We start from the raw sequence: 279,217 nt of genomic DNA on the forward strand, positions 1-279,217 counted from the left end.
AGTCATAAACAAAATTGAAAGCAAATAGGCCAGGTGTTGTGGCTCATGCCTGTAATCCCAGCACTTTGGGAGGTTGAGGCAGGAGGACTGCTTGAACCCAGGAGTTCAAGACCAGTCTGGGTAACATAGCAAGACCCCATCTCTACTACTAAATAATAAAAATTATTTTTAAAAAAACTAAAAGCGGCCAGGCGTGGTGGCTCACGCCTGTAATCCCAGCACTTTAGGAGGCCGAGGCAGATGGATCACTTGAGGTCAGGAGTTCGAGACCAGCCTGGCATGGTGAAACCCCGTCTCTACTAAAAATACAAAAATTGGCTGGTGTCATGGCACCCACCTGCACTCCCAGTTCCTCAGGAGGCTGAGGCAGGAGAATTGCTTGAACCCAGGAGGCAGAGGTTGCAGTGAGCTGAGATCATGCCACTGCACTCCAGCCTGGGTGACAGAGTGAGACTCTGTCTCAAAGAAAAATAAAACAAAACAAAAAAGCTTAAAGCAAATAGGCAGGGAAATATTTTCATAAGTACAATAACAAGGTCTCAATTTCTTAATATATCAGGAACTTGGGAAATTGATAAGAAAAGCATGAAATCTTCAATAGAAAAATGATAATGCTAAATAAATGCAGAATGAATAAATGAAAGAATAAGTGGGGGCTAATAGAGAGATACCTTTCCTGAAATTTAACATGTTAATTTTTTTTAGGAGTTTTCCAGTAAAGACCCAAAGGCCTGCTAGACAAATTCTCAAAGCACTGTAACACTAACACATTAATTTTGCAAGACTACATCGGGGATCATATGAAGACAAGGGGACCTCAGGTATGTGAAGGGGGACTTAGAAAATGCAAAGAGCTCAGCTGCAGAGCTGGCTTAAGCCTTTTTCGGATGAACAGGAGGACAGGAAAGGAATTGCTGCATGGCCTGGTAGAACGATCAGATGTCCCAAGTTAGGGAAAGTAGACAGAAAAATCAGGAAGTATACACTGGTGAGCTCCCTGCTTTGGAAGCAGTAATGTGGCTTTGCTGGGAAGCTACCCTTTGAGGAGGAAATCCAACTCTACAGGTAGACAGCAGTCTCCCAACAGCAGAGCTGGGGAGATAGCTGGAGGAGGAGGAGAAGGGAAAGGGCCTACCCGGAGTAAGGCCAGCTCTGTTCCTCCCTGATGGGTGGGTCACAGTGGCCCAGCCTCCGGGACAGGGTTAGGGGAAACCTGGGCTCTGATGACAGCGGCAACTTCTCAGTCCTGTCTGGCACATAAAAATAGCTTTTCCAGGTGATGTGACTCTGGGGCTTAGCCAACCGCAGGCCTGGTTACTGTGCTTGGTTACCGGCCTTTGCCCTGTCTCCAGATCTTGGAATGACTTTGGCTTTACACACTTCCCCCTAGGGGCCTCATAAGTGAAGCCTCATCCTCAGGAGACAAGGGTGACTTTTCACAGTGTGCCCCCTTTGTGGGAAGGGTATGCTGACCTTTAGGAGTGCAGGAAGGGCACTTCCCTCCTTTCTTGGCTTGGGAAGCGTAGGGGAGCTCAGCCAGCCTATATCTACTGTTTCCTGGGTAATTCACTAAGCCAACCAAAGAACCTGAACTTCCTGCAGTAATGAGGCCAACACACAGTCTCAGGTACACAAAACCACCAAGAGTCACATGCCTCTTGACTCAGAGACCTACCCCAGGAGTCTGTGAAAGCGGAACAACCAGGCCCAGGCCCTTGGGGTACCAGGAGTCACATGAACAATGAGAACATCAACAGGCCTGAGGCCACCGACAGGTGCAAAGTTTCCTAGGGTACACACATTTGCCCTAATATACACACACCTGTCCTGATTTACATACTCAGAGCCCCGTGGGCAGTACACATCCCATGATGCACTGAGCTCCTTATTTTGGGTAGAACCCCCTTTTAGAGCTAGTACCCAGGCTGTTCATTTTCCTTGCTATCAAAGGAGATTCTCCACATCCCTCTATTCCTCCTTCTCCCTGATTTCTCCCTGTTGTGCAGATAGAGAAGTGGCAAGGGACAATGGTGATTTTATTCCAGAAGGCTGAGGAACCAAGGCTGCAAAAGACTCTATAAAAGCACTTAGTTATAGAATCTAATCGGCTAGAAGGAATGCTTAGAGCCATTATCGAGCTCAGTCAGTTTGTTTTCACGACAAGGAGCCTGAGGCTACAGAAGCAAAGAAGTTTACCCAGTGCCCCAGGCTGGGCAGTGGCTGAGGCTGAATTTGATGATACAGGTGGGATGGGCAGGTTCAGTCTAGCTAGAGAATTTAGTTAGCTCAGGGGTGGGGTTGGCTTACTGATTTTTTTTTTTTTTTTTTGAGACAGAGTCTCGCTCTGTCACCCAGGCTAGAGTGCAGTGGCGCGACCTCGGCTCACTGCAACCTCTGCCTCCCAGGTTCACACCATTCTCCTGCCTCAGCCTCCTAAGTAGTTGGGACTACAGGCGTGTGCCACCACACCCAGCTAATTTTTGTATTTTTAGTAGAGACAGGGTTTCACTATGTTGGCCAGGCTGGTCTCAAGCTCCTGACCTCAGGTAATCCACCTGCCTTGGCCTCCCAAAGTGCTGAGATTACAGGCGTGAGCCACCGCAACCAGCCTGGTTTACTGATCTTTAGTGCATGTGAGTGATAAAGATTGGTCCACTGATAACAACTGAGCATCTGGTTTGCACAAGGCACAGACTGAGAAGCAAATATATTTTTAAATCTTAACCCTCTCAAAGTTACAGGAGATAACTAATTAACAGAGCGATGAATAAGGATGATGCTTACAATACATTTTTAAAATTTTATTCTGGCCGGGCACAGTGGCTCACACCTGTAATCCCAACACTTTGGGAGGCCAAGGTGGGTGGATCACTTGAGGTCAGGAGTTTGAGATCAGCCTGGCCAACATGGCGAAACCCTGTCTCTACTAAAAATATAAAAATCAGCCAGGCATGGTGGCAGGTGCCTGTAATCCCAGCTACTCAGTAGGCTGAGGCAGGAGAATCACTAGAACCCAGGAGGCAGAGGTTGCAGTGAGCCAAGATCACACCACTGCACTCCAGCCTGGGTGACAGAGCAAAACTCTGTCTCAAAAAAAAAAAATTATTTTGGATTCAGTGGGTACATGTGCAAATTTGTTACATGAGTATATTGCATAATGGGCTTCCAGTGAACCCATCACCTGAACAGTGAACACTGCACTCAGTGAGTAGTTTTTCAAAAGGGACCCTCTTTGGAGTCCCTGGTAAGAACTTTTAAGAATAATATACAAGACGTTCTCTAGACGGAACATGCTTATCAACTGAGAGGTATAAACATCGAACGCCGTATCAGCAAGCGATACTCCAACATGCAAAAGAACCCAGGATGGGGGACTGGGGAGGTTTCCAGGGTCAAATGGGAGAGCTGGGAGCCTGAGACACCAATAGTTTTAGCTGACTTTGAGTATTTGTCAGGCGAGGGGCTGAGGGGTTCGGTGTGGGTAGGGCTTTGGGCCTTCATCGTTGACAGGAGGGATTCTGACTGGACAGCTTTTTCTCCAGTCCTTTAGCCAAAGGAGGAAGGATCACTGGGAGAAGGAAAAAACGGTGGGAGTCTCCTCAAAGACCAGTTGTCCTCTACCCCTCATTACCCCCTCTCCTGACAGCAGCCACTGTCCTTCTTGGCTAAGATAAGAGACAGCAGGAACAGCCCCCTGCCCTGCTCTAGCCGAGTTGGAACAGAGCCACGGAGTGAGTTGGCTGGCAGCAGAAATGTCTGGGCATCTGTGTCTGGGGGAGAGGTGCCAGCTGTCTAGGCAGAGAGAAAATGTGCCCATGTGCACACACACGTGTGTAAAGGTAGGGCATGTGTGTGAACACATGCAGCAGAGGGAAGAGCAGCTGTTGTCATTGTGAATGACAACAGCACAGACACCAGGAGAACCCCGTTGTCTCCCAACCCATAGACTCAGACTCTGCCTCCCTGCCTGGAGTAAGACACCCATCTCCTCTGGTAGCACCTCGACCATCTACCAGGCAGCAATGGAGCTCATTTGAGGCCTGGCCCTTTTGCAGCTAACCTGGGCTCTCCCATGCTCATAGAGCCCACTGTGACCACCAAGAGAAGGTGACAGCAAGGAGGAAGGCTCCCGCTATGTTCTAACATTCAATGATTTTATGGTTCCATGAAGGAAAGAGAGAGCAACATGTCAACACAGATTTATCCTAAACTGCTGGATGGAAATAACTTGGAAAACAGCATAGAATGAGTAAACTCTTAAATACATGTTTCCAGTGAGTTTCCTTTTTGATTCTAATTACCTCCATAAGACAGAGGACTGTCCCCAAGCCTTTACTGAGATGAGAAAGTAGGGACTTCTTCACCCCAAATCTTTCCTAAGGTTTTATTTACAGACTTTTTCAAAACATTCACTGAATACTTTTTCTTCTTCTTATAATACATGCTCATAGTAGAAAAATTGAAACTCAAGAAACTATAAAACCTCCATAATCCACCCCATCCTCACTTTACTTCCACAGGCCTCAGATATGCCTGCTATGGGATGCCCCATCATGTTAAAATGCACCCACATCTCACATCTGAAGTTACTGTGCTGAGTTGAAACTGTCTAGTTGGCCAGGCACAGTGGCTCATGCCTGTAATCCTTGCACTTTGGGAGGCTGAGGTGGGTGGATCACTTGAGGCCAGGAGTTCAAAACCAGCCTGGCCAACATGGAGAAACCCCATCTCTACTAAAAATACAAAAAAATTAGCCAGACGTGGTGACAGGCAGCTGTAATCCCAGCTACTCAAGAGGCTGAGGCAGGAGAATTGCTTAAACCTGGGAGGCAGAGGTTGCAGTGAGCCGAGATCATGCCACTGCCCTCCAGCCTGGGTGACAGAGCGAAACTCCATCTCAAAAAAAAAAAAAAAAAAGAAAAGAAAAGAAAGAAACTGTCTAGTTAACATATATTTTGCAGACCTTTGATTAAATGTTTATGAATTTTAGTTCTGTCATTTAAAATTTTTTGAAGCCAATATATTTTGTTTTCTATATCTCAAATATGTTTGAGAGTCTCTGAAAAGTCTACAGGCCCCAGGAACTGTGCTTATTGTGACTAATGAATAAGAGGACCCTGCCCAGTGAAAAATGTTACTATTTAAGAGTAGATACACTGTCAGTCTCTCTCTCTCTCTCTCTCTCTATGCATTTATCATGGATAACTTAGAGAGCCCATATAGTTTTGAATACTGTTTTTCTCCTATTCTACACTGTTCATCCAGTATTTCGCAGACAGAGCTTGAGAGCGGAGGCCTGCTGTGTCAGTGGGAGTCCCCCACCCACACCACAGCTTCTCAGTGCAGGTTCTAGGACCACACACCTCTTAGGTAGAAAGGCTCTGAGAGAGACAGCTTGTCTCCCTCAGACCTGAGCTTCACAGATGAGGAAACTGAGGCCTGAAGAAGTGACTGGCCCCAGGTGAGTGGTTAGTTAGTACCACAACCAGACTCAGAATTTAGGTTGCTGGCTCAGGTGGGAGGTGAAGAAGCCACTGCTTGCCTTGGGTGCCCTCTGCCCAACTTCCAGGGCCAACTCTCTGTGGGCACCTTCCTCTGGTGCCATACTGCCAGACCCTCCCACTCCACTCCCGCCTCCCACTAGCTGCTCCAAGCTTTTGACCCAATTTTCCCCATCCAAACTCCTGTGTTTGTTTTCCCTTCATTGTCACAATGTTGCTCAAGCTGTAAATTTACAAAATGTTAGTAAATTTTAATTTTTTTCTCTGATCGTAAAAGTAACAGATGCACATGGGAGAAAATAGGAGGAAAAAAGGAGTTCATTATATCACCCAGAGATGATCACTGTAAAAATGCTGTGCAACAAACATCAATAAATGGAATTAGAAATTGATCAGCTGCTCTGTCATTATTATTATTAATTTTTTTAGAGACGGGGTCTTGTCATATTGCCTAGGCTGGTCTTGAACTCTTGGGCTCAAGCAATGCTCCCACATCAGCTTCCCAAAGTGCTGATATTACAGGCGTCAGCCACCATGCTTGGTGTGTTTCCTTTCAGTTATAAAATATCTCAGATACATAAACATGATTCGTTCATTCGACAAATATTTGTTGAGCATGTACCACATGGAAGGCACTGTTCTGGGTTTAGGAACATAATAATTGACACAATAGTCCAAGTCCTTGTTCTCAAGGAGCTACATTCTAGCGGAGGAAGATAGATAATCAACAAATAAATATAAAACAGGTTTGTTGGTGTTGAGTACTATGAAGAAAAAATAAAACAGGGTAAAGGAGAAGAGTAGCTGGTGAGTGTTACTGTACATGAAATGATTGGGAAAGCCTCCCTGAGAAATGACATTTGATCAGGGTCCAGAAGGAAGTGACACAGTGAGCCAAATATTGAGTGAACATGTTTCAGACACTGAGGACATAATAGTGAATAAAAGTGACATTCCACTCTGGGCCACCGGCCCTCCTCTTCATTGTAGACACCTTGTACTATTTTACCTAATGGCCTGAAGACTGAATTGTACAGGAAGAGAAGGAAGAGGAAGAGCTACCCTTAACATTTTAATTTTTTTTGGCGGGTGCGGTGGCTCATGCCTGTAATCCCAGCACTTTGGGAGGCTGAGGCAGGTGGATCACCTGAGGTCAGGAGTTCGAGACCAGCCTGGCCAACATGGTGAAACCCCATCTTTACTAAAAAAAAGTACAAAAATTAGCTGGGTGTGGTGGCTGGCACCTGTAGTTCAGCTACTTGGGAGGCTGAGGCAGGAGAATCGCTTGAACCCGGGAGGTGGAGGTTGCAATGAGCTGAGATCGCACCACTGCACTCCAGCCTGGGTGACAGAGTGAGACTGTCTCAAAAAGATAAAAATACATAATAAATATAAATATATTTATTTATTTAATAAGGTTGGTCTTGAATTCCTGACCTCAACTGATCCACCTGCCTTGGCCTACCAAAGTTCCGGGATTATAGGCATGAGCCACCATGCCCAACCAACTCTTAACATTTTAATATACAGACTTAAAAAGTCTAAAATTGGCTGGGCGTGGTGGCTTACACCTGTAATCCCAGCACTTTGTGAGGCTGAGGCAGGTGGATCACTTGAGGTCAGGAGTTTGAGACCAGCCTGGCCAACATAGTGAAATGTCTCTACTAAGAATACAAAAATTAGCTGGGCATGGTGGTGGGCGCCTGTAATCCCAGCTACTCGGGAGGCTGAGGCAGGAGAATCACTTGAACCTGGGAGGCGAAGGTTGCAGTGAACCGAGATTGCACCATTGCACTCCAGCCTGGGTGACAAGACCAAGACTCTGTCTCAAAAAAAAAAAAAGTCTAACATTAATCAATATTTACTTTCCTCCCAAATAAAAACATATTAAACTTTATCTTTGCTCACTGTTCCCATCTGAAATGTTTACCAATTTTTCAGTTTATCTTGTTATTTTTACTTTTCCAAATCAACCATTATTACTAAAAATAGTTTTGAGTAGTCATAATTTGTTTAGATACATCCATATGTTTTGTAAATATTTCCTTACCATTTTTTCTTGCATTTCCCTATTTCCTTTTGGGTTCAGTTTTCTTGTGTCTTAGGTTCATTCTTCAGTAGTTTCCACGGTAAGGGCCTATGGCAGCTAACTCTGTTTTTGTTTGTCATCTGACGATGTCTTCAACTTGCCCTCCTTTAAAGAAAATAATGACTTTATTCAGATATAGTTCACATATAAAAATCCACCGTTTTAAAGGATACAATTCAATGGTTAAGTATATTCATAGACTTGTATAACTGTCAGCACTAATTTTAGAACATTTCATCACCAGCCCACACACCAAAAAAAAAACCACCCTGTACCCACTAGCAGTCATTCCCCAGTCCCCTCTCCTCCAGCCCTTGGCAACCACTTACCTACTTTCTGTCTCTGTGGATTTTCCTTTTTTTTTTTTTGAGACAGTCTTGCTCTGTTGCCCAGGCTGGAGTGCAGTGGTGTGATCTCGGCTCACTGCAACCTCTGCCTCCTGGGTTCAAGCGATTTTCCTGTCTCAGCCTCCCAAGTAGGTGGGACTACAGGTCAGCACCACCATGCCTGGCTAATTTTTGTCTTTTTGGTAGAGACAGGGTTTCACCATGTTGGCCAGGCTGGTCTCAAACTCCTGACCTCCAGTGATCTGCCCACCTTGGTCTCTGTGCTGGGATCCTCAAAGTGCTGGGCTTACAGGTGGGAGCCACTACGCCCAGCCCTGGATTTGCCTATTCTGACATTTCATATAAATGGAATCATACGATATGTGCCCTTTTGTTTCTGGTTTCTTTCACTTAGCATAATGTGTTCAAGGTGCATCCATATTGTAGCATGTGTCAATACTTCATTTTTTATGGCTGAATAATATTCCATTGTATCACATTTTGTTTATCCTTTAGCCAGTTGACGGACATTTGTGTTGTTTCTACTTTTTTGGCTATTATGAATAATGCTGCTATGAACATTTGTGTATAAGCGTTTGTGTGTGAACATACATCTTCGGTTCACTTGGGTATATATTTAGGAGCTAAATTGCTGGATCATACAGTAACTCTATGTTTAACTTTTTGAGGAACTATTCTAAAGCAGCTGCACTATTTTACATTCTAACAGCAATGTATGAGGGTTCTGTTTTCTCTACATTTTCATCAACATTTGTTCTTTTCTGGGTTTTTTTGCTTGTTTGTGTTATAGCCATCCTAGTGAGTGTGAGGTGGTGTCTCATTGTATTCTATTTTTTATGTTCATTTTAACATAAATGTAGCATACTGCTCACATACTATATACCCTTTTCATTTAACAATATATTGTGGAGATCTTGTCGATATATACAGAACTTACTCTCTTTTTTCTGGCTTTACGGTAATTCAATGTCTGAATGCACCATCTTTTATTTAACCAGTTCTCTACTGATGGGCTGTTTTTTCCAGTCTTTCATTATCACAAACAGTGCTGCAACAGTGCTACCTTTAAACACTCCATTCTCTACATGTGGAAGGATAAATCCTAAAAGTGGAATTCTGGGCTAAAGGGCATGTGTATGCTTTTATTTTTATAGACATTGCCAAATGGTAGTCAGTGGTCTTTTTTAACACCTCAATGGTCTTGAGGTGTTTAAAAAACAAGTGGGGGTCAGGGTAACAATTACTGACAAATTGATTTCCATACTGAATGTACCAGTTTATACTTACCAGAAATGTAAGTACATGTTATTTAAATGAACACTGGATGATAAGATCAAATTTGTGAAAATACTTGTGTTCTTAGTATGGTACTCTTGTGTGGGTTGACTTCAGAATCACTTCTTTTTAGGGGCTTTGGGGGAAGGGCAGCTTATAAAAAGCTTTCCTTGGTTGCAGCTCCAAGGAGGAGGTAGCACCTGAAAACGGCTTCTCTTGGCGCCCTTATCTACATTTCCTTGATGAAACAATGGGTACTCACTGAAGATGCTGGGTAAAATATTCATTCATTTATTCCTTCAGTCAACAAATATTTATCAAAAGCTTACTATTTGGTGCTAGCTGCTGGAGATGGAATGGAAACAAAATCAGACCAAACACTCCTTTCACTGACATTTTCAGGCTTTTGAAAGGACACAGACATTAATACAACTAAGGGTAAAGTAACACACTGGGAAAGAAATGCCTATCATGCCACTGGAGCCTGGAACAGGGTCCGAGGGTCAGCAAGGGTGACCAGAGGAAATATGTTTGAATTGAGATATGAAAGATGAGTAAAAGACTAGGTGAAGAAAGTCTCTTCTTCCTCTGGAAGAAAAAGCATAGTTAACAAATAAAGAAGACTGGGTATGGTGGCTCACACCTGTAATCCCAGCACTTTGTGAGGCTGAGGCAGGTGGATCACTTGAGGTCAGGAGTTTGAGACCAGTCAGGGCAGCATAGAGAGACCCCATCTCTACAAAAAAAAAAAAAAAAGAGAGAGAAAGAAAAGCAAGAAAAGAAAGGGAAGAAAGGGAGAAAGAAAGAAAGAAAAAGAAAGAAAGAAAGAAAAAGAAAGAAAGAAAAGAAAAGAAAAAAGAAAAGAAAAGAAAAGAATTAGCTGGGTGTGGTGGTGGCAAAGAAAGAAAAAAGAAAGAATTAGCTGGGTGTGGTGGTGTGTACCTGTAGTCCCAGCTACTTAGGAGGCTGAGGTGGTAGGATAGCTTGAGCTCAGAAAGTCAAGGCTGCAGTGAGCAGTGATCGTGCCACTGTACTCCAGCCTGGAAAACAAAGTGAGACCCTTTCTCAACAACAACAACAAATAAAGAAGAGAGGCAATAATACCTACCTCATAGCATCGTTAGAAAAATTAAATAATACATGTAATGCATTTAGCAAAATGTTCAGCACGTATCAGTTACTTGAAGAATGCTTATTTTGTTTCCACTCTTTCTTTCTTCTTCTTTTTTTTTTTTGAGATGGAGTTTCCCTCTTGTTGCCCAGGCTGGAGTGCAATGGTCTGATCGCAGCTCAGTGCAACCTCTGCCTGCCAGGTTCAGGTGATTCTCCTGCCTCGGCCTCCCAAGTAGTTGGGATTAAAGGCATGCGCCACCATGCCTGGCTAATTTTGTATTTTTAGTAGAGAATGTTGGTCCATGTTGGTCAGGCTGGTCTCGAACTCCTGACCTCAGGTGATCTGCCCGCCTCAGCCTCTCAAAGTGCTGGGATTACAGGCGTGAGCCACCATGCCCGGCTCTTTTTTTTTTTTTTTTTTTTAAATAACCATAGTGAATGTTAAAATCCCAGTTCCCCAAGCAAAACATTACCACCCTAGTTATGTACTTACTTCTAAACTCTACCCCACACTGCCTTGGGTTGTTAGTTATCTTATCTTATTCAGGTCTTGTTTACTCAACCAGGTGACAAGCTTATTTAGAACAAGAATCTGGCTTTATACTTTTTAGCAAAATAATAGCTACTATTTGTTGAGCATATATGACATACTCTTTATGGGCATTATTTCCAACCCTCACAACAACCCTGTTTTACAGATTATTTTCCTCATTTTACAGATAAGGAAACTAAAGTTCAAAGAGGTCAGTTAGCCTGGCCAAGGTGTTGAAGGCAGGACTAAATCCTGATGCAGGTAGCTACATTTGTAGCTGACAGATGGTAAAGCATAGAGCTGCCCTCACCCAAACCCTTCTTATTTCCAACTGGCATGACCTTTAGACAGTGGCAGGGAATATGGGGAGAAAGAATTGTTGGAGAGGTGCCCATCCCTTCTTCCAGCTGTGTGAAGTATAAATTTAGAACTCAAACTAAGTAGAACTCAAATGGTCATTGTAGAATTCCTGCATTCATTCAGCAAGCCTAGGCTGCTAATGAGCAAAACCCCTCACTGGGAGTTTTGTAGTTGATGATACAGATAATGTTAAGATTCATGGAATGTTTTTTATGTGCCAGGCATTGTTCTAAGCGCTTTATATGGATTAATTCATTTAATATCAGGTTAAGACTGTTATGATCTCACAGAACAGCTGAGGAAACAGAACTACAAGAAGGTTAAAGGGTTCGCCCAAGGCCTTCACCTGGCAAAGTAGTGGCGTTTGGATCTGGCAGTGATTTCGCAGCTTGAGACCTATTTAATAACAGTGTGAGAGAAGGGTCACACAGTCAATCAAAAAAACAGACGAAACTCTGGTATAGCGAAGGACCAAAAGTTCTGCGGGCTGAGCAGGAAAGTTGGCTCCAAATGTCTGCCTGCCTGCCAGCAGACCTCCAGCCCCAACCTTCTGCTTTCCCGGCTTCCCCACCCCCTCATTCCCGACAGACCACAGCCAGCCAGCCAGGAAAGGAGGGGAAAGGTCGCAGTGGGGATGGCTCCTCCCTTCCCGTCTTACAGCCCTTCTTCAGCAGAGCCCGCCGAGCTCGCTGAGATGTGGAAAGTCACAGGGTTCTTTCCCATCCGGCACGGGCACTTGACCCGGGTACACGGAACCGCCAGTTCTAAAGCCACCAGCGGCCTTCCCTTCCACGGCGTGTACACCCCTTACCGGGGGTCCTCCCCATTCCCAGTGTCTCTCCGGGACTCTACTTTCTGAGATCCCCCGTTGCGTGCTCTCAAGACAGACCGCACAGTCTTGGCTGGGTGGGTGGGGGGTGATTAGTAAGGCAGCCCAGCCCCCAAATCTGGACATAAGGCTGGTCTGTGACCTCCTGGCTCTTTAGTTCAAGCCGAAAGCACCCTTAAAAATCATCTAGCGGCCGGGCGCCGTGGCTCACGCCTGTAGCCCCAGCACTTTGGGAGGCAGAGGTGGGAGGATGGCTTGAGATCAGGAGTTCGAGACCAGCCTGGGCAACATAGCGAGACTGTCTCTATTTAAAAAAAAAAAAAAGAAGAAGAAGAAGAAGAAAGAAATCATCTAGTGGCCAATGTCTTCATTACAGATGAGAAAACCGAGGCCCATTTAAATACCAAGTGACTTGCCCATATGCAGTTAGGATCCCACACCAGGGCCAGGAGTATTTCACGTTTTCTGAAGCGACACGACAAACTCTCATAGAAAGCAGAGCTTGCAGAGCTTAATATGTTGCACAAGGGCCTCACCCTTCCAGAGATACCGATGGCAACTGAAACTCGGAATTTGGAATCTTGGTACAGCTATGAAGTGAAACAAAACCAGCTCTTCAGTCCTTGAAATGAAGAAAATAACGAGTGGAGTAGGGGTCTGGTGCCCTCTGACAATTTAGTGCACCCGAAATCTCTGGGGAAGAACCCACCCTTCACGGCGGGGCTTCACGGACACGAAGGCCATCGGTGTTTTTCACCTACTGGGGAGAAGGGATATGTGCTCTCTGACTCCTTCAAATGTTTTCTACAGCAGAGATGGCAGTCGAGATTAATACACACGCCTCGTCTCACTCCAGAACACAATGATTCAAAACCGCACGACGTGTACTTTTGGAAACAGCTCCGCGGGAGAGCACCCGGGACAATCCCCAAACCCCGTTGCCCGCGGGGTGGGGCCGCGGACGTGCGCCACGTCGTGTGCGTCCCGGGCGTGCGTGCGGCCTCCAGTACGCGTGCGCGTGGCCTCCTGGGGCGTGCTCGCGGCTATAAGGGGCGGAGGCTGGGTGGCGTTGCTCCGCGCTCTGCGGCTGACGGCGCTTTTGTCTCCGGTGAGTTTTGTGGCGGGAAGCTTCTGCGCTGGTGCTTAGTAACCGACTTTCCTCCGGACTCCCGCACGACCTGCTCCTACAGCCGGCGATCCACTCCCGGCTGTTCCCCCGGAGGTGAGCGGCCCTGTGGGCTTCCCCGGCTCCCCACCCCCATCGCCAGAGTGCTCGCCGCGCTAGCAGCCTCGCGTTCCAGGGCTGGGGGTGCGCCGCCGGGATCCTCTCTTCTCGCCCACGCCCCATCTGGGGTCCCCATTCAGCCGTCAGCCCTGTTTTGTCCTAAGGTGGTCCTAACTAGGATCCACGTGGCCCATCCCACGCCCACAGGTGCTGAGTTAGGCATCCCTGCCATGCCCTCCCAAAGCACCTTCACGATCTCCTTGCTGTCCCAACACTTAGCGTGTTGCGTGTTAACTACCCTTTGTCTATAAGGTTTGCAATGTGGCCCTAGTATCTTCCAGGGTACCTAACACATTGCAGATATTCATGGTATGTTTGTTAAATAAATGAACTTGATAGATTTGACCCTCATAGAGTTATTTGGACTTGCAAAAAGTTTGTAGTTAACTCCAATCTGTGATGTGGGAGAGACTTCTAGGCAGGTTGCTTTCTCCAGGGCATGTTCTTATATTTCCCATGACCCACCACCCCCCTGCAAAAGGACTGGGCCTATTTCAGGAAGGTGACTGATGGCCTGCACTGTAGCACAGGGGTTGTGCATTGTGCCTTGCAGGAACAAAATTTTCAATGAAGTAAATGTTTGTTTGTTTGTTTTTGAGACGGAGTTTTGCTTTTGTTGCCGAGGCTGGAGTGCAATGGCGCGATCTTGGCTCACTGCAACCTCTGCCTCCCGGGTTCAAGCAATTCTGCCTCAGCCTCCCGAGTAGCTGGGATTACAGGCATGTGCCACTATGCCCGGCTAATTTTTGTATTTGTAGTAGAGACAGGGTTTCACCATGTTGGTCAGGCTGGTCTCGAATTCCTGACCTCAGGTGATCCACCCACCTCGGCCTCCCAGAGCGCTGGGATTACAGGTAAAGTTTTAAGAAGTGTTCTTGAATTAGTCCAAGAAGCAACACTGGCTCCGCAGCCATGAAGTTTGCAATGTAAAATATTCTTGGAGAGTTGCTGTGCAACTCCCTGGTCCCTGTGTCCCTCACTGGCTAAGCCTCTCCTTCAGCCCTGTGAGAGGACAGAAGAGTCAGGGCTGGATGCATGCATATCCCCAAAAGGCTATAGATTCATCCTTTCTCTTTTTCCTCAGGGTCCAGAGGCCTTTCAGAAGGAGAAGGCAGCTCTGTTTCTCTGCAGAGGAGTAGGGTCCTTTCAGCCATGAAGCATGTGTTGAACCTCTACCTGTTAGGTGTGGTACTGACCCTACTCTCCATCTTCGTTAGAGTGATGGAGTCCCTAGAGGGCTTACTAGAGAGCCCATCGCCTGGGACCTCCTGGACCACCAGAAGCCAACTAGCCAACACAGAGCCCACCAAGGGCCTTCCGGACCATCCATCCAGAAGCATGTGATAAGACCTCCTTCCGTACTGGCCATATTTTGGAACACTGACCTACACATGTCCAGATGGGAGTCCCATTCCTAGCAGACAAGCTGAGCACCGTTGTAACCAGAGAACTATTACTAGGCCTTGAAGAACCTGTCTAACTGGATGCTCATTGCCTGGGCAAGGCCTGTTTAGGCCGGTCGCGGTGGCTCACGCCTGTAATCCTAGCACTTTGGGAGGCTGAGGTGGGTGGATCACCTGAGGTCAGGAGTTCGAGACCAGCCTCGCCAACATGGCGAAACCCCATCTCTACTAAAAATACAAAAGTTAGCTGGGTGTGGTGGCAGAGGCCTGTAATCCCAGCTCCTTGGGAGGCTGAGGCAGGAGAATTGCTTGAACTCGGGGACGGAGGTTGCAGTGAGCCAAGATCGCACTGCTGTACCCAGCCTGGGCCACAGAGCAAGACTCCATCTCAAAAAAAAAAGAAAAGAAAAAGCCTGTTTAATGCACAGGTGTGAGTGGATTGCTTATGGTTATGAGATAGGTTGATCTCGCCCTTACCCCGGGGTCTGGTGTATGCTGTGCTTTCCTCAGCAGTATGGCTCTGACATCTCTTAGATGTCCCAACTTCAGCTGTTGGGAGATGGTGATATTTTCAACCCTACTTCCTAAACATCTGTCTGGGGTTCCTTTAGTCTTGAATGTCTTATGCTCAATTATTTGGTGTTGAGCCTGTCTTCCACAAGAGCTCCTCCATGTTTGGATAGCAGTTGAAGAGGTGTGTGGGTGGGCTGTTGGGAGTGAGGATGGAGTGTTCAGTGCCCATTTCTCATTTTACATTTTAAAGTTGTTCCTCCAACATAGTGTGTATTGGTCTGAAGAGGGTGGTGGGATGCCAAAGCCTGCTCAAGTTATGGACATTGTGGCCACCATGTGGCTTAAATGATTTTTTCTAACTAATAAAGTGAAATATATGTTTCTACTGTGTGTCATGTTGACTTCTGCTCTTGAAATTCGTGGTAGGGAGGGTCTTAATTTCTAGACCTGAGGTTTAATTTTAACATCTCAATACTTTGGAGCAGGAAAGTGCTTAAATCACTTTGTTTAAAACATAGTAGACTTCTGAATTTGGGGGCAGAGGCAGTTGGGTCTGCCATGTATCAACCAGTTATGTGAGCCTAGGCCACGATTATTGCAGGCCTGTCATGACTAGATCTGTAAAGAAGAAGAAAAATGATCACCACTTCCAGCCCCTCTCCTTGAGTCTCTGGGGCAAAGAGGACTATCAGTCCAGGAGGCTGTGGGCTTTTTCTTTTGTACTCTTCAGCATGTTTTACTTACCCACCAAAAAGGCTGCTTAATTCAGATTGTTCTCAAAGTCAGTTGGTAAAGTGTCCACACCACACAGATGATTATATCTGCTCTCCCAGATCTAAGCAACTTGGCCTTTACTCAAAAGTTGGAGGGTTTTTTTTCTTGTATCCATCACTCTTGTACTTCCTGTCCCACGTACAGTTGTATTCACTCCTTTGCCCTTCAGAATATATTTATTTACACTCCCATCTGGGCATGTGCATCATTTTATTAACTTGACTGACTTTTGCTAAAGTGCAACAATGAAGTACAGTGTCTTCTGTTAAGCCAGTTTTGCTTCCTGAGTGTTCTTAAAATGTCACTACCCTAGAAGCCTGTGGGTTAAGCATCACTTTCATTTATTGCACAGTGGTTGTCACTAGTGTTATTTATCAAGTATTTCCAGTTTCCCACCTTTCGGGTACATGGTAAATTGGTCCCCTTGTGGCTGGCAGGGTTTATATGACTGTTACTTTGTTAGCATAGTACTACTCTCAAAAGTCTATTTGGCTTTTTCTCTGGTTTCAGTTTCATGTGCCAGTAGTTACCCTCTTCTAGTCATATTTCTTATATTTGATATATTTTCTCATTCTCATGCTTCTAATTTGGGGTATTTTTGAACCTTCAATTGAAGAGCCTGCACCTTAAGTCTCTCCTCCAAGTGGCTTAGTTTAATTGAAGTGATCTGTGTGCCACCACCCCCTTGTGGTTGGATGGAGCCATGTCATTAGTTCTGGCCAATGAGCTGTGAGTGGTAGTGGCTTGCGTTAATTCTACGTGAGAGCATTTCAGTGCTGGAGAAACCTGCGAGGCCCTCTTTTTCCCTCTGTGCAGTGACAAGCAGTGCTTCCTATGGAACTGTTCATTAGTGTAGGTCCTGGAATGAGGATGCATGGCGCAGGGCCCTTAATCTGTCCAATCTGACTGTGATGTGGGAGAGACTTCTAGACATGTTGCTTTCTCTAAGGTATGTTCTTATATTTCCCATTACCCCCCACCCCCTGCAAAAGGACTGGGCCTGTTTTGGGAAGGTGACTGATACCCGCACTGTAGCACAGGAATTGTGCTACTGATATCTGGGGGTTTTGTTAACTGAAGTGTAACTTAGCTTATCCTGATTGGTACATTGTGTACAGCACCTATTGGATGCCAGGCATCAGCTAATACCTCATCGCTACCTGCCTCAAATGTACACAAGGTATTGGGAGGAAGGCATGTGAACAAATAATGTGTCATGGTTTTGTGATAGAAATACGTATACAGGATAGTGGGTATATAAAGTTATTTGTAGGCAGGAGAGGGGTGTTCAGGAAAAGCTTCTTAGAGGATCTCAATTTTTTAAAAATGCGTAGGTTGTAGGCTGCTGGCCAACTTAGGAAAAGGTGTCTCAGCGGAGGGAACAACGGGAGCAAAGGCATGGAGATGAGCCTATGCACAGCTCATTTAGAAAAACTGCAAGTTCAGGCCAGGTGCAGTGCCTCACGCCTGTAATCCCAGCACTTTGGGAGGCCGACGCGGGTGGATCACCTGAGGTCAGGAGTTTGTGACCAGCCTGGCCAACATGGGGAAACTCCATCTCTATTAAAAATACAAAAAATAGCTGGGCGTGGTGGCAGGTGCCTGTAATACCAGCTATTCAGGAGTCTGAGGCAAGAGAATCACTTGAACCTGGGGGTCGGAGGTTGCAGTGAGCCAAGATGCGCCATTGCACTCCAGCCTGGGCAACAAAAGCGAAACTCCATCTCAAAAAAAAGAGAACTGCAAGTACAGGCCAGGCACAGTGGCTCGTACCTGTAACCCCAGCACTTTGGGAGGCTTAGGCAGGAGGATTGCTTGAGCCCAGGAGTTCAAGACCAGCCTGGGGAACAGAGCAAGACCCCGTCTTTATTTAAAAAAAAAATTATTAAAAAAATTTTTTTTTCCATTCAGGGTCTCATTTTGTTGCCCAGACTGGAGTGCAGTGGTGGCATTGTGGTTCACTGCAACCTCCACCTCCCGGGCTCAAGCAATTCTCCTGTCTCAGCCTCCCCAGTAACTGGGACTACAGGTGCACACCACCATGCCCAGCTAATTTTTGTATTTTTTGTAGAGATGGAGTTTTACCATGTTGCCCAGACTGTCCTCGAACCCCTTGGACTCAAGTGATCCACCCGTCTCAGGCTTCCAAAGTGCTGGGATTACAGGTGTGAGCCACCGCACCTGGCCCACTACTCCCCCAACATTTTTTTAAGCTTTAGCTGGGCATAGTGGCGCACACCTTTAGTCCTAGCTACCAAAGGGGCTGAAGTGGGAGGATCACTTGAGCCCAGGAGTTTGAGGCTGCAGTGAGCCATGATCATGCCACTGTGCTGCAGCCTGGGTGACAGAACTAGACCTTGTCTCCTAAAAAATTAAGGCTGGGCACAGTAGCTCACACCTGTAATCCCAGCACTTTGGGAGGCCAAGGCAGGTAGATCATTTGAGATCAGGAGTTCGAGACCAGTCTGACCAATATGGTGAAACCCTGTCTCTACTAAAAATACAAAAATTAGCTGGGCATGGTGGCAAGCATCTGTAGTCCCAGCTACTGGGGAGGCTGAGACAGGAAAATTGCTTGAACCTGGGAGGCAGAGGTTGCAGTGAGCCGAGATAGTGCCACTGCATTCCAGCCTGGGTGACAGAGTGAGACTCCATCTCAAAATAAATAAATAAAAATAAATAATTTTTCAAAGTGCAAGTACAAATTTTAAATCTTACTAGCTTGTGGCCTGAACTCTAGTGCCACCTAGTGGACCCTAAAGAAGGGAATATTTTATATACCGTATGCTGTGTAATGCTTTCTGAATTTGAATGACACTACCTCTGAAGCTTAAGATAACTATGAGAATATTAAGGGCTGGAAGATAAGATCTAGCCCAGCACTGTCCAATAAAAACATAATGCAAACTACATATATAATTTAAAATTTTCTAGTGTCCCATTAAGGAGTAAAAAGAAACTGAAGATATTTTTAACATATTTAACGCAATGTATTCAAGATATCATTCCAAAATATAACATAAAGTGTTATTAATGAGATATGTTAAATACTTTTTTTGTGATACTAAGTTTGTATACTGGTGGGCATTTTATACTTAAAATATGTCTCTACTTGGATTTGCCACATTTTCTTTAGTTTTTGTTGGTGGTGCTTTTTTTTTTTTTTTTTTTGAGAGTTTTGCTCTGTCGCCCATGCTGGAGTGCAGTGGCACAATCTCGGCTCACTGCAACCTCTGCCTCTGGGTTCAAGCAATTCTTGTGCATCAGCCTCCTGAGTAGCTGGGATTACAGGCACCCACCACCATGCTGGGCTAATTTTTTTTTTTTTTTTTTTTTTTTTTGGTAGAGATGGGGTTTCACCATGTTGGCCAGGCTGGTCTCAAACTCCTGACCTCCAGTGATCTGCCCACCTTGGTCTCTGTGCTGGGATCCTTTTCTGTTAACTTGCTTATAAAAATGTCACACTCTGTATTAAGACATAAGGAGTTAGAAAATCACTGTAAAAATAAAGTTGCTTGTTGTACAGGTACTAACAAGCATTTTCTGAAATGGAAATTTGTTTTTTTATTAACCTAATACAAATAAGGTTCAAGCACTGTATTTAAATATTTAAAAGATAGGAGTTTCTTAAAATACCACATATGGTGCTCTTTCTTGTGAGCTTGCTTTTCTCCACAATTTGGCAATTTGCTTCACTCTAGTAGTCCAATCTGCAACAAAAGAACAGAATATAACACTTTCTCAGAGCCATGCTAATGATGTGTTGTAATAAAGAATGTTGATGAACTGCTGACAGTTAATCTTATTCAGGCCGTATTCTCATGAGGTCATAGATCTATATTAAGTTTTTTTACAAAGAACAAAGATCCTGGCACACTGTAGGCCAAACAAACGTTTTCTAAATGAAGTGTTGCCTTATTAACAACCTAGCTTGTAGGTTGGGAAGTTTTTAGATTCAAGGGACAAAGTAGCAAAAATGTGCCCTCTCCCTCACCCTCACCTTCTCCCTCTCCCTCTCCCGTCTCCGTCGTCTCTGTCTCCTGCTTTCCACGGTCTCCCCCTCTCCCTCGTCTCCGTCTCCCGCTTTCCACGGTCTCCCTCTGTTGCCGAGGCTGGACTGTACTGCTGCGATCTCGGCTCACTGCAACCTCCTGCCTGATTCTCCTGCCTCAGCCTGCCGAGTGCCTGGGATTGCAGGCGCGCGCCACCACGCCTGACTGGTTTTTGTATTTTTTGGTGGAGACGGGGTTTCACCGTGTTGGCCGGGCTGGTCTCCAGCTCCTGACCACGAGTGATCTGCCCGCCTCGGCCTCCCGAGGTGCCGGGATTGCAGAGGGAGTCTCGCTCACTCAGTGCTCAATGTTGCCCAGGCTGGAGTGCAGTGGCGTGATCTCGGCTCGCTACAACCTCCACCTCCCAGCCGCCTGCCTTGGCCTCCCAAAGTGCTGAGATTGCAGCCTCTGCCCGGCTGCCACCCCGTCTAGGAAGTGAGGAGCGTCTCTGCCTGGCCGCCCATCGTCTGGGATGTGAGGAGCCCCTCTGCCCGGCCGCCCAGTCTGGGAAGTGAGGAGTGCCTCTTCCCGGCCGCCACCCTGTCTAGGATGTGAGGAGCGTCTCTGCCTGGCCGCCCATTGTCTGGGATGTGAGGAGCCCCTCTGCCCGGCCGCCCAGTCTGGGAAGTGAGGAGCACCTCTTCCTGGCTGCCATCCCGTCTAGGAAGTGAGGAGCGTCTCTGCCTGGCCGCCCATTGTCTGGGATGTGGGGAGCGCCTCTGCCCAGCCGCCCTGTCTAGGAGGTGAGGAGCGTCTCTACCCGGCTGCCACCCTGTCTGGGAAGTGAGGAGCGTCTCTGCCTGGCCGCCCATCGTCTGGGATGTGGGGAGCGCCTCTGCCCGGCCACCCTGTCTAGGAGGTGAGGAGCGTCTCTACCCGGCCGCCACCCTGTCTGGGAAGTGAGGAGCGCCTCTGCCTGGCCGCCACCCCGTCTGGGAACTGAGGAGCGCCTCTGCCCGGCTGCCCCCTCTGAGAAGTGAGGAGCCCCTCTGCCCGGCAGCTGCCCCGTCTGGGAGGTGGGGGGGCGCCCCCGCCCAGCAGCCGCCCCGTCTGGGAGGTAGGGGGCGTCTCTGCCCGGCAGCTGCCCTGTCTCGGGGGTAGGGAGCCCCTCTGCCCAGCCGCCACGTCTGGGAAGTGGGGAGCCCCTCTGCCCGGCTGCCACCCCGTCTGGGAGGTGTACCCAACAGCTCATTGAGAACGGGCCATGATGACGATGGCGGTTTTGTCGAATAGAAAAGGGGGAAATGTGGGGAAAAGAAAGAGAGATCAGATTGTTACTGTGTCTGTGTAGAAAGAAGTAGACATAGGAGACTCCATTTTGTTTTGTACTAAGAAAAATTCTTCTGCCTTGGGATGCTGTTAATCTATAACCTTACCCCCAACCCCGTGCTCTCTGAAACATGCGCTGTGTCAACTCAGGGTTAAATGGATTAAGGGCGGTGCAAGATGTGCTTTGTTAAACAGATGCTTGAAGGCAGCATGCTCGTTAAAGAGTCATTACCACTCCCTAATCTCACGTACCCAGGGACACAAACACTGCCGAAGGCCGCAGGGTCCTCTGCCTAGGAAAACCAGAGACCTTTGTTCACATGTTTATCTGCTGACCTTCTCTCCGCTATTGTCCTATGACCCTGCCAAATCTCCCTCTCGGAGAAACACCCAAGAATGATCAATAAATACTAACAAAATTAAAAAAAAAAAAAAAAAGGAAAATACAACTTGAAACATTGCAGTTGAAAATGAAGACAAAGGAAACACTTCAAAAGCAACCAGAGGCCAAGCACAGTGGCTCACATCTGTAATCCCAACACTTTGGGAGGCCAAGTCAGGTGGATCGCCTGAGGTCAGGAGTTCAAGACCAGCCTGGCCAACATGATGAAACCCCATCTGTACTAAATACAAAAATTAGTCGGACATGATGGCACATGCCTGTAATCCCAGCTACTTGGGAGGCTGAGGCAAGAGAATCTCTTGAACCCAGAAGGCAGAGGTTGCAGTGAGCCGAGATTTCACCACTGCACTCCAGCCTGGGCCACCAAGCAACATTCTGTCTCGAAAGAAAAAAGAGAGAAAGAGAGGGAGGGAGGGAGGGAGGAAGGAAGGAAGGTAGGAAGGAAGGAAGGTAGGAAGGAAGGAAGGAAGGTAGGAAGGAAGGAAGGAAGGAAAGAAGGGAGGAAAGCAGACAGAAAAAATAACTTACAAAGGAACAAAAAGTAGACTAACAGGAGACTTCATGCATGCAAAAATAAAGGCCAGAAGACAATCAAATAATATCTATAGATTGAGGAGAGAAAAGTATTTCCAGCTAAGCTATCATTCAAGAGGAAGAGTAAATAAAAACACTTTCAAGGCCAGGCATGGTGGCTCACACCTGTAATCTCAGCACTTTGGGAGGCCAAGGCAGGCGGATCACCTGAGGTCAGGAGTTCGAGACCAGCCTGGCCAACATGGTGAAACCCCGTCTCTACTAAAAATACAAAATGTAGCCAGGCGTGGTGGCGCGTGTCTGTAATCCCAGCTACTAGGGAGGCTGAGGCAGGAGAATCACTTGAACCCGGGAGGTGAAGGTTGCAGTGAGCCAAGATCCCACCACTGCACTCCAGCGAGACTCTGTCTCAAAAAAAAAAAAAAAAAAAAAAAAGAATGTTCGACATTATAAGGGTGTTGTTCTTTCTTGCTTGTCTATAACTTTAATGTGATTTTTCAAATTTTCCCCAAGGGTTTTTGTTGTTGTTGTTGAGACAGGGTCTCAACTTTGTCACCCAGGCTGGAGTGCAGTGATGTGATATCAGCTCACTGCAACCTCTGCCTCCCAGGCTCAAGCAATCCTCCCACTTCAGCCTCTCTAGTAGCTGGGACTACAGACACGTGCCACCATGCCCAGCTAGTTTTTGTATTTTTAGTAGAGATGGGGTTTCGCCATGTTGGCTGGTCTTGAACTCCTGGGCTCAAGCAGTCCACCCTCCTCAGCCTCCCAAAGTGCTGGAATCACAGGCATGAGCCACTTTCATGACTCTGTCTCAAAAAAAAAAAAAAAAAAAAGTCTCAATCATTAAAACAGTGTGATATTAAGATATTAACAGACAGACCCAAGGAAGAAAATAGAAAGTCCCAAAATAAATAGAGCTATGTGGAGAATTTTAACTTAAGGAAAACGTGACATTTCAACACAACAGGAAAATGATAGATTATTCAACAAATAGTGCACTGAGTAGGCATCTGAGGAAAAAAATGAGATTCACACTTCATATACAAATTGCAAATGGATGAAATGTAAAAGGAATAAATGGAGGGTCAGAGAGAAAGAAAAAGAAACCTTAAACATACTGAAATAAACTCTGGGAAGGCCTCCCTAACTGTGATACAAAAATCAAATGCATTTTTAAATAAAAAGATATTAATTCCACTGCTTCAAGATCAAAAATCTCCATATGGCCAAAAAAAATCACAGTTGCTACTCATAACACAAAAGGCTAACTTCAAAGAACTTCAAATTCATAAGAAAAAAATAACCTATATAAAAATGGACAAAGGGTATGAACAGACAGTTCTCAGAAACATTAAAAAATATTCAACCTCATTCCTCATAAAAGATCCAAGTTAAAACTCTCCTCAGATATTTATCTTTTCATATTATATTGACCAAGATGAAAAAACATGGGTATACTCATAAGTTACAGATAGGTTTGTAAATTGGTTCACCCTCTACAGAGGAAATTTGGCAATAATTACCAAAAGAACAGACTTCACACCTTTTGACCTAGCAATTCCAGTCCTAGGGCACCATCTAGGATATACAGATATTTTTGCACATATGCCAAATGCCACTCCTGAGGGACCCAGAAAAAAGTCTAAACAAACAAACAAATGGTTTGGCAATAACCTTATAAATTATATACAAATCCTTCTATAATAAAATATACTTATTTATTATGTCTTTTTGTTGTATAATTCAAATTAAAATGTATTACTAACCTTCTTTTTTAAATATGCATAAAGTCAGCAAATATAAAGTCTATGGACCCTGCCTCAGGTTATTCAAATAACATCCTCACCATTGATCAAATGCTCAAGAAAAAGCAGACTTGTATAGTGGCCGATGCAACTACTATTAAACAACATGTGAGTATTCCTTGTTGAGTTCCTTCCCAGAAATCACTGACAAAAATATTGTCCACTTCAGTACCACACCATAAAACCAAGAGAATTTTTATCTGCTCTATGTCTTTAAAATGAGACAAGGTTGTTTCTCATGTTTACCCATTGTAATAACACCATTTCTTTCTCTATAATCAAATGGATTCAAATGTTAAGTGTTATGATTCATCCTGCTATTCACCTATGCAGCTATACTCACTGTTATTTCTGGGACATTCATTTGTGTTATTCCAGAAATATTAAACTAATTAAGGTAGTTAACCAACAGTCACAGTGAGTAGTGTACTCAGAGATTCATGGTGAAAGAATCTTACATCCTGAGGCCTCTAGCCCTGGGGCACCAGCTGCACCAGGGCTAAGAAGCTTGAGAAGATCAATAGTTTGGTATTAATACATTGGAAATCTTGGCATTAGGTAAAGAACAGCTAGGACAAGTATTCTTTGGGCTATCTCAATCTATCCTCCTTGGTTCAGCTGCCACCTATGTACTGATTACTGTTAAAGTTGTCACTAACCTAACTTCTTTCCTCTATTTCTGTCCTATCTCACTGACCACTTGATGACTATTTCTGCCTCTACGCAGGGTCTCATAACATAACAAACTCAACATGTCCAAAACAAAACTCATCTTCTGCAGCCAACTGGTTCTCCCCTGGGAATTCTGTATCTCAGGTGTTTTTTGTTTGTTTTGTGTGTGTGTGTGTGTGTGTGTGTGTGTGTGTTTTTAAATAAGGTCAACTTTTATTTTAGATCCACGGGGTACATGTGCAGGTTTGTTATGAGAGTATATTGCATGTGTCTCAGTTGATAGCATCTACTCAGTCACTGAAGCTAGAAGGCCAGGAGCTATCCTTAACTCGGGTTTTTTCCTCATTCCTCACATCTGCTAATCCCCAAGTCTGGCCGATTGTCATTCTCTTAAAGATTTTTCAGGGCTGGGCATGGTGGCTCACACCTGTAATCCTAGCACTTTGGGAAGCCAAGGCAGGTGAATCACCTGAGGTCAGGAGTTTGAGACCAGCCTGGCCAACATGGTGAAACCCCGTCTCTACTAAAAATACAAAAATTAGCCGGGCATGGTGGTGGGCGCCTGTAATCCCAGCTACTCGGGAGGCTGAGGCAGGAGAATCCCTTGAACCCAGGAGGCAGAGGTTGTGATGAGCCAAGATCGCACTACTGCAGTCCAGGTTAGGCAACAGGACAAGACTCCGTCTCAAAAAAAAAAAAAAAAAATCCCACATTTTTCAAATCTGTCCCCTTCATTCCATCCCCATTACCACTGCCTTAGATGAGGCAGTCTCCAACCTGGTATCCTCCAACTATTCTCCACACAGCTGCTAATGATCCAACATGAAGAGCCAACCATGGCACTGTCCTGCTTAAAAGTGAACACGTCCCTCTCAATGATGGCAATTTCAACTCTATTTTCCGCTTAAGGGATTTATTTCACTTTCATTAGAAACAGTGGGTCGCTACAGCATGATTTTCACTGAGGAACAGGCTTTTGCTAGCCTCACAGAGATTACTGACTTATAAGATTAAGTGTAAGGGCCTGCCTGTCCTTTGTCATTATTTATTCCTCCCACTTTAAACTTGACACTCCAGCAATACCAAGTGCCTGAACCCTCCTGCCACACCTCCAGGATATTTACTGCCTTGGGGTCTCTGTTTATGCTGTTTATGCTGTCCCCTCTCCCTGGAACACCTTCCCCTCACCACTTACTCCCTCAATTTGATCACATCCTTGAGGACCTACTCAGCTCAGCATCTTCTCCCAGTCAGTTCTCCATATCCTAGGCTGAACTGAGTGGCTGCATTGGCCCTCGTGTTATATCCCTAGCCTATCTCCATACCATACTTCAGCCTATTTTAGTCCATTGTACTTTTCATATCCTTATAAAATTTCTTATTACTTCATTATTCCCAAGCAGTACATTTTGATTGTCCAACTCCTAGCTCACATGTCCTCACGAGGCACCACCCAATGTATAGATTCAGTGACTTTCGAGTAGCCCAGGGACATAACTCTTGGGGTATCTATCATTGTGGTCCACAAATCAAAGCTACTTTAAGGTAACTACAATAAACTTCTGGTCTCTCACTGCAGGTGAAGAGAGCTACTGATACCTATAATTTGGGAATTGCCCTTGAACACCGAAAAGAAATGCTAAACCTCTGGCAGAAGATCCAAGGGGATTTGATTGGGATGGACTCTAGAAATGAGGCCTTTTATGACACCTTTTCTACTTATACATGGTCCTGGAATGTTTGCCAAGAATTACTTTCTCCTAAGGACTTAAGGTTATATGATGCCTATGTGAATAGAAATTCCTCCCATAACTGCGGATCCTCTTCCTCATCAGATACCAGTGAATGTGACACAGACTCAGGAAGAAAAAGAAAACAGAAAGGTTTAAAGGGATTTCAACAATGAAATTTCTACATTTTCTAAACAGCTCATCACAAACTACTTTTTCATAGTTATCAAAATTATTGTTTCTTGCTTTTGTCTAAGTACGTTCTTAGAAGCTGGAAATGTTGACGTCTTTTGGATTCTGACCAGTAAAAAACCTTAAACCATTTAGGAAATGGTTTCCCTTTCCTAAATCTTTTTTTTTTTTTTTTTTTTTTTTTGAGACAGAGTCTTCCTCTGTCACCAGGCTGGAGTGCAGTGGCATGATGTTGGCTTACTGTAACCTCCACCTCCTGGGTTCAAGCCATTTTCCTGGCTAAGCCTCCCGAGTAGCTGGGATTACAGGCACCCACCACCACACCCAGCTAATTTTTGTATTTTTAATAGAGATGGGGTTATCACCATGTTGGTCAGGATGGTCTCAATCTCCTGACCTCGTGATCCACTGGCCTCGGCCTCCCAAAGTGCTGGGATTACAGGTGTGAGCCACCGCGCCCGGCCCCCTTTCCTAAATCTTTACTAGTAAATAGATGCTGGGCTGTTAGTTCCCTAGCAACCAGCTGCACTCTGCTGCCCCTACCTGGCTTAAGACTGCCTAAGCCTCATCAGGAAGGAGAAAAGTTGGCCTGAGCTAAGGGCCCTCCAAGCAATAAACCTCTGAGTTTATGGTGAGTGTAAACTGGGTTAGGTTTTCAATTGTTTGTGAAAGAGACCAGAGACAGCAGATGAGGATGACCTTTCAGTTTCAGGGAATAAGATCAGCAAGCCCTAAAGAACCTTGATTAAATTTGGGTATTCCCAAGGCTCCTTAGCTACACACCTGCACACTTAGATTGCTCTTACAAATAGCTGAACACAGCCAGGTGCGATGGCTCATGCCTGTAATCCCAGCACTTCGGGAGGCTGAGGCGGGCGGATCACCTGAGGTCAGGAGTTCAAGACCAGCCTGGTCAACATGGTGAAACCCTGTCTCTACTAAAAATACAAAAATTAGTCGGGCGTGGTGGCACATGCCCATAATCCCAGCTACTCTGGAGGCTGAAGCGGGAGAATTGCTTGAACCTGGGAGGTGGAGGTTGCAGTGAGTTTATGGTGAGTGTAAACTGCGATTATGCCACTGCACTCCATCCTGGGTGACAGAGCAAGATTCTGTCTCAAAACAAGACAAAATGAATAGCTGATCACATCCATTGTATTTATTGTTGCTGTTCTTTAATGCATTTAATAAAGAAGCACATATATAACTATATTACAAGTTTGGGGGATTATAATTTTTTATTATGGTAAAATATACATTACATAAAATTTGCCCTTTCAATCATGTTTAAGTGTGTATCATCCATTACTGGGTTTTTTGTTTTGGTTTGTTTTGTTTTGTGTGTGTGTGTGTTTGTTTGTTTAGAGACAGGGTTTCACTCTGTCACCCAGGCTGGTATGCAGTGACACAATCATGGCTCGCTGCAGCCTCAACTTCCTGGGCTCAAGCAATCCTCCCAACTCAGCCTCTCACGTAGCTGGAACTACAGGGGCGCACCACCATGCCCAGCTAATTTTTTTTAATTTTTGTAGAGACACGGACTCCCTATGTTGCTCAGGCTGGTCTCAAACTCCTGGGCTGAAGTGATCCTCCCATCTCAGCCTCCCAAATTGTTGTTATTACAAGTATGAGCTACTGTGCCCAGTCCCATTGGGGTATTTTTCTGTGGTTCTCAAGGGTTGCCCACAGAGAGACAGACCACCTTTGGACTCAGGAAATCTGGATGTACCAAGACTAAATCTATATTAACCTTCTGATCTACTGTCAGGATGGCAAAGTGTTTTATTTCCTGTGACAATTCTGATCTAAAAATGTAAGGGATGAAAAAAAATGTAAGGGATGAGATCAACTATTTGTAAATGTTGTCCGAGAAGCTGGTTTGCAGGTGTGTGGGTGCAAACCAGTCCATCACGCTCAACATATAGAACAAATCCTTTTTAAATCACTATTCTAGAAAAATTTTGACCCAGAAAAAGGAAAAGATATGTCCAATATTGATGGGGACAATGCCTCATAATGTAAAAAAAAAAAAAAAAAGTTGAGACAGAGTCTCACTCTGTTGCCCAGGCTGCAGTGCAGCAATGTGATCTCAGCTCGCTGCAACCTCCACCTCCCCAGGCTCAAGCGTTTCACCTGCCTCAGCCTCCCAAGTAGCTGGGATTACAGGTGCATGCCACCACACCCAGCTAATTTTTGTATTTTTAGTAGAGATGGGGTTTCGCCATGTTGCCCAGGCTAGTCTCAAACTCCTGAACTCAGGTGATCTGTCAACCTCAGCCTCCCAAAGTGCTGGGATAACAGGCATGAGTCACTGCGCCCTGCTGTAAAATTATAAAATGCCAGGAAAAAGCAATGAGGATAGTGCCCCCAAAACTGTTTATTGAGATGGCCTTGAGGTAATTTTGTGAGTGTTACCATGAATAGTCAAAAGAGTCTAAATATACCTGCTATTATTTATAAAGATACAATGTTGGAGAGAAGAACTAACCTTATAGATAGATAAGCAGCCATATTTTCTAGCTAAAAACAAGATTTATGACTTGACAAGAGACTTTTCATATGGCTGTGGGTATAACAGGGAATCTAGGAGATATAATTTGGATGCCAAAATGTTACAATTCCTGGAATATTTCCTTGCATCAGTGAGATAACAGGGCAGAATATTTTTAGTAGGATCTGTCCTGGAAAATCTAAAATGTACAGCAATACATTCTTTCTATTAAATTGTCACACACTGTTGATGACAGTGTAAATTGGCATCTCTGTGCTGAAATATGGTATAGCAAGAGGGTACACACCCATCCATTCATTCAATTATCTACTGAGTTGCATACTGTGTGCCAGACCTAGTTCTAGGACCTGGACATATAACAGTTAACAAACAAGTAAAATGACTTAACCTCACGGAGCTTAGTGATGGAGCTAATTATAACCATTGACTCAGCAATTCCTCTTCTAGAAATTAATCATAAAGAAATAATCATGAATGTACAAAATTATTTCATTACAAAGATGTACACCATGTTGAATTTTTTTTTTCTTTCTTTCTTTCTTTTTTTTTTTTTTTTGAGATAGAGTCTCACTCTGTCGCCCAGGCTGGAGTGCAGTGGCGTGATCTCGGCTCACTGAAACCTCCGCCTCTAGGGTTCAAGCGATTCTTCTGCCTCGCCCTCCCGAGTACCTGGGACTACAGGTGCGTACCACCATATCTGGCTAATTTTTGTATTTTTAGTAGAAACGGGGTTTCATCATGCTGGCCAGGATGGTCTTGAACTCCTGACGTCGTGATCCACCTGCCTCGGCCTCCCAAAGTGCTGGGATTACAGGTGTGAGCCACTGCACCCAGCCGTTAAATTTTTAATAGTATGAAACTTAAAGTGACCTAAATGTCCAATAAAGCATGATATAGCTATACGAAACAATACCAGAAGGACATTAAGTGATGTTGTAAAAGAATATTTTGAACAAAAGAATAATGTCCCCAAGTTATTATTAAGTTAAAAAGCAGACTACAACTGCTAAGTGGCATGGAGAACTTCAAGGCGTTGTTCTAAAACTAGATTGTGACACTGATTACACAAATACAGATTTAATGAAAATGTATTGAACTGTACACTTAAAATGGATGAATGTAATTGGGTTTTCTTGTTGTTGTTGTTGTTGTTTGAGACGGAGTCTTGCTCTGTCGCCAGGCAGTGGCATGATCTAAGCCCACTGCAACCTCCGCCTCCTGAGTTCAAGCGATTCTCCTGCCTCAGCCTCCCGAGTAGCTGGGATTACAGGCACCCACCACCGTGCCCGGCTAATTTTATTTATTTATTATTTATTTATTTATTATTTTTGTGTGTGTGTGTGTGAGGAGTCTCGCTCTGTCGCCCAAGCTGAAGTGCAGTGACACAATCTTGGCTCACTACAACCTCCAACACCCAGGTTCAAGTGATTCTCCTGCCTCAGCCTCCTAAGTAGCTGGGACTACAGGCACGTGCCACCACGCCTGGCTAATTTTTTGTATTTTAGTAGAGATGGGGTTTCACCATGTTGGCCAGGATGGTCTCGATCTCCTGACCTCGTGATCCGCCCACCTCGGCCTCCCAAAGTGCTGGGATTACAGGCGTGAGCCACCACACCCAGCCTAATTTTTGTATTTTTAGTAGAGATGGGGGTTTCACCATCTTGGTCTGGCTGGTCTCGAACTCCTGACCTCGTGATCCACCCGCCTTGGTCTCCCAAAGTGCTGGGATTACAGGTGTGAGCCACCGTGCCCGGCCAGATGAATGTAATTGTTTAAAAAAAAAAAGCACAAAGCATTTTGTTCTGAAACTATTTTAATGTAAAGTCACTTACATAACTAAATTAGAAAGCACACTGGGATGATATAAGCCAAAGCGTTAATGAGTCAAATTAATGGTGGGAAGAAGTATTTTCTTGTGTTTTATCGATATCTTCTAAATGTTCTATAATAAAAAATTTATTTTGCAATAAGAAAACACAGGCCAGGTGCAGTGGCTCATGTCTGTAATCCCAGCACTTGGGGAGGCCGAGGCAGAAGGATTGCTCAAGACCAGGAGTTCGAGGCCAGCCTGGGCAATATGGCAAAACACTGTCTCCACAAAAAATGCAAAAATTATCCGGGTATGGTGGCACAAACCTCTAGTCCCAGCTTCTCTGTTGGCTGATGTGGGAGAATCACTTGAGCCTGGGAGGCAGAGGTTGCAGTGAGCTGTGATCGTGCCACTGTACTCCAGCCTGCGTGACAGAGTGATGCCCTATCTCAAAGAAAAAAAGGAGAAGAAAGGCCAGGCGGGGTGGCTAACGCCTGTAATCCCAGCACTTTGGGAGGCTGAGGCAGGCGGATCATTTGAGGTCAGGAGTTCAAGACCAGCCTGGCCAACATTGTGAAACCCGTCTCTACTAAAATACAAAAATTAGCCGGGTGTGGTGGTGGTGGCCTGTAATCTCAGCTACTCAGGAGGCTGAAGCAGGAGACTGGCTTGAGCCCGGGAGGTGGAGCTTGCAGTGAACCGAGATCATGCCACTGCACTCCAGCCTGGGCGACAGAGCAAGACTTCGTCTCAAAAAACAAAAAACAAAAAAACCCCAAAAAAACAATTAACTACCCTTGTCCTTGGCTAACAACCTAAGGCAATAATCCAGAATGAGAGTTTTTAACCTTTACAAGCATTAAACCCATGCCACCCACTAAGCTAGAAGAGTTCTCCTTACTTACCACCAGAGGGACCCTTAGTTCCTCTGAAACGTGGCGTTTTTGAAGCTACAATCCAGTATAAAGTCTGACACCAGAGAACTCACAGCCATGTCAAACTTATGCAAAATTATTTTAGGTGCTTCGAAAAATAGGTTTTACAAGCCAATCAAATATAATTGTATAAAATTAAGTTTAGGCCGGGCGCGGTGGCTCACTCCTGTAATCCCAGCACTTTGGGAGGCCAAGGTGGGCGGATCATGAGGTCAGGAGATAGAGACCATCCTGGCTAACACGGTGAAACCCTGTCTCTACTAAAAATACAAAAAATTAGCCGGGCATGGTGGCGGGTGCCTGTAGTCCCAGCTACTCGGGAGGCTGAGGCAGGAGAATGGCGTGAACCCGGGAAGTAGGGAGCTTGCAGTGAGCCGAGATCATGCCACTACACTCCAGCCTGGGAGACAGTGCGAGACTCCGTCTCAAAAATAAATAAATAAATAAATAAATAAATAAATAAATAAAAATAAAAAATAAAATTAAGTTTAGGATACTTTAGCACATTTCACAGAAAAAAGGCCAAAGCTGTTTGACATTTAAAATGTCTCCATTGGAACTAATATAGTAAATTCAAGTGAAGACAATGAGCTGTCTGCAAGAAAATATGCAGTGGGACTGTTGATTGGGAACACTAACAGCTTTTAGTGAGGGGAGAATAAAAGCCCACAGATGAGAAAACAAGATGCTAGAAATAAATGTAAATCAACCACCATATCTGCAAACAGCTGGCCTTGAGAAAAGATAAAAATTCCTTGTACTTGTTTCTGGGTATGGAGCTTGTGTTCAAAATGTTTCCAAAGACCACAAGAATGGCAAAAGCATATTGTCTTCAAATGAAGTACAACTTCTTTACTATCTTTTTGATTAACTTGTGTATTTTTCTTCCTGATTAGAGAGGCTTAGAGCTTGTTCCCATTTCTTTGGAGGAAAAAGTATAGAATCATTCATTGCTCCCTGTAGTTTTACCTACAGAAAGAATTTACAATGGAATAAACAATTACTGGCTGGGCACGGTGGCTCACACCTGTAATCCCAACACTTTGGGAGACCGAGGTGGGCAGATCATTTGAGGTCAGGAGTTCAGGACCAGCCCAGGAAACATGGTGAAACCCCATCTCTACTAAAAATACAAAAATTAGCCGAGTGTGGTAGCACGCACCTGTAATCCCGGCTACTCAGGAGGCTGAGGCAGGAGAATCACCTGAGCCCAGGACATGGAGGTTATAACGAGCTGAGATCCAGCTACTGCACTCCAGCCTGGGAAACAGAGCAAGACTCCGTCTCAAAAAAAAAAAAAAAAAAAAAAAAAAAAGTACTAATTACCAATGTGCTATGTCTAGCACTGCACTAACCCTTTCCTTTTTTTAAAAAAATTCATCTTTCCCTTTATTCTGACATTATGACATTAAATAAAGTCCAAGAGATATTGGGCTGGTCCTTGTTTGGTCTCTGCCCTTTCCTTCTTTTCCAAGTGGTATTCATCATGCTTCTCTTGGAAGTCTTCTCAAATAACCTTATGTCTATAACATACTTTCTTCTAGATTCTTTTGAGAGTCTATTTGTATTAGATCTAGAAATAGAAATGTAAGGCTGAAATGTATTACTATGACAAACTGTATGTGTGTATTACAATCTTAATTGTGCTAATAAGGATAATTATAATAAATATAATATGGATGATTCAAAAAGGTTAGATGGTTATAATTTTAAAAAAAATTGTCCTTGGATATTCCATTTGATTTGCTAAGCCTCGTGTTCTTTAATTTCATATCTCCATCTCCCCCACCCCAACCAAAATATATATACACACTGTGTATACATATACACCCACACTATGAAGAGCTGACTATAGAAGCTGGAAATTGCCCTGTTTCTTCCCGCTGCTTGCTACCTTCTTCAGTTCTGGACATCGGCTCCGCAGTGGAACTAGGTAGCCTCAACTCTTATAATGATTCAAGATTTTTCCTGTTTCATAACTTGAGGGAAGCTGGGGAACCTGTTAAGAGGATCCCAGCAATGAACTGGGCCTCAAGTGGAATGTCTCCCACTTTCTGCCTAACCTGCACGTCCATCAGCACCTCATCAATGAGATACGACTCCTCCGGGGAGAACTTCCCCCTGCCTGGTCCCCTTCCCTAGAGAGCCCTTCGCCAACCCTGGGACAGCCCCAAACGACAGCTCCCGAGCGCCACCCGGACCAGACTCCAGGGCCGCCCTATCCCGCCACCTTTTTTCCCGCCCAGACTCCACGTCTTCTGAAAGAGGGCGTGGCCCGCAGGAAGTTCTCGCGTTACGGAAAGTGAAGTGTTTCCGGCTCCGGTGTCATGGCCGGCTCCTACCCTGAAGGTGCACCTGCAGTCCTCGCCGATAAGAGGCAGCAGTTCGGAAGCCGGTTCCTGAGCGATCCGGCGCGCGTCTTCCACCACAATGCCTGGTAATCACCCTGCCCCCTCGCCCGGCCTGTCGCTGGCCCTCTGTCCCGCCGCCTCGGAGCATTCCGAAAAGCCCCTGACCGCCGGCCACGAGTCAAGCTGCCCTACCCGAGGCACTCTCCAAGGGGAGAGAAACTCCTAGGCCAGCGACTCACCCTGCTCGCAGCCAGGACGTGAGGCCCCTAAGCTGCCCGTTTGATTTTCTCAGGGACAATGTGGAGTGGTCGGAAGAGCAAGCCGCGGCGGCGGAGAGAAAAGTCCAGGAGAACAGTATCCAGCGGGTGTGCCAGGAGAAACAAGGTGCGCTTAAATGGGCTCTCGTTGGTATCAACAGCCAGCGTACTGCCGAACGCGCCCTCCCGGAGAGGCCAGGGAACCGCGGCCGCCCACATCCTTTATTCCTGGCCTGATGCGGATCTCAGGAGTAGAGCAGGACAGGGAGGGGATGAGCAAGGAGGGAAAAGGGCTGCATTGTAACAAAATCTTAAGTCGTAGAGGGTTTTTTTAATATACAGTTTTACTTTGGAGGAGGGTAATTTTGTCTTTAATTATGTTGAGTAGATCCACGTTGATATGGCTAGCCAATGACAACTGTGTGGTCACGCGATCATCTTAGAACCTGTACTTTTTACATGATTTGCATTTTCCATGAGGAGATGTTTCCATTGAAGCTTCATTTAAGTGATTAGATTCTAAATATTGTTGGGAGGGGGGCTAATGACTGGTGACTGTGTGTCTATTACTTGTGTGATGGTTATGAGAATTTAGGGCTTCAGTCAAGGAAAGGTGGATGCAGCAGAGTGGAGATAAGTCTGGCCAAAGAAAAGGAGGCCCCTGCTTGAGAGGTTGATGATATCACTGCAAAATATCCCTAGATAGTAAAACTAGGACTGATTGTTCCAGACAATTGAAGATAGCACTACAAATTTAGTACCTGCTGAAAGAGTTCTGTACAACAAAAAGGTTCCAGTTACAAAACATTCACCCTGCATAGTCTGACAGCAACTAGATCAAAGCAAGTTAATAGTTGAAAGGGATTTTGAAAATCATGTGGTTCAATATTCTCTTTTTATAGTTAAAGACACTTGGACCACAGGACATTAAGTGCTTTTCCCAGAGGTAAGCAGTCAGTAGTAGCAGTAGTGGAACTAAAATCCTGTTTCTTAGGGAGTCTTGGTTGATTCAGCAGGTGAGTTGTGAGTTGTTAACACACTTCTTAGTGGATTCCAACTTCCATTGTCACTGTCCTGCTCAATTTGTTAGGTTTTTATTCTTTCTACTACACTAGTCAAGGCCCCCTGAATTGGCAAGAGCAGTAAACTGAAATCTGGGACTGTCATGATCACCTTAAAAACAGCCTTCATTTAAACTGTCCATACTTTTTTTTTTTGGAGGCGGAGTCTCGCTCTGTCACCAGGCTGGAGTGCAGTGGCGCGATCTCAGCTCACTGCAATCTCCTCCTCCCTGGTTCAAGCGATTCCCCTGCCTCAGCCTCCCGAGTAGCTGGGACTACAGGTGTGCACCACCATGCCTGGCTAATTTTTTGTATTTTGGTACAGATGGGGTTTCACCATGCTGGCCAGGATGGTCTCAATCTCCTGACCTCGTGATCCACCCATCTTAGCCTCCCAAAGTGCTGGGATTACAGGCATGAGCCACTGCACCTGGCTACTTCTAGGATTTTTTAATAGTTAAAAGTCATCTGGCTGGGCGCGATGACTCATGCCTGTAATCCCAGCACTTTGAGAGGCTGAGGCGGGTGGATCACGAGGTCAGGAGATTGAGACCATCCTGGCTAACACGGTGAAACCCCGTCTGTACTAAAAAATACAAAAAATTAGCCGGGCATGGTGGTGGGCACCTGTAGTCCCAGCTACTCAGTAGGATGAGGCAGGAGAATGGCGTGAACCCGGGAGGTGGAGCTTGTGGTGAGCCAAGATTGCGCCCCTGCACTCCAGCCTGGGTGACAGAGCGAGACTCTGTCTCAAAAAGAAAAAAAAGTCATCCAAAGATGTAGGAGGACACTTGATAGATAGTAAGTTCTCTGGTTGATTGTTCAAACAGAATTTAGACTCTCCTATAATGACGGATGGGGCATTTGGGTATAATGCCAGATGGCAGGACTAAATGACCTCAGAAATGCCTTCAGTTCTGGGACTGTGGCTCTACCTGAGGATAATTTTAGTATTAAAGTGACATTTGGTAAAGCAGGATAATTGACATTAGATATAAATAAAATATTTGAGAGCTGGTTCTTAAAATTTTTTCTTAAATATTTACAGTTGATTATGAGATCAATGCCCACAAATACTGGAATGACTTCTACAAAATCCACGAAAATGGGTTTTTCAAGGATAGACATTGGCTTTTTACCGAATTCCCTGAGCTGGCACCTAGCCAAAATCAAAATCATTTGAAGGATTGGTTCTTGGAAAACAAGAGTGAAGTATGTGAATGTAGAAACAATGAGGATGGACCTGGTTTAATAATGGAAGAACAGCACAAGTGTTCTTTGAAGAGCCTTGAACATAAAACACAGACACCTCCTGTGGAGGAGAATGTAACGCAGAAAATTAGTGACCTGGAAATTTGTGCTGATGAGTTTCCTGGATCCTCAGCCACCTACCGAATACTGGAGGTAACCTTTTATTGTCTTGGTAGTGGGATATGTGAAGCTATTATATTTGTGCACATGAGGTAGCATAGAGAGGCTGACAATAAAAGTAACTTATATTGGATGATGCTGACTAGACTTGACCCTTATATTAGCCTGGAATCACCTCCATTTTTGAACTGATAAAATGCCCTCAGTGCAGACCAGATATCTGGTGGTCATCACAGACAAAGATCACACAGGAATAGCATGTCACTTCCAAAAATTGTATTAATAGCATCATGCTGTACCTGTCACATGACACTGTATCATACAGGTGAAAGAGCTCAACATGATCATGCTATAACTCTGGAAAAAAGTCCCAGATCAGAAGAAATTGTTGCTTCTCTTCTAATACAGTTACAGGAATGGAGAGGGTAGTTAGGATGGTGCCTGTTTCTTAGGCCTGGGATAATTCTCTTCCTCTGCATTTGGATGGTGTTGCAGAGTCTAGACCTGGAAAAATGTCTAGATTGGTATAATGTAAATTCATAAATGGGGACTGCGCACGTTACTGGAAGCTGGTTCTGGAACTGGTTAGCCTTGGGATTGAGTCCTATGGTGTGATCTTAGACAATATCCTTACCCTCTCTGAGCAGTGAGACTGCTGCCTCTGCACCTTATACTTATGAGGATGGAGATAATGTATGTAAAAGGGCTAAGAACAGTATCTGGCACATAGTTAAGCCCTTAATAAATAGTTGCTGTCTTCATTACCACGCAGCACTGTGTTTAGGACAAGGTTGTCAAGCTCCCCTTTTCATACATTTTTCAGCACAGTCTATTACATATATTTTCACAATAATAATATAAGCTTAGTAAGAAAATACTTCATCTACAGGACAATTTGCTAGAACTCAAAAGATAAAAGCAATCCTTGCCCTTTTTTCTAGACCACCTCGTTTCTGCTAATAAAAACCCATGCTCTTGTCTTTTAAGGGTTCCTGAAGTCAACATCAAAATCAACAAATGTCATGGGTACTGTTTAGCTCTAGTCACTACACCTTCCCTAATACAGTTAGGCCAGATTCTTGTTGATTATTGTTTTTCTAGCTTTTCTAGCTTTAGGGAATTAACTCTGGAAAGTTCTGTGATTAATAGTTCATTTCTGTCTGCAGGTTGGCTGTGGTGTGGGAAACACAGTCTTTCCAATTTTACAAACGAACAAGTAAGTATGTTGTAAAAGTTTATGATAGCAAAGAAGATAAAAGTGAAGGTTGGCTGGGCGCATTGCTTCACGACAGTAATCCCAGCACTTTGGGAGGCCAAAGCAGGATTGCTTGAAGCCAGGAGTGTGAGACCAGCCAGGGCAATGTAGCAAGAAAAAAAAGTAAAGGTTTTTTCAAAACTTGCTGCATCAAACTATCAATAATGGTTATTGGAAAATATGGATTATGTCAGATTCAGATTTCTACATTGTTCATTTATGGATTGTTTTAATTTGATTATCTTTGTCATTTGGAAAATTAGACTTAAAACTTGCTAGTGTTAACGTTTAGTGCCTTCTTCTTCTTCTAAGGAACAAATGTGTTCAACTTTTCCATTCTCATGATCTCTGAAGAACAGTCAGTGGCTGAGTTGTCATTACCCCCATGGTAGAGTTGAGAAAGCTATCATACATGAAGATATCTCCTGTTCTGATGAAAACACACTGGTTTTGTGTACTTAAGCAGAACGCTTCTGACACCAAATGTGCGGGGTTTTTGCCAACACTGACCAATTCAACAACAGCTGGGTGTCCTACAATTCAATTCTGACACTGTCTACTTGGAGTTGGTATCAGATCCCACAAGTTAAGGGTTCGGTCCCAGAAGACTGCCCCCAACTTCAGATGCCAGTTGTGAATCTGGCCCTCCGTGTTTCTGCCCTACAGGCTGTAAATCAGGGGAGCCCTGTCTCCAGTTCAATAATTTCCTAGAATGGCTCACAGAACTCAGGGAAACACTTTACTTACATTTATGTGTTTGTTATGAAGGATACAGATTAACAGCCAGCTGAAGAAGTAATTAGAGTGGGGTTCAGAGGATCTCATGCTCAGGAGCTTTGACCCTGAGGAGCTCAGTGCAGTGTTCTCCTAGCACACGGATGTGTTCGCCAACCTGGAAGCTCATCAAGGGGTTTTTTTTAGTTTTGAGACAAGCTCTTGTTCTGTCATCCCGACTAGAGCACAGTGGTGTGCCCATAGCACACTGCAGGCTCAAACTCCTAGGCTCAAGCAATCGTCTCACCTCAGCCTCCCAAGTAGCTGGGACTACAGACACATGCCACCATACCCAGCTAATTTTTGTTTATTTTTTGTAGAGACAGGGTCTCACTTTGTTTCCCAGACTGGTCTCAAACTCCTGGCTCAAGTGATCCTCTTGCCTCGGCCTCCCAAAGTGCTGGAATTACATGCATAAGTCACCGTTCCCAGCCTCAAGAGTTTTTATACAGCTAGGACACAGACTTATGGGAAAATTAATTTTAAAAGGAGAAGAAGAAAATAGTTTTCATACAACATAATCTGCATTTCTATTCAGGACATTGGTGGGTGAAGCTGAAAGTTCCAATCAGTTTGCCCTTACTAGTGTTGGCCCCACCCCAGGTCATCTCATTAACATAAATTCAGTGTGGTCCTGAGGGAGTTCATCATGAATAACAAAAGATACAGAGTCTTGCTTCATCTCCCAGGTTGGAGTACAGTGGCACAATCTCGACTCATTGCAACCTCCGCCTTCCGGGTTCAAGTGATTCACCTGCCTCAGCCTCCCTAGTAGCTGGGATTAAGGGTGCATGCCACCACACACAACTAATTTTTATATTTTTAGTAGAGACGGGGTTTCACCACATTGGCCAGGCTGGTCTCAGACTCCTGACCTCAGGTGATCTACCTGCCTCGGCCTCCCAAAGTGCTGGGATTATATGTGTGAGCTGCCGCGCCCAGCCTGCTGAGGAAATTCTTAAGGTTTTTGGAACTCTGTGCCTGGAACCACAAAGACCAACACCAAATATATTTATTATACCATACCTGTTTTGTTTTGTTTGAGACGGAGTCTTGCTCTGTTGCCCAGGCTGGAGTGCAGTGGCATAATCTTGGCTCACTGCAACCTCTGCCTCCTGGTTTCAAGCAATTCTCCTGCCTCAGCCTCCCAGATACCCGGGATTACAGGCATGCGCCACAATGCCCAGCTAATTTTTGTATTTTTAGTAGAGATGGGGTTTCGCCATGTCGGCTAGGCTGGTCTCGAACTCCTGACCTCAAGTGATCCACCCACCTCAGCCTCCCAAAGTGCTGGGATTACAGGCGTGAGCCATGGCTCCCGGCCCTATAGCTGTTTTTAAACCCCTTGTGGAAATGACATTCCAGTTCTGTATTCATTACTGGAATCCACTGTTTCTCAAAGGTTTCATATAATATATACTTTGCCAATTTAGCCCACAGTATTCATTAACAGGATTAAGTAAAACATTAGCCTCATTACTAATATAGATTTAAATATTTCTACAATTTGTTCTCAGAAATTTCTAAGAAAATGGCAAGTCCTAGTACTAACACTGAAGAAAAGAGATTGTTCTACTCTTGAAGTTACAGTCTGAGGAACCCACCTCAAATGGGAGATTGACTTAGCTTCAAGTTATGGCCATTAATCATCAATATCATCAATGAATGTAAAACTGAATGTAGATGGCATCTTTGCCACAGCCTCTTTATGCCATTTAAATAAGATCGCTGTGTTCAGTATCTTACTAGAACCCACTTGTTCATGTAATTCACTGGCTTAGAATTGGCATGTTTTCTACTGCCTGTGAATCAGGTTTAAATTGTTGGGCATAGTTTTCAAAGTCCTCTACAAGAGTGTGCCCTATAAAGTATGTCCTCTTATCCCTCAGTGCACTGGTCACACCTTGCATGTCTTCCCCTGACTCCGTACCTTTCCAAAATGTCCTTTGTTTCTACTACTCTGTTTCCTTCCTTCCTCACATTCAGATCAGAAGCATCTAGAAAACTTCCCTAGTTGTTATCATCCAGCTGCCTCACTCTGAAGTCTTTTTCGAGACAGTCTCACTCTGTCACCCAGGCTGGAGTGCAGTGATTCGATTTCGGCTAGCTGCAACCTCCGCCTCCCAGGTTCAAGCAATTATCCTGCCTCAGCCTCCCGAGTAGTTGGGATTACAGGTGCCCACCACCACACCCAGCTAATTTTTGTATTATTGATTGATTGATTGGTTGATTGAGACGGAGTTTTGCTCTTGTTGCCCAGGCTGGAGTGCAGTGGTGCGATCTTGGCTCACCGCAACCTCTGCCTCCTGGGATCAAGTGATTCTCCTGCCTCAGCCTCCCAAGTAGCTGGGATTACAGGCATGCGCCACCATACCCAGCTAATTTTATATTTTTAGTAGAGATGGGGTTTCTCCATGTTGGTCAGGCTGGTCTCGAACTCCCGACTTCAGGTGATCCACCCGCCTCAGCCTCCCAAAGTGCTGGGATTACAGGTGTGTGCCACTGTACCCGGCTAATTTTTGTACTTTTTAGTAGAGATGAGCTTTCACCATGTTGGCCAGGCGGGTCTCGAACTCCTGACCTCAGGTGATCCACCCACCTCGGCCTCCCAAAGTGCTGGGATTACAGGCATGAGCCACCATGCCCAGCCCACTCTGCAGTCTTTACAGCCTTTTTATGTTTCTTGAGTTACCCTATTGCCTGGATCCTTTTTTTTTTTTTTTTTTTTTGAGACAGGATTCCTGTCACCCAAGCTGGAATGCAGTGGTGCCATCACAGCTCACTGTAGCTTCAACCTTCCAGGGTTCAGGTGATCCTCCCACCTCAGCCTCCCAAGTAGCTGGGACAACAGGCGTGTGCCACCACCCCTGCTAATTTTTGTCTTTTTTGTAGAAATGGGGTTTTGCCATGTTGCCCAGGCCAGGGTTCTTAATATTTTTTTAATGTATCTGATAAAGACTTAGGATCATTTCTCAGGCTAATGTATTTTTCATTTGTTTTCTTTTTATATGTAACAGCTTTATTGAGATATAAAGTGTGTAATACAGTGGTTTTTTTGTTTGGTTGGTTTTTTGTTTTGTTTTGGTTTGGTTTTGAGATGGCATCTTGCCCTGTCGCCCGGGCTGGAGTGCAGTGGCACGATCTTGGCTCACTGCAACCTCTGCCTCCCAGTTTCAAGCGATTCTCCTGCCTCAGCCTCCTGAGTAGCTGGGATTACAAGCGCCCGCCACCACACCCAGCTAATTTTTGTATTTTTAGGATTCACTGTGTTGGCCAGGCTGGTCTCGAACTCCTGACCTCGTGATCTGCCTGCCTCGGCCTGCCAAAGTGCTGGGATTAGAGGCGTGAGCCACTGCACCCGGCCGTAATACAGTGGTTTTAAGTTAATTCACAGAGTTGTGCAGCCATCACTGCAGTCAACTTCAGGACATTTTCATCACCCCAAAAAGAAGCCCTATACCCATTAGCAGTCACTCCCCATTTCCCAATTTCCCCCAATCTCTAGCCCTAAGCAACCACTACTCTACAAATGCACAAATCTCTATATAGATTTATCTTGGGCTAATTTTAAGTATATGAAGTAAAATAGAGAAAACCAATTATTTTGAAATACAGTTCTATCCTCAGAGCCCAATTAAGGACTCTGATTTTAAAAATAATACTCTTAGCCCTTCATATTCACCTTTTCTGCATCCGAGGATTCAAGCAACCATGGATTGAAAATAAATAGTATAGGCCAGGCGCAGTGGCCCATGCCTATAATCCCAGCACTTTGGAAGGCCAAGGAGATAGGATCACCTGAGCCCAGGAGTTCAAGACGAGCCTGAGCAACATAGTGAGACCCCGTCTCTACAAAAAAATTAGCCGCCTGGTGCTGCGGCTCATGCCTGTAATCCCAGCACTTTGGGAGGCCGAGACGGGCAGATCACAAGGTCAGGAGATGGAGACCATCCTGGCTAACACAGCGAAACCCCGTCTCCACTCAAAATACAAAAAAAAATTAGCCGGTCGTGGTGGCAGGCACCTGTAGTCCCAGCTACTCCGGAGGCTGAGGCAGGAGAATGGCATGAACCCGGGAGGCGGAGCTTGCAGTGAGCGGAGATCGCACCACTGCACTCCAGCCTGGGCGACAGAGTGAGACTCCGTCTCAAAAAAAAAAAAAAAAAATTGCCAAGCATGCTGGCATGCACATGTAGTCTCAGCTACTTTGGAGGCTGAGGCCAGAGGATTGGTTGGGGCTGCAGTGAGCCATGATCACACCACTGTACTCCAGGTGACAGAGCAAGACCCTGTCTCAAAAATCAATAAAACAACAATTTTTAAAACTATAACTGTTTACATAGCATTTATATTAGGCGTTATAGATGATTTAATGTATGCAGGAGGATGTGTGTGGGTTGTATGCAAATGCTACACCCGACACCATTGTGTAAGAGACTTGAGCTGGATACCAAGGGACAACTATATGACCTGTAGAAAACTTAAAGAAAAGCACAGGCCGGGCGTGGTGGCTCACTCTTGTAATCCCAGCAGTTTGAGAGGCCAAGGTGGGCAGATCACCTGAGGTCAGGAGTTAGAGCCCAGCCTGGCCAACATGGCGAAACCCCATCTTTACTAAAAATACAAAAATTAACCAGGCGTGGTGGTGGGCGCCTGTAATCCCAGCTACTCAGGAAGCTAAGGCAGGAAAATGGCTTGGACCCAGGAGTGGAGGTTGCAGTGAGCCAAGACCACGCTATTGCACTCCAGCCTGGGTGACAAAAGCAAAACTCCGTCTCAAAAAAAAAAGAAAAGCACAAAGAGGCCAGGCACGGTGGCTCATGCCTGTAATCTGAACACTTTGGGAAGCCAAGGTGGGCAGATTACTTAAGGTCAGGAGTTCAAGACCAACCTAGTCAACATGGTGAAACCCTGTCTCTTCTAAAAATACAAAAATTAACAAGGCATGGTGGTGGGCACCTGTAGTCCCAGCTACTCAGGAGGCTGAGGTGGGAGAATCACTTCAACCTGGGAGGCAGAGGCTGCAGTGAGCTGAGATTGCCCCACTGTACTCCAGCGTGGGTGACACAGCCGAGACCTCGTGTCTCACAAAAAAAAAAAAAAAAGAAAAACATGAAGAAAACAACACTTGCCAGGCGCGGTGGCTCACCCCTGAAATTCCAGCACCTTGGGAGGCCGAGGCAGGTGGATCACCTGAGGTCAGGAGTTTGAGACTAGCCTGGCCAACATGGTGAAACCCCGTCTCTACTAAAAATACAAAAATTAGCTGGGTATGGTGGTGCGCACCTGTAATCCGAGCTACTTGGGGGGCTGAGGTAGGAGGATCACTTGAACCCAGGAGGCAAAGACTGCAATGAGTCTTTTAGAAAGCAGAAGCTGAGTCTGATAGAACTTAGCCCGTGACCTTAATGGGTACTCGGCAGATGCAGCTGCCTGGCTGATTCGAGAACAGGCAGGCATGGACCCTGCTTTCGGAGCAGTGCTGTGGAATAGAACTTTGTGCAGTGATGGAAATGTTTGCATCTTCACTCTCCCTTATGGTGGGCACTAGCCACGTGTGAAACGTATCTAATGGGACTGAGAAACTGAATTTTTAATTTAAGTAGCCACAGGTAGCTAGTGATTACCATAGCAAATGCTGCAGTTCCCCAGGGTTTTAGTCTTGATTATACCTCCCAGAAGTTGTCTGCTCCAAAGGTCAACAGTTCAGCAGGAAGCAGAGCCCATGCCTTTGAGAGGCTGGAGGTATTGCATACTCCCAAAAATCCCAGCGTCTCACTCAAATACTGAGCCCAACAGTGCAGAAGAGCTCTGGGCTGTTGTTTCTAAAACGCAAGCATACAGCCTTCCTCCTCTCCCATTTTTATTTAGACCTGTACTAACAAAAAGAATTCTGGCATTACAAATTGTTTTGTATTTTGATGCCTTCAGAATAAATATATAATGTGCTTCATAATTGGAAGCAATTTTGATGGTTTTAAAATCAACATTTTTTGTGTTGCTACCTTGTGCTGAGACTTGTGCTAGATAGTGAGGATGCCAAGAAAAATAAGCACAGGGATTTTGTGTTGTTCATCTTTATCTCCTCAGCATCTAAGATAATACACAATGCACAGTGGGCTCTCAGTAGTGTTTGGTGAACTAATAAGCTAAAGATGTAATCGCTGCTGTGAAAGCACTCACTCACTATGTGGTGGGGGCCAACAGACAGGTACAGATGTGTTCCTGGTGTGGAGAAAGTGCCAAGGTGGCTCAGCGAATTAAAAAGAATTCTTGTGGTGCTATCAAGCAAGGCTTCATTTGAGGGAAAAGTAGGATTTCTGTAGGTGAAAAAAGAGAAGACATTGATTTGAAACTCCCTGGTTGTTTTATAAACTTCATATTAGCTATGTCCACAGAGCCTCCAAAAGGATATAATTCAAAAAGGATTTTAACCAAAATGAAATATGTTGTGACTAATAGATACAGTTTATTTGAATGAATGATAGTTTTTCCCATTTGATATTTTAACTGTGCTACACAAGAATGAGAGTAGACATAGCTCGATTTGTAGTCTCATTGTTCTGTCTTTTCTGCCCATTTCAGTGACCCAGGACTCTTTGTTTATTGCTGTGATTTTTCTTCCACAGCTATAGAACTGGTCCAGGTGAGTACGATGGGAAATTACCTATTGGTAATTTCCACTGATTAAAGGGAAAAGGTTCTCCTAAAAATCAAGGTCTCTGGCTGTGTTCTTATACGGTCTGTGTTCTTACGGTCTAAAAGTAAAAGATTTACTGATAACGAGCATACCTTGTTTTATTGCAGTTCACTTTATCACACTGTACAGATGTCATATCTGTTCATATATTGAAAGTCTGTGGCAACCCTGCATCAAGCAAGCCTACCAGTGCCGTTTCTCCACCACCATATGCTCACTTAGTGTCTGTGTGACATGCTTTGGTGATTCTCAGAATATTTCAGACTTTTTTACTATTATGTATGTTATAGTGTGTGATGTTACTGTTGTACTTGGTTTGGGGTTCCACAAATCACATCTTTGTAAGACGGTCAACTTAATAAATGCATGTGTTGTGACTGCTCCACCAACCTGCCATTCCATTTCTCTCCCTCTCCTCAGGTCTCCTTGTTCTCTAAGACACAATATTGCAATTAGGCCACTTCATACTCTACAGTGTCCTCTGTGTGTTCAAGTGAAAGGAAGAGTTTCACCACGTTGCCCAGGCTGGTCTCGAATGATAGCTTACACTTGTGTTGTAATTATTAAATTTAATACACAATTGCATAAACTAATGAAATACGATTGCATGCCGGTGCGGTGACTCATGCCTGTAATCCCAGCACTTTGGGAGGCCGGGGTGGGCGGATCACGAGGTCAGGAGTTCAAGACCAGCCTGACCAAGTGAAACCCCGTCTCTACTAAAAATACAAAAAAATTAGCCGGGCTAAAAATACAAAAAATGGCGCATACCTGTAATTTCAGCTACTCAGGAGGCTAAGGCAGGAGAATCACTTGAACTCAGGAGGCGGAGGTTGCAGTGAGCTGAGATTGCACCACTGCACTCCAGCTAGACAACAGAGCGAGACTCCATCTCAAAAAAATAAAAATAAAGATAAAAATACGTTATTGGTTGGCCACAATGGCTTAACGCCTGTCATCCCAACACTTTGGGAGGCTGAGGCAGACAGATCACTTGAGATCAGGAGTTCAAGACTGGCCTAGGCAACATGGTGAAACCCCATCTCTACTAAAGAAAAATACAAGAAATTATCCAGGCACGGTGGTGGGCACCTGTAGTCCCAGCTACTCAAAAGGCTGAAGCAGGAGAATTGCTTGAACTGGGGAGGCAAAGGTTGCAGTGAGCCAAGATCGTGCCACTGCACTCCAGTCTGGGTGACAGAGTGAGACTCCATCTCAAAAAAAAAAAGAGAGAAAGAAAAAAAATAGTTTATTGCTAAAACATATTAATAATCATCTAAACCTTCAGCAAGTTGTAATCTTTGCTAGTGGAGGGTCTTGCCTTGATATTGATGGCTGCTGACTGATCAGGGTGGTGATTGCCAAGGGCTGGGGTGGTGGTTGCTAAGGGCTGCAGTGACTGGCAATTTCTTAAAATAAGGTAACAATGAAGTTTACCATATCAATTGGCTCTTCCTTTCATGAAAGATTTCTCTGTAGCACGCGATGCTGATAGGATTTTGCCCACAGTAGAGCTTCTTTCAAATTGAAGTCCATTCTCTCAAACCCTACTGCTGCTTTATCAACTAAGTTTGATGCCATTTCAAAACAAAAAACCTTTCTTGCCATTTCAAAACAATGTTCATAGCATCTTTTCTGGAGTAGATTTGATCTCAATAAACCACTTTCTTTGCCCAACCGTAAGAAGCAACTCCTTATAGATAAGGATGCTGGTTGTAAGAAAGAAAGAAAGAAAGAGAGAGAGAGAGAAAGAAAGAAAGAAAGAAAGAAAGAAAGAAAGAGACTAAAAAAGAAGAAGCAACAAGATTGCAGCAATTCAGTCACATCTTCAGGCTTCACTTTTTTTTTTTTTGAGACAGGGTCTCACTGTGTTGTCCAGGCTGAAGTAGAGTGACACAATCATAGCCCACTGTAGCCTTGAATTTTGGACTCAGGCGAACCTGATGAGATGATTCCATTGGGGTTCTTTGAGTTACAAGTAACAGAAACATCTAGACAAACTCAAAGCAATAAAGTAGAATGTCATAGAACCTAAGGGCACAAAATACAGCCCCAAGTTCCTGGTATCTTACCTCTCATTGTCCAGGGCCCATTTGTTTTTTCCCTCTTTGCATACCAGTTTTCTCTAGTCAGTATTTCCTAGTTTTGCATGTGGCCCCAACGTGCTTGCTCCTCCCAGTCCCTTACAAGCTCACCCTGTTCAGGGGTTCATGGTGCCTCACTAAAATGATTATGTCCCAGTTCTGAAGTCCCTGGAAAGTCTAGTTAACACAACCTAGCTGATAAATACAGCAGCCCTGTTTGAATCAGCTTCGGCCAATGAGAAACTAACTCACATATTTGGAGAAGATGGACATTGAGGGTAGATGCCTTAAAATGTATCTGTTATGGCTGGGCGCAGTGGCTCACACCTGTCATCCCAGCACTTTGGGAGGCCAAGGCCAGCGGATCATGAGGTCAGGAGTTCGATACCAGCCTGACCAATATGGTGAAACCCCGTCTCTACTAAAAATATGAAATTTAGCTGGGTATGGTGGCACGCACCTGTAGTCCCAACTACTTGGGAGGCTGAAGAATCGCTTGAACCCAGGAGGCAGAGGTTGCAGTGAGCCGAGATCGTGCCACTGCACTCCAGCCTGGGTGACAGAGCAAGACTCCATCTCAAAAAAAAAAAAAAAAAAAAAAAAATGTGTCTGTTACAATTGGCCAGGCGTGGTGGCCAGCACTTTGGGAGGCTAAGACGGGCAGATCATCTGAGGTCAAGAGTTCCAGACCAGCCTGGCCAATATGGTGAAACTCCATCTCTACTAAATACAAAAATTAGCCAGGTATGGTGGTAGGTACCTGTAGTCCCAGCTACTCGGGAGGCTGAGGCAGGAGAATCGCTTGAACCTGGGAGGCAGAGGTTGTAGTGAGCCAAGATCACGCCATTGCACTCCAGCCTGGGCTACAAGAGCGAAACTCCATCTCAAAAAAAAAAAAAACAAAAACTAGCAGGACGTGGTGGCATGCACCTGTAATCCCAGCTACTGGGGAGGCTGAGGCAGGAGAATTGCTTGAACCCGGGAAAGCAGAGGTTGCAGTGAGCTGAGATCGCACCACTCCAGCCTGGGCAACAGAACAAGACTCTGTCTCAAAAAAAAAAAAAAAAAAAAGGGTCTGTCACAATTATGTATAATGCTGTGAGGGCAGATTAGGAATTGGTAGTGCCATGCTTTTAGAATTATTCATGCAGTTAAAGACCAAATGAATATTGAAGCCTATCTTTACTTCAGCTTTTGATAACAAAGTAAATTTTCTACATCTACAGAAATAGATTTTCCTGAAGAATTCTATGGTTTGTGTAATATTTTCTAGTTGGGAGTTGTTTTGAATCGTGTACTTTGTTGTTTGTTTTGAGACAGGGTCTCAGTCACTCAGGCTGGAGTGCAGTGGTACAATCAAGCTCACTGCAGCCTTGATCTCCTGGGCTCAAGTGATTCTCCCACCTCCTGTGTAACTGGGACTACAGGCACATGCCACCACACCTGGCTAATTTTTTTTTTTTTTTGAGACAGAGTCTAGCTCTGTCGCCCAGGCTGGAGTGCAGTGGCGTGATCTCGGCTCGCTGCAACCTCCGCCTCCCAGGTTCAAGTGATTCTCCTGCCTCAGCCTCCAGAGTAGCTGGGATTACAGGCGGGTGCCACTGCACCCAGCTAATTTTTTGTATTTTTAGTAGAGACGGGGTTTCACCATGTTGGCCAGGCTGGTTTTGAACTCCTGACCTCAGGTAATCCGCCCACCTCGACCTCCCAAAGTGCTAGGATTACAGGCATGCACCCGGCATTTTTTTATTTTTTGTAGAGATGAAGTCTCACTATGTTGCCTAGCTGGTCTCAAACTCCTGGGCTCAAGTGATCCTCTTGCCTCAGCCTCCCAGGGTGCTGGGATTCTAGGCATGAGCCACTGTGCCTAGCAGATCGTGCTTTAGGTTTGTTTGTTTGTTTGTTTGTTTGTTTGTTTTTGTTTTTGAGACGGAGTCTCTCTCTGTTGCCCAGGCTGGAGTGCAGTGGTGCAATCTCGGCTCACTGCAAGCTCCGCCTCCCAGGTTCACGCCATTCTCCTGCCTCAGCCTCCCGAGTAGCTGGGACTACAGGCACCTGCCACCACACCCGGCTAATTTTTTGTATTTTTAGTGGATTCGGGGTTTCACCATGTTAGCTAGGATGGTCTCCATCTCCTGACCTCATGATCTGCGTGCCTCGGCCTCCCAAAGTGCTGGGATTACAGGCGTGAGCCACTGCGTGCTTATTTAAAGTATGTGCTGTCTCTCTCCTTATGAATGTTTTTTTTTTCCCTGTTGGTCACTCATTTTCATGATCGTTTTCCAATTCTTAGATCTGACTTCATGCATGAGAAGTACAGAAAGTACACAAGAATAAAGAATAAAAGTAGGGGAGTCAGGAATGTTCTATTTTAAACGCAACTATTAGATTCCTCACTGTCTCCCTTCAATTATTCCTGATCTTTACTCTTTGAGTCCTCCCTGAAATACATGCTATTAGATTGATGCAAAAGTAATTGTCGTTTTTGCCATTACTTTTTTTTTTTTTCTTTTCTTTTTTTAGACGGAGTTTCACTCTTATTGCCCCGGCTGGAGTGCAATGGTACAATCTCGGCTCACTGCAACCTCTGCCTCCTGGGTTCAAGTGATTCTCCTGCCTCAGCCTCCCAAGTAGCTGGGATTATAGGCATGCGCCACCACACCCAGCTAATTTTGTATTTTTAGTAGAGATGGGGTTTCTCCATGTTGGTCAGGCTGCTCTCGAACTCCTGATCTCAGGTGGTCCTCCCGCCTTGGCCTCCCAAAGTGCTGGGATTACAGGCATGAGCCACCACATCCTTGCCATTACTTTCAATAGCAAAAACCGCAATTACTTTTTCACCAATCTATATAATGATTAGAAATATATCCCCTACTCTGGAGGGTGAGGCAAGTGATCCTATCGCGTGAACCCAACAGTTTGAGGCCAGCCTGGGCAACATGGGGAGATTTTGCCTCAAGAAAATAAAGAAAAAAGAAATAGATCCCTCTTCGTGAAGTAGCAACAGTTACATTTAAAATTTAAAACCAGATAATCTTTTCTTTGGGCTATGTTAATATTTTCTAACTTACTTGTCTCTTCCACCTGTCTGCAGACAAATTCAGAATATGATCCTTCTCGGTGTTTTGCCTTTGTTCACGACCTGTGTGATGAAGAGAAGAGTTACCCAGTGCCCAAGGGCAGTCTTGATATTATCATTCTCATATTTGTTCTTTCAGCAATTGTTCCAGACAAGTAAGTTTGGGTCCCTTAGCTGGTAGTGTCACAAAAAGAAAGCTTTGGTAAGGGACCTTTTTTTTAAAATAGGGTCTTGCTCCGTCAGCCCAGGCTGGAGTGCAGTGGCATGATCATGGCTCACTGCAGCCTTAATCTCTTGAGCTTAAATGATCCTCCCTCCTCAGCTTCCCAAGTAGGTGGGACCACAGGCACGTGCCACCAGTCCTGGCTAATTTTTGTGTTTTAGCAGAGATGGGGTTTTGCCATGTTGCCCAGACTGGTCTTGAATTCCTGGGCTCAAGCAATCCTCCCACCTTGGCCTCCCAAAGTGCTGGGATTATAGGTGTGAGCCACTGTGCCCAGCCTGGCAAGGGACCTTGATATTAGAGTTGGGCTCGAAGTAAAAAGAGTTTTGTTTATGTTCTGATAGACACAAAGAAGCCACACCATTTGTAGTGATGTGAGCATCTCAACTATTTTCCTAAATTTGTCTTGATGTCCAACTTCTGTTCTGGCCTCGAAACTTCTGCAGTAGTTGGTTCTTCATTTCCTTGTTGTGGCTCAACATTGGGAAAGAATGGGAAATCAGTCTCTAATGAGTATGTGGGGAAATTCCTATTGATAATCTCATCACATGCCGTTTTAGAACTGTGAACTGTGGGTGTCACAGCTTTCAGGTAATGTCTCATTATTGGCCTTTCATTTTATTTTATTTTTTTTGAGACAGAGTCTCTCCCTGTTGCCCGGGCTGGAATGCAATGGCATGATCTAGGCTCACTGCAACCTCCGCCTCCCCAGTTCACACAATTGTCCTGCCTCAACCTCCCGAGTAGCTGGGATTACAGGCACCCGCCACCATGCCCGGCTAATTTTTGTATTTTTAGTAGATACGGGGTTTCACCATGTTGGCCAGGCTGGTCTTAACTCCTCACCTTGTGATCTGCTTGCCTCAACCTCGCAAAATGCTGGGATTACAGGTGTGAGCCACCACGCTGGCCTTTTTTTTGAAGACGGAGTCTTGCTCTGTTGCCCCGGCTGGGGTGCAGTGATGAGATCTTGGCTCACTGCAACCTCCACCTCCCGGGTTCAACCAATTCTCCTGCCTCAGCCTCCCAAGCAGCTGGGATTACAGGTGTACGCCACCATGCCTGGCTAATTTTTGTATATTTTTTTTTTTAGTAGAGATGGTGTTTCACCATGTTGGCCAGGCTGGTCTCGAACTCCTGACCTCATGATCCGCCTGCCACGGCCTCCCAAAGTGCTGGGATTACAGGCGTGAGCCACCACGCCCAGCCTATTGGCCTTTTAAATGCTTTAAATAAAACAACCTTATTAGCAACACGAAATTTACATTGAACCTTAACTAAGGTGTTCTCTGATGCTTACAGTGTTTTAGAAAACTGTGATACAGAATTCTATAAAATCAGATTCTGATTAAAGGAAAGTCAAATGCTATATCCTAAAATACACCATTAAAACTTCATATGCATAGGTAACCAGTGGTCCTATGAAACTACCTTCTCTCTTTTTTTTATTTTTTTCTGAGATGGAGTCTCACTCTGTTGCCCAGGCTGGAGTGCAGTGGTGAGATCTTGGCTCACTGCAAGCTCTGCCTCCCAGGTTAAAGCGATTCTCCTGCCTCAGCCTCCTGAGCAGCTGGGATTCAGACAAGCACCACCACACCTGGCTAATATTTTTTGTATTTTTAGTAGAGATGGGGTTTCACCATGTTGGCCAGGCTGATCTTGAGCTCCTGACCTCAAGTTATCCACCCACCTCGGCATCCCAAAGTGCTGGGATTACAGGCATGAGCCACCGCACCTGACCAAAACTATCTTCTCAAGGAAGCAGAGTCAGATGGTGGCTAAGAGATTCAGATACCATGGACTAATTCCATGGAAGCCCTTGTCACTGCCAGAGTGCAGTGAGTCTGGACAGGCTGGGGGTTGGCAAATGTTAGGGTAAACTATACCCATGAAATCATGAGATTAGAGACTTCAAACATCTCCTCATTCTGTGTCATCAGAGTCCTGCAAAGATGATTAAGTAAATTAGTGTTAAAGGTCAAGGTAAGCTGGTGTTAGGAAGCCAGATTACATGACTAGAGACTGCAGGGACCAGTGATTGAGATCCTGGTTTATCTCCCAGAGTCCAAGGACCCCTTGCTGGCTGCACAGGATAGGAGCTTTGAGTGATTGACCTCCCTCTAGAAGGCCACACTTCCTCTAGAAGGGTACTGAAGTCATCCAACCTGAGAGGATGAGTGTGAAATAAAGGCATATGCAGGATAACCCAAAAGGCCTACCATGGTTTTAAACTTTAATAATTGCAGAGGTTGACCAGGCACAGTGGCTCACACCTATAATCCCACCACTTTGGGAGGCTGAGGTGGAAGGAGTGCTTGAAGCCAGGAGCTCAAGACCAGCTTGGGCAACAAAGCAAGACCCCTGTCTCTACTAAAAATAAAAATAAAAAAATTAGCCAGGTGCATATTTGTAGTCCCAGCTACTCAGAAGGCTGAGGCAGGAGTATGACTTAAGCCCAGGAGTTTGAGGCTGCAGTGAAGTGAGCTATGGTCACACCACTGCACTGCAGCCTGGGTGACAGAGTGAGACCCTGTCTCAAAAAAAACCTATGACCTTAGAAGTTTCAATGCTACAAACTTTTTAAAAATTGACATGGACTAAAACAAATTATTAAAATTTAAAATTCAAGTCAGCCACAGTGGCACACACTTTTAGTCCCAGCTACCTAGGAGACTGAGGCAGGAGGATCACTTGAGCCCAAGAGTCCAGCCTGGGCAACATAGCATAGCAGGACCCCAGCTGCTTTTTCTTTGTTTGTTTGTTTGTTTGTTTGTTTGTTTTCTGAGACAGAGTTTCGCTCTTGTTGCCCAGGCTGGAGTGTGTGCTATGGTCTTGGCTTACTGCAATCTCTGCCTCCCGGGTTCAAGCGATTCTCCTGCCTCAGCATCCCAAGTAGCTGGGATTACAGGTGCCTGCCACCATCCCTGGCTAATTTTTTTGTATTTTTAGTAGAGACAGGGTTTCACCATGTTGGCCTGGCTGGTCTCGAACTCCTGATCTCAGGTGATCTGCCTGCCTTAGCCGTTTTTCTGTTTTTTGTTTTTTTTAAGTGGGAAACATTCATTATGCAAAATTTAAATAGACTTTGAAATTTTTTTTGGTGAAGTTTGTAGCATTTAGACTTCTGAAGTTATGAAAGCTTCAACCTGCACCAAGACTTTTGAAGAACACTGCATATGGAAAGCGCAGACCTAAGTGTAAAACCCTCTGTCTGTTATACTTATTTGCATACTGATTGTATTGCCATGTAACTTGTAAGTTCTTGAGGACAAGTCTTCATTTAACAAACAGAAAGATACAGCCCCTACATTGAAAGAGCTCAGGTCTAATGGTGCAGGCAGATAAGTCACCTAGCAGAACCCACTGGATGCTCAGGATTCGGCTTAGCCACAGGAGCACAGGGCAAAGATGGCTATCTAGGACAGTGGGGAAGTGAGCCAGATGGAGAGCAGAGAACTGTTGTTTGTTTGTTTGTTCTTTGGAGACAGAGTCTCAGTTACTCTGCCGCCCAGGCCGGAGGGCAGTGGTGCAATCTTGGCTCACTGCAACCTCCACCTCCCAGGTTCCAGAAGTTCTCCTGCCTCAGCCTCCTGAGTGTCTGGGATTATAGACGCACGCCACCACGCCTGGCTACTTTTTGTATTTTCAGTAGAGACGGGGTTTCACCATTTTGGCCAGACTGGTCTCAAACTCCTGACCTCATTTGATCCGCCTGCGTCAGCCTCCCAAAATGGTGGTATTACAAGCATGAGCCACCGCACCTGGCCGGGAGCAGAGAACTTTCTTATGGCAGAAGCAGGCTGTCCTTGGGCCTCTTCGGGCTGAAGGCAGTGGATCGAGGCCACAGCTGTGAGCAGGCAGCTAACGTCCTTCAGTTCTAACTGAAGAGTAGAGGAGCTTAGATCTCAGACTTGGTGTGTCAGTTGAGGAAGTCCACTGGCTTTTTGGGATATGCTACAGGGAAAGAGAACGCTGTCTTTAAGGAGACCTGATTGACTATCATTCCCTGCTGCTCCACAGGATGCAGAAGGCTATCAACAGGCTGAGCAGGCTTCTGAAACCTGGGGGGATGGTACTTCTGCGAGATTACGGCCGCTATGACATGGCTCAGCTTCGGTTTAAAAAAGGTATTTTGAGAGTGCTGAATCCTAACCACTAGAGATCATGTCCTTTGCAGGGACATGGATGAAGCTGGAAATCATCATTCTCAGCAAACTAACACAAGAACAGAAAACCAAACACCATATTTTCTCACTCATAAGTGGGAGTTGAACAATGAGAACACATGGACACGGGGTGGGGGGCATCACACACTGGGGCCTGTCTGGAGGTGGGGGGGCTGGGAGAGGGAGAGCATTAGCAGAAATACCTAATGTAGATGACGGGTAGATAGGTGCAGCAAACCTCCATGGCACATGTATACATATGTAACAAACCTGCATGTTCTGCACATGTACCCCAGAACTTAAAGTATAATTTAAAAAAAAAAAAAAAGGTATTTGGCCACTATAATCAAAAAATGGTGCTGCCATCAGAATAGAAACTCTAGAATTAGAACTCCTTATATAAAGCCATTTAATATGTGACAGAGTAGTATATTTTTTAAGAAAACTGAAGAGGCTTGTATAATCTAGATATTGAGGTCTTTTTAAGCAAGACAGCTACCTTTAGAAGAGCTTTTATTAGAAAGACATTTGAAAGACAGCCGGGCACAGTGGCTCATGCCTGTAATTCCAACACTTTGGGAGGCCGAGTCGGGCAGATCACCTGAGGTCAAGAGTTCGAGACCAGCCCGACCAACATGGAGAAAGCCTGTCTCTACTAAAAATACAAATTAGCCGGGCATGGTGGCACATGCCTATAATCCCAGCTACTCGGGAGGCTGAGGCAGGAGAATCGCTTGAACCCAGGAGGTGGAGCTTGCAGTGAGCCGAGATCGCACCATTGCACTCCAGCCTGGGCAACAAGAGTGAAACTCTGTCTCAAAAAAAAAAAAAAGACATTTGAAAGATATAAATAATTTTAAATGTGGCATGACAAAAGATGCCATTAAAAATGTAAAAGGCAAATGACGGAGTAAGAAGGAATATTTTCAGTGCATATAATAGATAAAGACTTAATATCTTTGCTCTTCAGGGAGCTGTCATGAAACTGATAAGGATCAGTGACCCACCCAAAAAGCAGGTGAGGAGTGTTTAGTCAATTCACAGAAGAACGTATCTAAATGGCCAGTAAACAACACTTCAAGGAAATAAAAATAACGAGTTAGTACTTCTTATTGCTGGCCAATTCAAAGAAAGAGGTGCATTCCTTCATTACTGGTAGAAAAAGAAATTGTTACAGCCTTTTTTTTTTCAGATGGAGTTTTGCCCTTGTTGCCCAGGCTGGAGTGCAATGGCGCGATCTCGGCTCACTGCAACCTCTGCCTCCTGGGTCCACCCACCTTGGCCTCCCAAAATGCTGGAATTACAGGTGTGAGCCACTGTGCCCAGTATTAACAGCCTTTTCTTTCTTTTTTTTTTTTTTTTGAGACGGAGTCTCGCTCTGTCTCCCAGGCTGAAGCGCAATGGCACGATCTCGGCTCACTGCAACGTCTGTCTCTTGGGTTCAAGCAATTCTCCTGCCTCAGCCTCCCGAGTAGCCGAGACTACAGGCATGTGCCACCACGCCTGGCTAATTTTTTTGTATTTTTAGTAGAGACAGGGTTTCACCATGTTGGTCAGGCTGGTCTCAAACTCCTGACCTCAGGTGATCCACTCACCTCGGCCTCCCAAAGTCCTGGGATTACAGGCGTGAGCCACTGCTCCCAGCTTACAACCTTTTTTTAAGCACCCAATTATTGTTCAGTCCAGTCTTTTTTTGAATATAGTCAAGAACTAGCACATAATACATGCAGGAGCAAAACTTTGTAAACAAAGTGAATGCCTCTGGATAGGGAGATGTCGTGCTTGTCACCTGAGGTGGACCCCATACCACTGAACTTGGAGGGATTTCTGTTGTGTATTCAGTGAGAGGAGAGCAATGTACAAGGGAGTATTTTAAACTCCATCCCCGTATACCAGTATCTGCAGGGAAATAAGTATACACGTGTGATGATTTGGGCATTCGGGAAGGTCTAGAAGTATGTGCCAGGCTGGTAAACTGAGATGAGGTCAGGGAGGTTAGCAGCAGAAGGGAAAGCATGTTCATGATCAAAACAGTATCTGAGTTGTATTTATGATTCTGTAGACACGTGAAGAGACATGCAAAGGACAGTCACCACCAAAATGGTAATGGTTGTCTCAAGTTTCCTTAAACTCAGCTATATTGCTTAATTAAAAAAAAAAAATAGGCCAGGCATGGTGGCTCATGCCTTTAATCCCAGCACTTTGGGAGGCCAAGGCGGGTGGATCACCTGAGGTCAGGAGTTTGAGACCAGCCTAGCCAACATGGTGAAACCCTGTCTCTACTAAAAATACAAAAAATTAGCTGGGCGTGGTGGTGGGAACCTGTAATCCCAGCTACTTGGGAGGCTGAGGCAGGAGAATCACTTGAACCTGGGAGGCAGAGGTTGCAGTGATCTGAGGTCACACCATTGCACCCAGCCTAGGCAACAAGAGCGAAACTCCGTCTCAAAATAAATAAATAAATAAAAAGTTTGTGCTGTTAGTTTAATAGGGTTGGGAGAGTGAACAAGTTGTTTTCATCAAATAATTCTAGAGTTTTGGAGTGGGGTGCTTAGGAACCTCATGTTTTCTGACATTGTGACTTACTCCCGTTGAGCTGCTCTTCCCGAAGCACTGAGGCAGGAGTGCTCTCCACCCAACAAACTGGCCTCTCAGTTAACATTCCTTAGCAGTGCAAGTCAAAGAGACACTTTAAAGTGTCTCTGATTTTTAATACATCACTCTGCAGGTCAGTGTCTATCTGGAAATTTCTACGTGAGAGGTGATGGAACCAGAGTTTACTTCTTCACACAAGGTATGAAACACTCATCTTTTTACGCTAAAAGTCCCCAGTACCAGATGGTCTTCAAGGCACGTTCAGAAGGAAAACTATCTGGCCCCTCCTGCCTTTTAGGCAGGCTGTTTCCTGCGGTTCCCCGCTGCTCACACCCTCTTCCACCCTGGGCTAGGCTACCCATGGCAGCCAGCCACTTGGGCCCCCAGGCAGCCCTGGCTTGTCCATGCCTTCAGTCCTGCTCTGCTCTCCCTGTCTGCCACTGTCCAAAATGGGAAGCCTGCCCACTCTGCAAGGCTCACCTCCAGTCCAGCCTGTCTCACCCTCTACACGGGGTTGTGCTTTGGTGTGCCCGGGTCAGGGTGAACCCTGGGTTCTAGGGGTGCCGGGAACTGCTCTCCTCTGCAACTGGCCCATCCACAGGCTTCATCCTTCACTTGGGCCTTCTGTTCCTGGGCCCTTTTTAGGGTCACCTTCTTTGAGCCTTTGGTTAAGATGATGAAACCTCTTTCCTAAAGCAATTGCTTTGACATACGTAGATATTTTTGCATAAATTTTAAGGTGTTCATAGAGCCTAAAGGCCAAATATAAACCAAAGGTTTTTAAAAAAGAAAAAACCGCGGCCTATACACAGTGGCTTCCCCTACCTAAACATGAACTTGTTGTTACCAAGCCACCACTGCATTTATAACCAAATGGCCATGTAAAAAACACGACAGCAACTTCCCAGAGCCCCATTTAACAAGGACTTAGTAGATAAAAATGCCTTTTCTTGAGGGGAAAATGCATAAACATCTTTTATTTTCCACACTAGAGGAACTGGACATGCTTTTCACCACTGCTGGACTGGAAAAAGTTCAGAACCTGGTGGACCGCCGACTGCAGGTGAACCGAGGGAAGCAACTGACAATGTACCGGGTTTGGATTCAGTGCAAATACTGCAAGCCCCTTCTGTCCAGCACCAGCTAAGAGGCACCTGCTGCCAACACGATGCAAGCCCGTTGTGTTTCCGAGCTTTTTTTAAAAAAAATTTGTAGCACCGGGCATGGTGCATGCCTGTAATCCCAGCCACTCAGGAGGCTGAGGCAGGGAGGATCCATTCAGCCCAGGAGTCCAGCCTGGGCAAAAGAGCGAGAGACCCTGTATCTGAAAGTAATAATAAAATAAAAAGAATATAAATGAGGTCTCGTTGATGCTGGACAATTCAAGAATTCAGACTTGAACCTTAAACCTAGGAAAAGTTACTTTGTATCAGGATTCTAACAATTATGCTTCATATTTGTGAAGTCCTTTAAAACATAATTTTCTCAAGTTCTTTCTTTGAGACCTCAATCTGTCTTAGCATTTTGTAACTAATAACTGAAATTTTATTCAAAGGAATTGTAAACCTTAAACCACCAATTTATTTCCATGTGAAAAAGTGTTATATATGACAAATGTTTTTTGATTGTAATTGCGTTAAATCTTTTGAGAGTGTAAATGCCGGGCTAGGCAATTGCAGTTAATACATACAGGGGTTAGTGAAGGGCTTATTAAGTTGTAGGGGAAGCAAGCTGGGAAGAATCAGATCAGATATTTTCCTGACAAAAAAAAAAACGACCCTGTAGACGGCATCAAAATGTGGTGTTCTTGTTAAGTAATTGATCGTGGTCTTTGCTTTAATCTTAGTTCCGCCAGGCGTGGTGGCTCACACCTGTAATCCCAGCACTTTGGGAGGTGGAGGCGAGCGTACTGCTTGAGCCGTTCAAGACCAGCCTGGGCAAAGTGGTGAAACCCCGTCTCTACATAAACACAAAAATTAGCCAGATGTGGTGGCATGTGCCTGTAATCCCAGCTACTTGGGAGGCTGAGGCAGGAGGATTGCTTGAGCCCAGAGGTCAAGACTGCAGTGAGCCAGGATTGGAACACTGCACTCCAGCCTGGGTGACAGAGCGAGACCCTGTCTCAAAAAAAAATTACCCAGTCCCAGGCATTCTGTCATAACAGCACCTACAGACTAAGTATGGCTTAATGGTGAGAAGTACTTTTTTTGATCCAGATAGGCTTGGTTCAGATCTTGGCTTTGCTTCCTAATGACTGTGTGACCTTGAATGAGTTTATTGATCTTCTCTTATGCTTTCCTCATCTATAAGTGAGTAATAAGAGCAGCTACCTCACAAGGTAGGGCAACCATAACAGATACCACAGACTGTGTGGCTTAAACAACAGAAATTTATTTTCTTATAGTTCTGAAGGCTAGAAGTGCAATAGCAAGGTGTCAGCAGGTTTGGTTTCTTCTGAGGCCTTCCTCCTTGGCTTGCAGATGTCTGCCTCCTTCCTGTGGCCTCATATTGTAGTCCCTCTGTGTGCATACCTGTCTGTGCGTACTCACTTGCTCTCTCATTCTTTGCCCTGATCTCCTCTCATAAGAATACCAGTTTTATTGGATTTACGCTTCTATCTCCAAATACACTAAAGTACTGGAGATTAGGGCTTCAACATAGGAATTTTGGGAGGACACAGTTCAGCTCATAACAGGTTGTTATGAGGGTTAAATGCCCTGATATACCTGGCCCTAGCAAATGCTACCTAAGTGTTGGTTATCATTATTATTACTTTACGATAATAAGTAATACATAAAACCCCAAAAACTTTAGAGAAATCTTTTTTATTTCAGAGTAATTAGAGATTGGCAGGAAGTTGCACAAAATGTATAGGAAGGTTCTGTTCATGCACCGTGCATCTCTCCTCATGTATAATTCTAGTACATTATTAAAACCAAAAAATTGACATTGGTACAATCCATAGGACTAATTCACATTTCAAGTTATAAATGAATCATTTGTGTGTGTGTATTACACTTCTAGGCAATTTTATCACATGTGTAGCTTGTAACCACTACGGTCAAAATACAGAACTACTTCATCACAAGGCTCTTTCCTGCTACGCGTTTGTAGCCACACCCACCCACTCTCCCTTAAAAACTTAATTCTTGACAACTACAGATCTATTTTCCTCTATAATTTCATTATTTCAAGAATGTAATATATATAAATGGAGTCACAAAGTAAACAACCTTTTATTTTGAGACAGAGTCTCACCCTGTCACTCAGGCTGGAATGCAGTGGTGCGATCTTAGCTCACTGCAGCCTCTGCCTCCTGGGTTCAAGTGATCCTCCCATCTCAGCCTCCAGAGTAGCTGGGACTACAGGTGCATACCACCACGCTAGCTAATTTTTAAATTTTTTGTAGAGACAGGGTCTCACTATATTGGCCAGGCTGGTCTTGAATTCCTGGGTTCAAGCAATCTTCCTGCCTTGGTCTCCCAAAGTGCTAGGATTACAGGTGTGAGCCACCACGCCCAGCCTTTGAGATTGGCTTTTTTTCACTTGGCATAATTTCCTTGAAGTTCCAAGATTTTGCATATATAAATAGGCCATTCCTTTTTATTGCTGTGCAGTGTTCCATGGTGTGGATATAGTACACTTTGCTTAACCATTGCCTCCATGAGGACATTTGGTTTGTTTCCAGTTTTTGGCTATTATGAACAAAGCTACTCTGAACATTCTTTTTTTTTTTTTTAATTTATTTATTTATTTATTTATTTATTGATCATTCTTGGGTGTTTCTCACAGAGGGGGATTTGGCAGGGTCATAGGACAATAGTGGAGGGAAGGTCAGCAGATAAACAAGTGAACAAAGGTCTCTGGTTTTCCTAGGCAGAGGACCCTGCGGCCTTCCGCAGTGTTTTTGTCCCTGGGTACTTGAGATTAGGGAGTGGTGATGACTCTTAACGAGCATGCTGCCTTCAAGCATCTGTTTAACAAAGCACATCTTGCACCGCCCTTAATCCATTTAACCCTGAGTGGACACAGCACATGTTTCGGAGAGCACAGGGTTGGGGGTAAGGTCACAGATCAACAGGATCCCAAGGCAGAAGAATTTTTCTTAGTACAGAACAAAATGAAAAGTCTCCCATGTCTACTTCTTTCCACACAGACACGGCAACCATCTGATTTCTCAATCTTTTCCCCACCTTTGCCCCCTTTCTATTCCACAAAACCGCAATTGTCATCATGGCCCGTTCTCAATGAGCTGTTGGGTACACCTCCCAGACAGGGTGGTGGCCGGGCAGACGGGCTCCTCACTTCCCAGTAGGGGCGGCTGGGCAGAGGCGCCCCTCACCTCCCGGACGGGGCGGCTGTCCGGGCGGGGGGCTGACCCCCCACCTCCCTCCCGGACAGGGCGGCTGGCCGGGCGGGGGCTGACCCCCCCACCTCCTTCCTGGACGGGGCGGCTGGCCGGGCGGGGGACTGACCCCCCCACCTCCCTCCCGGACGGGGCGGCTGGCCGGGCGAGGGGCTGACCCCCCCCCCACCTCCCTCCCGGACGGGGCGGCTGGCCGGGCAGAGGGGCTCCTCACTTCCCAGTAGGGGCGGCCGGGCAGAGGCGCCCCTCACCTCCCGGACAAGGCGGCTGGCCGGGCAGGGGGCTGACCCCCCCACCTCCCTCCCGGACGGAGCGGATGGCCGGGCAGAGGGGCTCCTCACTTCCCAGTAGGGGTGGCTGGGCAGAGGTGCCCCTCACCTCCCGGATGGGGCGGCTGGCTGGGCGGGGGGCTGACCCCCCACCTCCCTCCCGGACGGGGTGGCTTGTCGGGCGGGGGGCTGACCCCCCCACCTCCCTCCCGGACGGAGCGGATGGCCGGGCAGAGGGGCTCCTCACTTCCCAGTAGGGGTGGCTGGGCAGAGGCGCCCCTCACCTCCCGGACAAGGCGGCTGGCCGGGCGGGGGGCTGACCCCCCCACCTCCCTCCCGGACGGGGTGGCTTGTCAGGCGGGGGGCTGACCCCCCCACCTCCCTCCCGGACGGGGCGGCTGGCCGGGCGGGGGGCTGACCCCCCCACCTCCCTCCCAGACGGGGCGGCTGGCCTGGCGGGGGCTGACCCCCACCTCCCTCCTGGACGGGGTGGCTGCCGGGCGGAGACGCTCTCACTTCCCAGACGGGGTGACTGCCGGGTGGAGGGGCTCCTCACTTCTCAGACGGGGTGGCTGCCAGGCGGAGGGGCTCCTCACTTCTCAGATGGGGCGGTTGCCAGGCGGAGGGTCTCCTCCCTTCTCAGACGGGGCGGCTGGGCAGAGACGCTCCTCACCTCCCAGATGGGGTGGCGGCCGGGCAGAGGCGCTCCTCACATCCCAGACGGGGCGGTGGGGCAAAGGCGCTCCCCACATCTCAGACGATGGGCGGCCGGGCAGAGACGCTCCTCACTTCCTAGATGGGATGGCGGCCGGGAAGAGGCGCTCCTCACTTCCTAGATGGGATGGCGGCCGGGCAGAGACGCCCCTCACTTTCCAGACTGGGCAGCCAGGCAGAGGGGCTCCTCACGTCCCAGAGGATAGGCGGCCAGGCAGAGACGCTCCTCACTTCCCAGACGGGGTGGCGGCTGGGCAGAGGCTGCAATCTCAGCACTTTGGGAGGCCAAGGCAGGCGGCTGGGAGGTGGAGGTTGTAGCCAGCCGAGATCACGCCACTGCACTCCAGCCTGGGCACCATTGAGCACTGAGTGAACCAGACACCGTCTGCAATCCCGGCACCTCCGGAGGCCGAGGCTGGCGGATCACTCGCTAGGAGCTGGAGACCAGCCCAGCCAACACAGCGAAACCCCGTCTTCACCAAAAAAATACGAAAACTAGTCAGGCGTGGCGGCGCGCGCCTGCAATCGCAGGCACTCGGCAGGCTGAGGCAGGAGAATCAGGCAGGGTGGTTGCAGTGAGCCGAGATGGCAGCAGTACAGTCCAGCTTCGGCTCGGCATCAGAGGGAGACTGTGGAAAGAGAGGGAGAGGGAGACCGTGGGGAGACGGAGAGGGAGAGGGAGAGGGGGAGGGGGAGGGGGACGGGGAGGGGGAGGGGGACGGGGAGGGGGATGGAGAGGAGCTCTGAACATTCTTATAGAGGTTTTTACACCAACATGTTTTTCTTTCTCTGGAATAAATGTTCAAGAGTACAATTGCTGGGTCAAATGATAAGTTTTAAGTGCATTTTTAGTTTTAAAAGAAACCATCAAAAAAGGCTTTACCTTTTTACATTGTCACCAGCAATACATGTAAGTGATTCAGTTTCTCTACATCCTTGACAGCGTTTAGCGTTGTTGCTATTTTTTATTTTAATCATTCTTAAAGGTGTGTAATGAAATCTCATTGTGGTTTAAACTTTTATTTCCCTAAAGGCTAATGTGTTGAACATCTTTTCTTGTGCTCATTAGCCATCTTTACATCACCCCTCCTTTTTTTTTTTTTGAGATGGAGTTTCACTCTTATTGCCCAGGCTGGAGTACAAATGGCATGGTCTCGGCTTACTGCATGCAACCTCTGCCTCCTGGGTTCAAGCAGTTCTCCTGCCTCAGCCTCCTAAGTAGCTGGGATTACAGGCATGCACCACCACACCTGGCTAATTTTGTATTTTTCAGTAGAGACGGGGTTTCTCCATGTTGGTCAGGCTGGTCTCGAACTCCCGACCTCAGGTAATCCGCCCGCCTCAGCCTCCCAAAGTGCTGGAGAGCCACCGCCCCCGGCCTACCTCCTCTTTAGTAAAATGTCTATTCATATTTTTTTGCCAGTTTTCTAATTGGAATTCTTTAGATAGTCTAATCTCAAGTTCTTTGGTAGATGTGTGACTTGAAAATATTTTCTTCCAGTCAGTAATTTGTTTCCTCATCCTGTTTACAGGGTCTTACTCTGTACTTTTGATGAGCTTCCATTTATCAGTGTTTCATTTTGTGGATTAGAGCTTTTGGTGTCAAGTCTAGGAACTGTTGGCTTAGTTCTAAGTTGTAGAGATTTTTCTCCCCTTTTTTCTTAACAGTTTTATGTTTTTCATTTAAGTTCTTGATCTATTTTGTTTTTTTCTTTTTTAAAAATTTATTTATTATTATTATTATTATTATTTGAGACGAAGTTTCGCTCTCGTTGCCCAAGCTGGAGTGCAATGGTGCGATCTTAGCTCACTGCAACCTCTGCCTCCCAGGTTCAAGCGATTCTCCTGCCTCAGCCTCCCAGGTAGCTGGGATTACAGGCACCCGCCACCATGCCCAGCTAACTTTTTGTATTTTTAGTAGAGACGGGGTTTCACAATGTTGGCCAGGCTGGTCTTGAACACCAGACCTCAGGTGATCCACCTGCGTCGGCCTCCCAAAGTGCTGGGATTACAGGCGTGAGCCACCGCACCCGGCCGAGTTAATATTTGATAAGGTGTAAGCAAGGTTTTTGTTTTGTTTTGTTTTGTTTTTTTGTTTTGCCTATGCATCTAGTTGTTCCAGTAGCATTTATTTAAAAGTCTCTTTTTTTCAATTTATGTAATTTATTAAATTGCCTTTTTTTTTTTTTTTTTTAAAGAGACAGGGTTTTACTCTGTTGCCCAGGCTGGAGTGCAGTTGTGATCATAATTCACTGTAACCTTGCACTCGCACTCCTGAGCTCCCGCCTGAGCCTTCTAATTAGCTAGGAGCTAGGACTACAGACAGTGCCACCATGGCTGGCTGACTTTTTCATTTTTTTGTACAGATGGGATCTCGCTTTGTTGCCCAGGCTGGTCTCAAACTTCTGGGCTCAAGTGATCCTCAAGCAATCCTCCCACCTCATGCTCTCAAAGTGTTGGGATCACAGGGGTGAACCCTATTAAATTGCTTTTATACTTTTGTAAAAAATCAGTTGGATATATTTATGTGGGTCTGCTTTTTTTGTTTTGTTTTGTTTTTGGGATGGAGTCTCGCTCTGTCACCCAGGCTAGAGTACAGTGGTGCGATCTTGGCTCACTGCAACCTCCGCCTCCTGGGTTCAAGAAGTTCTCTGCCTCAGCCTCCTGAGTAGCTGGGATTACAGGCACCTGCCACCACGTCCAGCTAATTTTTTGTATTTTTAGTAGAGACAGAGTTTCACCATCTTGGCCAGGCTGGTCTTGAACTCCTGACCTTGTGATCCACCCGCCTCAGTCACCCAAAGTGTTGGGATTACAGGCGTGAGCCCACCGCGCCCGGCCAAGGGTCTGTTTTTATAAGCTGTGACGATTAAATGTGCTAATATAGAATGTCTTGCCTGTAAAGTGCTACATTATGTGAGCTTTTGAGGATTGTGTTTTTAAAAAGTGCTACGTGTTAGTTATTATTGTTATTACTTTACAACACAGCAAATAAATAATAATTTTTTTTTTTTTGAGATGGAGTCTCGCTCTGTTGCCCAGGCTGGTGTGCAGTGGTGTGATCTCAGCTCATTGCAACCTCCACCTCCTGGGTTCAAGCGATTCTTCTGCCTCAGCCTCCCAAGTAGCTGGGACTACAGGTGTGTGCTACCATGCCTGGCTAATTTTTGTATTTTTAGTAGATATGGGGGTTTCACCATGTTGGCCAGGCTGGTCTCGAACTCCTGACCTCAAATCATCCACCACCTCAGCCGCCCACAGTTCTGGGCTTACAGGTGTGAGCCACCATGCCCAGTCAATAATAATTAAAAAAAAAATTGGATAAACTCAATAGTCATTCCTACTTTGTAATTTTAAAAACAATACAGTTTCAAAAACGTTTTAATTGTGGTAAAATACACATAACATAAAATTTACCATCTTAACCTTTTTTTTTTTTTTTTTTTGAGATGGAGTTTTGCTCTTCTTGCCCAGGCTGGAGTGCAGTGGTGCGATCTTGGCTCAGTGCAACCTCTGCCTCCTGGGTTTAAACCATTCTCCTGCCTCAGCCTCCTGAGTAGCTGGGATTACAAGCGCCCGCCACCACACCCGGCTAATTTTTGTATTTTTAGTAGAGATGGGGTTTCGCCATGTTGGCCAGGCTTCTCTCAAACTCCTGGCCTCACGTGATCCACCTGCCTTGGCCTCCCAAAGTGCTGGGATTACAGGCGTGAGCCACCGCGCCCAGCCCTGAGCCACCGTGCCCGGCCCACCATCTTAACCATTTTTAAGTGTACAGTTCAGTAGTAAATACATTCATATTGTTTGCATCCAATCTCCAGAACTTTTTTTACCTAGGAAAATGAAAACTGAAATGCCCATTAAACAACTCCTCATATCCACCTTCCTCCCCATCCCCTGGCAGCTACCATTCTACTTTCTGACTCTATGAATTTGACTATTATAGGTGCCTCATCTAAGTGGAATCACAAAGTATTTGTCTTCTTGTGACTGGCTTATTCACTTAGCATAATGCTCTCAGGGTTTATCCATGTTGTAGAATGTAGAATTTCATGTATACACCACATTTTGTTTATCCATTCATTTGTTGATGGATATTTGAGTTGCTTCCACCTTTTGGCTATTGTGAATAATACTGCCGTGAACGTGGTTGCACAGCTATCTCTTTGAGTCCCTGCTTTCAACTCTTTTGGGTATATTCCCAGAAATGGAATTGTTGTATCATATGATAATTCTGTTTTTGAGGAACTGCCATAGTTTTCCATAGTGGCTACACCATTTTACATTCCCATCAACAGTGTACAAGTATTCCAGTTACTCCAGATCCTCACCAATACTTGTTATTTTGTAGGGTTGGTTGGTTTTTTGTTTTCTTGGTAGTGGTCACCTCAATGGATGTGAGGCGGTGTCTTTTTGTGAGTTGCAGTTTCCTAAAATTAGTGATTTTGAGCATCTTTTCATGTGGTCGTTGGCCATTTTTGTATCTTTGGAGAAATATCTGTTCAAGTCCTTTGCCCATTTTTTCATTGGGCTGTTTATTTTGTTGTTGTTGAGTTGTAGCAGTTATTCATATATTTGGGTTATTAATGCCTTACCATATATATAAATTGCAAGTATTTTCTCCCATTCCATGGGTTTCCTTTTTATTCTGTTGATTGTGTCACTTAATGCACAGATTTTAAATGTTGATGTCTATTTTATGTATTTTTACTGTTTTTATCTCTGCTTTTGGTGTCACATTCGAGAAATCATTGCTAAATTCAATGCCGTAACACTTTCTCCCTGTTTTCTTCTTCTTCTTTTTTTTTTTTTTTCTTTTTTTTTGAGATGGAGTCTCTGTAGCACAGGCTGGAGTGCAGTGGCACGATTTCAGCTCACTGCAAACTCCTCCTCCCGGGTTCAAGTGATTCTCCTGCCTCAGCCTCCCAAGTAGCTGGAATTACAGGTGCCCGCCACCACACCCAGCTAATTTTTGTAGTTTTAGTAGAGATGGGGTTTCATCATGTTGGCCAGGCTGGTCTCAAACTCCTGAACTCAGGTGATCCGCTCACCTTGGCCTCCCAAAGTGCTGGGATTACAGGCGTGAGTCACCGCGCCCGGCTCTCCCTGTTTTCTTGTAAGAGTTGATTATACTTTTAGTTCTTTTTTTTTTTTTGGCTGTAAGTTTATTCAATGCAAAAGAATCCTCTCCAGTTTTACTGAGGTGGCTGACCACGTCCACGACCAAATCCGCCTCTAAACTAGAATTCGGTTGCTGACCCAGCCCCAGCCTCGGCTTTCTTGTCGGCACCAGGTAGCACAGCACTCCTCACATACAGACCTTTAGGCCAAGGCCTGCCAGTCTCTGGACGGCTATGGGGTAGGATGGCAGGCACAATCTCCGGGGGCAGATGAAGGTAATCACGGAGATACTGGATACCCTCACTGGTAAGGTACCAGTAGAAATGTCTCCAGGCAAAGTGTTCCTTCACGTAGCCTCGGGACTTGAGAGACTGCATGGCCTTCATGACATGAAGGCTGGGCACATTCTTGTCTGCCAGCTCCGGGTGCTTAGGCATGTGGACATCCTTCTTGGCCACCATGACTCCCTCCTTAAAAAGGAGTTCATAAATGGCAATCCGGTTCTTCTTAGGCATCAACATCTCTGCGGCTGCAGGGTCCGGGGCCGGGGCTGGAAAGCTAGTTTTAGTTCTTATGTTGAGGTCTTTGATGTGTTTTGAGTTCATTTTTGCATGTAGTAATGGTCCAACTTTCATTTCATTTGCATGTACATATCCAGTTTCTCCAGCACCATTTTTTGAGACCATCTCGCTCTGTCGTCCAGGCTGGAGTGCACTGGCAGTAATCTCAGCTCACTGCAACCTCCACCTTGCAGGTTCAAGTGATTCTCGTGCCTCAGCCACCCGAGTAGCTGGGATTACAGGCATGTGTCACCATGCCCAGCTAATTTTTCTATTTTTAGTAGGGGTTGGGTTCGCCATGTTGGCCAGACTGGTCTCAAACTCCTGACCTCAAGTGATCTGCCCGCCTCACCCTCCCAAAGTGCTGGGATTACAGGCGTGAGCCACCGCACCAGCCTCCAGCACCAGGTTTTGAAAAAATTGACTTTCACCATTGAATAGCCTTGGCACCTTATCAAAAATCATTTGACCATGTATGTGAGGATTTCCTTCTGGCTGTCCATTCTTTTCCATTGATATAAGTCTGTCTTTAATGCCAATACCACGATGTTTTGATTACTATAGCTTTGTAATTTTTTATTATTTATTTATTATTTTTTTTTGAGACGGAGTCTCGCTCTGTCGCCCAGGCTGGAGTGCAGTGGCGCGATCTCGGCTCACTGCAAGCTCCGCCTTCCGGGTTCACGCCATTCTTCTGCCTCAGCCTCCCGAGTAGCTGGAACTACAGGCGCCCGCCACTGCACCCAGCTAATTTTTTGTATTTTTAGTAGCGACGGGGTTTCACCATGGTCTCGATCTCCTGACCTTGTGATCCGCCTGCCTCGGCCTCCCAAAGTGCTGGGATTACAGGCGTGAGCCACCACGCCTGGCCGAATTTTTAAAAATTTATTATTATTATTATTTTTTGAGACAGAGTCTCACTTTGTTGCCCAGGCCGGAATGCAGTGGTGCAGTCTCAGCTCACTGCAACGTTCACCTCCCAGGTTCAAGCGATTGTCCTGCCTCAGTCTCCCGAGTAGCTGGGACTATAGGTGTGCACCATCCCGCCCGACTATGTTTTGTAATTTTAGTATAGATGGGGTTTCACCATGTTGGCCAGGCTGGTCTTGGAACTCCTGACCTCAGGTGATCCGCCTGTCTCGGCCTCCCAAAGTGCTGGGATTACAGGCATGAGCCATTGCGCCCGGCATGTAGTAAGTTTTGAAACCAGGAAGTGTGGGACCTCCAACTTCTTTTTCAAGATTGTTTTGTCCATTTGGGGTCTTAGCCCATTTATGCTTAGTGTTTCATTATTGGGTTGCTAAGCTTGTGGGAGTTATTGATATCCTACTGTTCAAGGTCATCACCAAGGTCTGATTTTTCACAGAAAAAAATTTGCAACCTCGGGCATAAATGGGTTAATATAGTTTTTAATGGTAAAGCTTTAGAAGTGTTACCATGAAAATGAAGAACGGAAAAATGTTTTCTATGATTATTATTTCATGTTTTATTCAATGCAGTAAAATGTAAAACAAATGAGGTATAAATTATAGAAAGGAAGATAAAACCTTGTTATTTACAAATGCTATGATTTTATACCTAGACAACTAAATGGAAAGGAACAAACTGGGCCACGTGCAGTGGCTCATGGCTATAATCCCAGCACTTTGGGAGTCTGAGGTGGGCGGATCACTTGAAGGCAGGAGTTCCAGACCAGCATGGCCAACATGGTGAAACCCCTTCTCTACTAAAAATACAAAAAAATTAGCCAGGTGTGGTGGTGTGTGCTTGTAATCCCAACTACGTGGGAGGCTGAGGCGGGAGAATTGCTTGAATCTGGGAGGTAGGGGTTGCAGTGAGCTGATATCACATCTTTGCACTCCAGCCTGGGCTACAGAGCGAGACTCCGTCTCCAAAAAAAAAAAAAAAAAGAAAGAAAGGAAAAGACCGAAAATGATTAAGAAGAACAATTCAGTAAAGTGACTGGCTAAATAAAAACCATGAAAATTAATAATTTCTGTATATCAGCAGTAACATAAAAATAGGAAAAATTGCTTTTAAAATTAAGTAATAAACATGTTTTTATTTTACTTGTAACTGTTTTGTTTTGAGACAAGGTCTTGGCTCTGTCACCCAGGCTGGAGTGCAATGTGCAGTGGCGCGATCTTGGCTCACTGCAACCTCTGCTTCTCGGGCTCAAGCGATCTGCCCACCTCAACCTCCAAGTAGCTGGCACCACAGGTGCACACCACCATGCCTTGCTAATTTTTTGTATTTTTGGTAGAGATGGGGTTTCACCATGTTGGCCAGGCTGGTCTCTAACTCCTGAGCTCAAGGGATCCACCCACCTTGGCCTCCCAGAGTGCTGGGATTATAGGAGTGAGCCACTGCTCCCAGCCTGTTTTGAGTTAATTTTTATGTTGATGTGAAGGAAGGGTACAACTTCATTGTTTTGCCTGTGGCTATCTACTCCTGGCACCATTTGCTGAAAAGACTATTCTTTCCCTCATTGAATTGTGTTGGCACCCTTGTCAAAAATCATTTGACCACAATTATGGATTTATTCCTGGACTCTCAGTTCTATTCCATTGATCTAACCTTATGCTAGTACTGTACTGTCTTGATTACTGTGGCTTTGTTTTTAGGTGATGAAGTATGAGCCTTCCTACTTTTTCAGGATTGGTTCCTAGCAATTCCATATGCATGTTAGAATTTGCCTACCAATTTCTACAAAGAAGTCAGCTGGGGCCGGGTGCGGTGGCTCACATCTTTAATCCCAGCACTTTGGGAGGTGGAGGCGGGTGGATCACCTGAGGTCAGGGGTTCAAGACCAGCCTGGCCAACATGGCGAAACAATAATAAATTATTATTGTTTATAATATAAAATTATTTCTTCCTCTTGATGCTTCTGTGTATGGAATTATTTTCTTCATTTTCAGATTGTTCATTGCAAGTATAAAAAAAATGGATTTTTGTCTATCAGTCTTGTATTCTACAACCTTGCTGAACTAGTCAGTTATAAAAGGAAGGCTCCTTGTGGCTGTTTTATGCCCTGGGTCTCTCCTACAAACTAGCCAGTCTATAGTCTAGGCTGTATCTTCATTACATCCAGGAACCTCTTTCCACTTGCCTAGTACCACAACCCCTATTGTTTTTGGGAACACCCTTAGACTGAAACTTGTCACACTCTTGCAAGTGAAGTTAGGTCCTTTGAGATACTCTGTGTTCCTGCTTCTTCCCTTAGGCAAAGTATCTGAGCCAGGGTTCTAGCGGTAAACTAGGTGGGGACGATGGCAAGCTTTTCTGTGAATGCTACCCCAGCGCTAGGAGGGTATGGGTCAGGTCAGCAGCCTGGGGTCCTCTTGGCTTGTCTCTCCTGTTGTGGAACCACTGTCCCATGAGCTGGTAGAAAGGGTCGTTGGATTCCCAGTATTCTCAGTGTGTCATGCCTATGAAAGAGCCCCTTTTCCACAAGTAGGGATTGAGCAGAAGAAGGGAGCCCCTGCCTCTGAGAGTACTTGCCTGAGACAGCCTCAGCAACAGAAAAGTCAGGGCAAGATGAGAAACGCTGAAGTCGCATTCTTCCCAGGAATAAAGAGAGCCCTCAGGGATGGGCGCGGTGGCTCACAACTGTAATCCCAGCACTTTGGGAGGTCGAGACAGGCGGATCACCTCAGGTCAGGAGATCGAGACCAGCCTGGCCAACATGGTGAAACCCCATCTTTACTAAAAATACAAAAATCAGCCGGGCGTGGTGGTGGGCACCTGTAATCCCAGCTACTCGAGAGGCTGAGGTGGGAGAATCACTTGAACCCAGGAGGCAGAGGTTGCAGTGAGCCGAGATCACGCCATTGCATTCCAGCCGGGGTGACAACAGTGAAACTCTGTCTAAAAAAAAAAAAAAAAAAAATCATCAGGCTGCTTCTTCAGTTTTGCTATCCTCTTAGGATTAAAATTTATTTATTTATGATTTTTTTTTTCGTTCAGGGACCACTTAATAGTGAGTCTTCCAACCAGAGCTTGTGTAGCGTCAGGTCCTTGAGTGATAAAGGAGTAGAGGTAAGAAGCTATGTTCATGGCAGGACTTTTCATACTTGTACTTTTGGGCCAGGTTTGGTGGCTCAAGGCTATAATCCCAGCACTTTGGGAGGCTGAGGCGGGCAGATAGCTTGAGGCTGGGAGTTGGAGACCAGCCTGGGCAACATAGTGAGAACTCGTTTCTACAAAAAAACTTAGCAGGGCGTGGTGGTGCACACCTGTGGCCCCAGCTACTTGGAGGTGGGAAGATCGTTTGCACCCGAGAGAATGAGGCTGCAGTGAGCTGTGATGGCACCATTGCACTCCATCCTGGGCGACAGAGTGAGACCCCCATCTCACAGAAAAGATAGCACTGCTTAATTAACTCCCTGGGTGCTGTTAGACTCTGTAAATTGCTCCCCTTTGAGTTGTGTGCTCTTTGCATACGTACGGTTATGATGTGGCCCTCACGGGTTTTTATTATAATCATGTGTGGATCTTACATGTCTTAAAATTTTTGCATAGTTGCCATCAGTAAAGGATAGAAATTTGCAATATTGTTCCTGTTTAAATGGAAGATAAAATTGATTGACTGATTTTACTTTTACAACTTTTTTTGAGACATGGCCTCGCTCTGTCATGCAGGCTGGAGTGCAGTGGTGCAATCATAGCTCATTGTAACCTGACACTCCTGAACTCAAGCAGTCCTCCTGTCTCAGCCTCCTGAGTAGCTAGGTGCTACTATGCCTGGCTAATTTTTAAAAATATTTTTGGAGGCGGGGCCTCGCTGTGTTGCCCAGGCTGGTCTGGAACTCAAGCCATCCTCCCACCTCAGCCTCCAAAGTGCTGGGATTACAGACATGAGCCACAGTGCCTGGTGAAGATTTTTTGTTCATTTGCTTAACTATTCACAGCCCTCATGCATGAGATTTTTTTTTTATTTGGCATATAACCTAGCCGCCTGTAGATGGGTCTAAGTGTAAGTCTGTAGCCACCTACTTTGTACTTTGCAGATCTCTCCTTTTTGGAAAAAAGATTGGATTTAAAGTAGAAGTAGTGTAACAGCAGTTTTCTGAGAACTTAACATATGGTGGACATTTGTCCTACATTTGTGCTCTATTAAATATCTTATGAAAGTTTTATAGCAGCTCTGATTTACAGATGAATAAACTCAAGCTCTGATATTTTAAGCAGTTTGCCAAAAATTGTGTGGATGGTTTGATTCTAGACCCTAATACTCTTTGTTATACTCAGTTTTAAGAGGAAGACAGTGATTCAGGACTTGTCTGGGCCAGTTATATCTGTTTATATATTCAATATTTTGTGTATACTCACTGTTTTTCCTAACGTGAAAAATTTACCAAAATGCTAATTGTGACTTATAAGGTATTTAACAGACTCCCGAGAAAAAGCAGAATGACCAGCGATATCGGAAAAGAAAAGCTGAACCATATGAAACTAGCCAAGGTAGTAATAATTTCGTATCAACAAAAGTACTCAATTCTAATGTACTTAGATAGAATTTTCTAACTCATACTAAATAATTAGTTTGTACACAGGGATTCCTGATAAAGGAGGTTTGTGTATCTTAAGGGAATATCAGACTGTTTATTACAGACTTGCCATTTGATATACACCTGACAAAACAGTGTTAGTTCTTCGGGGACTCTTTGTTTTCCCTGTTGTAAGCTAACAATCTTATTAACCACAGGTTTTTCTTTACACCAAGCATATATTGTACAAAAAAGAGGTTACATCAGAGTTTTAACTCTGTCTTTTGTTAGATCAGTGATTTGTTAATGACAGCCAGCTGAAAGTGCTTCATTTACATTACTGTCCTTTCTGCCTACTGCTCTTCCATGGCAGTTGTTTAGTTGAATATTGGAACCCACTGGGATAAATCTGTAAACATGATGGTTATAATGCCAAATATCTTTATATAATCAAAGAAAGAAAAAATGGCTTGGCTTTTTTTTCTCCCATTCTAAGGAATAGAAAGCCCAGTCTTGTTGCATCCTTCTTATCTTTTAAAATCTACAGATAATTCATTTTGTCTTTGGGAGCAAAATTCTCCCAAAGTGACAAGAAAAATTACAGAATCTTAAACCTGTGAAAAATTCTTCCTTTCACTGCTTGTTCAGTCCTTTATTTTATGGAGGAAATAGTCTGTTCTTAGGCTAAGGTATTTTGGCTCATTTGTTACAAGTAAAGCTGACACTTGGGTTTATAGCAATGTATGTAGTTACTGAATGTATAGTACATTTTAGTGAATGATGGTTTATATGTGTATTGGAAAAACTGTATTTACTTTGGTTTCATTTTCAGGGAAAGGCACTCCTAGGGGACATAAAATTAGTGATTACTTTGAGGTAAGTTACATTTTTTGAAAAAACAAACAAAAAAACAAAACAAAACAAAAAAACTCTATAGTGATTTTTTAAAAAAACCCTAAATCCTTGTGTTCATTTGAGGCTTTAGAAAGTAATATTTTGGCCAGGCAAGGTGGCTTATGCTTGTAATCCCAGCACTTTGGGAGGCTGAGATGGGAGGATCGCTTGAACCCAGGAGTTCGAGACCAACCTGGGCAACATGGGGAAACCCTGTCTCTACAAAATACAGAAAAAATTAGCCAGGTGTGGTGGCACACACTTATAGTCCTGGCTACTTGGGAGGCTGAGGTGGGAGGATCACTTGAGCCTGAGAAGTCGAGGCTGCAGTGAGCCATGATCTACTGCACTCCAGCCTGGGTGACAGTGAGACCCTGTCTCCAAAAAAAAAAAGAAAGAAAGTAATGTTTTGCCTTTACTGTACTCTTCTTCCCTTTCTCCCCATCTTCATCAGTTAATGCTGCCCCATCTCTCAATAAGAGAAAACTGCTGCTGCCTTCCTAAATTTAAATTTATTATGTGTCTTGTCTGTGATGATATAAGAATTCACAAATGAGGTGATTTTTCTCTTGGCCAGACGAGGTTTTGTGTCTTACAAAGATTGAGGTGGAATGACTTGGACTCTTCTTTTGTCCTCCTCCCTTTAGTCCAGTGGAACATGTAGTGAGTTCCCTGACCCATCGTTAGTGGTTACTAAAGACACTAACATCCACTGCACCACTGCATTTCTGCTTCGTGTATTTTGAGACAAGAAGGGAAAACATTCTTCTCTCATGTCCTTTCAAAATCATGTATACCTTCAGCTTTCTAGCCACGTTTTCTTTATATCTTGGTATATTTCTGCTGGAGTTCCTTCTTAAAAATCTCATTAAAAATTAGCAGAATTTGACTTGTGTGGCATTTTCTCTCTAGAGTAAAATGTGTTAACTTAAAGGGGCCATATGATTAAGATCTGTTTGTGTATTAATCTTTTACTCTCCTTATCTGAAGCATAGTACTGTTTTGAATTATTCATATCTGTTTTACCCTGTTGGCCAGTTTGCTGGGGGAAGCGGGCCAGGAACCAGCCCTGGCAGAAGTGTTCCACCAGTTGCACGATCCTCACCGCAACATTCCTTATCCAATCCCTTACCGGTAAGCATTCACCTGGAGAAATTTGACACCTGTTGTAGGAGACAAGATGCCCAGAAACACTCAAGCAAAGTTTCTCTTTCATTAATTACCCACAGGGAATGAAGCATTAGGGAGAAAAGTTCATAGTTTTACCTATGAATCCCTTACTTTGATTCAAATCTGTTATCAGTAAATTAGCTTTTTACAGAAGAGCCAATCCTATTATCTCTATATAATAAATTACCTCTAATCCTACAGCTCAGTATCTATCAAAGAATTGATTCCAATCGAAACATTAGGTTTTTTCCCTTGCCAAATTTGTATGTTCCTGTAGGGTTTATTTTTATTTTAAAATTTGACCAGCTTCTGGCATAATTATCTCCAGAGCTTACTCAGTAATGTACTAGAAAAACTAATGCTATACAGATTTGTGATAGGTATGTTTCCAGCCTGTAAGAGAGATCTGAAGGTCTTAAAAACATTATACCTAAGTAAATGGTTCTCAGTTGGTGGCAGTTTTGCCCCTCAGGGACATTTGTCAATAACTGGAGTCATTATTGGTTGTCACTGCTCGGAGTTATGGGGATGACACTATAGGCATCTACTGGGCAGAAGTCAGGGATGCTGGTAAACATTCTGTAATGTTAGGACAGCCTCCCTGCAAAAAAGAATTACCTGGTCCAAAATATCAGCGGTGCCAAGGTTGAGAATTCCTGAGTAAGCTAACGTAGGATTATGTTTATTTGCTCCAGTGTTCTTCGCATTATTTGTTGATACTGTGTAAGACCTCTTACTCAAGAGTGTGCTGTATCCCCTAATGCCTTATGTATTGCCTCTGGGATCTTGGGAGACAGGGTCTCTGGGACAGAAGTTTTTATTTTAGATCACTGATTTTTAGAAAAGTTGTTTTTCTTTGCCTTGGTAGAGTTGTGTAATAGTACTCATTTCCTAAGCGATTTAGGCTTCTGTATTGTTAAAGTATTTTAAAATGTACTTTCTCCCCCTCTACTGTCTCATAAAAACCTTCATTAGGATTATTGTAATTATTAAAGCACTTATGAAAACATAAGTTAAACTTACGAAAACAACTAAGAAGTTTTGGCTATTACCGTGCCATCCTTGCCATATATATATATAATTTTTTTTTTTTTTGAGACAGTCTTGCTCTGTCACTCAGGCTAGAGTGCAGTGGTACGATCATGACTCACTGCAACCTCTGCCTCCTAGGCTCAAGTGATTCTCCCAAATCAGCTTCCTGAGTAGCTCGTACTACAGGCATGTACCACTACGCCCGGCTAATTTTTGTATTTTTTTGTAGAGGTGTGGTTTCACCATATTGCCCAGGCTGGTCTCAAACTCCTGAGATCATGTGGTCTGCCTGCCTCCACCTCCCAAAGTGTTGAGATTACAGGCATTAGCCATTGTGTCAGACCATCCTTGGCCATAGTTTAAAATGTTAGAAATGTTTGATGATAGATCCAATTTGGGCAGGTTGAGGTTTGTTAGTTAACTGTTGAAGAGGCCTGTGTCTCTGTTTTTCTTAAGTTTCAAACCAATTAAAGTCTAAAAGATATTAAATGAGATTGCAGATTATCTATTTGGGACAGATACGTTTTGTAGAATTTCTCGGTGTTGTCTATCACTCTTTTCTTCCTGAAATGCCTTTTTCATTTGGTTTTTAATGGTGTGACCACCCATCTCTCATGTGTCAGTTTAGGTTGAATCTTACCTAAAGACAAAAGAGATGAACTCAATGATCTGTAGACATTTTTGCCAGCTATATGAATGTGGCTGAGCCTCATCATCATGCAAATCTGAGTATAGATGAGGTGTTAAAATAGAAACCAAAGCTTAATCCTCCACCTTTTCCTTGCCTGCCTCTAGGCAACTCAGCATGGTTGGAGGAAAACACATACACCAAGGTGACTGACTGATCTGGTCATGAGCACTGGCCTCATGTGTACCTCTCACTGCCTGCCAGTCCTACTGTATTTCTACTTAGTTCCCTTTCCTCCATGAATATGTCCTATTTTTGTCATCTCCTGCAAACCTCCAGCAATTCTTCTGCTAACTGATGGCCTTCCTTTTTTATGTTACTGAGAAAATAGAAACAATCAGAAGAGCATTTCCACATGCTCCTACTGCAGATTTGCCAAGCTCCTTGCATCAGTACCCACATCCATCTGCCTTTGAGATGAATGAACTTGCTAGCCCTTCACATGGGTCTGGTCTCCCCAATAATTATGTATCCAGCTGTCTACTTGACATTTCCACTTGTACTGCTTGAGCGTGTCCAAAAAGGAACTCTTGCTTTCCCTTCCCTACCATAACAATAACATTGAACTGCTCTTCCTGTAATCTGCCTTGTCCTGGTAAATGACAGGTTACACCATCTGGTTTTTCAGGTCACAGCCTCATGCCCCAAATGTAATCCATCAGAAAATCCTGTTTTTCCTTTAAAGTGTATTACAATATGACCACTTTTCTATTTTTCCAGTTCACTGCATTAGCTTTCAAAGTAGTCTCCTTGTTTTTGCCCTTGTTTCACCTAGTCTTAATGTAATAGCCCGAGTAATTGTTAAAATGTTCAGATACATCCCGGCACTCCTCTGCTCAACACTTCCTAGACTGAAGTCTTTATGTGACCTAAAAGCTCCTGCGTGATCTGTGCTCCCCATCGTCCACCTGATTCTGACATCTGCAGCCATTCTCCCTCTCCTTCATGCCACTGCAGCCACACTGGCCTCCTTGAGCTCTGTGAAAAATGCTTTTGCTATAGGGTCTTTGTACTTGTTATTCCCTCTTCCAGGAACATTCTTTTCTCAGATATCAGCAATCTCTTCATCAGGTTGTTGCTCAAAAATGACCTTAGCCAAGCGGTCTCCCTTAGCCAACTTCTCTAAAATAGCAGTCCCTCATACCTTGTCAATTTGTTCCTAACTGTACTTTATTTTAATTCTAAGTTATTGGCACCTGACACACCCATGTACATACATTTTAATATATATTTAAATTTTTTTGTTGATTCATATTTATACATACAGAAGAGTACACATTGTAAGTCTACAGTTCACATGAATTTTCACAAACTCTACAAGCACAAGAAATATTACCAGTGCTGCAGAAGTCCCCCTGAGTTCCCTTTCAGTTACTAACCCCCTCCCTGCCGCTGTGGATAGCCACTAGCCTGACCTCTAACAACACAGATGAATTTTTTTTTGTATCTTGTGTAAAAGACATTCAGTGTATACTCTTGTGTCTAGCTCCTTTTGTTGCACATTACTTTTGTGAGGTTTATCCATTTCATTGTGTATTTTGTAGGTCATTTATTTTCATTGGTGTGTTATAAGTTTAATTTTCATTTAGTAATTTATATATTTTAATTTTGAACTATATAATTAGTTAATTGCCCATCTTCCGACTAGATTTTTTTTTTTTTTTGAGACGGAGTTTCGCTTTTGTTGCCCAGGCTGGAGTCCAGTGGTGCGATCTTGGTTCACCGCAACCTCCGCCTTCCAGTTTCAAGCGATTCTCCTGCCTCAGCCTCCCGAGTAGCTGGGACTACAGACAGGCGCCACCACGCCCAGCTAATTTTTGTATTTTTAGTAGAGACGGGGTTTCACCATGTTGGCCAGGATGGTCTCGATCTCTTGACCTCGTGATCTGCCCGCCTCGGCCTCCCAAAGTGTTGGGATTACAGGCATGAGTCACCGCGCCCAGCCTAGAATGTTAATCTCTTAAGAATGGGGATTTTGCTTTGCTTTATTTACTGCTGTCTCTTGTTACATAAAGGTGTAATTTTTAAACTAATTTCCCCCACTTGACATGTAAGCAATAATGTCTTATTTCATTTTCAGTCTCCAGCATCCAAAACAGTATTTGGGACACAATAGGTGTTCAAAATTGTGCTGACAGGGAAGAATAGATGGATAAAAAGTTGTTTTCACCTTTTTTCCTATTAAAGATTATTTTGTATTTGTGTTAAATATAAAAAATAAAGTATGTAAAACATGAAAGTTTTCATGCAGGAGTTGGCAAAAGACAGGTCACAGCTGGCAAGCTAGGAATGATTTTTATTTTTTTAAATTTATTTCATTTTAATTTATTTTATTTTTGGAGACAATATAATAAGTCTCACTCTATCCCCCAGGCTGGAGTGCAGTGGTGCAATCTTGGCTCACTACAACCTCAGCCTCCCGGGTTCAAGCGATTCTCCTGCCTCAGCCTCCCGAGTAGCTGGGATTACAGGTGTGCACCACCATGCCTGGCTAATTTTTGTGTTTTTAGTAGAGACGAGGTTTCGCCATGTTGGCCAGGCTGGCCTCTAACTCCTGACTTCAAGTAATCCACCCGTGTCAGCCTCCCAAAGTGCTGGAATTACAGGCGTGAGCCACAGCGCCTGGCAAGCTCGGAATGATTTTTAGATTTTTAAAAGGTTTTAGAAACGAAGGATATATGACAGAGACTGATGTGGCCTGCAAAACCTAAAATATTTCTATCTGGTCCTTCACAAAAAAGCTCCCAGAAAATCACTATAAAGTTAACTCTATATAATTGTTACATAGGAAGGTAGACTATTTCCAGCAGCTGGAAACCTACATGCTGTTCCCTGATCACAACTCCCACTACCCTAGAAGTGATCACTTGGCTAGTTTTTGTGGTAATCATTTTCGTTTTCATGTAGTTTAAACTATCCATGTATGAATCCATAAACAAAATAGTTTAGTTTTGCCAGTAGGTAAACTCAGTGTTTAAATCTTAGGTATTTTTATTTTTGGCTGTTCTATCAATTATTAAGAGCGGTGTGTATATTCGTATCTCTCGCTGTGATTGTGGAAGTTGGCTGTTTCTTCTTATATTTATATTAAATTTTGTTTTATGTATTATGACTCTTCATCTCTTTAAAGCTCTTTGCTTTATTTTTTAATTTTAATTTTTATTTTTGAGACAGGTTCTCGCTCTGTTGCCCAGGCTGGAATTCAGTGCACGATCTCGGCTCACTACAACCTCCGCCTCCTGGGTTCAAGTGATTCTTGTGCCTAAGCCTCCCAAATACCTGGGATTACAGGCATGCATCACCATGCCTAGATAATCTTTTTGTATTTTTAGTTGGGTTTTCTCCATGTTGGCCAGGCTGGTCTGGAACTCCTGGCCTCAAGTGATCTGCCTGCCTTGGCCTCCCAAAGTATTGGGATTACAGGTGTGAGCCCCTGAGCCTGGCTGAAGCCCTTTGCTTTAAATGTGGTTTATCTGATATTTAATATATCCAAACCATTGTGAGGTATAACTATTTCCATTCTTAATACTGTCAAATTTGCATTGTTATGTTTTCTATCTTTGGCAAATACCATATAATTAGATTTTTTTCTCTTAAGTCTAAAATTTTTTATTATCCTATTTACATTCAATATAATTACCACTACATTCAGTTTAGATATATCATTGTTTAATGTGTTTTTTATTTATCCTGCCTGTTCTGTGTTCCTTTTTCTTTAATTTCTTGCTTTCGTTTAGATTGAATTTTTTTTTTTTAAGTCATTTTCTATTTTCCTCCTCTGCTAGTAGCTAGGCTGTCTTTGGTGTTTCTCGTAGAAAGTACCACATACGGCTGGGCGTGGTGTCTCACACCTGTAATCCTAGCACTTTGGGAGACCTGGGGACCCACATGAGAGGATTACTCGAGCTCAGGAGTTCGAGACCAGCCTAAGCAATATAGTGAGATACCTGTCTGTACGAGGCAGGCAAATCATGAGGTCAGGAGTTCGAGACCAGCCTGGCCAACATGGTGAAACCCTGTCTCTACTAAAAATACAAAAACTTAGCTGGGCTTGGTGGCAGGTGCCTGTAATCCCTGCCACTCAGGAGGCTGAGGCAGGAGAATCTCTTGAACCCAGGAGGCAGAGGTTGCAGCGAACCGAGATCCCACCACTGCACTCTAGCCTGGGTGACAGTGCGAGACTCCGTCTCAGAAACAAACAAACAAACAAAAAACAGCATTTAAAAATTAGCCAGGCTTGGTGGCATGCACCTTGTAGTCCCAGCTACTCAGGTGGCTGAGGCGAGAGGATTCCTTGAGCCTAGGAGGTTGAGGCTGGAGTGAGCCATGATCACACCACTGCGCTCCATCCTGGAGCATAGAGTGAGACCCTGTCTCAAAACCCCCAGAAAAGAAAAAATAAAAATAAATTACCACATGCCAAAATTTGAAGTCAGTTGTTTCTTCATCCTCTACCAAATAAAATCATGTCCCCAGAACACTGTTTACTCTGCTACTGATTTGGTGGTAGTGGTGTATGTTTTTATTTTGCCTTTTTTTGGTCTCATAAAATATTATTGTTCAGTGCTATCAGTGTTCGTTTAGGTTTATCTGTATATTTACCTCTTTGTACTTCTTTCCTTTTTGCATCCTACACCTTCCACCTGGGGTCACTTTCCTTCTGCCTAAGTATTCCTTTAGTATTCTTCTAGAATATATCTGCTAGGGATTAACTCTCTAGGTTTTTGTTTACTGAAATAACTTTATTTTGCTCTTATTCCTGAAAGGTATTTTTGGCTGTGTATATTTTTAGGTTCGCTTTCTTTTTTTTTTTCTTTTAACACAATTGAGCAGTAATTCATTACCATGTTCTAACCCTCCATTGTTACTATCAAGAAATCAGCTGTCATTTGCCTGTTGTTTCTTTGAAGGTATCTGCTTTTTTTCCCCTGGCTGCTTTAAAAGTCTTTAGCTATGGTGTTCTGTAGTTTTATGATAATGTGTCATTTCATTTCTCTTGCTTGTGATTTCTTGGACTTCTGAAATTTGTGGGTTGGTGTCTTTCATCAGTTCTGAATAATTAGCCATTGTCTCTTTGAATATTATCTCTGACTTGTTCTTTTTTTCCTTCTCTTATGAAATTCTAATTAACCATACATTATACTTTCTAATTTTATTACCATGGCTTTTGACTTCTTTTTTTGTATTTTTGTTCTTCTTGTCTTTATATACTCCATCATGGATAATTTCTTCTTGCCTTTCAGTTCCCAGATCCTGTTTTATTGTTTCTAATTTGCTATTAGCCCTATTGAATTGGTTACTGCCTTTTGAAGAAAAAGAATTACATTTCCTGCAGATATTTTCAAGCCTGTCTTTTATTTTTTAAAATATGGTAGACACAATTATTTTATAATCTGTTTGATAATTCTAGCATCTGAAGCTTTTATGAATCTGTTTCTGGTGTCTCTTGTTTTTCTTAGTTGTTATTCATGGCTTTATTTCTTTTATGCTTTGTTTTTTAACTGTGTACTCCTCATTGTTATTGAAAAATTTTTGGGGGGGTTTCTTCAAGATCTAGGATGAATGAAGATGTGTTACTCCAGGGAAAATTTTTATTTGCTCCTTCCGAGTACCTAGAGATTTTACCTCTTTTATATACCACTTTAGTGAATTTATGGCTTATATTTAGTTTGTTTATTTTGTTTGCTTATTTCAACTACTAGGAAAATTGATTTGGATTGTGTCAACATTTCTCAAGAGAACCCCCAACTCTTACACTGCCAAGGCAACTTCCTGGCAGCCATCTGAGGGTGGGGGTAATTTTTGTTCTGGTTTACCCTTTCCTTGAGAATGTAGGTAGCTCTGGAGGCCCAGCTTGAAGTGGGAAGGGTTTCCTATTGAACCCTCTCCCTTGGGTGGGCTTTGGTCTGTGACTATCTGCTTGATACCATGTTGCTCTGAAAATGGAAATTCAAGATCTGCAGGTGCCCTTAGGCCATATGTGGCTTTGGTGCTTCTTTTACCTGTCTTATGTTCCTAATTTCCCTTAGATTTTGCCGTGGCAGATCCCTAATGCTTTGTCAACTCTTCAATGCTTTTAATGTTTTTTTTTTGTTGTTGTTGTTGTTGTTCGCCCATATTTTATCCTATCTGTATAGTTCCCGCCCCCTCCCCCCCCACCAGGGAGAGGTTGGTTCAAACAGGAAAGGCTATAGCCTACATAGGATATTTACAGAAATGTTTTTAAAATCTTTCAATCCTTGGCAGGTATTTATTGAATATATGGCAGAAGGTTTAATTTTACTGTTGCAGCTCATTCTCCCATGCAGTGAGAATGTTGTCATCAATGAGTATCACAGGTGTTCTGGAGCCTGGGTTTAAACTGTTACATTTGCTGGGGTAGGACTCTACTCATAGATTCAAAAACTAATTTCTTTGTCAGGATCATTTTACTTTTATTTTTTTGACATGAAAACGTTAAAGAACTATTCCTGATTAAGGAAAATTATTTCCTTTATTCATGCGAATTATGAAAGTTCAACAATTCAGAAATGGTGAAATAAAAAATTCCCTCCAAAAGAACTGTTATTAGGGAGTATGGTGGGCAAATATTTCTAGACTTTTTGAGATATACATGTATGTTTATATGATAGGTTTTCTTATTTCCATTGTATTAGATTATTTAACCAGTATCTTGTAAGCATTTGTATTCTATAAATAGTGCTGTAATGAACATCCTTATACATACTTACTAACTTATGCATTTTTCCCAGATAAATCCCCTAATTGTAATTCCCAGGTCAGAATATGATCATTTAAAAATGTCATCACATAAATTGCTAGAAGGTTATTAGCAATTTGAGAGTACCAATTTTTTCACACCCTGCTAATACTGAATTTTATCATTGTAACCTTTGGCATAAAGAAAAATACCTTGTTTTAACTTGCGTTTGTTCATTAGTTATATATATTAAACATCATATGTTTAATGGCCTTTTGGATTTCTCTTTTAATGCTTGTTCAGGTCCTTTGCATATGTCTCTTTTTAAATACTTGTGTGTTTTGGTTTTTGTTTTACTGTTAGGTAAAGCATTATTTATTAAGATTTAATAAATTATTTATATTATTAATTTGTTATATTGTAAATATTTTTGCTTGTTTGTAATCTTGTCTTTTAACTTTATCTTGACTTTTACCATTCAGATATAAAAAAATTGAAGTAGTTAAATTTATCAGTGTTTTTCCTTTATGACTTATGGGATTTGTCTTATTCTTAGATGTTCCCATATGGTGTATTCCTATATGGGGTGTGTGTGTGTGTGTGTGTGTGTGTGTAATTTTTTTTTGAGACAGGATCTTGCTGTGTAGCCCAGGCTGGAGTGCAGTGATGTGATCTTGGTTCACTGCCAGCCTCTGCCTCCCGGGTTCAAGTGATTCTCATGCCTCAGCTTCCCGAGTAGCTGGGACTACAGGCATGTGCCACCATGCCCAGCTAATTTTTGTATTTTTAGTAGAGACAGGGTTTTGCCACGTTGGCCAGGCTGGTCTCAAACTCCTGACCTCAAGTGATTTGCCCATCACGGCCTCCCAAAGTGCTGGGATTACAGGCATGAGCCACTGTGCCCCACCCATGGTTTATATTTTTAATGTCATGTTTAAAAAGTCCTTTACCACTGGAAAATTCTAAAAGCATTTGTTTATTTTTTCTTCTTGTAATTTTTTATATGTGATAAAAGGTAGGAATCTACTTTTCCCTTTTTTTCTAATATCTGCACAAATGTCCTACCATCTTTTTAATAAGTTCCCGCTAATATGAAATGCACATTAATCACAACTTATATATCTATATTATATAGATCTGTTTCTGAATTCTGTATTCTGTGCCACTGGTCAATCTGTCTGCTTCTGTATCTGTATGATACTGTTTTAGTTAATGTAACATTGTAGTATGTTTCAATATCTGGTCAAGTTTCCCTGATACTTTTTCTGAAAAATTATGTGGCTGATTATGATTATTTTTTTAAGTGAACCTTAGAATTTATTGTGAAATTCTCCAAAAACAACTGCCCAAGAAAGCATGAGAGAGAACCTAGATGACCACTATACCACCATAAGACTATCCCTTGGAAGAGAAAAAGGCCAAACACAAAATTAAAAACATTAAACTTGGGTTTTAGAGAAATTTGATGTTTGTAGAATCTGAACCCAGGAACATGATATTACCGTTTAACTTAGATCATCTTTTATATTCATCTGTGAAGCTGTATAGTTTTTCTTCATAGGTGTTCTGCATGTTTCTTAAGTTTGCTTTCAAGTATTTTACAGATTTTTGTTTGCTACTTTGAATCTGCTTTTCCTTCTGCTACATGCTCTGATTAAAATCAGTTGGGGAAGCTATCAATTTTAGTGTATTTATTTTGTATTTGGCCATCTTACTGAACTCCTTTTAATTGTTATAGTAATTTTTCCATTGATTTGCTTGGTTTCCTTTGTGAATGGTTATATCATCCAAAAATGACACTAAAAATCTTTAATTTGTAATATTTTTACGTCTTTTTTTTCTTTTTTACATTGGCTGAAACTTTCATAATAACGTTTAATATGAGAATGTGTTACTTTTGTCTTGTTTTCTAGCTTTAATGAAAGGGTCTCCAGTCTTAGCACCATTAATTATGATATTTTAATTTTTGAAAAACATACTCTTCATTGCATTAAAAGTGGATAATTCCAGTCTTTTTTTTTTTTTTTTTTTTGAAATAGAGTCGCGCTCTGTTACCCAGGCTGGAGTGCAGTGGCGCAATCTGGGCTCACTGCAACTTCCGCCTCCTGGGTTTAAGCGATTCTCCTGCCTTAGCCTCCCGAGTATCTTGGATTACAGGTGCCCACCACCACGCCTGGATAATTTTTGTATTTTTAGTAGAGATGGGTTTCACCACGTTGGCCAGGCTGGTCTTGAACTCCTGACCTCAAGTGATCCGCCTGCCTTGGCCTCCCAAAGTACTGGGATTACAGGCATGAGCCATCATGCCTTGCCAATTCCAGTCTTTTAAGAGTTGCCTAACAGTGTGCGTATCCTTTTTGGTATCCAACAGGAAGAATCTTAATTCATCCCTTCCCTAAGGTTAATGTAATGAATTACATTAGTAGATTTGCTAATGTTGAATCATTTTTAGGTTTCTGGAGTAAGTTATGCGTAATTGTGGTGTATTATCCTTTTACTATACTGTGGAACTTGTTTTGCTTGCATTTATTTTAGATTTTTGCATCTAAATATAGTACAGTGAGAATAGAATTGAGAGTGAAATAAGCTTCACCTATAAAGTCACGTGACAGGCCAGGCACGGTGGCTCATGCCTGTAATCCCAGCACTTTGGGAGGCTGAGGCAGGCAGATCACCTGAGGTCAGGAGTTCGAGATCAGCCTGGCGAACATGGTGAAACCCCGTCTCTACTAAAAATACAAAAAAATTAGCCAGGTGTGGTGGCAGGCACCTGTAATCCCAGCTACTTGGGAGGCTGAGACAGGAGAATCGCTTGAACTCAGGAGGCAGAGGTTGCATGCAATGAGAGCAGAGACTCTCCATTGCACTCCAGCCTGGGCAACAAGAATGAAACACTATCTCAAAAAAAAAAGAAAAAAGAAAAAAAAGTCGTGGGACAATGTCTTAATTTTCATTTACCTACAGGATAGAAATAATATTTCCTGTGTAGGGTTGAGGGCATTATGAAGTTGATTTGTATAATTCTACAAAGTAACATGTAAATTCAGACTCTCATTAAAATATAATGAGAAGAGAACCATTAAAATATAATGTCAAAGAATTTGAGTAAGATAGTCACATTTTTAGATAGGTTATAATACGATGATAATGTTGGTATGCTCTCCATAATTATTTTTAGAGAGGCCTTTTTAAAGAAACCATTCATCTTATGTTTGATAACTGTTTTTAACCCGTTGCATGTTTGGGCAGTATCAGATTATCTTTCTCATGTCATTTGTGTGTTTCTTTACTGTTTTCCAGCGACGAGTAGCACAGCCCCTCTATGGTTTAGATGGCAGTGCTGCAAAGGAGGCAACAGAGGAGCAGTCTGCTCTGCCAATCCTCACGTCAGTGATGCTAGCAAAACCTCGGCTTGACACAGAGCAGCTGGCGCAAAGGAGAGCTGGCCTCCGCTTCACTTTTGTTTCAGTGAGTACAAAGCCTAAGTTAATTCAGATCCTTTCCATTGCCCTAGCGCTCCTTGATGAGGTTGGATTAATTATTTTGATAGAGAGATAAGGACATTTCTAATACTTTTTTTAAAAATGTGATCTCCCCTTATCATCATTCCCAAACGTGTCTAATTCTACATCACTTCTAAATATATTGTGTTTTTCCCAGTCTCCCTTGGTTCAAGCTCCTGAGGGAGACTGCTTTGTCAAAGCCTGAACCCACAATGGGAAGGAAGGAAAGCATAATCTTAGACTGACAAAGAAGAAAATACAGATCAAATTCCATTAGTAACCAAGATATAATTAAAAATAGACTCTCCAAGTTCCAGCCATCATCTATGTAAGTTAATACTCAAGTCAGTACAGTTTTAGTATGTAGGCAGGCATTCTCACAGCAAGTTACTGGTCATTTACCCCGTGTAGTATTTGGGCTATGTACACGCTTGCTTTCTCACCCCTTCAGAGTGTTGGTACACTTAACCTTTCTCAGGAATATTTGGCTACCTGTTCGCTCCTTTCAGCTTACTTCTTTCTCTATCTTTGAAGAACAAGAATTTGAGTATTATGAAAGTTTGACCTCATTTCATAAGGCGCTGTGAGTGCAATTTAAACCAAATGTTACTTTTCCCGGTTTCTGGGCCCTACCGGGTCACCTGTTTGTTGCCAAGGGTGCCAGAGTAACAGAAAGCTCCATCGCCCTATTCCTATTCCACTTTCAGGGGCATCTTTCAGAACTAAGTCACCACTCATCCAAATTTTGTCCCTCTTACTGGTTCATTTTGTCCAGTTATAATCTAAGTTTCCTGTTTATTTGCCCTATGGTATCTATAAGTCTTCAATCCACACTCCACCAACTGTGTTCAAAAAGGTGCTGAAAATGGTGGGTGTCTTAAGGAAAGGAAATAGAAATAATAAAACAGTTAACCAGATAGGAAGCTATTGTGCATGATATGGAATGTTTTCTTATAGTTATGATAGCTTTACCTTAAGAAAGAGATACAACGCTCCTTGAATAACATCATTTCATTCAACATGGTTTCGTGATAGTGCTAATTAGACATTGTGAGTTGACGCCACTGTCTATGTGGAGTTTGCATGTTTTCTCCATGTCTGTTTGGGTTTTCTTAGGGCACTCTGGTTTCCTCCCGTATCCCAGAGATGTGTGCATTAGGTTCATTGGTGTGTCTATGGAGACCCAGTCTGAGTGAGTGTGGGTGTGTGTGTGCAACAGAATGGCTTCCTGTCCAGGTTTGGTTTCTGCTTGCACCCTGAGCTGCCTGGGATAGGCTCTGGCTATTCACCACTCTGTACTGGAACAAACAGATAAATCATTGTCTTATTTGTTTTTATTAATCTTACTTAAATGTATGTACAGCTTACTTTTATTTCAGTGTTTAATGTTAGAAGTGTTTTGATCTTTAATCATCAGAGGAATGGGGAAACTTCTTGTGTGAAGACAGTATAGTCCTATCCCCAGGTAACAAAGGAAATATACATACTTTAAAAATGGGAGAATTGACCTGTGTAATATTGTGAGAGGGACTGACAGCAGTATGGAATAGTTCCTTTGAGAATGCAGTATGCTATAGTATTGTTCTAAAGAATGTATGTGTGTCATTCACACATTTCGAGATTTTTTTTTTTTTTTTTTTTTCTTTTTTATTGATCATTCTTGGGTGTTTCTTGCAGAGGGGGATTTGGCAGGGTCACAGGACAATAGTGGAGGGAAGGTCAGCAGATAAACAAGTGAACAAAGTTCTCTGGTTTTCCTAGGCAGAGGACCCTGCAGCCTTCCGCAGTGTTTGTGTCCCTGGGTGCTTGAGATTAAGGAGTGGTGATGACTCTTAACGAACATGCTGCCTTCAAGCATCTGTTTAACAAAGCACATCTTGCACCGCCCTTAATCCATTCAACCCTGAGTGGATACAGCACATGTTTCAGAGAGCACAGGGTTGGGGGTAAGGTCACAGATCAACAGGATCCCAAGGCAGAAGAATTTTTCTTAGTACAGAACAAAATGAAAAGTCTCCCATGTCTACCTCTTTCTACACAGACACAGCAACCATCCGATTTCTCAATCTTTTCCCCACCTTTCCCCCCTTTCTATTCCACAAAACCGCCATTGTCTTCATGGCCCGTTCTCAATGAGCTGTTGAGTACCCCTCCCAGATGGGGTGGTGGCCAGGCAGAGGGGCTCCTCACTTCCCAGTAGGGGCGGCCGGGCAGAGGCGCCCCTCACTTCCCCGACGGGGCGGCTGGCCCGGCGGGGGGCTGACCCCCCCACCTCCCTCCTGGAGGGGGCAGCTGGCCGGGCAGAGGGGCTCCTCACTTCCCGGTAGGGGCAGCCGGGCAGAGGCGCCCCTCACCTCCCGGACAGGGTGGCTGGCCGGGCGGGGGGCTGATCCCCCCACCTCCCTCCCGGACGGGGCGGCTGGCTGGGCGGGGGGCTGACCCCCCACCTCCCTCCCGGACGGGGCGGCTGGCCGGGCGGGGGGCTGACCCCCCACCTCCCTCCCGGACGGGGCGGCTGGCCGGGCGGGGGGCTGACCCCCCCACCTCCCTCCCGGACGGGGCGGCTGGCCGGGCGGGGGGCTGACCCCCCCACCTCCCTCCCGGACGGGGCGGCTGGCCGGGCGGGGGGCTGACCCCCCCACCTCCCTCCCGGACGGGGCGGCTGGCCGGGCAGAGGGGCTCCTCACTTCCCAGAAGGGGCGGCCGGGCAGAGGCGCCCCTCACCTCCCGGATGGGGCGGCTGGCCGGGCAGGGGGCTGATACCCCCACCTCCCTCCCGGACGGGGCGGCTGGCCAGGCGGGGGGCTAACCCCCCCACCTCCCTCCCGGACGGGGCGGCTGGCCGGGCCGGGGGCTGACCCCCCCACCTCCCTCCCAGACAGAGCGGCTGGCCGGGCAGAGGGGCTCCTCACTTCCCAGTAGGGGCGGCCGGGCAGAGGCGCCCCCCCCACCTCCTGGACAGGGCGGCTGGCCGGGCAGGGGGCTGATACCCCCACCTCCCTCCCGGACGGGGCGGCTGGCCAGGCGGGGGGCTGATCCCCCCACCTCCCTCCCGGACGGGGCGGCTGGCCGGGCGGGGGGCTGACCCCCCCACCTCCCTCCCGGACGGGGCGGCTGGCCGGGCAGAGGGGCTCCTCACTTCCCAGTAGGGGCGGCCAGGCAGAGGCACCCCTCGCCTCCTGGATGGGGCGGCTGGCCAGGCGGGGGGCTGACCCCCCACCTCCCTCCCGGACGAGGCGGCTGGCCGGGCAGAGGGGCTCCTCACTTCCTGGTAGGGGCGGCCGGGCAGAGGTGCCCCTCACCTCCCGGACGGGGCGGCTGGCCGGGCGGGGGGCTGACCCCCCCACCTCCCTCCCAGACGAGGAGGGAGGACGCTCCTCACTTCTCTGACGGGGTGGCTGCCGGGCGGAGGGGCTCCTCACTTCTCAGACGGGGCGGTTGCCAGGCAGAGGGTCTCCTCACTTCTCAGACAGGGCGGCCGGGCAGAGACACTCCTCACATCCCGGACGGGGCAGCAGGGCAGAGGTGCTCCCCACATCTCAGACGATGGGCGGCCGGGCAGAGACGCTCCTTACTTCCCAGATGTGATGGCGGCCGGGAAGAGGCGCTCCTCACTTCCTAGATGGGATGGCGGCCGGGCAGAGACGCTCCTCACTTTCCAGACTGGGCAGCCAGGCAGAGGGGCTCCTCACATCCCAGACGATGGGCAGTCAGGCGGAGACGCTCCTCACTTCCCAGACGGGGTGGCTGCCAGGCAGAGGCTGCAATCTCGGCACTTAGGGAGGCCAAGGCAGGCGGCTGGGAGGTGGTTGTAGCGAGCCGAGATCACGCCACTGCACTCCAGCCTGGGCGCCATTGAGCACTGAGTTAACGAGACTCCGTCTGCAATCCCGGCACCTCGGGAGGCCGAGGCTGGCGGATCACTCGTGGTTAGGAGCTGGAGACCAGCCCAGCCGACACATCGAAACCCCGTCTCCACCAAAAAAATACGAAAACCAGTCAGGCGTGGCGGCGCACGCCTGCAATCGCAGGCACTCGGCAGGCTGAGGCAGGAGAATCGGGCAGGGAGGTTGCAGTGAGCTGAGATGGCAGCAGTACCGTCCAGCTTCGGCTCGGCATCAGAGGGAGACCGTGGAAAGAGGGGAGAGGGGAGAGGGGAGAGGGGGGAGGGGGGAGGGGAGAGGGGAGAGGGGGGAGGGGGGAGGGGAGAGGGGAGAGGGGAGAGGGGTCGAGATTGTTAATGTTTATCATACACTTATGTTTGTTAAATCTTTGTTTTTTTTTTTTTGAGACGGAGTCTGGTTCTGTCGCCCAGGCTGGAGTGCAGTGGCGTGATCTTGGCTCACTGCAAGCTCTGCCTCCCGGGTTCACGCCATTCTCCTGCCTCAGCCTCCTGAGTAGCTGGGACTACAGGCACCCGCCACCACGCCTGGCTAATTTTTTGTATTTTTATTAGAGATGGGGTTTCACCATGTTAGCCAGGATGGTCTCGATCTCCTGACTTCGTGATCCGCCCACCTCAGCCTCCCAAAGTGCTGGGATTACAGGCGTGAGCCACCACGCCTGGCCTTTGTTAAATCTTTATCTTGGATCTTACTTTTCCAGGAAAAACCTTTGATAATTAGGGAGTTATTTGTCTTTTGGTCATTTTTAAGGCATTAAAATGACCTCTTTTTCACTTGAGAGGAGTTCCCTTTGTTTACTCCACAAATACGTACTGAGTGCCCACCGTGTAATGAGCGCATAGTTAAATACACAAGATTTGGTCAGCAAGAACTTGTTCCCCTTTCCATCTTCTGTAAAAAGTATGGTTATGTAGGCTTGTGGTGGATGCACATGAAGGACCACCTACTCAGTCCTATCAGCTGACGCACTCCATTATCAGAGGAGTAGCAGATGCTGTAGCCACGTTGTTCTCATGTGGAAAGAGGTGGCAGAGACGAGTGACAAAACGATCATGTATGAAGAAGGAACATGGAAACAGTATGAAAACCAAAAGTCTAAATGCTCTGGTACAGTTTTGTTTCTCTTTGCTTCTCAGCAGTACCAGCCAGCATATAAGCTTAGTAGTATAAGGAAGGAAAATAGGAAACGGGTTAGTATTAATATACAAGTGTAAATCAGCAAAGGAAAGCAGATTCCTAGAAAAGTAGGCAAAGACTGTTTTTGAAAAGAAGGCAAGCGGCTAATAACATGAAATACCACTCAATTTTGGCCATAGAGAAGTGCAAAATAAAACAAGATAACATTTTTGACCTAGCAAATTGGCAAGGATTAATAAGTTTGATAGTTCTTGGTGTAGGTGATAGTTTAGAGATACATTCAGTTTTATTCTGTCTATAAATTGTTGAAGTCATGTGGACAACTTGGTAATGTATCTCAATGTTAAGTTTACATATCCTTGGGTCCAGAAATTCCATTCCCATAAAATTACACAAAGATATTTATTGAGGTATTGTTTATCGTTGCAAAAAATCTGGAAGCAGTTTCCCTTCCAGTATTTCAGAGGATATGACCTTCGCATCAGAACTCATCTGACGTAATTCATTAGCGACTGTTGATCACTTCTTTCTTCTCTAAGCATACGGTCTTCACTCGGCTTCCACTCTTGATTTTTCCTCACATCCTCTATCTCTGAACATGAGAGTGTTCCAGGGCTCTGTCTTCAGACTCATTTATCTACCTTCATTTTCTTCTTAACCTCCCTCTCTCTCTCTTTTTTTTTTTTTTTCAATTGAGACAGGGTCTCACTCTGTTGCCCAGGCTGGAGTGCAGTGGTGCAATCTCAGCTCACTCCAACCTCCATCTCCTGGGCTCAAGCGATTTCCCCACCTCAGCCTCCCAAGTAGCTGGGAGTACAGGCGTCTGCTACCATGCCTGGCTGATTTTTGTTTTTAGTAGAGACAGAGTATTGCCATGTTGGCCAGGCTGGTCTCAAACTCCTGACCTCAAGTGGTCCTCCCGCCTCGGCCTCCCCCAAAGTTCTGGGATTACAGAAGGGAGCCACCACACCCAGCCTTCTTAATCTCATCTAGTTCCTTTGTTACTAAAACTTAACTCCTATGTGCAGAGGATTTCCAAGTTTATGCGTCCAGCCCAGAGCTCTGCCCTGAATTTCAGGCCTGTGTCAGTTGCCTCCAGTCATTTCCTTTTTATGTCTAACAAACATATCAAATGTAACATGTTCAAAACTGAACTCTTCCTTCTGTTCCCCACCCGAAACCCATTTCTCCTACAGCCGCCTTTCTCCTCCTCCTCCTCCTCCTTCTCCTTCTCCTCCTCTTCCTCCTCTTCTTCTTTCTCCTTTCTTCTTTCTTTCTTTCTTTTTTTTTTTTAAATAGAGACAGAGTATTAGTGTGTTACCTAGGCTGTTCTTGAACACCTGAACTCAAGTAATCCTCCCACTTTGGCCTCCCAAAGTGCTGGGATTTTAGGTGTGGGCCACTGTGCCTGACCTCCACAGCCTTCTACATCTCAATAACTGTCAACTTTTCTCCTTCTAATTTTTACAGCTAAAATCCTTGGAGTCATTCTTGTCTTTCTCTTCTTTTTATATTATATGCCAAATCCAAATCTATCAGTAAAGCTTATTGATTTTACCTTCAAAATATGTTCAGAATTTTTATTTATTTATTTTTTTTTGGAGATAGAGTCTTGCTTTGTTACCCAGGCTGGAGTGCAGTGGTGCAATCTGGGCTCACTGCAACTTCCACCTCCCAGGTTCAAGCTGGTTCTCCTGCCTCAGCCTCCCAAGTAACTGGGATTACAGGCGCGTACCACCATACCCAGCTGATTTTTGTATTTTTAGTAGAGATAGGGTTTCACCATGTTGGCCAGGCTGGTCTTGAACTCCTAACCTCAGGTGATCCACCCGCCTTGGCCTCCCAAAGTGCTGGGATTACAGGCATGAGCCACTGCATCTGGCCTATGTTCAGAATTTTACCACTTCTAATTCTCTTCACTACTGCCGCTCCAACTTAAACCATTGTCTCCCACTGAGATAACTGGACCCATTGCTTTGACCTTTGTTTTCTTTTAATCTGTTCTTAACAAAGCAGAGTGATTGTGTTGAAACATAAGTCCAGTCATGCCACTCCCCTGTCGAAAAGTCCTTAAAGTGGCCCTGCATGGTTTGTTTTCCTCCACCCTGACATGTTTTACTACTATGTCCCTTTCTCATCAGATTCCATGCACGCTAGCCACCTTGTTTTCTCAAATACTCTCTCTCAGTGATGCTCTCACCTCGGGGCCTTTGCGTTGGCTGTTGCCTTTGCCCTAACATTCTTCACCCATATATCATCATGCCCCGCTCTCTCAGTTCCCTCTGGTTTCTGCTTATATTTACTCTATTAGAGAGGCCTACCCTGGCTACACTATAAAATAGCAACTTCTCCCCACCCACCCCACCTGTTATTGAGCTCCTAGGCCCTGCGTTGTTTTTCTCCTTAGTCTACACCAGCTGACATACTATGATGGACTTTTGTCTGACTTCCCCCCACTGGAATGTAAGCTCCATCAGGTCAAGGACTTTACTTTGTTCACTTGTGTATCTGCAATGCCCAGAACGGGACCTGCTCTAATAGACACTCAGTGTAATTATATGTTGCATGAGTTAGTAAAAGCATTCTTTATAGAGGGACTGGTTAAATGAATTGTAATACATTTGTACAGTGGAATGCTATACAGCTGACAAAAGAAGTGAGGTAGCTGTATATACACCAATGAAAGATTTCTAAATATGTGTTGATAAAAATAGCAGGTGGCAGAATATTAAGAATTTGATCTTTTAAATGTTTAAAATTATTACATAATTGTGTGTTTTAACATAGGAAATTTGAGGTTTTATTTTTAAGAGAGAGGTCTCGCTATGTTGCCCAGGCTGGGGTATGGTGGCTATTCACAGGTGCAATCATAGCATTATAGCATACTATAGCCTTGGAACTTCTGGGTTCAAGCAATTCTCTTGCCTCAGTTTCCAGAGTAGCTGCAACTAGAGATTGCACCACAGTAGCTGCAACTAGAGATTGCACCACTGCACTCCAGCCTGGGTGACAAAGTGAGACTCAGTCTCAAAGAAAAAAAAAATTAGTATTTGGCCTCACAGTCTAGTGCTCATTCTATACCACCACACTAGCTCCCAGTATGAAGGCTATCTGTTTGTACAAAGACAATATATATCAGGCTAGAGAATAAGATATCTGAGCTGACCTCTCACTTTTAACTTTATGACATTACAACATACATAAAGATCCAGGAAGAAGGGAGATGTAGAGGGATTAGAAAAAGGTCATTTCCTCTTCTATTGGTGAGAATGTTGTCAGGGAAAATCATAAGCAAATAGTTTCCTAAATTATGAAAATAGAACATGTACCTGACCCGCAAGAAATTGAGGAGATGGAGAAGAGTAAAATTCTTCCCTTGGATTTCTCAGAGAGATAACTACTGTTAACAGTTTGTGTTTTGGATTTTCTAAGGATTATCATTTTAATGTCAAATAATGTGTTCCTTATTTAATCTTATTTATTGATTTATTTATTTATTGGTGGAGACAGGGTCCCACTGTGTTGCCTAGGCTGGTCTTGAACCATCCTCCTGCCTTGGCCTCTCAAAGTGTGGGGATTACAGGCTTGAGCCACTGTACCTGGCCTTATTTAATCAACTTTAAGTAAGATCTATTTACTGCTTGTTATGAAGGACAAATTTAACATAACTTTCACCCAGTCTTTCTTTCTTTTTCAGTTGTTTAGTTATTGTTACAGTATGAGTGTTTGATATTTAGTTTGTTATTTTAACTACAATTGAGTCTTTTCTGCTTTGTAAATTATTCTAAGACTTGAAAACAAGGAACATGTACAATATTATGATTGTTTCATTGTTGGGCATTGCAAAACCAAATGATTTTATTGGACTCACTGAAAAAAAGAGAGACATTGAATTAGTTTAGATTGTAACAGTTCTAGTCGTCAAGGTCTACTGGATCTTTTTTTCCCTTAATGGCAAGTCTGTTGTTTCCTTAAAACTTGTGTATTTTAACATTATGCAGATGTTCTTCAAAACTTAATTTTTTAAAAAGGTAGTTTCCTTTTTTTATGCCAAAGTATTTTACAATACAATTCAGAAATCTTGACCTCCTATCTCTAAATAGTTAAATAGGCATTTTAAAAAAACATGTTAACATTTTGCTAGATAGCGAAATTAGCATTATAACGTATTTATTAGCATCTATAAAATAGAACTTTCTTCTCATCATCTGTGCCTGTTGCTCTACACTGACATACAGTTCTACTAGAAAGACAGGCTAAATGCTTAGTTCTTTCCTTTTAATTACTAATGAGGCTTTTACATTTTTTTTTTAACTTTTAAAGTAGGGAGTTGTTCGATAGCTGTGCCAGATGGTGACAAATAGCTTTCTCTTCTTTGATTATCATGGCTTCATGGATTTTCATGGGTGTACATCAGTAAATAGAATCATTCTTTTTTGGTGCCAGTTGGTCATGGCTTTATCCTTTTACCAGTCGACGGACATTTAGGTTGTTTCCACTTCTTGGCTATTATGAATGATGTTGCTATGAACATTCATGTATAAGACTTTGTGTAGACATATGTTTTAGTTTCTTTTGGATATATGCTGGAGAGTGAAATTGCCAGGTCATATGGTAACTGTTTTTGAGGAACTGCCAGACTCTTCCACAGCAGCTGCACCATTTTACATTCCCCGCAGCAGTACATTCCAATTTCTCCATGTCCTTGCCAGTACTTGCTATTGTCTCTCTTTTTCATTATAGCCATCCTAGTGGGTGTAAAGTGGCATCTCATTGTGGTTTTGATTTGCATTCCCCAAAAAACTGGTGATGTTGAGCATTTTTTCATTTGCTAATTGGGCTTTTGTGCATCTTCTTTGGAGAGATCACTATTCAAATCCTTTACCCATTTTTAAATAGTGTTGCCTTTATTGTTAAGTTCTAAGCATTCTTTATATATTCTGAATATTAGATCTTTGTCAACTATATGATTGGCAAAGGTTTTCTATTCTGTGGGTGGTCAGTTTACTTCTTGACGGTGTCCTGTGAAGCACAGAAGTTTTTAATTTTGAGAAAAGTTCAATTTATCTGTTTTTTTTCTTTTGTTGCTTATGCTTTTAGTGTTGTAGCCAAGGCTTTACCTAACCTAAAGTCAAGAAAATTTACTCTTATATTTTCTTCTATGTGTTTTATACTTTTAGCTCTTACATTTAGGTCTTTTTTCCATCTTGTGTTAATTTTTGTGTGTGGTAGAGGAAGGAGTTCCAACTTCATTTTTTTTGCCTGTGTATATCCTATTGTCCCAGCACCATTTGTTGAAAATACTGTGCTTTTACCATTGAACTGTCGGCACCATTTTCAAAAATGAACTGACTTACAGCAAGAGGTTTATTTATGGACTCTAAATCCTGCTCCATCTATATGTTTGTTATATTAGCCCATTCTCACACTGCTACAAAGAACTACCTGAGACTGGGTAATTTATGAAGAAAAGAAGTTTAATTAACTCATAGTTCTGCAGGCTTAACAGGAAGCATGACTGGGAGGCCTCAGGAAACTTACAATCATGGGAGAAGGTGAAGGAGAAGCAAGCACCTTCTTCTCAGGAAAGAGAGTGAGAGAGTGAAGGGGAAAGTGCCATGCAGTTTTAAACCATCAGATCTCGTGAGAACTCACTCACTATCATGAGAACAGCAAGGGGGAAATATGCCCTCGTGATCCAATCAGCTCCCACCAGACCCTTCCCCTGATATATGAGGAATACAATTCGACATGAGATTTGGGTGGGGACACAGAAAAAACCATATCACCTGTCTTTATGCCAGGACCACACTGTCTGAATAACTGTAGCTTTGTAATAAGTCTTGAAATTGGGAAGTGCGAACCTTCCAACTTTGTTGGGTTTCAAGATTGTATTGGCTGTTTGGGATCTGTTGCATTTCCCTGTGATTTTTAAGATCATCCTTTCAGTTTCTATAAATAAACCAGATAGGATTTGATAGCAATTGTGTTGAATCCGTAGATCAATTTAAGAAGTATTGCCTTTTTAACAGTATTAAGTCTTTCAATCCATGAACACAAAATATCTATTTAGGACCCTTTGATTTCTTTCAACAATGTTTTGCAACTTGCAATATATAGTCCTATATTTCTTTTGTTAAAATTATTCCTAAGTATTTATTCTTTTTACACTATTGCAAATGGAATAGTTTTCTTAGTTTTATTTTCAGATTGCTCACTGCTAGAGTATAGAAATACAACTGATTTTTGTATGTTGATCTATCATGATGGAGTCTTGCTCTTTCACCTAGGCTGGAGTGCAGTGGTGTGATCTCAGCTCACTGCAACCTCTGCCTCCCGGGTTCAAGCGATTCTCCTGCCTCAGCCTCCCGAGTAGCTGGGATTATAGGTGCCTGCCACTACGCCCAACTAATTTTTTGTATTTTTAGTAGAGATGGGGTTTCACCATGTTGACCAGGCTGGTCTCGAACTCCTGATCTTGTGATTCACTCACCTCAGCTTCCCAAAGTGCTGGGATTGTTTTAAAGGTTTAAGCAAGTTTTAAAACGTTAATTGTAAAGAAAATTCTGTGTGTAAACATATTAGCTAAAGTTAAAAAGGTATCATCCAGTTTTTCTGGGACATCCTTGTCTTTCTTGTTCATGATTTTTAAGGGAAAATATGAGGTCTTTAAAAATAAATATTACATTAGCCAGGCGTGGTGGTGTGCACCTGTAATCCCAGTTATTTGGGAGGCTGAGGCAGGAGAATTGCTTGAACCCAGGAGATGGAGGTTGCAGTGAACTGAGATTGTGCCACTGCACTCCAGCCTGGGTGACAGCGCGAGAGACTGTCTCAAAAAAAGAGAAAAAGTATGTTTACTGTATGCTTTTCAGAGGTGGACATTTTTTAGGTTAAGAAAGTTCCTCTCTTTTTTTTTTTTTTTTGTTGTTGTTTTTTAAAGACAGGGTCTCATTTTGTCACCCAGGCTGTTGGAGTGCAGTGGCCTAATTGTGGCTCACTACAGCCTCAACTGCTTGGGCTCAAGCCATCCTCCCACCTCAGCCTCCCCAAATAGCTGGGACTATAGGTGTATGCCACCACACCCGGCTGATTTTTTGTTTTTTTGTTTGTTTGTTGAGCAAAGTCTTCCTTTGTCACTGAGGCTGGAGTGCAGTGGCATGGATCTCGGTTCAGTGCAACCTCTGCTTCCCGGATTCAAGCAATTCTCCTGCCTCAGCCTTCTGAGTAGCTAGGATTACAGGCGCACACCACTGTGCCTGGCTAATTTTTGTATCTTTAGTAGAGACGGAGTTTCACCATGTTGGCCAGGCTGGTCTTGAACTCCTGACCTCAAGTGATCTGCCCGCCTTGGCCTCCCAGAATGCTGGGATTACAGGCATGAGCCACCACACCATGCCCTGATTTCTTTTGTAGAGACAGGGTTTTGCCATTTTGGCCAGGCTGGTCTGGAACTCCTGAGCTCAAGCTATCAGCTCGCCTTGGCCTCCCAAAGTACTGCGATTATAGGCATGAGCCACTGCACCCGGCTGAGAAAGTTCCCTATTCTGAGTTTGTTGATTGTTTTTTTTTTTTTACATAATGAAAAGGGTTTTTTATTTCAGAGAAATTTTGTTTTACTGTTTCTTTGATTATTTCATTTCCTCTGTTCTTTTCTCTAGAAAGCCATTAGATAGTTTCAGGGTCTCTGTGCTATTCATGTTTCTTTTCTTTTGTGCTCCATTTAACCTTTTGTTTTATCTTCTGGGAGATTTTCTTATTTTCTTTTCTTTCTTTTTTTTTTTTTGAGACTGAGTCTCGCCCTGTCACCCAGGCTGGAGTGCAGTGGCACGATCTTGGCTCACTGCAACCTCTGCCACCCAGGTTCAAGTGATTCTTCTGCCTCAGCCTCCCGAGTAACTGGGACTATAGGCACATACCACCACACCCAGCTAATTTTAAAAAATATTTTTAGTAGAGACGGGGTTTCACCATGTTGGCCAGGCTGGTCTCGAACTCCTGACCTCAGGTGATCCACCCGTCTCGGCCTCCCAAAGTGCTGGGATTACAGGCATGAGACACTGCACCTGGCCTCTTCTGGGAGATTTTCTTGACATTCTCTTTTAGGTTACTGGCTGTGTATTCAGCTGTGTCCATTTTGATATTTAACCCACCTATTAAATTTTTAAACTTTGATAATCATATTTTGTCAATTTGATTATTCGTGTTCTTTACTTTTTTAATTTTTGTAGCTACAGTATCCTTTTGATCCTCTCTGGACCTATTTTATTTTTTTCATCTTAAGAACCTTTAATACAGTTATCTAAATGCAGAGTTTCAGTTTATGAAATGAACCAAAGCAGTTTGTCATTTCATACTATAAAATATTGAAAATCAAGTGCTAAACTGATACTTTAGTTTTAAAGTTGTTTATTGAATTATCTGTTAACTCTTATGAGTAGGTATTGTTTTTTTGTCTTGGATTTTTCCTTTTGTGCTATTGGGGTTGTCTTGAAAATGTATTTAGCTTAGCGGAATGAGGGATTAGAGTGATTAATATAGGTTGTTGGCATGGATTTTTTTTTTTTTCTTTTTGGTAACATAGTCTCTTTGTTTTCCAGTTTTGCATTTCTAGATTTTAACACAGGACCGGGCACAGAGGGTCACATTTAATGTTGAATGAATGATCAGTTACAGCATTTTTTTCTCTAACGGATCTGAGCATTGTCACATGAGATCCCTATATTGTGTAGTACCTTTTACCTTTTGAAAACACTGTTTTCATTTTCATGAGGATTTTCTGCTTCCCGACTAAGGAATTTCCTAACTGCCTACGTCCTCAGTTAACTTTTGCATTTTTACTTATCAATGAGCTATTTATATGTGTATTTTTACAGAAAGCTTTAATTTGGAAACATCACACTGAATCACTTTCTAACACCCTTAGTTTGCTGGAAGACAACTTAGAATCAGAAATAAGCATATTTAAACCCATATACCATATATCAAGAAATCTGTAAAGGGCCTTTTAGATCCCTCTTCTATGGGATCTGGCAACACAGAGCCATTCCTACAACTCCCAAAAGCAGATCTCTATCCAGCACAGACAGACCCGGGTAGGCTGATGATCAATAACCAGTGGAGGGGTATATTTGCTGCATAGGAATAAATGCTAACCTTAGATAGTCTATGATTCCCCTTTGTCTTCTCTATTTCTCTGTTGGTATCTCATTGTTTGTATTATATTCAGAACTTGCATTATGGGTAATTAAAGTCCTTTGGAACGTGCTTTAAGTTTTTGAGGCTTTTCTTTACCCTTCTAGTGTATTGGAGTAGAAACGCTTATACTGCAGCATGGTGTTAAGGAAAGTGCGCACACTGTTTTTTGTTTATGGTATTCCACGGAAATTAAGTGCACACACTTTGAACTTCCTAACTGCCTACTTCCTCAGTTTACTTTTGCATTTTACTTATCATTGGGCCATATATGTGTGTGTGTGTGTGTGTGTGTGTGTGTGTGTCTTTTTTATTTTTATTTTTATTTTTTTTGAGTCAGAGTCTCACTCTGTCATCCAGGCTGGAGTGCAGTGGTACGATCTCGACTCACTGCATCTTCTGCCTTCCAGGTTCAAGCGATTCTCCTGCCTCAGCCTCCCAAGTAGCTGGGACTACAGGCACGTACCACCACACCTGGCTAATTTTTTATATTTTTAGTAGAGACGAGGTTTCACCATATTGGCCAGGCTGGTCTTGAACTCCTGACCTCGTGATCTGCCTGCCCTGGCCTCCCAAAGTGACAGGATTACAGGCATGAGCCACTGCACCCGGCCCTATGTGAGCTTTAATTTAGAAATATCTCACTAAATCACTTTCTAATACCCTCAGTTTGCTGGAAGAAAACTTAGAATCAGATATAAGCATATTTAAACCAATATACCATATATCTAGAAATCTGTAGAAGTGTCTTTTAATCATTTGATTTTTTTTGTTTTTTTTATTTTTTATTTTTTGAGACGGAATCTTGCTCTGTCACCCAGGCTGGAGTGCGGTGGCATGATCTCTGCTCACTGCAACCTCTGCCTCCTGGGTTAAAGCAATTCTCCTGCCTCAGCCTCCCGAGTAGGTGGGATTATAGGTACCTGCCCCCACGCCCAGATTATTTTTTTTGTATGTTTAGTAGAGACGGGGTTTCACCATGTTGGCCAGGCTGGTCTTGAACTCCTGACCTCATGATCCGCCCACCTTAGCCTCCCAAAGTGCTGGGATTACAGTCGTGAGCCACTGCACCCAGTCTAATCATTTGATTCTTATTGGCTCTTATTATAAATATAGTTCAGACAGTCATTTGTATAGAAACACATTGTAGGGCCGGGCGTGGTGGCTCACGCCTGTAATCCCAGCACTTTGGGAGGCTGAGGTGGGCGGATCATGAGGTCAGGAGATCGAGACCATCCTGGCTAACACGGTGAAAACACCATCTCTACTAAAAAAAAAAATTCAAAAAATTAGCCGGGAGTGGTGGCGGACGCCTGTAGTCCCAGCTACTCGGGAGGCTGAGTCAGGAGAATGGTGTGAACCTGGGAGGCAGAGCTTGTAGTGATCCGAGATCGTGCCACTGCACTCCAGCCTGAGCAACAGAGCAAGACTCCATCTCAAAAAAAAAAAAAAAGTAAAAATAAAAAATAAAAAAATAGAAACGCATTGTAAAAGGAGAGGATTGTAAAAGCAATCAAATGATAACTGAAGGAAAGAATGCTTGTATCCTAGTGCATTATAATACTTGAGGTTCATAATGATGACCCTTAATTAGTAAGGAAAGATTGGATTTGCTGCATCCTAGAGTAGAGAACATTTTTAGTTATTTCGAATTATATAGACTTGGCGCTCCCCCCGAGACCCCCACCGCAAGATGGAGTCTTGCTCTGTCACCCAGGCTGGAGTGCAGTGGTGTGATCTCAGCTCATCGCAACCTCCACCTCCCAGGCTGAAGCGATTCTCCTGCCCCAGCCTCCTAAGTAGCTGGGATTACAGGCGCCCACCACCACGCCCGGCTAATTTTTTTTGTTTTGTATTGTTTTTTTTTTTTTTTAGTAGAGATGAGATTTCACCATGTTGGCCAGGCTGGTCTTCAACTTCTGACCTTAGCTGATCCACCTGCCTCAGCCTCCCAAAGTGCTGGGATTATACACCTGAGCCACCGCACCCAGCCTCAAATCATAAACTTTTTTTTTTTTTTTTTTGAGACGAAGTCTCGCTCTGTTGCCCAGGCTGGAATGAAGTGACACAATCTTGGCTCACTGCAAGCTCCGCTTCCCAGGTTCAAGCGATTCTCCTGCCTCAGCCTCCCCAGTAGCCGGGATTACAGGCGTGCGCCACTGTGCCTGGCTAATTTTTTGTATTTCCAGTAGAGATGGGGTTTCACCATGTTGGCCAGGCTGGTCTTGAATTCCTGACCTCAGGTCATCCACCCGCCTCGGCCTCCCAAAGTGCTAGGATTACAGGCATGAGCCACTGTGCTCAGCCTCAAATCATAAACTTTTTAAAGGTTTATCCCTGACCCTCTAAATTAGGTTATGTGCCTTGTTATATGCTCTTTTAGCACTTCTCCTAATTGTGATTGTGTATTTATTATATGATTGTTTATTCAACAGTTTCTTTCAACAAATATTTACCAAGTGTTTAGTAAATCTTCTTTTGGATTGTAAGCTTCATTAAGGCAGAGTAAGGACTGAGTCTGTGGTTTCTCTTGGCCATGTGCACCTAGCACCTAGCACAGTGCTTAGACATAGGGAGTACTTAATAAATAGTCATTGAATGGATACATTAAAATGGCATTAATAATGCTGCCTATCTGATAAGGCTGTTGTGAGCCTTCAATGAAATCGTGTGTAGGAAGTGCTAGTTTGCTCACAGGTTGGTGGTAACAGTCTACTGTGGTCATTGAGAGCAGTTATTGTGGACACAACCCACAGTTCTTGTCACCCCACCCACTAGCTCTGTGAACCCACATAGGTACTTAATATCTCTGATTTTTATTTTATTTATCTGTAAAATGGAACTAATAATTACAACCACCTTATAGGACAGAGTCTTGGCTCTGTCACCCAGGCTGGAGTGCAGTGGTGTGATCTCGTCTCACTGCAACCTCCGCCTCCCAGGCTCAAGCAATTCTCCTGCCTCAGCCTCCTGAGTAGCTGGGATTACAGGTGTGCAACACCGTGCCTAGCTAATTTTTGTATTTTTAGTAAGATGGGGTTTTGCCATGTTGGCCAGGCTGGTCTCAAGCTTCTGGCCTCAAGTGATCCACCTGATTCAGCCTCCCAAAGTGCTAGGATTACAGGTGAGCCACCTGACCCAGCCTCCTTATAGGATTTTGTAAGAATTAACCTGTGACAATGACAGTGAAACATTTAGGTTACAGTAACTTGTTGAATAGATGGTGGTTATACCATTGTTAATATATTAATGAGTAAGAACAGTAATCAAAAGAATATGTAGAAAGTATCAGAAGAAATTCACTTGTGGAAATGCTGTATTCTCTGATGAGATAGTAGTACTGTATTTTTACTATTCCATGATCCTCAGAATATTGAATATTTTCTACTTAGGTCTGTGATGGGTCATACTTTGTTAGCTGCAGTTTTACCTTGTTTTAAAAAGTACTATTAGGCTAGGCGTGGTGGCTCACGCCTGTAATCCCAGCACTTTGGGAGGCCAAGGCGGGCGGATCACAAGGTCAGGAGATCAAGACCATCCTGGCTAACACAGTGAAACCCCGTCTCCACTAAACATACAAAAAGTTAGCCAGGCATGGTGGCAGGTGCCTGTAATCCCAGCTACTTGGGAGGCTGAGGCAGGAGAATGGCATAAACCCGGGAGGCAGAGCTTGCAGTGAGCCCAGATCGCGCCACTGCACTCCAGCCTGGGTGACAGAGCGAGACTCTGTCTCAAAAAAAAAAAAAAAAAAAAAAGTACTATTGAGAATATAATATAATTAACCTGAATAGGTTAATAACCTGAATAGGTTAATTATATTATGGAACCTAAACCATATAAATTTAAAATGCCTTAGAATGCCCAGTCAGCAAGTGACAGTATTAGAAATCAACCTGGATTTTAGACTGCTGTGTGTTCATGGATAATGTTTGTGTGTTTAGGAGACTATTCTGAATAGTGTTTCACAGTCCTTTACGTGCATCCCCTGTGCATTGGATGCTTCACTAGCCTTTTCTGACTAAAGCATATGAAAATACAAGTGAAAGGGCAAGTTATTACAGGAATAACTTTTCATTTTCTCTAATTTTCATATTTTAAAAATTCATTTGTAAGCATTTGATACTTTAAACCTGTTTACAGGAACTTGGTATAAACCACCATGTCTCATATTTGAATTGTTTTACTTTCTTCTTGGCCACGTGGCCCTGACTTCTCACTTTCATAAGAAGGGGTTTGTATTGTGGAGATACAAATTATGGAGTTGTTTGCATTAATACAAGTGTTTGTGGAAAAAGATGCCAAACTTTCCTGTGATTGGTAATGCACCTTTATTGTAGGCTCAGCAAAACAGTCCCTCATCTACGGGATCTGCCAACACAGAGCATTCCTGCAGCTCCCAAAAACAGATCTCCATCCAGCACAGACAGACCCAGGTAGGTTGGTGATCGATAATCAGTTGAGGGGCATACCTGCTGTGTAGGAATAAGGGCTAACCTGTGTAGTCTGTCATTCTTCTCTGACTTCTCTGTATTTCTCTGACCACCTCATTATTTGTGTGTATTATATTCAGAACTTGCATTATGGGTATTTAAAGTCCTTTGGAAGGTGCTTTAACTTTTTGAGGCTTTTCTTTACTCTTCCGGTGTATTGTAGCAGAAATGCTTATGCTAAAGCATGGTGTTAAGGAAAGTGCACGCTTTTTTTTTTTTTCCTACAGTATTCCACAGAAGAAAAGTACCTACACTTTGAAGGCCTCAAAGTTCAGATTCTGGCACTGTGGCCTAAGTTCAGATTCTGGCCTGGGCCTCAGTTTTTCTTAGTACAAATCATCTGTGAAAATGTGGTTGATTCTCATGATCTCAGACAGTGTATACAAAATGTTTATTAGTAGTGTACTTGTAGTAGGCTTTCAATAAATGTTAATTCCCTAATTTATGAAAGTAGTTAATGTATTCCTTTTCCTGCTTACTTATTTATACCTGGCTAAACTTCTCTCAGATGTGAGATACCAACATGGTTTACTCCTTAAATTGTGTTCAGAAACTCTTTAATTTAGGGAGTGTTCTGAACATTTGAGGATTGTATCTGCAAAGGATGGTGGCTATTGCTTCCATTTTGTAGTTTTGAGTATACTGGGTTTTCTTGAAGCCTCTTTTGATACTGTATATATTATCTTCAAGACAGGATCGTTGGCAATCTAGGAGAATTTCTTAAATCTCAAGAGGTATACAACTCCCTGGAGCACATTTGAATTTTATCTAAATCACCAGCTCTTGTACAGTTCAGTTAGATAGTTGAACACTCAGGTAGCTTCTTCTCTTCCCTTCTGATTGCTCTCTGTTTCCACCAGATGGCGCATTTGTTCCTTAGAGAGTTGTGTCAAGTCTCCTGTGAGATCGTTTTCTATTCAAAGTTAGTTTCATTTCTGGAGTAACGTGTTTCTACGTTGTTCAGTGCACAGTAGTGAGAATTCATACATTTGATTCCAGAATTAACATGTGTTTGAAGTGTAGGTGTAGTGGGACGTAAGGAACCCAGCAGAGGACTTGAACAATGAGATGAGACAAGCAGATTTCATTTCTTAAGCCATGTGATTCTAGGCCATTTGTGTGAGCAAGTGCTTTTTTTTCCCCCCAAGAAAGGTAACGAGAAGAGTGTGATGACATATAACATGTTGAGACTAATCCTAAATTTGTTTTACCTTTGTCTCTGTAGTCCAACCTCACAATAGAAAAAATATCTGCACTAGAAAACAGTAAGAATTCTGACCTAGAGAAGAGGGAGGGAAGAATAGATGATTTATTAAGAGTAAGTATTAAAATTTGGTAAGATATTTTATAGCAAGCACCATTTGTTATATATATTTGGATTATGTACATATCATAGAAGTAATTACTATAGCCAAATAACAATGAAATAATAAACATTTGGGTATTTTTCTTTAATTGAGGGAATCTGAGTAGGAACCAGGTTCCTGCATTCTAAACACTACCTTTAAATTGGAAATCTTATACTGTAGTATTTTAATGATTGAATTTATATGGGAGAAATAGATATGTGGAGTGTTATATTTCATCTAGAACTGTGGGAATAAGTATAAAGTGTTGTTTTCCCATTCCAGAGAAATTATTTTAATATTGTTGAATTTTATAAGCTATTTCAAAGGACTTTTTAGCCCATTTTGCTTTTTGTACCTTTTATAACCTACTCACCCAAACTTTTTTGTGCTTACAAAAGAAACCTTTAAAATGCTTCATCTGGAATTAAATAGATATCACTAGAAAATACTTTATCAATATATTTTGAACATGCAATTTGGCATGACTGACTCATAGTTTTTAAAGAGTAAAAAGGGCCGGACATGGTGGTTCACACCTGTAATCCCAGCACTTTGGGAGGCCAACGCAGGTGGATCACTTGAGGTCAGGAGTTTGAGACCACCCTGGCCAACATGTTGAAAAGAAACCCTGTCTCTACTAAAAAAATATAAAACATTATCCTGGTGTGGTGGCAAGCGGCTGTAGTCCCAGCTACTTGGGAGGCTGAGACAGGGGAATTGCTTGAGCCTGGGAGGCGGAGGTTGCAGTGAGCCGAGATTGCGCCACTGCATTCCAGCCTGGGCGACAGAGTGATACTTCGTGTCAAGAAAAAAATAAGAAAGTAAAAAGGACCGGGCATGGTGGCCCATACCTGCCACTTTGGGAGGCTGAGGCAGGAGGATTGCTTGAGATCAGGGGCTTGAGACCAGCATGCATGACACAGCAAGACCCCATTTCTATAAAAGAATACAAAATTTGCCAGGCATGGTGGTGTGTCTGTGGTCCCAGCTACTGGGAGCCTGAGGTGGGAAGATGCTTGAGCCCAGGACCTCTAGGCTACAGCAAGCCAAGTTCACACTGCTGCGCTCCAGCCTGGACAACAGAGCAAGACCCTGCCTCAAAAAAAAAAAAACCATTATACATGCTCTTTACAAAATACAGAAAAATATGTCACTCATAATTCCATTAATTGGGATTAAACATTTGGTACATTTTTTTTCAGTAATTTTGAGCTGTTTGAAGTAGATATGTGTGTATATATATATATATATACACACACACACACACACAAATGAATATATATATAAATGTTACTGATTTACGAATAACATTGGCTAGCATTTTTCTCTTCTCTAGTGATTTAGAAGGTATAGGTTTGATCCTTATTTCTGCTAATGTGGTAGTTAATCTGACTCTTTAGGGTCCTGAAACCTCCAGGGCTACTGTGACACAGCAAGATGGGGATCGGCAACCTTGCCTTTGTCAGTCTTTCTTATTAGGCTTTGGGTACAATTTTGTTTGAATATGTGTTTAATAATACAGATTATAAAAGTCACTGTACTCATGATGATCTGACCTCCAAAATTTTTTTACTTGTATCATATTTCTGTACTTAATAAAAACATAAGGTAAAATAGTGTATTTTGACTCCTTTTTATATAAAACCTGGAATTCAGCACATAGCTAAACTAAGTCTGGCCTTTATTAGTAAAGTCTGGTGTGTTTATATTATTATTAATTTTTTTTTTTTTTGAGACAGAGTCTTGCTCTGTTGCCCAGACTGAAGTGCAGTGGCGTGATCTCAGCTCACTGCAACCTCCGCCTCCCAGGGTCAAGCAATTCTCCTACCTCAGCCTCCTGAGTAGCTGGGATTACAGGTGCCCGCCACCATGCCCAGCTAATTTTTGCATTTTTAGTAGAGATGGTGTTTCACCATGTTGGTCAGGCTGGTCTCGAACCCCTGACCTTGTGATCCACCCACCTCGGCCTCCCAAAGTGCTGGGATTACAGGCGTGAGCCACCGCGTCCGGCTATTATTATTAATTTTATATATTTATTTTGAGACAGGATCTCACTCTGTCACCCAGGCTGGAGTGCGGTGGCGCAGTCTTGCAAGCTGTGCCCTCCCCAGTCCCCACCTGATGTGATCCTCCCACCTCGGCCTCCCAAGTAGCTGGGACTATAGGCATGTGCCACTACATTTGGCTGTTTATATTATTAATTAATTAATTAATTAATTTTTTGAGACAGAGTCTCACTTTGTCACCCAGGTTCAAGTGATTCTCCTGCCTCTGCCTCCCGAGTAGCTGGGATTACAGGCATGCACCACAATGCCTGGCTAATTTTTGTATTTTTAATAGAGATGGGTTTTTGCCACATTGGCCACGCTGGTCTCGAACTCCTGACCTGCAGTGATCAGCCTGCCTTGGTCTGCCAAAGTGCTGGGATTACAGGCGTGAGTCACTGCGCTCAGCCTATATTATTATTATTAAATTACCATTTTTACTGCTATATATGACACTAAGTTCTTATGTATAGAGTGTAGGCAGAGGCAGCTTTATGACCAAATTTATAGTCATTGTTAGACTGGTTTATTCAACTGATTTCAAAGCTTATCAACAGTATTTTTTTAATTTATAGTTCTTGTTTTATCTGTTGATGGTGGTACATTTTTAAGTGATTATTTTTCAGCAAGGATTTGTCAGTGTTAAATTTTCTCTGCCTTGCAGACCTGAGAATTCTCTCTTTTGCCCTCCCATGGAAAGACAACACTGTGTGCAGGATTTTTGTGTCATAACCCCTTGTTCTGTTCGTTCTGCTTCTCAAATATAACACACATTCTCTCTCTCTGTTTCTCCTTCAGTTTTTCAAGCATTTTGTATTTCGGAGAGGTTCATGACCAAAGCAGCAAACACCATAATTTGTTAAATATTACCCCAGGGTGTATCTATATGTGGGTTTATATATTTTTATTTGGAAAATGTGTGATTATGTCTAACTATGCTTTTATCCCTCTTTATATTGGTTTCTTCTTGACTCTTAGCTTGAATCTCTGATTTCTCTCCTTTATTTCTAAAATGTTATGTCTCATTTTAATATGATTGCCCCTTTCTTCTGAGTCTCATTAAACACTGTCTTCCATATATTTCTGGCATTTACTGCAGCTCATGTGAATTTTGATTTTATTGTTTACATTTTTATTTTTTGAGACAGTGTCTTGCTGTCGCCCAGGCTGGGTGCAGTGGCACTGTCATGGCTCACTGCAGCCTTCATCTCCCAGGCTCAAGCAGTCCTCTCACTTCAGCCTCCTGAATAGCTGGGACTACAGGCATGTGCCACTGTGCTTGGCTAATTTTTTTATTTTTTGTAGGAACAGGGTCTCACTATGTTGCCCAGGCTGGTCTTGAACTCTTGGGTTCAAGCAATCCTCCTACCTTGGCCTCCCAAAGTGCTGGGATAACAGACGTGAGTCACCGTGACAGGCCTATTATTTACATTTTAAATTTCCCTGCTTTTTTCCCTCATCTAATATACTTTCTTACCCCATCCTGTATATTCTCTAAGGTTTTTGGTTCCTATTTCCTAGATATCATGTCTTTTTGCATTTTATGAAATATGACAAGAAGTATTCTAAAATGTTCTTTTGATTTCTATGGGTGATAATTTTCATTGTTTTCAAGCTGATTTTCTGTATTCCTTGGGCCTATTTTTGTTGTTGTTGTTTTTATTTACTATTGTTATTTTTATTTCCTTTTCTCCATCTTTGAATGAGGAGACCCATATGTAGTCTCAGCACTGTGTTGTATTTTTCATTGTTCGGATATGTATACTTGCATGGAGTTGCTCTTATTCCTGTTTTTATTCATTTGGGTGCTGGTTGAATTGCCATCAAAGATTTATAATGAAATGGTTTGTGGGTGTAAAAAGCTCCTTGCCAAATTCCAGTATCTGTCAGGGTTTTGTACAGAGAAGCTCTGCTGTACTGAGAAAGAATTGTGGGCGTGCCTTTCTCCATCATCTGACTCTTTAAGATTGAGATGACAGAGTATGAGAAAAACTTGAATCCTAACTTGGTACTGCTTTAGGAGTTTTAAAAAAATGTTTGCTTATGTTTTCTAAGAAGCAATATGTTTCCTTCACTCACCACTGCCCCTTCTACTCTGTCATCTTCAGACTGTTGCAGTCTTTATTTGTATGTAGAGCAGTACTAAAGGAGTAGATAAATAAAAAGGAAGACACCGAGGGCAGCTGCCTTGTTTTTAGGTTGATTAGAACTTGTGCTTCTAGAAGATCTAGAGGATCGATAGTGAGGGAAAGACTGCATGTCTTGTATATTCTTTCAGACATCATTCATTGAATTTTGCCATTTTAGTAAGATGTTGGGTATGGCTGCATTGGGGGCTACTAGCCATCTGCTTTTTTTTTCTTTTTTTTTTAAATTTAAAAAAAAGGACACAGTGTCTTGCTCTGTCTCCCAGGCTGGAGTGCTGTGGTGCAATCACAGCTCACTGCAGCCTCGACCTCCCAGGCTCAAGCAATCCTCAGCCTCCCGAACAGCTGGCATCAGAGGCGCATGCCACCACACACGGCTAATTTTCAAAATTTTATAGAGACAAGGTTTTGCCATGTTGCCGAGGCTGGTCTTGAACTCCTGGGCTCAAGTGATGCTCCTGCCTCGGCCTCCCAGAGTGCTGGGATTATAGGCATGAGCCACGCGCACCAGCCACCAGCTGTTACTTTAAACATGAACTCCTCGAAGACATTAGCGTCAGAAGCCACAAAAACTTAGAATTCTTAAAATTTTAAATAACTGCCAAGAGGTTGATTGATTTCATGCATTTGATTATAGATTTCAAGGGAACACTCACCTTATGAGTAGACTGGGTTTTCCATAAACATTAAATGATCTTTGCTTGGTAGATTCTTTAGTATGAATTTGGTAATCACACTTACCCAAATGTAGTTACACTCTGCCTTTGATAATATGGTTCTGTACAAAAACTAACAGGAAGAAATTATGCTATGGGGAGAGGAGAAACATTTGGAGACAGAAGCTGTTTCTCATGGGTTACTTTAAAAATGATGCTATATTATACAAAAGAAATGATAAAAATTTTTAATGAAGCTACAAAGTCTCAAAAATTGAGTATCGTGTGATATCTTCTGTTTGTGCTTTTTAGTATTTTAGAAACACATAACAGGTTTTTCTTTTTCATAATTTAAGTGAGTTTTTATGAGGTAACATTATTTGCTAGAAGAGCTGAGATCTTTTTTTTTTTTTTTTTTTAACACAAAAGGACTAAATTCAGGACTTGCTAGTCAAATTCGTCCTTGGGTTAGTGGTTCTTTCCTTCTCTGTTATTGCAGGAGGCTTTAAGTTTTTAGTCCACACTGTAGGCTTCTGACCACAGCTAAATTAGCTGTGTATTTACATTCTGGCATTCTTGAACCAGGACCTTGTTTGTTTGTTCTGTCTTTTGTGGGCATGGGCGTGCCTGGCTTCTCTGGTGAGGAACATTTATGCAAATTTATCTTTCTTAAATACCACTAGAAAAAGAACAAAGCAAACATAAAATTCAGTAATTTTTTGTATGTGCTTAATCACTCTTTGTATTTTAAACATTCATTGTAGTTTTTTTTTTATTATTTTATTTTTTGAGATGAAGTCTCACTCTGTCACCTAGGCTGGAGGGCGGTGGCGTGATCTTGGCTCACTACAACCCTCGCCTTTGGGTTCAAGCGATTCTCCCGCCTCAGCCTCCTGAGTAGCTGGAATTACAGGCTCCCGCCACCACGTGTGGCTAATTTTTTTATATTTAGTAGAGATGGGGTTTGACCACGCAGGCCAGGCTGGTCTTGAACTCCCGACCTCAAGTCATCTGCCTGCTTTGGCCTCCCAAAGTGCTAGGATTGCACGCATGAACCACGATTCCCAGCTTTAACATTTTTTAAATTATTATTTTGTGATAGCTTAGGTGTTTGTGATGACAAGAGTAGCTGTAACTGGTTATTGGCAGGAGCAAAATATGATCAGTAGAAAAAGATGCCCAAGTTAGTAATTCAATTTATCATTTATAAATAGATGATATGTTATGAGAGAATAAAGGAATGAATTATTTACTTTTTCTAAGACATAGTTACTTCTTACCTGTTTGAACTTTAATTTTGCTTTTGATAAAACAACATATAGAAATGATTTTTTTTTCTCTCCCTAGAAACTGCTTTTCCATTAATCTTCTTCCTTGGAGCTAATTAAAAATTTTTTTCTCATTGAAGGCCAACTGTGATTTGAGACGGCAGATTGATGAACAGCAAAAGATGCTAGAGAAATACAAGGAACGATTAAATAGATGTGTGACAATGAGCAAGAAACTCCTTATAGAAAAGGTCAGTGAATAATGTTGGTCTAAACTCTGTATCCCAAGATACTCAATGTGTGTCATTGTGTGGCTTCTTATTCCTTACTTGAGATGAAAATATTTAAAAGTAGAGCTTTTTAGGAACATGATTTGACAATTAGAATTTTTTCCTTGCGTGGACACCAGACCAAGCATCCAGAGTGTTAATTTGGGATACGCTTTGTTGCTGTGCATTGCTTTGAGTGTGATATTGAACAGAGACAGCTTGTCCTAGTTGAATTTATTTGGGGTATTGCTCTCCTAAATTCTTATATTCATTCTATCAATTGAAGTGAGTATCCTATTACTATTAGAATCATTAACAATAGTTGCATTTTTGTTTCAGAGATGGCATTTAGAATAACTTATGTATATAATAATGTGATAATTAATGCTTTGTGCATTAAAAATTTAAAGTTGTCATATACCTGTATATGATTACTTAACTGGCTGATGTCCTGTTTATTATATTCATTGGTTGATTATCACTTACCTCTGTTAATAGGTCTTAGTAACTATTAGAAGTTTTTTTTTTTGAGGCTGAGTCTCGTCCAGGCTGGAGTGCAGTGGCATGATCTCAGTGCACTGTAGCCTTCGCCTCCCAGATTCAAGCGATTCTCCTGCCTCAGCCTCCTGAGTAGCTGGGTTTACAGGCGTGTGCCACCATGCCCAGCCAATTTTTGTATTTTTTTTTTTATACTTTAAGTTTTAGGGTATATGTGTACAACATGCAGGTTAGTTACATATGTACACATGTGCCATGTTGGTGTGCTGCATCCATCAACTCGTCATTTAACGTTAGGTGTATCTCCTAATGCTATGCCTCCCCACTCCCCCCACCCCACAACAGGCCCCGGTGTGTGATGTTCCCTTTCCTGTGTCCATGTGTTCTCATTGTTCAATTCCCACCTATGAGGGAGAACATGTGGTGTTTGGTTTTTTTGTCCTTGTGATAGTTTGCTGCGAATGATGGTTTCCAGCTTCATCCATGTCCCTACAAAGGACATGAACTCATCATTTTTTATGGCTGCATAGTGTTCCATGGTATATATGTGCCACATTTTCTTAATCCAGTCTATCATTGTTGAACATTTGGATTGGTTCCAAGTCTTTGCTATTGTGAATAGTGCCACAATAAACATACATGTGCATGTGTCTTTATAGCAGCATGATTTATAATCCTTTGGGTATATACCCAGTAATGGGATGGCTGGGTCAAATGGTATTTCTAGTTCAAGATCCCTGAGGAATTGCGGGGTTTCGCCATGTTGGCCAGGCTGGTCTTGAACTTCTGACCTCAAGTGATCCACCCGTCTCGGCCTCCCAAAGTGCTGGGATTACAGGCGTGAACCACGATGCCTGGCCAGCTCTATTTCTTTAAGCCTACATGTTTTGCACTTGTTAAAAGTATTTGAACATACAATTACTCAGCTTCCCTTGTTTATGCTTGAATTTTGTATAATCTTAAATATTTTTTCCAATCTAAGCTTTATTTTATCCCGTTTCTTCTATATTTGTATAACTTTAGGTGGCTATCTTCATTGAAAGTTTTTTCTCAAAAGCCTTAAAATAGAACATAGTTCTTGGCAGCAATTTGAAAGTTTTTTGAGGAGAAGGGGAGACTTACAATGATGATTCAAATGAAGTAAACTAAAAAGTAATGAAGCAAGATGGAGGAAAAAGCAGTATTCACTTGAGCACATCCCAAAAGAATAACATTTCAAATGTAACTAGAAGAAAGTATGCTGAAGTTCGCAATACAGAAATAATTATTAATAAGATAGCTTTAAAGCCCTGCTCAGCTTTTGAATGTTGGGAATTGACCCAGAGGTGGCTGTAACCTAAGATGGTTCCTTCAGTAATGACCATTTTTTCTTTTTCAAGATGATGATTATTCCCCACCTTCTAAGAGACAAAGACCAACGAGCCACCACAGCCACCAGTCCCAGAACCCACCAATGCTGGGAAACGGAAAATGAGGGAGTTCAACTCTGGTAAGTTCTCAGCGAAATCCACGACCTTTTCCTTTATCTTCTGGACTCTCAATGTGACTGATGAAAGTTACCACATGCTCTGCAGGGGGAAATGATTTATTGTGTTACTACATCTTAATCACATCTTTGTAAAGCCAGGAGCATTTTGAAAGTCACGTTACAGACATTGTTTAAACATAGTCTGTATTTACCAAAGTATAGGACATTGTATCATCTCATATTAATTAGTTAGTTGGCTCAAAATTAGTGCTAATGACTTAGTAATTCAGTGATTTCTGTTAGCTTTAAAACCTTTATTTCAGAACTATTTCACCTCTTGGTTTTCATTTTTGCTGTGTGTCACTGCCTGCCGGCTGCTAATTTATTAACTCCCAGTGAATCATGTGTCCTGTGAAGGGACTGAATATTAGTGGCAAATTATGTTGATGATTTGTATTTTGAATAAATAGTTTGAATACATAGAACATTAAGCTTGTATACATTTTGAAAATAGTATTTTAGTATTCTACTGTGTCATAGTCACAATGATTGGATATATATTGAATTTATATGTACTTTAAGTTTTTATATGTTTATGGTCTTTAGCATTCTAACGTGCAATTGTATATCTGTTAAGTCTTTTTTTTTTTTCAAGATTAGACGCTGATTTATTGAGGCATCTGTTTGATGCCACATTAAGTGGCCCAGGCTTTGTGTAGGGGTTGAGGTTAAAGCAGGAAGAAGTGTGGTGAGAGGCAGGGGTACCAGGATTAGGTTGGAATACCTGGGGGTGCTCTGAGGCTCCCCTAGTTTCCCTGGTCTTGGCCGGCTGTGCTGCTGGCCTGGGCATCTGATGGGCCTGCAAGGGTGGTCCAGGGGCTAGGGCAGGAACTTTGGAGTCACGCTGTTGGCTTTGAATCCAGACTCCTACACTTGGTAGCTGTGAACTCTCCATGTGTCAGGGACCTGCAGAACTGAGCTCTGTCTGAGCCACATTCCATCCAGGTACTGCGGATCCATCCAGAGGGGCACTGCCTCAGTTTGCTCACTATTCACTGCCTTCTCAAGCAGACCCTTGTCTCCTTCTAGGCCCTCACAATCCAGTGGAGGAGACGAAACTCATCTGCCTCTGTCCCTCTGGGCACGCCTCATGCCAGGTGCATCTGTGGACAGGGGCCATGCTCCTGGGCTTCCAAAGTTGGAGAAAGCTGCCAGGCTCAGGTGGGTACATCACAGCAGCTGCTGCCCTCTGGACACAGTGACAAAAGAACACTCTGGGCCTGGAGCCCTGGTCTGGGGCATTGGGCAAGGCTGTTGCACTTCTCTGAGCCCATTTCCCCATCTGGAAAGTGCGCTGATTGTATCTCCCTGTGGGCACTGAGGGCTCAGTGTTAGTTTGAGAGCCAGTATCTGGGGTTTGGGCTGTAATTCCCCATCAGCCCCATAGCTGCGGGGAACCAGGGACTTTGTTGGGATTACCCTAGGCATCAGTCTAGCTTCCTGCCCCTGGCTTGGGCTCAGCACCTGAAGTAGTCTAGGGGGTAGGTGGTCCTGGTGGGGGCTGGGGCTTTTCCCCAGACTGAGCTCACACCCAGAGCCAGAAATCTTGGTGCCTGCTCTGGGCAAAGGTGCCAGCCTGTGCGACAAGAGCGTAACTCCGTCTCCAAAACAAAACAAAAAACCTTGCATCATTTCAAGGGGCTCACACCTCCCTAAGGGCCTGGTAATTGGCTGGCTCTGGCCTGCATTTGGCCCCGAGGGTGTAGGTAACACCCCACCTTACCTGGTTTCTTCCTGCCAGGGCCAATCTTCAGACCTCAGGACTTTGCAGCCTATCCCACCTCCCCTCTGGCCAGCCTTGAGCCCTTGTGGGTCCAGCACTTTTTCCAGGCTGTCTCCTGGTTGTCCTTCTGCCTCGAGGCCTGGCTCATGCTGCTCCCCCTCCCACTCACCAAGACCCACAAGGACCACTCCACACCCAGCTCAGCCCCATCCCCTCAGATAGTCCTTTCTCTTTCCTCAGGTGGCCAGGTGCATATCTTGGTGTGAGGACCTTCACTGTATCTGGGAATGCCCTACTGGTCACCTTGGTGACAGAGACCAAGGCATTTACCTGATATGAGTGTCTTGGTTCACTGTCTACATGGCTAGGGAGGGAGTCAATAATAGGCTTTTCACTTGCTGCAAGGGCCAGTTCTCCTGGCCCCATGGCTCTAGGGACGGAGGACGCTGCAGGAGATGCACCGCTCACTTCCCAGCTGAGGACTGTGGGTCATCTCAGGGTGATTTCACAGTCCCCACATGCCCCACCCCCTCAGCTCTGCAAATACCAAGCAGTGCAACCTGCCTAGGGAATGATGGGCTCGAGAGTGCCCAGGTAGTGCCCAGAGTGCCCTTGGCAGGCCCCTCACCTAGCTGCTTCCACAGCTCTGTAGCAAGAGTTCTAACCTTTTTTGACCGTGAAGCCTGCTGAGAATAAGAGCTGTGGACTGTTTTCCCAGAAAGGCATGTACATGCTCTCCACACAAAACCTTTCATCGTGGCCAAGCACAGTGGCTCATGTAATCCCAGAACTTTGGGAGGCGGAGCCAGTCGGATCACCTGAGGTCAGGAGTTCAAGACCAGCCTGCCCAACATGGCGAAACCCTGTCTCTACTAAAAATACAAAAAATTAGCCAGGCGTGGTGGCAGCCACCTGTAATCCCAGCTCCTCCGGAGGCTGAGGCAGGAGAATCACTTGAACCCGGGAGGCGCAGGTTGTAGTGTGGTGAGATCACGCCACTGCACTCCAGCCTGGGCGACAGGAGCAAAATTCTGTCTCAAAAAACAAAACAAAACAAAACCTTGCATCCTTTCAGGGGGCTCACACCTCCCTAAGGGCCCAGTAATTAAACCCCCTGGGCCTGAGGGTGAGAAACTTTGTCTCAGTTCTTCCCCAAGTGATCAGCCCAGGGGTAAGGAAGGAGAAGCCAGAAAGCAGGACCCATGAGAAGGGCCCCCTCCTGGAGTTTGAGGCCCACTCCCTCCTGCCCCTGCCTCTCCTCTGTCCAGGACTCCTCCCTGCTCTGCCCCACTCCTGGGGCTGTAACCATGGGGAGCTGTGGTTTTCTACAGGCCCCTGGGCACAAAGTGGGCAGGCTCACCTGGAGGCGATCAGAGTAACATGACAGGAAGTGAGGGGGAAAGCCGCTCTGGAACTGCGCCTCTCTGCCCCCTGACGTCACTGGCATGCACTCCTCCCTCCCCTCACTCAGGCAGTGGCATGAGTTCCATGTGAGCGCTGGCCTGCTCCCTCTGCTGCCTCTTTTTTTTCTTGGGGCTACCATAACACTTTCCCTTCCCCAGCCCTGCCAACCTGGTGGGACATTGGGCTTCCCTCTCACGGGGTCCTGGGGACAGGCCCATCCTTTATCATACCCACAGAGAGACCGTTTTTTTCTTCAGGACCTGGGGAGCAGCCAGGTTCCATGAGTTAAATGCAGATCTGAACCAAGCTGGGATTAGGGTACACACTCTCCTCTACTGAAAAGTAGCTAGGGATTCCAACTAGGTGAGAAGGAGAGTGGGGCAGAGGCAGACCAGACAAGGACTGATCACCTGGAAAAAGCCGGTCATCAAAGGTCTTGGCAAATGCTGGGTGCAGTGGCTCACTCCTGTAATCCCAGCACTTTGGGGGGCTGAGACAGGTGGACTACTTGAGGCAAGGATTTGGAGTCCAGCCTGGGCAGCATGGCAAAACCCCATCTCTACTAGAAATACAAAAATTAGCTAGGCATGCTACACTCCTGTAATCCCAGCTACTGAGGAGGCTGAGGCAGGAGAATCACTTGAACTGGGGAGGCAGAGGTCGAAGTGAGCTGAGATTGTGCCCCTGCACTCCAGTCTGGGAGACAGAGTGAAACTGGGCCTCAAAAAAAAAAAAAAAAAAAAGAATATGGCCTTGGCAGAGAGGGGCCAGCCCGGCAGTGCCTTCCCTTGGGTTTCTCCTGGGTAGGCCTCTGCCATGAGGAGGCGCTTCCTTCTGCCTGTCCATGGCCCACAGCAATGGAATGTCTGCTTCTGGGGGTTGGGTGGGAGACTGCTGGCAGAACTGGAAACCTTCAGGTGGGTTTTTTTTGTTTTTTTTTGTTTTCGAGATGGAGCGTCGCTCTGTTACCCAGGCTGGAGTGCAGTGGTGGAATCTCAGTTCACTGCAACCTCCGCCCCCCGGGTTCAAACAATTCTCCTGTCTCAGCCACCTGAGTAGCTGAGATTACAGGCATGTGCCACTATGCCCGGCTAATTTTTGTATTTTTTGTATAGATGGCATTTTGCTATGTTGGCCAGGCTGGTCTCGAACTCCTGACCTCAAGTGATCCACCCACCTCGGCCTCCCAAAGTGCCAGGATTACAGGCATGAGCCACTGAGCCCAGCCCCTTCAGGGGGGGTTTGGGGCTTCACTACAATACTAGTTTCCTGTGGCTGCTGCAACAAATTACCACACACTTAGTGACTTAAAACAACCAAAATGTATTCCCTTACAGGTCTGAAGGCCAGAATTCTACAGTAAGTCCTACTGAGTCAAGGTGGGAGCAGGGTCGGTGGCTTCCGAGGCTCTGCGGGAGAATCCGTTTCCTGGCCGTGGTGGTGGCCTGCACTCCTCCGCTCGTGCTGCCCGTCTCGAATGACTGGAGTTTCCTGCTTCTGTCACTACACCTCCCACCCTCTCCATCACCTGCTCTGCTCTTATAAGGATCCGAGTGAGTACATCAACCCCAAAAGCCAAAGACCCTTAACTTCATTATATCTGCAAAGCCCCTTTTGCCATATAAGGTCATGTTCACCAGTTCCCGGGATTAGGATATGGGCATCTTGGGGGCATCAGCCTGCTACAGCTAGGCTGCAAAACTATTACACCCTCCTGGTGTTTCAATGATTGGGAGAAAAAGGGTTGGCATTTTTTGCTTAGGGGTCCCTCTTAACCTTGTATCTGTAAGGTCTGGGGTCCCTCTTAACCTTGTGTTTTTGTTTTTGTTTTTTTGAGGTGGAGTCTTGCTCTGTCATCCAGGCTGGCAGTGGCGTGGTCTTGGCTCACTGCAACGTCTGCCTCCTGGGTTCAAGTGATTCTCCTGCCTCAGCCTCCTGAGTAGCTGGGACTACAGGCGCCTGCCACCATGCCCTGCTGTTTTGTATTTTTGGTAGGGACGGGGTGGGGGTGGGGCTAGGGAGGGGGGTTTTGGCTATGTTGCCCTGAGCTCAAAGCGATCCGCCTGCCTCTGCTGCCAAAAGTGCTGGGATTACAGGCCTGCACCACTGCACCTGGCTGCTGTAAAGTCTTATTTCACACAGCTGAGACGTGTTTTAGGAAGTTTGCTAAAAGACCCCTGGAGACCTCCTCGTTGTGACCTCCCTGTTATTGTGTTTAATTTGATTGAACTTTTCTGCCCTCCTGCTTTTCAGCTTCTCTAATAGTCTCCCATTAAACCAATTCTAAGAACCACCAAAAAAGGGAAATTTTTTTTGAAAGCAGTAAAATGATATGGACTGTTAGAATGTAAAATATATGAAATAAGTCATTATATGTTAGTGCTGCTCTGACATAGGGACGTATTATTGACAATCAACTTTTGCTTGATTTTCAGAGAAATGGAATAATCGTATTGCTGATCTACGTAAACAAATTGAAGAATTGTCTGAAAGAAAATATGTTATGTCTAAACTGGAAAAGTCCTGTAATCTTAAGTTCATGGGCGTTTACACAATGGAGTTACTGTTCATCATGGGGGTACCGTGGACAAGCCCAGAGCTGCCGGCGAGTCATGCCATCCTTACACATTTCTCCTTGGAAGGTGCTTTATAGTGTCTACACACTTTGTTTCTAGATTGCTGCAAAGCTGAGGAAAAGTTGTATTTCTTTAATTATTAGTTAGCATTTCTTCTAAACTTTCAGTATGGAGATTGGAAATTTATTTACATATTTATTGCAAAGCCCTGGATCTTAGGGATTTCATTGAATTATTTATTTCTTTTTTTTGAGACGGAGCCTCACTCTGTCGCCCAGGCTGGAGTGCAGTGGCACGATCTCGGCTCACTGCAACCTCTGCCTCCTGGGTTCAAGCAGTTCTCTGCCTCAGCCTCCTGAGCAGCTGGGATTACAGGCGCCAGCCACCACGCCTGGCTGATTTTTGTATTTTTAGTAGAGACGGGGTTTCATGATCTTGGCTAGGCTGGTCTTGAACTGCTGACCTCCTGCTCCACTCACCTCAGCCTCCCAAAGTGCTGGGATTACAGGTGTGAGCTGCCATGCCTGGCCAAATATTATTTTTTTAAATGAATTGTTTCTCTTAGTCTACTTTGTTAAATTTGGAATTCATCTGGGCGCGGTGGCTCACACCTGTAATCCCAGCACTTTGGGAGGCCAAGGCAGGTAGATATCTAGGTCGGGAGTTCGAGACCAGCCTGACCAACATGGAGAAACCCCGTCTCTACTAAAAATACAAAATTAGACGGGCGTGGTGGCGCATGTCTGTAATCCCAGCTATTCGGGAGGGCAAGGCAGGAGAATCGCTTGAACCCAGGAGGCAGAGGTTGTGGTGAGCCGAGGTTGCACCATTGCACTCTAGCCTGGGCAAAAAGAGCAAAACTCCATCTCAAAATAAATAAATAAGTAAAATGTTCAGTACTCACCAAGGTGCCCCTATTGTCTCTACTTTTATCTTGATGCATCACTGAATTGATGTTAGATTTCAAATTCATCATTGCCCTTATACTATTCTATCCTGAAGCCACCTTTATATAATGATGAAAGAAATTAGCGATTTGTTATTGTCCTCTGTCTGTTGGTGTACATCAAATGCTCACCTAAAAAGAGCAACAACCAGTGGAAAACACATGATGTTTTTATTTGGATGACTATTTACTTGTAACCTACTAGCAAACTATAAAATTGTATGATATGCAGAATTTTAACTGAATTGCTTTAAGTGAACATTTAAACATGACAAACCATATTGATGGTATTTATGTTAATATACTTAAAATGAACATTTTTCTTTGTTGTGAGTAATATAACCTACTTCTCAATGAAAACCTAGCATTAAATTTGCTAATGAGTTCAATAACATTTCCATAATATTTTTAGTTACATGCTTAAGTTTCTCTTAGTGTTTCTCCCACTTTTTAATAGCTTATGCCTTTTTCGCCTTTGGTTTTTTTTTTGGTTCATTTTAAAGCAAAAATCTCACAACATGTGATACCTGGAAACACTGTAACCTAGTGGTAAGACCATAGGCCCTGGGGACACAGGCTGGCCATGTCTCTTCTCCTGTCTGAGCTTTAGTATCCTCTTTTGTGGTCATGAGAACTGAAGATCTGTCCCGAAGATTTGATAAGATAGTAAAGTGCTTCACATAATACCAGACATATAAATACACAGTAAATGCTTCCTCCTTATATTTTTATTGATTGATTGATTGAGACAGAATCTTGCTCTTTTGCCCAGGCTGGAATGCAGTGGCGTGATCGTGGTTTCTGCAACCTCCACCTCCTGGGTTCAGGCAATTCTCCTGCCTCAGCCTGCCGAGTAGCTGGGATTACAGGTGCCTGCCACCATGCCCAGCTAATTATTGTATTTTTAGTACAGACGGGGTTTTACCATGTTGGCCAGGCTGGTCTCGAACTCCCGACCTCATGATCTGCCTGCCTCGGCCTCCCAAACTGCTGGGATTACAGGTGTGAGCCACTGTGCCCAGCCTGTCTTTTCTCTTCACACCCACAGTTCATGATGAAATATTAAATATGTACTAGTGGATATTACTTTGCTGAATATTGCCTAGTGAATATTAAGTATTTATTCTCACCTTTCAGACGTGAACTTATGAATTCAACAGGTGAAGATTTACAACTTGATAAATCAGCTTCGTGAGGTACGTCTTCAGTCTTAAGTCAGATTAGAAGATTATGTGAAGTAATTAACACTTAACATTGATTTAATGGTAGCTTCCACATGAAATATTATGCCTCTAAGTATTAATTATGTCCTAGGACAGGAGAATTCATGTTGTCAAAATTCTCATACTCTCTAGAACAGTAAACTCATTTTCTTTTTATTAGTAAATATTGCATTTATGGGTAGACACAACTGAAAGAACAATATTTGTTCTACTTTTGAGATGCAAGATTCATCTGGCATAATGCATTGAACAGGTTATTATTGAAGTCTACACCAGTCAACTGAATAAGCATTCATCAAATGTCCATGATATGCAGGACATAAGTTTTCTTTTAGAGTATGGAACCATGCATATTATCTTTTAATTAGATGATTTAGTTAGATATGTTTTTAAAGAAATAGAAATATAATTGATTTTCTTGTTTTGGCTCTGGAGTGGAGTGGGGACGAAACAGAATGGATTCACACTGTTTAGATTTACTAAAATGGAAGGATTGCAGCAAGATCATATCCCTAGTCTCCCCGTAGCAAATGTCACCTGCTAGCTGTTTTGTTTTGTTTTTTTTGTAAGTTGAAGTTTTGTTCTGTCGCCCATGCTGGAGTGCAGTGGTATGATCTCTTAGCTCATGGCAAACTCACCTCCTGGGTTCAAGCAATTCTCCCTGCCTCGGCCTCCTACAGGCCTACAGGCCTCTGCCACCACGCCTGCCTAATTTTTGTATTTGTAGTAGAGTTGGGGTTTCACCATGTTGGCCAGGCTGGCCTCGAACTCCTGACTTCAGGAGATTCACCCACCTCAGCCTCCCAAAGTGCTGGGATTATGGGTGTGAGTCACTGCACTTGGATTTAATGGGATATTTCACTACAGACTTTGGTAAACAGAATATTAGCATTTTTGGTGTTCTTTTTATTTTACTCATACTATTTTTCTTTGGACTTAATCACAATAACAGAATTAAAGATCAAAGTGTAAAAGTTAAAGACCAGTACAGATTCAATAATTATTCTTTTCTACATACTGTGTTTAAATGATATCCCTTTTTCTTTTTGTTCTTATAGCTTGAGCTGTAAAAGCCAAAGGTCCGGTGATGATCCCATACCCTTTTTTCCAGTCTCATGTTGAAGATTTTTATGTAGAAGGCCTTCCCGAAGGAATTTTTTTTTTTTTTTTTTTTTTTTTGAGATGGAGTTTTCACTCTTATCGCCCAGGCTGGGGTGCAGTGGCGCAACCTTGCTGGTCACTGCAACCTCTGCCTCCTGGGTTCAAGAAATTCTCCTGCCTTAGCCTCCCAAGTTGCTGGGATTACAGGTGCCCACCACCACACCAGGCTAATTTTTGTATTTTTAGTGGAGATGGGGTTTCATCACGTTGGCCAGGCCAGTCTCGAACTCCTGACGTCAAGTGATCTTCCCACCTCGGCCTCCCAGAGTGCTGAGATTACAGACATGAACCCATGCCTGGCCAGGAATTTTGTTTTTTAGGAAGGCTTTCTACTAATGGAATTCCTGGCCTTGAGAGGATATTACTTTCGAAGGAAAGGATTTTTTTGTTATTAAAAGGTAAGATTCTTGGATTCTTATTGGACTGTTATCTCTGTTATGAGTAATCCATCTTTAGTCATTCACCACTAGGGTTGTATTTAATTAAGTCTGAGTTATTTTATGGTGGTTTTGTTTTGTTTTGTTTTTATCGAATTTTGTTCTCATTGCCCTGGCTTGAGGGCAATGGCGTGATCTCAGGTCACCACATTCTCTGCCTTCCGGGTTCAAGCAATTCTCCTGCCTCAGCCTCCTGAGTAGCTGGATTTACAGGCATGCGCCACCATGCCTGGCTAATTTTTTGTATTTTTAGTAGAGATGGTGTTTCACCATGTTGACCAGGCTGGTCTAGAACTCCTAACTATGGGTGATCCACCCGCCTTGGCCTCCCAAAGTGCTGGGATTACAGGCATGAGCCACCGCGCCAGGCCTGGGCCTGCTTCTTTCTCTTTTTCTTTTTTTTTCATTAGCAGCTTAAAATTGGTGCCTTATTCAGACACAGGCAAAAGGACATTAGCCCAGCTTTGGAAATAAGTGTGAGCCCATATATGATTTTCCTAGTTTCTCCTCCCCCTTTGCTTTTTGCTCTCTTGTTAGTATGTTAATTATTTTCACTATCTGAATCTTTTTTCCCCATTTCTTTGGCAGACATTTTTACTTGTTTTGGAAGAGTAGGTGAAGAGCTGTTTTTAGGACTCTTTGAAAGGGTACAGTATGGGTGACAGTCTTGGCTAATGGTAACATCCAGCGAGCTGGGGTCAGCGTGAGCTGGAATCAGTTCAAATTAGCAAAGCACTGGCACTCAGTGGCAGGAATACAAGTGACTGCAAAGTGTTAAACACATCTGGAAAGGGATACTGACATCATCCTCAGAATCTGTGGGGCGTTCACATAGCCACTTAAGACCCATTCCTCTTTGACCCTATAAAGATTCTTTAAAGAATAATACCCTTAGTGGTTTTCTAGCCAGCTTGCCTGCTCATTTATCTTTGAGGACAACATGCCTTGTGGAGCTCCACAGGCCCCAGAGGGGTATGGATTCTGCATTTGAAAGTGCTGAAGCTGAGAGACTGGGTCTTGGTGGACCCCAGGAGGTCTGTTTCTCCTCTACTCATTGTTCCTTTTTTTCCCAGCAGCTGGCATTGCTGTTTAAATGGGTTGTTCTTTGCTGTTTTAAGTTGTTTCATAGTGGTGTGTCAGGATTTGGGTTTTCTGAATACTTTCCAAGCTGGTGACTTGAGTGGTGGTTAGGGAGGAGCTGTTTTAGGGCTGTTCTGGAGCTATTGAGGTCAGCTGTCTAGATACTCCCAGCTTGTCTGTTGAGGAGAATGCTGTTCTCATTGTGCTGCCTTTGGTGGTGCTGTGTGTGGCTCTTTAGATGTGGGTGGAGGTGAGCTGGGGGAGTTAATGAGATCTTTTTTAGGTGCTTTTGATAAAGTAGCCTGCACTACAGGATTCATTGTGACTTTTTTCCTTAACCTGTGCATTTCTCTCTGCTAGCTTTTGCTGTCTTTCTCATGCCTTTGATTTTCCCAGCTCCTCTTGGTTGAATTAACATAAGTGGTCTGCTATGGTTTAAATGTGTTCCCCAAAGTTTATGTGCTGGAAACTCAGTCCTCAATGCAACAGTTGGGATGTGGGGCCTAATAAAATAGCCTTCATGAATGAGTTAATGTCGTTATTGTGGTAATAGATTAGTCATCACAGAGTGGGCTTATTATAAAACAGAGTTCAGCCCCTTTTGCCCTCTTGCTTTCTTGCACTCTCTTTTCCTTCTGCCTTCTGTAGTGGGATGATGCAGCAAGAAGACCCTTACCAGATGCAGGCCCCTCAACCTTGGACTTCCTAACATCCAGAACTGTTAAGAAATAAAATTTATTCCTTTCCTTTCCTTTCCTTTTCTTCCTCCTTTCCCTTCTCCTCCCTTTTCTTCCCTTCCCCTCCCTCCCTTTCTCTCTCCCTCCCTCCTTCCCTCCCTTCCTCCTTCCCTCTTTCCCTCTTTCCCTTCCTTCCCTTCCTTCCCTTCCTTCCTTTCCTTCCCTCCTTCCCTTTTTCCCTCCTTCCCTCCTTCCTTCCTTTTTTCCTTTTTATAAATTATGCAGTCTGTGGTATTCTTTTATAGAAGCATGAAATGGACAAAGACAGACTCCATTTTCAAGAGCAAGCACTTTTGTATTTCTGAGCAAATTATGGCTGCAAAGGAAGTTCTATAGGTAGCCTCAGACCCACTACCTAGGAAGCATGCTACCAAGCAGACCTAGAATCTAGGATTTGATCAAGTGCTGGGCAACATAATACCTCTGCAATTTAGCACCTCCCTATATACCTCCAGTTGGCTCAGCCCATCAGGGCTAAAACTACCCCTCATCTCGTAGTGTCTCTTGTAGGCAGAAGCCTTGCCTAAACCCTAAGCTGCTTGGCTCACATTCTGTCTTGTGCTTTTTTTGTAGGGGGTTCAAATATACACAAAAGAAATATGTTGAACCTCCATGCACCCAACCCACAGATTAAGCAGTTACCTCCATTTTTCCAGATTTGTTTCATCGGCTTCAATCTCCCTAAAAATTTATGTTTGTACAGGAAAAACTGAATAAATAGCTAATTCTCCACCCTACCTCTCATCTTAAGTCACTTTTCAGAGTAGTAAGTTAGTGACCTAGTAACCTTCCCTCTAATGACCAATAGTTTTTTTTCCGAATACCATTATGAACTCATAGATTATTGTTTGCATTTGATGTATTTCAGGCCATTGCAGTCTTTATTGTTTTGGATGCTTACATTGTCTCATCTAGGTTAATAATTATCTCTTCAAGTTGACTTTCATGTCTTTTTGACGTGATCCTGTTGGACTTTGATGGCTTCCTTGCTTTCTGGCAAAAAAGATGTTCCAGGATCAATATACTGCACCATACGTGGAGTCAGCCATTTCTCTAGGGAACCTTGATTCCTTTTAGTAGAGAACACAGTTTGAGGTCTTGGACTGAATGACTTTTGTGAACCTCCTCTCCTGAGACTACAGCCTGCATCCCTGCATATAGCCCGTTTGGAGCTCTTGCTGGGCACCAACAGATCTCCTAAAACTGCTATATAGTTCTGCCTCACTCTTACAAAGATTCATCTCTTGAGAGTTTTGTGCTCTACCCCTAGATGTGGTCTTTCTGGTTCTGAAGCTTTTGCTTCAGTCACCCTGAATTTTGCCAGCCCTATGCATGCTATACCTTGGATTGCCAACTTGCCCTCACTGAAGCCAGTTTCTCTGGTTAGAATAGTTGCCCCAACCCATGCCTAATACTCTAGTAAACAAGGTTCTACCTGGGCTTAGGTTAACTTTTGCTCCTTTGGGCCCTGTGTTCTACCGGCATTCCATTTATCTGAAACTCTCCCTCACCTTAAGAACTTACCTGTTCTTTAATGATTTACTGCTGCTTCCTGGGTTCGAAAGAACCCAGTTCAGGAGTTTCTGTTTTAGTTTGAGATCTTATAGGCCTGTCTCATCAGGTTGGTGTCAGCCCAGCTAGGATTAGGCAGAATTGGGTGGGGGCGGTAGTGCATTTTTGGCACAGCATGTACCTGTCTGACTAATTCTCTGTCTTTTCTTTCCTGTTGCAATTCATGGGTCTTAGCATCTTCTGAATGGTGTTTAGTAGGTCATCCTGTTGATTTCCTGCCAGGGAGTAGCATACTCTGGCTCTGTACCATTGGCCAAGGGACTTAAGGATAGATGAAGGGCTGCAGTTTTGTTAAATGGAACAATATGAAGAGATGGCATTGTAAAAAAAGAAAAAAAAATGCTTGGCAGCAGGGCCCATTTGAATGGTTGGTCTTTGGCTCTTGTGTTGATATAGGCAGATCCTTGACGGGAATTTGGAATGATCCCAAATATTGTAGATCACTGGTACATCAAGTCATCCTCAAGGTTGTCTGTGTAACAGTCTTGAATGATATTTTGTCAGTCTTTGGAGATTCTCTGTATAGGGTTTAATCATTTAGTTATTTCAGTTGAGCCTGTTTAGTTTCTTTGCAAGATGATAAGAAATGTGAAAGAGATGCAGACATTAGGGAAAAAAGTCAGAAGCCTTGTTTCCCCACCCTCTACTTGGGTTCTGGAACTGGACTCATAGGTGAGTAGTGAGGAGCTGGGCCCAAGCACATTAATCCTAGATCTAGCTCGGCTTTGCGCTCGCTCCAGTTCTTGTATCAAATTCACTTCAAGCCACCCAGAGTAGTATGTAGAGGAGTCATTCAGGATCATGCTTATACTTCATTATATCAAATCGGAGATCCGGTAATTTATAGCCTATTATTTCTGGAGTCTGGAGATGGCTCTGCATAAGATTTGCTGAAGCAAATTTTATTACATTAGAAGAGAACCTAGCTGGCTGCATCCTACACTGGAAGCTTTTAGATGCTAATAAGGAGGTCATGTAAAGGTCACAGAATGACTCTGGAATCCATTCCCCACCAAGAAAGAATAATGACATTCTGTATTGGCCTCTTTTCATTTCCCTTTGATTTAGAGTAACAAATTCTCTCCTCACTTCCCAGCTGAACGGTTTGGGAGTCTCTATTCCCTAGAAAGACTCTTGTCACATACCCATCAGATTAAATTAGGTGAAAACTCTTTGGCCTTCATGAATGTTGAAGGATTTCAGAGGGCTAATGGAAATTCTTCTAGAAGTAACTGCAACCTCTGCCTTCCGGGTTCAAGCGATTTTCCTGCCTCAGCCTCCCGAATAGCTGGGATTACAGGCATCCACCACCAGGCCCAACTAATTTTTGTATTTTTAGTAGAGACGGGGTTTCACCATGTTGGCCAGGCTGGTCTAGAACTTTTTTTTTTTTCTTTTTTTATTGATCATTCTTGGGTGTTTCTCGCAGAGGGGGATTTGGCAGGGTCACAGGACAATAGTGGAGGGAAGGTCAGCAGATAAACAAGTGAACAAAGTTCTCTGGTTTTCCTAGGCAGAGGACCCTGCGGCCTTCCGCAGTGTTTGTGTCCCTGGGTACTTGAGATTAAGGAGTGGTGATGACTCTTAACGAACATGCTGCCTTCAAGCATCTGTTTAACAAAGCACATCTTGCACCGCCCTTAATCCATTCAACCCTGAGTGGATACAGCACATGTTTCAGAGAGCAGTGGGTTGGGGGTAAGGTCACAGATCAACAGGATCCCAAGGCAGAAGAATTTTTCTTAGTACAGAACAAAATGAAAAGTCTCCCATGTCTACCTCTTTCTACACAGACACAGCAACCATCTGATTTCTCAATCTTTTCCCCACCTTTCCCCCCTTTCTATTCCACAAAACCGCCATTGTCTTCATGGCCCGTTCTCAATGAGCTGTTGAGTACCCCTCCCAGATGGGGTGGTGGCCGGGCAGAGGAGATCCTCGCTTCCCAGTAGGGGCGGCCGGGCAGAAGCGCCCCTCACCTCCCGGACGGGGTGGCTGGCCGGGCGGGGGGCTGACCCCTCCCACCTCCCTCCCGGACGGGGCGGCTGGCCGGGCGGGGGGCTGACCCCCCACCTCCCTCCCGGACAGGGCGGCTGGCCGGGCAGAGGGGCTCCTCACTTCCCAGTAGGGGCGGCCGGGCAGAGGCGCCCCTCACTTCCCCGACGGGGCGGCTGGCCCGGCGGGGGGCTGACCCCCCCACCTCCCTCCCGGAGGGGGCGGCTGGCTGGGCAGAGGGGCTCCTCACTTCCCGGTAGGGGCGGCCGGGCAGAGGCGCCCCTCACCTCCCGGACAGGGCGGCTGGCCGGGCGGGGGGCTGATCCCCCCACCTCCCTCCCGGACGGGGCGGCTGGCCGGGCGGGGGGCTGACCCCCCCACCTCCCTCCCGGACGGGGCGGCTGGCCGGGCGGGGGGCTGACCCCCCACCTCCCTCCCGGACGGGGCGGCTGGCCGGGCGGGGGGCTGACCCCCCCACCTCCCTCCCGGACTGGGCGGCTGGCCGGGCGGGGGGCTGACCCCCCCACCTCCCTCCCGGACGGGGCGGCTGGCCGGGCGGGGGGCTGACCCCCCACCTCCCTACCGGACGGGGCGGCTGGCCGGGCGGGGGGCTGACCCCCCCACCTCCCTCCCGGACGGGGCGGCTGGCCGGGCGGGGGGCTGACCCCCCCACCTCCCTCCCGGACGGGGCAGCTGGCCGGGCAGAGGGGCTCCTCACTTCCCAGAAGGGGCGGCCGGGCAGAGGCGCCCCTCACCTCCCGGATGGGGCGGCTGGCCAGGCGGGGGGCTAACCCCCCCACCTCCCTCCCGGACGGGGCGGCTGGCCGGGCCGGGGGCTGACCCCCCCACCTCCCTCCCAGACAGAGCGGCTGGCCGGGCAGAGGGGCTCCTCACTTCCCAGTAGGGGCGGCCGGGCAGAGGCGCCCCCCCCACCTCCTGGACAGGGCGGCTGGCCGGGCAGGGGGCTGATCCCCCCACCTCCCTCCCGGACGGGGCGGCTGGCCAGGCGGGGGGCTGATCCCCCCACCTCCCTCCCGGACGGGGCGGCTGGCCGGGCGGGGGGCTGACCCCCCCACCTCCCTCCCGGATGGGGCGGCTGGCCGGGAGGGGGGCTGACCCCCCCACCTCCCTCCCAGACGGGGCGGCTGGCCGGGCAGAGGGGCTCCTCACTTCCCAGTAGGGGCGGCCGGGCAGAGGCACCCCTCGCCTCCCAGACGGGGCGGCTGGCCAGGCGGGGGGCTGACCCCCCCACCTCCCTCCCGGACGAGGCGGCTGGCCGGGCAGAGGGGCTCCTCACTTCCCGGTAGGGGCGGCCGGGCAGAGGTGCCCCTCACCTCCCGGACGGGGCGGCTGGCCGGGCGGGGGGCTGACCCCCCCACCTCCCTCCCAGACGAGGAGGGAGGACGCTCCTCACTTCTCAGATGGGGTGGCTGCCGGGCGGAGGGGCTCCTCACTTCTCAGACGGGGCGGTTGCCAGGCAGAGGGTCTCCTCACTTCTCAGACAGGGCGGCCGGCCAGAGACACTCCTCACATCCCGGACGGGGCGGCAGGGCAGAGGTGCTCCCCACATCTCAGACGATGGGCGGCTGGGCAGAGACGCTCCTCACTTCCCAGATGTGATGGCGGCCGGGAAGAGGCGCTCCTCACTTCCTAGATGGGATGGCGGCCGGGCAGAGACGCTCCTCACTTTCCAGTCTGGGCAGCCAGGCAGAGGGGCTCCTCACATCCCAGACGATGGGCAGTCAGGCGGAGACGCTCCTCACTTCCCAGACGGGGTGGCTGCCAGGCAGAGGCTGCAATCTCGGCACTTAGGGAGGCCAAGGCAGGCGCCTGGGAGGTGGTTGTAGCGAGCCGAGATCACGCCACTGCACTCCAGCCTGGGCGCCATTGAGCACTCGGTCTAGAACTTTTGACCTCAGGTGATCCGCCCGCCTCAGCCTCCCAAAGTGCTGGGATTACAGGCGTGATCCACCGCGCCCAGTTAAACTTCAGTTTTTCATGTTCCATGCATAGGTCAGGGTCTTAGGGAGTGATTCATTCTAGCAGAACTCCCTGGATTTTAAGGCAGGTGTTCCATTTATTAATTGACAAAGGAGGCATATTTCTCCCCTGGTAACCCAAAGATTTAGGTCATTTTCCCAGAGACTCCATTTCCACTGTGAGGGTTCTTGGAAAACTAAGCAGAGGATGAGGAAAAGTCTGTGAACAAGCTTGCTGGTCTCTCCCTGTCCTACAAAAGAGCATACCTCTTCTGTAACCAGAAGGCCCTTTTGATTAGTCAAGGCTGGACAGACTGAGATTAGGGTGTGTGTGTGTGTGTGTGTGTGTGTGTGTGTGTGTGTGTCTTGAGACAGGGTCTCACTCTGTCACCCAGGCTGGAGTGCAGTGGTGAGATCAGAGCTCACTGCAGCTTCCACTTCCTGGGCTCAAGTGATCCTCCTATTTCAGCCTCCAGAGTAGCTGGGACTATACAAATGTTTTACCGCACCCAGTTCATTTTCTAATTTTTTGTAGAGATGAGGTTTCACTCTGTTGCTCAGGCTGGTCTTGAACTCCTGGCCTCACGGGATCCTCCTGCCTTAGTCTCCCAGTGGGCTGGGATTATAGGTATGAGCCACCTCACCTGACCTGCAACGATTTTTCAACAATGTAATTTCTCTTTTACAGAGCCACCTAAGCTGAAGATTCCCTTGAGAACAAGTACTGTCCTGTGGTTTCATGGCCTTTCTTCCATTTGTGGTTCTTGCGAAGTGGAATTTAAATGGCATCTTATCAAGAGGGATAAACCCTAGTTTCCCAGTGCTGAAATATAGAAAATGGATGGACAAGTAAATCCCACTCAGCACCCATAGTCCAGGCATGGGGACCTCAACACACCTGAGCCCCAGACATCACCTTTCATTGTGAGTAGCTCTGAGATGACACTTCTGCTGTTCCCAATTCCAGCATTAATTGGATTAGATAGTTATTTTATGAAGAATTTTCATATGCCACAATCTTGACCATATCTTCAAGTGAACAGAAAAATTCTATTAAAAAGTCAACCTTCTGTCTCACTCTGTTGCCCAGACTGGAGTGCAGTGGTGCAATTATGGCTCACTGCAGCCTCAACCTCCTGGGCTCAAGTAATCCTCCTGCCTCAGCCTCACAAGTAGCTGGGACTACAGGTGCTTGTCACCACACCTCACTAATTTTCCCATTTGTGTTATATGTGGATTCCACAGGACTGACTTCGAAAACTTGAGTATGCATGGATTTTGGTATACACAGAAATGGGAGAGCTGGAACTAATCCCCCCATATACCAAGGGACAAATTGTATCTGTTTGTATCTGTATTGTACAATTATACTGTAGAAGACATTATGTTCCATGACAGTGGTAATTTTTAATGACAATTTTTAATTGAGTGAAATTACCATAAAAATAATAATAGTAGCAGCTAATATTTACTGAGCTGTTACTAGGTGCCTATAAATAGCATAGATTTTTAAATTCTCCATAATTCTTCCTTATTTCACTTAACCACTCTATCTTAAATTACTCATGCTTGCCTCAGTAGCACACATACTTAAGTTGGAACAATAGAGAGATTGGCATGGCCTCTGTGAAAGAATGACATGCAAATTTGTGAAGCATTCCGTATTTTTTAAAAAAGAAAAAAATTACTCCCAGATTTTCACTGTGTTTGTGCATATGACCTTTTGTTTAGTTTGAATTATATCCAAAGATGAAATTTCCAGAAGTGAGATTACTGTGAGTCACAGGGCATGAGCATTCTTACTACCCTTGATGTAAATTGCAAAGCTTTCAGGCATGGTGGCTGTCAGCCTGTAATTCCAGCACTTTGGGAGGCTGAGGTGGGAGGATTGCTTGAGGCCAGGAGTTGGAGGAGGCAGTATAATGAGTCACTGTCTGTATGATTTAAAAAAAATTTCCAAGCTTTATCCTGGAAGGCTTATATACATTTTAAACACCACTAATACTACAAGAAAATGGCCATTTCACTGTATCTTCGCCCACACAGGTATTATAATTTAACAAGTTATTTTCTGTGTGATAAATGAAAGACCTCATATTATTACTTTGTCACCCATTTTTTTTTTTTTTTTTTTTTTTTGAGATGCAGTCTCGCTCTGTCGACCAGGCTGGAGTGCAGTGTTGTGATCTCGGCTCACTGCAACCTCTGCCTCCCAGGTTCAAGCGATTCTCCTGCCTCAGCCTCCTGAGTAGCTGGGATTACAGGCACATGCCACCATGCCCAGCTAATTTTTGTATTTTTAGTAGAAATGGGGTTTCACCATGTTGATCAGGCTGGTCTCGAACTCCTGACCTCGTGATCTACCCGCCTTGGCCTCCCAAAGTGCTTGATTACAGCTGTGAGCTATGCGCCCAGCCTATTTGTCACATATTTTGTCTTTCCTTATGTTAGCTTATTAGCTTTATTTCTTTATTGTCCTTTTTTTTTTTTTTTTTTTTTTTTTGAGATGAAGTCTCGCTGTGTCTCCTAGGCTTGAGTGTAGTGGCACAGTCTCAACTCACTGCAGCCTTGACCTCCTAGGCTCAGGTGATCCTTCCACCTCAGTAATTGGGACTATAGGTACCTGCCACTATGCCTGGCCAATTATTTTTATTTTTTTATTTTTACTAGAGACGAGGTCTTGCTTTGTTTCTTAGGCTGGTCTGGAACTCCTGGCCTCAAGCAATGCCCCCACCACCCCCTCCCAAAGTACTGGTATTATAAGCATAAGCCAACATGCCTGGGGTATCTGTGTCTTTTCCATTTATTTATAGAGTTACTTTGTCTTTTACTAATTCAATGATCTGTTTAATCTTTTATTAAATTATAAAAATAGTAAATACTTTTAAATAAGTGAAAAATGTCCTTCACTCTTTAGACCCATAATCTTATCTCAGGAAATAATTGCTATTGAGAAAATGGGCCATATCCTTCAAGATATGTACATGGTGATTGAACATCATTTCACATTTTCATATTTCGTGGACATTTGTGCCAATACCTATTGATCTATCTTAATCCTTTTCATGGTTGCATGATATTTTATTATATGGATGTATCACAATTTACCAGTACCAGTCAACTGCTGGAGGCATTTAGGCTCCTTCTAATATTTGCTTTGAGCTCTTTATATAATTAAAAATTAACCCCCTCAGCCAGGTGTGGCAGCTCATACCTGTAATCCCAGCACTTTGGAAGGCTGAGGTGAGAGAACTGCCTGAGTGTAGGAGATCACCATCAACCTGGTCAACATAGCAACACTTTGTCTCTACTAAAAATTTTAAAAAAAATAATGAGCTACACGTTGCAGTGCACACCTGTAGTCCCAGCTACTGGGGAGGCTAAGACTGGAGGATCACTTGAGTCTAGAAGGTTGAGGCTGCAGTAAGCTATGATCACACCATTGCACTTTAGCTTTGCTAAGAGCAAGACTGCATTTCTTAAACAAAATAAAAATTAGATGGGAATATTGCTTAAGCCCTGGAGGTTGAGGCTGCAGTTAACTGTGATTGCACCACTGCAGTCCAGCCTAGGCGATAGAGCAAGACCCTTTCTCTAAAAATAAAATAAAATAAAAATTAACCTTCTATCATATTTCCAGTAACACCTTCTCTCCTACGTTTCTCCTAGAAGCGCTTAAATTTTGTTTTTCACATACCATTTAAAACTTTTAAGTGCTGATGTCTGTCTGTGCCATCCCTCTTTTTTTTTTTTTTTTTTTTTTTAGAATGTCTTTTTGTTACTTCTAGCTGGACCTACCATGAAAGACTTCTGAATCCAGGAAGAGAGACTGACTGGGAAACATGTTATTCAGGTACAAAAAGACTTGGACTGTAACTCAAAAATGGTCAAATAATAGTGTATGCATCAAGTGCAATGGGAAGCTCTTCTGGAGAGTGAGAGAAGCTTCCAGTTAAGGTGACATTGAAGCCAAGTCCTGAAAGATGAGGAAGAGTTGTATGGGAGTGGGGAGGGAAAGGGGAGGTGGAGGGATGGGGATTGGGCTGGGATGGGATGGAGTGGGTTGCCCAGGCAGGTAAACCAGCACTATACAGACCTGAACAATGAAGATGGCACATTTTGTTCAGGGAATGGTGAATTAAGTGTGGCAGGAATGCTTTGGAGAGACGCTCATTTGCTTGTATGGAATTTTGCCCAAGAGACCTCATTACAGTTTCTAATTTTTTGATGTTATCATGCATCACTGCCCTTGTCAGATAGTATCATGATCACAATAAATCAAGCATAATATTTCATTGATTCTCACAAAAACAGGTGGATGCCACAGTTATCCCCATTATATGCACAAAATGATGAAGACTTGGGGTTAATGAGCGATTTGCCCAAGATCACCTGAATATTAAGACTGAGTCAAATGTTAGTCTGGTCTGACTTTAATGCTTGCTGTGTTCATGAGCACCATGCATTGCCTCTCCTATGCAGTTAAGCAGGTAGACAGGTGAGAGAAGAGCCCATGTGATATCGGGGGAAATTCACCCCGATATTTCATGTAGGTTCTTTTCTATTTTCCCTGAGTGTCGGCCGGTCTGAGAAATAAAAGGAAAGAGTACAAAAGAGAGAAATTTTAAAACTGGGTGTCCAGGGGAGACATCACATGTTGGCAGGTTCCGTGATGCCCCCCAAGCCGCAAAACCAACAAGTTTTTATTAGTGATTTTCAAAAGGGGAGGGAGTGTACGAATAGGGTGTGGGTCACAGAGATCACATGCTTCACAAGGTAATAAAATATCACAAGGCAAATGGAGGCAGGGCAAGATCACAGGACCACAGGACTGGGGCGAAATTAAAATTGCTAATGAAGTTTCGGGCACGCATTGTCGTTGATAACATCTTATCAGGAGAAAGGGGTTGAGAGCAGACAACCCATCTGACCAAAATTTATTAGGCGGGAATTTCCTCGTCTTGATAAGCCTGGGAGCGCCACGTGAGCCCAGGGCTTATTTCATCCCTTATCTACGACTATAAAAGACAGCCGTCCCCAAAGCAGCCATTTCAGAGGCCTCCCCTTAGGGATGCATTCTCTTTCTCAGGGATGTTCTTTGCTGAGAAAAAGAATTCAGCAATATTTCTCCTATTTGCTTTTGAAAGAAGAGAAATATGGCTCTGTTCCACGCGGCCCACAGGCAGCCAGAGTTTAAGGTTATCTCCCTTGTTCCCTGAAATTGCTGTTACCCTGTTCTTTTTTCAAGGTGCCCAGGTTTCATATTGTTTAAACAACTTGTGCAGTTAACGCAATTATCACAGGGTCCTGCGGGGACATTCATCCTTGGCTTACGAAGATGACCGGATTAAGAGATTAAAGACAGGCATAGGAAATCACAGGGGTATTGATTGGGGAAGTGATAAGTGTCCATGAAATCTTCACAATTTATGTTCAGAGATTGCAGTAAAGACAGGCATAAGAAATTATAGAAGTATTAATTTGGGGAACTAATAAATGTCCATGAAATCTTCACAATTTATGTTCTTCTGCTGTGGCTTCAGCTGGTCCCTCTGTTCAGGGTCCCTGACTTCCCGCAACACCTTTCTCTCTACTCACAGACTTCTGACCAAATGTGTGTGCGGAGTTTCTACACCAATTCTCCAACTCTCTGGATACCAACCGCATATCCCACAATTCCATTCTGACACTGCCTAGAGTTAGCGCAGAACCCACAGGTTAGGGGCTCAGTCCCGCAAGACCACCCTCACTTCAGATGCCAGTTGCAAGTCCTAGATTGTCACCTGTATTTTGACCAACCAGTTAGAAATCAGGGTTTCCCATGACCCTCTTCTTGAGTTTAATTATTTACTAGAACAACTCACAGAACTTAGAAAAACAGGTGTTTTTCTTTTCTTTTTAAGAGACAGGGCCTCGCTCTGTTGTCCAGGCTGGTGTGCAGTGGTGCAATCATAGCTCATTGAAGCCTCAACCTCCAGGGCTCAAGTGATTCTCCTGCTTCAGCCTCTCAAGTAGCTGGAATTACAGGGTTCCCACCACCACATCTGGCTAATTTCTTTTATTTTTTGTATAGATGGGGTCTTCTTATGTTGCCCAGGCTGGTCTCAAATTCCTAGGCTCAAGTGATTCCGCCCACCTCTGCCTCCCAAAGTGCTGGGATTACAGTCATGAGCCAGCGCATCTGGCCACCTTATTTTCTATTACTGGCTCAATGTAATGGCTCCATCTCAGGAACAGCCAATGAAAGAGATGCACAGGACAAGGTAAGTGGGGAGGGGCACAGAGCTTCCATGCCCTCTGTTGGGCACACTACCCTCCCAGGACCTCCTTGTGTTTAGCAACACAGAAGCTCTCCAAACCCTGCTGTTTGGGTTTTTATGGAGGCATGATTGATAAAATCATTGGCCATTGGTAGTTAAGTCAATCTCCAGTTCCTTTTGCCTCTTGGAGTTCAGCAGGTGAGGCTGAAAGTTCCAAGCCTCAAAAAATGTAGTTGGGGCCAGGTGCGGTGGCTCACTCCTGTAATCCTAGCAGTTTGGAAGGCTGACGCACATGGACCACTTGAGGTCAGGAGTTTGAGACCAGCCTGACCAACATGGTGAAACCCCGTTTCTACTAAAAATAACAACAATTAGCTAGGCGTTGTGGCACATCCCTGTAATTCCAGTTACTCGGGAGGCTGAGGCAGGAGAATTGCTTGAACCCGGGAGGTGGAGGTTGCAGTGAGCTGAGATTGTGCCATTGCACTCCAGCCTGGGCTATAAGAGCCAGACTCCGTTTAAAAAAAAAAACGGTTGCTTTAAAAAAAAGTGGTTGCTTTCTCTGGCAGCTAGCCCTCCTCCTGAAGCAGTCTAGGAGCTTGCAGCCACCCTGTTAGCTCAACAGCATCCCACATGCATTCTTAGCATGCTGCAGATCTGAAAGACCTTAGAGGCCCTTGTGTCAGGAACCTGGGACTAAGACTAAATATCAAAACAGAAAATGCTCCTATTACCTCTGTCACGAAGGGCTTTATAAGAGCTTTGGAAGATTTATGCCAGGAACCAGGGGCAGAGACCAAATGTATATTTCTTTTCTTATATTTGAGACAGAGTCTCACTCTGCCACTGAGGCTGGAGTGCAGTGATGTGATCATAGCTCACTGCAGCCATGACCTCCTAGGCTAAAGCGATCCTCCCACCTTAGCCTCTCCAGTAGCTGGAACTACAGGCGTGCATCACCATGTCCAGCTGATTTTAATTTTAATTTTGTAAAGGCAGGGTCTTCCTATTTTCCCCAGGCTGATCTCTAACTCTTGGCCTCAAGCAATCCTTCCTCTTTGGCCTCCCAAAATGTTGGGATTACAGATGGGAGCCCCCATACCCACCAATCACAAGGATCTTATAAGAGAAGGAGGTAGGAGAGTCAGAATTAGAGAAAGTGATGTGGTAATGGAAGAAGAGGTCAGAGAGGGAGATTTGAAGATGCTGCACTTCTGGCCTTGAATATGGAATCACGAGGTAAGTCAAGGAATGGGGGTGGCTTCTAGAAGCTAGAAAAGGCAAAGGAGCACATTCTGTCTAGAGCCTCCCCCAGAAGGAATGCAGCCCCTCTGACACCTTGACTTTAGCCTTAATAGACCTAGTTGGGCTTCTGGCCCCCAGAACTGTAAGATGGTAGATTTGCGGTGTTTGAAGCCACTAAATGTAGGGTACTTTGTTGTAGCAACAACAAAAAATGAACATGAAGCTGGGACCTCATGTTACAGTTGCTCACGCCTGTAATCCCAGAACTTTAGAAGGCTGAGGTAGGAGGATCGCTTAAGCCCAGGAGTTTAAGACCAGCCTGGGCAACATAATGAGACCTCATGTCTAAAAAAAATTTTTTTTAAAGGCCAGGTGCAGTGGCTCACATTCGTAATCCCAGCACTTTGGGAGGCCGAGGAGGGTGGATCACGAGGTCAGAAGTTCAAGACCAGCCTAGCCAAGATTGTGAAACCCCATCTCTACTAAAAATACAAACATTAGCCAGGTGTGGTGGTGGGTACCTGTAATCCCAGCTACTCGGGAGGCTGAGGCAGAGAATCACTTGAACCCAAAAGGCAGACATTGCAGTGAGCCAAGATCACACCCTTACACTTCAGCCTGGGTGACCAAGACTCCGTCTCAAAAAAAAAAAAAAAAAAAAAAAAAAAAAAGCTAGGTGTTGTGGCATGCAGCTGTAGTCTCAGTTCCTAGGGAGGCTGAGGCGGGAGGATTGTTTAAGCCTGGGAGGTTGAAGTTGCTGTGAGCTGTGATTGCACCAGTGTACTCCAGCCTGGGCAATAAAGCAAGACCTTGTTTCAAAAAGAAAGAAAGAAATGAGCATGGTGGGAATGGGGACAGATGGCAATGTTAAGTAGAGTGGTCAGGGTTGGCCTCATAAGTGAATATTGAGCAAAAGTTTGAAGGAGGTGATGGAGCTGGCCAAGGTGCTGAGGGAAGAGCATTGTAGGCTGAGTCAACAGGATCTTTATCCTGTTGGATAAAGGAGGAAACTCTCTGGTGTGTCTGAGGCTCTGGAAGGAGGCCAGTGGAGCAAAGGGATAGAGAGAGCAAAGTCAGTGAGGAGGCCAGGGAGTTGCTGGGCTGGGATCGGTACAGATTGTGTAAGCCCTGGGACGCTATTGCTGGGGCTTTGGCTTTTACTCTGACTAAAATGGGAACCACCGAGGGCTTCTGAGCAGAGAGGCGACATGATCTGTCTCCTGATTTAAAAGCACGACCTGGCTGCCAAGTTGAGAAAGACTATGGGAAGATTTGGGTAGAAGCATGGGGGCCAAGCTGTGGCAATATCCTGGTGGGAGATGATAGTGATCCTGACCGGGTTCACGGTGGTGGTGAGAGATGGTCAGAGCCTGGATACGTGTTGAAGTCAGTCAGTAGGATTTCCTGACAGACTGGATGTGAGCTGTGAGAGAAGGCAGTGGTCAAGGTTGAGTTTGATTCTAATTGAATTATTAAGTAATTTTAAAAAACACTACTGCCTTTCTCAATCCTACCAAGTAAAGGATGCTAGATAAAAGAAATCTCAAGTCAGGCCAGGTGCAGTGGCTCACACCTATAGTTCCAACAGTTTGAGAGGCAGAGATGGGAGTATGTTTTAAGGCCATGAGTTTGAGAGCAGCCTGGGCAACATAGCAAGACCTCCTCTCTACAAAAATAAAAAAAATAAATCTAATAAAATAAAATAAATATAGCCAGGCATGATGGTATGTACCTATGGCCCCAGTTACTCATGTGGCTGAGATGGGCAGATCTCTTGATTCTAGGAGTTTGAGGCCAGCTTGGGCAACATAGCAAGACTTCTCTCTCTACAAAAATGAAAAAAATGCCTGACATGGTGGTACTTGCCTGTATTCCCAGGTATGGGGGCAGCTGAGGCAGGAGCATCTCTTGAGTCCAGTTGGTCAAGGTTGCAGTGAGCTGTGATTATACCACTGCACTCCATCCTGGGTGACAGAGTGGGACCCTGTCTCAAAATACAAATACAAATGAAATCTCAAGTCAGACCAGTCCCTTCTAGGCTATGTAGGCCTTGTAACCACATAGCTGCATGATCGGGTTTGTGTGGCTATGGATGAGGAGACCCCTGTCCAGTTGTTGGCTGTGTAATCAGTTTATTTTTCAATATAGTAATCAAATATATTTCATCATACTTGATGGTCTCAGATATGTGTGGATTTTGGAATTCCCCTTGGAACAGGTTGTAACATCTTATTGGCTCCATAATTCCATAATTTTTAAAATCTGATCAGTTTTTAATAAGATCAGAATTGATATTAGACTACCTAATCGGTTTTGTTAATGAGAAAATGAAATTGTGTTGTTTGCATTTTATCCAAGATGGGTGTCGTATTGGCTAAATCTCATCAATACTTGAACAAATGCAAAATTAGAGCTTCTTTATCATGAAACACGATGTAATTCTTGAAGAAGATGCCATTTCTTTTTTTTCTTTTTTTTTTTTTTAAGATAGAGTCTTTCTTTTGTCACCCAGGCTGGAGTGCAATGGTGCGATTTTGGCTCACTGCAACCTTCACCTTCTGGGTTCAAGCAATTCTCCTGCCTCAGCCTCCCGAGTAGCTGGGATTACAGGCGCCCGCCACCACACCCAGCTAATTTTTGTATTTTTAGTAGAGATGGGGTTTCACCATGTTGGCCAGGCTCCTCTGGAGCTCCTGACCTCAGGCAATCTGCCTGCCTCAGCCTCCCAAAATGCAAGGAGTACAGATGTGAGCAACCACGCCCGGCCTCCATTTCTTTTTTGTAGTCTTTAATAAACAGCTGTTATCATTGCAGACTTGCTATTTAGGCACTTAGGAATTTTTCACTAGAAGGCATGTAAAGAAAGACCATGGGCATTTGTAATGAATTTAGCATTCATTCTTTGACTACATGACTGTCCCCAGAGCTGTAACTTTGTTAATGAATTTTTTAGAAGCCATTTAGCTAGCAACTGAGCCTAACCAGCCACTCAGCCTCGTTATTCAGTGCTCTTTTATTATTGTCTATTTCTCCTCCAACTTGGCTACACTCACAAAGTGATAAAAACTTGCATTTGTTTTCTTTCCTTTTCAGAGACAGGGTCTTGCTCTGTTGCTCAGGCTACAGTACAGTGACATGATCATGGTTCACTGTAGCCTCAAACTCCTGGGCTCAAGCAGTTCTCTCACTTCAGTCTCCCAAGTAGCTGGGACTACAGACATGTGCCACCATGTCCAGCTAATGTTTTCATTTTTTATCTTAGAGACGGGATCTTGCCAGGTTGCTCAGACTGGGCTCAAAACTCCTGACCTCAAGTGATCCTCCTGCCTCAGCCTCCCAAAGTGCTGGGATTACAGGCAGGCATGACCACCTGTGCCCAGCCCCCTATTATCATTATTTTAAATAATAGCTTTATTAAAATATGATTCACATACCATTCACTTTATTTATTGAAATCTGCAATTCAGTAGGTTTTAGAATATTCACAGAGCTGTGCATCGATCACCACAGTCACTTTTAGAACCCTTCATTACCCTATAGAGAAATCCATACCCCTTAGCCACTACCTCCTACTCTCCCCACCTACCTTCGCCCCCAGCCTTAGGCAACCATTGATTAATTTTTTTGTCACTATAGATTTGCCTAATCTGGACAAATAGAATTGTACAATATGTGATCTTTTGTGGCTTTTTTTCCCTCTTAGCACAGTGTTTTCAAAGTTCCTTTATGTCATAGTGTGTATCAATATTTCATTCCTTCTATGGCAGTATTCCATGGTAGAGACACACACTGCATTTTGTTTATCTGTTCATCAGTTGGTGGATATTTGGGTTGTTTCCATGTATTCCATGTATTGGTCATTATGAATAATGCTGCTATGAAGATTGTTGTACAAGTTTTTGTGTGGACATTTATTTTTCTGGGATATATGCCTAGGAGTGAAATTGTTGCATTATAGGATGACTGTACATTTAGCCTTTTGAGAAACTGCCAGACTGTTTTCTAAAGTGGCTACACCAGTTGGGTGCAATGGCTCACACCTGTAATCCCAGCTACTCAGGAGGCTCAGCTAGGAGGATGGCTTGAGCCCATGAATTCAAGACCAGCCTGGGCAAGATAGTGAAACCCTGTCTTGATTTTTAAAAAATCCAATTAAAATGACAAGAAAAGAAATACCCAAACAAAATGGTTACACGATTATATGTTCCCACCAGTAATGTATGTGGGTTCCAATTCCTCCACATCTTCACTGACTTTTTTTTTTTTCTAGATAGGGGCTTGCTCTGTCTCTCAGGCTGCAGTGCAATGATGCCATCACAGTTCACTGCAGCCTTGACCTCCCAGGCACAAGTGATTCTCTCATCTCAGCCTCCTGAGTAGCTGAAAATTGCAGGTGTATGCCACCATGCCTGGCTAATTTTTATATTTTTTTTGTAGTGATGGGATTTTACCATGTTGCCCAGGCTGGTCTCATACTCCTGGCCTCAAGTGATCTGCCCACCTCAGCCTCCCTAAGTTCTGGAATTACAGGCTGCCACCATGCCCGGCCTTCACCAACATTTGCCATTATCTGTTTTTTTTTTTTTCCCTTTATACCTTAAAGCAGTGTAAGAACAAGTGTCTTCAATTGTAGGAAAGAGTATAATCCCAGGGTATTGGGAGGCTAAGACAGGAAGATGTCTTGATGCCAGGAGTTTTTGTTGTTGTTGTTGTTGTTTTTGTTTTTGTTGTTGTTGTTGTTTTTGACAGAGTCTCGCTCTGTCACCCAGGGTGGAGTGCAGTGATGGGGTCCACAGCAACCTCCGCCTCCCAGATTGAAGTGATTCTCCTGCCTCAGCCTCCCGAGTAGCTGAGACTACAGGTACACGCCACTACTGCCCAGCTAATTTTTGTATTTTTGGTAGAGTCAGAGTTTCACCATGTTGGCCAGGCTGGTCTTGAACTGCAGACTTCAGGTGATTTGCCTGCCTCAGCCTCCCAAAGTGCTGGGATTACAAGCATGAGCCACCATGCCCAGCCTGATACCAGGAGTTTTAGACTAGCCTGGGCAACCTAGCAAGACCTTGTCTCTACAGAATATTTAAAAATTAGCCAAATGTGGTGGTGCCTGTGTATAGTCTCTCTCCCTCTCTGTTTTTTTTTTTCTCTTTCTAACTTTTTGTGACATGGTCTGGCTCTGTCACCCAGGCTGAAGTGCAGTGGTGTGATCATGGCTCACTGCAGCCTGAAACTCCTGGGATCAAGTGATCAATCCTCCCACCTCATCCTACCAAGTAGTAGGGACCACAGGTGTATGCCACCCAGGTCTTGCTATGTTGCCCAGGCTGGTCTTGAGCTCCTGGCCTCAAGCAATCCTCTCACCTTGGCCTCCCACAGTGCAAGGATTACAGGTATGAGCCACCATGCCTGGCCCCTACCCTGCCTATTGAGAACCAAAAGAAGGATCCAAATTCTCCTTAGCTCAACTCGAGCCATTTCCTGATTGCTTCATCAGCAAGGAGCTGGTTATTGGGCTGTCCAGGCCTCCCAAGCAGCACAGAAATGAGGCGAAGGAGTTTTCCTGCTGCTCCACTCTGTAAGGAGTTAGAGGGTGATGTTTACTCGTTTGCAGAGAGAGATGCCTTGTAGGCACCTCAGGATGGAGAGGACCCTGATTCCAATGTCCTTTTTTTCTTTAGAAACAGGACCTTGCCCTGTCACTCAGGATGGAGTTCAGTGGTCCAATCATGGCTCATTGTAGCCTCAAACTCCCAGGCTCAAGCAATCCTACCATGTCAGCCTTCCCAGTAGCTGGGACCACAGGTAAGCATTGTGACACTCAGTGAATTTTGTTTTTATTTTTTTGTAGAGATGGGGCCTCAGTATGTTGCCACGGCTGACCTTGAACTCCTGCACTCAAGGGATTTTCCTGCCCTGGCCTCCCAAAGTATTGGTATTACAGGCATGAGCCATTGTGCCCACCATCTCTGGTTCTTAACCTTCTGCTTCCCTCTTCCAGTTTTAAAGAATGCTTGTAGTTACATGGGCTCTCCTAGATACTCCAGGATAATCTTGTTTTAAGGTCAGCTGATGAGCAACATTAATTTTATCTGCACTCTTAATTCCCCCTTCCTATGTAATTGTGCTGTGTAACATAGGACATGAGCAATTGGTGGGGGTGGGGTTATTACTTTGGCCACCACAGTATTTTATGCCAGGTACTCAGCTAAGCACTGGTGAATTAAGCATGAATAACACACACTCCCTAATCTCCATCCATTCATGGGAGGAGCACCTCACCTGCCATGCTCCTGAGAATCTGGGGAGTCAAAGAAGTCTTCCATGAGGAGGTGATGCCAAAGCGGACAAGTGACAGAGTTGAAGCTAGCTAGGAAGAGAGTAGAGGTTTAAGGGGAAGCGTATTATAAGCAGAGGATATCACCCACTTCAGAGACTCCCAGAGGAGAAAGAGTGTGTGTTCAAAGGGCAGATGAGGCTCAGCTGGACTCCATAGCAGATGAAATGGAGAGGGGCAAGCAATGAGGCTGCCTTGCAAGGCAGGGCAGAGCAGGGGCTGTTAAAGGGTTTGGACTTAATCCCTGAGGCAAGGAGAAGTGATGTAAATGGGGGAGTAACATGATGAGATTAATGGATTAGAGACATGGCTCAGGCTGCTGTAGAGAAGGCACCAGGGAGAGCAGATGGCTCAATGGGTGTGCAGGAGACCTCTCACTGAGTTTAGGGAGAGGTTTTTAAAACAGAAGAAGTTTGAGTAATTTAAATGATGATGGGAAGGAGCTAAAAGTAGGGGATAGGTTAAAGATACAGGAAAGTGGGAGGAAGAACTGACAAGTGAGGTTCCAGAGAGGGCAGGAGAAGAGGAGATTCCCATAGGGGGATTAACACTTTCTTTTCTTTTTTCTTTCTAAGACAGGGTCTCACTCTGTCGTCCAGGCTGGAGTGCAGTGGCACAATCTTGGCTCACTGTAGTGTAGGCTTCCCAGGCTCAAGGGATTCTCCCACCCCAGACTACCAAGTAGCTGGAACTACGGGTGTGCACCACCACCACACCTGGCTAATGTTTCTTTTTTTGGTAGACACAGAGTCTCACTATTTTGCGCTGATTGGTCTCCAACTCCTGGCCTCAAGCGATCCTCCTGCCTAGGCTTCCCAAATTGCTGGGATTACAGGCATGAGCCACAATGCCTGGCCTCTGCTAGTTCTGTATTTTCTAGAGTTGTCTTTACTTTGTGCTAGCCTGTCCCTCATTGTGCTAATCCTCTGTAAAAATTAATACCTTTTTTTCTTTTTGAGATGGAGTTTCACTCTTGTTGCCCAGGCTGGAGTGCAATGGCGCTATCTCGGCTCAGCGCAACCTCCACCTGCTGGGTTCAAGCGATTCTCCTGCCTCAGCCTCCCGAGTAATTGGGATTACAGGCATGTGCCACCATGCCCAGCTAATTTTGTATTTTTAGTAGAGATGGGGTTTCTCCATGCTGGTCAGGCTGGTCTCAAACTCCTGACCTCAGGTGATCTGCCTTGGCCTCCCAAAGTGCTGGGATTACAGGCATGAGCCATTGTGCCTGGCCAAAATTAATACTTTTTATATTAAATTTACATATATATACATTTTTTCTTTTTGATACCGGGTCTCACACTGTCACCCAGGCTGGAGTACAGTGGCAAAACCTCTGCTCACTGCAGCCTCCACCTGCCAGGCTCAAGCAATTCTCCTGCCTCAGCCTCCCGAGTAGCTGGGATTACAGGTAAGTGCCACCACACCCAGCTGATTTTTGTGTTTTTTGTAGAGACGAGGTTTCGCCATGTTTCCCAGACTGTTCTCAAACTCCTGAGCTCAAAGCAGTCCACCCACCTTGGCCTCTCAAAGTGCTGGGATTACAGGTGTGAGCCACCTTGCTCATTCTAGTTTAAACTTTGGAGTGGTTTGTGTCTCCTGATTGGACTCCTGCAAATACAGAATTGATGCTAGGAAGGGTACCAGGAGATAGACGCACACAGATGGGATTTGGGAATAGGTTTGGTTATCCAAGGAGCAGTGCTGAGCTCCTTGCTAATGGGATATGGGATGCTGGTGATTTCCAGTAAGTGACCTCAAAATTACTCAAGCTACCACATACTGTTGATTGTGATGAAATGCCAGTTGAAGCACCTGTCCTGCGAGCTTAGGGGTGCTACAAGTTGACCACTGCAGCAGTAAAGATGACTCTGAAGAATGGCATGGGATGGATCCTTTCGAATGCACTTGAGCAGCGGTCTCCAACCACAGGGCCACAGAGCTGGAGGTGAGCAGCAGGCGAGTGAAGGGAAACTTCATCTGTATTTCTAGCCCCTCCCATTGCTTGCATGACCACCTGAGCTCCATGTCCTGTCAGATCAGCAGCAGCATTAGATTCTCATAGGAGCACAAACTGTTGTGAAGTGTGCATGCGAGGGATCTAGGTTGTGTACTCCTTATGAGAATCTAATGCCTGATATTCTGTTACTGTTTCCCATCACCCCAGATGGACAGTCTAGTTGCAGGAAAACAAGCTCAGAGATCCCACTGAGTCTACGTTATAGTGAGTTGTAGAATCATTTCATTATATATTACTATGTAGTAATAATAGAAATAAAGTGCACAATATATGTAATGCACTTGAATCATCCTGAAATTATTCCCTCACTCCCAGTCTGTGGAAAAATTGTCTTCCACACATTCACTCTGTTTTTTGGTAGAGGCAGGGTCTTAATATATTGCCCAGGCTGATCTCAAACTCTTGGCCTCAAGTAATATACCTCTCTCAGCCTCCCAAAGTGCTGAGATTACAGGCATAAGCCACCACCCTCAACCAAGACTTTCTTAAACCAAAAAAAAATTAAGTGAGATTACTTGAGCCCAGGTGGTCAAGGCTGCAGTGAGCCTGATTGCACCACTGCACTCCAGCCTAGGTGACAGAATGAGACTGTCTCAAAAAATAAAATAAAATAAAATACAAATTAACCCTTTATGACATTCGTAGTAACTTTCCCTCCTAAGTCTTTGAATTCTGTTTAATTTTCATATAACATTTAAGATGTTTAAGAACTTATGTCTGTCTGTGTCATCCCTTTATGTCAAAAGATGTCTTTTTGTCACTTCCAGCTGGATCTACCATGAAAGACCTCTGAATCCAGGAAGAGAGACTGACTGGGCAACATGTTATTCAGGTACAAAAAGATTTGGACTGTAACTCAAAAATGATCAAATAATAGTGCATGCATCAAGTGCAATGGGAAGCTCTTCTGGAGAGTGAGAGAAGCTTCCAGTTAAGGTGGCATTGAAGCCAAGTCCTGAAAGATGAGGAAGAGTTGTATGAGAGTGGGGAGGGAAGGGGGAGGTGGAGGGATGGGGAATGGGCTGGGATGGGATGGAGCAAACTGCCTGGGAAGTGAAACCAGCACTGTACAGACCTGAACAACAAAGATGGCATATTTTGTTCAGGGAATGGTGAATTAAGTGTGGCAGGAATGCTTTGTAGAGACAGTAATTTGCTTGTATGGAATTTTGCCTGAGAGACCTCATTGCAGTTTCTGATTTTTTGATGTCATCATCGATCACTGTCCTTGTCAAATAGTTTGGAATAGGTATAATGATCACAATAACCCCAAGCATAATATTTCATTAATTCTCACAGAATCACAGGTAGGTGCCACAGTTATCCCCATTTTATGAATGGAGTGATGAAGCCTTAGGAATAATGAATGATTTGCCCAAGCTCAACTGGATATTAAGACTGAGTCAGATGTTGGGTCTGGTCTGACTTTAATGTTTGCTTTGTTCATGAGCACCACGTATTGCCTCTCCTATGCAGTTAAGCAGGTAGACAGGTGACAGAAAAGCCCATGTTTGTCTCTACTCACACACTTCTGACTGAATGTATGTATGGAGTTTCTACACCAAATTCTTCAGTGCTCTGGATATTAACTGGGTATCCCATGACTTTATTCTGACAGTATCTGGAGTTAGCACAGACCCCACAAGTTAGGGGCTCAGTCCCACGAGACCATCCTCACTTCAGATGCCAATGGCAAGTCCTAAGTTGTCACCTGTACTTTTGACCGACCTGTTACAAATCGGGGGTTCCCATAACTGTCTTCTTGGGTTTAATAATTTGCTAGAACAGTTTATGGAACTCAGAAAAACAGTTTATTGTCTTTTTTTCTGAGAGAGAGGGTCTTATTTTGTTGCCCAGGCTGGTGTGCAATGGTGCAGTCATAGCTCATTGCAGCCTTGATTGTCTGGGCTCCAGTGGTTCTCCCACCTCAGCCTCCCTAGTAGCTGCGACTACATGCCTGCACCACCACATGTGGCTAGTTTCTTTTATTTTTTGTATGGATGGGGTCTTGTTGTGTTGGCCAGGCTGGCCACAAATTCCTGGTCTCAAGTGATCCTTCCACCTCAGCCTCTGAAAGTGCTGGGATTACAGATGTGAGCCACCACATCTGGCCAGTTCATTTCCTATTACTGGTTCATTGTGAAGGATACATCTCAGAAACAGTCAATGAAAGAGACGTGCATGCTTGATGCAGCGGCTCATGCCTGTAATCTCAGCACTTTGGGAGGCCAAGGGGGGAGGATCGCTTAAACTCAGGAGTTTGAGACCAGCCTGGGCAACATGGTGAAAACCTGTCTCTATAAAAAATTAAAAAATAATAATAATAACCGGTGTGGTGTTGTGCACCTAGAGTTCCAACTACTAGGGAAGCTGAGATGAGAGGATGCCTTGAGCTGGGGACTGAGGAGGCTTAGGTTACAGTAAGCTGAGATTGTGCCACTGCACTCTAGCTTGGACAAAAGAGCCTGATCCTGTCTCAAAAAAAAGAAAGATACCCAGGGCAAGTTAAGTTCGGAGGGGCACAGAGCTCCCATGCCCTCTGTTGAACATGCGACCCTCCCAGCATCTCCTGTGTCCAGCAACCCTGAAAGCTCTGCAAACCCCGTTCAGGGTGTTTATGGAGGCTTTATTATGCAAGCATGATTGATAAAATCTTTGGCTGTTGGTGATTAAGTCAGTCTCCAGCCCCTCTTCCTCCTGGAGTTCAGTGCATGAGGCTGAAAGTTCCATGCCTCTTACCATGTGGTTGCATGGTAATCAGCCCTCCTCTTGAAGAAATTTAGGAGCTTGCCACACCCAGTCATCTCAACAACGTCCCCAAATGCATTCTTACCATGCTGGAGATCCCAAAGTTCTCAGAGGCTCTTGTGTTAGAAACCTGGGACCAAGACCAAATATTAAAACAAAAGATGTTCCTGTCACATCTATCACTGAGGTCTTTGTAAGAGCTTTAGAAGCTCTGTGCCAGGAACCAGGGACAGAGATTAAATATATATTTCTTTTCTTTTTTTTGAGACAGAATCTCCCTGTGTCATCCAGGCTGGAGTGCAGTGATGTGATCATAGCTCACTATAGCTTTGGCCTCCTGAGATCAAGCGATCCTCTCATCTCAACCTCCCAAATAGCTAGGACTACACAGGCATGTCACCCATGCCCAGCTCATTTTTGTAGAGTCAGAGTTTCACCATGGTGGCCAGGTTGGCCATGTTGGCCAGATGGGGTCTTCTTTTGTTGCCCAGGCTGGCCACAAATTCCTGGGCTCAAGTGATCCTCCCACCTCGTCCTTGTAGAGATGAGATTTAGTTATGTCGTCCAGGCTGATCTCAAACTCCTTGGCTAAATCGATTGTCTCACCTCAGCCTCTCAAGTAGCTGGGACTACAGGCGCATACCACCATGTCGGGCTAATATTTATTTTTATTTTTTTCTAGAGGTGGGGGTCTCACTGTGTTGTTCATGCTAGTTTCAAACTTCGGGCCTCAAGTGTTCCTCCTGCCTTGACCTCCCAAAGTGTTGGGATTCTGGGTGGGAGCCACCATGCCCAGCAATCACAAGGGTCTTTATAAAAGAAAGAGAGTAGGAGATTCAGAATTGGAGCAGGAGATGTGGTGATGAAAGCAGAGGTAAGAGAGGGAGATTTGAAGATGCTTCACTTCTGGCTTTGAAGATGGAGTCAGGGGCCATGATCCAAGGAATGGGGGTGGCTTCTAGAAGGTGGAAAAGCCAAGGGAACACTTTAGAGTCTCCAGAAGGAATGCAGCCCTGCTGACACTTTGACTTTAGCCTTAATAGACCTAGTTTGGGTTTCTGGCCCCTAGAACTGTAAGATGGTAGATTTGTGGTGTTTTAAGCCACTAAATGTGGGAAACTGCAAACTATATTGCAGCAGCAAGAAGAAATGAACATGAAGCCAGGCATGATGGCTCATGCCGGTAATCCCAGCACTTTAGGAATTTAGGCAGGAGGATCACTTGAGGCCAGGAGTCCAAGACCAGTCTGGGCAACATAGTAAGACCTTGTCTCTACAAAAAATGAAAAAATTGGCCAGGCGTCATGGCTTACACCTGTAATTCCAGCACTTTGGGAGGCCGAAGCGGGCAGATTACCTGAGGTCAGGAGTTCAAGACCGGCCTGGCCAACATTACGAAACCCCGGCTCTACTAAAAATACAAAAATTAGCTGGGCGTGGTGGCACACACCTGTAATCCCAGCTACTTGGAAGGCTGAGGCAGGAGAATCACTTGAATCTGGGAGGTTGCAGTGAGCTGGGATCGCACCATTACACTACAGCCTGGGCAAGAAGAGTGAAACTCTGTCTCAAAATAAAATAAAATAAAATACTAAAAAATTTAGCCAGGCATGGTGGCATGAACCTGGAGTCCCAGCTACTTGGGAGGCTGAGGTGGGAGGATCGCTTGAGCCTGGAAATTTGAGGTTGCAGTGAGCTGTGATTGCGCCACTGCACTCCAGCCTTGGTGACAGTGAGATCTTGAAAAAAAGAAAGAAGAAAGTAAAGAAAGAAGAAATGAGCATGGTGGGCATGGAGACAGATGGCAATGTTAAATAGAATGGTCAGGGATGGCCTCCTAAGTGAAAATTGAGTAAAGACTTGAAGTGGGGGAAGGAGCTGGCCGAGGTGCTGAGGGAAGAGGATTGTAGGCAGAAACAATAGAATAAAGTGTCTGAGGTGTGTCTGAGGCTCTGGAAGGAGGCCCATGGAGCAGACAGAGAGAGGGAGAGAATTAGGGGAGGGGGCCAGGGAGTTGCTGGGTGGGGATCAGTACAGATCACATAAGCCCTGGGAGGTTATTGCTGGGGCTTTGGCTTTTACTCTGACTCAGATGGGAACTGCAGGAGGGTTCTGAGCAGAGAGGCGACATGATCTATCTCCCGATTTAAAAGCATTCTCTGGCTGCTGAGTTGAGAAAGACTATGGGAAGATATGGGTAGAAGCATGGGGGCCAAGCTTTGGCAACATCCAGGTGGGAGATGATGGTGGTCCTGACCAGGGTCATGGTGGTGTTGAGAGATGGTCAGAGGGGAGAAGTAGGGGAGGAGGCCAGGGAGTTGCTGGGTGGGGATCTTTAGTACATGTCGAAGACAGTCAACAGGATTTCCTGACAGACTGGATATGGGGTGTGAGAGAAGGCAGGGGTCAAGGTTGAGTTTGATTGTTACTGAAATTATTAAGTAATTTTAAAAAACACTACTGCCTTTCCCAATCCTACCAAGTATGGGATGCTAGATTAAAGAAATCTCTGCAGGCTCATTGCAGTGGCTCATGCCTGTTGTCCCAGCTGTTTGATAAGCAGAGGTGCGAGTATCTTTTAAGGGCAGGTGTTCAAGACCAGCCTGGACAACACAGCAAGATCTGCTCTTTACAAAAATATTTTTCAAAATTAAATAAATGTAGCTAGGCATGGTGATGTGTACTTGTAGTTTCAGCTACTCAGGAGGCTGAAGTGGGCAGATCTCTTGAGGTCAGGAGTTTGAGGCCAGCTTGGGCAACATAGCAAGACCCCTCACTCTACAAAAAAATTAAAAAAATAACCAGGCATGGTGACACTCAACTGTACTACCAGCTACTGGGGAGCTGAGGCAGGAAGATGGCTTGAGCCCAGGAGGTCGAGGCTGCAGTGAGCTGTAAGTGCACAGCTGCACTCCAGTCTGGGTGACAGAGCAGGACCTGTCTCACAATACAAATAAAAATACAAGTAAAATAATATCTCAAGTCAGAGCCTTTTGGCTCTGCAGCCCTTGCAACCCCTCAGCCGTGCAGTGGGGCTTGCGTCCCTGGGAATGAGGAGACCCCTGCCCGGTGTTGTTGCCTGAGTAATCAGTGTTTTAAAACATATATTAATTGGGGTGGGCACGGTGGCTCACACCTGTAATCCCAGCAGTTAGGGAGACCCAGGCGGGTGGATCACCTGAGGTCAAGAGTTCAAGACCAGACTTGCCAACATGGCGAAACTCCTTCTCTACTAAGAAAATACAATAATTAGCTGGACATGGTAGTGGGCGCCTGTAATCCCAGCTACTTGGTAGGCTGAGGTAGGAGAATCGCTTGAACCTGCGGGGCGGAGGTTGCAATGAGCTGAGATTGTGCCACTTCACTCCAGCCTGGGCAAAAGAACAAGACTTTGTCTCAAAGAAAAAAAAAAGTATTATATCAACATGTAATGGTTTTATTATTAATATGTAATGAATATTAAATATTTTTAAAATCTTGTATTATATCAACATGTAATGACTTTAATATGTGATGAATAATATTTAAAAAATTGTGTCTTATTTTCTAGTTTTAATATAATTATCTGCAGAAAGAAATAGTCTTAGAGATCTTCAATAAAGTTAAAAAATGTAAAGGGATGTTAGACCCCAAAAGATTGAGAATTTCTAGTTTAGAAATACTCAGAGTAAGCCACATACAACTTGCTACTTGAACTATTTTTTTTCTTTGCTTTTTATTTTAGGAGACGGGGTCTCACCCTGTCACCCAGGCTTGAGTACAGTAGTGCTATCACAGCTCCCTGCAGCCTTGAACTCCTGGGCTAAGGATCCTCCTACCTGAGCCTCCTGAGTAGCTAGGACTATAGGTATACATGACGATACTTGGCTAATTTTTAAATTGTTTTGTAGACATGGGGGTCTCACTTTGTTGGCCAGGCTGGTGTCAAACTAATGGCCTCAAGTGACCCTTCCATCCCTGCCTCCCATCCTCGAGGTATGTGCCACCACAAGGAGCACTTGTTCAATTTTCTAAAAAAAAAATTTCTAAAGTAAGGCTGTGGGATGATGGCAGGAAGATAAAAGAAAAACAGAAGAATAAGTTAAAATGACTTATTCACACATATTCTTTTGACAGCAAGAAGAACTTTTCGTATATACATTCCTTACAAACAAACAAAAGGCAGATAAACAATGTTGTATAGGAACTTCAACACACACTGTACAATATTCCCACTTTGCTGACATAAGTTATGGAAATTTCATGGTTTACTTGAGTGTCGCTACCAGTATTTTGCTTCTCTGATGATTTTTATCAACTTCCTCATCTGTTAACTTCTCTCCAAGGTATGTCATGTCACGACATACTGCCGCTGCACGAACATGGCCAGTGTCTTCCTATTCAACATGTAGAATGCTCTCCTAATTTCTCTTTTTGCTCTCTGTCTTTGTGTTCTGCATTTTCCTTACTTTTATTGTCAGAAACTCCAGAAAGTCAATCGTACTAATTTATCACGATTTGCTTTATTAATTTATACTTTGCTTATATGGAATTTTGCCCAACAGACCTCATTACAGTTTCTAAGCTGTTTTATTTATTTATTTTTTTTCTGAGACAGGGTCTCCCTCTGTTGTCCAAGGCTGGAGTGTAGTAGTGCTATCGCAGCTGACTGCAGCCTCAACCTTCCAGGCTGAAGCGATCCTCCCACCTCAACCTCCCACGTGGCTGAGACTACAGGTGCTTGCCACTATGCCCAACTAATATTTGGAATTTTCGTATACGTGGATTCCAGAGGGGTGACAGCGAAACGTGAGTAAGCATGGATTTTGGTATATGCAGAGATGGGGGGCTGGAACTGATTCTGTATACTGAGGGACGACGACTGTATATGTTTTTACAATTACGCTGTAGGATACATACTGTTGCATAGCCTTGAAAATAATAATTTTTAATTGAGTGGAATAATAATAATATTGGTAAAAGTAGCAGCTGGCCAGGTGTGGTGGCTCACACTGGTAATCGCAACACTTTGGGAGGCTGAGGCAGGAGGATGGCTTGAGGCCAAGAGTTTGCGATAGGCCTTGGAAACAAAGGGGGAGTCACCATCCCTACAGAAAAACACATGAATTAGCCTAGTGTGGTGGCATGTTCCTGTAGTCCCAGCTACTTGGGAGGCTGAGGTGGGAGGATCACTTGAGCCCAGGGAGGCTGAGACTGCAGTGAGTCATGATCAGGCCTCTGCACTCCAGCCTGGGTGACAGAGTGAGACCCTGTCTCAAAACAACAAAAAAGTAGCAGCTAACATCAACTGACCTTTTATACCAGGTGCCTATTGATACCATAGTTTAATTTCTTATAACTGTTTCTTATTTCACTTACCAACTCTGTCTTCAGTTACTCCCAGATTTTTACTGTGTGTGTACAGATGACCTTTTGTTTAGATTGAATTGTCTCCCCAGAAGTAAGATTACTGTGAGTCATGGTGAATGGACATTCTCATTACCCTTGATGTAAATTGACAGGGTTTTGGGTGCCTCCCAGCTATAATCTTAGCACTTTGGGAGGCTAAGAGAGGAGGATTGCTTGAGGCCAAGAGTTGGAGGAGGCAGTATGGCAGTATGGTGAGACCCTGTCTCCATTATTTTAAAAAATTGACAGGCTTTACTCTGGAAGGCTTATACACAATTTAAACACCCCTCATAGTATAAGAAAGTGCCCATTTCACTGCACCTTTGCCAGCACAGGGTATTATAATTTAGTAAGTCATTTTTTGTTTGATTATTTTACATAGACAAAAGACCTCATATTACTTTACTTGTCACATTTCAACATCTTTCCTCAGCTTATTAGCTCTATTTCTTTTCTGTCTGTAAACGGTTGTTGTTGTTTTGTTCTTTGAGACAGGGTCTTGCTCTGTCACCAGGCTGGACTGTAGTGGCATAATCATGCCTCACTGCAGCCTTGACCTCCCAGGCTCAAACTTCTGCATTCTGAGTAGCTGGGACTACAAGTGTGCACCACCAGCCCCAGCTAACTTTTTTCTTCTTTTGGGTAGAGACAGGGTCTCACTGTGTTGTCCAGACCGGTCTCTAGCTCCTGGCCTTAAGCAATCCTCCTGCATTAGCTTCTCAAATTGCTGGAATTTCAGGCATGAGCCACCATGCCTGGCCTGGGCTTTTCCTGTATTCTCTAGAGTTCTCTTTACTTTGTGCTAGCCAATCTCTCATTATGCTGTTCACCTGTTATAATGAATAATTCTCTGTATTAAATTTTACCACTTTAAACTTTTGAGTGGTTTATGCTTCCTGATTGGACTCTGACTAATATGTTGGGAAGGGTCCCAGGAGATAAACCCACACAGATGGGATTTGGGCATAGGTTTGGTTTCCCAGGGGGCAGTGCTGAGCTCTTTGCCAGTGGGAAATGGGATGCTGGTGATTTCCAGTAGGTGACCTCACAGTGACTCAAGCTACCACTTACTGTTTATTGTGACGAAATGCCAGCTGAGGCACATGCCTTGGGAGCTAAGTGGTTGCTGCCCTTGACCACTGTGAAGACTGGTGTGGGAAGGGTCGCTTTGGATGCACTTGAGCAGGGGTCCCCAACCCCTGAGCCATGGAGCCGCAAGGAGCCACACAGCAGGAGGTGAGTGGTGTCGAGTGAGGGAGTGAGGGAAGCTTCGTCTGTATTTACAGCCACTCCCCTTTGCTCACATTCCCGCCTGAGCTCCACCTTCTCAGATGAGCAGCAGCATTAGATTCTCATAGGAGAACGCACCCTGTTGTGAACCGTGCATGTGAGGGATCTAGGTTGCGCTGTCCTTATGAGAATCTAATACCTATTGATCTGTCACTTTCTCCCATCACGCTCAGGTGGGACCATCCAGTTGCAGGAAAACAAGCTTAACACGCCCACTGATTCTACATTATGGTGAGTTCTATAATTATTTTATTATATATTACAGTGTAATAATGGAAATAAAGTGCCTAATAAATGCAAATGTGCTTACATCTGTTGGCCCAGCTCCTACCACCCGGCAGCCTCTCCAGGCCCAGAACTTTCTCCAGTCAGCCTCTACAGACCAAGCTCATGACTCACAATGGCCTATTTAGGCCCATACCCTACGTCACGGCAGTCTCCGCAGATGAGGCTACTGCCTCACAACAGCCTCCACAGGCACAGCTCCATCATTACAATGGCCTCTTTAGACCCAGCTCCTGCCTCCCAGCCTTCTCTCCAGGCCCTGAACTTTCTCAAGTCGACCTCACCAGGCCCAGCTCATGCTTCTTTGCAACCTCTCCAGGCCCAGCTCCTGCATCTTGGTGGCCCCTCCAGGCCCAGCCTCTGCCTCCCGTCGGCCTCTACAGTCCCAACATCTGCCTCACAGCAGATTCTTCACGCCCAGCATCTACCTCACTGTGGACCCCCCAAGCCAAGCTCCCAACCTTTTAGCAGCTTCTACACACCCAGCTCCTGCCACCCAGTGGCCTCTTTAGGACAAGCTCATGCTTCACAAGGGCCTTTCCAGGCCCAACTTTTGTCTCATGGCAACCTTCCCTGGCCAGATTCCTGCCTGTCTCCCAGCAGCCTAGACAGGCCCAGGTCTTGCCTCACACTGGCCTCTCCACATCCAGCTTATGCCTCACAGTGGCCTCTCCAGGCCCAACTCCTGTCCCAGGACGTCATCTCCGGGCCCAAAACTTACTCAAGTCAGACTGTCTAGTCCCAACTGCTGCCTCCTCGTGGCCTATGAAGGCCCAAAATCTCCTCAAGTTGACCTCTCCAGGCCCAGCTCCTGCCTCCTGTTAGCGTCTACAGGCTCAACCTCTGCCTCATGGGGGCTTCTCCAGGCCCACCTCTTCCTCTTGGCTGGGTCTACAGGCACAACTGCTGCCTCACAACAGCCTTTTATTGCCCAGTTCCTGTCCAGCTCATGGCGGCCAATGTAGGCCCAAAACTTTCTCAAGTCAAACTCTCCAGGCCCACCTTCTGCTTCCCGGTGGCATGAACAGGCCCAGCTTTGACTTGAGAACAGCCTCTGCAGGCCCTGCTCTTGCCTCCCAGGGGCTTTTTCCAGGCCCAGCTCTTGCCTCATGGCAGCTGCCCCAGGCTCTTCCACGCCAAGCTTGGGCCTCCCGGCGACCGCCGCAGGCCCAAGTTGTCCTGAAGTCGGCCTCTCCCGGCCCTGCCTCCCAGCAAGTAAGCAAGCTCTTTTGGCTCAACTCCTGCCCAGCTCCCAACCGCCTTTGTAGGCCCCGAACTTTCTCCAGCCAAGCTCTGAGAGCCCACTTCCTGCCTCCTGGTGGCCTGTACAGGCCCAGCACTGGTTGGAGAACAGCCTCTGCAGGCCCCGCCCTTGCCTCCCAGGGGCCTCTCCAGGCCCAGCTCTTGCCGCCACGGCGGCCTCCTGGGGCCAAGTCCCTGCCTGCCTCCCAGCAGCCCGCGTGCGGCCCAGCTCCTCCCTCACGGTGGCCTGTTGATGCCCAACTCATGCCTCTGGCACCCTGCCCAGAGGCGTGAGCCCCTGCCTCACACTGGCTCCTCCCACGCTGAGAGAGGTCAGTGTGAGCCCTTGCCTCACACCAGCCCCTCCCACGCGGACAGAGGTCAGCGTGAGCCCTTTGCCTCACACCGGCCCCTCCCACGCTGAGAGAGGTCAGTGTGAGCCCTTGCCTCACACCGGCCCCTCCCACGCGGACAGAGGTCAGCGTGAGCCCCTTGCCTCACACCGGCCCCTCCCACGCGGACAGAGGTCAGCGTGAGCCCCTTGCCTCACACCGGCCCCTCCCACGCTGAGAGAGGTCAGTGTGAGCCCTTGCCTCACACGGGCCCCTCCCACGCTGAGAGAGGTCAGCGTGAGCCCCTTGCCTCGCACGGGCCCCTCCCACGCTGAGAGAGGTCAGCGTGAGCCCTTGCCTCGCACCGGCCCCTCCCACGCTGAGAGAGGTCAGCCTGAGCCCCTTGCCTCACACCGGCCCCTCCTAGGCTGACAGGTCCGCGGGAGCCCCTAGCCTCACACCGGCCCCTCCCACGCTGACAGAGGTCAGCGTGAGCCCCTTGCCTCACACCGGCCCCTCCCACGCTGAGAGAGGTCAGTGTGAGCCCTTGCCTCACACGGGCCCCTCCCACGCTGAGAGAGGTCAGCGTGAGCCCCTTGCCTCGCACGGGCCCCTCCCACGCTGAGAGAGGTCAGCGTGAGCCCTTGCCTCGCACCGGCCCCTCCCACGCTGAGAGAGGTCAGCGTGAGCCCCTTGCCTCACACCGGCCCCTCCCACGCTGAGAGAGGTCAGCGTGAGCCCCTTGCCTCACACCGGCCCCTCCCACGCTGAGAGAGGTCAGCGTGAGCCCCTGCCTCAACAGACCACCATGAGGGAGTAGCAGGGTCGCACGTGGGCTGCTGGGAGGTAGGCAGGGACTTGGGCCCGGGAGGTCGCGGTGGGGCGAGAGCTGGGCCTGGAGACTCCCCTGGGAGGCAACAGTGGGGTCTGCAGACGCCCTTCTCCAGCCGGAGCTGGGACTGTTCAGTCACTGGGAGAAGGGATGTGGGTCTGAAGAGCTTGGTTGCAGAAACTTCGGGGTCTACAAACGCAGGCGGGAGCTGAGCCAAAAGAGCTTGTTTGCTGGGAGGCGGGAGATGCAGCCAGGAGGAACAGCTGGGCCATGCGGGAGGCGGAGGCCAGGCCTCCTCAAGTTGGCCTCTCAGACCCACTTGCAGCCTCCCGGCGTCCTCTCCGGGCCCAGCTCTTCCTCCCGGCTGCATCTCCGGGCCGGACTCTCGGCCGACTCCAGGTCCCAACAACGTCTTTGGACTCAGCTCCTGCCCAGCTCCCAGCGGCCCTGGTAGGCCCACAACTTCCCTAAGCCAAGCTCCCCAGGCCCAGCTCAGGCCTCACGGTGGCCTCTCCAGGCTCAGCTCCTGCCCTCCGATGACATCAGCAGGCCCCAAACGGCCTCCGGTCAGTGGGCTCCTCTAGGCCCAGCTTGGGCCTCCCGGCGGCCTCTGCAGGCCCAAGTCGTCCTCAAGTCGGCCTGGAAGTGGGCCTGGAAGAGCAGCAAGTCGGCCTCCCCGGGCCCAGCTCCGTCCTCTTGGCGGCCTCTCCAGGTGCAAAACTTCCTCGAGTCAGCCTCTCCAGGCCCAGCTCCTCCTGCCTCCCAGTGGCCTCTTTCGGCCCAGCCCAGCTCATGGCTCTCGGCGGCCTTCCCAGGCCCCGCTTTTGACTTTTGGCAGCCTCTTCAGGCGCAGAACTTGATCTCCAGTCGGCCTTTGCAGGCCCGGACTCCTGCCTCTCGAAGGCCTGCACGGGCCTGGCCTCGGCCTGGGCCTCACAGCGGACTCTCCACGCCCAGCTAGCTCTCGCCTCACTGCGGCCTCCCCAGTCCAAAGCTCCTGCCTTTCGGCCACTTCGGCAGGTCCAGCTACTGCCTGCCAGTGGCCTCTTTAGGCCCAGCTCATTCCTCACAACGGCCTTTCCAGGCCCCGTTTTTCCCTTCCGGCAACCTCTTGGCCTCTAATTTGTTTATCTTTTGTGTATAAATCCCAAAATATTGAATTTTGGAATATTTCCACCATTATATATTTTGGTAGGTAATTTATTTGGAGTGAGTTTCTGCACCATGCCCGAATTTTTTATTTTATTTTCCTTATTATTTGGTGTTAAACAGGTTTAATGACGGTCATGGCAACTTTTTGGCACGATGAAAAATATCGCCCATGATCAACGTGTTATGTTCTGGGGAAGGGGGCAAAGGCAGGGTGAATCACTTTCTTAAAAAGTATAGCTCAAGTTGGGAGTGCAGAGGGAATGGGGAGAAAACCCTCCCGCTGCCTGTGTCGAAGTGCAGGAGCCCCACCCCCATACTCACCTGAGTCCAGCCCCTCTGGGGAAAGAAGGGGTGCATGAACTCCCCCTAGTCCACAGGCGCCTCCCTGTGGCCCAAGGCCATCTTCACACTCCATCTTGTAGCCCCAGCAGGAGCTATTTTCCGAAAAGTGAAAAGCTCTGAAGGTCCCACAATTCATGGTATGTACAGGGGCTTGGAGGAGGGAAACTGCCCAGCTTTCCCCCGGCACAGCTGCAGGGGTAGGGGGTATAGATAAGAGGAGCAGGCCTTGGCCAGGCGTGGTGGCTCACGCCTGTAATCCCAGCACTTTGGGAAGGGGAGGCAGGCAGATCACGATGTCAGGAGATCGAAATCAGCCTGGCCAAGATGATGAAGCCCCGTCTGTACTAAAAATACAAAAATTAGCCGGACGTGGTAGCATGCACCTGTAATCCTAGCTACCCGGAAGGCTGAGGCAGGAGAATGGCGTGAACCCGGCGGGAAGAGGTTGCAGTGAGCCAAGATCGCACCACTGCACTCCAGCCTGGGTGACAGAGCAAGACTCGGTCTCAAAAAAAAAAAAAAAAAAAAAAAAGAGGCAGGCCTTACTCTGTCCCAAACTGAAAGGATTAAATGGCTTTACCTGGGAGAAGATAACCATCCTGCCCTCCATTGCTACCCCCACATACTTTCCATGTTCTCAGGGGTTACTGTGAGTCCTGGGATCTTTGGGGTTGCCCACCTGCCTGTGGTAGTTATGGAGACCCCCAGGTGTTGAGGCAGGGCTGGGGTGTCCCCTTCCAACCAGGCTGTCAAGGCCCCAACTCTGGGGCTGAGGCAGTGGCAGGGCAGCCAGGGTTACGCCAGAGCCTGAGCAGGTTGAGGTGGGGTCAGGCAGGGCTGGGAGTCAGGGCAGGGGCAGCAGCAGTGGACCCGCTATGTACACATCATCTTCTCCAAGGTTTGTGTGCAGAACATCCTGCCCATGCTGCCCCAGCAGCTTCAGTTGGCACCTGCCCCAGTCCAGCCTCTGGGAACCATGCAGCAGCTCCCAGCGGCCCTGCACCCACCACCAGCATCCGTTTCACCTGCAGTTGAAAATCTGTGAGGTGCCCAGAAGATCATGCAGTCATCAGTCCCACGGAGCAGCCCGCGAGGCTGAGGCTCCTCCCACTGGACCGCCCCCCAACTGGCACCACTGCTGCCCCTGCCCCTACTCTCAGCCTCACGTGACTCTCGGGCAGAGGCAGTGGTGGGGCAGCCAGGGCAGCGTCAAGAGTCTGAGCCAGGTGAGGTGCGGTCAGGACCCCCACAGGGCTGGGAGTCAGGGCAGGGGCAGAACAAACCTTGGAGGGGTAGATGTGTGCATAGTGGGCCTGGAGGGCGGCTGTGGCCTAGTGGACAGGAAGAAGCAGTGGGCCTGGAAGAGCTGCTTGATCAGGACCGGCACTGGTCCAGGGCACGTGCAGTGAAGAGGACAGCGCCTTCTCGGTCTCGGTTCCCTGAGCCTGTCCTCGGCTTCTCCACCTGTACAGGCAAAGGGGAAGCTGTCCCCATCACACATGGCACACTTGGGGGTGTCGGGCTTTGGACTGCAGCTGGAGCATCTTCTCATCTTGCATTTGGGCGTGGTGGGGTCCTCCAGTGTGGGGTCCATGTCCGTGGGGTTCCCTCTGCCCCGACCCCGAAAGCCCAGTCAGTTTCTCTTCAGGCTCTGCCCCCCGGGTGGCTCAGCTCAGCTCCTGCCTAGGAAAGCCTTAGTGTTGGGAGGGACCCTGATGACTGAGGAGCCTGGTAGCTCCAGGTCGCCCACACTTTCAGGTCTCTTGCACCAGAAGGTGGCAGGATCCATTGGGAGGAAACAGGTCACCTTGGAAGGCGTCCCTGGGCCCCCATCCCCAGGGGTAGGGGCCGTAGGGGGCCCGCTCTGCTGCCTTGACCAGACTCCTGGGCTTTGAAGGCTCCTGGGCCCAGTAAGGAGGTGGGTGCCAAGGTTGAGGAGGAAGCATCCGAGTATGTGTAGGAGGAGGACAGGGTGGGACCATAGACTTTGCCAAAAGCTGCAGGTGGATCGGGGGACACTGGGGGCTCAGGATCCAGCAAGGGGCGGCAAGAGTAAAGGAGGAAGGAATGACAGGTGCAAATACCTTCCCACCAAAGCCCTTGTTGCCCTCTGGCTCCTCCCCAGAGTTGTCCCCACTCTGTCGGTCACCCACTCCTTGAACTTGAGATCGGTGTCAGTGGTGCTAAAGCCATCATCAGCAATGACATCATCACCCCCTCCTCCTCATGGATGACCGTGTGCTCCTCGTCACTCACTATGTCCTCACTGGCCATGTGCTGGGAATGAGCAGCTCAGGTGGGCAGCAGCAGGGCTGCCCACTGGTCACCTCCCTCACCAGGGGCTGCAAAGTGGCCTGGAGCTCCATACTGAGTAGAAGGCTTTGGGCCAGAGTATGATGCAGTGCCAGACACCACCTGTGTCAGTTCCCGTAGTGCCTGACGGTCTATTTCCCTGCCGTCCAGGCTGTGTACCCCGCTGTGGGAGAAGGCTTGGGCCAGGCTGAGCCAGGTTCCCTGACTGTGTGCAGCCGTTCTGCCCCACAGAAGCTGCTCCTTGGTATCCGAGCTCTGGAGTGTTTGGGCTGCAACTGACAGGAGTTCAGAGGACACCCCAGGGGCAGTGGCAGTGGCAGTGCCCGTCTCTGATATGCTCCGCTCCCACGAGCCCTTGTTACACTCCTGCTAGCCCCTGGCTTGTGGGCTTGGCCTCTGAGCTGGACTTCTTTCGGTCCTTGTTGCAAGTGGGCCACCTTCACCTGGAAGGCCAGGTCGTATTTCTGCATCTCATTGGGCCCCAGGGTGTACCACCGCTCGCTCAGCATCTGGCTGATGGTCTGGTTATCCTGGTTGGGGTGACCCTGGTGCGCCCCGCCAGGGCCTGGTGCCGCTTGCTGAAGATCATGACCGCCACTCATGGGCCACCGGATGTGGTCCTTGTCCCATTTGTTGGGGCTGCGTCCATCCTTCTCAGAAGATGAGTCCTGTTCCTTGCGCAGGGCACTGAGGGACTGGGCCTGACATCATCTGAGTGGTAGAGGCAACTGGGTGTCAGGAGACATGATGGAGAGGAAAGCATCATCATGGTCATTCTCTGTCTCACTGTCCAGCAGGGACTCCCCTGAGGGGCCCATGGCTCCTCCTCCATGGTGGGAGGTGAGCTTTTACCAGGTTCCACCACCCCCAAAGTGTGTGGGGTTGCGGGCCCTGGGCTTTCAGGGCAGGTGGCTCCAGGGGGCCGCCCAGGGTCAACACTCCCTGTCTCACCTGGTGGACGCTCATGAGCAACAGCTGCCAACTTGGCAGGTTCTTTGCTCTGGTTGGAGGCCACTGAGTGACTGGCAGGTTGCTGGGCCTCACACGGCTGCAGGGAGGGGTCAGGAAGGGGACAGAGTACCAGGAGAACACAGCCACAGAGCAAGGTTCCACGTTCCTCCACACAAACATGCTGACGCCACTGGAGGCCTCGCTGGACGCAGACATCAGGGGCCTGTGGGCCAAGTACATGGTCTGGGCAGGGGGTTCCTGGCAGGGACTCACACCTCCTCAGCCCCCTCCTCAGCCAAGGCAGCTTGGACCCACGGAAGTGGGGATGGAAGGGGAGCATGAGGCCAGGCCTCAAGTTTTTTTTTTTTTTTTTTTTTGAGATGCAGTTTGGCAGGCTGGAGTGCAGTGATGCGATCTCAGCTCACTGAAACCTCCACTTCCTGGGTTCAAGCAATTCTCCGGCCTCAGCCTCCCACGTATATGCACCTTTACTGCTGAATATTATATATTTTCTTATGCTTTCATGTGATTGATTAGCATTCTTTTTTTTTTTCTTTTTGAGACAGAGTGTTGCTCTGTCGCCCAGGCTGGAGGGCAGTGGTGTGATCTCGGCTCACTGCAACCTCCGCCTCATGGTTTAATTGATTCTCCTGCCTCAGCCCCCTGAGTAGTTGGGATTACAGGCACCTGCCACCACACCTGGTTAATTTTTTTTGCATTTTTAGAAGGCGTGGGTTTTTGCCATGTTGGCCTGGCTGGACTTGACCTCCTGACCTCAAGTGATCCACCCTCCTCGGCCTCCCAAAATGCTGGGATTACAGGCATGAGCCACCACACCCAGCTGCTTTCTTTCATTTTTACTTGAAAAACTCCGTTAAGCATTTCTTTTAAAGTAGACCTAGTGGTGGCTCATACCTATAATCCCAGCACTCTGGGAGGCCAAGGTTTCAGGATCACTTGAGCCCAGGAGTTCAAGACCAGCCTGGGTAACATAATGAGACACCATCTCTACAAAAAATGCAAAAATTAGCTGAGCATGGTGGCATGCACCTGTAGTCCCAGCTACCTGGGATGCTGAGGTGGGAGGATCACTTGTGCCCGGGAAGTCACAGCTGCAGTGAGCCATGATCGCACCACTGCACTCCAGCCTGAGCAACAGTGTGAGACCCTGTTTTTTACTTTTTATTTTTATTTATTTATTTTTTAAAGACATAGGTAGCTAGAGTAATACAGAGATGAAAGGGAGAGTATTCACACACGCTTCCTAAAATAGAAATTACTAAATTTTATTTTACTTAAAATAAAATTTAGCTGTGAGGATTCTCCACAAGGCTGCTCATGACATGGCAGATGGCTTCCCCTTGGATGGAATGACAGGAGGGCGAGGGCCAAGGTGAGGGTGGTACAGAGAGAGAAAAAACTACCAAGATGAAAGCTGCAGTGCCTTTTATAACCTAATCTTGGAAGGGACATATCACTACTTGTGCCTTATCCTTTCAGTCACACAGACCAACCCTGATATGTTATGGATAGGGACTTGGAGACTGCTCCAAAGACCAGGAGGTGATGATCACTGGGGTCCTCTGGGAGACTGGCCACCACAGTTGCCTTTTCCTTTTCAGGTCACTTACAAGGGTCTTTGTTGCTATGGAGGTGGATGTGGGCATAATCAAAGGATACATGTTGTACAGGCCTTTATTATACAAACCTCTACAATAAAACAATGAATAACACATCACTGCCAAGACAGTTATACAGTGTTAAATTGGAATGGAAAGGAAGGAATCAGAATTTCATGTGATAGAACACTTAAAAGTCTGCCTGTGCACATGTATGAATATGCATTAGGGAGAAGTAAAAGAGTGACCTGAAAATCTTCCTAAAGTAATATTATCTAGAAAGTTTGAGAGGTTTAACTGTGGCTAACAAGATTTCCTGAAGATAAAATGTTCCTGGGGCCTTAATAGTTACAAGAACTTTACCAAATCAAGAAAGCAAATATATAGGAGTCTAAAAATTATTTAGTTTTGCGTATTCATTTCAGAGTACCAATTATGATTTTATTTCTTTTTAATTTTTAAAAGTTTAGAAAAAAAACGAGAACCAATTACAATGTTAAAAGGAAACAGGAAGGATAGATTTGGGGCCAATTATATTACCGTTTGGGTTTTTGTTACTATAAAAATGGAAATATTAAAGATTTTTTTAAATGAGTGTGGTAATAGAGTACAAATCTGCAAATGATGAATCAGCAATTATATTTTTATATCAAACAGGGTATGTTTGTGATATTGATATAGTATTAATGCACTGTGAATTTATTTATTTATTTTGAGATGGAATCTTGCTCTGTCGTGCAGACTGGTGTGCAGTGGTGCGATCTCAGCTCACTGCAACCTCTGTGATATGGTTTAGCTGTGTCCCCACCCAAATCTCATCTTGAATTCCTATGTGTTGTGGGAGGGACCTGGTGGAAGGTCCATGAATCATGGGGGCAATCAATTCTTTCCTGTGCTGTTCTTATGATAGTAAATAAGTCTCACAAGATCTGATGTTTTTTTTTTTTTTTCGAGACAGAGTCTCACTCTGTCACCCAGGCTGGTGTGAAGTGGTGCAATCTCAGCTCACTGCAGCCTCTGCCTCCTGGGTTCAAGCGATTCTCCTGTCTCAGCCTCCCAAGTAGTTGGGATTACAGTTGCCTGCCACCATGCCTGGCTAATTTTTGTATTTTTAGTAGAGAGGGGATTTCACCATGTTGGCCAGGCTGGCCTTGAAGTCCTGACTTCAGATAATCTGCCTGCCTCAGCTTCCCAAAGTGCTGGGATTATAGGCATGAGCCACTGTGCCCAGCTGAGATCTGATGGTTTTAAAAAGAGGAGCTCCCCTGCATGAGACCTCACTTTTTGCCTGCTACCATTTATGTAAGATGTGACTTGCTCCTTCTTGCCTTCCATCATGACTGTGAGGCTTCCCCAGCCATATGGAATTGTAAGTTCAATTAAACTTCTTTTCTTTGTAAATTACCCAGTCTCGGGTATGTCTTTATCGGCATTAGTATGAAAACGGACTAATACAGTAAATTGGTACCAGGAGTGGGATGTTCTGAAAAGATACCTGAAAATGTGGAAACGACTTTGGAACTGGGTAATAGGCAGAGGTTGGAACAGTTTAGAGGGCTCAGAAAAAGACAGGAAAATGTGGAAAAGCTTGGAACTTTCTAGAGACTTGTTGAATGGCTTTGCCAAAAATGCTGATAATGATGTGGACAATAAGACCCAGGCTGACGTGGTCTCCGATGGAGATGAGGAACTTACTGGGAACTGGAGCAAAGGTGACTCTTGTTATGTTTTAGCAAAGCGACTGGCAGCATTTTGCCCCTGCCCTAGAGATGTGTGGAACTTTGAACTTGAGAGAGATGATTTAGGGTATCTGGCAGAAGAAATTTCTAAGCAGCAAAGCATTCAAGAGGTGACTTGGGTGCCATTGAAAGCATTCAGTTTTAAAAGGAAAACAGAGCATAGAAGTTTGAAAAATTTGCAGCCTGGCAATGCGATAGAAAATTCCATTTTCTGAAGAGAAATTCAAGCCAGCTGCAGAAATTTGCATAAGGAAGGAGGAGCCAAATGTTAATCCCCAAGACAATGGGGAAAATGTCTCCAGGCCATGTCAGAGGCCTTCACGGCAGTCCCTCCCATCACAGGCCCAGAAGCCTAGGAGGAAAAAGTGGTTTCATGGGCTGGGCCCAGGGTCCCCAAGCTATGTGCAGCCTGGGGTTTGGTCCACTGCATCCCAGCTGCCCCAGCTGTGGCTGAAAGGGGACAATGTAGAGCTCAGGCCCTGGCTTTAGATGGTGCAAGCCCCAAGCCTTCTGGTGTTGAGCTTCCATGTGGTGTTGAGCCTGCAGGTGCACAGAAGTCAAGAATTAAGGTTTTGGAACCTCCACCTAGATTTCAGAAGATGTATGGAAATGCCTGGATGCCCAGGCAGAAATTTGCTGCAAGGGTGGGGCTCTCATGGAGAACCTCTGCTAGGGCAGTGCAGAAGGGAAATGTGGGGTCGGATCCCCCACACAGAGTCCCTACTGGGGCACTGTCCTCCAGACCCAGAATGGTAGATCCACCGACAGCTTGCACTGTGTGCCTGGAAAAGCCACAGACACTCAATGCCAGCCTATGAAAGCAACCAGGAGGGAGACTGTACCCTGCAAAGCCACAGGGGCAGAGCTGCTCAAGACCATGGGAACCTACCTCTTGTGTCAGCATGACCTGGATGTGAGACGAGTCAAAGGAGAACATTTTGGAGCTCTAAGATTTGACTGCCCTGCTGGATTTTGGACTTGCATGGGGCCTGTAGCCCCTTTGTTTTGGCCAGTTTCTCCCATTTGGAATGGCTATATTTACCCAATGCCTATACCCCCATTGTATCCAGGAAGTAACTAACCTGCTTTTGATTTTACAGGCTCATAGGTGGAAGGGACTTGCCTTGTCTCAGATGAGACTTTAGACTGTGGACTTTTGAGTTAATGCTGAAATGAGTTAAGACTTTGGGGGACTGTTAGAAAGGCATGATTGGTTTTGAAATGTGAGATCATGAGATTTGGGAGGGGCCAGGGGCAGAATGATACAGTTTGGCCGTGTCCCCCTCCGAATCTCATCTTGAATTTCTATGTGTTGTGGGAGGGACAGGTGGGAGGTCATTGAATGATGGGGGCAAGTCTTTTCTGTACTGTTCTTGTGATAGTGAATAAGTCTCATGAGATCTGATGGTTTTAAAAAGAGGAGTTTCCCTGCTCAAGCTCTCTCTCTTTGCCTGCTGCCATCCATGTAAGATGTGACTTGCTCCTCCTTGCCATCTGCCATGATGTGAGGCTTCCCCAGCCACGTGGAACTGTAAGTCAATTAAACCTCTTTTCTTTGTAAATTATCCAGTCTTGGGTACGTCTTTATCAGCAGCGTGAAAACAGACTAATGCACTCTGCCTCCCGGGGTTCAAGCAATTCTCATGCCTTAGCCTTCCAGGTAGCTGGGACTACAGGTGTGGACTACCACGCCTGGCTAATTTTTGTATTTTTGGTAGAAACAGGGTTTCACCATGTTGGCCAGGCTGGTCTTGAACTTCTGCCTCAAGTGATCCACCTGCCTCGGCCTCCCAAAGTGCTGGGATTACAGGCATGAGCCACCGCACCTGGCCTGCACTGTGAATTTATAATCCCAGTGATTAGATGTGGATATTAATGTTATTCATTTCCTTTTTACCTTATTTTATGTTTGTTTTTAATAATAATAATTTTGTAACATTTGAAGATATAAATATCCTTAAATACTTTTACAGTCATGTTAAAAATTCTTCGGATTTCAAAAACAATGAAAAACTTGATAATGCATTTGGAAATTGTAGAAATATGAGAGAGTCCTAATTTTGAAAATGAGGCACTCTGATACAGGTCAGTTGTACAAGGACATTAGTACATTAGTACTTTGATACCTTCATGTTTGGCAGTTATAGTCAGGTACTTCTTTTATGAATTTAAAATTAGTAATTTATTTTATGACCAACTTCAACTTTTCAGGAGCTGTTATTGTGAAAGTCTTTTTGCTACTATGAGTTTTATCCAGTCAGAAACAGGAACCAATTGTAAACAATTACTTCTATTGCTGCAAACAATTTTTAAAAACCTGCCAAATATGCAATGCCTTGCTATTCAAAAGAAAAAAAATTCATTGGTTTAACTCCATAGTTTTTTTGTTTTTGTTTTTGTTTTTTTGAGATGGAGTCTTACTCTGTTGCCCAGGCTAGAATGCAGTGGCACCATCCTGGCTCACTGCAAACTCCACCTCCCAGCTTCAAGCGATTCCCCTAAGAGTAGCTGGGATTACAGGCCTGCGCCACCATGCCCAGCTAATTTTTGTATTTTTAGTAGAGACAGGGTTTCACCATGTTGGCCAGGCTGGTTTTGAACTCCTGACCTCAGGTGATCCACCCACCTTGGCCTCCCCAAGTGCTGGGATTATAGTAGTGAGCCACTGTGCCCCAAAAGAAAAAAAAATTTCAAATTTCATACCTTAAAAATTATCTCCTTTATGAGATCAACACCTGTGGAAAGAAAAAAAAAGAAAACATTATTTCCTTCAAACTAACCTGGTAACGTTTGGAAATACTATAAACCCTCAATATTTAAAACAGTGTAGTACCAGAGTGTGAATAGACAGATCAAAGCAATGTAAAATAAATTCTGAAATTGGCCCCTTATAGTTAAGACTTTTGATTATGAGAAGGGTGGTATTGTCCTCATGAATCTCAATGAGGCTTAAACTGACCAGCCTATTTAATAGCACAGCCTTCCACCACATCCATCCCCAACATTCCTGGTCCCCCTCATCCTGTTCTTCTTTTCTTTCTGTAGCACTGACCACCTCCTAACACACTATGCGATTATTTATTGTGTTTTTTTAATTGTTGGAATCCCCTCGCATAAACGTAGCCTTTTTATTTTGTTCACTGATCTATCCCAAGCATCTAGGAAAGTGCCTACCATATATAGTAGATACTTGATAAACATTTGTTAAATGAATGAATCTCAAATCAGTGGTGAAAGATGTAACATCCTATACAATAAGTGACACTGGACAATTGATAGCCATCTGGGGAAATACAGACAAACACATTGGTTCTAGACTTTACATCACACACCAGGAAAAAATCTAGATGGATTAAAGGCTTAAATAGAAAGATAACAACCGTAAAAGTCATTCAGGAAACCATGGGGAAATGATTGTATAACCTTGGAATGGGGAAACTTTGTCAAAATATCATACAAAAATCCAAAAGCCATAAATGAAAATATTGATAAATTTAACTACCAAAAGAAATTCCACAAGGCAACAACACAGTAAACATATTCAAAGACAAATAAAAAACTAGGAAAAAATCACAACTCAGTCTTTCCAATATAAAAAGATTGCCTATAAAATAGATAAGAAAAAGACTAATAGCCTAATAGAAAAATTGGCAAATGTTATGAATTAAAAATTCATAGAATAAAAACCAATGAGATAAATGAAGAGATGCCCAATTAAAATTACATTGAGATATCATTTTAAAAACTTTCAGCCTGATAAGTTCAAAAGCTTTATGACATACTGAGATGGTGGATTTGTGAGAAGCACAAACTCTCAAACATTGTTGGTGGAAATTTAAATTTGTATACTTGTTATGAAGTTCATCACAGTAGTATCCATCAGCATATACACTCTTTTTTTAAAAAAAATATTTATTTGTTTTGAGACAGGGTCTCACTCTGTTGCCCAGGTTGGAGTGCAGTGGCGTGATCTTGGCTCACTGCAACCTCTGCCTCCCAGGCTCAAGTGATCCTCCCACCTCAACCTCTCAAGAAGCTGGGACCAAAGGCATGCACCACCATGCCTAACTAATTTTTTGTATTTTTTATAGAGATGGAGTTTCACTGTGTTGCCCAGGCTGGTCTCAAACTCCTGGACTCAAGCAATCTCACCTCAGTCTCCCAAAGTGCTGGGATTATAGGCGTGAGCCACCGCACCCAACTCATATACATCCTTTCACACAGCAATTCTACTTTCAAGAATTTTTTCTTGTTACCAGACAGGATTAGCTAGGTTAAGTTGAGGTAATAAACAATCTCAAAACATCAATGGCTTAAAATTACAAAGGGCTTTTAAAAATGTCTCACTAGTGCCATGGAAAGACTATCCTTAAAAAAGTATCTTAAAAATATGTTTAAGAGAAAAGAGCAAGTTGAAAAAAAAATAGTGCCATTAGTCGTTACGTCAGTGTACATCTAAGCTGCCATCTGGTGGTGGTTTTCTTCCTCCTGAAGAACTCTTAGTGTTTCTCATAGTTCGGGTCTACTGGAAACAATTTTTCTCAGCTTTTATTTGTCTGAAAAATTCTTTTTTTTTTTTTTTTTTTGAGATGGAGTCTCACTCTGTCGCCCAGGCTGGAGTGCAGTGGCGCGATTTTGGCTCACTGCAACCTCCGCCTCCCGGGTTCAAGCAATTCTCCTGCCTCAGCCTCCTGAGTAGCTGGGATTACAGGCACGCGCCACCACACCCGGCTAATTTTTGTATTTTTAGTAGAGATGGGGTTTCATCGTGTTGGTCAGGCTGGTCTCGAACCCCTGACCTTTTGATCCACCCACCTTGGCCTCCCAAAGTGCTGGGATTACAGGCATGAGCCACCGCACCCAGCTGAAAAATTCTTTAGTTCCCCTCAAATTTTTTTTTTTTTTTTTTAAGAGATGGGAATCTCAATATGGTGCCCAGGCCAGGTGGGACTTGAACTTCTGGACTCAAGCAATCCTCCCACCTCAGCTTCCCAAGTAGCTGGAACTATAGGGATGCACCATGAACTACTAATTTAAAATAAACTTTCTCCTTTATTAGTACTTTTTAGTAGAGACGGGGTTTCACCATATTGGCCAGGCTGGTCTCGAACTCCTAGCCTCAAGTGATCCATTTGCGTCAGCCTCCCAAAGTGCTGGGATTACAGGTGTGAGCCACCACACCCAGACATTCATCTTTATTTTTAAAGGATATTTTTACTGAATATAAAATTCTCCGAGTTGGCAGTTTTTTCTTTCAGCAATCTTAAGATGTTTATGCCTTCTGGCTTCAACAGTTGGAGCAAGAAGATTGCTGTAATTCTTATCTTGGTTCCTCTGGATATTTTTAAGGTTTTCTTTCTATCAGCAATTTGATTACGATGTGCCTCATAAGGATTTATTTGTGTTTATCCTGCTTGGGGTTTATTGAGCTTTGTGGACTTGTACATTTATAGTTGTCACTACAGTTGGAAATTTTTAAGCCATTATTTCTTTAAATACGTTTCTATCTCAAGAAGTACAGTTATCTCCAAATGAGCGTCATCTACATGTCCACAACTCTGATCAGACCACTCTTAGAGCCAGTAATGATTATTTTAATACCTACCATACTTTGTGTATATTTACTCCTCAGTAAATATTTGTAGAGCTGCACATAGGGAATTTCTTTAACACCTTTAAAGTTTATTTATTTAAATAAGAAATACATGCCCATGGTAAATATTTCAAATAGTACAAAAATATTTCAAATAGTACAAAAAAGGAGGTATTCTGTGAAAAGTAAGTCTTTGTTTCACCAAAGATACCAATCCCTGCCCCCTCCCCGTCCTAAGGCCATCACTGTTAGCATTTCCTTTTTTCTCCTCCCAAAATTGTCTGTGCATGTTCAAGTATATATGGATATATATCCTTGTGCTAGCATACTATATACACTGTTCTGCATCTTTTTAAAGTTCAATAATCTTGGCGATCATTCTATATCAGTACATATAAAGTGGGCTTTTTATGAATGGCCTAACATTACATCATACAGATGTATCATAATTTAATTAAGTAGTGCCCTGTTGGTGGATATTCAAGTCGTCTGGTCTTTTGCTATTGCAAATAATGTTGCAGTAAAGTAAAATGTAAAATAAAAGTAAATGTCTTACTTACTTAAAAACCTACTTCAAAAGTAAATGATGGACTTTAGGAGGTTAAGAATTAAAAATTAATAAACATATAAATAAATGAGGTACTCTAGTACTTGGGGTCATGCTGATGTTCTTGTCATCTGAATTTTTGGTTTATATGCTGCAAACATTGTCAAAGAAATTTCCTATTTCTTTTACAAGGAAAAGAGAAAAACATGTCAAGAATAGGGAGTACTATTATAAGAAAGCAAAAGTAACAACTTTGAAGGTTTGAATTTCTGGTGTTATAAACTTTGTATGCTAAAAAAAGATAAATGTTAGTTTCCACTTCTAATGATCAAGTCTTAGGAAGATATAAGCCAATAAGATATAAGCTGCTTCTGATGGTACAGCTTCAGGGAAACACCAGTGAGAAGCACGTGTCTCCCCTGATAAGAAGAGAAGTGCTAGGAGATTGAGCCTCAGTCACAGGCAGATGTGTGTCTTGACAGCCACGGTGTGTGTCTTGAGAGTTTAAAAGACGTGAAAGAATGATTTGACCCATTGGCTTGCTCGCTGAATAAGCACCAAGGCAAGAGAGCCTGGTAGTTGTCCTGCATAGTCTAGGAAGGACATTCTGAGAAGGATAACTAATACTTCATCCCTCTTCAACTTGATGCAACTTGAAGAGCAAGTCCTTGGGTGAAAGTTTCTTGTCCGGTACCAAAGATAGGAGATAGCAGGTAAAGGGAACAAGTTGGTACCACGGCAATGGTGTCCCAGTAAATTTTTATTTTGTTTTGTTTTGTTTGCAAGAACAGTATGGGATAAACAATAGCAAATATACAGCCTTGGTTTCCCCAAATCCTACAATCTCAGTGCAGGAAGGTCATCTTCAGCAGTCAGCTCAGAATAGCCTCAAGGGACATGATGTCTACAGCTTCTGGCTTCAGAATAATGTCCTATTACTGTCAAGTGGCACCCCCCACCATTTCTTCAAAGGCTGTGATAAGTTTTGCACAGATGAGGGCAGTAGAAAGGAGGTAGTTGCTGCTAGACACCATCCTTCTCTGTATATTCCATACTGACCTTGCTCTAGGCAAAGGCCCCCACCACAAAAACAATAGGGTCACTGCTGAACACCAGCTCTTACACCTACCTCACTGATGCCTGGAATGGAAAAAGAAGTGCCGATTTTCTTTTTCTTTCTTTCTTTTTTTTTTTTTAGACAGAGATTCACTGTGTGGCCCAGGCTGGAGTACAGTGGCACAATCTTGGCTCACTGCAACCTCCGCCTCCCGGGTTCAAATGGTTCTTTTGCCACAGCCTCCTGAGTAGCTGGGAATAAAGGCGCATGCCACCACACCCAGCTAATTTTTGTATTTTTAGTAGAGACAGGGTTTCACCATATCGGCCAGACTGGTTTCAAACTCGTGACCTCGTGATCCTCCCTCCTTGGCCTCCCAAAGTACTGGGATTAAAGGTGTAAGCCACCACACCCAGCCAGAAGTGCCAATTTTCATACATCCAACTGGGAAGTGATCTGATGTTGGATTCTTTTTTCTTTCTTTTTTTTTTTTAGGTGGAGTTTTGTTCTTGTTGTCCATGCTGGAGTGCAATAATGGTGTGATCTCAGCTCACTGCAACTTCCGCCTCCCAGGTTCAAGTGATTCTCCTACCTCAGCCTCCCGAGTAGCTGGGATTACAGATGCCTGCCACCACGCCCGGCTAATTTTTTATATTTTTAGTAGAGATGGGGTTTCACCATGTTGGTCGGGCTGGTCTCCAACTCCTGACCTCAGGTGATCCACCCGCCTCGGCCTTCCAAAGTGCTGGGATTACAGGTGTGAACCACTGCACCTAGCCCTGTTTCTCTTTTTAAATATACAATTTTAGGATCCCTTTTTTTTTTTTTTTTTGAGATGGGAGTCTCATTCTGTCACCCAAGCTGGAGCGCAGTGGCACAATCTCTGCTCACTGCAACCTCTGCCTTCTGGACTCAAGTGATCCTCCCACCTCAGCCTCCCAAATAGCTGGGACCACAGGGTGTGCCACTACACCCGGGTAATTTTGGTATTTTTTGTAGAGACGAGGTTTTACCATATTGCCCAGGCTGATCTTGAACTCCTAAGTTCAAACAATCCACACACCTTGGCCTCCTAAAGTGCTGGGATTACAGGCGTGAGCCACTGCACCTGGCCTTATAATACTCTTTATTGTAAATTTCATATAACCAGTTGATTCTTACCAAAAGCTTTTGTTGATTTTTGTCAAACGCTGATATTTCTAGCCAACCTATGATTGCAACTGACAAGCAAGTATAGTTCTGACATGAATATTGGTTGATATTTTGATTTACATTAATGAGCAAGGCAAAAGTGAAATAACAAAGTTGTGTATTGGAACTTTACTCATTTGTCAATGACGTGGGCAACTTCTTCGCTAAATTAGGTAAGTCTTCAAATACTGGAAGGCTATTTTCTCAGATTTTTCTATGCCCAAAATATAATAGCTACAGACACATCTTTAAGTTTAATCTGCATAATTAACATTTTCTCTATCACTTTAGTTTAGACAATCAACAGAACAATAAATCAAACCCTGATTTGTAGCACTTGCTGATTTCAAGCTAGCTAACAAGATGAAGTTCCTGAACACACCCTGGGAAGAGATATGCAGCAGCCCACCACTGTATACTGTTTCTTTTCTTTTCTTTTTTTTGAGACAGAGTCTTGCTTTGTCGCTTAGGCTGGAGTGCAGTGGCACCATCTTGGCTCATTACAACCTCCACCTCCCGGATTCAAGCGATCCCCCTGCCCCAGCCTCCCAAGTAGCTGGACTACAGGTACCCACCACCACACCTGGCTAATTTTTGTAGTTTTAGTTGAGACGGGGTTTCACCTGTTGACCAGGCTAGTCTCGAACTCCTGACCTCAGGCGATCCACCCACCTCGGCCTCCCAAAGTGCTGGGATTACAGTCATGAGCCACCAAGCCCAGCCAAGTTTATATCATTTAAGTTTTAAAGGCTGGGCACAGTGGCTCACACCTGTAATCCCAGCACTTTGGGAGGCCGAGGCGGGTGGATCACCTGAGAGCGGGAGTTCCAGACCAGCCTGACCAACATGGAGAAACCCTGTCTCTACTAAAAATACAAAATTATCCGGGTGTGGTGGTGCATGCCTGTAATCCCAGCTACTCGGGAGGCTGAGGCAGGAGAATTGCTTGAAGATGGGAGGCAGAGGTTGTGGTGAGCCGAGATCACGCCACTGCACTCTAGCCTGGGCAACAAGAGCAAAACTCTGTCTCAAAAAAAAAAAAAAAGTTTTAATAATTGCTGTGTTTAACAACTGGTTTGTAGCATTCCTGAAAATGTAACAACCAGCTCTCGTGACCTGTTTTGGTCTGGCTCCAGCATACAACTGTGCCACTGCCTTCTCCTTTGCCCACTGTTTCCAAATAAATAAGCTTCTCAGTTTAGTTAACAGGTGTCCATTTCTTTAAAAAAAAAAAATCTCCTTTTCTCCCATGAGATGGGGTAGGGAAGATGAACTCCCTTTTTCCTATCCTTAGACTTCCCTGGGCAGGTGAACAAGTCCCATGGAAGTTTGGTGAGGGGCTTCACTGGGAGGCAAGAGGATTAAAGCCTGTGTGTTCCCGAGAGCCTTCCTTGCATGTGGCCAGCTCACTGCTGCCTTGGCATAACTTTGGGAGGGTCATTTTTCCCATTTGGGGTAAGGCTGAATGTTTACAAAGTGGAATAGGCTGCATTACTGCTGGTTTGTAGTTGGTGGAAAGAGGGAGAAAAGAGCCTGGCACATCCTCTGTCCTTCCTCTTCTTTTTTTTTTTTTTTTTTCCCTTTTCTGTTGTCACCATCACATTCCTTGATGTCATTCCTGCCATTGTGAGCTGACAGGCCCTCCCAGCCCTGGTGGACAGCCCGTAAGTAAATGGGGAGGAAATGCTGGGGAGGTGGGGGCAGATCACATCAACATCCTGGCGTTGGGCTGGGTCGGTGTGGAGCCCCAGAAATGTTCCCAAGCCCATTCTTACCAAGAACCAATGAGTAAAATCAGGGGCCTCCCACCTGAGGTCAGGGAACCAGGCCCTGGAGTGGAACTTGGGGTGGAAAATGGCCTTCTTTGTCAACTGATTCATTCTCCAGAATTCAATTTGTTCTCCAACTCGGTGGTGTTTGAAAGCAACTTTATCCAGGTACCCTGGAAACAGACAGGGTCTGTTTCCAAAACCTGTTCCCAGGGGTTGGTTAGGAGATGCTGTGGCCTTTTAAAGCCCTGGTGGGGGGGGGGGGTCGGGGGGACAAAGAAGCCACCAAAGCTAGAGAAAACCAGAAGGTCTGGGTCCCAAGTTCACCTCCATTTGTGCCTACCGTATGATAGAGCTACCTGCAGGTCATCTGTTCTAGGGAGATTGATTTATGCTTTACAAATGAGAGATCAGAGCTCAGTCTCCAGGCAGGGTTCACAGGCCCTTTCTGGGCCACTTGTCCAAAGTGGATGGTTACAGGGAATGAAGGTTGCTGTTAGAAACTCTGCTCTGAAATCCATCCTCCTCACTCTGGGATGGTTTAGAAACAGCCTTGTTTGAAAGCAAAGACACTGGGTAAATAGGTGTTGCCCAGATCCTACCATTCCCTAAAAGGATGGTGGTGACATGACCAATGGAAGTGAGCCTGGGATGGGGCCACTGGGAGTGGAAGGTGGTCGTTTTCATAAGTATCAAGTCTTAACGCGGGTGCTGCCTGCCTCCCTCTAGCGGTCTAGCCTGAACCTGTGCTCCTGCGCAGGAGAGCATAACCAGTTAATCAGCCAGTAAGCACACACTAAACATCTACTGAGTGCAGGGCAGGAGGTGCAGAGAAAGATCAGAGTGTCCCTGGCCAGGAAGCCTATGAGTTTGGTTTACCTGTTATTTGGTAACTGTCTAAGCAAGCTCTATGTCAGAGAGCTTGGGCCAGCTGATGCACCAGGCATGACTGCAGAGAGCAGGTGCTGGGGGCATTCAGGGCATTCTCCCTGGACTTTGGCAGTTGAAGAAGGCTTTCCAGAAGGGTCTTAAGCCATTCTTTGAGAGACTGCTGAGATTTTGGTAAGTGGAAGAGCAGCGGGGAGGATATCCCAGACAGAGGGGCTTCAAAGTACCTAAGGAAAGGCAGGGAGGCTGGAATGCAAGGTCTGCAAGACACAGACCCATTCAAATGGAGTGGGAAAGTAGCCAGGGGTTATAGGAGAGAAGGTGGGAACAGTTTGAGGTGGGTCTTGGGCTTAATTTGGAGACTCTTCACAGAGCAGCGAGCTACTCCCTAATGGAGTCCCCGGATTTTGGAGAGCTGTGTTTATGGCTCCTGCCACTCCACGGTCCCTTTGCTGCGCCCCAGGAGATGTGTAGTTGGGTGATCAGCTGGCAAACCTGGGGCGAGCTCATTCCTAACATACCCTTGGTGGAGACAGAGCAGTAACATGGGAAGTCCAGTCTCAGGATCCAATTTCTAGTCATTTCTATTTGGGTGTAATGATTCAGCTGCAAATTTCTTCTCTTAATGTGTGCTTTTTTTTTTGAGATGGAGTCTCACTCCGTTGCCCTGGCATGGTCTAGGCTCACTGCAACCTCTGCCTCCTGGGTTCAAGCAATTCTCCTATCTCAGCCTCCCGAGTAGCTAGGACTACAGGCGTGCACCACCTCGCCCAGCTAATTTTTTTGTGTTTTAGTAGAGATGGGGTTTCACCATGTTGGCCAAGATGGTCTTGATCTCTTGACCTCATGATCTGCCCGCCTTGGCCTCCCAAAGTGCTGTTTTCTTTGGCCTAATATTAAAACTGTTTAGATTCTCTGAATGGACACTAAGTGACCTGGGTAGCAGCAAACTTAGAACGTGCTAGGGAGAGGCTGACCCGCACAGAAAAGTTCAAAGTTTGATTTTTTTAAAAAAAATTTTCGATAGAGACAGGGTCTCACTATGTTGCCCAGGCTGGTCTTGAACTCCTGGCTTCAAGTGATACTCCGGCTTTGGACTCCCAAAGTGCTGGGATTATAGGCATGAATGACCGCACACAGTCCAAAGTTTACTTGAAGTGATGCAACCCACATATTAGTTATAGTTATAGTTGTTATAATACAGTTACACTGCTTCCTCTCTCCCCCTTCCTGCACATCGCCATCACTATCATCATCTCAAAGCAGCATTACCCACAAACATTTATTGAGCACTTACTCTCAATGTGTACAACCCTTTGTGTTTTGCAGAGGATATGAATTTCATTCCTCAACAAGGGCTCCAAGAAGTGTCACTTTTTTTTTTCAAAATCAAAATTCACTTTTCTGGGAACACCATCTGGTCAGGCTGGTGGGAAATTACATTTCAGTCATCCCTGGGGCTTTCCCTCATCCCCAGTTCCACCAAGGACTGGGCAATGGTGTCGATGGTTTTACAAAGTCTAGAACATTGGCTGGGCATAGTGACTTGTGCCTGTGATCCCAGCACTTTGGGAGGCTGAGAAGGGAAGATCACTTGAGCCCAGGAGTTTGACACCAGTCTGGGCAACATAGTGAGACCCCATCTCTATTTTCTAAAAAAAGTGTAGAGCATTGGGAGAAGGCCCTCTGGCCTTGGGAACATAGGGGTCCCTCCTCATATGTTCCTTACCCAGGTCCCTGTGGCTCCTTAGTGGCCACAGCTCTGGTGCTTTTCTGCCAGCCGTGCACAGTGAGGTGGGGGGTGTCTTAGCTGAGACACAGTGCCCAGTGGTGGGCATCCAGTCTTTCTGTCCTGTGATGGCCGCCTTCTGCTTCAAGAGAATAGGTCCTCATTCCACTCAAGACCCAGCAACAAGATAGCCCCTCCATTATCCTGGGAGAAGTGCTCCAAACCTCCCTCAACTCAAGCTGTCTGGGTCTTCCCCATTCAACAGCTTTTTCCTCACTTTCCTCTCCTTCTGGGACTTTCTTCACACAATCTCCCTTTTGGGCCACTAGAAACCAGTGCTGGCTTCTCCTGCCCAAAGATGGGGGAATGAAAACTTCAGTGCCACTCAGCTTTTTCTTGCTAGTGCATCTTTTTACAGTTAGATAAAACAGAGGACCCAGAGAAGAATGACACAGGGTTCCTGCAGCCAAGGACCTTAAAGTGTATTTGGGGAGACCAACGAAAAGGATCAATAGCAGGTCAGGGCCCAGCCCAGTGTGTGCACACCTGCCCCCAAGATGATGTGCCACTTTCCAGCATCTGTATTCTTCCACCCCTTGTTTTCTGCTCCTTTCTGACCCATGTGCCTGAGGCTGATTTCCAGGTCACTAAGCCCGGGAACTGGAGAGATGTCTGTGAAGGGTCTGCCACCGTGATCCTCGGGGTGACCTCCTCGGTGCCCTCCCTGCCACTCCCCAATGTCCTCCTGATGGCCAATGTTACCTGGCCCCAGGGTCCATTTACCACCTGGAGCACACCTGGTGACGCCCCAGTCATCAACCTCAGCAGGTAAAGGCTTGAGGGAGGGCGGGAAGGGATGGAATGATTGACTGGGATATGCATTGCTTTGTAGCTGGATTTTAGATCAAAAGAAAAGACAGTGTTCTTTAGTGCATAAACCCTGTAGAACTCATTCATTCATTTGTTTAGCAACGATTTATTTAGTATCTTTTTTTTTTTTTTTTTTGAGACAGAGTCTCGCTCTGTTGCCCAGGCTGGAGTGCAGTGGTGGGATCTCGGCTCACTGCAAGCCCCGCCTCCCGGGTTCACGCCATTCACCAAGTAGCTGGGACTACAGGCGCCTGCCACCATGCCCAGCTAATTTTTTTTTTTGGATTTTTAGTAGAGATGGGGTTTCACCATGTTAGCCAGGATGGTCTCGATCTCCTGACCTCGTGATCCACCTGCCTCAGCCTCCCAAAGTGCTGGGATTACAGGCGTGAGCCACCGCGCCTGACCTTATTTATTTAGTATCTATATTTACCAAGCACTGTGCTTCGTGCTGGGATAGGGCAGTACCCAGTCCTTGTCTCGAGCCTGGTTTTTGAGAATCTTGGCTTCCTTTTCTGTAAATGTGTGTTTGTGTGTGTGTGTGTAAGTGTGTGTGTGTATATATGTGTGTGTGTATATCGACACGTTTCCATGTCTTTTAAAATCTTTTTGTAAATATCATTTCGATAATTTCTTTAGTAATATGAGTGAATTAAAATTCACTTGACAAGTCCCTAATATTAGACATTTAGAAATGTTTCTTTGTCAATATAGATAGAGGGGGTTTCCAAGGAAAAGGTGGGGATACGAAAGTCAAACACGACTATGAAATGCTGAGATTGAAAAAAAATACTAGATATACAGGAGACAGCTATCCTTTTCCTTGCCCTTTCGACACAGTAAGTCAGGATATAGGGAGAAAGAGTCCTAGAAACTGAGTCAGGAAATCTTAGTTCCAGGTCACACTTAATAAGATCTAAACTTGGGCAAATCACTTAGCCTCTCTAAGCCTCAGCCTCGAAATCTGTAAAGCGGAATTAATCATACTTATCTTGGCAGGGCACAGTGGCTCACATCTGTAATCCTAGCTCTTTGGGAGGCTGAGGTGGGAGGATCGCTTGAAGCCAGGAGTTCAAGACCAACCTGGGCAACATAGGGAGATCCTGTTACTACCAAAAAATACCAAAAAAATTAGGTGGGTGTACTGGCACACACCTGTATTCCTACTAAAGTCCTGGAAATTGGAGAAGAGTCAGTCTTAGTAATCACCCCCACTTTCATTACATGAGCTTTCTCCTTTCAGCATCCCCCAAGCAGAGAGGTAGGAGGCCAGTGACGCTGAGCCACCTCTAGGTGGGCACCCACATGGTCGATTGAAACCACGGGCTCAGCCGGGCGTGGTGGCTCACGCCTGTCATCCCAGCACTTTGGGAGGCCGAGGCGGGCGGATCACGAGGTCAGGAGATCGAGACCATCCTGGCTAACACGGTGAAACCCCGTCTCTACTAAAAATACAAAAAATTAGCTGGGCGTGGTGGCGGGCGCCTGTAGTCCCAGCTACTCAGGAGGCTGAGGCGGGAGAATGGCGTGAACCCCGGGGGCAGAGCCTGCAGTGAGCCGAGATCGCGCCACTGCACTCCAGCCTGGGCGGCAGCGAGACTCCGTCTCAAAAAAAAAAAAAAAAGAAAAAAAGAAACCACGGGCTCTCCCATGGAAATGTCCTGATTATGTCCAGGCTTCTCCCCCTGAAGTACGTGGAGCTACGAATCTACGACCGGCTCCAGCGCATCCTGAGGGTTAGGACAGTGACCGAAAAGATCTACTATCTGAAGCTCCACGAAAAACACCCAGAGATTGTGTTTCAATTCTGGGTCCGCTTGGTGAAAATTCTGCAGAAAGGCCTGTCCATCACCACCAAAGACCCGAGAATCGAATTCACTCACTGCCTGGTGTCCAAGATGCCCACCAACTCCACAGAAACAACAGTAAGTGGGCCTCCCTCCGGGACCTGTCGAGAAATAAGTATATATAAGTATATATGTAAGTGTCTGTGTATATATATAGACAGGTTTCCATGTCTTTTAAAAGCTCTTTGTAAATATCATTTTGATAATTTCTATTCAGTAGTATGAATGAATTAAAATTTATTTGACCAGTCCCTAATATTAAGACATTTAGAAATGTTTCTTTTTTTTTTTTTTTTTTTTTTGAGACAGAGCCATGCCCTGTCACCCAGGCTGGAGTGCAATGGCGCGATCTCGGCTCACTGCAGCTTCCACCTCCCGAATTCAAGCGATTCTTGTGCCTCAGCCTCCAGAGTAGCTGGGATTACAGGTGTGCGCCACCATGCCTGGCTAATTTTTGTATTTTTAGTAGAGATGGGGTTTCACCATGTTGGCCAAGCTGGTCTTGAACTCCTGTCCTCAAGTGATCCACCCACCTTGGCCTCCCAAAGTGCTGGGATTGCAGGTGTGAACCTCTGTGCCTGGCCTGTATTTGCTTATTATTGTAAATAATGCTAAAACAAGCATTTATATGTATGATCTACATTTCTGATTATATTCTCAGGTTTTTAGAAGTAGAATTCAAAGAGCATGAACATTTTCAAGGCTCTTAACACATATTGCCAGATTATTTCCATAAATATCATACCAAATTATACTCTCACCAATCATATGAGTGTCTGTAGTCTGGGTGCAGTGGCTCACACCTGTAATCCTAACACTTTGGGAGGCCAAGGCAGGTGGATCACCTCAGGTCAGGAGTTCGAGACCAGCCTGCCCAACATGATGAAACCCTGTCTCTACTAAAAATACAAAAATTAGCCAGGCATGGTGGCAGGCCCCTATAATACTACTCAGGAAGCTGAGGCAGGAGAATTGCTTAAACTCAGGAAGCAAAGGTTGCAGTGAGCTGAAATTGTGCCACTTTACTCCAGCCTGGGCGAAAGAGTGAAACTCCATCTCAAAAAAAAAAAAAAAATTTTAGTATGTTACTGTGTATCTTATTACAATTAAGCAGTAAATGTTTTAATGCATTTCCTAGTATAATAGGTAAAGAAGTGGCATCTCTGATTTTCAATGAGTTTCAGCATTGTTGCATACATATATACATATGTAACAATTGTTACATACATATATACATATGTAACAATTGTTACATACATATATACATATGTAACAATTGTTACATACATATATACATATGTAACAATCATTACATTGTTATGTATTTGTAGTTATATATAACACAAGATTGTTTTTATATATATATATATTAATGCCATTTATATGGCATTGTCTGTTGTGTTCTTTGGCCATTTTTCTATTGGCAATCTTGTGTTTCTCTAAATTGATTTGTAAAATTAAACTTTTTTTTTTTTTGAGATGGAATCTCACTCTGTCACCAGGCTAGAGTGCAGTGGTGTAATCCTGGCTCACTGAAACCTCCGCCTCCCAGGTTCAAGCGATTCTCCTGCCTCAGCCTTCCGAGTAGCTGGGACTACAAGTGTGCGCCACCACGCCCAGCTAATTTTTGTATTTTCAGTAGAGACGGGGTTTCACCATGTTGGCCAGGATGGTCTCGATCTCTTGATCTCGTGATCCAACCACCTTGGCCTCCTAAAGTGCTGGGATTACAGGTGTGAGCCACTGCGCCCAGCCTAAAATAAAACTTTTTATACATTGGGATTTTGGACCCTTACAAGTTTTTACAAATATTTCCTCAAGTATTTGCCCTTCCTCTTTGGTTTATTTAGGGTACGTCTTTGATACACATAAGGCCTTTCCAGGTCCTGCTTGGTGTAGAAGCACAGGAAGGAAGGCCAATAGATTGGACTGTTCAAAACCTTCAGATTTCAGAATCTAAATGCTTTCCTCCTCTCACTTAAGTTCTGTGCTTCAGGTATGTTATTGACTCTGAAGGTCAGCAGTTTTACAGCCTGACAGCTCTGCCTCTGAACGTTCAGATCTGCACTCAGGACAGAGCAGCCACTGCAGTTGACCAGGGAGCAGGTGTGACCCTGCCAGGGGTCTCATTTCTTGTTGGATGATTCTCGGGACTTAATGCTGAAGGAACAGGTTCCCAGGGTTAGGGTGTGAAACTCAACTGTAATATCACAAACCCCTTCAAAGTTCTACCCCGAGGAGGCCAAGAACTCTCTGAGCAGACCTAGCCATCTGACGCTAAATTTCTCCATCCAGCCTGAAAACAGCCTCCTGTCATCCCCCAAGCCCAGCGAGCCCCTCGTGCTGCTGGTGCCTGAGCAGACCAGTGGCAGTTTCTCACAGCTCTCAGGAAAGCCCCAGCTCACAGCAGACAGGTGGGTCCTCTGTGGGGTCAGCTCCAGATCCCTTCCTCCAGTGTGAAGTCATGGGTTCAACGAACCTATCTCAGTTCCTTCTTTGTATTCTTTGTATTTTAGATAGTCATGCACATGGCTTTTTCTGTCAATTTTATTGTAAGCCTGCCTTTGAGAACAAGGTCTTTGGCTCTTTGATCTGAATATTCACTTCTTAGGCAAACTCCAGTGTTTTCTAATGAGAGGTGTTCAATAAAAGGAATGAGGGATGAGAAAATTAATTCAAAGAAGTGTAAGCTAACAAAGCAGGCTCATGGTGGAGTTAGCTATTGACTATTTCCAATCCAAGCTCACAAGGATCCCTGGGGTAAAACCCTAGTTCTTTTTGCCTCATCTGCCTCTTCTTTTTTAGTTTTCTTTTTTCTTTCTTTCTTTCTTTTTTTTTTTTTTTTTTTTTTTTTTTTGGAGACAGAGTTTCACTCTTGTTGCCCAGGCTGGAGTGCAATGGCGTGATGTCAGCTCACTGCAAACTCCACCTCCTGGGTTCAAGCGATTCTCTTGCCTCAGCCTCCCAAGTAGCTGGGATTACAGGCGACCGCCACCACACCCGGCTAATTTTTTGTTATTTTTAGTAGAGACAGGGTTTCACCATGTTGGCCAGGCTGGTCTCGAACTCCTGACCTCAGGTGATCCACCCACCTTGGCCTCCCAAAGTGCTGGGATTACAGATGTGAGCCACTGCGCCTGGTCCTCACCAGCCTCTTCTGCAAAATGGACAGAATAAGGGAAACAACCAGTAGCTCCAAAGTCTCATTAATTTACTAATAATTGTATTAGATTCTTTCTGTAACAAGTAATAGAAACTCAAAGCAAGATAGTGCAACCAATATGCTGCACAAGTGCAACTTGTAGGGTATCATCAGAATGCAAATTTATTTTGTCTGCCCTTCATAACTTTTTCAGTGGGAGAAGGTTTCCTCTTGCCCCTGGATAAAAGCTGGCTTTCTGGGCAAGCTACATAGCATATGGGCTCTCTCTGAGAATATAAAAGGTCCTTTGGTCCATTTAAATTGCAAAAGCAGCCTCAATTCTGAAATTAAAATATCTAATGTCTGAAAACTATCAAAACCCTGAACTTATCACATCTTCTTACCCTCAGTCTGGCTCCCTATCAAGGTGACCTTTCCTAGGGGGGAACTGGGTTGTCACTCTTCTCTTTCTGTTTCCTAATATTTAAAGCTACCTTTTTTTTCTTAGGAGCTTTCTTTCTTTTCTTTTTCCTTCTTTCTCTCGTTTCTTTCTTTCTCTTTTATTTCCCCCTCCCCTCCTCTCCCCTCCCCTCCCCTCCCCTCTCCCCTCCTCCTTTCCTCTGCTCTCCTCTCCTTTCCTCTCCTTTCCTTTCCAACAGTGTCTCACTCTGTTGCCCAGGCTGGAGTGCAGTGCCATGATCTTGGCTCAGTACAGCCTCAATCTCCTGGAGTCAAGCAATCCTCCCGCCTCAGCCTCCCAAGTAACTGGGGCTACAGGCATGCACCACCACGCCTGGCTAATTTTTTAAATTTTTAGTAGAGACAAGGTCTTGCTATGTTGCCCAGGCTGGTCTCAAACTCCTGAGCCCAAGCAATCCTCCTACCTTGACCTCCTAAAATGCTGGGATTACAGTCATGAGCCATCACAGCTGGCCAGGAGCTTTCTTGGGTTCTTTGAAATCTCCTTTCTGGCCCCTCAACTGCAACACCTCCCTTTCATCTGGCCACACTGCACCCCCCCACAACGCCCCTGGCCATGGCTCTGCAGGGACCATGCTCCCCCAGGCACTAGCTATCCCCTTTAAGGAGTCCTCCTGGGTAAGGCTTACAGTGGCTCCAGGCTGGTGTACACTTGCTCGCTCTCTCTCTCTCTCTCTCATACAGTCCACATCTGGTCCTCAGGAAACATCCTCTCATATTTTGACCAGCCATTGGAGAGGAGGACCTTGCTTCCTAGGCACAGAAGCAACTCTTCTCCCAGAGTCCTAGAACCACAGCTCAAGCCCCCTGGGTTGTCCAAGGAAGGCTCTCTCTTTCAGCTTAAGGAAAAGGAGCCAGCAACTCTTTACAAAGGACTCTCTCCCCACGTGACAACCCAAGCCCTTGGTTACCAAGGCTGGCAATCCCTCAGGCAGCCCAGCTCGCTCTCACTTCTCTGATCTTAAATTTTTAGTCCCCGGGATTTTGTCTTTGAGTCATAATACATTATATTCTCAACACATCAAAGCAGTACTTAAGGTTTGAAGAGTTGTTTGTTCCTCCACAGGGCAGGCCTTAGCTCCAGGCTCCCTCCTCCTCCTCTGTGGCTTTCTCTCCTCGGGTTGCCCTTAACATTATTGCATGTGTGCATATTGTCACTGCCCCACATTTCCATATTTCTACATGTGCTTAAAGCACTGGAGCTGGAAAAAGGCATGATTAGAAAGTGAGTTGGTTTTTTTTGTTTTGTGTTGTTTTTTGAGAAGGAGTCTCACTCTGTCACGTAGGCTGGAAGTGGTGCCATCTCTGCTCACTGCAAGCTCCGCCTCCTGGGTTCAAGCAATGCTCATGCCTCAGCCTCCCGAGTAGCTGGAATTACAGGCGTGTGCCACATGCCTGGCTAATTTTTGTATTTTTAGTACAGACGGGGTTTCACCATGTTGGCCAGGCTGGTCTTGAACTCCTGACCTCAAGTGATCCGCCCACCTCGGCCTCCCAAAGTGCTAGGATTACAGGTGTGAGCCACTGCACCCAGCTGAAAGTGGTTTTTAAGTTAAATTTTAACAATGTTTTCTTTTTCTTCTATTGCTTTCAATAACCCCAAAATTCCCTGGGCTCCAACAGGAACAATGACACTGCCATTGAAATAGACAACTGCAGCAGCTACAAGATACCCTCTCCAGTGGCATCTCCAATCAATTTGAATATACCCATGAGAGCTGCCTTGAGCCACAGCCTCTGGGAACAAGAGGACCAGAATGAGCACCTTCTACAAGTTCATATAGCCAGTTACCTAGGAGAGCACTTCTTGGGAGCCTGACACCTAGGCAAAACATGCTCTTCCTTGCATACGTGTACTTGCTACCACCTCTTATAATGCTCCTTTCCCACTGTGAGCCAAGTGACCTTGGGAGAGGTAAGATGGTGTTTCCAACAAGGTGCTTCTCTACTTCCACCAATAAACTTCCAAGTGAGTCCCTAATTTTTGCAGGTTGGGCTATAGGGAGGCTCCAGTTTGGGAAAGGACTGACTGAGAACAGGAGCAGTTTTTGGAAAAATAGGTGGGAAAAGTTACTGTCTGTGTGTACAGAGAACTACCTGAGACTGGGTAATTTTATTTATTTATTTATTTATTTATTTATTTTGGAGATAGAGTCTTGCTCTGTCTCCAGGCTGGAGTACAGTGGTGCGATCATGGCTCACTGCAACCTCCACCTCCTGGGTTCAAGCAATTCTCCAGCCTCAGCCTCCCAAGGAGCTGGGACTACAGGCACACACTACACCTGGCTAAGTTTTTATATTTTAGTAGAGATGGGGTTTCACCACGTTGCCCAGGCTGGTCTCCAGCTCCTGAGCTCAGGCCATCCAGTCACATTGGCTTCTCAAAGGGTTAGGATTACAGGCGTGAGCCACCAGGCCCAGCCTCGAGTCTGGGTAATTTATAAAGAAAAGAGGTTTAATTGGCTCATGGTTCCCCAGGCTGTACAGGAAGCATGGCTGGGGAGGCCTCAGGAAACTTACAATCAAGGCAGAAGGCAAAAGAGAAGCAGACCTGTCCTACGAGTCTGGAGCAGGAGAAAGAAAGAAGTGGGAGGTGCTATGCACTTTTAAACAACCAAATCTCGTGAGAACTCACTATCATGAGAACAGCAAGGAGGAAATCCACCCCCATGATCCAATCACCTCCCACCAGGCACCTCCTCCAACACTGGGGATTAAATTCAACATGAGATTTGGGCAGGGAGACAGATCCAAATCATATATCAGTCTGCTCAATTGAAACCACACAATAGCCAAGCAAAGCCAAGAAAGCCAGTCCAAGGCTGGCTTGGAAAGGGCCTCTGAGGAGAGGAAAGGGCCTCTGAGGAGAAATCAACTTTCAAAGGGGCAGGGGGAAATAGAGGTTGAGCTACTGCAAGCCCAAAATAAAAGAAATCCTGAGAAGGATGGTAACCAGCTGGAAGATTCCTTTGTGTTGCTCCACTATATCAAGCAAGAAATTGAGTCTTTGGCTGGGCGCGGTGGCTCTTGCCTGTAATCCCAGCACTTTGGGAGGCTAAGGTGTGCAGATCACTTGAGGTCAGGAGTTCGAGACCAGCCTGGCCAACATGGCAAAGCCCTGTCTCTACCCAAAATACAAAAATTAGCTGGATGTGGTGGTGCACGCCTGTAGTCCCAGCTACTCAGGAGGTTGAGGCAGGAGAATTGCTTGAACCAGGAGGCAGAGCTTGCAGTGAGCTGGGATCATGCCACTGTGCTCCAGCCTGGGTGACAGAGCCAGACTCCATCTCAAAAAAAAAAAAGAATAAATTAGGTCTTCATTGCCCTGTGTTAGTGTAAAGCTATGAAGGCTCCCCTGGCTCATACAACATTTCATTGCTAATGAAAACATGGTGAGGAAGATACTGACTGCCCATCACCAGAAATTCTGATTAATTTGACTGTTTCTTACCCAGAACCTAATGAAAGTGAACTGGAAGACATGGCATCTTTGAGTATTGGGAATGGAGCAGGAGCTTTGGCCAACCTTTCTACACATAGGGAATACTTACAAGGAAAATACCATGACTCCTTTTTTTTTTTTTTTGAGACAGTATTGTTCTGTTGCCTAGGCTGGAGTGCAGTGGTGTGATCTCAGCTCACTGCAACCTCCACCTCTCAGGTTCAAGCGATTCTTGTGCCTCAGCCTCCCAAGTAGCTGGGATTACAGGTGTGAACCACCAGTCTGGCTAATTTTTGTATTTTTAGCAGACACAGGGTTTCTCCATGTTGGCCAGGCTGGTTTCGATCTCCTGACCTCAGGTTATCCACCCTCCTCGGCCTCACAAAGTGCTGGGATTACAGGCATGAGCCACCATGCCCAGCCCCACCACGCCCACTCCAATATTTAATAAGTATTTGTCAGGCTCCTGCTAGGTGCTAGACACTGCGTTTGATGCTAAGTATATTGGAGAGAACAAGACAGACGGACAAGTTACCTGCCTTGAGGGAGGGTCTGGGAGAGATGCCAAGCCCTATTTTGGAGACATAGTGAAGCCATTAATGTTGACCTGATGTCTGAGCCACCCAGTCTGCAAATGAAAGCTGGAGGCCCTGCTTTCCAGCATGTGTGGTTCACATCCTATGTGGCGCAGAAAGAAAGAACATGGTTGCCCTCCTCTTGTGCATGCTCAGTTGGGCTGAGTAGTCAAATCTGGCTGAATTGAGTCAGAAAAGACATCTGAGTTAAGAGGATGCCTGATGCTTGTTGGTTTTGTCTTGCCTCCAGTAAAATTAAAAACAAGTTTCCTTTCAGTATGTTACAATCAAATAAGCTGAGCATTGTTGGTGCTGGTGAGGGACATCTAGAAGCTGAACTTAGAAAAGACTAAGTGCAGGGTGATTGTACTTCCAAATGCATGCCTGTTGTCCTGGTATCATTGTTAATACATACCCATTTCACTCTGAGAACTGTCCCTCAGTGAATCACAAATCATGTGGCCATCCTATCTATATGGCATACTTATAAACATTGAAAGGCTTGTCATCCCCACTTCTTTGTCTTGGTTTAAGCCTTCATCAGCCCTCACCTAGACTATTGTATTAATAGTAACCCCAGGCCAGGCATGGTGGCTCAGGCCTGTAATCCCAGCACTTTGGGAGGCTGAGGCGGGCAGATCACGAGGTCAGGAGTTTGAGACCAGCCTGGCCAATATGGTGAAACCCCATCTCTACTAAAAATACAAAAATTAGCTGGGCATGGTGGCACACACCTGTAGTCCCAGCTACTCGGGAGGCTGAGACAGAAGAATCTCTTGAACCTGGGAGGTGGAGGTTACAGTGAGCAGAGATGGCGCCACCGCACTCCAGCCTGGGCGACAGAGCCAGATTCCGTCTCAAAATAAAATAAAGTAAAATAGTAACCCCAATTGGTCTCCCAGACTTTATCATCATCATCATCATAATAGCTAACATCTTTAGAAATTTGCTATCTTCTAAGCACTATGCTGACTTTACAAAGATCACATAAACCACATCACAAGCCATTGAGAAGTAGATCTTATTATTACATTTTATAAATGATAAACCGGAGCCACAGAGAGGTTCAAGAACTTGCTTAAGGTCACACAGGTAGTAAGTAGCAGAGCCAGGACTTGAAGCCAGTCTGTCTAACTCCAAAATCCAAATTACTCTTGATGCCTCTCCAATGTCTTCCCAACTCATTCCCTTTTCATACCTAACAGAGCAACTTTTTGACACATAAATCTGACAGAAAGGACCAGGCACGGTGGCTCATACCTGTAATCCCAGCACTTTGGAAGGCCAAGGTGGGCAGATCACTTGAAGTCAGAAGTTTGAGACCAGCCTGGCCAACATGGTGAAACCCTGTCTCTACTAAAAATGTGAAAATTAGCTAGGTGTGGTGGTGCGCATCTGTAGTCCCAGCTACTCAGGAGGCTGAGGCAGGAGAATCTCTTGAACTAGGGAGGCAGAGGTTGCAGTGAGCCGAGATCACTCCACTGCGCTCTAGCCTGGGCAACAGAGCAAGATTCCATCTCAAAAAAAAAAAAAAATCTGACTGAGTTTCCTCCTTAATAAAACCAGACCCTTTGACATGAAATGACTAGACCCCTGCCTCTCTCTCCAGCCTCTCCACTGGCCACTGCTGCCATAGAATCTTATGCTCCCACCATGCCAAATTTCTTGTGGTTCCCTAAATGCACCATGTTTGAAGATACTTTGAGGACATTGTATATACTTTTGTTCTACCTGAGATACCTTTGCTTACTTTCTCCACATATTGCCCTCATGACACTTATCCTTATTGATGGATTTCTTCAATGCTACTATTGTGCCTTACATGTGCCTTGTATTATAGCATTTTTATAGCATTTCTCACCCAATTGTGGCTATTTGTTTACATGTCTGTCTCCTTGGTGGAACTAAGAACTCTTTCATAACAGATGCCATTTTATGTCAGTTAGACTTCTTTGGTTGCCAGTAAGAGAAGCTGACTCTAATCTAAACCAAAAGGAATTCATTGGACGGATGTGGGTTGGCTCACAAAATCAAAGGGACAACTGCGGAGCCGATCTTGGAATGCTCTGACACCAGAACAGCTCTGTGAATTCAGATAGGGGTAGTGAATTGACCATTTCATCAAATGCTGCAGCAAGCTAGGTGGTTTCCCCAAAGGAAATTGAGGAGTGTTACAAGAAGACCATTAGGGGAACGGTTATCTGGTGGCTGATAATAACAAATTTCCATGGCAGTCTCTTTGCTCTCTGTTGGAAGAGGTACTCCACCACGGGCCTTGAGCATCTCTACACATCCTTGCTAAGTGTGTCAAATTTCAAGTCCTAACTGTCCTCTGTCTCTGGAGGAGGAGACAGGTTTGGTTACTGTTTGTTGTAAAAATTACTGAGCCCTTCACCATGGGTGCCTCAGCTGTATGCAAAACCCCTTGTATTGCTGGGGGACAGAGCAACTGGTACTGCCATGCTGGTGCTCCGGCAGTTTGCTGTTGGCAATAAACTATTCTGTTTTGGTTCATTGAATCTCTGTCTACTTTGGGCACCTATGTGATCATGGTAAATCAACCTGCTTGCTTGCCTAGTCATTTTTTTAGAGTATTGTTATGCCTTGACATCCTCTATGAGACCTAGATTCTTCTCTGACACTGTCCAAACCCACATACAATCTTTTTTTTTTTTTTTTTTGGAGATGAAGTCTTGCTCTGTCGCCCAGGCTGGAGTGCAGTGATCTCGGCTCACTGCAACCTCCACCTCCCAGGTTCAAGCAATTCTCCTGCCTTAGCTTCCCGAGTAGCTGGGATTAAAGGCACGCGCCACCACATCCAGCTAATTTTTGTATTTTTAGTAGAGATGGGGTTTCACTAGGTTGGCCAGGATGGTCTCGATCTCCTGACCTCATGATCTGCCCACCTCGGCCTCCCAAAGTGCTGGGATTACAGGCATGAGCCACCACGCCTGGCCCCCCTGGTTTCTTCCTTACCTTTGTATCCCAAAACTTCTAGACCAAACAGTAAATATAAATGCCACAAGCATACCCTATGCACAAAATGAGAGAAGGATTTAATTTAAATAACATACATCACTGCAAAGAAAGAAATACAGGTGGAAGTTTTAGTTCTTTCTGCTTCTTGGTTACAAGTCAGTAGTAGTTGTCATTTCTTACTTCCCTCCTATACTACCATTCCAGGTACCTCTTGCTTTGACTGGGTTCATTCCCTGGTAGGGAGTCCACAAACTTTCACTCCTGAAAATCCTAAGCCCTTGATGGTTTTGCACATGTAGAGTTGTGTGATCTTCTTTTGACTGGGCAAGAGCTGTAAAGAGGCATCTCAGTTTCCTCTGAGTACCATTCCTACTCCTCTCTGCCCCCATTCTGTAGAACCATCTTTTTGCTTTTAATAATAACGGTCCTCCCTCCCCCTCCCCCTCCCCCTCCCTCTCCCTCTCGCCACGGTCTCCCTCTCCCTCTCTTTCCACGGTCTCCCTCTGATGCCGAGCCAAAGCTGGACTGTGCTGCCGCCATCTCTGCTCACTGCAACCTCCCTGCCTGATTCTCCTGCCTCAGCCTGCCGAGTGCCTGCGATTGCAGGTGCGCGCCACCACGCCTGACTGGTTTTCGTATTTTTTTTGGTGGAGACGGGGTTTCGCTGTGTTGGCCGGGCCGGTCTCCAGCTCCTAACCGCGAGTGATCCGCCAGCCTCGGCCTCCCGAGGTGCCGGGATTGCAGACGGAGTCTCGTTCACTCAGTGCTCAATGTCGCCCAGGCTGGAGTGCAGTGGCGTGATCTCGGCTCGCTACAACCTCCACCTCCCAGCCGCCTGCCTTGGCCTCCCAAAGTGCCGAGATTGCGGCCTCTGCCCAGCCGCCACCCCGTCTGGGAAGTGAGGAGCGTCTCTGCCTGGCCGCCCATCGTCTGGGATGCGAGGAGCCCCTCTGCCCGGCTGCCCAGTCTGGGAAGTGAGGAGCGCCTCTTAGCGGCCGCCATCCCATCTAGGAACTGAGGAGCGTCTCTGCCCGGCCGCCCATCGTCTGAGATGTGGGGAGCGCCTCTGCCCAGCCGCGACCCCGACTGGGAGGTGAGGAGCGTCTCTGCCTGGCCGCCCCATCTGAGAAGTGAGGAGCCCCTCCGCCCGGCAGCCACCCCGTCTGGGAAGTGAGGAGCCCCTCCGCCCGACAGCCGCCCCGTCTGGGAAGTGAGGAGCGTCTCCGCCCGACAGCCACCCCGTCCGGGAGGGAGGTGGGGGACCAGCCCACACCCGGCCAGCCGCCCCGTCTGGGAGGTGGGGGGCACCTCTGCCCGGCCGCCCCTACTGGGAAGTGACGAGCCCCTCTGCCCGGCCACCACCCCGTCTGGGAGGTGTACCCAACAGCTCATTGAGAACGGGCCATGATGACGATGGCGGTTTTGTGGAATAGAAAAGGGGGAAAGGTGGGGAAAAGTTAGAGAAATCAGATTGTTACTGTGTCTGTGTAGAAAGAAGTAGACATGGGAGACTTCATTTTGTTCTGTACTAAGAAAAATTCTTCTGCCTTGGGATGCTATTGATCTATGACCTTACCCCCAACCCCGTGCTCTCTGAAACATGTGCTGTGTCCACTCAGGGTTAAATGGATTAAGGGCGGTGCAAGATGTGCTTTGTTAAACAGATGCTTGAAGACAGCATGCTCGTTAAGAGTCATCACCACTCCCTAATCTCAAGTACTCAGGGACACAAACACTGCGGAAGGCCGCAGGGTCCTCTGCCTAGGAAAACCAGAGACCTTTGTTCACTTGTTTATCTGCTGACCTTCCCTCTACTATTGTCCTATGACCCTGCCAAATCCCCCTCTGCGAGAAACACCCAAGAATGAGCAATAAAAATAAATAAATAAATAATAATAATAATAATAATAATAACGGTCAATCCACTCTAACAACTCCAAAACCCCCTTCTACACATAACACCATGCTCTCCTAATGGTAGGAGGAGACAAAAACTGCAGCCACAGTTCAGTTTTCAGTTGGTGGAATGATTTTTGTGCACCTGGTGAAATCACTTTCACCCTTAGGTATTAAAATCTCCAAACTTCATACATGCAATTAAAAATTATTGTTTATTTTTAAAAAATCTTTTTCCACATGTTCTATGCAATTTTTCATACAACTCTTCCTTAAGAAACTCCTAGAGGATGTACGCAATTAAAATGAAGTCAACTCAGAAAAACACGGCTCCAGGAAAGTGGTGGGTTCAATGTAGGAAAAAAGTGAAGGCAATATCCAGGTGAAGAGAGATGAAGAGAGAGTCCGGAATGACAGGAGAACAGCAGCCCCAGAAAGCAGTCAGCTCTTACTGGAGCAGGAGAGAGGACTCTACTAAATGCATCTCCACAAAGATCAAATTGATGGAATACCTGATGTGTTTGAATGCACTGAGAGACTTACGCTTATGGCAAAGTTTAGGGGTGTGTTAGGAATAGGACTATTAAGCCAAGCAAACAAAAAATAATATAAATATTAACTCCGAGAGGAAGAAGTTGTACAAAAAAAGAAATATAATTCAAGTATGTACTATATCTTTGACTATTCATAATACTGTACACATCGAAAATAGATTGAATCAAAGCAGAGGATGGTTGAGGCTCAATTTGGGGGATGGGAGGAAAGGGGAAGGGAAAAAAGGTGAAGATTAAACCCTTCCCTTCCATGGCTGGAAGTTCTGTGCCCCAGAATTCCCTTGGTTCCTGCATGTTCTCCAAGCTGATCTACATCTAAGAGCTCATCACGTCTGGTTTCCAGGTGGGTTTGGCCAGTGGGAAACCCAGGCAGGAGATCAGAGAGGATGAGGAGAATGGGGTCAGGACAACTATTTCCTCCCTTGTGGTGACATAAGGTAGGCTGTTAACAGAGGGAAACTGTCAGAAGTATTTGAACCAGAGCAACTCCATCTTGAATGGGGGCTGGGTAAAATAAGGCTGAGACCTACTGGGCTCCATTCCTAGGAGGCTAGGCATTCTTAGTCAAAGGATGAGATAAGAGGTTGGCACAAGATACAGGTCACAAAGACACCGCTGGCCAAGACCCACCAACACTAAGATGGTGATAAAAGCGACCTCTGGTCGTCCCCACTGCTCATTTTATGCTCATTATAATGCATTAGCATGCGAAAGGGCTGCTATTCTCTAATAAACTTGCTTTCACTTTATGGACTGACCCTGAGTTCTTCTTGTACCAGGTCCAAGAACCCTCTCTTGGGGTCTGGATCGGGACCCCTTTCCGGTAACAAAACTGCTCCTCTCGTGGTGGCTTCCTCTACTAGACTCTCCTGGATCCAGTAACCACTCCCTCCCTTCATCCTTCAGATCCCTGGTATGGACTTAGCTAGCTTGATGCCCCCTTCCTGAATTGTGTAACGTGAGCAGGAACGTCACTCATCTCCATGCAGGCGTCGTCGCAGTGGGGCCACCACCCTGGCCAGGCAGTCCCGGCCATGAGACAGTCGCTGGGCTTCCCTCCAGCTTACTGCTTTTTGGTTCTGGCCTATTCTCCATGCCTGGTTCTTTTAACCTTCAGTTGGTATGAAGAGCTCCCCAATAGTCTTCCAATAAATTCCCTTTGGCTTGGGTTGGCTGCATGTTTTCTACGTGTACACCCATGAAGTCTAATTGATGTGGTTCTGTGCCCAGAAACATGGAAGCTGCGTAGGGAAACGTGCCAGCCATATGTGTGTACCTGCCAGTGCCTGGGTCCTACTAGACTGACCCAGTTAAAGTGTCTATTTCTTGTTAAATAAATCCCTTTCTGCCATAGCCAGCTCTGGCTGCTCCACATTATTTCTCCTTCAAAATGAGGGAAGAAACAACAGCCCTTGCTGACTGGGCTCATCCTTGAAGTTGATTTCTCAGAATCTATTTCTTAGATGAAAACACCACACGGATTGGTGAAATTTCTAATGGCCGATACACACACCATTTAAAAGAGAAAAGAAACAAAACATTGTTATCCGGAGTTAATTATGCTCCACCAGGACATGGCATCTGCAAAAACAATCCCCAAGACAATGTAAAAATGCATCTTAAAGTTTCTGACATGGAATTCAGAGAAAAGAGAAAATGTCCTCAAGGAATAACACCCAAATGGACCCTCTTAAAAGATGTGGTGGAAATTATATGGAAGCTTCATAAATGCCTTTGTAAGTCTTGAGAAAAATAAACAGCGGGTTAATTAGGGCTTTACCGTTATAGGTGAGGCAGCCGGCAGGGAAGCAGAGAAGCTGGGAGCATGAATGTATAGAAACGCGTGGTTCTGGGTTCATTAGTGACCTCCCAGAAACACAGGTCATCAACTTAGAGAAAACAAAACACAAGGGGCTCATCTCGAGAAATCCAAGACCATGGCTTCAAAAGTGGTTCCAATCACTGAGAGTGGTAAAGCTTCATAATTTAAAATGAATATTTAGAGTTATTAAGGCTGAGGCCATTTACAGAAGCTGTAACTTGAAACCACCAGAATTACCACAATCTACAGATAGTCTAAGAGAAGGCGGTTCTGGATTTTGCTCTGTCTCTGATTCCTGCCTGATTTAGAACAAATCAATTTATTTCCCCATTGGGGATACAGATAATTTTCTTTTAGTAAATTATCACTGAATTTTTAAATTATGTCCAAAGAAAACATTGTTTTGTGGTGTTAATAATTGCAACAGCAGCCAGAAACACACCATGTATCCATTACATGCAAAGAAATAGTCACAGTTAGAGTATTCTAAGTTGCTTTTATAATCTTTCTAAAGTCTCCAAATTAAGTACACTGCCTTGGACAAGGAAGGAAAGAAATGTCTGTGACCTCCATCCCTCCTCTCACTCCGTTCAAGGGCCATATCTGGATGCAAGAGGAATGTGGTGTTTTGGGGTCCTACCACTCTGTCTGTAGTCATCGTGGTGCTGAAGCTTAAGTTCCATGAGCAGAAGCTGCTGGAGCAGGTGGACTTCCTGAAATGGAAGGTCACGGACCACAGCCTCCACGGGCTGCCTCCCTGGCTGCAGAGGGAGGCCGACCCTTGCTGCAGCCAGTGGAGCCTTGCATGCCAGAGCTGCCCAAACGCTGCTGCACAAGCTGTATGCTCTGGGCCTGGCGCCCACACACGGCTTGCTCGAACTCTGCGACATTGTCAGGGCTTTGTCCAGGCCTTGTCCTTGTCGTTGTCGCTGCTGTCTCCTCCCTACCATTCTCATCAGGCTGCAGGGCCTTCATGGAGCAAAGCCATGTGCTTGTAGGCCCTGGATGTGGTTACCGACTCCACCTTTCTTTGTCACATGCCGCATGGAGGACTTTGTCACCTGGGTCGGCTCATCCAAGATCAAGCAACACATGCCGTCATACAACGGGGAGTGCAATGACTTCGATCTGGAAGCCTAGCTGGTCTCCTAGTCTCCACGGCTGCCTGTCTTTTACAGATACGACAACCAATGCTGGAGATTCTATAAGGGCGCTCCCCACAAGAGTGTCAGCAGGTTGTAGTTTCTTAGGTTCCTCAATGGCAGGCCATGCACAGAGCCAAGGAGGGGAGAGGGCGTGGTGCCTGTTTTCAAGGAAATTTTCTTAGTATTCTTAGTACTTGGACTACTGATTATTAAATGACTGTGCCTTGGGAGACAGTGAAAAGTGGTTTGGTGCTGCACTGTAGAATTGTTAGCTTCTTGTGTTGGAAACTTTTTAGTGTAAAAGCAAGAACTCTGGCCGAGCACGGTGGCTCACGCCTGTAATCCCAGCACTTTGGGAGGCCGAGGCGGGCGGATCACTTGAGGTCAGGAGTTCAAGACTAGCCTAGCCAACATGGTGAAACCCCGTCTCTACTAAAAAATACAAAAATTAGCCAGGCATGGTGGTGGGTGCCTGTAATCCCAACTACTCGGGAGGCTGAGGCAGGCACAATTGCTTGAACCCGGGAGGTAGAGGTTGCAGTGAGTTGAGATTGTGCCACTGGACTCCAGCCTGGGCAAGAGAGTGAGACTCTGTCTCAAAAAAAAAAAGAAAGAAAGAAAGAAAAAAACCCAGCACATGGACTTTAGTCCACGTGTAACATATAACCCACGATAATGTAAGTAAACTTTGATAGGACAATTCTATAAGGGGTACTGGTCACAAGAATTTTTCCTCTCTGAGCATAAGAATTCAGTCCACCCAGTCCATGCATCTATATATAACAATACTTTGGGAGGTTATAAGCACAGGAAAAGGGTTTGTGGAGAATGACTAAACTCACAAACTGAAATGAAGACTAAATATATTTTGCAAGGCAGTTAATTTAGGCATAAATATAGTCACTCAACTGTGAATATCATGCATGGAGTTCTGAAGGCTGAACTTCCAGCCTTCTTCACTAAAGACTGAAATTTGCTTTGCTCAGCTCTTTTCTGGACTCCTTTCTTCCTAGTTCCGTTGGTCTTTGTGTACTGACATTATCTTTATAGCAAGTTGCCTTCTTGCTTTAAGGTCTATACCAGTCTCACGTTTAGCTGCAAACAATGAGAAGCCAATCAACAAGGGCTTAAGGAACTCTATTCACTATGTCTAACCTTTAAAGAAAAAGATGCTACTATCTTTGCAGGCCAAACCAAGTCTTTGGTAATATGCTGGGTATCTTCTCTAAGCTCCTGCTCCCATCCCACCCCAGGCCAGGCCAAGCCACTGTCCACCCTCCACCATCCTGCTCTCTGCCCCAGAGGCTGGGAACCTCTATGGACTGTGTCAAGGGAGGCGCATGCTGTCCGGCTTTGGTTGGATTTGACCAGTGGGAAATCAAGGAGGACTGGGTAGGAGAGTCTCAGGCTGCAGCACAGTTCCAAGAAAGTTTCAGCAGACTGACAATGAACCCTTAAATTCAGTGCACGTTAGAGGAATCTGCATCTCCCCGGAATGGGGTCTCCCTGCAGCTGGAGGTCTGAATACAGCATGTTCATGGTCACCACAAGGAGAAGTATAGATTACACCACTGCCCAAGTCCACCTGAACATTTTTAAATTTTATTTTTATTTTTTTTCTTTGAGACGGGAGTCTTGCTCTGTTGCCCAGGCTGGAGTGCGGTGGTGTGATCTCGCCTCACTGCAGCCTCGTCCTCCCAGGTTCAAGTGATTCTTATGCCTCAGCCATCCCAGTAGCTGTGATTACAGGTGTGGGCCACCATGCCTGGCTAATTTTTGTAGTTTCTTTTGTAGAGACAGGGTTTCATCATGTTGGCCAAGCTGGTCTTGAACACCTGGCCTCAAGTGATCTGTCCGCCTCGGCCTCCCAAAGTGTTGAGATTACAGGTGTGAGCCACCATGCCCAGCCATATATTATTTTATTTATTTCCTTTTCCTCCAGTAGAATAAATTCCATACCTATACTACACATTGTGCAAAATAATATTTTTCAGGTTTTAAGACATATTCCCAAGGAAGTGTAGATGCTTGTGTGGAATTTCCCTCCCTTCCTCCCTCCCTGCCTTCCTTCCTTCCTTTTTTTTTTTTTTTTGACAAGGTCTCACTCTATCACCCAGGCTGGAGTGCAGTGGCACAATCATGGCTTACTGCAGTCTTGAATGCCTGGGCTGCAGCTATTCTCCCACCTCAGCCTCCTATGTAGCTGGGACTGCAGGTGAGCAACGATGCCTGGCTAATTTTTTAAAATATTATTATTTGTAGAGGTGAGGTCTTGCTATATTGCCCAAGCTGGTCTCGAACTCCTGGGCTCAAAGTGATCCTCCTGCCTCAGCCTCCCAAGTTGCTGGAATTACAAGCGTGAGCCACTGTGCCTGGCTGCTTCTGTGGAACTTCTATACACCTTTTTGTCCATTGTGTTTTGAAACTGCCCGCTGCCCCTGTGTCTCATTTTTCTAATCTGTCCCATAATCTCTTATGTCCTCTTGGCCATTTTAGATGTCTTTGTATCAACTTTCTCTAGTCTTTCTGTCAACACAGTTTTTTGTCTGGACTGAGATGTGTAACAGATTATTAACTTTTTTCAGGTCTAACATTCTAAGTCAGGCCAGGTGTGGTGGCTCACGCCTATAATCCTAGCACTCTGGGAGGCTGAGGCAGGAGGATCACTCAAGGTCAGGAGTTCAAAACCAGCCTCCTGGGCAATAGAACAAGACCCTGTCTCAAAAAAAAGAAAAAGGATTCTAGGTCAATGAGTCCCAGTGGGCAGAACTCCACCACAGAAGGTGTTTGGAAGTTCTTAAATGATGGGGTGTTTGGGGAGTCACCATGGCTGGAGGGCACTAACGGCATTCTAGCAGTTGAGGGCCATGATGCTGGAAGCCCTACAGAGAATAAATAATGATCTTCTTATGCCACTCTGACCATTCTGGCAGGTGAAGAACATGTTTACAACTACTTGAGTCTAGACCCTAACTCCCCCAACCCACTCACCCAATTTTAATATACACAGAATTTTCCAGGAAGTTAACCGTCATGTAAATCAAGGGAAGATGGTACTTTGGGGTTTGTGTGTGTGTTTTGTTTGTTTGTTTGTTTTTGGTGCTTAACCAAAAGTTGTTCACAGTTTGGAAAATCATTACAAAGTTGCTCCTAGGACAGTAAAACCTATTTAATAAGTGGGGTTCAGATCCCCTACACAACCTTGGTTTTAGTTGGGATTCACTCTGAGTGGGGCTTGGAGGGAAGGGTAAAGCCAGCAGGAAAAGACAGGCGGCTCCTGCAGGGCAGCTCTCCTGGGTCCCGAATTCTCCCTACAGGTCTCCCCAGATCAAGCCAAGGAAATGGGCGCCAAGTAACCAGAGACTGCTGGAATCATTGCCAGTGGTCCCGTGAATCACAGCCAGCCTCAAGACCTCAATTTCTTCACCCGGCCATGTAACAGAGCGGACAACTCTGAGGGCGTGGCTGGGCGGGGTTCTTGGGGCAGCCCGGCGCCACTGCCGGCATCTACGCACCCTGAACGCGCCCGATCTGGTCTCATCTCGGAAGCTAAGCAGGGTCGGGCCTGGTTAGTACTTGGATGGGAGATCGCCTGGAAATACCGGGTGCTGTAAGTTTTTGGCTTCCTGCTCCCTCTCTCTTTCCCCCTTTTGTCGCCGCGCTTTTCAACCGCCCCCTAACTCTGCTCCCCCTTTTACTCCGTCGCAGCCCGGGACCTCCTGGTGGGGGTCCGCCACTGCAGCACCAGGCGCCACTGCCATGCCACCCTGAACGTGCCCGATGTGGTCTGATATCAAAAGCTAAGCACGGTCCGGCCTGGTTAGTACTTGGATGGGAGACCACCTGGGAATACCGGGTCCTGTAGGCTTTTGGCTTCCCGCTCCTCCCTCTTTTCCCTCTTTGTCGCCGTGCTTTCCAACCGCCCCCTGATTCTGCTCACTCTTTTCCGCCCGCCTGCGCCCCCGCTACAGCCCGGGAGGATGGGGGTCTGCCACTGCAGCACCAGGCGCCACTGCCATACCACCCTGAACGCGCCCGATCTCGTCTGATCTCGGAAGCTAAGATGTGGCCGCATTTAGGACCCCACCGGCTTGGCTGTGCCTCTCCCAGCCCGCTGGCGGAGCGGACTAACCCTAGCATTTCATTGATTCACAATAACGCCACCCCACCCCGACTGACTATTTTGAGCCCCATTTGCCAATCTGTAGTGGATCTTTACTGTTTTGGAGTAGTAAATTCAATAAACCTTTATGGGTCTATTTTTGTAACTACTGCATTCTGGGTACAAGCTTCTGATTCTATTTCATGGCTTCGAATGAAGTCGTGCACAAGCATTTACATGTTGACTTATGCATTGTTTTATATTTTCCTTGTATATTACAGTTGGGGCAGGATATCAATTTTTAAAATTTGTATGTATAGGTAGGTTACAATCATTAATTTTATTTCAGGCTGGTGAAACGGTGTGACAAAATATTTGTCGTAAAAAGAGGACTTGGGTCTGACAGGGTTGAGAACCACAACACTGGAGGAGTGTTGACCTCCCCAGTGCTTCTCTGTTGACTTTGGTGGCACTTAGACAGCTCCTGCACCATCTCTGCCTCCTCTTGCCCGCACCCCACACTGGGGCTGCTTCTCTAGGCTCCTCTGCTCTGTTCTTCCCACACCTTCTCCTCAGCCCTCAGGTCAGCGAGTCCTGGGCAGCCTCTCCTGCTCCCTGGTTCAATCCCAGCCATGCCATCACCCACGCCTCAGAGTCTCTCCTGCCCCTCCTTAGCCCATGCCACCCTGACTCCAGCTAGGTCCTATAATCGTCAATCTCTTCTGGGCTGTCTGTGGGAGGGAGGGTTCCTGCCTAGATACCTGTTCTGTCCATAGAATCAGGTTCCAAATCTCCCTCATTTGTATTTGTTTGATTTCATTTATTTATTTAGAGATGCAGTCTCACTCTGCCGCCTAGACTGGAGTGCAGTGGCCCGATCTTGGCTCACTGCAACCTCTTCCTACTGAGGTCAAGCAATTCTTCTGCCTCAGCCTCCCAAGTAGCTGCCACCACACTTGGCTAATTTTTGTGTTTTTGGTAGAGACGGGGTTTTGCTGTGTTGGGTAGGCTGGTCTCGAACTCCTGACCTCAAGTGATCCGCCCGCCTCAGTCTCTCAAAGTGTTGGGATTACAGGCGTGAGCCACCGCGCCCGGCCAATGCCCCTCATTATATAGCCTCTGCTCCAGCCAGCTGAGCCCTGGAGGTTCCCTACCATGGTCATGTCAGGGAATAGGGGAACATCCTGTGTCAGCTAACTTATTGACTTCTCGTGAGGGCTCTTGCTCCTGAAGTCCTGGTTTCTGTCCTTATCACTATAGTATTCCAGGGCAGCCAGGTTCAAGTCCTTATAGTCATCTCTAACTCTTTGTCTCTTATATTTAACAAGGCACCAACTGAATTAAACTCAATGAACATTTAAATGAATTTTTAATAAAAAATTTTAAATATGTATTACAAAAATATTGTTCATAAAGATTCCAATAATACAGAACTAAAGTAATTTTGGGGCCTGTCTGTCCATACCTGCTGCCCACCCCCCCCACCAAAAACAACCAACTTCATTGAAACAAGCACTTCAACTGCTTCTTATTTAACAATTCATTTGTTCTTGTGTAATCTCAGGGTGTCAAGTTCCGTAACCTTCTAAGGTTACTGTTTCTTTTATTATCTAAATGAAGTGACTCAAGCCTCTCGGCTACTCCTGTCATGCCTGAGGATTTTCGGGGATGCTTGCACTCTCCTGATTTATAATCACTTTGATGTCTGAATCTCACTGAATCCCACAGCCTAGTGATTTTTCGTTTGATTTATAGCTTAAGTGCATTGCGATCCAGATTTGAATATTGCTATATGCAATTCAGTGATTAAAATTTGCTGAAACTTGCTTTATTGCTCATAATCTGGCCATTTTTTACTTATAAATTTCCCTATGTACTTAAAATTAAAGCATATTCTGCAATTGTTGGGTGTAGTGTTCTCTGCCTATGGTCTATTAAATCAAGTTTGTTAATCATGTTTAAATATTCTATATCCTTACTGATCTGGTCTGCATACTATATCAATTACAGAAAGGCATTAAAATCACCTTCTGTGATTATTACTTTGTCCATATGCAGTTCTGTCAATTTCGCTTTATATAGATTGAGACTATTATACATTTGAGTTTTTTTTTTTTTTATGTTCCTGGTGAATTGAACGTTTTATCATTCCACAGTGGTCCTTTGTCTTTTTAGCAACAGTTTTTGGTTTAAAGTCCATTTGACTAACATTAATATAGCTCACCAGCTTTCTTTTGTTAGTACTTACATAGTGTATTTCTCTTTCATTCTTTTACTTTCAAGCTTTCTTTATACTTTCATTTTCCTTTCTCTTTTTGAAATGCGGTCTCTCCTGTCACCCAGGCTGGAGTGCAGTGGTGCATCATAGGCTATTTTCCTCTTGACTAATTAGCATGTGAATTGTAGTTATATAATTTGTAATCTTCAATTATTCTTGCTTTCTTTAGTACTGACATTTAGTAAGGTTTGTTTTGTTTTGTTTTTTGTTTTGGGGTTTTTTTTTGAAATGGAGTCTCTCTCTGTCACCCAGGCTGCAGTGCAGTGGCACGATCTCAGCTCACTGCAACCCGTGCCACCAGGGTTCAAGCCATTCTCCTGCCTCAGCCTCCCAAGTAGCTCGGATTACAGGCATGCACCACCACACCTGGCTAATTTTGTATTTTTAGTAGAGATGGGGTTTCACTATGTTGGCCAGGCTGGTCTCAAACACCTGACCTCAGGTGATCTGCTCACCTCAGCCTCCCCAAGTGCTGGGATTACAGGAGTGAGCCACGGTGCCCGGCCTTAGTAAGGTTTTATTATTCTTTTAATACAAGATAGATTCTATTTGCTGCCATTTTATTTAGATGTTAAAATCAATATTAAAATATGAGCTTAAAACATGCATACATACATAGCTGGAATCCCAGGAGAAGGGAAGAAATGAGATAGAAGAAATATTTGAGGAAATAATGGCCAAGAATTTCTCAGAATTAATGACAGCCATCAAACCTCAGATCCAAGAAGCTCAGAGAGCAGAAAGCAGGATATACTAACATGAGCACACACACACACACGATGCACTACCTACACATTTTAAGTTCCTACTGCTGAAAACAAAACAAAAAGAAGACATCTTGAAGGAGCAAGAGAAGAAAGAAACACAGTTGTCCCTCAATATCCACAGGGGCTTGGCTCCCCCACAGATACCAAATCTACACAGTCCTAAGTCCTGGTGGAACCAACTGATAGGAAATGTGAGCCCTCCATCTAGACGGGCTTCACATGCAGCCAGTACCATATTTCACATAATGCATTTGGTTCTGGACGTGGAACCCACCCATATGGAGAGTAAACTGTGTGTATTTTTAAAATCCAGGTGTAAGTGGACCCTCAAAGTTCAGCCCCATGTTGTTCCAGGGTCAACTGTATTCCATACAGGGAAACAAATGTTAGAAGTAAATGCTCGCTTCCACCAAGTGAAAATAGCACTCATGCAAAAGTTTTCTCAGCAAGGCAGTTTACTTCTATAGAAGGGTACATCTCACAGATGGAGCAATGGTGAGAGCACACCAGACAAGGGAGGGGGAGCGGAGGGGGAGGGGAGGGGGAGGGGAGGGGGAGGGGAGGGGAGGGGAGGGGGAGGGGAGGGGAGGGGGAGGGGAGGGGGAGGGGAGGGGAGGGGGAGGGGAGGGGAGGGGGAGGGGAGGGGAGGGGGAGGGGAGGGAAGGGGGTCTTATTCCTAATGTAGCTTGTCCCTACTGCTGTGTCTTTCCCCTATTGGCTGGGATTGGATCGCACAGTCTAAGCTAATTCTGATTGGCTATTTTAAAGAGAGAGAAGGTATGAGCCAGAGTGGCAGGGTGAGTAGTTTTGGCAGGAGGGATGGTTGCAGAGCAGGTGACTAAGGATGACTAAGGACAAAGCAGGTGACTAAAAACAGAGCAGGTGATAGAGGCTAGGAGGGGGTTGTTCACTGAAACTAGGGGCAAGGAGACGTAAAGAACGAGGAAATTAAAGTTTAAAACAGAACAAAGAACAGGGGAGCTGAACATACTGATACATTGGTTCTTTGGAGAGGAACTCAGAACTCATTGTACTTAACAATTTTCTCCTTCTTGAATTTTAAAGGAAGTTAACAGCCTTAAGTCTTTGAAGAGGAATTTATTATATCCTACACAAAAATAAGAATTACAGTAAACTTCTCATCAGAAACCACAGAAGCCAAAAGAAAATGGTCTGACCTTCTTTAAAGTGAAAATGAAGCAAATCAAGACAAAAATCTCTGGCAACCCAAAATTCTATGCTCAGTGAAAATATCCTTCACAATACAAAAGAGGTAAAAAACCTTTCCCAGACAAATGAAAACTGAAGGAATGCATTGCCAGCAGACCAGCTCTACAAGAAATGTTAAAGAATATTCTCCAAGCAGAAGGAATGTGATATCAGACTGAAACTTGAATCTGCACAAAGAAATGAAGCACACTGGAAATGGAATAAAGAAGATAAGACAGAATCAATTTTTTAAAAAATTTTAGTTTCTCTAAAAGGTAAAGCAAAAATAGTGGCAATATATTATAGGTTTGTAACATATATAAAAGTAAACTGTATGACAACAATATCAGAAAAGACAGGAGGGAGATATTGGAAAGACCTGTTATAAGATCCTTACACTATACACAAAGCAGTATAATGTTATTTGCAGTTGGATTTCAGTTAACTGTAGAAGCATATTATGACTATTAGGGCAACCACTAAAATTTCTTGAAAAGATGTTTTTATACATATAAATATGATATATATGTATAAGATAATAGAGATGATAAAATTGAATCATAAAAAATGATCAATAACCCCCCCAAAAGGCAGAATAAATAAAGGAAAGATGCAGAGAACAGATGGAACAAATAGAAAACAGTGATCAATATGGTAGATGTTAATGCAGCTACAGTAATAATCACAGTAAATGTGGACAGTCTAAACACATCAGTTGAAAGTCAGAGATTGTCAGATCAGCTTTAAAAATGGACGAAACTGTATGCAATCTACAATAAATCTTTTTTAAAAATGTAAAGACAGAAAGGTTAAAAGTAAAAGGACAGAGAAAGCTATGTAACATATACCAAAAGAAAGCTGGAGTCGCTATTTTAATATTAGATGAAGCAGACTCCCAGGCAAGGAATATTAGCAGCCATAAGGAGGGCATTATATAGTGATAAAGGGATCAATTCTCCAAAAAGATAAAATAGTTTTGAATGTGCAAGCATGTAAAAATAGAGCTTCAAAATACTTGAGACAAAAATTGTTAGAACAGAAAAATAAAAGACAAGTTCACAATTATAGATCAAGACTTCAATATTCTTCTCTCAGTAAGTTGATAAAATAGGCCATAAAAATCAGTAAAAATACAGAAAATGTAAACAACACTATCAAACAACTAGACTTAATTGGCATTTATTGAACATGCTATTCAATAGTAGTACAATGCACTTTCTTTTCAGGTACACGTGGAATGTTTATTAAGAGAGACCACATTTTGGGCCATAAAATAAACCTCAACAAATTTCATGCAAAGTGTATAATCAGACCACGACAAAATTAAACTGTAAATAGTAAAAGAAAGATTTCCGGGAAATCCCAAAATATAAACTACACACTTCTACATAACCCATGGATCAAAGAGGACTAAAGGGAAATTTTAAAACAGTTTGCGCCCAGCTGAATGAAAACAAAAATACGGCATATCAAAATGTACAGGGCAGGGCACAGTGGCTCATGCCTATAATCCCAGCGCTTTGGGAGGCCAAGGCAGAAGGATCACTTGAGACCAGCCTGGGCAACATAGAGAGATCCCGTCTCTACAACAAATTTTAAAAATTAGCTGGGCATGGTGGAGCAGCTTATAGTCCTACTGACTCGTGAGGCTGAGGCAGGAGGATCGCTTGAGCTGAGGAGTTCAAGGCTGCAGTGAACTATGATCTTACCACTGCACTCCAGTGTGGATGACAGAGCGACATCCTGTCTCAAAAAAAAAAGAAAAAGAAAGTGCAGATGCTGCCAAATCAGTGCTTGGCAGATTAGTAAACAATTCAGTGGGGCCAATTAGGGCTTGGGGGAAGATTTCACTACAGAGGAACAGCACGAGAGGTGACTCGACGTTGGAGGATGCATTACCCTGTGCATTTGTTAAAAGGTATGCCACAAAGAGTGAGTTTCACTGTATGCAAAGGAAAAAAATCAACTGAATGTCAGGGGAACCCAGGTTGGAATGCAGACTGTGACAAATGAATCTAACTGTACTATATTGAAGGGAATGGAGAAGAAAGAGCTCACTCAGTTGCTTTGGGAAACTATACTGATTGGCTAAAGACCAAAAGAAGTGCATAAAAGCTGTGCTTTAGTTCAGTGGTCCCCAACCTTTTTGGCACCAGGAAGTGGTTTCTTGGAAGACAGTCTTTCCACAGATGGAGGGGGTGGGGGCGGGGATGATGATGATAGTTTCGGGATGAAACTGTTCCACCTTAGATCATCAGGCATTATTAGTTAGAGTAACCTTTTTTTTTTTTTTTTTGAAACAGAGTCTTGCTCTGTCACCTAGGCTGGAGTGCAGTGGCACCATCTCGGCTCACTGCAACCTCCATCTCCCAGGCTCAAGCAGTTCTCTTGCCTGAGCCTCCCAAGTAGCTGGGATTACAGGCATGTGCCACCACACCTGGCTAATTTTTGTATTTTTAGTACAGACGGGGTTTCACCATGTTGGCCAGGCTGGTCTCAAACTCCTGACTTCAGGTAATCTGTCTACCTCAGCCTCCCAAAGTGCTGGGATTACAGGCATGAGCCACCGCTTCCAGCCTAGTTAGAGTCTTACAAGGAGCATGCAACCTAGATCACTCACATGTGCAGTTCACAATAGGGTTCGCACACCTATGAGAATCTAACGCTGCCGCTGAACTAACAGGAGGCCGAACTTGGGTGATAATGTCAGCAATGGGCAGAGGCTGTAAATACAGATGAAGCTTCACTCACTGCCGGCCACTCACCTCCTGCTGTGCGACCCGGGTTCCTAACAGTCTGCAGCAGCCTGGGGGCTGGGGACCCCTGCTTTAGTGGGTATATTTGCTTCTCACACAATATGGGTTAGCAATTCTGAAACTACATTACATTATAATGTTCAGCATATTAGGACTGAACAAATAAGGAACCATCATGAGAGCCAGCTTTCTCACTGTCAGAGGAAGGAGTTCAAAATAGGTCAATGGAATCCTACAATATGGAGCTTTCTGTCTTCTTTCACTTAGCCTTACTCTTTCATGAGTCAACAGTCTGTTCCTTTTTGTTGCCGAATGGTATTCCACTGTGTGGATGTAACGCGGTTTGTTTATCAACTCACCTGCTGAAGGACATCTGTGTCATTTCCGGTTTGGGTGATAAAGCTGCTAGAAACATTTCCCTCATGAACATACATGGAATTTGGTTTCCATGTGTTGTCAGTATGATCCTTCCACCCCATCCCCCAATCGGGAACAGTTTCTTGTCCTTTCCTTGTCTTTCTTGTTCTCAACTGTCTTAGACGGCACAGGCTTTACCTTTTCAGGTGGGTCTGTCTGGTGTTTCATCATGGTCAAACTTGGGTCTTGTTTTCTCGGCAGGAGTGCCCTGGGAATGGAGCCGTGCCGTTCTCACAGCTGCACATCGGGGGACTGATTTTGTTGTCTGCCAGATTTTTCTACCATAACATTATCACTTCCCCTTCTATAATTCAGAAGGTTTTTCCAAAAATATATCCCAAGATTGCATTGATACCATTTCTTCATCAAACTTCCTCTACTCACCAGCCTTAGCCTCTATTGAAAACTTCTGCCTGAATCAGCCGCAACTCTGATGGCGCCAAATGGTGATTTTTTTGGTGGTTTTTTTTTTTTTTTTTTTTTTTGAAACAGGATCTCACTCTGTCGCCCAGGCTGGGGTGCAATGGCATGATAATAGCTCACTGCAACCTCCACCTCCCGGGCTCAGGTGATCCTCCCACCTCAGCCTCCCAAATAGCTGGGACCACAGGGGCGTGCCACTACGCCCAGCTAATTTTTGTAGAGACAGGGTCTCGCTGTGTTACCCAGGCTGGCCTCAAACTTCATGCTCAAGTGATCCACCCACTTCGGTCTCCCAAAATGTTGGGATTACAGGTGTGAGCCATGGCGCCCTGCCAAATAGTGATTTTCTGCTTCCATTATCCCTTCTACAATTAAGAGTTGGCATTCTACTATAAGGAAGAGGTTCCTCTCTCTCTCCCTCTCTCTCTCATCAGTATGACTCATAGGTTCCAATTTTATTCAAGAGTTTGTAACTCATTACTGTCATTATCTGCTTTGACATTCAAACAGTCCCAAATTTGGCCTGCAGGAGCACCTCCAGGCTGTCTTCTGCATTCTTTTGACTTGTCTGCATCATTCTTTGAGCACTTCCTTCCTTTCTGGCAAACAAGAGGCCCTACTCTTATCTTGTACTTTTCCTGCCCCAATCTTGGAATCAACCATTTCTCCAAGAAATCCCGGTTCTTTAGAGTGGAAGATGGTATTTGGAAACCGATCTACGTACTTAGCGTGCTTCTTCCTACTGTGGTGTCACTGCTTGTAGGCCCTCTCAATGGACAGATTTAGAAAAACACACACACGCACACACATCCATATATGCACAGACATTTTTATACACTCATGCACCTATAACTATATATCTCCATCTCTCTCTCTCTCTATTTATTTATATATTTTAAACTGAGTTCATTTTGATATCTCCAGTTTCAGTCTACCACCTCAGGGTTCTTCCTAGCCTTCCCAAGCTTGCCATGCTTACAAGGACCTCCTCCCACAGTGAGAAACCTGGCTACCATTATCCTCAATATGTTTACTTATTTGCTCATGTAACTAGTCTCCCAATCACACTGGCTGACTCCCTCACCCGCCACCGCCCCTACTGAGCAAGCCCTCTGTCTTTGAGAAGTTCTCTGATCTGCCTCATCCTTCATCCCTGGGCATCCTGCGATCCCAGAGCCTGGTGGGCTCACCTCTGTCTCCTTCCCTGCTTGCTGTCACACAGCAGGCAGTAAGGCAGCTCCTCATGGGACTCTGGGAAATGCAAAGGGCTACAATGGGGTTGGAAGGCTGCAGGTTGTATTATTGACATTCACTCTTCCATAGGCTGAAGATCCTGGGGTGATGAGGACTCAGGGGCCTGTCTGTAGCCTTTGTCAGAGGACATGGGGTATGCTCTCTCCTAAAAGTTTTTTTTTTTTAACCATTTTATTGAGGTATGATTGAGATGTAAAAAGCTGTATATATTTAATGTATACAACTTGATGAATGTGGGTTAGGTATATACCTGTGAAGCCAACCTTACTACCGTCAAGGCCATAGACATACCCATCACCTCCCGAATTTTCCTTCTGCCCTATTATTATTATTATTGTGTGTGTGTATGTGTGTGTGTGTGTGTGAAGAATGTTCAATATAAGATCTACCCTCTTGGGAAATTTTAACTATATAGTACAGCATTGTTAGTGGTAGGCATGATGCCTCATAGTAAATCTCTAGAACTCATTCATCTATCCTACAACTGAAACTTTGTACTCTTTGACCATCATCTCCTCGTCTTCATCTTCCTACCCAGCCCCTGGCAATCACTGTTCTACACTCTGCTTCTATGAGTTTGACTAATTTCTTTTCTTTGAGAAAGGGTCTTTCTCTGTCACCCAGGCTGGAGTACAGTGTGGCACGATCATGGCTCACTGCAGCCTCAATCTCCTGGCTTCAAGCAATCCTCCCGCCTCAGCCTGGGAACACAGGCCCTGCTAATTTTTATTATTACTATATTTTATTTTTAGAGATGGGGTCTCACTATGTTGCCCAGGCTAGTCTTGAACTCCTGGGTTCAAATGATCCTCCCGCCTTGGCCTCCCAAAGTACTGGGATTACAGATGTGAGCACCCTGCCCGGCCAACTATTTTTGATTCTGTGTATAAGTGACATCATACAGTATTTGTCTTTTTGTGTCTGGTTTATTTCACTAGGTCCATGCATGCTCTTGCCTATGGCAGGATTTCCTTTCTTCCTTTCTTTCTTTTCCTTCCTTCCTTCCTTCCTTTCTTGCTTTTTCTTCCTTCCTTCCTTCCTTTCCTTCCTTCCCTTCCCTTCTCCCTTCCTTCCTTCCTTCCTCCTTTATTTCTCTCTCTTTCTCCTTCCTTTCTCTCCTTCTTTTCTTTTGTTTTCTTTTATTTCCCTCTTTCCAGGATCTCTGTGGCCTAGGCGAGAGTGCAATGGTATGTCATGGCCCACTGCAGCCTTGCTTTCCCAGGCTCAAGCGATCCTTTTGCCTCAGCCTCTCAGGTAGCTGGGGCTACAGGCACATGCCACTGCACCTGGACAATTTTTTTTTTTTTTTTAATTTTTAGTAGAGACAAGGTCTCACTATGTTGCCCAGGCTGATCTCAAACTCCTGAGCTCAAACAGTTCTCCCACCTCGGCCTCTGAAAGTGTTGGGATTACAGGTGTGAGTCATTGCACTGGGCCAATTTCTTTCTTTTTTAAGGCTGAATGTCTCCTGAAAAATTTTAAAAAGCTCTCTTTTCTATTTGGAGGTGTATCCTATTCTCATGAGGTAATCCTTCCGTCAAATCAGCCTGAAGAACTGAACAATGGTGAATCCAGCTGGGCTTTTCTGTCTCTAATGAGACAGTGCTGTGACTGATAGGGGATTTCTGAAGGTTTTTCTTGAATTGTTTTCCTGAGCTGATTTCTCACTCCCTCAGACTGCTCTTCTCCAATTTGGGGAGAGGGAGGGAGTAATTTGTGAGAACACGGACAGTATTATTAATTAGCATTCTTTATTATCAGGCTATCTCCAGATTTTATGTCTTTTCTACCCTTTGGCCACCTGACTTAACCTCTTTCTTTGTTAGGTTATCAATAGTTAATCTTTTGCTTTTTAAATAAACTACATACTTAACGTGTATGGCAAGGGGAGTCATTCTGTGACATAGCTTCTTTCCATGGGTTGCTAATTGTCCATCAATATCCCTCATCCTTAAATAATAAATAATTCTCCAGTTGTAGGTGGGCTCATGGCCACCCAGTGAAAAGCTACATTTCCCAGCTTCCCTTGTATCTGGGTGTGGCCCTGTGTCTGAATTCTGACCAATGGGATGTGAGCAAAAGTGATTATGCCATTTTCAGGTCATAGCCTTAAAAGGAATGAGTGTGAACTCCCCATTCTTTTCCCCCTTCTCACCAGCCAGGATGCAGACATAATGATGGCAGGAGCTGGAGCAGCCACCTGAGGACCCAGAGCTCAAAGCCACATGTTGAGAAGGGCAGAGATAACTGTATCTGCTCTGGACTGCTGACCTTTGAACTATTATGTAAGAGAAAATCAAAATTCTATTTTAAGTCACAATACTTTGGGGTCTTTGACTACCTGGACTACATCTTAAGTAGTACAGCTTCATGCCACTACCTTCACCCAGAAGCCTGTACCTCTCCTTTATTTGCACATACTTATGTTTTCTTATTTCATGTTTTATGTCCATGTTTTTACAAAGTAAAATGTTTAGTGGTCCAACTAATTTTTTTCAAAGAACCAGCTTATGGATTTATTTTAGTGTGCTTAGTGTTTTGAGATTATTTTTGTTATATTTGAATGAATTTTAAGCCATTTATAGAATCATGGGGTCACATACTTTTCTTCTCAACATTCTTTCTCCATTGTTTCATTGTCCTATGCCATCTAAACTTGCTGGAAAGAGGTCTGAGGCCAGTATCCTTTTATCCCCTGGGTAGACTGTCTGCTTCTTCTTTCTGGATGTTTGTAGTATAATGTTGTTGTTGTTGTTGTTGTTTTAATATGGGGTTTTCCAGTGGAAACCAGAAAACATGCTAGACAAATTCTCTCTCGCTCTCTGTCCTTTTTTTTTTTTTTTTTTTTTAAGACGGAGTCTCACCCTGTCACCCAGGCTGGAGTGCAATGGCGTGATCTCAGCTCACTGCAACCTCTGCCTCCCGGGTTCAAGCGATTCTCCTGCCTTAGCCTCCTGAGTAGCTGGGATTACAGGCGCGTGCCACCACGCCTGGCTAATTTTTAGTATCTTTAGTAAAGATGGGGTTTCACCATGTTGGCCAGGCTGGTCTCGAACTCCTAACCTCATGATCCACCCGCCTCCATCTCCTGGGTTCAAGCAATTCTCCTGCCTCAATCTCCTGAGTAGCTGGGACTACAGTTGCCTGCCACTACACCTGGCTAATTTTTGTATTGTTTGTAGAGACAGGGTTTTGTCATGTTGGCCAGGCTGGTCTCAAACTGGCCTCAAGTGATCTGCCCGCCTCAGCCTCCCAAAGTGCTGGGATTACAGGTGTGAGCCACCACACCCAGCCCTGCTAGACAAATTCTAAAAGAGCAGTAACACTTAGCTAATGCATTCTTTTTGCCTAAGATTTAGGAACTTCACAAGAGCCAGTGGCTTCTTTGCTCACTTTACCTGCAATATAGTACATTCTGTTCTTTTGCTAAATCAGGACTTTTTTTGGTTTGTTTCAGAAATGGCTGTTTCTTTTTATGTTTTTCATTACTTTTTTGAATTTCATTTGTTCCCTAGTCACTAAGGACTCAATCTGTATGTTGGATCAACATAACTATTTTCTATATCTCTCATTTCTCCCCAGTCAGTTCATCTCTCTCCCCAGCTTTATTGTATGATATTTATCCCAGCTTTATTGTGTCATATTCTCAAGCCTGTCATCCATGTTGCTGACTCAGTTTTCTGTCATGCCAGCTCTACTTCTTATGGCTTCTAACATGACTTCCAGATCTTTAGTGAGTTTTTCTTGTTTCTTTTTTTCTTTTCTTTTCCTTTTTTTTTTTGAGACGGAGTTTTGGTCTTGTTGCCCAAGCTGGAGTGCAATGACGCAATCTGGGCTCACCGCAACCTCCGCCTCCCTGAGTAGCTGGGATTACAGCCATGTGCCACCACGCCCAGCTAATTTTGTATTTTTAGTAGAGAAGAGACGGGGTTTCTCCATGTTGGTCAGGCTGGTCTCGAACTCCCAACCTCAGGTGATCCGCCCGCCTCAGCCTTCCAAAGTGCTGAGATTACAGGCGTGAGCCACTGCGCCTGGCCTGGTTTTTCTTGTTTCTTCGCTTACCTCTTTCGGTCTTAATTTCATCTTATTTTGGTATCTCTATATTTTTGTTTCAGAGGGTCCATATTATATTTAATTTCCTTGAGAGTGCAGAGAAGAGTCTTGTCAAATATTTTCTTCCACTTCCTGGGATCATTATTCTTTTGATATGCAGTCGTCATGTGTACTTTCCTCCTGGCATGCTTTGGGAGAGAAGAGTAGCGTCTTACGGAGATCTCGTGATAGAGCTTTACTAAGAAATAGTGACTATTTTAATTAAAAAAAAAAAGTTTACCTTGAATCCAGTAACCCTTTAGATAGAGCTTCTATTTCACAGGAAATGAGTAGCTAGAGAATCAAGCTAAACATCACCCCATAGAAGCAACCAGACAAACCTAGAAGGTAGGACGTGGTGTGGGACAGCTCACTCAACTGCTCTCACTAATAAGTGTCCTAAAAAGGGGAATATACTAGATTAAAATAAGCTAAGGGAACATGCTTGGTCCTGTATTGGGTACTGACTTGGATAAGCCAGCTGTAGTAATAATTTTGGTTAATTGGAGAAAGTATAATATGGCCTGAAAATTAGATAAGATGAAAATATAGGGAAACTCAAAGGCAGAGAGTATCAACTAAATGAACCAGGTTGTTAAAAAGTTATAAAACAATATTTAAAGTATGATCTCATTTTGTTTTACACACACACACACACACACACACACACAGTTACAGTGATGTTCTCCAGGAGGCAGGACTATGCTGAGTTTTATTAAACACTTGCTGTATTGCTGGCCGTGGTGGCTCACGCCTGTAATCCCAACACTTTGGGAGGCCAAGGTGCGTGGATTGCTTGAGGTCAGGAGTTCAAGACCAGCCTGACCAACATGGTGAAACCCCGTCTCTACTAAAAATACAAAAATTAGCCAGGCATGTTGGCAGGTGCCTGCAATCCCAGCTACTCGGGAGGCTGAGGCAGGAGAATCACTTGAACCTGGGAGGCGGAGGTTGCAGTGAGCCAAGACCATACCATTGCACTCCAGTCTGGATGACAGAGCGAGACTCCGCCTCAAAAAACAAAACAAAACAAAACAAAAAAAACCTTGCTGTATTTTCCAATATTCTACAAAGCTTTGCACTGCTTATGCAATAATAAAGTGTTTTAAATAGTGACATAGATTTAAATGGGACAGACTTACCACAAAGATAATAAAACTTAAAGCTTCAGGGCCTCTAATTCATATGGGCCTTATGAGGCCCTAGGAGGACCTCTAGCAATTTTGTATCATACTTTTGTGGGGGTTTTAATTTTATTTGTTAAGTTCTAGCATATTTTCACTGTGGTAAAATACACACAACATAAAATGTACCATTTTAACCATTTTAGGTATGCAGTTCAGTGGCATGAAGTACATTCTCACTGTTTTGCAACCATCACCACCATCCATCTCCAGAACTTTTTCATCTTCCCTAACTGAAACTCTGCACCCATTAAACAAGAACTCCCTATGACCCCCTCCATCCAGTCTTTTTATTTTTAAGAGTTTCCAAAATTGTATAAACTCTTAGCTTCACAAAACCTGGGTCCAGCCCCAACTGACAACCAGATGTCCTGGTAATTCCTGTGCAAGCTACGAAATGATACCTTGCACTGCCAAAGTGGCTTTAGCCTCAAACCAAAGGACAGTCAGCATGGTTGAGGCTGTCACCAAAGTTTTCATCACTAAAAGTGCAAACAGTAGTGATTGTGGCAGCATCAATATTACTGAATACACAAGGAGGAAAAAGCAATGTTTTCTCAAGTTATTGGAACCTACATCTATATAACTTTCCCCAGAAGCTACAAGTTTGTAATTTCTACAGTCCTAATTTCCTGTAAATTAACCCTATTTTCTTCATTGCTTAAAGTTATTGGTAAATAATTTTACATCTCCTTTTCCAGAAGGTAGTCACATGGTCTTACCTAGCTGCAAGGAAGGCCAGGAAATGTAATCTTTCTTACAGGAGACCTGTGCCCAACTAATGATCAAGTATTCTATTACTAAAAAATCAGAATGGGCCGGGCATGGTGGCTCAGGCCTGTAATCCAGCACTTTGGGAGGTCAAGGCGGTTGGATTACTTAGGGCCAGGAGTTCGAGACCAGCCTTTAGTAGAGATGGTGAAACCCCATCTCTACTAAAAATACAAAAATTAGCCAGGCATGGTGCTGCACGTTTGTAATCCCAGTTACTCGGGAGGCTGAGGCAGGAGAATTGCTTGAACTCGGGACGTGGAGGTTGCAGGCTTCCCAAAGCACTAGAATTACAGATGTGAGCCACCTTAAAGCACCATTTACAAAACTGCTTAGCATCTTGTTTAGAGCTAAAAAATCCTTTGCTCACAATCAGCTTTCTAGACTGGGCACCCAAGCCTTCTTCCTCTGAGGGTTGAACACCATAGAAGTGGGCTTAACAGACTTGTATGGAAAAGAGAAGAAGTCATCTCCCCAACTGACTCTTGGGTGTCTCAGTGGCCAAGTATACTCAAATTGTATATCTAAACCAATGAGCTTTATTGTTGTGGTTAAGCTTTAACTGTGAACAGCAACGTATCAATTTATTAATTACTACGCTTTTGTGCTGTGTGTTCCCTTTCTAGGTTATTTCCAGGGAAATGCAAACCAAAGGATGTGGTCTCTGATCTAATCCTTAGAGAATGTGACCATGAAGACACTTTTCCTACCTGGTAAACAAAAGATAATGAGAAAAGTGAGGTTGGAAGTTGGTTTACTGAGCCAGGAGCTATAACAGGTGCTGGAGCAGGGGTGTGATCTGAATGACCAGAGGGAAGGACTGATGGAATTGGATGGTGAGAGCCTCCAGGCCCTTTAGGCTTCTCCCTGACTTTATAATGAAATACAAAAGTCAGCCTCCATGCTTGTCCTTTGTGTGTAATGATTGTCAAACTCTGTCTATATGTGTTACATTTGACCTTGATGGTTAATTCATTATGTAATAAGTTCAGAATTTGGGACAGACACAGTGGCTCATGCCTGTAATCCCAGCACTTTGGGAGGTCGAGGTGGGCGGATCATCTGAGGTCAGGAGTTCGAGACCAGCCTGACCAAATGGAGAAACCCTGTCTCTACTAAAAATACAAAAAATTAGACAGGCGTGATGGCACATGCCTGTAATCCCAGCTACTCGGGAGGCTGAGGCAGGAGAATCGCTTGAACTCAGGAGGCAGAGGTTGTGGTGAGGTGAGATCGCGCACATTGTACTCCAGCCTGAGCAACAAGAGCGAGACTCCATCTCAAAAAAAAAAAATTTAGAATTCGGTCCAAATTAGAAAACAGTTTCTCCCAGGAATGGCCTTGAATAGTGGTCAGCCTGCTTGGTTCTTTCTCCCTGACCTAGCAGCCCATGATTTGGGCTCTTTCCTCCTCTGGTTCAGGGGTGAGGGATGCTGTCACTCTCCAAGAGGGGGAACAGCTTGGGACCTAGCAGAGCTGCTCATTGGGGTTCTATTCCTCCCAGCCAGCGCCCTGACAAAGCCAGCCTCTGGATAAGAAACTAATTACTTCTCCTGCTTCTTCAGTTTGACCTCCTAAGGGAAATAAGTCCTGCAGAAGTAACCAGCCTGCCGCGGCAGAATGCAGAGCAGGCACCAACTGCCCTGCAACTGCTTCCATAACCTGCAGATCCACCAGGGTGTCGGGGGCCCACATGCTGCAAAGCTTAGGAAGATGGGGTTTTCAATGGACATGCAGCTTTTAAAGTTGTGTGAGATAGGTTGCATTCAGAGTAAGGAAGGGTTGAAAGGCAGGAAGGGCATTTTCCTCTTAGCAGTGGAAGGATCTTCCTGACAGCCCTCCTTGCTTGCTTTCTGCCTGGCTCACTGCTTTCTCAGCAAGTTCCGGGAGGACTATGTCCTGGGGTTCCGAAAAGGGCTGGGGAATGTCAAGGCACGGATAAGGCACACAAGCTCTCTGGAGGAAAAGGGAGGCTCCTCTGCACTTCCCCTTCCTGCAGGTCCGTCCTGGTTTTTCATGATGTCATCCATTAATCATTGTGAGCTGACTGGTGGTCCCAGGGCTTGGCCAGCTGCCCAAGGCCAGGAGGGGAGACAGAGATCCCAGGACAAATGTGCAGCAGGCCCCTGAGCATGTGTAGAAATGTTGTCATCATTTCCACATAGAAAGACTTGGAGGAAATCAAAGAAGACAGTAAAAGTCACAAGATCCTATCCAACCTTCCCTTCCCTGAATGCCTGGGAAGAATTCAGGGGCCTCTTGCCTGTGGATGGAGAGCCGAACCCTGGAGTGGGCCTAGGTGTGGAGGAGGGACTGCTCTGCCAGGTGGTTCATTCTCCAGAATTCAACCTGTTTCCTGACTCCGTGGTGTTTGAAAGCAACTTCATCCAGGTACTCCTGGGTGGCGCAGAATAGCACTCTTTGATTCTTCTAAACCTGTTCCCAAGATATGACTGAGAGAGTCCATCCCTGAAACCGGGGCAGAGTGAGAATTGAGGCAAGGAGAAGCTAGTGGACCTGGAATGCAAGGCCACCCTCATTGTCCTGGGCTTTGCTGAGCCCCAGACGGGGCTTCTCCTACAGACAGCTGTCACCCAGGGAGAAAGGTCAGGGGTCCTCTGCTCTGAGTGGAGAATTTGGTATTCTAATCCCCCAGTTTACTTCAGCCCCCAGGCTGTCACCTGAAGTAGATGAACAAAGAGGCAGTAAAAAGAGACGCTTCTTGAGAACAATAATGCGGATTGGCGAAAGAACAGCACCTGGGGTCCCAGAGACAGCTGGGCTCAGATTCCAGTCCTCTGCCTTCTCCTTGGGAGGTGACTGTGCAAGTAACCTGTGCAGCCTGAATCTGGCCCCTTGATTGTAAAAGGGTTGAACTGACCTGAGGATGAAATGCAAATACAGCAAGAAAAGTACCTTGTCTAACAGGCACTCGGTGCATGTTCGTCTCCTTGCCTGGGCTCTCCTCTGGTTGGATGGAAGCGAGAATGAACAGCACTCTGGAGTTAGAGAGGACCTTCCTGTTCAGTGAAGGTGCAGGAGATAATAGGGCACCTCGGGGAAGGACCAAGAGGATACATTTTCCAAAGAAGGCCAGGAAACAGTCCAGGGAGGATTGGCAGAAATGACAGATGGCAGGGAACTCCTGGGTTGTAATTCCTGTGGGCAATTGTTAACAAATGGGTGGTTGAAATATTGTTTAAATACTAGTAGTTGTTTAACCAATATAGTGACTATCAACGAGAATTGATTTTTGGCCCCAACTGCCAGGGAACATTTGACAATGTCTGGAGACATTTTTTGTTGTCACGATTTGGCTGGTAGTGCTACTAGAACTAGTAGGTAGAGGTCAAGGATGCTACTAAGCATTCTTTAGTGTGCAGGGCAGTATCCTGCCCTCAACAAAGAATATCCAACCCAAAACATTAATAGTGTCGAGGTTGAGAAACCCTGGGCTGAAACAGACTGCAGCTTTTGCCAAATGCTCAGGTTGTGCCTGGGGGCTGTGTTGCAGGTCAAAAGGGGCAGGAATTGGAGAGACGTCTACAAAGCTTCCAACACCATGGCCCTGGGGGTGACCTCCTCAGTACCCTGCCTGCCCCTCCCCAACATCCTACTCATGGCCAGTGTCAAATGGCACCAGGGGCAGAACCAGACATGGAACAGACCATCCGTAGCCCCCAACATCTTCCTGAAGAGGTGAGCAATGCAGATGAGAAGGGAGGACAAGAGGGGTGAGGGGTGGATGCAAAGTGGAGGTTGCTTGACTACTAAACCCAAGGAGAAGATAGAGATGTCATCAGCAGTGACATTGATTTTTTTAGACAACAGTATCCTAAGACAGGTGTTGCACTGGAAGGACAGAGGCCAAGTGGGACAAAGGGAGATGTCATGTGGACAGGAGTCAGGGGCTATTCTACCTGCCCACTTTCTTTCTCGCTGCACAGATGCCACTGAATTCATAGGAAATCTCTCAGCATTGGGCCCAAGGGCAAGGAGGCAGTGAGTCTGGCAGATGGAGCACTGGTTGGGGAAAGGAGATTATTTCTAGTTCTTGGTGTACAACTAACTGGACTCAATTTTTAAAATCACAAGTTATTTGCTGCTCCTCAGTTTTCTTTGTCTTTTTCTTTTTCTTTCTTTTTTTTTTTTTTTTTGAGACTGAGTCTCAAAAAAGACTATCGCCCAGGCTGGAGTACAATGGTGGGATCTTGGCTCACTGCAACCTCTGCCTCACAGGTTTAAGTGATTCTCCTGCCTCAGCCTCCCGAGTAGCTGGGATTATAGGCGCCTGCCACCACACCTGGATAATTTTTGTATTTTTAATAGAGACAGGGTTTCACCATGTTGGCCAGGCTGGTCTTGAACTCCTGACCTCAGGTGACCCACCCTCCTCAGCCTCCCAAAGTGCTGGGATTACGGGCGTGAGCCACCGTGCCCGGCCAGTTTTTTTTGTTTTTGTTTTTATCAGTAAAATAAATGGGACTAAGTCTCACTTAGAGCTGTAGCATATAGTGACATCATGCTTGTCTGGGACGAAGTAGCCTTTTTATATTTTGGGGCCTCTTTAAATAATCTGTAGGATATCCCAAGAATCTCTAGAAATTCCCAAAAGTCCAAGAAAACCCTTCATTTCTCCATGCTACCTCAGTGACACACCTCTCCATGATGTTCTTGGTGTACCTGTAGCAAGTACCACCCAGTCCCAGCTGACTAATATTAGATCCAAAGCCAGAACCTTGAAGTTTAACTCCCTTGGGAAGACTAACTGTGGCATTAAACTCAATAAATGCACAAGCCAGACAGTGGGGCAAGCTCCTTTGGTGCTTTCAAGAAAGAAATTTTGGCTGGGCACGGTGGCTCATGCCTGTAATCCCAGCACTTTGGGAGGCAGAGGCAGGTGGATTGCCTAAGGTCAGGAGTTCGAGACCAGCCTGACCAACATGATGAAACCTCGTCTCTAACAAAAATAAAAAATTAGACGGGCCTGGTGGCACATGCCTGTAATCCCAGCTACTGAGGAGGCTAGGGCAGGAGAATCGCTTGAACCTAGGAGGCGGAGGTTGCAGTGAGCCAAGAACGTGCCATTGCACTCCAGCCTGGGCAACAAGAGCAAAACTTTGCCTCAGAAAAAAAAAAAGAAAGAAAAAAAAGAAAGAAAGAAAAGAAAAACAGAAAGAAATTGTAAAATCCTGTGACTAGCCACCTTACCTCCTAGGCTGTCTCTCTCAAATAGGGTCTAGGGCACACGAGAATCATGGCAGGGTAGGTGGAAGTTACAATGCAAATTCCAGGGCCACACCCAATTCCTACTGAATCTGAATCTTCAGTGGTGTCTTCAGGTGTCTGCATTTTAAACAAGCTCAGCAGGTGTATTTGGTCTCCCCAACAATTGAGCAGCACTGTGCTAAAGCACCCTCTTTTCTACCTCCAAAAGCCTTAGTCCTAAAGGAGACCTGCCTCATTTTAACGAAGACAGGGTCAGATCGGATGCAATAGGGTTGTCAGTGTGTGTCTTCCCTGGTGGCTTCAGGATTCTCCCATTGAAGTTTGTGGAGCTCCAGGTATGTGACCACTATCAACGCATCCTGCAGTTGAGGACAGTCACTGAGAAGATTTATTACCTAAAGCTCCACCCTGACCATCCTGAGACTGTCTTCCACTTCTGGATCCGACTGGTTCAAATTCTGCAAAAGGGGCTGTCCATCACCACCAAAGACCCTAGGATTCTTGTCACGCACTGCCTGGTACCCAAGAACTGCAGCAGCCCCTCAGGAGATTCGAAGGTAAGTGAGCACCATTGCCACCCTGCAGTCAAGGCCAAAGCAGCGAGGTAGAGCTTAACCCAGCTGGTATGTGAGTGCCCTATGAAGGTGATCTCAGCGTGAGGCCTTTTCTAAACAGCTTTATTGAGTATCATTTAGAACAATAAAATCCACCATTGTGGAGTTTATTGTTTTATAATTGTTTTGTTTTATATATATTTTATATAAACAATTCTATATAAATTGTTTATTGTTTTATAAAATCCACCATTGTGGATTTTATGGTGGATTATGTTGAAACCACAGTTTCAACACTTTCAGTAGATTGTATAGAGTCGTGTAACCATCACCACAATCCAGTTTCAGAACATTTCCATTACCCTAAAAAATTCCCCCTCGCCCATTTGCAGTCATTCCCTGTTCCTACTCCCAGCTCTAGGCAACCATTATCTGTTTTTAATCTATACACATTCATCTTAGGCATTTCATATAAATGGAATCTTACAACATATAGTCTTTTGTGTCTGGCTTCTTTCACTTAGCATAACATTTTTCAGTTTCATCCATATTGTAGCATGGGGCCAACTCCAGGGCAGAGTCACAGAGTATTTGTAGTTTTTTTGTTTTGTTTTGCTTTTTTTTTTTTTTTTTTGAGATGGAGTCTCACTCTGTTGCCCAGGCTGGAGTGCAGTGGCACAATCTTGGCTCACTGCAACCTCTGCCTCCCAGGCTCAAGTGATTCTCCTGCCTCAGCCTCCCAAGTAGCTGGCATTACAGGCACGCACCACCATGCCCAGCCAATTTTTGTATTTTTAGTAGAGATGGGGTTTCACCATGTTAGCCAGGCTGGTCTGGAACTCCTGACCTCAGGTGATCCACCCACCTCGGCCCACCAAAGTGCTGGGGTTACAGGCGTGAGGCACTGTGCCCGGCATTGACCATTTTTCAATTGGGTTTTTTCTTCTTATTGCATTGTAAGAATTATTTGTTTATTCTGGATACAAGTTCTTCATCTGATAGATGATTTGAAAATATTTTCTCTCAGTCTATGAATTGCCTTTCATTTTCTTAATGATGTTTTTGAGGAGCAAAAGTTTTTAATTTTGATTAAGTGCAATTATCAACTTTTTCCTTCTTTTTTTTTTTTTTTTTTTTTTTTTTTGAGACAGTCTCCCTCTGTTGCCCAGGCTGGAGTGCAATGGCACAATCTTAGCTCATTGCAACCTCCACCTCCTGGGTTCAAGTGATTCTCCCACCTCAGCCTCCCAAGTAGCTGGGATTACAGGCATGTACCACCACACTCAACTAATTTTTGTATTTTTTGGTAGAGACAGGGTTTCACCATGTTGGCCAGGCTAGTCTCAAACTCCTGACCTCAAGTGATCCGCCCGCCTCAGCCTCCCAAAGTCCTGGGATTACAGGCATGAAACTTTTTCTTTTATGGATCAGGTTTTCTATGCATACCTAAGAACTCTTTGTTCATTCCAAAGTCACAAAGATTTTATCCTATGTTTTATTCTAGGAGTTTTATAGATTCAGCTCTTACATTTAGGTCTATGATCCATTTTGAGTTAATATTTATGTATGGAATGAGGTAATGATCTAAGTACTTTTTTTGTGTATATGGATATGTAATTAGCCTAGCACCATTTGTTGAAAAGACTATTCCTTCCCACATTGAATTGTCTTAGCACCTTCATCAAAAATCTTTTTACTATCAATATAAAAATTTATTTCTGAATTCTCAGTTCCATTCTGTTGACTTATTTGCCTATTCTTGTGTCAATAAAACAATGTCTTGGTTAATGTAGCTTTATATTAAGTTTGAAAATGGGTGATATAAGTCTTCTAATTTTGTTCTTTTTCAAACTGTGTTGGCTATTCTAGATCTGTTGCATTTTCATATAAATTTTAGAATCAGTTTGTTAATTTCCACAAAAAAAAAAACCTGTTAGAATTTTGATAAGCACATGTTGAATTTATACATCACTTTGGGGAGAAGTGCCATCTGATAATATTGTGTCTTCCAACATCTGAATATGGAATGTCTTTTCATTTATTTCAATACTTTAGTTTCCCTTAGCAAAGTTTTGTAGCTTTTGTTTTGTTTTTAATAGCAATGAGGTCTTGCTCTGTTGCCCAGGTTGGTCTTGAACTCCTGGGCTCAAGCAGTTCTCCTGCCTCAGCCTCCCAAAGTTCTGGGAGCCACATGCTTGGCCTATTTTGTAGTTTTTAGTAGACAAATTCTGCAAGTTCTGCACTTATTTGATTAAATGTTTTCCTAAGTATCTTATTGTTGTTGATGCTGTTGTGACCAGAACTGTGTTTGTGTTTTCTTAATTTCATTTTTGGGTCATTCATTGATAGTATTAGAAATACAATTGGTTTTTTAATATTAACCTCATTATACATTATAGCAGTTTTACAGATTCCTTGGGATCTTCTACATACACACACCACACACACACACACACACACACACACACACTCATGCCATCTGCAATAAGGACAGTTTCATATCTTCATTTCCAATCTAGATTTGTTTATTGCTCTATTGCATTAGCTGGAACCTCCAGTACATGTTTAATAGAAGAGGCAAAAGCAGACATCCTTGTCTTGTTCCTGATCTTAGGAAAAAAACATTCCGTTTTTTGCTATTAAGTATGATGCTTATTATGAATATTTGTAGATGCCCTTAATCTGATTGAGGACGTTCCCTGTCTTCCTATTTATTGAAAGAGTTTTCTTTCTTTTCTTTTTTCATCATGAATGGGTATTAGATTTGTTAAATGCTTTCTCTGCATCTATTAAGATGATTATGTGGTTTGTCCTTCATTCTGTTAATACAGTATATTACATGAATTGATTTTTTTTAACGTTAAACCAACTTTGTGTTCCTGCAATAAAATCTGCCTGGTCACGGTGTATATACTTATTTTTTATATGTTACTAGATTCAGTTTGCTTACATTACATTAAGGAATTTTGCATCTATGCTCATGAGAGATATTGGTCTGTAATTTTCTTGTGATATCTTTGTGATCCCCTAGCTTTGGTATTAAGTTAATATTATCCTCATTGAAGAAGTTGGAGAGTATTCCCTCCTCTATTTTCTGAAAGAATTCATGAAGCATTGCTATTACTTCTTCTTTAAATATTTGATAGAATTTACCAGTGAAGATACCTGGGCCTTTTTGCCCCAGAACATGATGAATGTAAGTCTGACTTCAGCTACAACAGAAACTCCATGAAGGCAGGGGTTTTTGTTTGTCTTCTTTACTGCTATATCCCTAGTACCTGGCTCCTAGTTGGCATTCAATAAATATGGAATGAATGAGTGACTATGGACATGGACAGCATGCACAACTGGAGCACTTTTGAGTATCACAGGCAGCAGGAAAGAAATTAATTTTGCCCTGATGTAAAAAGCAGCACACTATAGGATATTTCTTAGAGAAATTAAGTTTTAAAACACCAATTAGGCCAGGCACGGTGGCTCACGCTTATTATCCCAGCACTTTGGGAGGCCAAGGTGGGCAGATCACGAGGTCAGGAGATCGAGACAAGCCTGGCCAACATGGTGAAACCCTGTCTCTACTAAAAATACAAAAATTAGCTAGGTGTGGTGGCAGACACCTGTAGTCCCAGCTACTTGGGAGGCTGAGGCAGGAGAATCGTTTGAACCCAGGAGGCAGAGGTCTCAGTGAGCCGAGATCGCACCACTGCACTCCAGCCTGGCCATAAGAGTGAGACTCTGCCTCAAAAAAAAAACTCCACTAATTAAATTTCTATAACAAATATATGATTCCCCTACATTTAAGTATAAAACCAAACAGCATAAACTTTATTAAAGCTTATATTAATAGGCTATTCATACATTATATTAAGGTATATTAATAGGAATAAGTATCTGTTAAGTAATGTTAAAAGTATGTAATGAAGATATTACCCTTAAGGCACAAAAGGACATTTTTACCAATACGAGGAGTGTAAACCAAAAAATATGGCCTCAGAATTGCCTCTGTGAGCAGCTGGTGTGGCTGCACTTTGGAAAATTTTGAGTTCCAACACTTTAGAGTCTGGACCATGATATTAGGAAAATGTGAAGACCCCAAGGCCTTAACCACCTGGTTCTGCTTTTTTTCTTCATATAGTTAGTACAGAAGAAATTCCAAGCCTCCCAGCCCAGCGAGAGTCTCATTCAGCTAATGACCAAGGGGGAGAGTGAAGCCCTGTCTCAGATTTTTGCCGACTTACACCAGCAGAACCAGTTGAGGTACATGACTTAAATCAAGCCAGCCTCTGACATTCCCTCCTGCAACCCAGATGGTCTGGGCTGTGAGATCCAGAAACCAAATAGCTTGGTTAATGAGCGCAGGGTTTTACGTGACCAGGCACGGTGGCTCACGCCTGTATTCCTGGCACTTTGGGAGGTCAAGGCAGATGGATTGCTTGAGGTCAGGAATTTGAGACCAGCCTGGCCTCGATATACTGCCACTCACTATCCAGTCTTTTTTTTTTTTTTTTTTTCCTTTTTGAGACAGGCTCTCACTCCGTCGCCCAGGGTTCAAGCGATTCTCCCGCCTCAGCCTCCTGAGTAGCTGGGACTACAGGCATGTGCCACCATGCCCCCAACTAATTTTTGTATTTTTAGTAGAGACAGGGTTTCACCATGTTGGCCAGGCTGGTCTGGAACTCCTGACCTCAGGTGAGCTGCCCGCCTCGGCCTCCCAAAGTGCTGGGATTACAGGCATGAGCCACCGCGCCCAGTCACTGTTCAGTCTTTATCCTTGACTCGGGACAACCTTCCTCCAGCTCTCCTTGCCTTGTTCTCCTTCTCCACACAGCAAGCATGGTGGGCTTGACTCCAGAGGAGGACTACTATAAAAAATGAAAAGTAGCTCTCCAACAACGAGGATAAGTTAGGTATACAGGTGAAAAAGTAAAACCCAATTTCTTTTTGTTGTTGTTGTTGTTCATTTGTTTACTTGAGACAAGAGTCTCACTCTGTCGCCCAGGCTGGAGTGCAGTGGCACAGTCTCGGCTCACTGCAACCTCTGCCTCCTGGGTTGATGTGATTCTCCTGCCTCAGCCTCCCAAGTAGCTGGGATTACAGACACACATCACCACGCCCAGCTAATTATTGTATTTTTAGTAGAGACAGGGTTTCACCATGCTGGCCAGGCTGGTCTCGAATTCCTGACCTAAAGTGATCCACCTGTCTTGGCCTCCCAAAGTGCCAGGACTACAGGCGTGAGCCACTGTGCCCAGTCATGTAAAACCTAATTTCTAATCCAGTTTCTAGTCCTACAGGGAAATAACCAAAACCATTGTTTAAAACATTGTCAACTTATTGGATTTACTTACCTACTCACCCAAGGTCTCTGCTTGGACTTTATGGAGCTTCTGTGATCGTTTTCTTAATATAGAGTCTGTTCTGGAAAGCTCCATGCTACAGATCTATCTTCTTCATGGCTGAGGAAATGTCGCTGTATGTACAGATGACTTAGCATTAAGTCTTGGTATAAAACTGGTTGGTTTAAAAGAGACAGGAGTTGAGCGTACTTAGACCAGAGGGTACCACAGAATATTCAGTCCCAAATAAAGTGGGATCCAGGGTCCTAGTGCCTATTACTTATGGTTTAATAGAAAGGAGAGAACAGAAATAAATTAGCAAATGTCACCAGGAGAGAAAAATGAGGTGTCAGAGAGGAGAATTTTGTCACAACAGGAACCAGTTGGACCAGCAGTTCAGAGGCAGAACAAATTCCCTTTCTTTCTGAGCACTGGTAATAAACTGAAAACCAGTACAGCTTGGAGGAGGCAAGCGCTTATAGCAGCGAAGAGCTCGCAAAGACATGGGCCCAAGTCATTGCTCTGACTGCACCCTTGAGCATATCGAAACCTGGGGGCTCAGTCTTCAGATCTGTAAAATGGAAATGAAAATAGTGCCAATGCCATCCAGATGTCAGGTTCCAATGAGCTCATATGCACCAAGCACTTAGAATGCTACTCAGCAGATTTAGAGGCAAATTGTAAGTAAGCTCTCAATAAGTATTAACTTGTATTGTTAATTCTAACTTGGCTGGAGGTAGAAAACTATTAACACAAGAAAAAGACTTATCTGTTGCCCAGTATAAAGAATATATCCTGGAGATTGTCACTCCATATATCATACAGAGCTCTGTAATTAAGGAACTTCTCGATGAGATGTCATATTGCTGAGCTAGAGGGCACTGGACTCTAATAGAGCAAGGTATTTTGAAACTGCTTTTTGGCTATCTCAAATTATCAAATCACTTTCCTTCCTTCCTTCCTTCCTTTTTCTTTCTTTTTTGAGACAGTCTCACTCTGTCGCCCAGGCTGGAGTGCAATGGCATCTCAGCTCACTGCAACCTCTGCCTCTCGGGTTCAAGCGATTCTAATGCCTTAGCCTCCAGTGTAGCTGGGGTTATAGGCACTCACTACCATGCCTGGCTAATTTTTGTATTTTTATTAGAGATGGGGTTTCACCATGTTGGCCAGGCTGGTCTCAAACTCCTGGCCTTATGTGATCCATTCACCTCAGCCTCCCAAAGTGCTGGTATTATAGGAGCGAGCCACTGTGTCTGCTCAAATCGCTGATTTTTAAATTACTATTTAAAGAACGGTTTCTGTTTATACCTCATTGGCCACACTCAGTCACGTGACCTCACTCAGCTGCAAGGGAGGCTGGGAAATGCATTCCCCATTTTGCATAGCCATGTACACAACACAAAATTAGACACTGTGCTCCCCAGGGAGAAGGCAAAAAGGGTCACTGGGGGCCTACTGGCACTCTCTGGCACAGACAGCTTTTAATATTTCTAGAAGTTGAGAGGAGGCTAAGGCCTGAAGGAGAAAATAGGTAATAGACAGCTAAAGAAAGGGTGAAGAAGGGCCAGGCAGGTTAAGGGAATGGGCAGGTGCAAGGCTGAGGCTTCCACAAACAAGAAGCTTGGTGGAAGGCCAGTGGGGAAAAGCAGGTAGTGGTGGAAGAGAATAAATAGAAGAGGGCAAGGAGTGAGCCAGGCGGGGCCTGGGAAGCCATGCGAAGAAATTTAGACTTCCAGTGTCATGGGAGCCTTAGCAGCATTTTAAACAGGGAAGTGACGTGATCCAATTTACATTTTGAAAAGGTCATGCTAGCTGTTGCCTGACAGTTAATTTGAAGGGAAGGAGAGATGTGGAAAAACGAGCTAGGGAGCTATGGCAACCTACTCTGGGCAGATCGGAAGGATGTAAGAAATGAGGGGAGGAAGGGATTAGTTTTTGCTTCATTGCTATCTTGATAATTGCTTTGTACAGACATTTAGCTCTTTCTTGTTAGTTTCCCAGAATGAAGCCCCTGAGTGATGATTTTTCTCTCATTTGGGCTGGTTCTAGTCTGGTTGCAATTATTATCAGTTTTTGCACATTGGCAACAACATGCAACTCAACAGCAAATAAAATAAATAGCTGAGATGCAGAACTGAACAGATGGAGTCACCCCCTCCTCCTCAGCAAAATCAGCAGCATGGGCTCTGCTCCCCACCTCCCACCCCATTCCACCTCCCCCTTCCCGATTTTTTTTTTCTGGAACTTTAATATGCGTCACACCCATCCAATATAGCCACAGCTGGCCTTTTTCATATTTATATCTGTCTCTAAAGCTTTGCATCAGGAACTTTGGAACAAGATCTGAAATACAAATTTAATGTTCTTTTCCTTTACTTTCAACTTTCATTTCCTTGATCCTGAAATGGCTCGAGTTTCAGGAGCAGCAGAAAGGTGGAGACCAACAAGAACAGCTCAGGTAAGGGAGGGCACAGGGTACCATGCCTCAAAGAGCTTTCTACTCTGGATATAAGAATAAGATCCCCTCCAGCCCCCATCCTGGTTGTCCTGGTGCTGTCAGTATTGCCATTGTCCTTCCATGCCTTAGTTTGAATTCCTTTAGGCTCTCTGGCCACCACAATCAAGTTGGCACCAAGTCCTAACCAATTTCTTTCTTTGCAATGTATCTTGTATTCTTTACTTCATTTCTACACCCACAGACCCTACCCCAGCCCAGCCCTTCTCATCTCAAGCCTGTAGCACTCTTCCATAAGTTCATTTATCCATTTATTCATTCAAAACCACACACTGAGTGCCAATTACTGTGATGGGCTTTAGGGCCACCATGTAGAAAGACACCATGTTCCCGCAAGAAGTTTATAATTTGGTGGTGTCAGATGGGAAAATCCCCGAATTACAAAATGTCTCCTTCCAGGCAACATTCAAAGCTTATGCCTAGGGTGCCAAAGGAGCACAAAGAAGGGGGTCCCTCATTCCTGCCAGGAAGCTTGCCTGGGAGGCATGGTTTCTGAACTGAGTCATAGACAATGAGTGCAGGTGAGCTGCTTGAAACAGGTAAGGCAGGGCATTCTAGGAAGAAGAGACAGAGTCTGCAAGAGGGAGCATGACACATTCTGGAAAAAGCAGCCAGTTCCCTATTTCCAGGTTCTAGTTCACCCCAAATCCACTCAATTCGGCATGCATGGCCCTGCACAATCTTCCCCCATCTCGCCCATCTCACCTGCTCACTCACTCTTCCTCTAGTAGCAGCTCGCTGCCTAATCATCTTCTCTAGCCCAAATCTTTTGCTCCAGCAAACCTTAGCCATCCCATGCCTCCTTCATCCCCCATCCACTCCCTTCCCCCGATGCTTCACTCTAAATCCTCCCTATCCTTCTAAATCCTACCCTTCACACAACACCTTCCTGCCAGGCTAATCCTTCCTTGGTCATAACCTCTCTTTCATTATTCCCTAGTTGTTTTATAGGTTTGAGGGATATTTCTTCAGTGAATACTAAATTGTTTTCAGGCTTTTCAATTATCCACAGCATGAAGCAGAGGCCTGAGAACACAATGGGAGGCAATTAATACCCATATACCATGGCACTAATAAATTATTCCTTCACGTTGGCTCAGTAGGCAGCCAAAATATCATAAGATATTTATAAATTTAGAGAAGGCTGTAGGTCCCAGGGGAACTCTGCTAACTTTCGTCTAAATCAGGGATTACAAATGCATAGGACTGCAGGTGGTATAAATGGGTAAAGGGGGCAGGGCGCGGGGGCTCACGCCTGTAATCCCAGCACTTTGGGAGGCCGAGGTGGATGGATCACGAGGTTAGGAGTTCGAGACCAGCCTAGCCAACATGGTGAAACCCCATCTCTACTAAAAATACAAAAATTGGCTGGGCATGATGGTGCGTACCTGTAGTCCCAGCTACTCGGGAGGCTGAGATAGGAGAATCGCTTGAATCTGGGAAAGTGGAGGTTGCAGTGAGCCGAGATCACGCCACTGCACTCCAGCCTGGTGACAGAGCGAGACTCAGACTTAAAAAAGAAAAATGGATAAAGGGCTGGGTGACATGGATGTAAGAAAAGGTTAACTTTTCTCTAAATTCTGTTATAAGTAAAACAACTGCTGGCAGCTGACACTTGGTGTCAAAACTGAGAAGACAGCAGGGAGTGGTGGGTATAGTGGCAATGAGAAAGTGAAAGCTTCAATTAAGACTTCCATTCGTTGTTGCCATGCTGGAATCCAGGCCAAATATTCTGATTTTTCAAGAGAAGCCAAAAGATCTGGACATATGTGGCATACCACCTTCTCATAAAATATTCAAGCGTAGTATTGGCTAACACTTAGTGGGCAAACAAAACATATCTGCAGACCACATTCAGCCTGGAGGCTGCCAGCTCACAGCCCCTGTTCTAAATGGTGAGCACAGCTGTGGCTGCCTCACATTTTGTCCAAGCCTAAGAATGTTTTCTCATGTTATGCGACTAATGACATGATGGTGATTCATTTCTCTGCATTTAAACATACATTCAAACACACATATGTATAAACATACACACTCAAAACATACCCCATGACATCAGGGTTGAAGAAAACAGATGTGAGGAATATTTCAAACATTTCTGGGACTTGAGAAAACAGCTAGAATTTTAGGGTCGCAGGGTCTCTGACATCATGGGACCTACCACGGCCAAGATGTTCCTAGGCTGAAATTGAATTGAAATTAACCATCCCAGGTGGCCTCCAGGCCCTCTTTTCTCATTCGGCGAGGGAGTGTAGTCTCTCAGTTTAAAAAGACTGTTATACCCCAACCTCTGGAACTTTTGGATGAAAAAGAGACTTAAAATTGGAAAAACCAGAGGCCCAACAGCACCTGTGTGGCTGAATCTTTCCACTCACCACCAGCAGGTGGTATGGCCTATTATTGCAGTGCTTCCCAAACTTTAATGTCCAAACAGTCCCCCATAGATCTTGTTAAAAGGCAGATTCTAATTTCTTGGGTCTAGCGGGCTTGAGACTGCGATTCTAACATGCTCCCAGGTAATGCCCAAGGTGCTGGGCTGTGGGCCATCCTTTGAAGAGCCAGGGCCAAGTGGACCAAGAACAGGCTCTAGCTTAAGGCCTTCTGGGTTCAAGGCCATTGCTAGTTCAGCTAGATGAGTCTCCTGGGGAAATCCACTCAGTTAACCCATCTGAATTATATTGGGTCTCTCCTTTTACTGGTGCTGTCTTGTTCACGTGACATAGTGGTAAGAACGTGGACTCTGGAGCCAGGCTGCCAGGCTTGGAATTCTGACTCTGCTTCTCCTTGTGTGACAGTTGGTAAATTACTCACCCTCTCTGACCTCACAGAGGTGAGGATTAAAGGACCATGAATGCACGTAATTGTTTGGAATGGTGCCTGGCACATCGTAAGCACCCCCCAAATGTCAGCTATAACCTGTAAGGGCTCTGTGAACCAGCACACAAGCAAATACATTTCTTTTCTTGATCTAGGGAAAGATTCTTCCCGTGAAGACAGCATCCCTTGCACCTGTGACCTACGTTGGAGGGCTTCATTCACGTACGGAGAGTGGGAAAGAGAGAACCCCTCTGGCCTGCAGCCCCTCTCACTACTCAGCACTCTGGCAGCCTCCACCGGGCCACAGCTGGCCCCACCCATAGGTACAGCAATGGGAGGAATCCCCTGCCATTGTGGGGCAGCCCTGGCATTCAGCCTCAGGGCTGGGTCAGATCCTAGGGTCCTGAGGGTGATTCCAGAAAGTTGTGGGGTGTGGTCGAGGAATGCTGGCCACAGAGACCTCAGCCCTCTTTTCCCAACTGGGCTGAGCAAAACCATGATGTGTGGCACCTCCAGGGCCCCCAGAGTTCCCCCAGATGCTGTTGACGCTATAGATGCTTTCTCTTGCTGTATGGGAGGTGTAAGGGATCTCCTCTGCAGACTCCCCATGTGGTCTTTCCTCTCTTTTCCTTTCCTGGAGCTCTTGAAGGGCCTTCTTACTGCTTGGGTTGGGATGCAGAGAGTGAAAAGGAAGTAGGTTAAGGGGGCTGGGGTGGGGTCAGACCTCCCTAAGGTCCCAGTCCTTCTGTCTTCATGCTCAAGGCCCATTCGTCCATCCACACATTCATTTAACAAACATTTGTGAAGTACTTCCTATGTGCCTCTGTTTGACCAGAGATAGATTTCCCTAAAAGGGAGGGGTGATTTCTGTTTTCTAAAGTAAAATGTCATGAATAAACCACCACCTCTTTTTTTTTTTGAGACGGAGTCTCACTCTATCACCCAGGCTGGAGTGCAGTGGCATGATCTTGGCTCACTGCAACCTCCGCCTCCCAGGTTCAAGTGATCCTCCTGCCTCAGCCTCCTGAGTAGCTGGAATTACAGGCATGCACCACCATGCCCAGCTAATTTTTGTATTTTTAGTAGATACAGGGTTTCACCATGTTGGCCAGTCTTGTCTCGAACTCTCGACCTCAGAACTCTCAACCTCAGGTGATCTGCCCACCTTGGCCTCCCACAAAGTGCTAGGATTACAGGTGTGAGCCACTGGGCCCGGCCACCACCAACCCATATAAGATACCTATTATAGATAGTTGACAATTTTTTTAAATTAGCATAAGTATCTGTGTGCCCACAAAAGAGCTTTTTAGGTAATTTATATCCTATCAAACACTTTTCTCTCCTACACTCACAGGAAATTCTATTTGAGCCACCCTTCCGCACTGGGGAGAATCTATGCAAGCCTCATCAACACCACTTTACAGCATTCAGCTGCTGAGGGATTATTGGGATGGAGAGGAGGAGAAAACTGCAACCAGGGAAAAATAGAGTCATCTCACGGTGACAGCAGAGCCTTTCCAGCTGTACATAACCACGTCCTCGCCACTGCACCTCAGCATATGCCACCTCCATGCCACTGCCAGAGCTGGCCTAGCAAGATGTGCTCTCAGAATGGCCGGGCCCAAGAGATGAAGGAAAGGAGTGAAAGGGAAGTAGGACCAGAGAAGTGGAAGGAAGCAAAATGGAGGTGATGAGAAAGGTGGTGGGAGAAAGTCAGCAGATGAGAGACACAAAGAGAAGTGGTAATAGGAAACGGAAGAGACTTGGTAGACGAGATAAGGAGGACAAGAGAAGGGACACACCCCTGAGAGATGCTCACCAAGCTTCTATTTATCTAATTTAAAACTTGAAAGTAAAGCCATAAACAAAAAAAAGAAATATGTTTTCTTCCCTGCTCAGACCATTCTGGACAAATGTGAACTGCCAGACACCTTCCATTTCCCTTTCTGTCTGTTTTTCTTGCTAGTTCCTGTCTTCTGATTAAAGCTTCATTCCTTCTTTGTTGGCCTGTTCCCTAACTTGGACTTGCTAGCCCTGTTGTTCCTAATAGAGGTTTGGGTTTGAGCTGCAGAAAGGTTCTTATAGGAGATAGTAAGACAAGGTGTGTAAGGTAGGGCGAATTTCTCTTTTGTGTTCAAATTCCCTAAGTTTGCTATTATCTCCATGCCGCAAACACTGGCTCAACTTCTTTTTTGTATAACACTCCCTTGAAATGTCGACATACCTTGTTAGTGCTTTTTAAATTAGAGATTCCAGAGATAGGAGATATAGGCTCAACATACAGGTTAATCAGAGGTTTACCAATTATAGATGAAGGGAGACATGAAGGAGTGTTTGTCAGATGGTCTATGGACTGGCCTCTTTGTTTAAAATGTGCAATAGTGTCAGGAGCAGTAGCTCGTGCCTGTAATCCCAACACTTTGGGAGGCTGAGGCAGGTGAACCACTTGAGCCTAGAAGTTTGAGACCAGCCTGCGAAACATGGCGAAAACCCATCACTGCCAAAAATACAAAAAAATTAGCCAGGAGTGGTGGTGTGTGCCTGTAGTCCCAGCTACCAGGCAGGCTGAGATGGGAGGAATGCTTGAGCCCAGGAGGTCGAGGCTGCAGTGAGCAATGAGTGTGCCACTGCACTTCAGCCTGGGTGACAGAGTGAGATCCTGTCTCAAAAAAAGAAAAATTTCACATTTAATGAGAAACAGACTATGAGTATTTCAGGAAAGCTGTCCATCCCCCAACTGGGGAGGGTATTTTGATTTGACTTAAGATATCCTAGCAGCATCTTTTTCCTCACTTAACTAGTTTTCAGCCTGAAATTGTTAGAAGGCTAAAAAATAAGCTCCTGGATCACCATTACTCAAAGGCTGAGTTATGTCCTAATTCTTAGTGATTTCAACCTCCACATGGATGATCCTTCCCGTACTTTGATCTCTGTTCCCTGAACTCCTGCCTTCCAGCAATACTTTTTCCACCCTCCTCGACCACTGTCTCCCTTGATTTTACCCTAGTGTTTGTCATTAATAACTGCACCTAACCCCATTATTTCCACTCCCTAGCTATAACACCTCCTATTTTTTCCTGAGTCCAATAATCCATTGACCCACCAATCCTATAATCTATTGCTTCTACCAGGTTTTCACTGTTCCTCGCTCTCTTCATGTTCTCATTTCCTTCCCCTGTAACCTAGATTATCTGTGATCAGTCATTATTATTATCACTTCCTGGCATGCATTCTCAACATCTTTGTGACTCTCTCACTTTCTTCCCTTGGCTAAATTCAGTTCTCTACCAGCTCCATGCCTGTGTGATGCTGCTGAACTTGCCACTGAACCTCTCTGGAGAAGATCACATGACATACTAACCAGTCTCCCTGCAAAGTCATCATCATGGCCTCAAGGGGGTCCTTGATGTTGCCTGGAAATCATCATGTGTTCCCCTAAATCTGTTCACTCTGCTGAATGGCTATTTCACACCTCTCTCCTCTAACTGCCAATGCCGCCTCCTGATGACCCTGCTTCCTATTTCACTGAGAACATAGTCAGAATTGAAAGAGAATTTCAGGCTCTCACCACCATATCTACCAATTACCTAGATCCAGACCCATTGACTCTAGCTTCTCTCTTTGTTACTATGGAGGAACTGTCTCTCCAAGCAAAGTCCAGCTCTTCCCCTTTTGTAGTAGATCCCATTCCATCTCACCCAAATATGTCACACCAGCAACTTTTCCTTTTTCCTACGTCATCAGTTTGATCCCTACTTCCAGATCCTTCCCATCAGCAACGAACATACTGGCATGCCTCCTAAACATACTTATTTCTTACAATAAAAACAGAACAAAATAAAACAAAACCTCTCTTGGCCCCTCTGCCTCCTTGCTCCAGTTTTCTCCACCCCTTTACAGAAAACTCCGTGAAAGGGAACCAACTTTTAAAAATCTCCATTGTCTCTTGAAGTCCTTCAATCAGGTTTTTGCATTCACTACCTTGACAAACCTGTCAAAGATTCCCACACTGCTAAAGCCCATGGCCAACCGGGCCCCACCTCACTGTCAGCAGCATGCTTTCTCCCTGAACCTTTTCTTCACTTGGCTTCCAGGACACTCTCCTGGCTTTCCTTCTCCCTCATTGACCTTTTTCTCAGTTCCTTTGCTGATTCATTCTCATCAACACCCCCCAATCATGTCTGAACATCAGAAATTCCCAGGATTCAGTCCTTAAGTCTCTTGTAATCAAAACACACAGATTTCATGCCACAAATATACTCGTAAATTTATATATTTAGTCCAGACCACCATGTACTCCAGAGATACATATCCAACTGCCTAGTCGATATCTCTACTTGAATGTCTAATATGTATCTCAACATGCCCAAAACAAATCTCTCAATATTATCCCTCAAATTAGCTGGGTGTGGTGGTGCATGCCTGTAATCCCAGCTACTCGGGAGGCTGAGCCAGGAGAATCACTTGAACCCAGGAGGCAGAGGTTGCAGTGAGCTGAGATCACACCACTGCACTACAGCCTGGGCGACAGAGCGAGACTCTGTCTCAGAAAAAAAAAAAAAATTATCCCTCAAAACTTTGTTCTCTCTAAAGTCTTCTCCATCCTAATAAGCAGAAGCCTCATTTTTCTACTTGCTCAAAACCTTGGAGTCATACTTAACTCCTCTCTTTCTCTCCACCCTATTTCCAACCCATTAGGAAATCCTTTCAAACTACTTTCAAAATATATTCAGAATTTGATATTCTCACTACTTCCACTGCTACCAACCTGGACCAAACCATCATCATCACTCACCTGGATTGTTGCAAACACCTCCTAAATGCACTCCGTTCCTAACCTTACTCCCTTTCAGTCTAATGTGATCCTTTAAAAATCTTAGATCATGTTTCTTCTCTGCTCAAAACCTTCCAATGGTTTCCCTTCTGTATTAGTTAAGGCAATGCTAGCTCTGAAAGAGATAAATCCTAATATATCAATGGCATAAAATAGCTAATAGAAGTTCTACTTCTCATTCACAAAGAGTCCAAAAATGGTGTTCCTGGTTCAAAAACTGAGTGGCAGTTTCACAGGAACCTGGGCTTCTTCCATCTTGTGGCTCTGCCATCTGCAATACACAGCTTCTAGCCACAGAAAGAGAATGAGCTTGGAGAATTACACATGGCAGGTCTGTATGGCCAGTACTGGAAGTAGTGTACAACATCTCCACCCTCCTTCCTTCAGTCAGAGCTCAGTCATATGACCATACTGGAAGGGAGGCTGGGAAATGTAGTCTAGCTGGGTTCACAGAAAGAAGAAGAAACAATTTAGCAAATAGTCAGTCTTCATATCCTCTCACTCATCATAGCGAAAGCTAAAGTCCTTGCAATAGCCTAAAGGCCCTACATGGTGTCCCTCTCTCCCTCCCCCATTCCTGTTGCTCCCTCTCTGACCTCATGTCGTCTACTCTCCTTGCTACTGTACTGCAGTCCCACTGGCTTCCAGTTGCTCCTCAAACACTTCAAACATACTCCCAACTCAGGGCCTTGCCTTGGTGTTCCCTTTTCCTGGAATGTTCACTACCTTCAGATGTTCACTCACGTGTCACCCTCTCATGAGCTTCCCTGGCCACCTTTTCTGAGATGGCAACACCACTCCTGATAGTCCCAACACTCACTGTTCTCCTTTCCTGCCTTTTCTCCTTATGTAAGCAGACAGAGAGGGTCTGTATTAGTCCATTCTTGTATTGCTATAAAGAAATACCTGAGACTGGGTAATTTACAAAGAAAAGAGATTTAACTGGCTCACAGTTCTGCAGCTGTACAGGAAGCACAGTGGCTTCTGCTTCTTGGGAGGCCTCAGGGAAATTATGGCGGAAGGCAATGGGGAAGCAGATACGTCTTGCATGGCTGGAGCAGGAGGAAGGGGCGGGGGAGGTGCCACAGACTTTAAATGAACAGATCTCATTAGAAATCACTCACTATACAGTACCAAGCGGGGATGGTGCTAAACCATTCATGAGAACTCCGCCCCATGATCCATTCACCTCCCACCAGGCCCCTCCTCCAATACTAGGGTTTACAATTTAACATGAGATTTGGGCAGGGACACAGATCCAAACCATATCAGGGTCTCCAGGGATAAAAGGAATTCAATCAACTCGAGCAATCAGCCTGTTTTACAGCTTTCTGCCCCGCAGCCTGTTCTTCCCCAAACCCTGCATGGAATGTGGTCACCTTGTTGGTTTGAACCAGCTCCTTGCAGACCCTGGCAATTTATAGATGAACTGAGTCAACTTTTCTCTTGACCATGCCAAAGTCTCCACCCTAGGAGGAGCTATAGCTTCATTGCCATAACATGCCACCTATGTTCTGGCATAATGACTCACTCGTTTGTGCCACTGGGACCCCTCCTCTACATGTGATGTTGCACTCTCTCCCTCACCCTGTAAAACCCTCCTGTCACTTTCCCCTGGGGAGACACTGCTTTAGAGAACATTCCCAGTATCCTTCTTACATATGTCAAGTAATAAAACTGCTATTGATCAAAAACTGAGTTTTGCATTGTTTGTTACTCACTAAGCGAACAAACCCTGGTTTTTCAGGTAACAGCACCTGTCACCACCTCTCATTCTATGTATGTTGCTTTTTTATCTTGTTTATGGGCTGTCTCACCTACCTCTACACACCAGAATATAAGCACCATGACAGACTTAATTTTGTTCACTGTTGTATCCCCAGTTCCTAGAACAGTGTCTGCACACAGGAAACATTGAAGGTTCAGTAGCACCCATGAGCAGAGATGGGAAGCTTGGAGATGAATGTCAGCCTTTTATGGTGACACCATCATGCTGGCCCCAAGCAGTCCTTCAGTGCTGCTCTCACTCGATGGCCTTGGGTGCAGCTATTGGCGGCATTTCTAATATGTGTTGTCCCTCAGGTCCTTTTCTTCCTTCCTCCACCTACTTTCTAACTCTGGGGCTCCCATGAGGCCTAATCTGCTTTCGTCTCCTCAAAAAGTTTATCTGTTCTCATGGCTCCATCAGCCATCTGGTAGCCAACAACCCCTCCCAAATATCTCCTCCAGGCTCTTGGCTCTTTCTCTTTGGATATTCCGCCATCACATAGACTTCCTATGTCTTGAACTCAATTGACTTCCCTCATTCCATGCACCTAGCTCATTCTCCTAGTCTCCCATGATTAAACCTTTTAACTTTTGAGTGCTCCTTCTTCATTTCTTTCATTCGAGTGGTCACTAAGCTCAGGACTTATTTCCACTTTTAAAATCTCTCTTGTGGCTGGGCACCGTGGCTCATGCCTGTAATCCCAGCACTTTGGGAGGCCGAGGCAGGCGGATCACTAGAGGTCAGGAGTTCAACATTGGCCTGACCAACATGGTGAAACCTTGTCTCTACTAAAAATACAAAAATTAGCCAGGCGTGGTGGCACATGCCTGTAATCCCAGTTACTTGGGAGGCTGAGGCAGGAGAATCACTTGAACCTAGGAGGCGGAGGTGCAGTGAGCCAAGGTCGCACCATTGCACTACAGCCTGGGCGACAAAAGCAAAACTCCATCTCAAAAAAAAAGAAAAACAAAACAAAACAAACAAAAAAACTCTTGTATATAAGGGTTCATTTCCATTTCCCTTGCTAGGCCAGGCCCTTCTCCATTAGGGAACCTCAGGGTTGGAGGGCCCTATCTCTGGCACCCTCACTACCTGTTTAGCCTTTACTAGGACAATTCCAGGATGGATGGCGCACCATTAAGCTGAGTTCCTTGAGGACAGGGACGATGTCCTGTTTACTTTGGGTTCACCAGCACATAACACAGTGCCTGACCTTAAGGAGTTGTTATTTTTATTTTTTAAGAGAAAGGGTCTTGCTCTGTTGCCCAGGCTGGAGTGAAGTGGTACAGTCATAGTTCATTGCAGCCTCAACCTCCTGGGCTCAAGCAACTAGCTTGAACTACATGTGTGTGCCACCACACCCAACTAATTTTTAGTTTTTGTTTTTTTGTAGAGATAGGGGGAGGAAGGGTCTCGTTATTTTTGCCCAGGCTGGTCTCGAACTCCAGGCCTCAAGTGATCCTTAAGGAGGTATTTTAAAAACTGTTTTCGAAATAATGCCTCCCGAGGTAGCCTGTTTTATTGTTAATACCCATTAGATGGCTTCCCTGTAGGCACAAGCTTAGAAACTTTCCCAGGAAGACCCACAGTTCCCACTGTCTTCAGTTCAGGTTCCTCAAATTGACAAGATCTTCCATTACCTCTCCAAACTTACTATCCATGCTTTCCTTTCATTGTTTCTCCCCACCCCTTTTTTTAACCTTCCTCATTTGCTACCTGGCCTGAGAATTTACCTCCCACTCTGCCCTCCACTTGTCCTTATTCCTATTACTCTTCTTGCTGAATAGTCCATTTGGGACTTCCTTAGTCCAGCCTTAGTCATATCTTCCTCTGAAGCCTTCCCTGACTACCACCAAGGGTCACTGACACTCCTTTGAATGCCGGAAGGATTAGTTGTAAACCTTTCACGTTGACAGTAACTAGCTTGCTTTCATGAGCTTAACTGTTTCATGAGTTTACAACTTGTCTCAATTTGATTTTAAACTATAGAGGCTTTATGTGCTAAGAATGCCACAGGTTTATATTCCATTTGTGTTGAAGCTATAGTAGCCTTTATTTGATATTTGTTTTAATTTCATGACATGAAACTAAATTTTCAGGGACATGCAACGGGTTCGGCCCATTCCCTTCACTTAACATTACTGAGCTGGGCAGTAAGCTCAGAGCTGCAGATATAAAGATGAATAGACAGATACCTACCCAGGAGCTTACTCTAGAAGAGGACAGATGGATAAGCTACATTTTATAGCAGAATTTGGCAAAGTGTACTGAAGCTATAAACAGCTATGATGGTAAATAAGGTAAGAATTATGCTTAGTGAGGTCAGGGAAGGCTTCTAGAGCTAACATCTGAACTGGGACTTCTATTGGCAAGGCAGAAAATCAGGAAAACGCACTTATTCCTGGCAGAGGAAGCCTCTTGATCAAAAATCTTAAGAGATGAAAAAGGACCGGTTGTTAGGAAACAGATGATGGTGCCCAGAGCGCAAGATGAGGGGGAGTGTTGGGAGATGGAGCTAAAAGATACACTGGTGCCAAAGACTGAAGAGCCTCCTGTAGATAGCGCAGGGCGCAGCGCTGAAGGGAAAGAAAAAGTTGGGATTGTTCAATAAAGTTGGTGACTGATTCAGTCGGATTAATTCCGCCCTGGTGGTCTTGTGGGAATGAAGACAACTAGCAGGATAGTCTAAGAAGCCCTGTGGAAGCAGAGTCATGAGCTGTGAATGGGGACGTGGCGGTCACACGGCCGCGCCCACGCCACCCGCAGTACGGGGCTGGGGCTGGGGCTGGGGCTGGAGCCCGCCGTCCCAACAATCCCGGGGACGAGAGTTGGGCGGGAATCCGCTCCACGCAACTCGGCGCGGTCCCGGGGACGTGGCGCTTTCTAGCCAATCCCGGCTATGCGATTGTTAGACCAATGGCTACTCGGGGACGCTATGCGACAGCGGCGGGTTTGCTGATGATTGGTCGGGAGGCCGCCGGCGAGGCGGATGAGGGCGGGGTGCGGACCCGCTTCCGGTTGGGCGGTGCTTGCGCGCGTGAGCTAAGCCGGTGGGTGAGCGGCGGCCACGGCATCCTGTGCTGTGGGGGCTACGAGGAAAGGTAAGTACGGTGATGCCCAGCCCCTTCACCACTGCCTCATCTTTATTCGCTTTCTTTCTGTCCCCGGTCTTGTTCTTGGCGCGGCAGGGGACTGCCTCACTCGGGGCCGCTGTCTCTGCTGGCGCCCGGGTCCCAGGCCTGATGCTGCTGGAGATCCCGGGGCCCTCGGTGTGCAGCCTGGGATGGAGGCCGCCGCCTGTCTTACCGCGCGCTCTGGGAAGGGGGCTGGTCCGGTCGAACTCTGTCCCGTTGGGTACTGTTCTGTGCCTGGTTTGCTGCGTCCTGGTCCTCCATCTCTAGGTCACGCCACTCACCGAGTCTCTGGCACCAGAGGGTCATTTTTTGCCTCCGGAAGGTCGGAGGGCATTTGGATAGTGTTATTGTAACAGTTCCTTGCCGCCTCCACTCACCATCCTGCTTGTATCTGCCAGCTCCGCCCCAAGGCCACATCCCGACAGTAGGGTGCATCTGCCAAGGTCGTGTTCACTCACCTAAAGGGTGCAGAAACAAGGGGGGAGAGAACGAGTGACGACACTAGGTGATATCTATGATTTTAAAGAAAAGCCGAATGTTTAGAGCTTCCATATTTGGCTACGTACTTCAGTTAGCGACGGAAAATAGTTTTTAAAGCTTTATTGGGGAATTAATTTTTTTTACGTTTTTTGTTGCTTCTAGCCCCATAGCCTACTGATTTTTAGCATGCTGCGGTCAGAAATAAACTTAATTCCCTATAGCTGCCGCGATTAAGCGTAGAGTGGCTTGCAGTTTCAAAAGCTGCTTTTGCATCAAGGCCCAAGCTCCGTGGGTCTCCTGCTAAAACTTTTGAGCCTGTGATCTGAATTCCTAAGTGTATAAAATTCTAGAATAGTGTCTTCGAGAATTGAATTGCATTCATCTTCTGGTGTGGACCGTGAAGTCAACGTTAATGAATTGGGAATAAGGTGGCTTCTCGTTGTTTTTTGTTCTAGTAGCTTTTTCAGCTTGGAGGCAGAGAACCTTGGAATCTCTGTTAAATTAGTCTGCCATAGAATGGAACTTGACACAAGACAAATGCAAGTTTGACCTCACTCAGTAGATTTAATTAACCAAATACCAAACGACAGTAATCACTGAAGAATTTATATAGTATAATCCAAATGAGGGACCAGATATAACCTCTAAATTGTATTTGTCAAGAAAATGAGTTTGCCAAGACCTAATCTGAGGTTTTACTGTGATTGGGGGGTGGGGGGGTTCCAACAGGATTCTTTTGAGAATCACAAGTAGGAAAGCCATGAGCTCACAAAAATGTATTGAGTATGCCTGAGTGAATAGTACTCAATATAGCTTTGAAACCAACTCATTGTCACTCTCAATGTAATCATTGTTTGTTTTCATTCATCCAGTGATGTGTCAAGAAGTACTTATTGATAGCACTTAATATCCATTAGAGCAGTATTGGGATCTATATATTGGTGTTATTTTTTGAAATTTATTTATTTTAGAGTTGAGGGTCTCACTATGTTGCCCAGGTGGAGCCTTGAACTCTCATGCTCAAGCAGTCCTCCTGCCTCAGCCTCCCAAGTAGCTGAGACTAGAGGTATATAACACCACACCCTAGTACATTGGTGTTAACACAGATTTTCTGTAACGTAGGTATACCAGGGATATTGAAAGGACAGAGGTGTAGCCAAGGATAGCCACTGGAAATGCTAGCTAGGCCATAAGGCCCTAGATTCTCACTCTCTGAACTCTTAAGTATGGATGTTGCTGATGCAGTAATTTATGTATTAGAGTTAAGACAGCTGAAATAACACTTTTGCCTGTTCCTGGCTGATTGCCAGATCCAGTAAACGGAATTGGAAGTTGGAGAACACAGGCAGGCAGGAACCACATTGCTGCCAAGTACCGCCCAATTAATTTAGTAGGATGTATTAATCCAGTAAAATGTATTGGTATCAAAAAAGTGCAAGACAATGTATTAGGGACAATATAGGGGTAATAATTTGTATTAGAATGATATGTAGACATTCTTCCAGAAATGTAGATTCTAAAGGGGAGCTAAGGAGACAACTTAAGGTAACCTATGGTCATTGTTTTTGAGTGGTTCAGACGAGTTTTATAGAAGTTTAGATTGGATCATACCCTTTTTGTCCAAAAAGAAAAAAAGATAACAGATCACTTCCAGCTAGAGTGATCATAGTAGGTAGGTCTTCTAGGATCTTAAATTTATTTATAAACATCTGGCACTGAAGGAAGTTTGAGCTAAAATAACTACCAAATTCTCAACAATGTCACGCATGTTACTCATGCACAGCAAAATTACAACTAGAAACCAAGGCTCCTATCCCTACGTTTCAAATAGCATTTCTCTCACAATTGATTATGTATTAAGGCTTGTCAACGAAAAGGAAACTTTTTTCTCTCAGAATTTCGAGAACTTTTTTCTTTAAAAAGTTTTTTATTCTGTAGCCAGAAAAATTTAAAGTTTGTGCTGGGTTGCTTTGGTTATAGAACTAATGAAGCTTGAGTAATAGTTTCAGACATTCTCAGGGTTTTTCTTCTGCAGCCAGATTTTACACTTTTATTATCTCAGCTGTCTTATAAATGTATTCCCTCCATCACACAATATAATTAGAATGTATTGATGAACAGATGTAACTTCATCACTAGAGAGACGTTAAATAAATTATGTGTTGGTATCATGACTTTTATCAAATCATGAAGGATGCCATCACTTTTATGTGATAGTCCATTGGTATAGTACTAAAGTTTGTAAGTAAAGAATGTCAGATAGATAACAAGATAACTTCATTTTCTAGATCTCATAACCTGGGCCTTAGTATAGTTAAATTGCTATCAGTCTGTTCCCTGTAATCTCCAATTGAAGTAGACAGTTAAACAATGAGATCCTGCTTTTGCTGCGTTATGGAGAAATAAATGCCTTTTCTGTTGAATATCCGTCCAGCTCAGAGAACTGGAATTTTACTGCCACACCCATTTCTCCCAATTGTTAACATTGAGCAATGGGTCTTTGGTCAACCAGAATAACTGTTGGATCACTCAGTGTTAACGTTCTTGTGAAGTTGAATTTAAACATCTAAATTTCCCTGAAACAATTTAAGTATTCTGTGACCAATGGCACTTTACCAAAATTGAAAGTTTGGGCCATGTATTGATCGCAATACTGGTCCAATGGATACACTATGGACACTAAGGACAAAAACTTCCTTGAAAGCTCTAAGTTCTTACCTGAAGGGTGGGGTAGGGAGAAGTGATAAGAATTTAGAGCTTTTAAGGACATTTTTGGATGGATCGAAGAAACCAATTCTTAAGACTCATTATTATTAAAATCACACTTAACCCAGTTAAGCTTTTCTCTTTATAAATTACTGGAACGATTCATGAAAACAACTTTATAGAAGACCATTATTGGTGACATACTAATACTACAAAAGGATGATAGCTACTGGATGTATTTTCTGTTCTAATCTTTTGGTTTGTGTCTAACATGCTGTCCAATAAAAATATAATACAAGCCACATATGTAATTTTAAATTTTCAGGTGAAAATCTAAAACAGGTGAAAGTCATTTTAATAATGTTTAATCTAATACATATAAAATACCATTCTTTCAATATGAAATGTAACACTTATACCAATCGCAATTCACACTAGTCACATTTCAAGTGCTTAATAGTCACATGTGGCTAGTGGCTACTGTACTGGGCAGTACAGGCCTAGATTTTTTTTTTTTTCCCAAGAAAAAAATATTAGATGTTACCCTTCATGGAAGAGGGACAGAATTTTAGAGAGAGAAACTCATTTGAGAAATGGGAGGTGGGGAGATTCCGTTTTCACAACCATTGGTTTACTTTCTAGATCACATGATAAAAGCTCATACAGCTAAGTCTTTTGTTTATGTGTATCATATTTTTCCTAATATTATGTTGTCCATTATGTCCATAATATATCCATTGGACCAGTATTGTGATCAGTATGTATGGCCGAATGGACACACAAAGATCTTTCCAGCTGGAAGTGATCTGTACCTATTCCTCTAAACTTTTTTTTTACTTTTTGGACAAAAGTATCCAATTTAAACTTTTTTTTTTCTTTTCTTTTTTTTTTTTTTTTGAGACAGGGTCTTGTTCCCTCACCAAGGCTGGAGTGTGGTGGCATGATCATGACTCACTGTAACCTCGTGTCTCCGGGGCTCAGGCGATCCTCCCACTTCAGCTTCCCCGGTAGCTGGGACTATAGCTGCGCCACCACACCCAGCTAATTTTTTGTATTTTTGATGGAGATGGGGTTGCCTAGGCTGGTCTTGAACTCCAGCATTCCATCCGCCTTGGCCCCCCAAAGTGCTGGGATTACAGGCTTGAGCCACTGCTGCTGGCCCAGTCTAAACTTTTATAAAGTGTTGAAGTGGGTGAGGAAAATGAGAAGGGCCATTAACTTTGTATCATTTGGTTTCAATTTGGTTGAAAAGACAAAGATGCTTCAGAAATGAAGTGTACTGGCTGGTCATGGTAGCTCACACCTGTAATCCCGACACTTTGGGAGGCCAAGACGGGAGGATCACTTGAGGTCAGGAGTTTGAGACCAACCTGGACAACATGGTGAAACCCTGTATCTACTAAAAATACAAAAATTATTCGGGCGTGGTAGACCATGCCTGTAATCCCAGCTATTCAGGAGGCTGAGGCAGGAGAATCACTTGAACCCAGGTGGTGGAGGTTGCAGTGAGCCAAGATCACACCACTGCACTCCATCTTGGGCAACAGAGACAGACTCAGTCTCAACAAAAGAAAACGAAGTGCACTAAAGTAGATTTTCAAATGCTGTTATGAAGTTATTTTTTACTGTTCCTTTCACATCTTCCCATATAAGATATCCTTTGTCTTAGATGTCTTTTGTTTCTGCTTGAACATACATGCTCCATACCAAAAACCATATGGTTTTAGATAAATCTAGTACAGTTTTTGGTATGGATGGTGTTTTTTGTTTTTAGTGTCTATATTCATAAAACAAGAGGCCTTTGTTAAAGTTTCTAATAGCCAGGAGTTGGTATATATGTGGGCACAAAGGACGTTTTGTTTTTTTTTTAAGTAGAACTTATTTAAAGTGCAGATTTTTCATTCCTCCCTGCAGAAAGATAAAGAAGTAAAGATGGACCATTGGCTTTGTCCATCTGGGTCCTTGATGACCGTTGTAGGCAGTTTCATCAATAGTAAGGAAGCCAGGTTTCAGGGTAGCATTGGACAGTGAGGAAGCAGAGGCAGCAGGGTAGAAACTGTGGGTGAGGGAAAGGGAGGAGCAAGCATGAAGGAACAGCACAGTCTGGGAAAGACTATGGGTAGTGGAGACCTGAGAAAGCACTGATTGACAGAATGGAGGAGCCTGTTTAAGGGATGAGATTGAAAGTTTAATCAGGAGAGGGGAAGGAGGGAGAAATGGGTGAGTGATAAAGCTAAATCACTTGGCTTCTACTCTTTGGAATTCTGGTATCCTTGTATCAAGATACTAAGCCTGAAACATAAATGTAGTTTTCCCTCTAAATCACAGAGTAAACCAATCTGTTACATTTCTGTATGCTACATGTCTCAAAACTTGGTACAGTATCCTTTCCAGGACCAGATTATGTTAGAGTGCATAAGTATTTATTCATATTGTAATATTTGGGGTTGGCAAGAATTGTTAGGGTATTATGCTATATTTTATTTTGAGAATGTAATCATTTGTAAAATTTTCCTAAAGATAAAGTCCCCTTAGGCATAAGGAAAATCCTTTGTTGCAGTGACTCTTGATTTTACTTGATTCTGCAAGCCTCTGTCACTATACATATTGTTGGGATATATCCCAAAACATCAACAACATATAATTCTGTTTTTTGTTTCCAAAGTTTTGTTTATCTAAAGAATTATTTGTTTATAGGCTGGGTATGGTGGCTTACGACTGTAATCCCAGCACTTTGGGAGGCCAGGGCTGGAGGATCGCTTGAGACCAGTCTGGGCAACATAGTGAGACTCTACAACATTTTTTTTTTTAATTAGCTGTGCATGGTGGTACACACTTGTATTCCCAGCTACTTGGGAGGCTGAAGTGGGAGGATGGTCTGAGCCCCAGAGGACCAGACTGCAGTGAGCTATCATCACACCACTATATCTAGCCTGGGTGACAGAGTAAGACCCTGTCTCAAAAAAAGAATTGTTTATAGTTTGAGACATAAGTTTCATTTTGCCCTGAAGTAAAGGCATACTCACTTTAATGTTGTATTTATAGAGCCACTAAATCTCGGATTTTCTGTTTACTCTTTAACTGATTTGATTGATCAGTTGAATTATTGGAGGGTCAGCCAGAGTGTTGTTCACCCAGAGCAATATTTTACAAGTGGTGCACACAGAAAGCTAATAAACATGAGAGTGTGCTGTTCATACAAATTAGACAGTACAGCAGGATACAGTATTAAAGTTCACTTTCACACCAATCTTACCAGCCCACCCCATTCCTGTCTCTTCTCCCATGAACCTTGTAAACAGTGTAAACCACTGTTTACACATGGGTGTTTGTCTTTGCACACCATTTATGTGCATGTTATATTTTATACAAATAAAAACAAGCTGGGGAGATTGTTTAATTTTGTTTTGCTTTTTATGTAAATGAGATCTTGACATTGTTTTGAACCTTGCTTTTTTTGTTCACTTGACATATCACTGCAGATAGATGCATCTCATTTTCCATTTCACTGCAGATAGATGCATCTCATTCTTTTTTTTTTACATTCTTTTTTTTGAGGAAGGGTCTCGCTCTGTCACTGAAGTGCAGTGGCGAGATCTCAGCTCACTGCAGCCTCTGCCTCCCGGGTTCCAGCACTTCTCGTGCCTCAGCCTCCTGAGTAGCTGGGACTACAGGTGTGTGCCACCACACCCAGCTAAGTTTTGTATTTTTAGTAGCGACGGGGTTTCACCGTATTTCCCAGGGTGGTCTCGAACTCCTGACCTCAAGTGATCCTCCCGCCTCAGCCTCCCAAAGTGCTGGGATTACAGGCATGAGCCACCATGCCTGGCTGCTTTTTTTATTTTTTTCGAGATAGGATCTCTGTCACCCAGGCTGGAGTGCAGTGGTACAATCTCAGCTAACTGCAACCTCCACCTGGTGGGTTCAAGCTATCCTCCCACCTCAGCCTCCTGAGTAGCTGAGACTACAGGTGTATGCCACCATGCCCGGCTAATTTTTGTATTTTTAGTAGAGACAGCATTTCGCTATCACCCAGGCTTGTCTTAAACTCCCGGATGCAAGTGATCCGCCTGCATTAGCCTCCCAAAGTCTTGGGATTACAGGCGTGAGCCACCACCCCTGGCCTCATGTCATTCTTTTTTTTTTTTTTTTTTTTTGAGACGGAGTCTCACTCTGTAGCCCAGGCTGGAGTGTAGAGGTGCTATCTCGGCTCACTGCAAGCTCTGCCTCCTGGGTTCACGCCATTCTCCTGCCTCAGCCTCCCAAGTAGCTGGGACTACAGGCACCCACCACCACGCCCGGCTAATTTTTTGTATTTTTAGTAGAGACGGGGTTTTACCGTGTTAGCCAGGATGGTCTCGATCTCCTGACCTTGTGATCCACCCGCCTAGGCCTCCCAATGTGCTGGGATTACAAGCGTGAGCCACTGCGCCCGGCCCATTCTTTTTAACCTTTGTGTATTTTTCCATAATCGAGATTTAATATATTTTACCAATTCTCTGTTTTTATTTGTTTTCCGATTTTTTAATCATTGTGAACTGTCATCATTGAACATCTTAATACAAGTATCTTTGTCTGTAAATGTGGGTATTTTGATGGGATTGAATGAAACAATGTTGAGAAACATAGCCAAGTTCTAACATTGATAGGAATAGAGTAAGATAAGTACCATCTTCTACCCGTTTCTCTATGGGTTTCATGGTCTTGCTTTCACATTGCTTCTTCTGATGGATTTTCCTAACTCTTAACCTTCACGTCATCAGTAACAGTACCTTATTTGAGACTGGGGCACTTGGGAATGACTGCCCCCCAACCCCCGCCCCCATTATCTCCTTAGGTACTTTTCTGTTTGTCTTACTGCGTTGTCGTATTTACTCTAGAACACTTTCCAGTCTCTACTGATATGTCCTCCTCTGCCATTTCAGGACCTCCCACCCTCCCCCACTGAGCTGCCTTCCCAGTGATGAAAGAAAAAATGTAAAAGCCTGAAAACCCTTCTTCTTGATTTTTAATTTTTTTTTTTCCCTCTAAGACCTTAACCACTCTGGATAGTATCACGGGGTATCAGTAGAGTGTGCTAAACAGATGTGTACTCTGCAGCTTCTTTGCAGGTTTTTTGTCACATTTTTCAGTCAAGTGTTCCAGCTTTGTGCTTGTTCATTAGAGTCACCTGTGACTGCAGAGATTCTGAAAGTTTGAATCAGGGCCTGGAAATCTGTACTTTGAACAGTACTACAGGTGGTATTTATGCCTAGGCAAGTATGGGAAACAACTGTGCAGAAGGATAAAGACGTTCTTATCTATGACTAGACCATCTGAATGATTTGGCCTTTGAAGGTGACTCAAGGTTGAGCCTGGATGTTGGAGACTTGGTGCTATAGACCAAGGAAGCTGCCAAGTATTTCGCTGGTTCCTAATCTCATGAACATCAGAATCACCTGAAAAACATTTAAAGCTACGAATGTCTGAATTCAGCTTCAGAGACTCTAAATCAATAGGAGAAACTTAAAGCTTCCTAGATGATTCCAATAACCAGCCATGTTTGAAGACCAGACCACCAATGCGTACAAGAAGTAAAGGATTTGGAGTCAACATTTAAACCTTGGTTCTTTCACTTTTAATTCTTATGAACTTGGGCAAAAGGATTAAAGTTCTACTTTGGTATCTTTTGAAAGAAAACAGAAAGTGGACATTTTAACTATAAGTTTCTTATCAGCCTACAATCAGATGAAGGAAACTGGTAAAAATTTCTCACTGTAATAATTGAAGAGTCTGATATTCCACCATACTTATTTTATGGATTAAGTAATATTTGGGATAATATAAAAGACTTGCATAGATATGTATATCAAATTAATAATTTAACTTGGATGTGAGCTTTTAATTTCTTATTTTGTTATTAAGCATACTGCCTCCTGAATTAACTGCTTTTCATTTTCTTTAAGATCTAATTATCATGGACCTGCGACAGTTTCTTATGTGCCTGTCCCTGTGCACAGCCTTTGCCTTGAGCAAACCCACAGAAAAGAAGGACCGTGTACATCATGAGCCTCAGCTCAGTGACAAGGTTCACAATGATGCTCAGAGTTTTGATTATGACCATGATGCCTTCTTGGGTGCTGAAGAAGCAAAGACCTTTGATCAGCTGACACCAGAAGAGAGCAAGGAAAGGCTTGGGTAAGGTACCACCTCTCAGGGGTCTAGTGTGGGTAATGACATTCTTTATAAAGGCTAATTCTTTTCTTTTCTGGCTCAGTTATGAGTAAAGTTATATTGAACTATTAATACATCTTCTGAAAGCTAACCATGGAATTACTACCTCTAAAATTTCATTAAATGCCTGATTTCATACATTTTTAATTGAATAACAGTTGGTGCCTCATTCTACAAAGCATCATTTTTGCATAAAAGTACCAAGTACTGCAAGACCCAACTTGAACTGCATTATCTTGCTACCAGAAGAACATAGCATGGGGGGATTTCTCATCTCTTCTCATCTCTACTGCTTTTAATTTTTAAAAACTATCTGTACCCTACTGACCTGGCACAAGCCAAGTCTTTGATGGGCTAATAAACGGCACATTGGATCCCTATAAAGTTTATGATTTCCCGAGGTGTCCTTCACCCTCTTTATTTTCATTCTCAGATATTTGTTTAATTAAAAAACAAAAATCAAACCAACTTTGTCTTTTAGAAAATTATAACTTAATGTCTGAGTATGAGTTACTGTTTCAGTAACAGCAGGGACATAGTCAGGTTCTTTGGCTTTCTCGGTAGACATCTTTTGTCCTGAAAAATGGATTTGGTAGAATCCCAGTTGATTATTTCTAATTGGGGACCTGAGAATGTCTTTTTTGGTCCTTCCAAAGCCTTACTTTTGAAGAAAATGCAGGTCAATTTTGTAAAAATATTCTTCTCAGTGAGCACTGTTGGTGCAACTTCCTGAATTGTATTCAAGAGATTTGTGTGGAAAGTTGTGCCACACATAGCAATTTCTAAAAATATTTTGCCTTGATGGGTAGCATTTTGATCATAAGACGTTGTAGGATTTGCTTTGGAAGATGCTGCAGAATAGATTTATTTTTTCATTGGGTTATCTACTGACTGAAGGGTACGATGTTTTATTCTTCAACATTGTCAGAAATAATAAAGATATTTTGCTATATAGAATGAGCACTATCACATAACATTTGAAAGTAGATAGATATGCATCACAGAGTTAGTTTTCTATTAGGTTGCTTTCCTTTGGGAGACCATCCTCACTTTCAGTTTTAATCTAATAACTGTACTAACATTCCAGGCTGAAAATAGAAATGCAGGTCAGGTACGGTGGCTCACGCCTGTAATCCCAGCACCTTGGGAGGCCGAGGCGGGTGGATCACGAGGTCAGGAGATCGAGACCATCCTGGCTAACACTGTGAAACCCCATCTCTACTAAAAATACAAAAAAAATTAGCCGGGCGTGGTGGCGGTCGCCTGTAGTCCCAGCTACTTGGGAGGCTGAGGCAGGAGAATGGCGTGAACCCGAGGTGGAGCTTGCAGTGAGTCGAGATCACGCCACTGCACTCCAGCCTGGGCAACAGAGCCGTCTCAAAAAAAAAAAAAAAAAAAATAGAAATGCAGAGGGTATTCTAAGTCTTCATGTCATGCCCATTAATATTGTGCACGTCCAACCCACATTTTGGTCTGCACATATTTTTTCACAGAATTAACTCTAAAATAATGAAAGGCCCTTAGGTTTGGTATCATTTAGGGTAGATGGTACTGTAATGAGGATGTTCTGGCTCCTTGCAGGTAGGGAGAAAGCTCTGCTGGCACTTTTCAGTTGAAAGTATTCCTTTTTGTGATCAGTGAATATTAAAAGTTCGTCACATACGCAGATTCTGTATTTGATTAGAATAAGATGATAAAATCATGTTTTTTATGGAATGTGTGAATAGACTGTTTGCTTCTCCCAAATTTTGTTGGTAGTGACAAATATCCCTACTTTATACAGTAACATAGTGTTGGGAGCAAGAATCCCACATGAAACTTTTAAAAAACTTCTTTACTGTGGCATTTCAAAACATTGTTTTGGTGGGGTAATGTATACCAGCTGGGAACAACAGGTTCCCTCTTTTTTCCATCTGTCTATAAGGCACATAATTATTAAGAGATAAGTCATTGTTCATGCCTTTAGTTGCAAAAATTCACGACTTTTTGAAATCTTTAATAATAATAGCTAAAAGAACACAGGAAACATTTTAAAACAATTCAATATGCAAGTTTCAGGTATTTTTTCTTATTAAGAATGTTGACAAATAGGCGATTTTATGTATCCTTAAAATGAAGATTTGTTTTGAGGTAGTGGTTCTTAATATTAAAAAAGTTCTCTGGCTGGGCGCAATGGCTCATGCCTGTAATCCCAGCACTTTGGGAGGCCGAGGCAGGCAGTTTATGAGGTCAAGAGATCAAGACCATCCTGGCCAATATGGTGAAATCCCATCTCTACTAAAAATACAAACATTAGCTGGGCCTGGTGGCGCGTGCCTGTAGTCCCAGCTACTTGGGAGGCTGAGGCAGGAGAATTGCTTGAACCTGGGAGGCAGAGGTTGCAGTGAGCCAAGATCGCACCACTGCACTCCAGCCTGGCAACAAAGTGAGACTCCGTCTCAAAAAAAAAAAAAAAAAAAAAAAATCCTTGATATATTTACTATAGAAGTGAACTAGAGCAGTTCATTATCCTTTTGGGGATCACAGGCCCAGACCCTTTGGGAGTCTAATGAAAGCTAAGGACTTTTCCTCAGAAAAGTGCACACTTATATATACAATTTTGGGCCAGGCGCAATGGCTCACAGCTGTAATCCCAGCACTTTGAGAGGCTGAAGCAGGAGGATTGCTTGAGCTCAGGAGTTCGAGACCAGCCTGGGCAATATAGGGAGACCCTCTCTCTACAACAAATTAAAAAATCAGCTAGGCATGGTGGCGTGTGCCTGTAGTCCCAGCTACTAAGGAGGTTGAGATGAGAGGATCCCTTCAGCCGAGAAGGTCAAGGCTACAGTGAGCTATAATTGTACCACTGCCCTCCAGCCTGGGTGACAGAGCAAGACCCTATCTCAAAAAATAATAATAACAAAATAAGAAAATTTTGCACACTGAAAATTTCAGGAATATTAGTCACCCTTCTGGAGCCCATTTATTGATCCAAATTCATAAACAACTGAAGGGTTTGCTTTATGCTCCTTGAAATGTAGAGGTATGTGCTACCTCCTAAAAGAAATAACATGAGGTGCACTAATGCACTGTGTCTGTCCTAGAATAAAGGCTTATTTAGTGGCATCCATAGGGTTCTCCCCTGTCACAGGACTATGACACCATTAGCTTCATAAATTTACACAGGCATTTAAAGATGATAATTTAGAACCTTATGCCTAAAATAGGATGTGCCCACTTCCAGTGTACTTACACAACTGCCTGCAGGCTTGATGCTCAGCAAGATAAGAATGGCTTTTACATTTTTAGAGGCTTGTTAAAAAAAAAAAAATACACACACACACACACCATACCATATGTTGCCCACAAAGTCAAAAATATTTACTATCTGTCCCTTTTTTAAAAAAGAAGTTTGCCTTGTAAACTATATTTCTGTTTAAGTAAAAATAAATAAATTTTTTTCTTAAGTTTGCCAACCCCTAGGTTAAACCATTTGAGTTGTTTGCATTGAATAGAATGCTCTTCAGTCAACTTAATTAAGAAAAGCCCGTCTTGAACAGTCATATGTCTTTTTTTATCTGGGCGATCCTTCTCTTCAGGCTATTTATAATAGTTTAAAAATACCTTTTGGGGGTAGGAGGGGTTCTGGTTGCCCTTTTTCCTTGCCGTTTATTTCTGAGCTGTACAGTGGCACTATTGGTAGCCAGTATCATTTGAGCACAAACTGCATTCCATTATAAATAATGTAGAACTTTTCAGTATTGGTATAGCTTCGTCTGTGAATAGTGTTAAAATTCTACAGGACTAAAGTTACAACAACAAAAATTGTCCTTATGTCTATGTAGATAGAAGAGGATATTTAAGAGATAACTACTTTTTTTTTTTTTGAGACGAAGTCTTGCTCTGTCACCCGGGCTGGAGTGCAGTGGCGCGATCTCAGCTCATTGCAACCGCCGCCTCCCAGGTTCAAGAGATTCTCCTGCCTCAGCCTCCTGAATAGCTGAGATTACAGGCATGCGCCACCATGCCCGGCTAATTTTTGTGTTTTTAGTAGAGACTGGGTTTCACCATGTTGGCCCGGCTGGTCTCGAATTCCTCACCTCCCGCCAGGTAATCTGCCCGCCTCGGCCTCCCAAAGTGCTGAGATTATAGGCGTGAGCCACCGTACCAGGCCAGAGATAACTTCTTACTGGTTTACCTTTCCTGTTAACATTTTAGAGCAAGATTACACATTCTCTGAAGGAAAATGCTAGTTACTTACAGGATTTAAGTAATAGTTGTATCTAACACCTGATCTGTATCAAAATGAGTCTCTTTTCTTAGAGTCACTAGTACTTTTCAATTCTGATCACTTTCCTATGTTGTATTCATGAAATGAACACAAGCTGGGGAAAGACATTATTTGCTACCAAGTGACAATCTTTTCAATCCTGCAAATAATAGAGCATAGGAGTATACCAAGATTTCTCTTCTGTTGGAAGTTTTGACTTCAACTTCATATTCCAAACTGGGCTGCTTACTTGGGTGACATTACATAGGATGACTTTGCCCCTATAGTTAAGTGATTGCACCTTTAAACAGAAGTTTTCATATCATGGACATATTTTTAAATCCGTAAGATGACAGATCTGGAAGAAAGACACTTATAAAGCTTCATAAAGCCACTGATTCTTTAGCTTTGTGGTTTTGCTTTATAATCTACATACTAACCCTTTCAGCTTATTAACATTCTTATAATCAGATATACATTCTTACCACATCATTTCCTCAGAGTTCTCTGTTTTCATGTAAAAATCCAATTCAACACAGTATTTAAAAGCTGCTAGCCATTTTTTAGACAAGCATCTTCCTGGCTTTTTATCTGTTTTTTAAAAATAATCTTGCCTTGAGATGTAAATGATCCCAGAACTTTTCTGATATCTTTATATTTTTATCAAAAGTGTTACTTTTTCTAAAATCAGCTAAATTTTTGAAGTCTGATGTAACTATTTTGAATTTTTAGAAAACCATGATTATTTACCAAGAATTGGAGTTTCTCTTCTGTAAGCAATAAAGAAAAATAAAGTTCAGCCACATCTTCACTAGAGAAAATAAAAATGAAAACAAGGAAAAACAAAGTTTTACATGTTGTTTGATGCAAAGAGTGGAGAACTTGGATAGGAATGGATATTCACTCCTGAATTCTAACCATAGGCTGAAATCTACCTCCAAAGAGATAGGCTGAGTTTGCTTTTGGATCCAAGTGCACCAGCCATGACTGTGTTGACCTTATTCACGTGGCTTATTACAGACCAGTAATGGACCATTTTTTTCAGTTGCTGGCCTGGCAGTTTTGTTTTGGAGACAACTTTTTATTTCTGTGCATTAGCCCTGGGCACACACCTGGCTAAGTCCAGAGTTCTGTGTCTTTTTAACCTTTTGCTGGATTTCTCTGCATTTTCTACAGAAAGATTGTAAGTAAAATAGATGGCGACAAGGACGGGTTTGTCACTGTGGATGAGCTCAAAGACTGGATTAAATTTGCACAAAAGCGCTGGATTTACGAGGATGTAGAGCGACAGTGGAAGGGGCATGACCTCAATGAGGACGGCCTCGTTTCCTGGGAGGAGTATAAAAATGCCACCTACGGCTACGTTTTAGGTAGGTCCCTACTGTCTGGGGGAAAAAGGCTTGTGGAGCTGGCACCTTGAAACGTAACTGTTTTGTCTTGTAGAATGATTGTAGATAAAATAGACGCGGATAAAGATGGGTTTGTGACGGAGGGGGAGCTGAAATCCTGGATTAAGCACGCCCAGAAGAAATACATATATGACAATGTTGAAAACCAATGGCAGGAGTTTGATATGAATCAAGACGGCTTAATCTCCTGGGATGAGTACAGAAACGTGACTTATGGCACTTACCTGGGTAAGGGGCAAGATGTCAGCCTGGCAGGGACCGTGGTCTTGAGTCAAAGAAACAAATGGGTCACACAGTAAAGGAAAGGAAGCTTATCTTAAATAGTTCAGTTCAGTGCTAAGCTGATTCCCTTTATTAATTTTAAATTTGTATATTATGTATTTTTAAATTTGTTTATTGTCATTTTCTGAAGTCTGGAAGTCTGGTATCTTCTACATTTTTAGCATTTTACATATATTTTACCATTTTTTCTTTATGTCATCCCTCATAGAGACAATTTTTGGAGTAGATTTCATTTAAAAGAATACATTGGGCCGGGTGCCGATAGCTCACGCCTGTAAGCACTTTGGGATGCTGAGGCAGGAGGATTGCCTGGGCCCAGGAGTTTGAGACCAATCTGGGCAACATAGGGACACCCTGTCTCTACCAAAAAAAAAAAAAAAATTTAAATTAGCCAAGCATGGTGGCACACACCTGTCCTAGGTACTCAGGAGGCTAAGGTGGGAGGATCACTTAAGCCCAGGAGGTTGAGGCAGCTGCGAGCCATGATTGCACTGCTGCACACCAGCCTTGGGGACAGAGCGAGATCTGTCCAAAAAAAAAAAAAAAAAATGAGGCTATGAGGCTACATACTTCCAACAGTGCAAAGCAAGGGGCTTTGAGATGTTTCTTGACATGGTCCCAGTAAAGTGTTGGACCTAAAATTCAAACCAAATTAGATTTCTTTATAACTGGTGAGAAGTCTTAATAAAATAGTTTTCCTTGATAAAATTTAACTATTTCAGTATGTCTGCTTACTGAAGTTTGGAAATGAAAATTTCCCATTTGTTTTCTCTGGCACATGAGTTTATCAGCCTGCTTTGCAAATGCTTTAAGGCAAATAAATGTTAATTTGATTGCTTTTTGTTGATTTGATAGCTTGTATGCTTGGGCCACCTGTTAGTAATTTTCTTTTACTTGTAACACTTGCCTGCTGCTGAATACTAGGCAGTGAGTCTGAGTTGATGATCCAGGGTGTTTTTATTTGTGAAATTCCTCTGTTGTACATGGTTACAGTTTAAGACAAGAATTGTATTAATATAAATGAATATAAATGGTACTTTCTCCATTTTAATCCTGGAAATTAGGCAACCTTCTGGGTTAAAGCAAGCGTTCTCTGCCACTGACTAACAGTGAGTGTATAATGGATCTGTTTCCCCACAGATAGCCAGCTGTCTGCATTAATTACAGGACTGCATGCATTTCTGGTGAAGAGACTTTTATTTCTGTGTCAGGCTTGTTCTCATTCCTAAGACTAAAGTGGCACTCTCTCTCAATGCTTGACACTTAGCCAAGAACCAAACATATCTTTCACCCAATTAAGAACACATGTATTAAACAGTCAGCACAGATGGAGAGGCATCCTGCTTCTTGCTCTGGCTGAGACCCAACACCTTCCTGATTTATTTGGAATTAATGATAAATATAAAGCAAAGAGTAAGCTATTGGTGATCTAAACAAAATGGTGTGTAAATAAATCTCAGCTCCGACCTAGGCACTCACTTGCTGCCCAGAATGATTCTTCGGTGCTGTGTATGATTATGTGCATAAAAATCTGTTGAGAGCTTTGTTGCCTCACAAGGCAGATGATTCAACGTAATGGGTATTTCTGCTGCCTGAGACTGCATAAGCTGAAGCACTGGCTGGAGAAGCAATGTCTTTATAAGGCATCTTTCCCCAGAGGCATGAGGGTGGACAGCACTGAGGGGGTCATGAGTCGGCTTAGAGAAGTGAGGAGTTTTTGTTACTGTGTGTTCTTGATTCAATTTGGAGTTCAGGTATAAATCATCATAGCTCTTAGTTAAAATCTGTCTCAATGAATCCGCTATCCATGAGAGAAAGGTTAACACTGTCTCTGCCACAAGTAAAATATGAAATACTGAGATCTACCCTGCCTATAGCAAAACTAGATCAAGAGCCTACCTAAAGCTGTATACAGGCCAGCTAGGGCCAAAACTGGTGCTTAGGATAAATACAGCATTCCAAGCAGAGCTATAGGAAAATAGGTTTTGTCATTAAAAATAAAGTTTTGGACAGGCACAGTGGCTTATGCCTATAATCCTAGCATTTTGGGAGGCCGAGGCAGAAAGGTTGCTTGAGTCCGGGAATTCGAGACCAGCCAGGGCAACAAAGCCAGACCCCGTCTTTACAAAAAAAATATTAAAAATTAGCCAGGAGTGGTAGTACTTGTCAGTAGTCCTGGCTACTTGGGAGGCCGAAGCAGGAGGATTGCTTGAGCCCCAGAGTCCAAGACTGCATTGAGCTATGATTGCATTGCACTCCAGCCTGGGCCACACAGAACAAGGACCTGACTATAAATTAAAAAAAAAAAAAAAATTGTATCTTCCTGTTTCCCTCCTTATATATATATATATGTGCATGTTGCTATTAGGCTATTTGAGTCCAGTCACCATGTTTTACCTTTTACCCCAAGGAGGGGAGGAGAGCACTTATGTAAGAATCTAGTCTTAAAGTATAAGTTGTCTTTGTTATGTTTCTTATTTATGTTACATAGTCCTGAAACCTTGTTTAGAAGAGACACTTTAGTATCTGAGAAAGGCTTGTTTGCCTTAACATTCTCCATCTCAACCTGTTATGGCTTTGAGTGTGTGTGTGTGTGTGTGTGTGTGTGTGTGTGTGTGTGTACACAGGATCCTAAAGCCTTATGACTCATTAAGCTGTCTGACTGAATTTTTGACACTCAATAAAAAATGAAGCTTCAAAATGCTCAACTCTCAAAATAGTACAGTAGTTTTGTTTTTGTTTCTTTAAACTGTGCTTAAAGTATGGAAAGACTGAACAATCTCAAAGGTCAGCAGTAATGATGTTATTCTTAAAGGGGCCCTGTGGGTCTTTTTTATAAAACCAGTGTCATATCCTTTTTATGTAATCAATATGTTGCAGAAACAATAATTTCTTACCATTAATGTGGTGTCTTTTACTTTTTAAAATATCTTCATGTCTGTTATCTTAATTTGGTTTATACAGGAACGCAGATTGAAAAAAATTTTTATTTTCTGCAGTTAACGCCACATTTTTTCAGCTTAAAAAACTAAATTTCACTTTTCTATATTCTTATATAGAGACTAGATAACTGCTGCTTGTGTAGCTCGATGTCATAACAGATGGGTAGTTCCAAATTCAATTTGGTTGTAATCTAAGGGTTTTTTTTTTGTATACCTTTGTCAAGTTATTATTGACGTAAAGTGAACTGTATGTATTTAAGTGCATAATTGATGAGTTTTGACGTATGTATTTACCAGTGAAACCACCACTGCAATCACGATAATGAGCATATCCATTACCCCCCCAACATTTCCTCATGTCCCTTGGTAATCCTTCTCATTCTCCCCATTCCCCCGTCCCTAGGCAATCACTCATCTGTTTTCTGTGACTCTAAGTTAGTTTGCATTTTCTAGAATTTTACGTAAATGGGGATGAACAATACCTGTCACTCTTGGTAGATTTCTGCGTTGACTGAAAAAAAACAGAATGTGACCTTCAAAGTGGTGGCATTCTATTGCTTGAATCCAAGTGTCCATTATATGAGGTAGAAGCCCTTTGATTTCTATCTTCTTAATGCGATCCTAATGTTTAATAAAAGTAGCAATAACTGACATTTGTTGAAAGCCAACTATGTGCCAGGCATTGTTCTAAGCACTTAGATATATTTTCTCATTTAAACCTTACAACAATCCTATGAAGCCGGCACCATTGCTAGCTCCATTTTACAGATAAAAGAGACCAAGACACAGGCCAAACAGCTAGAAAATGGTAGAGTTCAAACTCAGGCAGTATGGGACTTGAGAGCCACCACTGCCTTCCAGATGTAACTAGAAAATTCAAGCCTTCTAGTAGCCTTAATAGCAATAGTGAAGCATAACAGTGAGTTACATAGTTCAGGAGCCAGAGTTCCATGTGAACTTGGAGCTGACTCTGAGATCTGATGCCTGGAGCTGTAGCCCAAAACTAAATGTCTTTGTACTGCTGCAGTTTTACCTGTGTCATCAATTATTTCTTCCTTGCATGGTTTTATCTTTATTGGAAATTGATTTCCCACCCCACACATTTTCATGTTTTCTGAAAGCCTTTTAAGATTTGACCTAAATTTTTGTTTTCTAGATGATCCAGATCCTGATGATGGATTTAACTATAAACAGATGATGGTTAGAGATGAGCGGAGGTTTAAAATGGCAGACAAGGATGGAGACCTCATTGCCACCAAGGAGGAGTTCACAGCTTTCCTGCACCCTGAGGAGTATGACTACATGAAAGATATAGTAGTACAGGTGGGTGAGATGAAGGATTCTGAACAGGGACTCAGTTTCTCTTTTTGTGGCTTATTCTGTCTTTCCCCTTTAGCCTTATATAGCATATCTTATATATATATATGCTATATAGCATATCACTGTATATGCTATATAAGTACTGGCCAGATTCAGAATCCAAGGTCTGTCACTGTTTTTCTGTGACCTTGATCAAGGTGCCTTGGGCATTCTGTTTAGTATGATAATACCTTCTGTCATATAATGTATTTTGCCATTTCATTGGTAGCTTCATATTGTAAGAATGGGGGGAAATCCCATTATTTAAAATATCCCATGACCAATAGTCAGACATTGAGTAATAACAGTGATACTAAAGAACTCTCACAGAAGGCAGTTACTGACAACATAGACTATCTATAGCTAAACACATAATCACTGGTCACATCTCCTGTTAGTGTGACTTTAGCATGACTAAGGCTACCAGGTAGATCATCATGGGCTTGATGGGATAGTTTGTCATTAAGCAGTGTCAGTGTTCTGTCAGGAAGACTCAGTTATTTTAGATTGAAGCATAGGAAATTGCTCATGTTTTACCATTTCTTGGCTAGAAATGGTTTTAACCATACATACATACATACATACATGTACACGTGTGTTTAATGAATAATAAATGTTTACCTAAACTAGATACTTTACTTTCTTCTGGCAAATTCAGAGACCAACTTAATAGTCTCTTCTTATTCTTTCCTGTTTAGGAAACAATGGAAGATATAGATAAGAATGCTGATGGTTTCATTGATCTAGAAGAGTATATTGGTAAGTCTCTGCTTTTAGTGTTTTTCTTAGAAAAGCTGAGAAGCTTTGAAAGATGTATTTGCTGGCTGGGCACAGTGGCTCATGCCTGTAATCCCAACACTTTGGGAGGCCGAGGTGGGCAGATCACCTGAGGTCAGGAGTTCAAGTCCAGCCTGGCCAACATGGGGAAACCCCGTCTCTACTAAAAATACAAAAAAATTAGTTGGGTGTGGTGGCGGGCGCCTGTAATCCCAGCTACTCAGGAGGCTGAGGCAGAAGAATCGCTTGAACCCAGGAGGTGGAGGTTGCAGTGAGCCGAGAACACGCCATTGCACTCCAGCCTGGGCAACAAGAGTGAAACTGTCTCAAAAAAAGAAAGAAAGAAAGATGTATTTGCCCATAGAAACAATTTACTCCAAGGGTCAATTCTCACTAGCTCATTAGCTGTCACCAGATCATTAACCAGACCAGTGTGATAGTGGGTTGTGATAAAGTATCCGTAGCCACACTGCCCAATCAAAATATAAATGTGAGCCCCATATGTAATTTTAACTTTTCTAATAGCCACATTAAAAAGTAAAAAGAAACAGATGAAATTTCAGTAGTTATTTAACCTAATATTCTAAAACTCTATAATTTCCACTTAATGTAAATTATTGAGGGTTTTTTTTTAATACTTAAAGCACATCCCAGCCACATTTCAAGTGCTTAATAAGCACCTGTGGCTACCATCCTCAACAGCACAGATATAGTGTATCCTGCATGCTCTATGGAACTGATGGTAAAGAGTTGCAGGGGGCTGGGCACGGTGGCTCACGCCTGTAATCCCAGCACTTTGGGAGGCCGAGGCGGGCGGATCACAAGGTCAGGAGATCGAGACCATCCTGGCTAACACAGTGAAACCCTGTCTCTACTAAAAATACAAAAAATTAGCCGGGTGTAGTGGCGGGCACCTGTAGTCCCAGCTACTGGGGAGGCTGAGGCAGGAGAATGGCATGAACCCAGGAGGCGGAGCTTGCAGTGAGCTGAGATCATGCCACTGCACTCCAGCCGGGGCTACAGAGCGAGACTCCGTCTCAAACAAACAAACAAACAAAAGAGGTGCAGGGAGCCCAGACTGACATAGGGAAACCCAGGGAAAGGAGATAGGGAATAGATTAAGAGATGGATAAATAAATGACAGGGAGTTGCTGATCCCTCTTGTACCCATTCCTTTTTACTGTGTTCTGTTCATATTTTCTCTCTGATTCGCTGACTACTTTCCTTTTGTTTTTTAAGTTTCTCCCTTTTGACATTTCCCTTTTTAGTTGTCTAAATTTTTTTTTAAAAATTGTTTTGGATGTCACACCTTCAAGGCTAATTTCTCCCAAGTAAAGCTCTGTTTTATTATCATCAGACTAATTTTAAGATATTCTCATTGCTTTAAAAAAAAAAAAGCTGTCTTTCTTACCAAGTAGTTGAGCAAATTGTTTCCCAATTACTGTGACAGAAATTAAAATGAGTAAAGGAGCTGGGTGTGGTGGCATACCCGGTTACTTGGGAGGCTGAGGCAGGAGGATCACTTGAGTCCAAGAGTCTGGACTGTAGTCACAAGTTCATCATCAATATGGTGACCTCCTGGGAGCAGAGGATCACCAGGTTGCCTAAGGAGGAGTGAACCGGCCCAGGACAGAATCAGAGCAGGTCAAAACTGTGCTGATTAGTGGTGAGGTTGTGCCTGTGGATAGCAATTGTACTCCAACCTGAGCAACAAAGCGAGACTCCATCTCTTTAGAAAAGTGAGTAAAGATGGAAAGTATAAGACTGTTACTACAAATGTCATTGTTACAAATACTTTGTTTAGAAAGATATTAGATATTTTAATATTTCACATACTTATTGTCATTTGTAATAACTTATTCTAGCACACCATTGGTTTTGTGTTTCAGATAAGCCCGTTTGTTTTTAGACCTCTGATAGTTACCTGAAATGTTTATTTGAAGCCTGAAAGGAAGACTTAATCCTTACCTCTATCACCTGTCATTAAACTGTATGGAGCAAGTCACTGCTTTACTTAGATGTTGTCTTATCATACCTGTTATTTACATGCTAGAGTTATTCCAATTGAATTACTCCTTGACTGTTTACCTCCCTTTTCTTAGGTTCAGTGACATACTTTGAACTTTTTAAAGAAGGATGAGCAATGGAAGATAGGATGGATGTTTTCCTAAACTGATTTTTTTTTTTTTTTTTTTTGGAGAAGTTTATCAGGACAGTGGATAAGTGCCTAGGTGCATTTACTGAGCCCACGTTGATGTTACTAGGGTTTTCTACTTTTAAACGATTTATCTTTTTATTCTTGGCTTTTGCCATTTTATTGCCATTGCTAAAACTGAGGAACTCATTTGAACCTCCCAAGGAGAGGAATTTTTATAACTGTTAACTACATCACTTATCGAGCATTGAGGCCAAATAAGGAGATATTTCTGTCTCCCTGTGTATCATATAGATTCAAGGGCAGAGGAGTTATATTTTGAAGCTACCAAAACTATCTTGTGCATGTGTGCTTTTTTTTTTTTTACAAGTCAGTAACTAATGCAAACACTTTTACATCTGGGATGCTGGGCTTTGTAAATCTAAAATTCTCCCAAACAGTATCTTTCAGCTTCTAGTGCCCTGTTGAAGGAGATCATGAAGAAACAAAGTTCTTCGCCTCATAAATTTAGCATTAAAAAGAAGCCCCCATCAGTGCCTGTGGAAACATAGGGAAAGAAAAAAAAAACACCCAAAGTTGTGCTGATAATTATTTTTATTTTTAAAATTTATTATAGAGCATTGCAGACATACACTATTTATTTATTTATTTATTTATTTATTTATTTATGTTTTTTTTGAGACAGTCTTGCTCTGTCACCCAGGCTGGAGTGCAGTGGCGTGATCTCCACTCACTACAACCTCTGCCTCCCAGGTTCAGGCGATTCTTGTGCCTCAGCCTCCTGAGTAGTTGGGATTACAGGCATGCACCACCACACCTGGCTAATTTTTGTATTTTTAATAGAGGCGGGGTTTTGCCACGTTGGCCAGGGTGATCTTGAACTCCTGGCCTCAAGTGATCTGACCGCCTTAGCCTCCCAAAGTGCTGGGATTACAAGTGTGAGCCACTGCACCTGCCCCCAAATTAGAATAGTATAATGAATCCCCATGTACCTATGCCTAACCTCAACAACAGTCAACTTACAGCCAGTTTTTTCTCAGCCACATCCACTTCCTTGCTTCCTTCTTACTTTGAAGTAAATCCCAATCATTATGTCATTTCATCTGTAAACATTTAGGTATATATGTCTAAAATATATATGTGTTTCTAAAAACATTTTTTTAAAGATATTGTCAACCCAAGAAAATTAATAATCCCTTCAAATCATCAAATAGACTGAGTCTTTTAAAAATAGAAATTCGGCCGAGCATGGTGGCTCATGCCTGTAATCCCAACACTTTGGGAGGCTGAGGTGGGCGGATCACAAGGTCAGGAGTTAGACACCAGCCTGACCAACCTGGTGAAACCCCGTCTCTACTAAAAATATAAAAATTAGCCAGGTGTGGTGGCATGTGCCTGTGTAATCCCAGCTACTCAGGAGGCTGAGGCAGGAGAATCGCTTGAACCCAGGAGGCGGAGGTTGCAGTGAGCCGAGATCGCGCCACTGCACTCCAGCCTGGGCGACAGAGCAAGACTCTGTCTCAAAAAAATAAAGTAAAATAAATAAAAATAGAAATTCAAATAGTTTATCATGGTCACCTAGCTTTAAAATGCACTTACGTTGTAGTGTATTGTGTATTCTAGCTTCCTTTAAAACCATATCTTTTAAGCATGTGTCTATTTCCTAATTCAGAACTTTCCAATCTGTATCCTGTGAGTAAGTCTTCTTGGCTTTCAGGACAGCTAGGGCAGGGACCTGATCCAGTGGACCGTACAAACTACATTTTCTGAATGTGCTGTAGCATGGGAAAAAATTGGCAAGTCCTGCTGTGAGGAATTTCTCTTGTGAGTTTAAGACAGAGGAGTACTTCCACCCTTAACCCTCAAGGTCAGGAAAATGGCAGCACTGACTAAATAATTACCTTTGCTTAGAACTTGCAGGAACTATTTAGATTTCTCTTTAGGTGTTTTCCCATACCTTACATGCAATGCAGGTACACTTAACTTAGATGTCGTATAACTCAAGCATTTTCAGACTTGTTCACTTACATAACTCCTGAAAGAATTTGACCAACAGCATTCCCTTATGTGTTTTAAAGTTGGCATCTGAAATATTTAATTAAGAAATTTAAACAGTTGTAAAGAATAGTCTCTGTTGGGCCGGATGCCGTAGCTCATTCCTGTAATCCCAGAACTTTGGGAGGCTGAGGCAGGTGAATCACTTGAGCCCAGGAGTTTGAGAACAACCTGGACAACATGGCGCAACCCTGTCTCTACAAAAAATACAAAAAAAGAAAAAATTAGCCAGGCATGGTGGCGTGTGCCTATAGTCCCAGCAACTCAGGAGGATCACTTGAGCCTGAGGGTTTGAGGTTGCAGTGCACCGTTATTGTACCACTGCACTCCAGCCTGGGCAACAGAGCAAGACCCTGTCTCAGAAGAAAAAAGAATAATCTCTGTTGGTGATAAGCATTGACATTTTGAAAGTAATTCTGAAAGAAATCTATAAAATTTAAATACAAGATACCATAGCAACTTCTTACCTGCCGTCTTTCGTATGAATAATTTGGGCACGACAACTTTAAAAAGATAATCAAGAAATTTAAATTCATTCTGGGTATTAGATGATACCAAGGAATTGATTTTGTAAAATATGAAAGTGGCATTGTGGGTATATAAGAAAATATCCGTAATTTTTTACATTTCATAATAGTTGAAATGTTTCTTTGGTACTTTTTTTTTTTTTTTTTAGTTATGGCGTTTGGTTAGCAACAATGTGACCATCACTTAATTGCCCTTTTTTTTGTTTAAATTTATAGGGATTTGGGGATATTTATACTACTTATCAGTCACCACATGATATTGTCTTAAAAAAATAAATGAATAAACTGTTAACCAACTTGGACATTTTACACGCATCCTGTTTCTTCTTCTTCTTCTTCTTTTTTAAAAAGACAAGAGTCTCATTCTGTTGCCCATGTTGGTGTGCAGTGGCACAATCACAGCAGCCTCGATCTCCAAGGTGGGGAGATCAAGTGATCCTCTCACCTCAGCTGGGACCACAGAAGAGCACCACCACACCCAGCTGATTTTTTTTATTATTATTCTTATAGACATGGGTCTCCCTACGTTGCCCAGGCTGGTCTGGAAATCCTGGGCTCAAGAGCTCTACCTGCCTTGGCTTCCCAAGGTGCTGGGATTACAGACATCAGCCACCCGACCTCCTGTTTCTTTTCTTTCTTTTTCTTTTTGAGACAGGGTCTCACTCTGTCACCTAGGCTGGAGTGCAGTGGCATGATCATGGTTCATTGCAGCCTCGATCTCCTAGGCTCAAGCCATCCTCCTGCCTCAGCCTCCCGAGTAGCTGGGACTGTAGGTGCATGCTGCCATGCCTGGCTAATTTTTGTATTTCTTGTAGGGATTTTGCCATGTTGTCCAGGCTGATCTCAAACTCACAAGTCAGCCTTCTATTTGTTAGATTCATTTGCAGTTTACTTCCTCAACAGAATTATATTCTGACATATTTGATCTTGAAGCCTTAGTCACTTTGACATTCTTATTTGCAAGAACATTGTGTATGTAAATTGAAATATGGAAAATGGTGTTCTGTGATATGGCTCTTAAGTGTTTTTAGAGTCTTCTGTGTTAAGTTACTATTACAATTATTAATACACAATTGAACAAAATAACATTTATTACAGACGTTTTATGTTTATATATTTTTAAATGCATTTCTTTGACACATTTTTTTTCAAATAGTTTCATATCCATGGATGACAATTACTTATCCCTAGAGTGAAATGGGATTCAGCACCAATTCCTAATTTTTATTTTTTAGAGGAAGTACTAACAGACCTTGTTTACATTAGTAAATAAGTTGATGGAAATGGAAGATTTGTCATAGCAATATTGCTTAGTTCTTGGAACTCCTTTTGAGTTACATGCCAGAAATCATGTAATCTATCATCAAAAATTATGGGTTTTGTTTGTTTCAAGGTGGAGTCTCTCTCTGTCACCCAGGCTGTAGTACAGAGGCACGGTCTCGGCTCACTGCAACCTCTGCCTCTGGGGTTCAAGCGATTCTCCTGCCTCAGCCTCCCCAGTAGCTGGAGATTACAGGTGTGGGCCAGCACGCCCGGCTAATTTTATTTTTTATTTTTAGTAGAGACGGGGTTTCACCATGTTGGCCATGCTGGTCTCAAACTCCTGACCTCAAGTGATCCACCTGCCTCAGCCTCCCAAAGTGCTGGGATTACAGGCATGAGCCACTGCACCCAGCCCAAAAATTATGTTTAATGATCCCTTAGCTAAAACTCAATTAGGCCATTTTTCAAGGTTTGTTTTTTTTTTAAAGCAAAGAATTTAAAACCTTTTGACATGCAAACGAATTTATTCATTTTTTTCAGACATTTGCATTCTCAAGACTGACACTAGTATTTCTTTTTCTTTTTTTTTTTTTTTTTTTTTTTTGAGACGGAGTCTTGCTCTGTCGCCCAGGCTAGAGTGCAGTGATATGATCTCGGCTCACTGCAACCTCTGCCTCCTGGGTTCAAGTGATTCTTTTGCCTCAGCCTCTCGAGTAGCTGGGATTACAGGCACGCACCACCATGCTCAGCTAATTTTTGTATTTTTAGTAGAGATGGGGTTTTGCCGTTTTGGCCAGGCTGGTCTCAAATTCCTGACCTCAGGTGATCTGGTCTCAAACTCTGACCTCAGGTGATCTGCCTGCCTAGGCCTCCCAAAGTGTTGGAATTACAGGTGTGAGCCACCACGCCCGTCCAGGCACTAGTATTTCTAATTGTTTCTTTTTCATTATCTTGGAGCTTTTTACACTCTAGTTTCAAAATGGTTGAAAATATGCCTTTCTTTTATAAAGTGGGACAAGGGCAGTTGTGAAAGGGGGGAGATGGGAAAAAAGCCTTGATGGCCAGAGGTACATTCTTATGAAGATCAATTTTTGGAAAAATCTATATGTGGAACTGAGTATCTGGAATTTGATTCTCTCTTGACTGACCTTTCGCAGTGTACTCCTTGACAGTGTTCCTGTTTCCCCAGGGGCGTGCTTGTCCCAACTGAAGGCCACTGGTATAATGGACTCTTTGTAGTAATTGGCTACACCTTTCTAAAACAAGTGGTCCAGTTTAATTAGCTACCTTAGGGTGAAATGAAATGTAGGGAACGAGTCTAAATCTTTCTTGATGGTAGCTCTCTCCTCTTATTTCTGCATTTATTAAGGTATAAGAACTCTTTGCTCTCATGTGACTTAAAATCAGCAGCTGGAAATATTCTTGTTGCAAGATAAGTGATTAAGCCTCAGGAAAATACCTTGCTTTCTAAGGTCTGTCTGGCCTAAAATACCCTTGTAGCTGCTGTTGGGTTCCAAACAAATGGATGAGGAAAAAGGGTTAGGCCAGATTAGCATGAGGCAGTTTTTGGGAAAAGACAAACCCTTCTTTTGTATGTATGTCTGTGTACCCAGGTGACATGTACAGCCATGATGGGAATACTGATGAGCCAGAATGGGTAAAGACAGAGCGAGAGCAGTTTGTTGAGTTTCGGGATAAGAACCGTGATGGGAAGATGGACAAGGAAGAGACCAAAGACTGGATCCTTCCCTCAGACTATGATCATGCAGAGGCAGAAGCCAGGCACCTGGTCTATGAATCAGACCAAAACAAGGTAAGTCTGGCGAGGCCCACACGATCTATCCTTGATTGAAGTATGCTTCTAGGGGATCACCTGAACAGTTTGTGTTAAGGTGCATAGAGCATTTAAGGTCTTAATTAGTCTAAGTCAGCCAAGTATCTGAATCTGGCGATTAAAACCTTTCAGGGCAGCACTAGCTATCTGATCTCATTTTAGAAATCCTTTTGCCCAGTGCTGATAGCATTGTAGGAAATTTGGCTTCAGAAAAGAGCCTTTGTGTGTAGCCTGTGCCCAGCATGCATCATCAGGTATTTTTAGATCCCCAGGAATTTTTTTTTTTCTTTGTTACTTCATTTGTTCCTTTACCTATTACAGGCCCGTTCTGTCTACTCAAAGCTGGTTGTTTCCTTCTTAAATCAAATACGCTTTTTTAAATTGGGTCCTTTGTGTGGGCTATAAATCAGCTTTTCTCTGGAGCCTGTTCAAATTGTCCTTGATCAATTAATTATCTGAGGTATTTTGTTAAAAGTATTGTTGTCCCTAAGCCCAGTCACCTGCTTCAGAGATTACTCCTGCCCTGCTTGGAGTAAGCTGAAAATCAGTCTAAAGATGGAGATTTTCAGTGCTCTGAGTATACTTTTGTCTAGGCTAATCTTCAATTTCAAATTCAGTTTTTTATTTTAGAGCCTTTTTAAGTGTTGATCTGCTTTAAGTTCTTGCTCAAAGTCACTTTAGTAGCCAGGTGTTGTGTCCTGAGATGTATGAGAAAAGGAAATGCATGTAGTCATCCCTATCTAGGAGATGTTCCATATTTTCCTCTAAAAGGAGAGTTTTCTCCTCATGAAACAAACCTTTATCTCTAGCATTGAGTTGTTGTGTTATATTCTTTCCACCCTTCCACTTTTAACTTTCTTGATAAAAGAAATGTTTAATTGGCCTGGAACGATGGCTCACGCCTGTAATCCCAGCACTTTGGGAGGCTGAGGCAGGCGGATCACCTGAGATTGGGTGTTCGAGACCAGCCTGACAAACATGGAGAAACCCCGTCTCTACTAAAAATACAAAATTACCTGGGTGTGGTGGCGCATGCCTGTAATCCCAGCTACTCGGGAGGCTGAGGCAGAAAAATCCTTTAACACAGGAGGCGGAGGTTGCGGTGAGCTGAGATCGCGCCATTGCACTCCAGCCTGGGCAACAAGAGCGAAACTCCGTCTCAAAAAAAAAAAAAAAAAAAAAACAAGGAATGTGTAATTGCTGCTTTATTCCCTCTTCGTATGTATGTAGGGGGAATGAGGGCTGAGTAGTTCACACTTAATTTAGTAGAAATGAGAATCTTAACTTCTGATTAACCCCAATTCTTCTGTAACAGTGTTTCTGAATTTTTAATGGGAAATATGTTCTTCTTCAATTCATTGCTATCTCTACTTTCAGGATGGCAAGCTTACCAAGGAGGAGATCGTTGACAAGTATGACTTATTTGTTGGCAGCCAGGCCACAGATTTTGGGGAGGCCTTAGTACGGCATGATGAGTTCTGAGCTGCGGAGGAACCCTCATTTCCTCAAAAGTAATTTATTTTTACAGCTTCTGGTTTCACATGAAATTGTTTGCGCTACTGAGACTGTTATTACAAACTTTTTAAGACATGAAAAGGCGTAATGAAAACCATCCCGTCCCCATTCCTCCTCCTCTCTGAGGGACTGGAGGGAAGCCGTGCTTCTGAGGAACAACTCTAATTAGTACACTTGTGTTTGTAGATTTACACTTTGTATTATGTATTAACATGGCGTGTTTATTTTTGTATTTTTCTCTGGTTGGGAGTATGATATGAAGGATCAAGATCCTCAACTCACACATGTAGACATTAGCTCTTTACTCTTTCTCAACCCCTTATATGATTTTAATAATTCTCACTTAACTAATTTTGTAAGCCTGAGATCAATAAGAAATGTTCAGGAGAGAGGAAAGAAAAAAAATATATGCTCCACAATTTATATTTAGAGAGAGAACACTTAGTCTTGCCTGTCAAAAAGTCCAACATTTCATAGGTAGTAGGGGCCACATATTACATTCAGTTGCTATAGGTCCAGCAACTGAACCTGCCATTACCTGGGCAAGGAAAGATCCCTTTGCTCTAGGAAAGCTTGGCCCAAATTGATTTTCTTCTTTTTCCCCCTGTAGGACTGACTGTTGGCTAATTTTGTCAAGCACAGCTGTGGTGGGAAGAGTTAGGGCCAGTGTCTTGAAAATCAATCAAGTAGTGAATGTGATCTCTTTGCAGAGCTGTAGATAGAAACAGCTGGAAAACTAAAGGAAAAATACAAGTGTTTTCGGGGCATACATTTTTTTTCTGGGTGTGCATCTGTTGAAATGCTCAAGACTTAATTATTTGCCTGTTGAAATCACTGTAAATGCCCCCATCCGGTTCCTCTTCTTCCCGGGTGTGCCAAGGAATTAATCTCGGTTTCACTACAATTAAAATTCACTCCTTTCCAATCATGTCATTGAAAGTGCCTTTAACGAAAGAAATGGTCACTGAATGGGAATTCTCTTAAGAAACCCTGAGATTAAAAAAAGACTATTTGGATAACTTATAGGAAAGCCTAGAACCTCCCAGTAGAGTGGGGATTTTTTTCTTCTTCCCTTTCTCTTTTGGACAATAGTTAAATTAGCAGTATTAGTTATGAGTTTGGTTGCAGTGTTCTTATCTTGTGGGCTGATTTCCAAAAACCACGTGCTGCTGAATTTACCAGGGATCCTCATACCTCACAATGCAAACCACTTACTACCAGGCCTTTTTCTATGTCCGCTGGAGAGCTTGAGCTCACACTCAAAGATCAGAGGACCTACAGAGAGGGCTCTTTGGTTTGAGGACCATGGCTTACCTTTCCTGCCTTTGACCCATCACACCCCATTTCCTCCTCTTTCCCTCTCCCCGCTGCCAAAAAAAAAAAAAGGAAACGTTTATCGTGAATCAACAGGGTTTCAGTCCTTATCAAAGAGAGATGTGGAAAGAGCTAAAGAAACCACCCTTTGTTCCCAACTCCACTTTACCCATATTTTATGCAACACAAACACTGTCCTTTTGGGTCCCTTTCTTACAGATGGACCTCTTGAGAAGAATTATCGTATTCCACGTTTTTAGCCCTCAGGTTACCAAGATAAATATATGTATATATAACCTTTATTATTGCTATATCTTTGTGGATAATACATTCAGGTGGTGCTGGGTGATTTATTATAATCTGAACCTAGGTATATCCTTTGGTCTTCCACAGTCATGTTGAGGTGGGCTCCCTGGTATGGTAAAAAGCCAGGTATAATGTAACTTCACCCCAGCCTTTGTACTAAGCTCTTGATAGTGGATATACTCTTTTAAGTTTAGCCCCAATATAGGGTAATGGAAATTTCCTGCCCTCTGGGTTCCCCATTTTTACTATTAAGAAGACCAGTGATAATTTAATAATGCCACCAACTCTGGCTTAGTTAAGTGAGAGTGTGAACTGTGTGGCAAGAGAGCCTCACACCTCACTAGGTGCAGAGAGCCCAGGCCTTATGTTAAAATCATGCACTTGAAAAGCAAACCTTAATCTGCAAAGACAGCAGCAAGCATTATACGGTCATCTTGAATGATCCCTTTGGAATTTTTTGTTTGTTTGTTTGTTCAAATCAAGCCTGAGGCTGGTGAACAGTAGCTACACACCCATATTGTGTGTTCTGTGAATGCTAGCTCTCTTGAATTTGGATATTGGTTATTTTTTATAGAGTGTAAACCAAGTTTTATATTCTGCAATGCGAACAGGTACCTATCTGTTTCTAAATAAAACTGTTTACATTCATTATGGGGTATGTATGACCTTCATTTTCTAAGAAATAGAACTCTAGCTTAGAATTATGGATGCTCTAAAATGTCAGAATGGGAACTCTCCTTGAAGTTCTCCCAAACTCAGAGACAGCACTGCCTTCTTCTAAATGATTATTCTTTTCTCCCTGTTTTCTGGTATTTTCTAGCATCCTTCTCACCACAGCCATAACCCTTCTTTACTTCCATTAGGCCGTATAACTGGAGAGACCTGCTGCTCGTTATATAATTATCTGATACCAAACACAAGCGATTCTGAATGTACACACACGTTTATCTATAGAGCATAAGGTAAAACAATTTTGTTTAACATTTTGGTATTGTTTACAAATGTTATTAAAACATGCAAATTCATTTTGAGAACCTCGAGAGAATTAAACTATTAACTTTAGTAAACACACAGTTTAAGACAAATATAAAGG

The 279,217-nt window shown here is 44.4% G+C and overlaps 7 protein-coding genes, 1 long non-coding RNA gene, 2 other non-coding genes and 3 pseudogenes across 14 annotated transcripts; 8 read left to right on the forward strand and 5 right to left on the reverse strand.

Annotated features, from left to right (window-relative positions):
* Positions 1-701: 701 nt before the first annotated feature.
* On the reverse strand, positions 702-765 carry LOC112440565 (U7 small nuclear RNA). Its single transcript, XR_003028595.1, has one exon. It is a non-coding gene; the product is annotated as a U7 small nuclear RNA (small nuclear RNA).
* A 12,258-nt stretch (positions 766-13,023) lies between these two features.
* HILPDA (hypoxia inducible lipid droplet associated) lies at positions 13,024-15,632 on the forward strand. 2 transcript variants are annotated; one of them, XM_003806040.5, is made up of 2 exons: positions 13,024-13,268; positions 14,416-15,632. In XM_003806040.5, exon 2 carries the CDS (start codon positions 14,484-14,486, stop codon positions 14,673-14,675), a length of 192 nt encoding a protein of 63 aa, XP_003806088.1. In that variant the 5' UTR covers positions 13,024-13,268; positions 14,416-14,483; the 3' UTR covers positions 14,676-15,632. The 2 variants fall into 2 exon arrangements, with proteins under 2 accessions (XP_003806088.1, XP_034820827.1); XM_034964936.2 differs by having other exon boundaries at positions 13,047-13,154.
* A 3,928-nt stretch (positions 15,633-19,560) lies between these two features.
* Positions 19,561-34,665, reverse strand: LOC117981105 (uncharacterized). The gene is made up of 2 exons (XR_004672632.3): positions 34,529-34,665; positions 19,561-19,731 (listed from the first exon to the last, which is right to left on the reverse strand). It is a non-coding gene; the product is annotated as an uncharacterized LOC117981105 (long non-coding RNA).
* METTL2B (methyltransferase 2B, tRNA N3-cytidine) lies at positions 34,226-60,816 on the forward strand. Of its 2 annotated transcripts, XM_055114835.1 has the most exons (10): positions 34,226-34,375; positions 34,582-34,673; positions 36,656-37,011; positions 38,145-38,194; positions 45,593-45,653; positions 50,886-51,025; positions 55,114-55,220; positions 56,452-56,565; positions 57,988-58,053; positions 58,847-60,816. In XM_055114835.1, the coding sequence occupies exons 1-10, from the start codon at positions 34,266-34,268 to the stop codon at positions 58,999-59,001; spliced, it is 1,251 nt and encodes a 416-aa protein (XP_054970810.1). In that variant the 5' UTR covers positions 34,226-34,265; the 3' UTR covers positions 59,002-60,816. The 2 variants fall into 2 exon arrangements, with proteins under 2 accessions (XP_054970810.1, XP_034820826.1); XM_034964935.3 differs by lacking the exon at positions 56,452-56,565 and having other exon boundaries at positions 34,227-34,375.
* Positions 60,817-65,315: 4,499 nt separating this feature from the next.
* Positions 65,316-69,745, reverse strand: LOC112437575 (small ribosomal subunit protein eS10-like). The gene has a single exon (XM_034965440.3). The coding sequence runs from the start codon at positions 69,008-69,010 to the stop codon at positions 68,444-68,446; it is 567 nt and encodes a 188-aa protein (XP_034821331.3). The 5' UTR covers positions 69,011-69,745; the 3' UTR covers positions 65,316-68,443.
* A 4,627-nt stretch (positions 69,746-74,372) lies between these two features.
* Positions 74,373-123,139, forward strand: LOC117981107 (serine/threonine-protein kinase tousled-like 2). The gene is made up of 10 exons (XM_034964937.3): positions 74,373-75,249; positions 76,306-76,401; positions 88,158-88,325; positions 106,935-107,030; positions 108,313-108,405; positions 114,693-114,803; positions 116,699-116,808; positions 117,877-118,008; positions 121,312-121,527; positions 122,410-123,139. Exons 1-9 carry the CDS (start codon positions 75,151-75,153, stop codon positions 121,517-121,519), a joined length of 1,113 nt encoding a protein of 370 aa, XP_034820828.2. The 5' UTR covers positions 74,373-75,150; the 3' UTR covers positions 121,520-121,527; positions 122,410-123,139.
* Positions 123,140-135,245: 12,106 nt separating this feature from the next.
* On the forward strand, positions 135,246-135,349 carry LOC117981280 (U6 spliceosomal RNA). The gene has a single exon (XR_008626255.1). It is a non-coding gene; the product is annotated as a U6 spliceosomal RNA (small nuclear RNA).
* Positions 135,350-156,939: 21,590 nt separating this feature from the next.
* Positions 156,940-161,277, forward strand: LOC117981110 (uncharacterized; annotated as a pseudogene).
* Positions 161,278-161,427: 150 nt separating this feature from the next.
* Positions 161,428-175,732, reverse strand: LOC129398206 (protein capicua homolog; annotated as a pseudogene).
* A 699-nt stretch (positions 175,733-176,431) lies between these two features.
* Positions 176,432-211,572, forward strand: GARIN1A (golgi associated RAB2 interactor 1A). Of its 2 annotated transcripts, XM_063606090.1 has the most exons (8): positions 176,432-180,097; positions 183,190-183,374; positions 185,092-185,341; positions 187,559-187,677; positions 190,509-190,800; positions 208,800-208,940; positions 209,511-209,929; positions 210,881-211,572. In XM_063606090.1, the coding sequence occupies exons 1-5, from the start codon at positions 179,945-179,947 to the stop codon at positions 190,702-190,704; spliced, it is 903 nt and encodes a 300-aa protein (XP_063462160.1). In that variant the 5' UTR covers positions 176,432-179,944; the 3' UTR covers positions 190,705-190,800; positions 208,800-208,940; positions 209,511-209,929; positions 210,881-211,572. The 2 variants fall into 2 exon arrangements, with proteins under 2 accessions (XP_063462160.1, XP_054970811.1); XM_055114836.2 differs by lacking the exons at positions 208,800-208,940; positions 209,511-209,929; positions 210,881-211,572 and having other exon boundaries at positions 182,965-183,374; positions 190,509-196,201.
* Positions 211,573-216,671: 5,099 nt separating this feature from the next.
* GARIN1B (golgi associated RAB2 interactor 1B) lies at positions 216,672-256,101 on the forward strand. Its single transcript, XM_055114837.2, has 10 exons — positions 216,672-216,789; positions 221,178-221,329; positions 222,551-222,942; positions 224,066-224,250; positions 226,085-226,337; positions 230,470-230,591; positions 234,091-234,128; positions 237,158-237,325; positions 238,357-246,705; positions 254,850-256,101. Exons 3-9 carry the CDS (start codon positions 222,694-222,696, stop codon positions 238,368-238,370), a joined length of 1,029 nt encoding a protein of 342 aa, XP_054970812.1. The 5' UTR covers positions 216,672-216,789; positions 221,178-221,329; positions 222,551-222,693; the 3' UTR covers positions 238,371-246,705; positions 254,850-256,101.
* On the reverse strand, positions 217,765-217,832 carry LOC112440562 (U7 small nuclear RNA; annotated as a pseudogene).
* On the forward strand, positions 246,615-278,772 carry CALU (calumenin). Of its 2 annotated transcripts, none has more exons than XM_034964952.3 (8): positions 246,615-246,705; positions 254,850-255,664; positions 255,870-256,101; positions 261,563-261,756; positions 266,176-266,342; positions 267,077-267,137; positions 274,769-274,968; positions 276,367-278,772. In XM_034964952.3, exons 2-8 carry the CDS (start codon positions 255,652-255,654, stop codon positions 276,469-276,471), a joined length of 972 nt encoding a protein of 323 aa, XP_034820843.1. In that variant the 5' UTR covers positions 246,615-246,705; positions 254,850-255,651; the 3' UTR covers positions 276,472-278,772. The 2 variants fall into 2 exon arrangements, with proteins under 2 accessions (XP_034820843.1, XP_034820844.1); XM_034964953.3 differs by lacking the exon at positions 261,563-261,756 and adding an exon at positions 261,830-262,023 and having other exon boundaries at positions 246,674-246,705.
* The last annotated feature ends 445 nt before the right edge of the window (positions 278,773-279,217 follow it).

Source organism: Pan paniscus, chromosome 6 (assembly GCF_029289425.2).
Source record: "Pan paniscus chromosome 6, NHGRI_mPanPan1-v2.0_pri, whole genome shotgun sequence".
Taxonomy (NCBI): domain Eukaryota; kingdom Metazoa; phylum Chordata; class Mammalia; order Primates; family Hominidae; genus Pan; species Pan paniscus.

What these genes read in the sequence shown, in the direction of transcription:
- LOC117981107 (XM_034964937.3), top strand. Translation starts at nt 75,151, where the DNA reads ATGATGGTTTATATGTGTATTGGAAAAACTGTATTTACTTTGGTTTCA. An exon ending in CCTTATCCAATCCCTTACCG is followed by an intron (nt 76,402 to 88,157) that starts GTAAGCATTCAC and finishes ACTGTTTTCCAG; the next exon opens with CGACGAGTAGCACAGCCCCT. An exon ending in GAGAAAGCTGCCAGGCTCAG is followed by an intron (nt 118,009 to 121,311) that starts GTGGGTACATCA and finishes ATTCCCTTACAG; the next exon opens with GTCTGAAGGCCAGAATTCTA.
- GARIN1B (XM_055114837.2), top strand. Translation starts at nt 222,694, where the DNA reads ATGTTGTCATCATTTCCACATAGAAAGACTTGGAGGAAATCAAAGAAG. An exon ending in CCCAACATCTTCCTGAAGAG is followed by an intron (nt 224,251 to 226,084) that starts GTGAGCAATGCA and finishes TGGTGGCTTCAG; the next exon opens with GATTCTCCCATTGAAGTTTG. An exon ending in CACCAGCAGAACCAGTTGAG is followed by an intron (nt 230,592 to 234,090) that starts GTACATGACTTA and finishes CTCGAGTTTCAG; the next exon opens with GAGCAGCAGAAAGGTGGAGA.
- METTL2B (XM_055114835.1), top strand. Translation starts at nt 34,266, where the DNA reads ATGGCCGGCTCCTACCCTGAAGGTGCACCTGCAGTCCTCGCCGATAAG. An exon ending in CCAATTTTACAAACGAACAA is followed by an intron (nt 38,195 to 45,592) that starts GTAAGTATGTTG and finishes TGCCCATTTCAG; the next exon opens with TGACCCAGGACTCTTTGTTT. An exon ending in TCAGCAATTGTTCCAGACAA is followed by an intron (nt 51,026 to 55,113) that starts GTAAGTTTGGGT and finishes GCTGCTCCACAG; the next exon opens with GATGCAGAAGGCTATCAACA.
- LOC112437575 (XM_034965440.3), bottom strand. Translation starts at nt 69,010, where the DNA reads ATGGTCTCAAAAAATGGTGCTGGAGAAACTGGATATGTACATGCAAAT.
- CALU (XM_034964952.3), top strand. An exon ending in GAGAGCAAGGAAAGGCTTGG is followed by an intron (nt 256,102 to 261,562) that starts GTAAGGTACCAC and finishes CATTTTCTACAG; the next exon opens with AAAGATTGTAAGTAAAATAG. An exon ending in TGATCTAGAAGAGTATATTG is followed by an intron (nt 267,138 to 274,768) that starts GTAAGTCTCTGC and finishes CTGTGTACCCAG; the next exon opens with GTGACATGTACAGCCATGAT.
- GARIN1A (XM_055114836.2), top strand. Translation starts at nt 179,945, where the DNA reads ATGAGTAAAATCAGGGGCCTCCCACCTGAGGTCAGGGAACCAGGCCCT. An exon ending in CCAGTCATCAACCTCAGCAG is followed by an intron (nt 183,375 to 185,091) that starts GTAAAGGCTTGA and finishes GATTATGTCCAG; the next exon opens with GCTTCTCCCCCTGAAGTACG. An exon ending in CCCCAGCTCACAGCAGACAG is followed by an intron (nt 187,678 to 190,508) that starts GTGGGTCCTCTG and finishes GGGCTCCAACAG; the next exon opens with GAACAATGACACTGCCATTG.
- HILPDA (XM_003806040.5), top strand. Translation starts at nt 14,484, where the DNA reads ATGAAGCATGTGTTGAACCTCTACCTGTTAGGTGTGGTACTGACCCTA.